This window comes from Canis lupus, chromosome 29 (assembly GCF_048164855.1).
Source record: "Canis lupus baileyi chromosome 29, mCanLup2.hap1, whole genome shotgun sequence".
NCBI classification, from domain to species: Eukaryota; Metazoa; Chordata; class Mammalia; order Carnivora; family Canidae; genus Canis; species Canis lupus.
In genome coordinates, this window is record NC_132866.1 from 19,455,662 (window position 1) to 19,726,973 (window position 271,312).

Sequence of the window (271,312 nt, forward strand, 5' to 3'; positions counted from 1 at the left end):
ATTCTGATTCTAGATCTCTGCAGACATAGACCATGGACTGTCGTCGTCGTCGTCGTCTTCTTCTTCTTCTTCTTCATTTTTATTTTTAAAAAAGATTTTAAAGTAATCTCTGCACACAACATAAGGCTCAAACTGAACCCCGAGATCAAGAGCTACACACTCTTGACTGAGCCAGCCAAGTTCCCCTTCTTCTTTAAACCACATTTATTTTTATTTGACTTATTTTTATTGGGCACCTACTATGTTCTAGGCTGTTCTAGGCGCTGGCTCAAGTGCTAGGAATTCATTAGTAAATGATAAATGAGTTCCCTGCTGTCATGGACCTTCCTGGTAGTGGGGAAGAGAGGTAACAACACATGGATATCTCAGCAAAGCCAGCCTCTGTGGTCGGGGTTGGAGAGAAGGGAGAGTAAGCAGAGCAGGAGCCAGACTGGCCTTTCTGAGGAGCTGGCGTTTGAACTGATGACGAGATGATTAAAATGAGCCAGCCATGTATGAATCAGGGAAAGAACATTCCAGGTCTAAAGGCCAGGACCAATGTGGCTTGTTTGAGTGTTCACGGATGCCACTATGGCTGGAACTTAGTGAGCAAGAGAGAGAGGTAGAATAGACTTGGTTGGAAGTTCAAAATGGGTCTTTCTGAGCTAAAAGCAAATTGTCAGCAGGACCGTGTTCCTTCTGGAAGCTGTTTCTTTACCCTTGCCAGCGCCTAGAGTCTGTCTGCCTCCCTTGACTACTGGTTCCCTTCCTCCATCTTCAAAGCCAGCAAGGGTGGGCTCAGTCCTTCTCACACTGAGTACCTCTGACTCTCTGGCTTCCCTCTTTCACTTATAAGGCCCCTTGTGTTGACATCAGGTTCAGGATAATCTCCTCACCTCAAAATTCTTTTTTTTTTTTTTTTTTTTTAAGATTTTATTTATTTATTCCTGTGAGACACACAGAGAGAGGCAGAGGCAGAGGCAGAAGGAGAAGCACACTCCCTGCAGGGAGCCTGATGCGGGACTCCATCCCAGGACCCCGGGATCACGACCTGAACCAAAGGCAGATGCTCAACCACTGAGCCACCCAGGTGCCCCTCACCTCAAAATTCTTGATGTAATCATATCTAGAAAGTTCCTTTTGCCATAAAGTTCACATACTCACAGACTCCATCTTTAGAAGGGCATCCCACCACCAGCATGAACGTGACAGGACTCTTGATTTTGTCCCCTAAATATGCTCTTCCTCTATCTCCCCTGTCTCAGAATATGGCACCCCCATTTATCTATCCCAAACCTGGGGTCTTCCTTGATTCTTCTTTCCCTTGTGTCTCACCCCTGCCACATCTGATGCATCCAAGTCATGTCTGTCCACTTCTCTCAGCTTCATCTCTTACTACTGGTCCAAGTCCCCACCACCTCCCACCTGGACCCTGGCAGTGACCCCCCATCTGATCTCTGCTTCTGCTCTTGCCTCTCAAAGTAGCTGATGATCTTTCATCATCACCTTGCTTAAAACTCTCCAACGGCTTCCCATCTCACAGTTAAATCCAGTTTTTTTCACCAGGGTTTGTAAGATGTTGCATAATCTGAGAGGCTTCCAGATTATCTCCTATCCCTCTTTCTTGACTCCTAAGGTAAAACATAAGCTGGGACTATTTGCAATTATTTTCTACCCAAAACAGCAATGATGCCTTCTACTCATGGACTCTCCTCCTTTGCTCCAAGTTAAGTATTCAATCCTAAAGCAACCCAAGAGAAGCAGGTCAGGATTGGATTCCAACAATGATTTTACTTGAAATAACATAACATAACCACTAATAACTGTCCTTCTGCTCCTCTATCCAAGTACTCTAGACCTTTCCTGCAGACCCTGATCGAGGGGCTGTGAACTATAAGAACAGTGCCTGATATACCAGGACCTTAGCACTGGCCATGGGGAGTGAGGCTCTAGGGAGAAAATCCAAGTCTTCAGGAGATTTCAACAATAAGGAAAGTGGTGCCAGTGAAGCCTCTTGCAGGAAGCTCTCCCTGATTGCTTTGGCTCACAGAGCTCTACCTATCTCTCCACACTTACAGTTTGTTTCATTTACTTCCCAACAGGCTTTACAGAAGGCATTATCATTTCACGCATGTATTTCACACATAGCATGTGAGCTCCTTGAGGGAAAGAGATTTTTTTGTTTGGTTTTATACTGCTGAATTCTGAGTATCTAAAAAGGGCCTGGCACAAGGTAGAAACAGGAAGTATTAGTTGGGCGACTATATCCTTCTAGCCACCCACAGATGCTAGAGTCAGTCCTGGCCAGGCCCTGTCCTGGCTTCCAGGGATGCAGATGTGACCCATACCATTGCTTGCCCTCTGAGTTTATAGGGGAGACAGACAGACCCACATATTCACTGCGTGCAACTAAAGAAAGGTGGTGGCCATGAGCAGGGAGACTGGACCTGTTTGTTGGAAGGGGAGAAGGGTACAGAAGGAAGTTAGGAAGGCAGTTGTGTGGTCCCTAGTGGGACGGACGGCTGTGGGGGATAGAGAGCCACCACTGGGCAAGAGTTTGGGAGCCCAACTGGCTGAATGTGAATCCTCCCCCGCCACTCTCTAGCTGTGTGATCTTGCCCAGTTATTTAATCTTGAGAAAAATGCAGCTTTCAAAACCCACTGCAGAGATTCTGATCTAGCAGGTCCAGGCTGGCTAGAAGCCTGTGTTTTTTGTTTAGTCTGTTTTGTTTTTTACAAGCATCTCATGATTTATTATAGGTTGCCCATAGACTATACCTTGAAAAATAGTCACTTGCAGAGAGAGAAGGTCAAGCCAATCAGCAAACTGGAGGGTCAGGTTTGCATCTCAGTGACATTTACCAGTTTGAAATCATAAATTGTCATTCAGAGTTAGACATTATACTACCTACTAAGCACTATGGAGGAGGTTTCAGGACAGTGGCCAAGGAGAATATCCAACAGGCCTTGTCTCCTCAGATCAGACTAGGACACTCCCCAAGGGCAGATACTGAGGCAGTCTGCAAATGTGCATTAATTGACTGATGGATTTTCTAGCTAATCCCTACCCAGCCCTCCTGAACCCTACACAGAGGTTCTGGATGGGTCACATGAACTCCAGCCAGGGCCAGGTTGGTATGGGTGTCTAGGAGGTAAGTGCCCAGCTCTGGTGTCTTCGCTGCTTGACTTGAACCAAGACTTCACTGCCAAGAACCCTGAGAAACCAGATGCAAGTAAGTCCTTGGGAGATGTGAGTGAACTTTCTGAGCTTCAGCTGAAATGCAAGGTCTGAGTGTTACCAGGGTATTCTTCATTTATTCATTTCATAAACATGTAAGCATCCGTCAGCTGCCGTGGTAGCCTGGAGATATAGGCATGAAATGAGTGTCTGTCCGTAGTGGGGTTATATTCTAGAGAGAAATTAGATAAAAGCAAATAAAACATATAAATTTAAGTCAGAGGGTAATAATGACAGGAAGACCATAAAAGAAAGTAATAGGACAGAGAGCAGGGGCGGGATTCCTTTTTCAGTTAGAGCAATCAGAAAAGGCTTCTATAAGGAGATGACGTTTATCCTAAACCTGGATGAAGGGGAGCTAGCCATGTAGAGTCTGAGGGAAGCATGTTTCAAGTGTGAGGTACAGCATGTGCAAAGGCCCTGAGCTGGGAAAGTGCTCCAAATGTAATACACACTGTCCTCTACAGGGTCCTCAGCAAGGGGTCATTTGGCCTCTGAGTGGCTGTCTGCACTGTCTGGGGCCCATGGCTCTCATCTCATGGACAGTGTAAGTTATGACATCACGGCTATAGCTATGGCAAACATTGATGGAGAACCTCATGCCAACCTCTTCTCATCTGAACCTCATGAGCACTCCTCAGGTAGGTACAACTACTCTATGTGGGAAATTTTACTGAGATTCAGAGTGAAGCAAGTTGTTCAGGACACTTATCAAATAGAAGAATGAGGATTCAAATCTAGGGCAAACCCTACAGCCTTGGACTCATAATGGGTGTGTGGCATTGTTAATCTCTCTAAAGCAGGAACTTCTGGGCCTAATGGTTCCTGCCTCTCCTTAGGCCATTAAAATGGTCCCAGGGTCTGCTGGGCACTGGTCCTCATGCTGAGCCACCCCTCTGGCATGTAGCTAGCTGAGGGCTATGGTCTGGGGGTGGTGAGCCAAATCGACCCGGCTGGAAACCATCCTTCCAGGCAACTCCTTCTAGAAGGAAGTCCTGGCCCAGAGCTGTGTTCTCTTCCAAGCCTGCCCCCTCCATGGCCCCAGACGTCCGCTTGAGTCAGCCCGAGGCCTGTGTGGGGGCGTCCTCTGTACTTCTGCAACATCCTGTGTTCTGCCTTCTGCATACCTACTTTCCATTCCCAGGGAATCCCTCCCATTAGGGTTTGTTTTTACACCCTGGAGCTGACTAGCTCCCCCAGGGTCACCCAGAGCCACTCCTGCCTCACAGAGTTAGTCTCCTACCTCCAGAGAGACTGGAGGAGCTTCCCAAGGTGTCCACTTCTGCTCCTTCTTCAGCCTAGACTGTTAGGACCTTCTCTTCCAGAGAACCTCCCTGCTGTCTCTGCTCCTTGAGTGCCTGTTCCCCTTGCTGCCTGAGCCCTGAGAGTGGATGTCTGTTGTGTTTGTCTGGCATCTTTTCTGCTCTTTCCTCTGATGACAGCACTCCCTTGTCTCTAGGGAGCCACCCCTCCTCCACTCCCTGAGATTAGATGGGGTCTCTAAGCACCTCGTGCCCTTTCTCCTGGCCATCGTGATTGGCCCAGGGATGGGCATGTGACCCAAAGTAGGCAGGCCAATCAGAATCCTTGCTTGGGATTGTATATGGAACATGGGGAGAAAAACCTCTTGGTCTTTCCCTTGGGTTTGCTAAATGGGCATGATGCAAGCCAGGCTGGGATTATCTCCATGCATCCCTTCTCCTGTTACCAGATGGAAGCTATCTGTCTGCAGTGGGAGAAAATGAAGCCAACAGACAAAGAGAAGCACAGAAGATGTGAGTTGCTCATTATTTGAGTTTTTTGGAGTCCCTAGACCTGGCCCCACCTCAATTAATGAGCCAGATTTACTTATTTACTTATTATTTACTCACTACTTACTTCTGCTTGAACTAGTTTGAATTTGGTTTCTGGCACTTGCAACCAAGAGTCCAAACAAGTACAAGATTCTTTCTTACACTATCATATGCAAAGTGTCTTTTTGGGAGCCTGTGCTTCTGTCTTCTCATGTAGATGGCAATCTCCTTCAGAGCTGGAGTTATTTCTTTCTTTAAAAATGTTTATGGTGGGGGCGCCTGGGTGTCTCAGTCAATTGAACATCTGGCTCTTGATTTCAGATCAGGTCATGATCTCAGGGCTGGGGATTAAGCCCTGTATTGGGCTCTGTGCTTGCACTCAGTGTGAGGTCTGCTTGTCCTTCTCCCTCTGCTCCTCCTGCCCCCTGCCCCCACTCTGCTTTCTCTCAAATAAATAAATAAAATCGTTTTAAAAAGAGTTTATTGCATATTTTTATATAAAAGGACATAGGCAACAGATAAAACATAATAATAAAATGAACACTCGTAACCTGCTATGTGGCCTAAGAACTAGAGTATGACTCAGACATGACCCTGTCTGTGGGCTGCCCCCCATCCATAACCTGTCTGCCCCTAGGGGTAACAACTGTCCTAAATTTTATGCTTAGTATTCTCTTGCTCTAAAACAATTTTAGGACACATTTATATGACCTCCTTAGAACAAAGTTCTTTAGCTTTGATTGTTTTTAAGCTTTAGAAAAAATGGTTTAATATATGAAACTCGCTTTTTTTAAAACACACCATTTGTTTCTAAGATTCATCCATCTTCTTGCACGTAACTATACTTCATCTATTTTTACTACTGCATAATACTACCTTATAGGTACAGACCACAATTCACAATTTTTCCCCTCTCCTGGTCATGGACATCTGGCTTTTTGATAATTTTACTATTATAAACAATGTTTCTTTGAACATCTTTGTACTTGTCTTTCACATTGGTGCAAGAGTTCCGAGGGTGTATGCCTAGGAGAGGAATTCATTGCTAGGTTATCAGTGTGTGCAAGTTCAACCATACAAGATAGTCCCAAATCGTTTTCTAAAGTGATTGTACTTGCTTATCCTCCCCCACCACCTTGCCACTGCCAACATCCCAACCAACTTGGTGACCTACTTCTGTCTCCTCAGCTGAACCTAAAAGGGTTTTGGACTTGTATGATCAAAAATGGTTCACTTAGAGCACCTGGGTGGCTCAGTTGGCTAAACATCTGCCTTCAGCTCAGATCATGATCCCAGGGTTGTGGGATCGAGCCCCACGTCGGGCTCCCTGCTCAGCTCAGCTTCTCCCTATCCCTCTGCCTGCCATTCCTCCAGCTTGTGCTCTCTCTCTCTCTCTGTCAAACAAATAAGTAAATAAAATCTTCTTAAGAAATGGTGCATTTACTGATTGTCTTCAATAGTAGAGTGGATGGATAGATGGCATGAAAGACAGACATAGTTGGAAGCTGGAGAAAATGTAGAGATCATCTTCATTCAGAGAGGTAAACTACTGGCAACTCCACCATCTCAGATGATCAGTGCTGAGCAGAGATCTCTCTCTGGGCTTCTCTGGGCCAATGTCCTGGGACCCTCCTGGAGGCCTTCGTGATTGCCTGATTCTGACCCTCAGTGCTCAGCAAGCTCTTTACAGACACAAACTTCTAGTATGGACCTGCTCTGGGGAACTCGTGCCTGGCACTGCCCACCTTGGAGCATTCCAGAAGGAGCTTTTCAAATGTCTGTTCAGGCATGTCCCATGAGCCCGGGAGGGGACTTTGAAAACCCACTCCCTTGGGAATCCTATCTATGAATAATACCCCCTACATCCAGACGGGCCCTGATGTCCATTTCAAAGCACTCAGGTTTCCTTGCCCAACTTTACTCTAACTTTTTTCTTAAAATTTGTTTTTTTATAGGCAAGTCTTAGTACCATGGTAGAACTTTCTCACTGTTTTCAGCCACCCCCAAAATTCTTCATCTTAACACATACACACGTACACACGTGAGCGTGTGCACACACATACACACATCCACACACCCTCTCAGAGCATGCATTCCTCACTTCAAGTCCAAGGCCTACAAAAAGAGTTTTCTGTTGAAGGTCAGCAGCTCTGATTGCATTTCTTTATTTAGCACATTGTTTTTGCTGAAGCTGATTCCATTACCTTTGAGTTCACGGAAGTGGAGCCCATTAGAAGAGTCGGCAGTCAAGAGGCTCCCAAACAGGCTGAGAGATGCTAAACTTAGTTTCATTTGGCTACTGTGGTTTATTGACAGAGACTTCTCTCTCTCTCTCTCTTTCTCTCTCTCTCTCTCTCTCCCAATTTTAATGGAGCCTGCTTTATATTTTCCTGCTTTATAGCCACCAACCTGTTTAGAGTGGGAAGAAAGGAAACTTGGGGCTTCAGTCCCAGATGTCAACACGCACTCTTATCTCTGCCTTTAAATTCCCTACTCCTCCAGCAAGTGACCTACTTCCCATGGCCCTAACATGGCTCAGCAACACCCACATCCGGGCCTCAGGCTGGCCCAGGCAGGCATGCCGAAGAGGCAGCACTGTGTCTGGTCCTGGTGGAGGGGGTTATAAGATCTGACCGTTGACTGGTCTCTTGGCTTCTGACCTGTGCGTGTCCTTCACCCATCTTGATTGCCAGAGCCTGTGTGTCTGTGGAGGCAACTACTGCCTTCTCTGGCACCTGCTTCCTCCCTGTGGGCCCTGCCTATACTACTCTCGCCTATGGTTCCAGCCCTCCCTGTGGCTCAGAGTAGAACTAGGACACTGGCTTTGTCCTGGGGCCAGCTCTCTCATCTACAGAGCGGGAGTGGAAACATCCACCACGCCACGGAAGGTGGGCTGACACTTTATGCACAAATTGTCAGGCGCCTTAAGATTGGTGAAGATGAATCATTCGGACAATGTTTTGGGTTGACATCGTGAAGGGGATGCCGTCAGGGCCAGCTAGGGGTATGACTGGGAAGGGAGTTGGTCCAACGACTCCAAGCAACAATTTGTCAATATTTATTTAAACAAGGGGGGAAAAACATGTAATTATCTTTTGAGCTAGAAATTCCACGTCTAGGAATTTATCTGATGGAAACACCAGAGACCTACATGTGAAAGTGTTTGTTTGTGACATGGTTTGTATTAGCCCAAACCTGGGAGTTATCTCAATACCTATTTTTCTATCGGATACAGCTGCGTAGCCACTAAAGAAAGCATGAAATCGTATTCACAGACTCATATGAAATGATTTTCATGAAATATTGTTTGGTGAAAAGATGGTACAATTATCCTATCTTCATACTTGAAAGTAGTATATGGTCTATATATGTCTACATATGCTGACAATATTTCTAGACAAAGATGAACAGGTAACAGAGAATATTTTATAGGGTTGAAAATGAGGTGGAGGAGCAGTTACTTCTTGCTGTGTGCTCTTGTACTCTGAAGTCTTTGTCATGGGTAGGTACAAGTTACACACAATTTGAAATATTAAAATGAATGTAGGCTGTTTTTTATTCTAATTACTCACAGGCTTTTATTTCTGGAACACTTACACGTCCACAGGTAGTGGCTCTGACAATGACCTTTTTAAGAATGGAGAGACATGATACACATTAGGAAACCGAGAGAAGGATGTGGGATCCCCAAAGTTTGCCCCTTCCCACACCCAAACCAAAGCTGCTAGTCTCCTGTGGCTTTAAGCCCAGGAAAGGACCCTCCCCAGGTCCCTGTCACCACCACCCTATCTCCTAACCCTGGCCACACATCTGGCCACCCACTAGCATCCCTTCTCAGGCTCCCAATTCTATGTTGAGTATCACTTGGTGGATGCCAGGCCTCGGGCTCAGTGCTTCACATGTGTTAGTGTCAAGGTATTTGCTTTCTGCCTCCCTGCATCCCCACAGCTGGCACAGTGGGCCAGGTCTCCATAGCTTCCTCAGCTTTTGCCCCACTTCAGTCCACTCTTCACACAGCTGCCTGAGCCATCTTTCTAAGCCATAAGTCATAACAGTTATTGCCCTGCTTGAGCACTGGGTGTTATTCTATATGTTGGCAAATTGAACACCAATAAAAAAATAAATTTATAAAACAACAACAACAACAACAAAACCTTCCTATGGCTTCCTGTTGCCATACAATCCAGACTCATTACCATGGCTGAGACCCAGCATGACCTGGCCCCTGCCTCCCTCCTTTCCTCACCTCTCCCACTGCCCCTCACTCTTACTGCTCCAGTCACACTGGCTTTCTTCCCATTCCTTGAAGACGCCCAAGCATATTCCTGCCCCAAGGCCTCTGCATTTGCCATTCTCTCTAACTGGACACCTCTTTAGCTCTTTGCATACTTGCCCCTCATCATTCGGTTCTCTGCTCAGTGTTTCCAGTGTGTTCTAGGGAAACAGGGCACCGCTCCCCTAAATCCACCAACCATTCCATCCTATACCGATTTATTTTCTTATAGTATTTATCAGTGATGGCAGCAACCTTTGTAATTTGTTTGGGATCTTCTCCATAGAATTTCAATGCCATTCCTGTCTCTATGTCCATGGTGCTCTAACCGGTGCTTGGAGCATGGTGTGACTGCTGCCAGTGTTTCCGAAGTGGGTGGGTGCAGTACCTGGCACATTGCAGGTTCTCAGTGTTGGTGGAATCTCTGCTACTTACTTGCTGTGTGGCCTCAGGAAAATCACAATTTCTGCAGCTGTGAAATGGAGCAGGCTGGGAGTACGCAAGCAAACAGAGGACCTCTCTGAGCAGAGTGTTTTGGTTTTTTTCTCTGAGTCTATTATTCTAAAGAAGTTGCGTAGAAACGCAGACTCTGATTTTCCAGCTGGGGCCGTTTTCAGCCCACCTTCCTGCTCTGGGAAGCAGCACATGTGCCTGGGAGACTCTCCCGGGAGGGAGGGTTAGCCTGGAAAATATCCCAATGCCCAGGGGGAGTGGGGAGGCGTCTCTGGGGGTGTAGAACTATCTCTTGGAAAAGAATGTGGAAAGAAAGACTGGGGGAAAGGAACTCAGGCTTAAGGGAGGTAGTGTCGGCTGAGCCCTCCGACAATGTGTGATGCTCACGGTGGGGACACAGAAAGAATGAAAGATGAACATGACTATTATTATTACTGTTGCTAGGTCCTGGGCACTTCTGTGAAGGGAGGAAGCATTTCGAACTGCATTTTCACAGTTCTCTGCCTCATTTCGCCTTCACAACAGCTTTTGGGGCAGGTACCTTTATGAACCCTGCTTGGAGCCAAAGAAACTAAGGCAGAGAGGGAGGCTTGCTGCAGAGCCAGGATTCAATGCATTCAGACTCTTCCAATTTTGAGATTTCTTGGAGCTTCCCAGTCTTCTTTGCTTTCACTCAGCCCAACCTGTTTCCTCCCAGTTACCAGCAGGAGAACAACCACTCTGAAATGAGCGGAGCTGTTGGCTTGCTTTGGAGGGAACAGGGCTTGGGAGAGGAAGGAGCCTCCAAGGCCCGGGTTTGCAGGAGACTCCTGAGGTGCACCCCAGGGGCCTCCAGGTAAGGGAGAGAGTGAGCCAGGGCCAGACCCCCAAGGACCGCCTTTCCAGCTTTGAGGCAAGGTGGCTAAATCTCCACACAGCTTACAAGAGGCCCTGGAGGAAGCGGGACCTTTGGAAGGGGTGCGGCCCCTGAGAACAGAGACAGCTGCCCAAAGCAGGCTCCCACAGGCTGGGAACTGCGGCCTTCTGGGGCTGGATCCTCTGGCCCTCTCCTGACCCTCTAGGGGTGGGGCCAGGCCTCAGGTCACAACCTTCCAGCTGGGGGACAGGCCCAGCCTGTAGGTTTTTCCTCTAGAGCCAAGTCTTAGGGGCCATGCCTGACTCAGAACCACACCTGGAGCTTGGGCCTGCCGCCTATAGGGGTGACATTCTCCACCCTGACTCACTCCTTTCCCCAGAAGGACACACGCAGCCTCAACCATTACTGCTAGTCCTTCGGGATAAACACTCGAGGTCAAATCCTTTGTTCAAAGTCTGCAGGGAGCTGACATGACATGTCTCATACCTTCATGGGAATTTATCCACTCAAGGGTGTGTGGGAGCAGATGTACTGTTCCAGGGGCTGTAAGGGACTGGGAGTGGCCCCTGAAGAGGACACCGGGGAATACACTAGAGAAACAGGTCCCAGTCAGGCCTGGGGCCAGGCCGGAAGAACAGGTGGTGGAACCTGGAGGCAAAAAAGGAACGGAATTAGGTGCTTTTTCATTAGATCATTAGGTTTTAGGCAACACCACTGCTGGAGTTAGTCCGCTTTAAAAACCGGATGGAAGCAGTGCTATCAGGGTTTGGTGCTCTGGGAAGGGCCACCTGGGGTCTGCACGTGTCTTCCCCCTCCCCCAGCCCCAGCTCCGGCCCCCTTCCCAGCACCTCCCTCCCAACCAAGGTTCCGGAGTGGCCACCCACAGAGCAGCCTCAGGGCTGGGCGCTGAGTCATAAGGCTGTGGTGCCTGCCGGGGGGGCCAGGGTGGCAGATGGCTTGATGTGGGCGTGACTGACGGGAGGGCAGATGGGAGGGGGCAGTGACCCCGGGGCCCAGCAGGGAGGGATCTGAGGAAGTGACCTGGGAGGTGGGCCGAGCCCTGCAATGAGCTTTCCTTTCCTGTGTGTCCTTCCTCCCGTTTTCCAGGGATGCTGTTCTCCTGGGGCAGCCGGCGTGGCCAGGTAGGGGTGGAAAGTGACCCCGAGGGGCTAAGGGCCGAGACCCAGGGCTTCCGCACCACCGGCCTGACCCGGCTGGTCCAACCGTGGGAGGCAGAGCCTGGCTGTGTTTATCCAGGCGGGCGCTTCCGGAGCAGATGGGCGCCTGTCAGTGCTGCCAGCCAGGAACTGGGCTGACGTCCTCTCACTGCCAAGTGGCAGGTGACTCGGGGGCCTGGAGGGGAACATGTGTTTGGTTTGGCTGTTTATTAGGGGAGGGCTCTCCGGGCTGAGAGCTGCCTGCACACCTGAGGGAACCCAGCCCCAGCTAGCGTAGGACACGGTGCCGACTCTGACCCAAAGACGCTGGGCCCTTCTGGTTCCCGAGAGCTGGGTGTCGTGGGAAGGGGGCTCCAGGGTCTCCCTGGAAGCCGCTGTTGAACTCTGCTTTATTAATCTTGGTTCCTAGGGCTGCCATAACAAAGTACTACGGATTGGGGGCTTAAGCAACCCAGATGCATGCTCCCACAGTTCTGGAGGCTGGAAGGCCCAGATCAAGGGGGGGCCAGGTCAATGCCCTAGGGAGACACTGTTCCATGCCTCTCTCCTGGCTTCTGGACATTGTCAGCCACCTTGCAGGGTCCTGGCTTGTAGATACATCATCTGTCCTCCGCCCCCCTCTTCATTCACTTGGCCTCCTCCCCTCCGTGGCTCCTGTGTCTGTTCTTTTTGGAAAGGACATCGGTCATTGGATTAAGGGCCTCTGCCCCTCCAGTAGGACCTCAGTTTAACTTAACTGTATCTGCGACGACCCTCTTGAGGACCTAATAAAGTCGCATTCTGAGGTGCTGGGGAGGACACTATTCAGCCCGGGAACTTGGGTTGCTCTCCTGCCTCCCTCCTATTCCTGTCTTTAACGTTTCCTCCCTCTCTGCCACTTCCTCGTGCCCAGGCCTGAGCTAGCAGAAAGGGTAAGGTTGCTGCTATCCCCAGCCTGACTCTGGAGCTGCAGCTGTTAATTAGAAAGAAAGCACTCTAGAGAGGCAGGGTTGTTTTGTTTTGTTTTTTAAGATTTTATTTACTTATTTGACACACAAAATGAGAGAGCATGAGCGTGGGGGAGTAGCAGGGGCAGAGAGAGAAGCAGGCTCCCCACTGAGCAGGGAACCTGACTCTGGGCTCAACCCCAGAACCCCAGGATCGTGACCTGAGCCAAAGGCGGATGTCCAACCCACTGAGCCACCTAGGCACCCAGAGGCCGGAATTATTTTGCTGATATGCTCTTCCCCATTAAGAGGCAATCAACTTACAACTGTGATTTTTTAATCCATTTTGGGGCTTCAGAAGCTTTTGGGAATCTGAGAGAAAGTTTTGGACTCCCACTCAGGATAAATGCATGTACAAGCACAGCTCTTTGGGTGGTGACACAGCCTTCCAGTGCCCTTCTGCCCGCAGGTTCCAGGGAGTGCCCTCTTAGGGCTAAGGAATGCCTGCCCTGGAGCCAAAAGAAGCCCCAGCTCCACAGCATCCTAAAGCTTGGGAGTTCAGGGGTTGTCAGACTAGTCAAGGACCAAAGAGGATTTCTTCACATTGGGTCATTATCAGTGTGTGTGTGTGTGTGTGTGTGTGTGTGTGTGTGAACACCCTGGTGTGCGCATGCCTTGCATGCTCTGGGGTAGGGTAGGCATCACTGGGGGGGACGTAAGAAAAGGAGGAGAGTCTGATGTGGTGTGAACATGTATTTTTCTCTTGTCTCAGTAGCCACCACACTGGAGACACTGTTGAGTAGAGGCCCAGCCCTGGCATGGCTCTCTAAGATGTATTATTAAATGGGAGGGTGTGGGGAGTTGAAGCATAATGCACCTAACATTATCCTGCTTGTGTAAAAACACCCACACTGTGTGTATGTATATCTATAGCATAAATATATATATATACACACTTGTACAGAGACCTTCCAAAGTATAAATAGAAAACAGTGGCTTCTTCTGGGGAGGGGTCTAGCCCTGGAGGCATCAAAGGAGCACTTTCCTTGATGCTCCCTATGTTTTAGTATGGTTTGACTTTTCCAGTAAGAATGTATTAAAATGTTAATTGTGTGTTAAGTAAGTTAACAGCTTTTCAAAGAAAGGCTCTTGATATTTTTGGGCTTCAGATCCCTTTGAAAAGCTTGTGAAAACCATGGACCTGCTCTCCACCTGTGCACCTGCCCACTATAAGAACCCCAGGCTAGGGGATCCCTGGGTGGCTCAGGGGTTTAGCACCTGCCTTTGGCCCAGGGCATGATTCTGGAGTCCCACATCCAGCTCCCTGCATGGAACCTGCTTCTCCCTTCTCCCTCTGCCTGTGTCTCTGCCTCTCCCTCTCTCTCTCTGTCTCTCATGAATAAATAAAATCTTTAAAAAAAAAAAGAAAGAAAGAAAAGAACCCCAGGCTGGAGGGAAGACCAGTCCGCTGGTCCTGAAACTGACCCAGCTCCTTCCCCTGGAGGAGCCCACCTCCTTCTACAGCCAGGCCCCAGGGATGTCCTGCCCCCCTCTCCCCACTTCACACCCAGCGCCCAGCAAATTCTAGCCTAACTGTCCTTTGGGCCAGTGGTTCTCAAACTGGAGGTGATGGAATCACCCCGGGGGCTTGTTAAAGTGGATTGCTAGAGCTCCCGCACACCTAGGGTGCGGTCTGAGATTTCCTTTTCTAACAAGTGTCCAGGTAACCTGATATGATGGATCCTCCTGCTAGACTTTGGGAACCGCTGCTGTAGGTAAAGGGCATTAGTTGTGCCTTTTAGGGTTCACCTGGAATGCAAATGGGGGCTTCAGTGGGGAACAAAGGCTTGTCCCCTCTCCTGTGTGGTGGTGAGGAGAAAGGACAGTATCCCTGGGAATTGCTTGGGGGCAGGGAGAAGGGGGAAATCTTCTACTCTTCGGGGTTAGGACTAAGAGGTGCCTGCGCCAGAAGACCTGTGATTGTCTCAGTAGAAGGGGATCCTGCGGCCCAGGGCTCCACTCCTTTGTGTCCCATCAGCCTGTGCCTCCCTTCTGCACTGAGACAGAAGGTGGAGCTGCAAAGGCAAGGATAGGAGGGGTAAGAGGTAAGGGAAGGGCTCTGCAGCCCCTGCGCTTCCCTCTACTCTCTTCCAGGCCCCGAGGTTCTGGTGAATTGAGAGAGAGGGTCTTACCCACCCGCCTCCCCTCAAGGAACTTGACTGAACAAATCAGTGCCCCTGGCACTTGGCTCAGCACCTGGCACGCAATCAGCGCCCAGCACCTGGCACGCAACCAGCGCCCAGCACCTGTGCACTGAAGGATAGAAAGGTAGAGGCTCAGCCCCACCCAGCATGCGGGAGGACCAAAGCGGGAAGAAGGGGAAGGTTTCCTGGGGTGATTTTCCACTGCTTCCCTTTCTGTGTCTTACCCTCCAGCAAGTCCCAGTTCTCCCCTACTCCATGGGGAGCAGCGGTGGTGTTTGTGTTTTTTTCCCCTACAGTGAATGTGTCCCACCCTGGGGGTGGTTTAAGGGAGGACTCACAGCCCCAGTGAATTAAACCCCAGGGATGGAATGTGGAGCCTCAGGGCTAGTGGAGTTGTGCAAGGTCAGCTTCAGGAGCAGTGGGTTCTTGGAGGCCTTTCCACCCCAGTCCACATAGACCAGCCCTCTGGAATCTCTCTTTGGGCCTCAGTGGGAGTCCTAAAGATGCAGGTTTCCCGGTGGCTCGCTTTGGGGGAAGTGTTGCAGGTGCCACCACTGCGGGGGCAGGGAGTGGTGGGGGGGGGGTGGGCTGTGTGTGAGGCGCTTCTCGGGATGAGCTCAGCTGTTGTTTGGAGCATCCTTGTCCGCAGGACTGCCCCTGGAGTGATGAAAGAGGGCCAGCTGGCCAAATCCTAGCAGAGGCAGAGATAAGCGCCCTCACTGGATAGAGGGGCAGCGGCCATGGCTACCTGCCAGCTGAACTGGAGGAAGGGAGACTCCGTGAGGGGTGCAGCCTGGTAGGCCTCTGTCCCCCAGTTCCTTTCACCTGCTCATGTTACTTGAGCTCTGGCATTCAGAGAAGGGCTTGCCATGCCTTCTTCATCCTCCCATCCTCGCCACAGCACAATACAGGGAGACTGTGAACCCACTTAACGGGAAAAGAAACTGAGGGAGACAGTGTGGCTCAGGAGCTTGCTCTGGCTTCCACGGCCTGACTGCCTTTCTTTCCTGACCATTCCTCCCATTGCAGTTAGATTCCCAGTCCTCAAGGTCTGGCCTTCCTTGTCCTCTCAGGCCTCTTTCCGACCGTGTCCCCACGCCCACCCCTCCCTGATCTCACGTCCTCCTGCACCTCCCGAATCTGAATCAGAGGCTCCAGCACCCTGCAGATGTGCCCCCACACTCCTTTCCCCACCTGCTGGGCATCTCCATCTGGGCATCCTGCCAGAGCTCAGCCCACTGTGCCCAAGCCCACCAGCTCTCCAGACTTCTCTCTGTTGATAGCACCCCTGTTCGTGGCCACCCACGTCCCGAGGCCTCTCTCTTTTGCCTCCATCCAGAACACACAGGGCTTTGTGGCACGACAGACACAGATGGGGCAGTGACATCCCACTTAAAACTCTTCTGGTTGGGGATCCCTGGGTGGCTCAGCAGTTGAGTGCCTGCCTTCGGCCCAGGGTGTGATCCTGGAGACCCGAGATCGAGTCCGGCGTCGGGCTCCCTGCATGGAGCCTGCTTCTCCCTCTGCCTGTGTCTCTGCCTCTCTCTCTCTCTCTCTCTCTCTCATGAATAAATAACTAAAACCTTTAAAAAAAAAAAACTCTCTGGTTGCGAGCCACAGAATATTCCTACTGGAACTGCTGTGATTGATAACAGACCAAACTGAGCCAGTGTCTGACACAGCTGAACCCAGCCATTCAAATAGTAGCATCATGGGACGTCTGGGTGGCTCAGCGGTTGAGCGTCTGCCTTTGGCTCAGGGCCTGATCCTGGATTCCCGGGATCGAGTCCTGCATCGGGCTCCTTGCTTGGAGCCTGCTTCTCCTCCCTCTGCCTCTCTTTCTATGTCTCTCATGAATAAATAAGTAAAGCCTTTAAAAACAAACAACAATGAAATGAATGGCAGCATCAGGTCCTTCAGCTCAGCACACACCCCGTACTGGCTCTGCCCTTAGTCCCACGGGGGGGGGGGGGGGGGAGCGGGGGGGGGCGGGGGGGAGCAAAATGGCCATTACCTGCTGTCTACACTCTCTAGGACAGGAAGGAGGAGGCCAGGGTGTCTTTGTGAGAGGGGCAGCAGGGAGATCACAAAGTGTAAGAGGCAGACAGGCCCCAGTCCTTAGGGCCCTTCCTTCTCCCCTTGCAGGGCCCCAGGAGTCTGTGCATGTCCACCTCCTCCAGGAAGCCCAAAAGCCCTCCCTGCCCCACTGGTCCAGTCTCACCAGTTTTCCCAGCTCTCTGTGGCAATGAGCTAGAATGAGAGATATGTGAGCATTGCAACATCCTCTCTCTTTGCCCTCGAGGAACTAGGAAGATAGCATCTATATGGACTCCACAAGAGGGTTAGCAATCCAGATGGTGGGCAAGAGTACCAGGTGAGGACTGAGGGGAGGTGATGGGAGGTGTGGATGGCCGAGGCTAGAGGGTGGGGCATCAGTGAAGTGTGCACATCCTTGGTGCAGTATATTGAAATGACAGTCGAGACAAGAAGACCTTGCCTGTGCCCACCAGTCCCAGACACTGGATGGCGGTGGGGGTTACCCAGGCCCTTTGTGGGGGAAGGAAGCTTAGCCTCACAATGCAGCCCAATGCAGACCACTCATCCCCTGCTCCCACCTGGATTGGGGTTGGAGCTGGGGTCTAGGGATAGTGGTTGGGATCAACAGTATTCTATTATGGGTTTCCATGAACAAATATTGACTGGGTACCTGCTTCGGGACCCAGTGAACGCAACAGGCAAATTATTCATTTACCAATGGATTTTTTGAGCATCTGTTACTGGGTTCAAGGCTCCATAGAAGGGAAGGAGCTCAAAGTAAAATGAAATGCTTGGTTCCAGAAACCACATTAGCCTAGGTTTTTGTTTTTCCACTTTTAATTATTGATGACAGCAGCTTCAGTACAGATATCAGAGAGCTGCTTCCTGCTCTCAGTCATGAAAATTTTGGTTTGGCCTGGCTTTTAACTAGAATTATTCCCTCTGATTTTCCCTACAAAGAGTTTTGGTTTTTTTGTTTTGTTTAAGATTTTATTCTTTTTTTTTTTTTTTTTTTTAGGATTTTATTCTTAAGTAATCTCTACACTCAGTGTGGGGCTTGAACTCATCACCCCGAGATCAATAGTTGGGTGCTCCACAGGCTTAGCCAGCCAGGTGCCCCTAAAGAGTTCTGAATTATATGACTAAATGTGCTTGTAAAATTTGGAGGGCAGATACAGTCAGCTTTCATCAGCTTCTCTTTCTCTCTCTTTTTTAAGTAACATATTTCTTTCTCTTTTATTTCAGAAAAGAATCAACAAGAAAGTTTAAAAATGATCCAGATAACCCCTGGTTCTTGCTTCTTTTAAATGCATATGGAGAAGAGTTGAAATGCTATAGAAAAACAAGGATGTGAAGTAAAACTCTCTCTTTGCTTCCCTCCCCCGTTCCACTTCCTCTTCCTAAAGCCTTGTGCCATTCACGGTTTCTTACATATCTCTCCGGAAAAGGTTTAACGCATTTGTCAGCATCATAAATGCATTATGTATATCCTATTCTTAGAAGAAGGTTCTCCCAGAAGTTAGGAGAGGTTGCTCTCTCTGCCCGATGGTAGTTCATTTTTATGGGGTTTTCTCCTGTCCTGTCCTAACTGCATTTAAGAACCAGTCCAAGGAACCAGGTGTCCTGTGTAGCCCAGCCTTGGGCTAACTGGGTGACATCAGCAAGTCACTTCACCTCACTGAGGCTCAGTTTTCTCATGGTGAAAATGGGGATTCTGGTGGGGGTGCCTTGGTAGTGTGCCTGCAGCAAGGCCTGGTTAGCTGGGAGGCGTGCCATGCATATCAGAGCATTCTCTTAGCCCCTTTTGTAAGGAGGCAGAGCTGCCAGTTCTAAATAAATGTTACAGAAGGGCCTGTCAGCAGTTGCCCCTCAGAATGACCTGTCACTTCATTTCCCGGCTGCAGGAAGAAGAGCGTGGGAGTCTCCTGACAGGAGATGACGGGGTCACACGAATTCCTCACCCTCAGTGTTGGCTCCCACCCCAGGTGCTCAATTGATCCGACTCTGGAAGGCTAGACCCATCTGTCCTTGGCTGGGAAGGAATCCCTGCTAACAGCTGGCCAGGCCCCTGATATATGGCCCCTGTCACCCTCCCCCTCTGCTTGCTCTGATCTCAGGTTTTAAGATCTCTGTGACCCCTGCTTCAGGGGGCAAACGGCTCACAGGAAAGGTCTCTAACATCCTCTGGGGGCCAGAAGGTGACTTGGCTGTTGTCAGCAAAACTGCGTGCAGGCCCAGGAAGGCAGAAGGAAGGGCGACATTTCAGCCTGTGATGGGGGACTGTGATGATGGCAGAGGGGGACAGAGGCCCTTTGTGGTGTGCTAGGAAGCATCGGCCACAGCACTGCTCCTTTGCAGGTGTGGCATCCTTGGCCCTCCCAAATGCACTCCCACTTTGCAGATGAGGACCCTGAGGCTCAGGCAGCTGAGCCAAGTTGCTATTCAGTGAGTGAGAGAGAGGCAGAGCCAGGACCGGAGTCTGACCACGGAGTTCAGAGCTTGTGCTCTGCCTCTGTGCCAGGCCCGGGTGGGGACCAAACTGGGCCCCCAGAACTCAAGGCCACAAAGGGGCTGCCCACTCACAGGCACCCTTCTCTCAGGGTCTGCTTTTATTAGGCCTGCTCTCTCAGTATCCTCAGTGTCTAGAACAGTGCCTGGCACACAGTATGTGCCCAGGCAATCACTGTGGAATAAAGAAGAGAATGGATAGCAAAAGTGGCTGATTAGGGAACTAGATGAACCGCCCCCCATACTCCAAGGCTGATGCTCCCTAAACTTGTCTCAGAGCCCTGTGACAGATGATGTGAGCCTAACGCCAAGCCACCAGCCACAGTTTGGAAAGGGCCATGATCCCCACTTTCTACCTCTCTTTAGCAGCCTCTTTGCCTTCAGAGTCACACCTTTCCTGCTCTGCAGCACACGGCGAGGCCTGTGGGGTCCCCAAGCCAAAGCTGCCCCTGACCAGAGGGGTGAAGACAGGGTGCCCAGCAACACGACACTAGTGTCAGGTCACACGGTGGCCCCTGCTGGCCTCCCAGGGCTGGGGGAGGAGCTGAGGGCACAGTGGGGTCAGCCCTGGTTCTGTCCTGCTGAGGCCCCAGTCCAGCTCATGGGGAGTCAGATGCCTGCAGCCCGGCCTATGAGGAGCACATATTAACAGTAAGGGCAGGAATTAAGGAGCATTTGCCACACAGTGGGCACAGGTGCCTTCCGTGAAGTTTCCTCATTTAACTCTTCCAAAACCTTAGGGGTTCAGTATTCTTATCTTCATTGTGCAGATGAGAAAACAGAGGTACCTAAAAGTTACAATCTAAACAGTTGTAAGTGGGATTTGAATCATGGTGGTTCTTTTCTTTCTTTTCTTTTTTTTTTTTAAAAGATTTTATTTATTTATTTATTCATGAGAGACACACAGAGAGAGAGAGAGAGAGATAGAGGCAGAGACACAGGCAGAGGGAGAAGCAGGCTCCCTGGGATGAGCCTGACGTGGGACTCGATCCCAGGACTCCGGGATCACGACCCGAGCCAAAGGCAGATGCTCAACCTCTGAGCCACCCAGGTGCCCCTCTTTCTTTTCTTTTTTAAAGATTTTATTTATTTATTCATGAGAGACACACAGAGAGAAGCAGAGACACAGGTGGAGGGAGAAGCAGGCTCCCTGCAGGGAGCCTGATGCAGGACTCGATCCTAGGACCTCAGGATCATACCCTGAGTCAAAGGCAGGCGCTCAGCCACTGAGCCACCCAAGTGTCCCTATAAATGGGTTTTGAACCTCAGAGCCCAGCTTCAGAGTTGTGTTTGCCTTCCCCCTGTTTGACTGCCAGCAACTACCGTCACTGTCAGGGCCAGGCCTCTGAGCAGCCTTCCCCCAGGGCTGCTTTCTTGGGCTCCTAAAGAGTGCTGTACAACCGTTGGGCCCTGCCTGTGCACCATCCAGATGAGCCACTGTCACCTCGAGCAACTGGGGGAAGAAACAGAAAGCCAGCTCTGGGGATGAGGATAGGGATGGTTAGGAAAGTCCCAGGGGAGGAGGAGAGCTGGTGGAGAATTGGCCACCCACCCAGATGACTGGAGGCAGGGTACTCTGAGCAGGGAGCAGAGTGTGCAGAGGCATGGGCACACAGGGTGTTTGGTGGAATGGGGTTCAGTTAGGGAGAGAGTGGGGCATAAAAGGGGAGAGCTTTGGGAGATAAAACTGGAAGGCTTACACGCAGAGCGTTAGGTCTGTATCCCTTCTCTAGGTGTGCAGGCTGAGACCAGTATTTCAGGCACCACGGCACCAGAGCTAGCCGATGGTAGTAGTGGGGGCCAGGCCCTGGGGGACATGCTGCACATGCACTCTGCCCCCCAGAAAATCCTGTGAGACATGGCCTCACCTTTAAGGCCTGGGAGCTTCCTACAAAGTCCTGAGCTTCCGGGTAAGAAGTCCAGCTCCTCTGCTGGAGAGAGGTGACCCTGATGGCGAGGGAGAGAAGCCCAGTCATCCCAGTGTCCGTCCCAGGCCTCATCTGTTCCCCATCTCCCTCCCACCAGCTGGATGACCCCTGGCAAGAAGAATAGAAGTGTTGGCCCAGTTGATGGTGCCCAGCAGAGTGGAGATGAGGTATCTCCATCACGCCCTGCTCATGCTGCAGCATCATGAACAAGTAAATGACTTGTCACACGCCACTGTGTTTTGGGGTGCTTTGTCACTTAACAATAGATATGGAACAGAAATTGGTCAGGAAGCTATCCTTGGAAGTGCTGAATGAAAGCACCCAATGCCAGGTGAATCACTAAGATGCTTTTCTCTTTGTCAGAGAAGCCTTTCCAGGTGGACCAGAGTGGTTCACCCAGGCCACTCCAGGCACTCTTCTTTCTGACTCACCTGTGACTGTTTCCCAAGCCCTGGCAGCAGCAGCTTTCTGGGGCTAGGGCCAAGGGACCCCATGTTGTTCCCCACCCCGCCGGGAGCCTTGGCTGGAGCTCCACACACCATGGGGCCCAGAGTGCTGCCTGACTCCCACCACTGGGCTTCATCAGGCCTTCATCCCAAGCCACGTGCTAGCAGAAAAGAAACCTTCAGAGCCAAAGTGCCTGGTTCAAAGCCTAGCTCTGCCACTTGTTCCCTATATGACCTTGAACAAATCCAGCCACCTCTCTGAGCCTCCATCTCCTTATCTGTAAAATGGGGAGAATACTACTTGACCTTGTGAAGGTAAATGAGATAACATTTCTCAAGAGCCTTACACAGTGCCTGGCATAGAAGTGCCCCCCCCCCCCCCAATCTATATTCTTCTCTCCTTATTTGTAAATGAAGGGAAAAATTTTAGGTTCCAGTGACCCTTCCATATGTCATATACCTAAATCCTCTTCTCCACAGGTCAAGCCTGGAGTTTGAGTATGAATCATTGTCTGTGTTGTCTGTGGCTGAACTGCCAAGGCCCCATTGCAGGTCTACTGGGTTGAGGCTAGTGAGGGAGCAAGCCCTGCTTTCAGATTTGGAGACCTGGGCTCCAGCCTGCCCCCTGCCTTCCAGCCCAGCGGCTTTGGCATGTCCTTGACCCTCTGTGCAGCAGGGGTTAGTAGTTCCTGCCCTATCCTGGCAGAGTTGCTGGGAGGTTCATGGGCACCAATGGGCCCAGAAGCACTTTACCATTAGCATGGTGTCAAGCATGCACCTGGATGATGCCATTTTTAATCCTTTTTGTAGGACTTGGTTCCCTAGAGCTATGTTGTCCCAAATTAAATAAAATTTAAAACCCAGTTCCTTAATCCCTCTAGCCCCATTTCAAATACTCAGTAGCAACGTGCGGCTGGTGGCTACCATATTGGATAGCACAGATAGAGAATATTTACGTCATTACGGGAAGTTCCATTGGACTGCACTGCACTAGAGTTTCCCCCAAAGGGACAACCAGTAGGAATGAGAGACAGTGATGAAGAACAAGGAAGTTTGAGCAGAAATAGGGGGGTGGCATGGATTCTTTGGATTGTTTTGCAGACCAGATTCAAGGATGGTCATCATGTTCGACTACTTCCCTGCTAATAGCCATGCTGGACAGCTTCTCTGGAAACAAAGTTTTCTCACCATGAGATTAGGGAGCACAAGGGCTGACTCCAACAGGACGTAGCCAGAGGAGGCCAAGACCACAGGGCCACGCTAAGCACTGAATACTGATTGATCCTCTGGCATGGCTGGTGGTTGGGTGGGTCCACATGCTGACAGAGCTTCTCTTTCTGTTCCCAGTGCAGCCTGGTGGAGAGGGTGTGCCAGGCAGCAGGGCAGCAGTGCCAGGACGATGATGTCTGAGTCTGGTGCTAAGGGACCAATTAGCCAGTCATGGGGTGCATCCCATGACTCTGCCGCCAAACCACAGAGGCTCTCTGAGCCCCGGATCCTCTCCCAGTGAAGGCCACGGCACCGGGAACGCAGCACACGCAGGATCACCAGCACCGGCCAGTGTAGTTTGACCAACAGGCCATGGCAGGAGAGGCCTGGAGAGCAGAAGGGAGAGACTCAAGAGCCCACTCCGAGAGGGGCCCAGTGGGGAGAAGATGCCAGGGAATATACATTTTCTGCCTTGCCAGGTAGGGTTCCTTCCTGCCCTCCCAACTTGACACACGAGCCATATCCGTGTAGGGACGCAGACTTACGTGCAGCAGGCACCCGGACACGCGCACACAGATCCACCCAGAGATGGACACAGACACAGACACCCAGACATGGAAGGCGATGTGGCCTCCTGGGTGCAGGTACACGTGCACAGGCACCAGCTACCAGCGGCCAGAATGCCCCCTTTTCCTCCTACACAAGAAACCTTCCACTAGCCAAAATGCCAACCGTGTGTCTCCAAACAAAAACAGTCCCAGGGGCCTCCCTGGCCCTCACTGACTACAAATTAATCCCCTCTCCCCTTCCCCCCACCCCCCGAAGTGCCACAAGCCCCCACACCCCGCACACGGGCTGGGGGAGAGGGTCACCGAGCTGGACACGTGGCATCTCTGCTCTCAGCCAGAAGCTCCTTCTCTTCGGACAGTGAGAACGTGAGAACACAGCATCTGTTCTTGGGGCTCCCCCGGGCACACCTGCTTCTCCCCCTCTGTCCCCTTGTAATCTTCACAGCAGCTTTAGTTTTCCCACGGGGCTTCTGGAGCAGGCAGGCAGCATGACAGGTGACAAATCAAAACTCATTGTCTCCTGAACAGGTGTGTGCCAGGGCTGGGGGGCAGGGCGGGAAGCCAAGCTTGGGGTAAGAGTTCCTAGAAGTCTGCGGAGCCCTGGAGTGTCATGGGTCTGGTCTGGAACCCTGTTTTTAGCAGTTGGTCAGTCACAGCTGTCAGAAGCTAGGGCTGATTTCCTCCCCTGCCCTAGTGTAGGGCTCACTCACCGCATAGGCTGTCATGGACTTGAGCTACCCGCTTAGGGCCAGGCTTTCCTCCCAGGCCAGAGCTGTACAAGGAGTTCTCAGAAGAAGCCCAGGTCCCATCCACTCAGCCCCATGTTTTGCTGCCCACCCAGCAGCTGCCGGCAGACGTAGGTGCTGGCAGGCCCAGGTGATCTGCAGCTTTCAAGCCGTCGGCCTCGAGGCTGGCAGGTTATCCAGAGCCTCAGCCCCAGACCCAGTGAAGGTTTAAAATAAAGTCACCCACCCGTCTCTGAAACCACAGGAAATATCTGTGCCAACTCAGGGGATTGCATACTGCCCTGCTTCATGCCCTTTCACAATCAACAGAGCAAGATTTTTTAAATGATAACAGATCACTTTATTTTTATTATATTTTTGAGAGGAGAAGGTGGGGAGGGACAGAGAGAGACTCTGAAGCAGGCTCCTCGCACAGCACAGAGCCTGACATGGGGCTTCATCTCACAACCCTGAGATCATGACCTGAGCCGAAATCAAGAGTCAGATGTTCAAGGGACTGAGCCACCCAGGCGCCCCAGTAACCGATCACTTAAAACTAACAATTTAAAAATGCTAACAGTTAATATTATTTACACAATAATAGTTCATTAAAAATTATAATAAAAAAAGAAAAAAATTATGACTCTTTAGAATGTAAGCAACAATATAAACCACAAAGGCAGGTACTTTTGTCTATTTTGCTCACCGATGTGTCCCAATAACCGAGGCCAGTGTTTGGCACATTGCAGGCACTCAGCAGGTATTGCTGAGTAAAGTGCTTGCTATGTGCTGAGCACTATTTAAGGGCTTTTCAAATATTAATTCATCTGATCTTAACATTGTGAGATGGATGATATTATTCCCATTTGCAGACAGGGAAACTGAGACACAGAGAAGCTTAGTAACCTACCCAAAGGCACACATCCAGGAAAGGGAGATTTCATGCTCAAGCAGCCTGGCTCTGGGGTCTGGGCTTCTGACCACCATCCCCTCACTGCCTTGCTTTTTAAATTTTTTTTAAAAAGATTTTATTTATTTATTCATGAGAGGCACAGAATGATAGGCAAAGACATAGGCAGAGGGAGAAGCAGGCTCCTTGCCAGGAGCCTGATGTGGGACTTGATCCCAGAACCCCAGGATCACTACCTGAGCTAAGGCATGTGCTCAACCACCGAGCCCCCCAGAGCCTCTCACTGCTTTTATTGACGGCAACATCATGTTAAAACTCTTCTGCTATTTCATTGACCATAGTTTTGTTTCATTTCTTTAACAATGATGTGTTGACACTTATTTCTCCCACCAGACTACCATTTCCCTGAGGCCAGTGGAGGCAGGTTTGTCTCAAACACAGAAAATGATTCCTAGTCGTAGAACGAATGAGTGGATTTCCTTCCATCTCACAGTATTTATGTGTCATTTACCAAATGGCTTAGGAATTCCTAGGGGTCAGGAAGGAACCAAGGTATCAGTGGCTAAAAGCACAGACTCCAGAGTCCAAATGGCTGGATCTGGATCTTCTCCTCTCCCCCTTAGTAGCTATGTGAACTTGGGCAGATTACTCAACCTCTCAGGGCCTCAGTTTGGTCCTGTTGTTGCCTGTCAAATGGAGATAATAATGGTTTTTGGCTTCTAGGGTTGATGTGAGAATTAAATGAGATAATGCTTGCTCAGAGCTTGGCACACGGTAAGGGCTCCATAAATGGCACTTATTGTCACTGTTAATAGGGTGGTGGTGTCACTTCTGCTTACCCTGTATCTGATGTGAAGTCAAGGCCGCCTATTAGCCCTTCCGCAGGCCACAGCCAGCAGCTCGTTGGCAGGCGCCTGCAGCAGGCATGACCCACTCCTCCCCATCTGTCAGGGTGAGTCCTTCGCCGGTTCCGGTCAAAGCCTACAACCTACTTATTAGGTTAATTAGATGCGACACCTTTCTAAAGATACCCTGGCTCCAAAGCCAGCCCTAACATCTGAGCCGAGGACCCGAGGATGTGGCGAATGACAAGTTCTCACGGGACCTCCTGTTGGGGTGGAGGGGGCAGGAGGAATCACCCCATCCCTCTCTCGGGATTTTGGCTGGCTCCTGGAGTCTTCTTTGGGTAGGGTGGCCCAGTTAAATTTGAATTTTACATAAATGCCAAATTTGTATCTTAATAAAGTAAGTCCCCAATATTACCCAGGCATGCTTATATTTAAAAAGTATTTGGTATTTGCCTGAAACTCAAATTTCTATGGGCATCTCCTTTTTGTGCCCCCTGAAGCCGGCTCCAAGCTGTAGGGCAGGCAGGAGCGTGAGATGAGGGTGCGGGAGGGCACCCCACCCAGCAAATTGAAGGAGCAGGAGCAGGAGCAGGACATGGTCGGGCCCTGCTCCCCACAGCCCTGGCACCCGGGCCCCACTCTGGGCCTCCTGGGTCTGAGGTGAGGTTGCCTGGGGACCAAGTGGAGCCTCCCTCCCTGAGGGAGGCTCTGCTGAAGAACAGGGCGCTGTTGCCAACTCGGAGTTGTTTGCACTTGAGCAGCTCCCTCGGGCACAGGCCCCCTTCCTGGTTAACATCCTGGATGGGAGGACCAAGAACAACAGCCTTTTTCCCCAGAGAGGTGTTGACATGCAATCCCAGGAGCACAGCAGGTGAGGAAGGGCTCTGAGGCCCACGTGGTACAGGATACGGAAGACCCTTCCCTCCTATTACCTGAGGGCCCCCGAGAAGATGAGGGGTTTGTCCAATGTCGCAAGGGGAGTCGTACTGGAGGTAACCTAGACCACTGTCTCTGGACAGCCCATTCCCATTCCTTCTTGCCCACCTGATTATCTTTCTGTGCCTGTTGAGAGCAGTTGTTGCCAGAACAATTTTGATCCTCAAACTCAACAATTGAACTAGACCCATCATCTTCCTCCTCCCACCTGTGATTCTACTTGTTTCTACAGCTCAAGACATGGTAGCCCATCCACCCAGCTGTGCAAACTAGAAACTCAAGCATCATCCTGGGTGCCCCTCCTTCCCCTTGTCCTATCAGTCACTAAGCCCTGTTCATGCCATCTCCTTTGCAGCCCTTGAATTTGCCCACCTCCTTCCATGGCTCCCACCACCTGCATGCACACAGCCATCATCCCGTGCCCAGCTCCCGAGTCAGCTGCAGACTGGCCCCATCTCCAGGCCACTCTGCCCCAGAAGCAAACAAAACAGCAATCTGCACATGCCCACCTCCACCCTCCCTTCTTACAGGTCCATCACTGGCTTCTTATTTCTAGGGTCAGAATTGGCCTCCTTCACATGCTTACAAACTTCTTCACCATCTAGGCCTGTCTGCCTCTCCCCCTGCTCTGAGCGGGAATCCTCCTGTGGGAATCCCTCCCTTCACTGTGCAGTGGACCAACCCTCCTTCACTCCTTCCGTGAACAAAGCTGTCTTTTGCTTCAGGGCTTTGCAAGTGCCGTGTCACCTGCCTTCCTCCGCTGATCCCTACTTGTCCTATCTGTCCATCAGACCTTTTGTGTGTAGGCTCCATGTCCTTCAGAAAGCCTCTCCTCATCCCTGTCAACCCTCAGAGGCTGAAGTGGGGACCTCCCCTGGGCCCTGGGTGGGCAGAGTCCAGGTCTAGCATATTCCCTGCTACACCTATAGTAACCAGTGTGGTGCCTGGCACACATGAGGGGCTCACTAATTATGACTTGCAATCGTTACTACCAACGTCTGGGTCAGACCAGATGGTAAGCGCTGGGAAGAGAAAAGAAAGAAAGGACAGGTCAGCCCAGCAGTCTTTCATTTCCAGCCACACAACAGACTTGCCTGGATTGCTTTACAGAAATATTGATGCCCAGACACCACTCCAGAGATTCTGATTCTTTTGATCTGAGATGAGACCAAGCATATGGGTAATTTTAAAATCTCTTCTGATATTCTAATGTGCAGCTGGGGCCTGGAAGCCCTGAGTGAGGTCTGAGTGTATGGTCTCAGCTCAGTAAATTCTTGCTGACTGGTGTCCATTCCTACTACTCTTTGTTGGGAGCGGGAAGGCGGGCGGGGGGAAGGGTGTCCCCAGCCATTTACCTCTGTGCCCTAGATTCCCTTCCCTGAGGAATGATTCCCTGAGCTGAGGACCTCCTCTGCCTGCTGCCTCCTGCCCACCCCATCCATATACACCCTCCCCATGGAGCCCATCTGGCAACCCAACGTTGGATCTATGGGGAGACAGCCAAGCCTGGAGGAAGCACAGGGGCTGGGGTCTAGCCCAGCAGGCTGGGTCCTCCATCTCCTGCCAGAGTTGGCTCCAGGGGAGTTCAGTTGGTTCAGTAAATATTTGCTGAGCATCCAGGCTGAGCAGGGTACTTTGCCAACGGCTGGGGAGACAGAGGTGAATCCAGGAACCGAGTCTGACTGAGGATCAGTGCCATATCTGGCCCTGGGCGGGAGCTCAAAGAAAAATTGGCTGGGGAGTGAAAAAGTGGCACTGGCTGTCTGCACCACTAGCCTCTGAATCCACCTCCACTCTCTCCTGAGCAAATAGAAAGCTGTGGGCACCGTGTCCCCCCCACTGCCACCCCTCCGAGTTTACTATGGCCCAGGGTGACTGGAGCTGTTGCATCCGATTCTCCTGGGAAGCTTGTTAAAAACACAGGTGCCTGGACCCAGCTCCAGAAATCTGATTTGGAAGGTCTGGGGTGAGGCCCAGTGCTCTGCACTTTCAGCAAGCTCCCCAAGGGATGCTAATGCAACAGGTGGTTGGAGATTTCAATAGGTAGCTGCCTTTAAGCACCACATCAATGTCACTTCCCCAGATTGCCTGATGCATTTTGGGGAAGAAGGGAGGTGAACAGTGGCTCAGGGCCCAGCCCTACGTGGCTCTGCTGGACTTGCTTCACGGCTCCCATTCCCTAACATTCTCCAAGTGGGCCCTGGGGGCAGTGGGCTGTATGATGTGATTAATCCTCATGCCAACCAGGAAAAGCTGGTGTTATCCCCAATTTATAGACCATAAAGTCAAGTTACTTTTCAAGGTCACATTGCAGAGAGAACTAAATTGGGGTTTGGGTTCTCAGGTTGCTCACAGACCCTGGGAGAGATTAACTTGTACAAACCACCAGCAGCTCCAAGCAGAATGAAATCAATGTGCCAGGAGAGGTAAATAAAAGTGCTCAGCAAGTGCAGAGAAAGAAGCAATTAATGCCTACTGGGGAACAGTGGGGGACAGTCCCCAAAGGAGGTAGAGGCACTGAAGCTGGATCTTGCTAGAGGAGTTCAATTTTGATATTCAAAGAAGCAGGAGGAAGGAGTATCTGGGTGGCTCAGTTGGTTAAGCATCCAACTCTTGATTTTGGTTCAGGTCATGATCTCAGGGTCCTGAGATTGAGTTGCCAGTCAGGCTCTGTGCTCAAAGGGGAGTCTGCTTGAGATTCTCTCTCTCCCTCTCCCTCTCCCTCTCCCTCTGCCCATGCCTACCCCCCTCTCTCAAATAAATAAATAAATCTTAAAAAAAAAAAAGGAGGGCAATACCAGGTGAAGGACATGAGGTGAGTGAAGTCACCAAAGTGGGAGACACATGCTGTGTGGAACAGTGGGTGAGGGGGGTGCTGATGGGTCACAATGGAGGGTATACCGAGGGACATGGGAGTGACCACACAGGACAGGTCCTCCTAGGCCTCTTACCTGGTGGGCATGGGGGAAACAACCAGAAAGGTCTGAATGGGGGAAGTAACAAAGCTGATTCAGCTTCAGGGAGGTGACTTTGGGGAAAGAAGGCTGAATGCAGGTGAGGAGGCCATACAGGCAGGGACAGTGAGTTACTGTGCCTCTCCTGGTCAGTTTGTTCATGTCTAAAATGGAGATACTTGTCCCTCCCTGACATTGTGAAGATGGAAAAAACGGGAAGATGGGAAAGGTGTTGGTGAGACCCCTGGCACAGAGGTCAGCATCACGGTGTGGGGAGCCATGTGGACAATGAGGTACTTTGGCTGGAGACCCCAGGAGCGCAGCCACAATACACGGCATCCAAAGAAGATCTAGGACCCGTGTAGACCCAGATGTACCATCGGAACCCACAGAGAGACAGAGAGAGAGAGAGACAGAGACAGAGACAGAGACAGAGACAGAGGCTCATGGGAAGCAGGACTGCAAACAGACCCGTTTCTCCATAGAGAAACCAGTGGCCAGAATTTTGTTTCCTACAGAGCCTCAGGGGAAGCTGCCCTGAGCCAGCATCTCAGGGAGGTCTTGACCAGGACCAGCCTCATCTCCAGCTGGAGTGGACTACGGGAGACACTACAGTTGGAGGGGCTCAGGGTCCCTGGGCAAGAGTGATGTGAGGATGACTTGGTCCAGAGGGGTGTCTGAAGGTGTCCAGTCCAACTTCCTGCCTTGGTGTGAATCACTCCTGCAGTGTGCCCAAGAGTGCTACCACCATCCCTCTCTCTCCAACCTTGGCCCAGCCCCTAAGTCTTAGCCCACTTGGGGCCATTGTGCCACCCATGTCAGCCACTTTAAGCCTCACAACTCCAGGAAGAGTTTTTCAAACCTAATTTTCCCAGTGAAAAAACAGCATCAACAAGTCAACACAACTAGCAGGTGGAAAAGCTGGGGTTCAAACCTAGGCCTTGGATGCTAAGGGCTGGGTTTTCACCCAGTGCGTCATGTACCTACCACTCAGACAGGGGCCTAGCTGTCCTTTATAGACCACACATCTGGACATCAGAACACTAAGAAGCCAGTTATGTAAGGGCAAGGTGTGAGTTGGTGAGCTCATTGGAAAATGCTTCCTGGAGGAGGAAGTGCCATTCTGGAGGAGGCCAGTGGCCTCTCTGGGCTTGCTTGGTTCCCCCAAGGGTAGGGAAGCTGTCTTTCCAGAAAGACACAGCCTTGACCCAGGCCTGTTCCCTCCTCCTACCTGGATTCCTTTGGGATCTGTGGGTGTTCAGTCCTCAGGAGTGTGGAAGAGCACATGCTGTCCTGAGACCTTTGACTTTGATCCCTACATATGTAGGCCACTTGTTCTCAGAAGAGGGTGGTGTCATGTTCCTGTCTCTTAGTGCCTGAGGCTGCAACATCCCCAGAGTCCACTGTGTGGGCCTCACCATTGTTGGTTGAGTCCAACAATTCATATTGCTCAATGGCACACTGGCCTCATGGTAGAAATTTCCCCACTTGGTGGACAGACCAAACCTGTATTTTGCATTTGTGTCACCAGAGGGTCCATTTAGTCATTTCCCTCCAAGCAAGGGCAGGAGATTTCAGAAGAGCCTGACCTTGTCTGTGGAATAACCACACTTTCTTTTCTTTGTTTCTTTGTTCTACCCTCTTACCTTCCCGTAACTTCTTCATCACTTCCATATGAAGCAACCATTTTAACGATCTCCCTGCCAAGCCATTGCCTCAGTTCAGGCCTCCTCAGCTGTCTTTGTTCCACTGACAAGGGAAACTGTCTCCCAGGACCTGTTTCTCTGAATGAAGCCCATTCCTCTCTGTTCCACCCTACCTGGGGCCAGAACTGTCCTTATTGCTTTTGTTTTGGATTTTATTTAATTTTTTTCTTTTTTTTTTTATTAAATGTTTCTTCTCCTCCTCCTCCTCCTTCTTCTTCTTCTAAGATTTTATTTATTTATTTATTTGACAGAGAGAGAGAGCATAAGTAGGGGGAGTGGTAGGCAGAGGGAAAGGGAGAAGCAGACTCTCCACTGAGCAGGGAACCTGATGTAGGACTTGATCCCAGGACCCTGAGATCATGACCTGAGCCAAAGGCAGATGCTTATAACCAACTGAGCCAACCAGGTTCCCCAGTTTTAGGAATAATTTTTTTTATTTCTTGTTCTGGGAGATGAGTTCTTTTACCTCCTTCATGCATCATCTCCTCTTCCTTCCTCCATCCTCCCAGTACAGTAATATATGGTCATTTGGTTATGTCATTATCCATAGTTGACCTTTTATAACCATGTAAACACTATGGCCAGCTGATCATGTAAAGGAGTAGGATTCTTATTTTTTTTAACTCTGGGTAGTAACCACCTCATGGGCAGTATCAGGCATCACAGCCTAGTGACCATTTGGCTCAACAGACCCCAGCCCCTGACATCACCAAACCAAACACCCAACTTCTTCTCATGAAACACTGGCACTCAAAATAATGGTGTCTACAAAGAACACATGGTCCCAAAAACCCATTGGTGTTTACTTGCATTACATGTCACTGAATGGTGGCTCTGAGGTATATTTCAGAGTCAGAGTGCATGGGTGTAGATTCAGCATCTGCCTTCTGTGGCTATGAGACCTTCGGTGAGTTATATGTCCCTTTTGAATTGTCCCTTTTTGAGTTTGTATCATGGAATTAAAAGTTGGAACTACCTACTTTATAGGACTCTGATTGGGATAAAAGGAGATGATAAGATGATATGTGCCACATACTTAGCACGTGGAAAAGCTAGCAAAGAGTGAGCGTGTTATTGCCACCAGGTCAGTTATTAGTAGGGGCTCCTGTAGTGGGTATCCCAGAATGAAGAAACAGCATGCTTGAGTGCTGGTGGGATTGCAGAGTGCTTAACATTCCTGCACTTTGCCTCTCGGAGAGCCGAGGGGCTGTTCTGAGGAGCACAGTCCCTGAGTGCTATGTGGGGCCCCGGCAGGGTGCTGGAGGAGAAAGGTGTAGACTGGTAGGGTCCCTGGTCACCAGAGAAATGAATGGTGGCTCGCTTCCCCCCTGTTTTCATGGATCCCACTTTATTAAAGCATTGCCCCGCAACATGGACCTCACTCCTATACTCTCACTTCCTCTCCTTGCTCCTAGGAGAAGGTGGTCCATCTGACTCTTACTGGTTCCAGGATGTTAAATCAGATGCACCTAGAGCATCCCAGCCAGGCTTCTGGCTAATATGTGCTAATTTTAAGAAATTCAAACAGTGCAGTGCAGAAGTGTATCATATAAAATTAAACATTTTGTTGGGTGCCTGGGTGTGCAGTAAGTTAAGTATCTGACTTTTGGTTTTGGCTCAGATCAGGATCTCAGGGTCTTGAGCTCAGGGTGTTGCAGTAGGCTCTACACTCAGTGCAGAGTCTGCTTAAGATTCTTTCTCCCTCTCCTTCTGCCCCTCTTGCCCTGCTTGTGTATGCACACATACACACACACTCTCTCTCTCTCAAGTGAATAAATAAATCTTAAAAAAATTAAACATTTTTCCCACCCTAGGGGTGACTGCTGTTAATAGTTTACTGTGTTCTCCAGGATTTTCTTTTCTGTGCTTTAAAGTGTGTGTGTGTGTGTGTGTGTGTGTGTGTGTGTGTGTGTGTAGAACTGGTTCACATACTATACTCAGTTATATATGACAAGGCATATACAATAATAAAATGACATCATACCATGCACTGAATTCTGCTACTTGCTTTTTCACATAATATGGTATCATAGACCCCTTTCCAGGGTGACAAGAATATCTTTGCTAGCACGCATATATATGAACATGCTCTTGGGTATATCTTTGTGTATTTGTGCTAGTATGTTGTAGGGCAGAGTTCTAGAAGGTAGGTTTCTACAGAGTTAAGATGAAAGCAGTTTGGGAAGGGAGGCCTGGCTGGCTCAGTGGTTGGGTGTCCTGGGATCCAGGATCAAGTCTCGTTTCGGGATCCCATGGACGGCCTGCTTCTCCCTCTCCCTGTGTCTCTGCCTCTCAGTATGTCTCTCATGAATAAGTAAATAAAATTAAAAACTACCATACTGGTTTTTTTTTTAATATTTTTTTTTATTTTTATTTATTTATGATAGTCACACACAGAGAGAGAGAGAGAGATAGAGGCAGAGACACAGGCAGAGGGAGAAGCAGGCGCCATGCACCGGGAGCCTGACATGGGATTCGATCCCGGGTCTCCAGGATCGCGCCCTGGGCCAAAGGCAGGCGCCAAATCGCTGCGCCACCCAGGGATCCCAAAAACTACCATACTGTTTAAAGAAAAAAGAAAGGAAAGAAAACATTTTGGTAATGGCTTATCGGTGATTTCCTTACCCAGCTGCAAGATGACCCTTCTGGCTTCCCTACCTCCCATTCCACCTCCCTCTACCAAGCCACTATTTTTCCAGAGAGTGTTTAATCTGGGCCAGAGTAAGGCAATGGGAATGCCTCTTGGGTATGACTGAGATCATTGAATCCTCCTTTGCTATCAGTTCTCATGGAAAATAAAAAGGCTCCAGCCATTTGAGATGCAGGGAGCATCTGGACACTCAGCCCATGCCAGAGCCTGCTTCGTCCCCCTACCTCCGATGAGGCTAAAACAGCTTATAGACCAGAAATGACTGCTTGTCCTACCTTTGGCCTTTCCACAGAGGTCCCAGTTTCATGAAATGAAGAAACTGAAACTCAGAGAGGAAGTGGTCTATGCAAGGCTTGCCCTTGGCCACTGGGTCAGAATCTGGGTCTGTGGACATATGGGAGGTGGGGAGGGAGAATGCAGGTGCAAGTACAGAGTTGGAGAGGGGAGCTACATGCAGGCCCTTCACCAAATTATCCCAGTCAACCCCAATGGCCATGCCAGGAGATAGAGGCAGCGCCATTCCCATTTCCCAGGTGAGGGATCTGAGGAAGATTGGGGCATCAAACCAGATCTGTCAGATGTCTAAACCTCCCCTGTCCTCTTTCCCTCAACCTCCAGAGTCTGAGATCCAGGCTATAGCCTTCACACTTGGGGATTCCAGATAACCAACAACCCTTCTAAGTGTTCCTCTCCAGAGTTTGGTTCCAGAAAAGACACCTACTCTGTTCTCAGCAGGACACCTAGAGCATCCCAGCCAGGCTTCTGGAAGCCTCATTTCCTTTCACACAGAGCCAGTCAAGCCATTGGGCAGCCCCCACCATGAGATGGGAACACCACATCTTCCCCACCCCTTGGTGGGCACTCTTGGTGACTTCTCAAACATCGCATAGTAGCAAGATCCAGCTGGTGAGAAGAGCTCCCATTTCCTCCTTCTGCTTCCCTTGGCCAGCTGGCCAAGCCTGTCCCCTCTCGAGGAGCCTGCCTCAAGGGCAGGGAGCTAAGCCCCACCTGGGCTCTATCAGCTTGCCCTCTGCTCCGTGGAAGCTGGGGACTCCTTGGGCAGGGCTTTCCTCCCTAAGGTTTCAACCTCCTGGTAAAACAGCAGCCCTGGTTGCCGGGCACCGTCAACAAAACACTCCCTACAGGACAAGCCCTTGCTGGAGATTAAGAACAAGGGTGTCCAGAGAGTAGCCCCATTTCCCAATGCTAGCTCAGAGGGAGAAGTGGGGCTAGCTGGGAGGCAGCTCCTGCTGCCTGGGGTGTTGGGAGCAGTCTTCAGGAAATGTGGTCTCCTCCTCAGATCTCCACACCTCCTTCCTCCCCTCGTATTTCTTGGAAGGATGGGCTACCCAGGCAGAGAGAGAGTCCCCTTTGGGCCCCAAGCATCCTGCATGAGCCCTCTGAGGGGAAGCAGGTCTGGTGGGTACCAAAACTGGCTCACAAACCAGCAACAAAGCCCAGCTCCTCCCCACCCCATTTGTCTGGTTTGGGTGCAATTCACCCTATTATTGGGTGGCAGCAACTACTACGCAACTTCCACTGCTCCCAGATAAAGAACATTCCCTCCCTTGGCTGCAGGCCCTGCTGCCTCTCCTGTCTGGCTTAGTGACACCTTCCCAGCTACACTGTCAGGACCCTGTCCTCCCTCTCTCTCCCCTCCTCTCTGACCCCCTCTCTTCCCCATCCCTTCCCCCTGCATTCCTACCTTTGCACAGGCTGTCTCCTGACTGTGTCCCCACCTGGAAGGCTATTTACCTAGTGAAAACCTGTTCCTTCAGATCCCAAGTTACTTCTTCAGAAAGGCCTTTTCTGAGCTTCCTGCCCATGGAAAAGCCCTACTCTCTCCCATCACAACAGGAATGATACATTTATGTATAACTATTTGATGGTTTTGCCCCCCAGCCACTTCTAGGAGAGCAGGGATCTCTTTTGCTCACTATTATCTCTCCATGTCTGGCACTTTGTACAAGATCAACAAACAACTGAATTAGTGGATGTGATAATACTTCAAAGGCTAAAATTAACAACACAGGAAATGACAGATGTTGGTGAGGGTACAGAGAAAGGAGAACCCTCTTTCACTGCCGGTGGGAATGCAAACTGGTGCAGCCTCTCTAGAAAACAGTATGGAGGTTCCTCAAAAAGTTAAAAACAGAATTACCCTACAACCCAGCAATTGAACTACTAGGTATTTACCCTAAGTTACAAATAGAGTGATTCGAAGGGACACATATACTCCAATGTTTATAGCAGCATTGCCAACAATAGCCAAATTATGGAAAAAGCCCAATTGTCCATCAACTGATGAATGGATAAAAGAGTGGTATGTATACATGCATACAGACGTGTGTGTAGAGAGAGAGAGAAAGAGAGAGGTAGGGAAAAAGAGAACAGAATATTACTCAGCTATCAAAAAGAATGAACTCTTGCCATTTACATGACCTGGATGGAGCTAGGGTGTATTATGCTAAATAAAATAAGTTAGTCAGAGAAAGACAAATATCACATGATCTCACCCATATGTGAAATTTAAGAAACAACACAGATGAACATGGGGGGGGGGCGGGTGCGGTGGGAAAAAAAGATAGGCAAACCAGGAAACAGATTCTTAATTATAGAGAACAAACTGAAGGTTGCGGGAGGGAGGTGGTAGAGGATGGGCCAAATGGGAGATGGGGGTTAATGATGAGCACTGGGTGTTACATGTAAGTGATGAATCACTAAATTCTACTCCTGAAACCAATATTACGTTATATGGTAACTAACTAGAATTTTTTTTTTTTTTTATTTTTTTATTTTTTTTACTAACTAGAATTTAAATAAAAATTTGAAACAACAACAACAAAATATTAACTCACTAATTGCTTACACGGACCTAGCACCGTGCTGAGTATGAGGGGTACTCAGTGAAACAATGGGTCGAAGACAGGTTCTCAAAGGTGGAGAGAGATGGGGATGAGGGAGGTGAGAATTCGAGTAAGTGCTAGAATGTCCTTTCAAAGGGCAACATGAGTATGGGTTTTGAGGTCACTTTGTGATATAGTTGTCACTGCCTGATTGTCTACTCTTCCCGTTATACAGGACAGAGGGACCTTTGCTTCTACTTCCCTTCACTCTTCCCTGCACCCCTCCTCTCACTTAGCCCAGGGTGAGGTCTATAGTACGTGTTAAAAGGATGATGGATGAATGGATGGATGGATGGATGGATGGATGGATGGATGGATGGATAAATCAAAGAGCTAAAAAGCAGGCAGGTCCTCAGAGATCCCTTATCCACATTCTGACTTTTTTAAATGAGGAAGCTGAAGTCTAGAGAAAGGGAGCACATCTTTCATCATTTCCCCTCTTCAAGAAATTCTGTTGATTTCTTCTCTTCAGCCTATAAACATGTTGAAATGCCCTCCCATCCAACCTAAACAAAACAAACACCTCTTTCCCTCTTCCCTACAAGCTTTTTCCCTGAGCTAGGACTCCTCTCCTTTCCTTTCTCTGCCAAACTTCTTGAAAGGCTTATAAACTTGCCCTCTGGGCTTCCTCATCTTCTGGCACCCCCTGACCTCTCAACCTCCGCCTTCCACCCACATCACCATGGCAACCGCTGTGAAGCTGTCACTCAGCAGGGACTTTGAGCCCTGAGCCCTTCCTGGGCCCCAGGCAGTGTTTGGTGCTGTCACCAACTCTTCCTCCTAAAACCCCTGAGGCTCTGCTCTGTGGGGGAGGGAGGGGGGCACGCTCTTCCTGTCCACAAGAATGCTCTCTTCTGGGAAACTTTAATGGCTTCTCTTTCTCCCAGCATCCTCTGCCACGGTTTTAACCTTAGCGCTTTCGTTGCTCTCATTCTGAACTCAACAATTATTGGGTGCTTTCTGTGGGCCGGGCACCATCCTAGGCTCTTAGCTGTGTCCCCACGTTGACCCCCTGACGTAGGTGTGTTAGTTTCATCTGGACTTTGCAGATGGAGAAGCCAAGACCTGGTGAGGATAAGTAAATTGCCCAATGCCACGTAGTTGGTAGGTGGTGTCTTTGGATTCAATTGTGCTCTTATTCTTTGCAAATCTATGCTCTTAGCCACAGATCCCCACCTGTCTCCTAACTGCCTCATCCACACTCAGGACTCTTCTCTCTTCTTACAACTCCCAACTTAAATATTTTCAGAGGTGACTTCGCCCTGGTACTCCAGACCTACTCTTCCAAACACATAATGAATTTTTCCCCTTAGATATCCTTCTAAAATCTCAAAGCAAGACTCCTCAGATCTCTTGCCGGGTTCATCTTACCAGACCTATGCTCAAATGCTTGTGGTGGCTCCCCAGTGCCCAGTGATCTAGGGGCAAAGTCTTCCACCCTCAGGTGGCAATACGTACCCTCATCCCTGTGCCTATCTGCCATGATCTTCTGTCTCCTCCTGCTTCTGACTCTCTTTTCTGAAAGATCTAGTGCTCCCCGCAGCTCAGAGAGGACCTTCACCTACATGCTCTTCCACTCATGTTCTCTTTGTTCACCAGAAACCCTTTGTATATAGAAAATAGACTGGCAGGAAATATACTAAACACGACTAGTGGTTTACTTCTGGATGAGTGGGATTCCAGGTGACTGATTTTTACATCTGTTAAACGTTTTCCAAATTTCCTATAGTGAGTGTGTTTTACTGTATAATCAGAAAAGAACTTCTTAAAATAATTTCAAAAAAAGAATCTTATTCATCCACCCTGCCCACTTCCTCTTTCCTCTTTAAACGCCTTCTGTTTCTTTGTTCACCTGAGAGGCCTCCCTAAAGCTCATGGGTGGGACTGTCACCCCCACCAGGTGGTCTCTGGTGCAGTGTAATCCCTTTGCCCCCTGTAGCCCCCTACCCAATCCCCTGAATGTACTGATCACCCCAGAAATGTTGGAAGAACAGAGTTAAGACAGACACAGTCACAACAGTATTCATCAAAGGAGCAGAACATTGCAGACTCATTAAATGTCTATCAGTAGGGGGCTGGTTAAATGGTTTCTTGTGGGTCTCCAGGCTTGCCCGTTAGCCATTAGGAAGAAAGACATAGATTCCAGCGGCCATTATGAACTAATTTCCAAAATTTGTCATTAAGTAAAAAATAAGATAAAATTTCCAGAAAATACATGTTGTTTGTTCACATTTCCATAAAAAATAAAAGGATAGATTCACACACACACACACACACACACACACACACACACACAGAGCATCTCTTGAAAGATCCCCCCCAATGGTAGCAACAGTTGCTTCAGGGAAGGGACACAGGGGCCAGGAGAACTGGGGAAAAGTGATCAGAGGAGTTGTGAGTGTTGTTTCTGTCTGGTTGTAAAACCCTGTTTGCATGTGCCTTTGACAAAGAAGAAGGACAACTTGGAAACAAAATGGAAGTAGCCTTCCCAGAGCCCCCAGCTATTGAGTAAGTGGGAGAACTCTCAACCTGGTACCTCTTGCCGTCCTGCCCTCTGATGGACCTGGGGAGGGGCTTGTGGAGCAAACACTCCCAGCTCTGCAGGTGGAGCTGGCCACCTACTCCCAGGACCCTGTGCCTGGAGGTCCTGTGAGATGCTCTCTGGAGGGAGCTGGGGCTGGGAGTGGGGGAGAGATCCTCCTCTGCAAGCCAGGCCCCCCTCCTGGGTGGGGTAAAGCCTCCTCACCTGCCCACCTGCCCACCCAAGGCAGCACATCATAGGCCTGTTTGCAGGAGGTGTTTGCTGTACCCTCCCAGGGCATTTTTCTGGGGCTGGGGAGCTCCAACTAACAACAGGGCACTGTGACCAGGCCCGCACAGTGGGAGAAACAGCTGAACCCTGGCTTCTCCTCGGGTTAGGTAGGACACCCTGGGCCAAGCCTGAGGCCCAAGTGCTCTGGAATCATTTACCTTCTCCAGCCCAGAGGTTTGCAGGTCGGGGAGGAAACTGTCATCAAATGAGAGAAATAATTTACAGTTTTTTTGAGTCTTTATTCTGAGAATCTCAAAGCAGTGCATACATCAGGTATTATTTGAGGAGTAAGAATTTGGCTGGACCAAGAGTTTAGCCACCAAAGGAGAGGCAATGCAGACCCTTCTTGCATCATTCCTTCCTGCTCCCCAGGGGGGCTCACACACCCACTACCTTTCTCACCCCAAAAAGGGCTTTGGGGTGAGCCCTTTGTCCCCTTTGTCCCCTTTGTCCCACGTGGCTTTGTCCCCGTGAGCCCATGACCAGCCATAGATACTGAGAGTCCTAGACAGTCTTCGTCACTTAAGAAGACCAATTTGGCCAGTATCTAGAGCCACCTGTGCCAGCCTCTCAAACCTGTGTGCATGTCCCCCACTGCTCAGGCTGGAAATGCAGCCTGGGACTCAGTGGACTGGGGTTCTCATGGTTGCGCCACTTACAGAGCACATCCCCTCTCCCACCTGGGCCTCAATTTCCTCACCAATAAAATTCTCCAGGGTTGTAAACTGTGCTAAACAAAATCCTGGCATTTTTGGCGGTGGGCGGGGCGGGGGTAGGGGAGCTTCATGCTTCATGGCTTTTACCAATGCTCAATTCAAATATAATTTCCAAAGTGTGTTTTAAACCACTCAAATATTTGTAAGAAGCATGAACATGTAGATTTAGAAGTGACACGTGATTTTCACACATCGGAGCCCGCTTGTGTTCACACTGATTTAATTAGCACTAATATGTTGGCAATTTCTTGTTGTTGTTGTTGTTGTTTTAAAGACTTTATTTTTTCACAGAGAGAGGCAGAGACATAGGCAGAGAGAGAAGTAGGCTCCCTGTGGGGAACCTGATGCAGGACTTGATCCCAGGACCCCAGGATCACGACTTGAGCCAAAGGCTGATGCTCAACCACTGAGCCACCCAAATTGCCTATGTTGGCAATTTGAACTTAGAAAATAAATGTAAGCTAATGAAATGCAGCTTTTGTCAATTGCCTACACTGGGACCCTGTCGTGCTGTCAAATTTTCTCTGGAAAAAAGGTCTGACAGGCATCAGGCTCTGTCACCAGAGGGAGACAAGAGGAGAAGCGATCAAACCAGTGTTTTTCTGCAGATCACCATCTGTGTCTAGCCCCTGCGTCGGGGGACAGGGCTGGGGGGCTCCTCAGCAGATCATGGAACATCTTGAGATCCTAGTCAGAGCAATGCCACCAACCGGCAGAGATTTGCAGGGCCAGTTCTGGAAGTCTCTAGCAAGTCTAGGCTGACCTGGAAGAGGTAGGGTCTGCTTTCAGCTCCCTAGTGGAGGGAACCAGACCTCCCAGGAGCTGCTTGGAGCCATCACTCAGGCACCCAGGCCTGGGGTCAGAAACAAATACTAATAACTCCAGGGCACACTTCTGATGTGCCAGGCACAGTGCTGCCTGCCACCTCCGCCATGTGAATGCATCATTTCCCACGTCTACGTGAGGAGGCTTAGCTTCATTTTACAGGTGAGGAAACTGAGGGAGATGGTTTACACTCCCAAGTTCTGCAGCTAGTGAGCAGTAGTGCTAGGAGTCAAACCCCAATCCAGAGTGGAGCCCAGGGACCTGCACTTTTGACAAGCACCCACCCAGGTGATTCAGGCGATCTACAAAGAAATACTTCACTACTTTGTATGGGGTTCCAGGTCCTAGGATACTGGACTGAGGAGATAATATTTCTGACCAGCGGTGGCCTTCTCATTTGCATTTGCTTTTCCATGGGGTGGCTGTGGTTGAACAATGTTGGAGAGAGGTCTCTGACACAGGCAAGCCACTGCTCCTTCCTTCACTTCCTTTCCCCCATCAGTAAAGAAGGGGGCTGGACTTGATGACACCTAAGGTGCCCTTCCTATTCTGACATCCTGTAACTGATTGCCAGCCTGGGTGACCTGGGAGAGGTCAGGGGTCAGAGTGGGTCAGACAGCTAGTGAGCTGGAGCTGGCTTCATCAGTCTGCTGGTCTCCAGACCCCCCATAGTTTTAGCTTCCAAGCAGTGGCATCTCCCAGGGTGGGGTCATGGGAGTGGCCACACGGGCACAAGAAGGGGCTGTATTGTGTATAGAAAAGTAAAAAACAACAATAAGGGACACCTGGGTGGCTCAGGTCATCGTCCTGGGGTCCTGGGATTGAGTCCCACGTCGGGCTCCCTGCATGGAGCCTGCTTTTCCCTCTGCCTGTGTCACTGCCTCTCTCCTCTGTGTCTCTCATGAATAAATAAATAAAATCTTAAGAAAAACAGTAACAATAAAACCCACTGAACACGATGCACAGGAGTTCTCAACAATGCCAGTCATAAAAGAGTCCCCTCTGAGGAGTGGGCTGCTCTCGCTGCCTCCGCTTCGGTGCCACCCGTCGCCACTCTGCCACACTCAGTGCAGCATCTCGGAGGAAAGAGAGGAAGGAGATGGAGGTACCTTGAGGGGGCGGGGGGGGGGGCTGACGTGGTCCCCATCCAGTCACACCACCTGTGACAAAGAGACACAAGGGAATGTGGTCTGGGTGACTGCAGAGCTCATTGACCTCAGGCTAAAAATAGGTGCCTTCTCTGCAGCAGGTGGGTGACTCAGCAAGCCCTGGGAAAGCTCCTGCGCGGAGAAGACCTGAAGCCTGCAGGCTTGGTTTCCCCCCTGAGCGCCAGAACAACAGGAAGGCTGATGGACAGAGGCGGAAACGTAGCCTAAATTTTGCAACTCTTCCGGGGGGAGCTAAGCTCTCTCTGCTCCCCTCTCGCACACTCACTATTCAAAAGCCATGAAATTGCTGTTCCAGGCCCCGTCTTGTGGTAGCTTTCTCCCAGGGCTTAAAGGGTGAGGAGAGAGTGAAGGGAGTGTGTGGGGGTGTGTGGGGGTGTGTGGGGGGGTGTTCATCCCCCACCCCCAGCTGATGGGAAGACAAACAGGCCAGGCGGTGTCTCTACTGTGGTCTGACTCCTACCCTGGCCCCCGCCCACGTGCGCTGGGACCGGAGGGAGGCCTGCTGGTGCCCTGACCGTTCTCCCTGCCATGCTCTGGGCCCAGGGACACGGTAAGTGCTCCCTTCTTCCCATCCCAGGCTCTACAGGAAGCAAGCACAGCCCTGGCCTTCTAGATACCTCTCCAGAGGCTCCACGGAAGCTGAGGAGTGAGGCAATTATTTGGAGAATTTGCCCCACCTCAGGCAGCTGCCCGAGCAGATTGGTGTCATGGGAAGAGGCAGGACCAGGCACCGGGAGACCTTTCTGCCAGCCCCTTGCTGTGTGACCTCGAGCAAGTCCATTTTCCTCTCTGGTCACCAGTTTCTCCTTTGTTTATCCACTTACCTAATCTCTTCAACAGGTATGTATTGAATGCACACCGGGCTGGCACTAGTACGTTCCATGCTAGACCCAGGAAAATAACAATGATGGAGGATTTCAAACGTCCAGGGAGTCTTCACCCCTCTCCCCATCAACAACTGGCACTAATTTCTCCATCCCCTGACTCTGGGATGACCTTGTAACTTGCTTTGGCTAACAGGGTGCTACAGAAGTGACACGTGACTTTCGTTCTCAACCTCTTGGAGCCCAGCTGCCACCTGGGGAAGCCTCAGCGTAGCCCGCTGGAGCGGTCACACAGTGGGAACTGAGGCGCCCACACCCGCAGCCTCAGCCAACTGCCAGTCACGTGAGCGAGGCCAGGTGGCACCCCGGCCCCCAGCAGACTGGCCGACGCCAGGCCACACCGCCAGCATCAGAGACCAACCATCCCAGCCAAGCCTTGCCCAAGTCTGATGACTCCAGAGAGTTGTGAGCCCTTGAATGGTTATAGTTATAGTTTTAAGCCACTGTTCTGGAGAGTCTGTGATGGAGAAAAGATAATCAAGGTAATTAATGAGTTGACATGGTATCTATGTGCCAGGAACTATATTACATGTTTTATGTTTATAATCTTTATTTCTCACCTCAACTCTGTGAGGCAGGCGAAGGTATCCTCATTTCCACTTGACAGATGAGAGCACGGAGGCAGGAGGAAGAGAAGGAACATGACCAAGATGGAAGAACAGGGGAGCGGTGGAGCTGGGGCTGGAGCCAGGCGGTCCAGGCTTCAGAGCCCATACCCTGAGCCCCTACGCTACACAGAACCAGACGGCTGTGGTTCTTGCCCTCATGGAGTTGACAGTCTACGGGGAGATGGGCAGGAAACACACAGAGAAAGGAATGTACAAGCACAAAAAGTGGAAAGAATTATGAAGGAAGTGGGCCCTCTGTGGAGCTCTGAGGATGGAAGGGGGTGTGAGCTGAGGGAGGCTGGGCTCCCTAAGAGGTTTGCACTGAACTCTGTGAGAAATTCAAATTCCTGGCCCTCATTGACTGGTTGGAGGCCTGGCCATCCTTTTTTTCTTTTCTTTTCTTCTTCTTCTTCTTTTTTTTTTTAACGTGCCCCCTGGGTGATTTTTCTCATCAGAGAAGTTTAAGAAAACAGCTCCGTGGAATCACCTGAGATTCCACCCAGCCCCCATCCTGAGATTATGACTCAGTTGGTCTAGGGTGAGCCCAGAAATTAGTATTTTTAAAAGCTCCTGAGGTGATTCTAATGAGTAGTGCAGGATTAGAACTGATTCAAGAAGATTCTACAAGATTCCAGAGTGTTTTTCTATACCTCTTTTGAGCCACCAGGATTACCTGGTACTTATTAAACTGTTCTTTTTTTTTTTTTTTTTTAAGATTTTATTTATTCATGAGAGACACACACAGAGAGAGAGGAGCAGAGACACAGGCAGAGGGAGAAGCAGGCTCCATGCAGGGAGCCCAATGCAGAACTCGATCCCAGGTCTCCGGGATTACACCCTGGGCAGAAGGCAGCACTGAGCAACCCAGGCTGCCCTTAAACTGTTCTTTTAGTGATTTAATACTGTGGAGGGTGGGCCCGAACTAAGCCTGAGGTAAGCCCTTGCTTGGAGACTCACCTCTGATTGAATGGACCCCTCCTCATGGACCCCCTGCCAGATAACTTTCCCAGGGCCCCTGGACGGGCTCCCCATGGCTTCCAAGGCCCCTTTAACTTTTATGTGTTTTAAAGTAGAGCATTCCTTTAACTACTGAGAGAAGTTGCTTACCTCCCACAAACATTTACCCTTCTGTAGGCTGGCAAGACAGTCCCTTGTTTTTTTTTGTTTGTTTATTTTTTAAAGATGTATTTATTTATCTTAGAGAGACAGAGCGTGGGAAGGGGCAGACGGAGAGAATCCTCAAGCAGACTCCCCACTGAGTGCAGAGCCCAATGTGGGGCTTGATCCCAAGACCCTGAGAGATCATGAGCTGAGCCAAAATCAAGAGTCGGCCACCTAACTGATTGGGCCACTCAAGCACCTCTTGGTTTTATCTCTTTTTCTGACATCCCAACTCATGAGACCTCTGGGGGGTTGATTCCCCTGTCTGAGATGAACGTTGGTGTCTATGGTGTGACAACGAGAAGAGATGTGTTGGTACACGGAAAGTGTCTTATCTGGTTCCTTATTCTTCTTCCAAATAAGGCAGGAAGACCACTGGGGGTTGCTTCTGCTTGATTCAGACCAAAGAGTATGAAGGAATCCACTCTTGGCTTGCGGCCTGCCAGGCTCAGGCCTGGAGAAAGCTTGCTGGAGGCGAGGGCAGAGAGGGACTGGAACAGGCCTCTCACAGCTGCAGCCCCTGGGGAGCACGCAGCATAGCCCAAAGGAGCAGAGGTGGTGTGCTGGCAACACAGGTGTGAGCGCTGCCATCTGAGAGCCTTGTTTCCTCTTTCTACAGTGTGGGTACTACTTGCTGTGCTGGGGGTATGAGAACTCAGAGTTCACAGCAGGGCTTGGGCACAGCAGGCTCTCTTTAAAGGGGTTTTTGTTTCTCTTCTTTGAGACGAACACAAAAATGAACTTGACACTCTTAAGGAAGATAGGGCCTGTTGGGAGAGACCTTAAGAAAGATCCTATAGGGGCTGGGACAGACCCCAGTCACTGTGGCCCTTCCCTGGAGGCCCCAGATCTCCAAAGACACCCCAGGAGCTGAGAGGTCCACCCTCCACACTGGCCTCACACACAGAGAGGGCTCTCTGGGCAGCTCTGTACATGGTACAGACTGAAGGGGTGAGGCCTGACCAGTGAGGAAGGAATGATGAGAATGAGGCTCTGACTCATTCTCAGGCTCCTGCTCTCACAAAGGAAGGATCTGCTTGGGGGTGTGGCTGGGAGGGAGCCGACCAGAGGGTGCAGTGAAAAATGGGGTGCTTCGAGGCCTCTTAACTCCGGGAGAAGTCATCCACAGAAGGGGCCAGTTTAAAAACACAACTGCATTGGTGGTCTCTGCTTTCTTCCGACCCATCCTTCCAACTGGGAGCAGTGGTAGGAGGCCCCGCCAGCCAGGTCAGGCAGGAAGCATTTCCTGAGCCCTGGGTGGTGTCCTGTTGTGGGCACCATCGGGCAGGCTGATTTGGGGTTCCCAATCAACTTGGGCAGAGCCCATGTTTACCATCATGTCTGCTTTCTTTATTCCCTACTCTCCTTCCTACTTGCCTCCACCTCACCAAGCCAACTGGGGACTGTTAACCAGGACAACTTTTTCTATATGGCACAAATAGTTCTAAATAGTGCAGAGGTAGGGGTGTTTGGGTGGTTCAGTTGTTTGAATTGCTGACTCTTGGTGTCAGCTCAGGTTGTGATCTTGGGGTCCTGGGATTGGCTTCCAGATCAGACTCCAACCTCATCGGGGAGTCTGCTTGTGGATTCTCTGTCTCTCTTCTCTACCCCTCCCTCCACTCATGTGCCTGTGTGCTTGCTTACTCTCACTTTATTAAAAAAAAAAAAGAATGAATGAATGAATTAAATAAATAGTGCAGAGGTACTTATGGGGCAGTAGCAGTGGCCCTGAGTATTAATTCATATGTGTTAGTTTGCATGGAGGTAAGTAGGACTCTGAGGAGGAAGTTTGGTGACTAGTAGGGGTGGGGCAGGAAGAGAAGCAAGAGGCCCAAGTCTGACCTTCTTTAGTATCACTAAAATTTCGGTTGGAGGTAATAGAAAACCCAATGTTTTGCTTAATGCAAAACCAGAATGTGTTGGCCTTAGAATGAAGTGCAAGGGAGTATGTTTGGCTTCAGACAAGGCTTCATCAGGAACTCTAAGCCATGTCATCAAGACTTGGTGTTCCCTGGGCACCCGGGTGGCTCAGCGGTTTAGCGCCTGCCTTTGGCCCAGGGCATGATCCTGGACACCCGGGACCGAGTCCCACGTCAGGCTCCCTGCATGGAGCCTGTCTCTCCCTCCGCCTCTGTCTCTGCCTCTCTCTCTCTGTGTGTCTCTCATGGATGAATAAATAAATAAAACATTAAAAAAAAAAAAAAGACTTGGTGTTCCCTGTTGTCTTTGGGCTCAGCTCTTCTCCAGGTAACAGCTCAAGCATGGACAGGTTCCACACCTTGGGGGCAAGATAGCTGCGGAAGCTGAGAGCCTTATATCCTCTTCCCAGGGCAAAGACCTAGTCTACTTCTCTGAGAGCTGGAAATGCTGAAACTGAGTTTCATTGGCTCTGATTGGCCTGACTTTGGTCATGTGCCCATCCCTTAGCCAATGGCAGCCAGGGGGGTGGAGTGTTCTAAGGGAGGGGTGGGTAAGACAATGTGAGCTCTGATGCAGGTGTGTGGAATAGGGATCCGCATAGGGACCTTGGTCCTGGGGTTGGGGTTGGGGTGGGGGATGGCTTCACTGGAATCATAATCTGAGTAGAGGCCATTACTGTAAGTGAGTGAATAGGGACAGGCTGACAAGAAACGACCACTTACTCTTTGTAGACAGAGGGCTTCAGGGAACAGCATTCGCCTGGTGAGGACTGAGGGCCTTCCACCTAGGCCAGCTCCAAGGGTCATGGCCTTCACTACCCCAGGCTGGGAGAGAGACAAGATCCCACCTCAGGTGCTTAATACCTAGCAGACAACAAGGAGGTCAGCCGAAGAAACATCAGCAGACTGGCCATGGGCACCCATGTGACACCCAAGGAACTTGCAGAGATGTTGTTTGGGTAGGTGGCAAGTATACTGAGGTCTCCTATGGGAGAGAAGGGCAGCCTCCTTGGTAATGTGTACCTTTGCTGGCCATGATCCTTCAGGCTGGGAGTCAAAAGATTTGCATTCTGGTCATTGCCAGACCGTTTAATAGTGTATGGCCTTGGGCAAGTCCTTCTCTCTTCCTTGGCCTCACCTCAAGAGTTAATGTGGGAATCAGATGAGCCAGGGCAGAGGAAATGGGGAAAGGCTTAAGTGCTACCTGTTAATCCTCTTTATCCTGATTACTGGAGCCTTGAGGGGGCCAAACTTGTTGTGCCTGGAGGCATTTGCATCGTGAGGAAAAGCCAAGAACAAGCCCCTTGTGTGCCCAGTGGAAGCTGGTGGGCACAGAGACCCTGGGGGCCAGGCTGCTAGCCTGGGATGTGGGCGGCTCTCTGGGACACTCCCCTTGCTTGCCAGTGAGTCAGAGGAAGGGACCCAGGCCGGCTTCAGTCTTGCAGGTTTTACCAGTTGTTGACCAGAGAAGAGAGAAGGAAAAGCGAATACAAACAACCTCCTCCCACGCATCCAGCACAGATGCAAATCTTCCTCTTCAGCATTGGGGGAGTGTTGGTTGGCCCCAATCCACACTTCCTCCCAGCCTCTCCCCAAAGCCCAACAGCAGGGCCCTTAGGTGGGGATTACGTATCTCCCAGAACGCAGCAGGTCACAGGGACCCACGCCTCTTCCCATCTCTGCCAGTAGCTCAGACCATCCATTCTCCAAGTCCTGGATTCTCTCTTCCTGAGCTGGTGTCCACACCACCTCACTCCCCTTTGCCAGAGTCTGGCCTACTAGATTCGGCCTCTTGGAGAGCTGACAGGTGGAAATGTCTTCTCTCTGCCATGCTTGGCCTTTCAGTCCACCTATGAGTCAACTGGTATTGGATGTAAAACACTCCTCCATACTTGCCCCAGCCTGGACAGTATGCTCTTCCCTACCAAGGAAAGGCCATTCTGTTTGGTCATTCGTGGAGGCCCCCAGGGGTCTCAGAGCCTGTCCACAGGGAATAGTCATTAGGTGGGAAAGGCGTGGGTGCGGAGTCTGTTAGACTGGATTGTAGCTCCTGTGCTTGTCAGCTATGTGGTTTTTGGACAAGCTAATTTACATCTCCAAGCCTCAGTTTCCTTATCTGGAAGCAGTATGGCAATGCCCAAAGGGTTGCTGTGAGGACTGGAGATAAGAAGTACAAAGCTCCTAGCAGGGGTCAATAGACGAACCTTCCTGTCCTTGCACACCTTATCACGTATTACTTTCCTGTTTCATTCTCTTCTCTAGCCCAAATGATCAGCTTGTTTGTTCAGCAATCATGTGCTGAGAGTCTACTTTGCACCAGGCACAATTACCTTTATCTCCACAGCCCTGGGAGGTTGATGCCATGGAGCTCATTTGATTCCAGAGGCCACTGTGGCTTGGAGAGAGTAAGAGTTAGAAGGCTATCAGGTAGTAGAGCCAGGGGTTGATGCTGGGCCTTCAAGGACTAATGGGAACCCCATTCCACAGGATTCCATGGATCATGGATCTGCCTGGAATGTCCTCTCACCTCTTCTTTCTGGATTCCATCAGTCATTCAGGGTTCCATTCTTTCCAGTGCCTCCACAACACCTTCTGAATCAGTGAGAACACTTGTGGTTGCAAGTGATAAGAAATTCCATCTCAAACAGCTTAAGAAAAAAAATGGAAGTTTTTCATTCAAGTAACCCAAAAGTCCAGGTGACCTTATTGTTAAGTAATAGGTGAACTAATATCCGTATTTTCCTTCTCTCTAGATCTTGGCTCTGCCTTCTTTCTTGACAGCTGACGTGTCCAGCTCCACACGGTAGCAAAAGGGCAGTCCCAGCTCTAACATTCTAACAAGTTTCGGCATAGTGAGAGGATGAGTCTTAATTTCTCCATGGTTCAAACTTAGTCTGGATATCGAGACGCATTGTCTCTGATCAGCTTGACGTGGGTCAAGTGCCCACTCCTGAACCAGTCTTATGTCCCAAGGGCCAGGGGTCCTGGCTTAGCTTAAACCTTGAATCTCTGGAGATGCAGAGGGATGGGCTTCACTCCTCTCTGGAGGGAAAGTGAGGTGGGCTTAGCAGGAGACAGAAGAGTGGATGCTGATGACAGAACCACGGATCTCCACCAGCTATTGTTACTTTTCCCTTTTACTGAATTCCTGGATTTCTGTTTTTCTGTTTCACTTTTAAAGATTTATTTATTGGGATGCCTGGGGCTTAGCGGTTGAGCGCCTGCCTTTGGCTCAGGACATGATCCCGGAGTTCCAGGATCGGGTCCCACATTGGGCTCCCTGCATGGAGCCTGTTTCTCCCTCTACCTATGTCTCTGCCTCTCTCTGTGTGTCTCTCATGAATAAGTAAATAAAATCTTTTAAAAAAACCAAAAGATTTATTTATTTATTTATTTATTTATTTATTTATTTATTTATTTAAGGGGGGTGGGGAGGGGCAAAGGCAGAAGCAGAGGGAGAGGGAGAGACAATCCCAAGCACACTCCTTACTGAGTGTGGAGCTGGAAGCGGGGCTTAATCCCAGGATCCTGAGATCACAACCTGAGTCGAAAACAAAAGTCGGACACTCAACCAATGGAGCTATTCGGGTGCCCCAACATTCCTGTTTTCTGATGAGCAGCTCTGCCGGACAGCAAACTCCTTGAGGCCAAGGACCCTCTATGTGACCCTGAGCTCTTAGTAAAGCTCTTAGAAGAGAATGGGTGCCAATGACATGTTTTTCAATCGACTGAAGTGGTTATTTGGAACTTGAGGCATCTAGCCTGCTGTATCAGCATTTACCCGAGGAGAAGAGAAACACCCTAGCCAGTTTGAAGAGGAGGGGATTTATGACTGGGTATGACAATGACTGCCAATCACTGTGAAGGTTGAAGCTCTGGGCTGAGTTTTCGGGAATGATCCCGCAAGTCACACGGAGGAGCTAGGCCACCAGGTGAGTGGCTGTGTCATCTTCCATCTGAAGGCACCACAGTCATGACACTGCTCTCCCACCAGCTCCAGAACCACTGCAGGCCTGACATGACCCAGGCACACTGGGTGCCCACGTCCTGCCTCTCAGCACCCACCCAGCCAGCACTTGGACCCTTGAGTTTTGCTGACACCACTGAGGGAAAAGCAGACTTGACAGCAAAGGGAGAAGTAGTTAGAGGTTTGCCCCCTCCCTCCTTCCACTTTGAAATCTCATGAGTCGTGCAGTCAGACCTGAACTGTATCTAGAATCTAGGAGAAATGCAGTTGTGTTTTTAAAATAGAGTATTTTTAAGAGCAATTTTAGATTAGTAGCAGAGTTGAGCAGAAAGTATGGAAATTTTCTGTATAGTCCCTGGCCCTACATGGGCACAGCCTCTTCTGCTCTCAGCTTCCCCCACTAGGGGGGTATACTGCTTACTGATACATCATAGTCCCCCAAAGTCCCTGTTTGCGTAAGAGTTCACTCTTGCTATCGTACATTCTAGGAGTCTTGACAAATACATAACGACATGTACCTACCAATACAGTATCATACAGAGTATTTTCACTGCCCTAAAAATTCTTTATGCTCTACCCACCCATCCCTCCGTCCCCACTAACCTCTGACCATCACTGATCTTTTGTTCTTCTCCCAGAATTTTATTCTTCTCATCCTGGAGAATTCATGTTTTGAGAGACTTGATTTAGGGTAAGGTAGTTAAGGGAACGGGCCAGAGCCACTACATCTTGGCTCAGCTGCTTCTTGGCTGTGTGACTTCGACTCTACCTCTCTGGTCCCTGGGATGCTCTTTTCAATTCCTAGTTCCTCCTCATAAGATTGCTATGACTGAGTGAAGTAATTCACAGAAAGCACTCGACAGTGTCTGACGCGTGGTGAAAACTCAACAAATGTTTATTTCTTAGTGATTAGCTCAAAACAGTCATATCCTGTGTATAATTTCTGTGACACTTTTCTCCCCTCTCAATTTTTTATTTTGGAGAAGTTCAACCTACAGAAAAATTGGAAGAGGAATGCAATGAGCACTGAATACAGTTTACCTCTGACCAGATGAGCTATTATCTCAGAAAACAAGGACACTCTCTTCCACAGCTGTTATCACACTCAATAAATTTAAATTGGTGTAATAATATTACCTCATATATATTTCATGTTAAATCCTTTCCAGTCCCAATAACTTTCTTTTTAAAAAATATTTATTTATATATTTTCAGACAGAGAGAGAGAGAGAGAGAGAGAAAGGTGGAGGGGTGGGGGGAGAGAAGCAGACTCCCCAATGAGCTTGGAGCCCGGCCCAGGGCTCGAAGCGGGGTTGGATCTCATGACCCTGAGATTATAACCTGAGCCAAAATCAAGAATCGGACACTTAACCAACTGAGCCTCCCAGAAATGCTCTTTTTAATCTAGAATCTTAACAATAGGCACACATCAGGTGATTAGTTATCCTCTGTCTTTTCTTTCTCTCTTGACAGTGACTTTTAAAAAAAAATTAATTTTTAATTTTTATTATTTATTTATTTTTTAAAAAAATTAATTTTAGTATTTGTTTAAGAGAGAGAGAGAGCAAGAGTGGGTGGGGAGGGGCAGAGGAGAGGGAGAGGCAGAGATTCTCAAGCAGGCTCCAAGCCCAGCACAGAGCCCAGCTTGGAGCTGGATCTCACAACCCTGAGATCATGACCTGAGCCAAAATCCAGAGTCAGATGCTTTACTGACTGAGCCACCGAGGTGCCACAACAGTAACATTTTAAGGAGTCAGTGCCAGTCATTTCAGAGACTGTCCTTGAATTTGGATCTGTCTAACCATCTCATGGTTAGAATTGGATCAAACATTTCTTGGGGCAAGAATAATGTACGGAGGATATTTTCACGTATCATTCCAAGAGGCTTCTTCTAATGCCCGTTGGGTCCATTACTGGTGCTGCTAAGTTTGCATAGTTGGTGGCATCCACCAGATTTCTCCATTTTAAATATCTTTTCCTCTTTGGAATTCCCTAGGACCCTAGGTTGGGAGCCATGAACCTAGTGTCCAGGTGTGTAATGTCCATTTTATGGATGAAGAAATGAAATGCTGAAGTGGTTGGAGAGTCAGTGGTAGGACTGAGGCTGGCCAGAACCTGGTCCTCCTGAGCTCCCCCAGATCAGTGCCCCCCATCCAGGCCCTCCTGAGGCCCTCCAAGCTCAGTGTCCCCCCAGGTCCTCCTGAGGTTGCCCCCAGCTCAGTGTGCCCCTGGCAGGCCCTCCTGAGGCCCCCCAAGTTCAATTCCCCCCCAGGTCCTCCTGAAGCCCCCCAGCTCAGAGGCCCCCCAGCTCAGTGCCCCCCACCCTGGCCCACCTGAGGCTGCCCCCAGCTCAGTGTTCCCCCCGGCAGGTCCTCCCAAGGCCCTCCCCACAGCTTACTACTCCCCACCCCATGCCCTGCCTCTGACCCTATCTGTGTAGGTGCTAAGAAGGGCTAATCCTTGAGCCTTCCTCAGAAGAGGATCTGTATGTCTTGGCAAGTGCTCAGCCCAAGTCTGTTTCTGACTGGGGGCAGAAGTGAAATGCCAAGGGGCAGACTGTATGAGGGCCCATGGATATGCTCCTTAGACACCTCCCCAAACACTGAGATGAAGTGACCTCCAGAAGGCATCTAGTTCAACCCCAATCTTCTCTAAAGCTATTGAGGCCCAGAGGAATGAAATGACTTGTTCAAGTGTTTATGAACTCAAAATGCCTCCTGGGGATGGCAGGGGTGGGAGTGGTTAGACTGGTTGCCTAGGAAGGTCTCATGGGGGCAGCGTGGGTGGGGAATGGACATAGCACATAAGCATACCCCATGTGTCAGGGTCTGCTCCTCAGTTCCTAGGAGCAGAAACTAGGTTTGTTGAGGACACTCAGAGGTGACTGCCACCCTGGCCCCAGATGACATTAGCCAAATTCTGGAGACCAGAGTCTAAACCAGAGTCCCTCATACTAATGGCATTGGCAAGGGAAGAGTCCAGTGAATCAATCTCGTCATTCCCTGGAGGCTGCTTGGCATATCTTCCTTCCAAGAGGCATAATGCCACATTTTTATTCTTTGAATTCATTTCCTGTCCCCCCTGCCTACCAGTCCCTCTCCCTTATCCTCTTTGGCATATTCTTTCTCAGAAGGAACACCGCATAATTTGTTAACATGTGCCCTTGTAGTTATAAGAACTCATCTATCACATCATCTCTGATGTTTCACCCAGATTGTCTGTTTAGAGTCTGGAGGTCCCAACCATTTCAATTACATGATCCCAATAGTCTCTGGGATTGGACTATTTCAAAAGATTCATACATTCATTCAGCCAAGTATTTGGGGATCACTCATTAAGTGCCAAGCTCCAGGGACACAATGGTGAGCAAGATGATGAGGGACTCTTAGCAAGAAAATGATGCTACCAAATTCTCAGCTTATATACAGGACTGTTGCTGGGTGGGTGGGGTGGGGACTGGGACCAGTGAAGGCACTGATGCTCTGAGCACCTTAGAGGCCTAGAGGGCCAGATTAGGGTGCTGGCCACGGGGTTAAAAAGAAATGAACAGGGATGCCTGGGTGGCTTAGTGGTTGAATGTCTGCCTTGGGCTCAGGTCATGATCCTGGGGTCCTGGGTACCACATCAGGCTCCCTGTGGGGAGCCTGCTTCTCCTTCTGCCTATGTCTCTGCCTCTCTCTGTGTCTATCATGAATAAATAAGTAAAATCTTAAAAAATAGGTAAATAAAGAGAAGTGAACAGATCTGACAAGACAATGTCAGGGGGCTTTATTGGTAGGCAGAGGCAGCGCTGCATACTGCTTAAGAGCACAGGCACTGGGACCTGACTCTCCAAGTATCTAGCGGGGTGTGTAGTCTCTCCAGGCTTCGGCTTCCTTCTCTGTAAAATGGTGGTAATAACTTTACCTCATAGGATTATAGGTTGACAAGACTGAGCAAGGATAGTTCTAGCTTCGTGAAAACCGGGTGCTACTCCTGAGCTGGGAAACGCAGGAGGAGCAGGTAGGTTTGGGGTGGAAGATGCTCTATCCCACTAGGATTCTTGATTCTAAGGATTCCGTGAGGCACCTAACTGGAGCTGCTCAGCAGGCAGTTGGACATTGGGTCCAGACTCTAGAGAAAAATATGTGTCGGATTTTCTATTTCACTTAGGCTTTTTCTAATTTGTTCTTTTAAATTAGGCTGGATGGATCACAGCCTTCATATATGGCTTATGGTCAGTGATGGAGTTGGGGCTACAACTTGGTCTCCTTTACCGTAAATACTCCTGCTTCACCAGGCTGTGCCCTCTACTCCAAGAATCAATAGCTTCTATGTATCAACTCTTCCTGTTATCAGATGCTTTGTGAGAGTGTACCCGGATTCTCTCCTCTGCACTTCATGGCTCTCTGAGATAGCTATTATTATAGAGGAAGAAGCAGAGGGGGGGCTTCAGGAAGTTAAGTGTGTTGCTCAGGATCACAGAGTAAATGGCCAAGGGTCTGTACCCATGCTCAGAGGGTTGTGTTCTAGGGCAGCAGTGTCCAATAGAACTTTCTGTGATGGTGGAATGTTATATTTGCATTGCTCAATAGGGTAGCCGCAAACCACATATCCAGATGAAGAACCAAATTTTTAATCTTATCCTATTTAAATTAATTTAAATTTAATAGCCATATGTGGGTAGTAGCTACTGTGTTGGACAACACTGTCCTAGCCCTTCCAGAAGGTCAAGAAAGAACTAGAACTTCTCCTCATGCTTTATTGCAGTTAAATAGTTCAAGTTAGGGACAGGATCATCTTGTGCAAAATGTGGTTTCTGCCACAGGCTCCTCAAAATAGTAAGGCATTCTAGCCCTCGAGGGTTAAAGAGATATTTCCTGCTGCCCACGGTGTTCAGAGGCACCAGATGGAAAAGTTGGATGGTGTGGGAGGTGCGAAGGCCCCTGGTGGCTTCTGGGATAGGGAAAGGAAATGCCCTTTTGTGGCATCCTGGAATGCCAGCCTCCGGGCTGGCATCCCAAGCAACAGGCTGTTGCCTAGGAGACAAGGAGAACTGAAGACTTCCCAGGGGTAGCTGGTCTGCAGCAAGGACCACCCCTGGGGGACAGTAGCTGGAAGCAAAGGGAGGGTTGAGGAGAGGACCAGAGCAGGTTTGATGGGGCAGCAGGGGTAGCAGGTGTGGGGGTGCAGGGACAGTACCAGGGTTGGCCCACTGCAGATGGCACAGCTGGGAGGGGATGGGCAGAGGGATGGCTGTGGGCTGCACAGACAGTGGGGACCAGTGAGACAGAAGCGGTGCCCACGATCACTTGCCAATCTAGAAGCAAAGACCTTTCCTATAAACCAACTGCTTGTACCCTGCAACTATCAGCAACAGCCTCATAATCCTAAATAATTAGGGGTCAAGAAGAGGTTTGTTACCGTGTAAGCAGCACCTTCTGCGGCTGCAACAGTGCCTTAGTTACTCTCCTCCCCCCAGTAGGATGATTTTCTAATTACATCCAGCCAGGAACACCAAGTGTGGTTCCCACTGCATTTCATTTCCGGGCCTGTTGAACACAGAATTAATTTTTAATCACCCTGGAGGTGTTAAGTTTAATTACCTAGATTGCAAATGACAAGAAGAACAGGATTCAAAGAGTAACTTTTTGGGGTGCTTGTTGGGAGCAGGGAGCAGACATATTTTCGGAAGGCTTTTGAGGGGCATATGTTGGCTGTCTGGCAAACCCAGAGTTGGTATGTCCAGCTCTGCACTAGCCAGGGTCAGGGTGACAGGAAGTAGAAAATGTGGTCACTAGAGAAGCTCAAGCGTGGGCTGGACAGAGTGTCACCCAAGCACAAAAATCAGAAGTAGGACCCAGTCCAAGACCTTCTGTCTTCAAGTTCTCAATGGTAGAGCGAAGGCTGTTCATCAATTCCCTGGACCCACTGCTCTTTGTGCTATGTCACCATGTCTGTCCAAGTCCAAAAGCCAATAGCCAGTCTTCATTGTATAGTTTCTATGTGGCAACTGGGAGTAGACATAGTTGCCCCTGATGGCCATTCCCCTTTCCTATTTGGGCATGAGTAATCTCTGCCACACAGCCAGGTTCCTGACTACCTGGTCAGTTGGGGCATCCCATTTCCCTTACAGAGACTGGTGTGTGTGTGGGCCTGTGATGCCATCTTGGCCAATGAACTGTGGGAAAAAGTCAGGGGGTGGGTTTTGGGAAAGGTTTTTGTTTTTTGGTTCTCAAAATGAGACACACAGAGATGTCTCTTTTTTCTGCTAGGTATTGTTGTATCTTAGTGTGAGGATTTGAGGTTTGGGACAGGGTGGCAGCAATTGGAGGAGATTCCCCTTGAGAATGTTGCTGACATTCTGGAGATGATAGAGCCTGAACAATCTGGGCCTTCAATGATGCTCCTGAATTAACCAATCCTGGAACACTCTATCCAAGACCTTTTTGTGTGAGATAATACATTCTACATGGCTGTAGTCATCTTGAGTAAGGTTTTCTGTTTCTTGTAGTCCAGGGCATCTTAAGGGAGACCTAGACACTGTGTCAGTGTTTTACATCAATTACTTATGTGTTGCGGCAACAAATACAAATTAAGACTTGGGTCCTACTCTCAAGAGGCTAGAGTTGAATGGTAGAAAATGTGGTGTAGTGGGTTTGTTGAGCTGAGGGTGACCATAAAGGACAAGGAAGGTTCAGGGAAGGCTTTTTGGAGGGAATGATTTTTTTTAAAATGATTTTATTTACTTATTTATTTGAGAGAGAGAGAGAACATGAGTGGGGTGGGGAAAAGGCAGAGGGAGAGAAGCAAACTTTTTGCTGAGCAAGGAGCCTGATACAAGGCTTGATCCCAGGCCCCCTAGACCATGACCTGAGCCAAAGGCAATGCATAACCAACTAAGCCACCCAGCGGCCTTTTGGAAGAGGTCATATTTAAAGGAAATCTTAAAGGAAAATAAGCTAGGCCCAAGGGGTGGTGCAAGGGACATTTCAGGCCAAAGACCACCATGAACTGAAGCAGTGCAATCTGTAATTATCTGGGGCCTTCTGAGGACTCCACTGGAGTGACTCTGGGGTATGTCCAGGCTGGGACCAGAGAGAGGCAGGGGAGGCACTTGCACAAGCCTGATAGTGAGTCCTAGGTATCTGGGCATCTCAGCTGGCCCTGGAGGTGATGGTGTTGGAGAAGTGGGTAAGGGGCAGATCTGGGAGGGCTCCTAGCAACTCTACCTGGTAGGTGATTCACAGCCTTTGAAGGGTTTCCAGGATGTTAGAGATACTCCTTGGCTGGAGTATGGAGTGCTTACCAGAAGTAAGGTGGAAGTGGGGCAGGTCAGCAACAAGGATTTCAGGGGGGCACAGAGAGATCAGGGCATACTAGAAAAATGATACACGCAGCAGGCTGTGGTTGGGGCCATGGGGCATGGATGCTAGTGTCCACTACTGGCTTCGGAAGCCTATGGGGTGGCCTGGTGTTTCACAAAAGCAGCCTAGTGTTTCCAGCTCAGGGTAGTGGGGAGGCATGTGGCAGGGAGCCACAGAGACTAGGTGATGCCAGACAGAGTCCTGGAGGTCAGGGACCAGGTCTGCAGTGTTTTCTGTGTTCTCTGTAGCTTTGAGAACTGTGGTTTCCACTCATAGTCTTCCATCACTGCTCCTGACTTAGCTGTCCCTGCACCTGCCTTCGGACAGTGGGGAGGAGAGTCCACCGGACTGGCAGCTGTAGGAGGGCAGCACTGTGGCTTAGACCATGGTTGTTGAGGCTCACTATGTCAGGTACGGGGGCCAAGCCTTGCCTATCCATCCATCCCCGCTTTATTCCCACAATGTCCCATGAGGAGGCATGCTGTATCTGATGCTCTTCGGGTCTATTGAGGACATTCTGTGTGCCCAGCACTGACAGATAAATATCCTTGCCCTCCTAAGGCTTTCATTCTATTGATTGCAAGTGTCAGAGAAACATCTCAGACTACCTAGACAGAGACAAACATGAGTAGGTTTCTATATTTAAGACAACAGAGGGCATATCTTAGGCATAATGGGAGCCAGGAGCTCAGGTGAAGTCATTGAGAATCTTCTCCTCTTAGGGTCTCTCATTTCTGCCTCTTTTTTTTCTTTGTGTTTTTTTTTTTTTTTTCTTAGGCAGGCTCTTCATGTGCAGTGACATGGCCACCTGCAGCAGCTCTAGGCTTGCACCCCAATAAGCAAAAAGAGAGTCTTTCTTAAAGGGTCTAGCAAAAATCCTCAGCTTGATTCTCATTGGCTGGATTTAGTCACAGGCACTTATCCCTGAAGTCATCACAAAGGCTGGGAGAATAAGATCATCTAATTGGCAGGGGCGGGGGCACGTGCTCACTCCTGCAGCTGGCAAGTGAGATAACTGCCAGGACAACCATAGGAATGGGGAATAGTGGTTTCCCAAGGAGAAATCATGGCAGGAAAAGAGAATAGATCTCCCCTCCTCCCCCAGGAGGGGAAGCTGAGGTTAAGAGTAAATGACTTGCCCAGGAAAGCAACTGATATACCTCTCATCCAGAATTTGAGCTCAAGTCTCTTGGACTCCAGGACCTGAGCTCTGACTCCCCATCCTCCATTGCCTCCTCTTTCCGGAGACTCTCATGGGGCAGAGGCAGTGTGTGACAGCAGAGAGAGGGGCTCTGGAGTTGGTTGGATCTGGGTTAAATGCTGGCTCTGCCATTATGTAAGTAAACTCTCTGGGTCTCAGTTTCCACCTTCGTGAAATGAGTTTAATGACCCTTACCTCACAGGGTTGTTGGGAGGATTACACGAGTCCTGGGACGTAAAATTCCCTGGAAGACAGCCTAGCTCATGCTCAATGGGAACTAAATGAATTTTTTAAAAATAAATCAATTGGTAGGAGCTAAAGAAAATTTTTAATGGCTGAAAGGATGACATGTCTTAGCTTACATATTTTTCAGGCTTCCTCAGCTGTTAGATATCTCCCTGAATCTCTTCAGTACTGGAACGGGCAGAAGGGAAAAGCAAGACAAAAAGGAAGCTAGGGAGAGTGGGAGGCCTTCTTTTCCTACCATGAGAATAAGACCCAATTTCCGGTCTATCAATGTCAAGGGAAACGGAAATCCTGCTCCAGGGCCGGAGGGAAGCCCCCACCCGATCCCTACAGTTGGTGGTGGTGTGGGGGGGGGATGTGCATTCCCATGGGGAGGGAGGGAGGTGGGAGGTCCCCCTTCCTCCCTGTACCCTTGCTCCTCTGATCTCCCATCCGGGTCCTCCCAAGAGAAGAGGCCACTGAAAAGTCTCAGGAGTGTATAGGCTTGTGTCCCTGCGTGAGCCATCTTGGTGACATCCAAATCCTGATGCCTGATTACATGTCTCCTCCCCCAGCCTTACCTTCATAGTGAGCTAAGGTCTCTGAGCAGAGGATGTTAGCATAGAGGCTAAGAGGGCAGGCTCTCAAGTTTGGATGGTTTGGATCCAAATCTTCTTGTGCAGTGACAATATGGCTTGTGGGGAACACTATTAGTTGCTCATGTAATACACCCCAAGTGGGTGTTGGTAAACACACATATACCACACTACATACCAAACACACACCCTTCCTTGGAGTGACAGTGTGCTCAGCCCCAGGCAATGGATCATGACTGGTCTAAGCCAAGGACTGGCAAACTACCACCCGAGAGCCAAACATGGCTGCCTCCTGGTTTTGTGTGGCCCATGAGCTAAAATGGTTTTTGATATTTTCTTAAATGGTTGGAAAAAATCAAAGAATATTTTGTGACACATGAACATTATATGATTCTCGAGTGTAAATGTCAATAAAGTTTTGTTGGAGCACAGCCATACCCACTTGCTCTGTGTCTGTGGCCGATTTCACACAGCCAGGGAGAGTTGAGTAGTTGCAGCAGGGACTGTGGCCCCCACAGTCTAAAACGTTTCCTCTCTAGCCCATTGTAGAAAATGTTGCTGATCCTTGGTCTAAGCCGGTCATGATCATCCTGCTCCCTTTTTCCCAGGCTTTCTTGCGGCCAGGAGTGGCCACATGCTCCAGTTCTTTCCAGACTACTAAGCAAAAATCTGCTGGGAGGATTTGAATAAAAGCATCGCTTTTCTGAGGGATGGGGGCAGATATGGTTGGGACCTCCCCTTCTTCCTCCTACTTTCTGCCTGAAGCGGGGGTGTGCTGTCTGGAGCCCACACAGTCCTCTCTCAGAACTCATTTCCTGCCAAGCAGCAGGAAACAGAGGGTCACGAGTCCAGTGGGGAGGGCTGGCTGGGGTCCAGGCAGGGGGTGCGGTACACCCTGGCCATCTGCCCAGGAGCAAGAGCTGCTGCTTCTCACCTAGACCAGGTCTGGGCCCAGAGGGGCTGCTAGTCACCGGGGCTGGACTGAAAGGTCAGCTCTTCCCGAGAACTTGTCTGTGTGTCCCAACATCAATGTGTGGAAGTGGACAATGGACCGAGGCTCCTCACCGTGGAACCCTGGGGCTCAGTTCTTCCCTGAGTCCGTTCTCCTCTCCTCCAGCTTCTCCACAGTAGCTAAAAGAGAGTAGATAATTTAAGAAAAAAAAAGTTGGTAAGTCGATGCATGAAGGAAGAATACAGTTAGTGGGAGGCCTCCACGCATGTGAGCTAACAGCTGTCCTGTGTGGTCGCAAGCTAGGGATTGTTCTGCCCATTTAGAAGAGGAGGAAACTGAGGCCTTGTAAGACTAACTGACTTTCCCAAGATCATGAGAGTTAGGTGACACAGGGACCTCAACACCAGGGCTGTCCAAATCTCTGAGCATGAGCCCCTTCTGCCTCATCTCGTTAGACATCAGCTCCAGGCCTTGCCAGGATCTCTATCCAGGGACACAGGCAAAGAACCTGCCATCACCTCAACAAAGCATGAAAGGAACTTTCATGACGTGGGTCTGGGCAGCTGCCAGGCACAGCTTCTTGTGCACATTCCCCAGTTCTACTCTTGGGACCGCCAAGAACACGTCACTTCCTAGCGGGTGCTCAGTACATATTTGCAGAATGAATGAGTTGCTTATATCAGTGCAGATTCCTCAACAAAAAGTCATAGGCTGCAAAATCCTAGAAAGGCAGGTAAAATGGATATCGTGTTTCCTAGCTTTGCCATGGATTGGAATGTGCATTCCCGTAGCAGGATAAGCTTTTTGCCATGTTACACAAAACAAATGATGATAACCCCTGCCGTGATCAGATAAGAACATTTAAGCTATCCACTTGCTAAGGTGCCACTCACTATGCCGTGCACATGATGCAGATTGTCCCACTTAAATTTCCCAACAGCCTGGTGAGGTAGACATTATTGCTATCTTCATTTATAGTTGAGGAATCTGGAGTTCAGAGAGGTTTATCAACTTGACCAAGGCCACACAGCTAGTAGGTGGCATAGTCTGATTTTACAACCATCTTTCATCTCCATGAATAAGAGAGGAGCTGGCAGGGAAGATAGGGATGGGATGGCTTGGGGGTAGGGGGAAGGCCCCCTGTAATTTGTAAGGAAGATGGCTGAATCAGAGCCCTGACAGGGAGTTGAGAGCTGTTCACACAAACATTAGTGGGGAGGCCTTGTATGGCCACAGGATGGGTCGTTTCAGCCAGCCTCTCCCTGTCCCGTGCCAGGCTCAGCCTTGGCGTGATCACGAGCCAACAGAACTGTTTGTGTATGTTGGGGGTGGGAGCAGTGGATTAGGAGGGGCCGGGCCTGGGCTGGGCTGGCGTGATTGTGACTCTCCCCCAGTGAGGCTTCTCCTAGAGGTGCTGGTGACTCATTTACCCTGCCCAGTCAGGCCTCTATCAGGGTGCGACTTGTAAATAAGCCACAAAATGCCATTGGGCAAGAGAGAGATGGGGAGGGCAGTTGGCTCAAAGGGCAGCCCTTGGTGTCCTGCCAGACCCAAGTCTCATCCTGGGCCTGACATGCTGGGCGACCCACGTGAGGCCCATCCCAGCCCATGCAAACCACGAGGCATGTTGGACAGCATTGCTGCTGGTACCTTTGGCCTTTTTTTTCCTGGGAAGTTCTAGGATCTCCACTCCCTGGGCTGGCCCAGAACTACAGCTACTCTATAACCTGTTGTGGGTCTTGATCCCCAGAGACCACCCCCTTGTGGGCTTCTGAGAGGTGTGCCTAGGTAATCAGCCTGCATACCATTAATTGTCACCTACTGTAGGTCTGGCAGGGTCCAGTGGCTGACTTGGGACTGGTGCTCACGCATTAGAGAAGTTTGTTGCCTAAAAAAAAAAAAAAAAAAAAAAAGGAAGAAGAAGAAGTTTGTTCCCTGATTGAGTGATTGAATGGGCCCAGAACTCAGAGACCAGAGGAGAAACCAGAGAAGGCATATCCCAGCCCTCGGGGGACTTAAAGCTTCCACTCAACTGTAGTAACAAAATTAACAGAACAGCTGTGTGTTAAATTGTGAGATTCTCACTGGGTCTCTTAAAATGGGAGCTGGGTCTCTTCCAGGAGGAGGTGGACTCAGGTTGGTCTGAGTGGGAAACTTGGAGGTGGGTGTGGGTATGGAGGGGATTCAAGATGAACCTGGGGAGAAATGCAGTCATTGTGTGATCCTCTGGAGTGGGAAGGTCTTTAAATATTAGGTCTGATGCCAACGGGTTTGTAACAGTGCTTGGCTAGGAATTTACCCGATGCAAGGAACCAATTAAACACAGACACCTTCTTACTTAATCCTCATGCCAATCCTGTAGAGGTTCCCTTTTTTATAGGTGAGGAAACAGGCTCTAACGGGATCAGTAAAATGCTTAAAGCCACAGATACATGGGGTGCCTGGGTGGCTTAGTCGGTGAAGCGTCTGCTTCTTGATTTGGGCTCAGGTCATGATCTCAAGGTTGTGAGATGGAGCTCTATGTTGGGCTCTGGGTTCCATGACCTGCTTGAGATTCTCTCTCTCTCTCCCTCTCCCTGTGCCTTTCCTCTGACTCTTAAAAAAAAAAGAAAAAGCCACACGGACAGAGGAGAGAGGAACTGGATGATGTTATCCAATATGGTAGCTGCTAGCTATGGATGGCTATTGAGCACTTGAAATGTGGCTAATCTCATCTGAGCGGTGCTTTAAGTAGAAAATAACACACTAGGTTTCAAAGACTTTGTAAAAAACAAAAAAAAATATTAAACATCTCATTAATAGCTCCTTTTAGGAGCATACTGCCTATTGAAATACTTTGGATATATTGTATGAAATAAAATATATGATTAAAATCCATTTCATCTGTTTTTTTTAAATGTGGCTACTAGAATATTTTAAATTATGTAGGTGGTTTGCATAATATTTCCAAGGGATGATACCCTGCCAAGTGGCCCCCAGCCTCAGCTTGAGCACCTCGAGAGATGGTGTATTCTTGTCCCAGGGCAGCCCTAATCAAGTGCCACAAATCCGGTGGCTTAACCAATAGAAATATACTGTCACAGTTCTGGGGGCTAGAAGTTTGACGTCAAGGTGTCAGCAGTGTTGGTTCCTTTTGACGCTGTGAGGGACTCTGTTCCAGGCTTCTTCCCTGGCTTCTGGAGGTTGGATGGTGATCGCTTGAGTTCTTTGGCTTCTGCTACATCCCCTCATCTCCTCACTCGTTGTCATGTGTCCTCTTCCTGTGTGTGAGTGTGTGTATGTGTGTGTGTGTGTGTGTGTGCATCCAAATGCCCGCTGTGTTTAAGGACACCAGTCATATTGGACTAGGGGCCCACCTTAGTTTGGAATGGCCTCGTCTTAATTAATTAGTTACATCTGCAAAGATCCTTTTCCTAACTGAGGTCACCCGAAGTACTGGGGCTTAGGACATTGATGTATGAATTTGGGGGGCATGCACTTCAACCCGTAACAGATGAGGAACTCCCTCCTTCTTCAGTAGCTCATACCATATTCGATCTCCCTAATGATCATATTCTCTGGTGCCGGCCCATAGATCAGCCTAGGATTCCTCTTTCAAATCATTTGCAAATGCCCAGCCCACCCTGTCAGGTGGCATCAAGTGCCAGGGACACCCACATTTTGTTCCTCGGAGCCCAGGTGTGACTGGCCCCACCGTGGGTGAGACTGTATCTATTACATAATGATAACAACTCTTGGAGAGCAGGAAGGAGAAAACTGATAAAGGAGAGAAGGCTAAAAATAACCAATGGAGCAGGGGAGGGGTGGCCTAGATGACCTTTGCCTTTGCAACTTTGATTTACAAACAGCAGAGCCAGGAGGTCACCTGGGTCCACGTTGGCTATAAAAACCTCAGCACCTTCTCAGCTGACACAAATTCCAATCCTGGGGAAATGTGACCATAGCATGGTGGGCTGCTTCTCTTTTCATTTCTAAGTGTGGGACGGGTTCTGGTGAGTCCTTCAGAACGACAGGTAGTTGGGATCCAGCCCAACTCCTTGCCACCAGTGTGACTTAGGAGAGTTGCAAAATTTACTGGAGCCTCTGCTTTCTCATCTGCAAAATAGGAAGAGGAAGGAAGGCTTGCCCTGCCCGCCTCGGTGGGTTACCATGAGGGACAATCAGAGAGGCACAGCTGGGTCCTGGGTGGAGGAAGGACCCAAGGCGGGCACCGACTCCTATCAGCATCTTGGTGCCCCTCGCCTGTTGCACATAGTCTATTCATGGCAGGTGTCAGGTGCATTAGGGCCCTCGCCACTCAAAGAGGCCTCTACTACTCCAGTGGAGCAGCAGCAGCAGCTGGGGAACTTGCCAGAAATGCAGACTGTTAGGCCCCACTCCAGACCTTCTAAAGCAGCACCTGCATTTTAACAAGATCCCCAAGAGATTCATTGATCCCAAAGTGTGTTCATTGTAGTTTAAGAAGCCCTGCTTTCCTGGACACCATTTTTGTGTGTCCTGGGCCTATTCTGCTTTCTTTTGGTAAAAGTGATCTTATTTTCTTTGGGAGAATCATGCCCCAGCCCCTCCATTCCCCAGTTCTATGTGCTTCAGTGGGGTTATCTGAGCTCCAGATACTTGAGGCAGCATGAAAGCTAGTCCTGGCCAGTCAGAACAAATCCTGGAGCTTTGCCGGCACTCTTGAGAAAGAGGAGCTCTCTTAATGCAGCCTTTATTCAGCTGTAGGACGGAAGCCCGGAGCTGGGTGTCACCATGTTGGTCACCACTGTGGAGAATCTAAGAACAGAGGCCCCACAGAGAGGAGCAGGTGTGCGTGTTTGTGTGTGGCAGGAAGATTCTTGATCACATCTTTTGGGTTTCTAGCTTTGTCCAAAGCCAGATCAATCCCTCTTGGCTTTCCAGTTCATATGAGCCAACCAATTCCCTCTTACCTAAGCCAGTGTGTGATGGGTTGCTGACACTTAAAAAGAGCCCTCTTTGCCTTGGTGCTGCTGAACTCAGGGTACAGTAAGTGTCCTTGTGGAGCTCACCCACTTACTACTCCAGGGGAACACAAGAAAGGGCCATTACGATGGTGAGTGGATAATGGCCTGACAGAGTGAGGCTCGTTGGGGGAGAGGGGTCAGGGAGGGCTCCCCAGAGAAGACGGCCCCTGAGCTGACTCTGAAGGACAAATGGAGTTAGATAAGTAGGCAGTGTACAGCCCCCCACCCCATGTGTGGCCAAAGGAACTGATGGTAAAGGGGATAGGGAGGGGCATCTGGGGAGAAGGGGTGTCTTATCACTGAATAAAGTAGATGCCCATGGTTGCCATTCCCGAGGGACAAATCACACTCATGCTAAGCCCTCTGCCTTTGGCAAACCTGGTGACATCCTGGCATGATGGGCAGAGGGTTAGCATCACAGCAGGAAGATCCAGGTAGGAATCTCAGTTATGCGATCACTGAGAGCTGTATGATCCTGTGGAGCCCCTCCACTTTTCTGATCCTCATCTATAAAAAATAGAGATTCAAAATTCCTAGGTCCAAAGGGCTGCAGTGATAATTGGGTGAGAGGATGATAGAAAAGTTTTTTAAATCTGCAAAATAAGCAAATCTGTAGCCTACTGGTGGCGAGGGGATCCCTGCAGGCTAAGGTCCTGGCGGTGAGGTACAGGGAAGCCTCTCTGTGCTGCAGACAGGACCCCTTTGGGTTCCATGCCCCTCTCCCCCATATACACACACACAGAATTTGGTCTCCAACAGAGGAGCCAGGGTTCAAGGCGCTTTGCCTCCACCTGGCTTTAGTTGGCCAATTCCAACGAGGCTGCTCTCAGGCCTGGGCTGGCACTGCCAGCCTGGGCTCTGGAGCCACATGCAGCATCCCTGAGGCTCTGGGACAAGTCTGGTACTTCCTACCCTGGGGCTCAAAGATGCCTAGAACCACAGATGCTACTTTCTCTGTAGGCCAGCTATTGATTGAACACTGACATGCACAGAGGAACTTCTCAAATTTATTCTGTACCCCTCAGCATCCCCATTTTAAAGATGAAGAATGGTTCAAAGAGATAAAGACACCCACCCAAGTTCCCACCGCTATCAAACTGCAAGACTAGATCTAGAGCTGGGTGGATCTCATTGAAAGCCTGGCTCTGTCCTGTAAGCCACAGAGCTGCCATGGAGATGCTCAGCACTTCCAGCAAAACAGAGTGGAGGGAGGATTTATTTTTTGGCTCCTTCCTGCCTCTCCTGTCCAGCCATCTCACCCTCCCCCAGACCGAGGAATAGGATGGAGACGGGCCAAGGATGTGATGACCTCTGCAGGAGGAAGGTGAGGGGATGTCCGACCAAGCAGGTGACATCTTCAAAACCCAAAGGACTGGAGCTTTCACGGTGGGATAATAGGCAGTAGGTGACATTTCAGGCAGGGGGTCCAGCTTGAATGCTCCCTTCAAAGCCTATTTGTGGAGCCAGGCCTGCCCTAACCCCAGGCTTCTTGCTGGAAGCTCTGGGCCCCATCAACCCGGGGCAGGGGAATCAGCAGGGAAATCAGCGTGTACATGGGATTGCCTGAGTGTGTCCCTGCCTCCAGGCTGGAGGCCTCAGGAAAGAGGAAATAGTGGCTAGGGATGGAGGACAGCAGCTGGGTCCCAAGGCTACCTGTTGAGGAAAAGCCTCCCTACATTTTATGGGTTTGTAAATGGGGGGCAAACACAGGGGAAATGAATAGCTTCTAGGCAGAGGCTGATGGTCAGGTGTTCCTTTACTGAGCCAGACCCCAAATGGGTTCCCCCAGACCGTGAGCACCCTGCGGGTGTGCTCGGGACAGGAAGGGTTTCCAGGACACCGGCGGCCCAGCGTGAGACAGTCACCTATTCCCCTGAGGTTTCCTGAGCTCAGCCTGGGGCTGGCGGTGGTGGTGGCTAGGAGCTCAGGGGCAAGGGTGGGATCAGAATCCCCTGCCTCCAGGAGAGGGGGGGCTAGTTTCCTAGAAGCTCCAGCATCCTCACCCCCACGGGACTTGTACTCGGAGTGCTAAGAGGGGGGTGCGAGCGTGGCCGCGTGGGCCGCTGCCTGGCGTCCGCGAGTGGCCACGTGAGGGACAGTGACGGGAAGCCGTGGGAGTCAGACTGAAATGTGGCTCAGGGCAGGGTCTGAAAGTGGTGGGTGCACGGGGGAAAGTGGGGGCTGGGAGTCGTCTCTGCACCTGCGAGGGGTGTGTGCAGGTGCAGGTGGGTGGGTGGAAGTGAGAGGGTAGGAGGCGTGAGTGGAGAATTCTCTGCGGCCCAAGGGAGCCGTTTTGTGCATAAATGTGAAGCGGCTCTGTCACATGCGGGGGTCGCCAGGCAGTGGTGAGCGTGTGTGAATGGGCGGCTTATCTGCCCGACATGTGAGTCCACGTGAGTGTCCATGTCCGGGGGGTGGGCGGGCAAGGCCCCATAGTGATATGAGACAAGGGTGTCAAGTGCAGGCCGATCGAGTGGGTGGGCGACGTGCATCCACCCTGGGTCAGGTCATGCACGGAGTCTGCGCTCGCAAGGGCCCCAAGGCGCGAGTTCCTATCCCAGGGCTCATTCGTTGTCCTCAATTAATTCTCAGTTAATACTTGTTTAATACCCAGCCTGGGGGAGCTGAATGTGCCTCTCCTCCCAGCGCACAGGCCTTCTCAGAGCTAAGGAAGCTGCAGGACGCTTGGCAGCACAAAGCCCCCTGGGTCACTGCTACCACGGTTTTTACAAGGAAAATCGCAGGTGATACTTCCGTCCTTGGCTTCCAGAGGGTAGCTTTCATCGCAGATGTGTCTTTAAGCCAAGGACCATGTCTTGGAGCACCTGACAATTTCTCGGCTGCGTTGTGGTCATAAATCTGGGGACTATTAGAATAGTAGAGCCATATGGCCAAGAATTGCCTGTGCCTTTGTGTGAAGCTGGGAGGAAGTGAAGCAAGAGGAGGCAGGGGGAGGTTGGGGAGGGAAGGGGGAGGAGCAAAGAGAGGCTGGTGAATGGGCAGGGCAGGTTGAGAGGGGCTCTGGGCCTGGGGTGGGGAAGCAGAAGCCTGGAGGCTGGGGTGAGGGGTTGGGGGCCCCATATGCTGTACTAAGAAGCTGCAGTGGGAGAGAACAGGGGAGGGAGCTTCAGTTGTGAGGCTAGAATCATAAGGCCCCACTGGGTGACATAGCTGCGTGGCCCTTACCAGGCTTCAGCCTCACCCTCTCCTAGTTCCTCTAACCTCTGCCAGAGGCCCCAGCACAGCCTGGCCTCCTCAGTCCTGCCCATCTGGGAGGGCTGGCTCACAGCGCGGAGGGAGTGCTCTTTGGGCCTTACCTGGATTCCAGCCATAGCTCCTAAAGCACAAAGGCCAACATGGCACAGTGGCTGGTGGCTGGGCAGAGCTTTGCCAGATGACTTTCTCCTCCTGGTTCCGTTCAGGGAGGCTGTGAGGAAATAAGTTTCCTCCCAAGATGCTATGGATTGACTCCACCCAGCTTCCCAGTGGCCCATAAAATAATAGTAATGTTTATTGGGTACGCATTTTGTGCCAAGTGCTATTAAGGAGATCTTAAAGGCAAATTATTAGCAGCTCTGTTACTGAGAACAGAGAGGGTATGTGACTCTACCAAGCTCACAGGTACTAGGGAATCCTGGGACCAAACCTGGAGCCCCGACAGTTGGCGACCAGAGCCTTTGGACTTAACCACTAGACCACCCTGCTTCTCAAGAAAAGGTGGGTTTGTGAAATGCAGTGAGGAGGGGACAGAGGAGGAGCATCTCAGGGGCCTGGGGGACTCATCCCAGGGAAGCTGAGTCACAGGGCAAGTGTTCCTGGGAAATTAGCCCAGCCCCAGAGTAGACTCCCTGAGATGGCATGGCCAGGATTTTGGGAAAGCTGAGTACAGAGAGGATATTCTCCAAGAGAAGGAGCAATGTCTTGGGTTAACCTGAGGACACAAGGCAGGGTAGAGCAGCAAGGAAGGACCAACAGCCTGAGGGGTCAGGGCCTGAGCTTGGCCCTTGAGTGAGTGCCCTGGAGCAGCAGCCGCCTGCAGAGTGAAATCAGGCTGAGGTCCCCGTGGCCTGTCGCTGCGGCTCTGGCTCCCGTGTCCCTCGCTCTGTAGGCAAACCGGGCATTCTAGCCAGCTGGCGTGCTCTCTAGGGGATGGGGGCCCTCAGAGGGCTGCGATGTCCAAGCCCAGTCTTTGGAGGAAGAGCCGGCCAGCCTCCGCATGCATTTTCCCAGCCTGGTCCTCTGCTGTGCGGCCATCCTGTAAGGAAGGCCGCCACTCCCATCCTAGCGGACCTTGACTTTAGGTTGCCATCTGCTATTACAAACAACACACCCGTGGGCCTGTCTGCGGGATAAATTCCTAGGAGAACAGCCAGGTGGGACGACAAGGTAATCTTGTAACGTATCACCGACCAGCCCTGCATCACTGTCCTTCCAATCCTCACCCCCCACCCCACCCTCCCCCATATTAGCACATTTTGGTCTCTCCCAAACTGACAGGGGAAACCTGGCATTTAGAGCAGTTTTAGTTTCCATTTCTCTTAATAGGAGATCATTGAACACCTTTTCTCTGTTTAAGCGCCAGTGGTGTTTTGTGCGGGCTTTCCATCCCTCTCTGCAAGGGCTTTTCTCCTTTAAACTGCTTACCGTTGGGTGAAAGCCTGAAGCATGGTCACCTTTAAACTGGTTCATTAGAATTCTGTTTTCCCAAGGACCAGATGAAGGCCTCAAAGAAGATTTTAGTTCGTTGGGTTTCTTAACGCAGAAACCGGGACGCTGGGCAGTGAGAACTGCAAGTCCTATTCTTCTAGCTCATGCCGGCTTTTCTCATCCTGGGGCGACGAGCTGGGCCCCTGTGAGCCTCCCAGGGAGGCCGGGCAGCTACGCGGGCCTCACTCAGCGTCTCTGCGCTTCGGTCCAGTGACCCACGGCAAGGGGAGCTGCCTGCAAGCTGCTGATGGTTACGGTGCCCTGTGGTCGAGGAGGCCGGGCTTGGGGCAGGGCCGGGGGGCAGCGATGCCACCCTGAGCTCTGGGCTCTGAGCATCTGCACACGGGATCCTCTGGGACTGTTCTATGCTCCCGTGGCCCCTGTTGGAGGGGGTTTGCAGACTTGCCATGGGGAGAAGGAGAGGGTCTAGCTACTGGTTCCTCCTTCTGGCCCCTGCCTGCTTCCCCCCACCAAATGGCAGCTTTGGGTAAGATGGTTGAGACTTTCTTTCTTTCTTTCTTTCTTTCTTTCTTTCTTTCTTTCTTTCTTTCTTTCTTTCTTTCTTTCTTCTTTCTCTTTCTTTCTTTCTTTCTTTTTTTTTTTTTTTTTTTTTTAAGATTTGATTTATGTATTCATGAGAGACACAGAGAGAGGCAGAGACAGAGGCAGAGGGAGAAGCAGGCTCCCTGCCTGGAGCCCGATGTGGACACGATCCCAGAATCCTGGGGTCACCACCCCAGCTGAAGGCAGATGCTCAACCACTGAGCCATCCAGGCATCCGTGGTCGAGACTTCCTGCTATAAAATGTGTTTATCTTTTCCTCAAATGAGCACGGGGCCTGGGACTTGCTGTTCCCTCTGCTAGAAGTTTCTTCCTCCAAATCTTCACATGGTGACACTTTTCATCACCCTGTTGCGGCTCCGTTGTCCTCTCCTCCGAGAAGATACCTGGTGAGTCATTCTACCTTTCAGAACCACCCGCTTACTGACTTGTTTCTGTGCTTATGGTCCATCCCTGTGAGGACAGGGGCCTTGTCTGCGTTGCTCATTTTGTCCCAGTGCCTGGTGGAGAGGAGCTGAGGGTATAATGACCAGAGGGTCTCTGAGGGCTGCAGGCGTGGGGAGGAGCATCTCACCCATGTGGGTTGTAGAAACCGGGTGAGGCTGGGGCTCTTCAGGAGGGAGGCAGGGAGCAACCAGACCAGAGGAAGGCCTTAAAGGTAGAGCTCGGGAAGCCCTGCATTCAGGGGTTTCTCTGCCCCAGCCCATCAAAACCTCTGGGACCTAGGGGAGCCCCTTTATGAGAACTACAGGTTCAGCTAACAGCAAGGCAGTGCTTTTAAAAATGTGTTTTTTGGGGGCACCTGGGTGGCTCAGTGGTTAAGCGTTTGCCTTTGGCTCAGGCTGTGATCCTGGAGTCCTGGGATCGAGTCCCACATCAGGCTCCTGCATGGAGCCTGCTCCTCCCTCTGTCTATATCTCTGTCTCTCTCTGTGTCTCTCATGAACAAATAAATAAAATCTTTTTTAAAAAAGTGTTTTTTGGTGTCCAAAGTTTATAAGTTTTAGTTTGTAGTCTGGAGACAAGATAACAAAGACATCCCAAACTCATCCTCCCCACTCCACACACACACAGCTAACCCAGGAGCATAACACACATGGGCTGTGTACTTCCCTCCCTTATCTCAGCCAGACAGCTCTTTGTGAGTCTGTCCCTCTGTTGCCACTGACGTGACCCAGGTCTGTGCTTTACCTTATTTTTAGCGGGGCCACAGGAGGTGTACAAGTTCTCCAGGGCCATGCATCTCAGACTTTTCTTCCCAGCCACTGTCCCAGGCTGGATATGAGCACAGCCACTCTGCCCTTCCCAAAGCTCCATATTACGCCCCCCATAGCAGGATCTCTTCTCCCTCTTGCCTAAGGCCTTCGCTGGCATATCTGTTGCAGTGTGGTGTGGAACAAGCAAGATTAGTCCAAAGTACATGTCCAACGATAGGGAGTGAGTGGGTCAAGCAAATCAGGAATCATCTAGACTAGGGTTTCTCAATGTCAGCACTATTGACTTCTTGTTGGAAGTGGTAGGATGTTTAGCAGCAGCCCGGGCCTCTACCCACTAGATGCCAATAGCACCTTCCACCCCATGTGACAATCAAAAATGTCTCCAACAGGGGATCCCTGGGTGGCGCAGCGGTTTGGCGCCTGCCTTTGGCCCAGGGCGCGATCCTGGAGACCCGGGATCGAATCCCACGTCGGGCTCCCGGTGCATGGAGCCTGCTTCTCCCTCTGCCTGTGTCTCTGCCTCTCTCTCTCTCTCTGTGGCTATCATAAGTAAATAAAAAAAATAAATAAATAAATTAAAAAAAAATGTCTCCAACATTGCAAATAACCCATTTGAGAACCAAATCTACTGGTCTATAAATGGAATTCTATGCAGCCATTAAGAATGACAAATAAGGGATCCCTGGGTGGCGCAGGGGTTTGGCGCCTGCCTTTGGCCCAGGGCGCGATCCTGGAGACCCGGGATCGAGTCCCACATCGGGCTTCCGGTGCATGGAGCCTGCTTCTCCCTCTGCCTGTGTCTCTGCCTCTCTCTCTGTGACTATCATAAATAAATAAACATTTAAAAAAATTAAAAAAAAAAAAAAAAAAAAAGAATGACAAATAATAATAGAAATAATTACAACTAACACTTCTTGAGGGCACACTATGAACCAGGCTCAGTTCTGAGTTTTACAGGTAACAATTTCTTTATTCCCCAGAGCATCCCCATTTCACACAGAAGAAAATCAAGACACAGAGAGTTTGATGAAGTTTTGCAAGGTCACACAGCCAGGAAGACACTTATGACATCTACATATTTCTAAGAGAGAAAAGGTAAGAACACAGTAAAGGTAGTGTGATTTCATTTTTTTGGTTAAAAACACATGCGTTACCCATCCCACCTACCCTGCACATGTATATGTATCACAAAACATAGGTTAATTGTTCTTTCTACATCATGAGATTGCAGATAAATATTCTACTTCTGTTTCTCTGTAGCTTCATATTATATTATTGATGAAAGAGAAAAAAAACCTGCTGCCATCTCGTCTTATAGTCTTGGAGATGTGGTATCTTCAGCCCCATTTCAGGCCCAGGTGACCAGGTAGGGACTCCATTGTGCTTGGGGTGTCTCTGGGGCCTTGTCTAGAGTTGGAGGTTGGAATAGACCCACCAGAGACAAATGGCACCTTCCCAGCAGCGTCTGGGAAACCCATACTTCTGCCCCTTTCCAGAATGTGGTGAGGTGAGGACTTCACCCAGTAATTGGCATCTAGAGAACATACAAGGCCTCAGACCTGGCTGAGCTGCTCCCTCTTGAGACCTGCTGGAAGAAGGAAAACTGCCCACAATGCCCAGTGCAGTGCAGCAGGGTTGGGGCAGGAGCAACAGTGCACCTGATTTTTTTAAAAAACAATTTTAAATAACCTTTGATGTGATTGTTTTATGAGTAAATGATCTTATAAATAGCATATCTTATTGTTCCTAAAATACCCAAACGACTCTACGTGTCTAAGGGGAATTTTGAAATGTAAAACAATTATTACTTTTTAAAAAGATTTTATTTATTTATTTGAGAGAGAGGGCACAAGCAGGAGACGACACAAGCACAAGCTGAGCAGAGAGGCCGACAGGGGGGTTGATCCCAGGACCCTGAGATCATGACCTGAGCCAAAGTCAGATGCTTAAGTCACTGACCCACCAGGTGCCCTGCAAAACAATTATTTGTAAGCCTAGAAAATTTAAATTCAAATATTAACAGTAGCAGAATACAGGCTAAAACAGAAATGTGCTTTCGAAGCAGAAAACCTGAGCTGATCTGCTCCCACCAGCCCCTCACTGACGGCTCCATTCCTTTGGTCCTCAAATGGGGCTCGTGTCTCCGGGAATGTCTGGTGGCTGGACGGAAGCGTGGGGGGCGTCTGAGCACAGTTCCTGGCACGAGCTTCACACTCTGTGATTGGGAACTGTCATCACCACAAGGTCTTAGCCTTGTGGTTAGTTCTTAGCTTTTCGACTCTGGTCAGTTTGCTAGAGGCAGAGTATTTTTAGAATCAGAAAAAGTAAAAAACAACAACAAAACCCCTTCTGAAACCAAAGAAAGGCGAGGAGTGGTAGGTGAGGAAGGACTGCAGGGAGCAGAGGGCAGAGGGACAGATGCTTTTAGGAGCCATGGCTCTGGGGCCTGGAATTTCACCTTCACCGAACTAGGTTGAGAGAGGCAGGTGGGTACACCACAGGTTTCCTGACTGAGGACTTCCTGCCTTTGAGCCCACCCACAAGCCCACCCACTTGTCCTCATGTATAGGTCTCAGGGAAACCCCAGGGTAATGGGCTCCTCCACACACACCCACTCCTGATGAGCAGGCCCCTGGGCCCAAGCTGGGGCTTCCCAGAGCCCACCCAGCCTGGCCTGCCATGGCTGTTCTCCTGAGCTAGGGCGGCTGACATGCAGGTGAGGTAGGCCATGGAACAAAGGCTAACAAAACACAAATGCTGTTCTATTATCTCTGCCTTATCCTCTTGTTCTTTCTTTTTCCTTTCTTTTTTTTTTTTTTTTTTAAGATTTTAAAAATGTATTTAAGAGAGAGAGAGAGAACACAAGCACAAACAAGGACGCAGGGAGGAGGGTGGAAAAACAGAGGGAGAAGGAGAAGTGACCTTCCTACTGAGCAGAGAGCCTGACCTGGGGCTGGATCCCAGGATGCTGGGATCATGACCTGAGCAGAAGCCAGATGTTTAACCAACTGAACCATCCCAGTGCCCCCTTTTCTTTTCTTATTTTTTATTGTAAATATTTAAAAATTCATTCCTTCAGATACGTTGGACTTCAGCCAAACTTAAAACTTTGTATATCATAGGACACTGTCACCGAGAAAAAAGGCAACTCACAGGATTGGAGAAAATATTTACAAATTAAGGGATTCACATCCGGAATATATAAAGAGCTCCTAAAATTCAACAACAACAAAGCAAACAACTCAATTCAAAAATAATGATAGATGTGAACAGACATTTCTCCAAGGAAGACACATAAATGGCCACCAGGCACATGAAAAGACGCTCGACATCAATAATCATCAGGGAAATGCAAATCAAAACCACAGTGGAATACCACTTCACACCCATTTGGTAACTATTTTCAAAAAAGCAGAAAATGAGAAGTGTTGACAAGGATGTGGAGAAATTGAAACCCTTAGCATTGTTGGTGGGAATGTAAAATGGTGTAGTCTCTATGGAAATCAGTGATAGAGCTATCATATGACCCAGCAGTTTCACTTCTGGGTATATACACAAAAGAGCTGCATTAAAGGACTGGAATAGAGATCTGTACGCCAATGTGCGTGGCAGCATTATTCACAACAGCCAAAGTGGAAACAACTCAAATGTCCACTGGCAGATGAATAAATAAACAAAGGTGCTTTATATCTACAATAAGGATATTAATCTGCCTTAAGGAGAAATGAAGTTCTGACACATGCTACAACATAGACAAAGACATTTATGCTAAGTGAAGTAAGATAGATCAAAAGGGACAACTATGATTCCATTTATGAGATACCTGGAACAGACAAATTCATAGAGACAGAATGCTGAGTAGTGGTTGCCATGGGCTGGGGGAGGGGAAAGGGAGGGGAAGTTAGTGTTTAATGGGCACAAAGTTTCCACTGGGGATGATGAGAAATTTCTGGAGATGTATGGTGATGATGGTTGCGCAACAGCACGAATGTACTTAACACCACTGACCTATCAACTCAAACATGGCTAATACAGTAAATTTTGTTATGTGTATTTTACCACAATGACAACATTTTTAAAAAATTTTTTTATTTATTTATGATAGTCATCAGAGAGAGAGAGAGAGGCAGAGACACAGGCAGAGGAAGAAGCAGGCTCCACGCACCGGGAGCCCGACGTGGGATTCGATCCCGGGTCTCCAGGATCACGCCCTGGGCCAAAGGCAGGCACCAAACCACTGCGCCACCCAGGGATCCCACAATGACAACATTTTAATGGAAGGAGCATCAACTATCTCCCAGTGCAAACCCTTCATTTTGCAGAAAAATAAACTGAGACTTGAAGAGGTACAAAAGCCAAGGGGGAAAAAAAAGAGCCATCATTCATTTCAAATCCTCAGGTGTTCTTGAATTTAGAGGATATAAAGTAAAACCCCCTTTAGGCAACCTTCCTTAACCACATCCCCTTCTCCTGGCGGGTAACCACAATGAAATCACTTGATGTGAATTCTTCTAGATCTTCTTTTGTAGGTTGACAGAAATGGAACCATTTTGTCCTATTTTGCAACTTGCCCTTTACACTTAATACTAGTTCTTGCAGATCTTTCCATGTCAGTTCCTGTGAGCTACCCCATTCTTTCAAACTGTTGCGCCGTATGTCATATACACGCACATCACAGCTAAACGTGGAGCTGTTGGTGAGCACTCTGGTTGGCTTTACGATTTGGCTATTATAGACAATTAAGTGTGAATTCCTCTTTGTACAGACATACAAGTATTTCTTTACTTATTAAAGTTACAAGCATACATGAATGAACGTCAGTAAAATAGCTGCCGTATATTGGTTTCAGGGAGAGCAAAATATTTTCTATCATGATCTCACCTGCTGTTATGCCTCCAGTCAACCCCGTGAGCTCTCCCCACAGATGAGGGAAAGGTCCAGAAAACTCGAGTCATTTGCCCCTCCCCCTCATCACAGAGCTCATGAGATGGTCCAAGGCCTTCAGGTGAACCTGGCCTAACCATGCAAAGTGTCTAAGTTCTATGATCTTTTCAAGACCAGGACTTGAATCTCTTTTCTGCTGCATCCCGGAATCTGACACAGTTCTCAGAGTCACGGGCACTAACATTTGCCAACACCTACTCACCATGTTTGACCACTGCCCTTAGGGCCCATCAGGAAAAAGGGGGTTGGACACCATCTGTCTCTCCAATCTCATTCTCAGTGGCCCTACAGCATGTCCTTTTCCAACAACCACCGGAAGGCAACCTCTTGCCTGGATCCCCCAGGCCTGAGATCCCCAGATATCTTGCCAGTACACTGGGCCTTCAACCCTCAACCCAGCCCCGGCCCTCCCTGACTCTGATCCCTTAGGGCACTCCCAGAGCCCTTATTCATCTCACATTATTGTCATTATTATTATTATTATTACTATTAAGTAGCCTCCAGGCCCAGCATGGATCCCAACAGAGGGCTTGAACTCACAACCCAGAGATCAAGACCTGTGCTGAGATCAAGAGTCAGACGCTTAAATGACCAAACCACCCAGGTGTCCTTCTTCTTGCATTATATACTTTCTTATTTCTTTTTTAAAGCTTGAATGGCCATTATCCCCTTTGAAAATGCTACCATGTGTGTTCAATACAGATGAAGAGGCTGAGGGGCAGAGGTCACATGACTTGCCAGGGGTCCTAGCCAGTGGGCAGTGGAAGGGCAGTCACTCCTGTGTCTCCACAGCCTCCAAGGCTGATTCCCTTCCTGTTATACTCTGGCAGCTCCTGATTTAACCCTGAAGGAGGGCTCACTTGCTATCAAATGGGAGTTGCACAGGATCTAGAGCTGAGAACACTCATTCCCTGATGCCCTCAGAACTATGCAGGATAAATTCACTCTCAAGCTGTAGGTTCAAGTGCCTCAAGTGGCCAAGACTGCAGCTGGCAGGTTCAGTAGACCCTCTCATCCCCTGGTTCCCTGAGGCTCCATCTCGACTTTTCCACTCTGTAGCGGACTCCCTAAGAGTAGGGTCTTCTCTGAGACCTCCTTGCCTTCCCACTAGCCCCCAGTACAGAGTAAGTGTTGATTAAACGTCTGTTTTCCACCCTTTCAGTTACTTGCCCTTCAGCTGTTGATGCTCAATGAATTGGAGCCAAGTAAGCAAGGAAAAGGAGTAACTCAGTTGCCCCTTATCAGTAACCCAAAGCCTGAGTCATTCTAACAATGGCATCTGCCATTGCTGGGGCTTTACTGTGAGCCAGGCACTGTCCTAATGGCCACAGCCTTGTTTCCTTCCCTCATCGCCTTGGGGGTTGCCGAGGGCAGGAGGTGGGGGTGAGTGAAAGAGGTGAAGGACGGTGAAAGGTACAAAGTTCCAGTTATGTAATTAAGTCATGGGGTTGTAATGTATAGCATGGCGATTAGAGTTAATGCTCTACTGCATATTTGATGGTTGGTAAGATTGGAGACCTTAAAAGTTCTCATCACACAAAAAATTTGTAACTATATGTAGTGATTGGATGTTAACTAGACTTATTGTGGTGATCATTTTGCAATATATGCAAATATTGAACATTACATTATATACCTGAAACTAATATAATGTTGTATGTCAATTAGTCATCCATAAAACAAAACCAGGGGATCCTTGGTGGCACAGCGGTTTAGCACCTGCCTTTGGCCCAGGGCGCGATCCTGGAGACCCGGGATCGAATCCCACGTTGGGCTCCCGGTGCATGGAGCCTGCTTCTCCCTCTGCCTGTGTCTCTGTCTCTGTCTCTCTCTCTCTCTCTCTGTGACTATCATAAATAAATAAAAATTTAAAAACAACAACAAAAAAACCAGAGTCTCCCTTTTGCAGATGAGGAAGTGAGGGCTTGAGATCCCATGTTAATGCAGCTAAAGTGTGATGGGTCTGAGACCAAAATCTTGGTTTATGGTCATTGGACTTGACAATCACCAGCTCTATCAGCTAGAGTCTGGAAGGAGACAGGACACATTCAACTTGGGTAGTTGAGGAGGGTGAATAAAGAGACCCTGTACAAGGGTCTGAGCTGGATCTGGAAGGAATAACCTTGGATAAGACCACAGTGACTCCATGAAGAGCTTGGGTCCCAAGTCCTGAAGCATTTAATAAAGGGTCCATCATATGTGCCCTGCACTCTGTGCCTGAGGAAGGCACAGATTTGAATCAGACTCAGGCCCTGCCACCTTTGGCCACATGGCACTCAGACACATAATACATAACTTATAGAACCACGTGGTAAATACACAAGTAGAAATGTGTACACAACACTTCAGCAATAAAGACAAAGAACTGAATTTAAAAATGGTCAAAGGATGGGGCACTTGGGTGGCTCAGGCAGCTAAGCATCTGCCTCTTGATTTTGGTTCAGGTCATGATCTCAGGGTCTTGAGATAGAACCTGGCACTGGGCTCTGCGCTGTGCGTGGAGCCTGCTTAAGAATCTCTCTCCCCCTCCCTCTGGCCCTCCTCTCTCCCAAGAAAGAAAGAAGAAAGAAAGAAAGAAAGAAAAAGAAAGAAAGAAAGAAAGAAAGAAAGAAAGAAAGAAAGAAAGAAAGAAAGAAAAAGAAAGAAAGAAAAGAGCAAAGGATTTGAATAGACATTTCTCCAAAGAAGATATACAAATGGCCAAGAGCACATAAAAGATGTTCAACATCACTAGTCACTAGAGACATGCAAATCAAAACCACAACAAACTACCACTTCACACCCCCTGGGATGACTATAATCAAAAAGACAGACAATAACAAGTATTGGAAGGGGTGTAGAGAAATTGGAGTCCTCATGCATTGCTGGTGGGAATGTAAAATGGTGTGGCCACTTCGTAAAACAATTGGCAGTTCCTCAAAATGTTTAACAGGGAGTTACATGTGACCCAGCAATTTCACTCTTATGTATATATACCCAAAAGAAAACATATATCCACACAAAAACTTGTACACAAATGTTCTTTGCAGAATTATTCAGAATGACCCAAAAAAAAAACAACTCAAATGCCCATTGAATAATCACAGATAAGTAACATATGGTCTATCCATACAGCAGAATGACATTCAGCCATAAAAAGGAATCGAGTGCATACAACTAGTAATAGTGAAGCTGTGCAGTGTAGTAAGTTTTTCTTTTTTCCACAATGGGAAATATAAAGCAGTTAAATTTTTTAAATTAAAGTTACAAAAATATGAAGTGAAAGTTATGAATAAGTGAAACTTTGGAAAAGAAACAAAATCTAAGACTTCAAATTGAAAATGTATCCTCTTTTTCCTTCATAACAGAAAAAATGGTGTTTAATATTTAAAATATGTTTATCCAATTTCTATACTTAGACATGTCAAATATTGTACTTCCAGTTTATCTTAGATAAAGAAAATCCACATAGGTAAATTAATGGGAGCCCTAGGACTATCAGAGGATTGTCTATAAAGATGCCCTTTTATTCTTTGTTCTTTGATTCTTGAGTGGGTCTTTTTTTTTTTTTTTTTTTTTTTTTTGCCTTTTTATCCTTTTAACTTGAATCTTGGGATCCCTGGGTGGCGCAGCGGTTTGGCGCCTGCCTTTGGCCCAGGGCGCGATCCTGGAGACCTGGGATCGAATCCCACGTCGGGCTCCTGGTGCATGGAGCCTGCTTATCCCTCTGCCTGTGTCTCTGCCTCTCTCTCTCTCTCTCTGTGACTATCATAAATAAATAAATAAATAAATAAATAAATAAATAAATAAATAAATAAATATTAATTTGAATCTTTCACTTATATCTTTTTATTTACTTATCTGATGATATTGCATAAGGTTAATAACTATACTGGGAATTTATTATTCTTTCTATTCCTTTGGTGACCAGAGTTACAGTGGAGGTCATCCATCTGATTTGTTCTAGGAGATGTAGAACTTCACAAAAAGCCTTTGAAGTCTCCTTTCCTGCCTTCTTCTACCATTTCCTGCCCCTAAATTCCAAGAAAAGGTAGGTGCAGAAACACATGGAAAAATGTGATGGTGAATTAATATTTACAAAAATGTGAGCATGTGTTCAAAACAGATTCTGTTTTTTTCGGATTATACATATTTTCTGTGAATTCAAGTTGTAACACTTATTTGCAATTTTACCAACCTTTATATAAACTGAAATAACTATATGGAAATTGAATCATCACCCAGACAGGAAAGGATAAAAAGTTATGAAATGGATGCAAAATTTACTTAACCTGATACTTAATTTGTTTATAAAAATAAGAATTGCTAAATAAATCTAGAGTGATTCATTATGAATAGGAAGCCATTATTTTTCTATTGTGTAAGAACTACCTGATTTTGAAAAGTAGTTTGGTCAAACAATAAAATACATTGTGATCTAAAAAAAAAAGGAAGTCCTTTTACATGTTACAACATGGAAGAACCTTGAAAACATTATACTAATTGAAAGAAACCAGACACAAGGGGACAAATATAGGATGATTCCATTTATATGACACATCCAGAATAGGCAAATCCATAGAGAGAGAAAATAGATTAGTGGTTGCCAAGGACTAGGGAGAGAGGAGAAACAGGAATGCCTGCTAGTGGGTGTGGAGTTTATTTTGGAAGTGATGAAAATGTTCTGGAATTAGATAGTGGTGATGGTCACACAATTTTGGGAATACACTAAAAATACTGACTTGTACTCTTCAGAAGAGTGAATGTTACGGTATGTGAATTACATATCAGTCAAAAGAAATAAAGACAAATATATCACAGCATAGAGGTAAGTAACACAGAGAGAGGGAAGCAGGCTCTGGACCATCCTGCCTCTGTGAGGAGGTTTCCCAGAGAGAAGAAACCATCCAAGCCTGGTTTTAAAGGGCCAACAGGATTTACCAAACAGACTGGGGGAAAGAAGGGCTTTCTAGGTAGAGGGAACCCCGTGTGCAAAGGTCTGGCCTGAAGACAGGAAACAGTGTAGCTGATAACTTCAAGTCCTCTGGTCATTAAGGGTATAAACCTCGGTACACAAACTCAGAAATCATTTTTTTGTAAGTGGAATTTAATGGTGACTCTGAGCCTCATTCCTCTGGCCTGCAGAAAATGTCACCTCCATCAGTTCTGGTGTTTCTAGGTTTGTGAATTGTTCCAAGATCCTATACTGCACCAGGACACAGCGTCAGCCACCAGTCTCCATGATTTAGCACAGAGGTGAGGTCCTGCTTGTCTTTGACCTCCCTGCTCTGTGCTAGGAGTCTTTGTCAAGGCTTTGTCCTGCTGGTGGCTTCACGTGCCACCTGTGGGGGCTAGCCCTCCCTGAAGTCCTTCTGCCACAACGAAGCATGGCTGGTGCCCCTGCTGCTGGGAGCCTCCCCATCTCCTGCTGGAAAAGTCCCTCTCTGGTCTCTGAGCAGGTATGTAGGGGAATCTTCTCTTCACCGCTTCCTTGGGATATTTGTCTATCCTAATAAATTTTCTCTATTTATCTCCTCTGCAAACTCCCGGAGTTTTCCTCAATTTTGTTTTAAAGAGTTTATTTATTTATTCATGAGAGATACACAGAGAGAGGCAGAGACATAGGCAGAGGGAGAAGCAGGGTCCTCATGGGGAGCCGGATGCGGGACTCAATCCCATGACCCCGGGATCACAACCCCAGCTGAAGTCAGACGCTCAACCACTGAGCCACCCAGGTGCCCTGTCCTCAATTTTTGAGCAAAGACCCAGCAAGACTGTCAAACTACTCCTGCTTGAACAGGAGAAAGGAAAAGGAGATACCACATAGAGAAAAAAAGAAAAACTAATATTCCAAAATATCCAGGTTATCAGTGACCACCTGCCTGAGGAGTCATCAAGGCCACAGGGTGAAGATGCCCCTCGAAGATCCCTCTGAGAAGCAGAGGCCCAAGATCGCTCCACCTCTCCTTGTGTGACCCTTAGTTACCAAGTCTGTCCTGAACTGGTGCCAGGTGCTCTGTCCTCTGTGGTTCCCTGCCCCGGAGCATGCAGGTCCCTGGGGCCTCTACCCACCTCTGCAGTAGGCATGGAATTGGAAGGCAGGTTGCAAAACGAGGCTATTGGGGGGGCGGGGTAGAGGCAGGGTCCACACACTTCATAGAGACCAGCTGGGGATGAAATGGAGGGTGGGAGATCAGAAGGAGGAATGTTTGGCCTCTCAGGTCCAAGAGAGCCAGGAGGACTGCCAGGAAGAGCAAATTAAAAAGGAAATGCCCTGGGGATCCCTGGGTGGCTCAGCGGTTTGGCAACTGCCTTTGGCCCAGGGCGTGATCCTGGAGTCCCAGGATCGAGTCCCACGTCGGGCTCCCTGCATGGAGCCTGCTTCTCCCTCTGCCTGTGTCTCTGCCTCTCTCTGTCTCTCTGTCTCTCTCTGTGTGTCTCTCATGAATAAATAAATAAAATCTTAAAAAAAAATAAAATAATATGGAAATGCCCAGAGCAGGAGGCGGGGCTGGGTTACCTTTGCCCCCTGATGGGTTGCATGGCTGGAGCCACTGAATGGGGTCCGGTCCGAGGGAGCAGGGAGCAGGAGCTGTCAGCTTGAAGCACAGCTCAAGACTGCACATAGCAGGTAGGGGTGTGGGCTGGGAAGGGGAGCTTCCTCAGGCCCAGGAGAGGGCCTGGAAGGCTGTGGCTAGAGTAGAGGGAGGGCCTGGGGCCCTGGAGCCCTGATTTCCAGTCCGGTCCCACACACCTGTTGGGGAGGGCGGCGCGGGGAGAGGCAGGGCACAGAGGTGAAAACGGTGGCAGGGTCACCCGGCCTGGCCACCAACTTTACTTTGTGCGGAGGATGTTTATTTAAGGAAAATCACCATGTTTACTCGAAGCTTTGGGCTGCAGCCCTCAGGGGTGGAATTATCAGTGAAAGCTGGGCTATTAATCAATTATGGGGCCTGGTGACAGACCTTCTACCCTTCGGTGAGTGGGAGGGACAGAGGGGTGAGGGACAGAGGGAGAGAAGGGGGCTGAGCCAACCCCGGGCCAGTGTGGGAATGACTCGGATCCCAGGAGCAGGAAGGTTGGCGGGAAGTGGCCTTGAGGTGGCGCCGGGAGGGCAGCAGGGGGTGGCGTTTCCATGGCACAGCAGTCATGGGACAGAGCTGGACGGAAATCACAATCTGGGATGTTCCCTGGCCAAGGCCAGGTTGCCCGGGGAGGAAAGACAAATTTCCTGGATGGACACCCGGATGCTGAGCCCTGGGGAAGAGGGCGGGGTGGGGGCTGTGGTGTTGCTGGGGCAGTGGGATCCCTCCAGGACCTCGGATAAAGTCTGACCGAATGTGCCCTCAGGGATGCAAGCTGGGCACAGGGCTGAACCAGAGGCACTGCCCTCCGTGGCTTCCCACTGGCCCTCAGCTCTGCTGGGCCGCCGGGCCGGGTGGAGGCCTGGGTGTGTGCCTGCCACCCACCCCCTGCCGACCCCGCTGAGCTGGCCGGACAGGTGGGGCAGGAGCTGGCGGGGTACGGGGTGAGCAGCGTCCAGGCTTGAGAGCCTGCATGGGAGGAGGAGCCCAGGAGGCCACGGGGAGCTGCTGGTCCAGGAGAGCACAGACGGGGGACGGAGATGCTCTGCACACGTGCAAGGGGCATTGGGCATCCGAGGTCCGTCCTGAGTGTGGCCAGCAAAGGTCCCATCTCTTTATAGCAGACTCAGAGCTAGGGCCACTCTTGCTGGTCATCTGGACCGTAGTCTGAGGATAACTGCCCTGCACAGGGTCAGGGTGAATGAGTGAATGAATGAAGAAATGAAGGAAGGAAGGCCCTCTCCTAATGATTACCTACCTCACCACACCATGGTGTTGGTGAGGAAGGACATGTAAAGCAGCAGGCCTGGGACACACGCAGGGCACAGTAAATGCCTCTGGTGTTACCCTGATGACTGCTTTTTTTTTTTTTTTTTTAAGATTTTATTTATTCATGAGAGGGACAGAGAGAGAGGCAGACACAGGCAGAGGGAGAAGCAGGCTCCATGCAGGGAGCCCTACATGGGACTCGATCCCGGGTCTCCAGGATCAGGCCCTGGGCTGAAGGCGGCGCTAAACGGCTGAGCCACCGGGCTGCCCTGATGACTGCTTTTATCACGGCCACCTCTCCTCTCTCCTCGCCCACACCTCACTCACACGTGTACCTCCTCCGTCCCTAATTATGGGAACCAGAGAACCAGCAATTATGGCAACATTCAACTTGCTGCCCTGGGTTCACAGGACCTAAGGGCCCCTTTTCAACCCCCGGCGGGCTGGATAATCTCGGTGGTGGGAGGTCATTCGTGCTTTTGCTCCAAGGTGAGGTGGCCTGTGTGCCATCTGGCTCTCAGCCCTGCGGGGTGCAGGTGGAGGTAAGGGCGGCTGGCACTGAGCCTGAAGCAGCGCTGCAGGAGCTCTCCGGGCCACCTGGGATCCTGCGACCCAGCTCTGGGTTGGCAACAGAGGGGGAGGGGTGGGACACCTGCAGCCACTCCTCCCACCCTCCCTGGCCTCCTTGGCAGATCTCTCCTCTCCTGGAGCAGAGAGACCTCTCCAGGTAAGAAGCCCCTGGAGATGCTTCTTGCCCCATAAAACAGTTCGAACTTCAATAAAAATAAATCTCAAAAAAAATTTAGAAGTTATGACCAAAAAAAAAAAAAAAAAAAAAACCCCACCAAAACCAGTTTCCTTTATAACAATACAAAAAGACAATGAAAAGTCCTACCTGGCCCCTCTGTGCTATCTTAAAAACCAGATGAACATCACGGAGTGGTGGCGGGCAGCAGGGCAGGTGCCCTTTGAGGGGAAAGAGGACCGGAGATTGTTTTTTCTCCGGGAAGAGATGCCTTCCAAGGAGGTTTCTGCGGTGGTGATTGGCAGGTGGCAGTTTGGGGAGGGTGGGCAGGTTGGCCCACCTGGCCGGGGAGGGGTGAGGGTGAAGGAATAAGCCTGAGCTGCCACAGGGGTTTGCTGGGCACATTTCCTAGGAGGGCTTTGCAGAATGAAGCTGCCCTGGGGGTTCAAGGCATGGCCTCCATCACCTCTCCATCAATGCCAGGAAGTGGGTGAGGCCACCCCGTGCTCTGAAGTAGGATCCAGGCTGCTGCCAGCACTGAGGCTCCTCCTGCCAGCTCTGGGAGCCTAGGCACTCTGGGGAGACGGGGCAGCAGGCTCTCCTGTACCTGTGGCCATCCCATGGGTGATTCGCATCCCATACCACCCTGGGCCTTCACCACCGTTCTGTGTGTGGCCCTTTCCTGGCCTCGGCCCTCCCTGCATGAGCACTTGACTCCAGCAGGTTGAAATAGTTGAAGGTCCTTTGCATTCTCTCTCACCTCTGTGGTCTGTGTGTGGCCTGGCCCCTCCTGGAATGAATGGCTTCTATCCATTGTTTGTGGCCAACCCATTCTCCTCCTTCAAGACTTAGACCAAATGTCACCACCTCTGGGAGACTTCCCTGTCCCCAGGTGGCTGGTGCTTCCTTCTCTCTGCTCCCTAGTCCCTTACTTTTATCTTGATTTCAGGACTCATCAGCGTGATACGAGATGAGGAACCTGTCTTAGATTTCCCCAAAATAGAGCCTGAATAAGGCCCTGGGTATAGGTAATTTGCGTGAAAGGTGACCTGGCGAGAGTAAGATGGGAAAGGAGGAAAAGCCATAGGAGGGTGCGTTATCAAGGTGGCCTCTGTGGGAAATGGGGGCTCAGCTTCCCAGGAAGCACCTGAGAAGTCTTCAGAAGGCTGACCAGAATGGTCTCCTCAGGGGAGGGAGCCCGCTACACTTACCCACTGGCTCTGTCCCCCACTGGTAGCGGGTCGCCCTGGGGGAATGGACTTCTGCGCACTCTCTTATGGACCCAGCAGGCCTCTGCAGCATGGGAGGGAGCCCTGGGGCCAGGACTGAAAAGGCAAGATGGGATGCTGTTGGCTTGCTGGGCAGAGTGGGCCCAGGGTGCGGGGCAGGCACCAGAAGCACCCCTACAGAATCCCTGGAGGGTAGAACTGTGTTCTGTCCATCTCGGTGTCCCTGGAAGGTGGTTAGTAAATGTGGAATGACCAGGACACCAGGGTACAGAGAGCCCAAGGGACCCAGCAATGGTTGGGGTCTTCAGCTGAGAACTCTAGACTCCTGATTTTCCCTCCAGTGGGGCTGGGGGATTTCCTCCCTGTAACCCATCCCAGTAGCTACTTCTCAGCTTAGAGCATCTTCAGAAACTAGGCTCTACTGAGTGAAGGGACGGAAGACTCTCCAGGGGTCAGACACCAGGGAGAAATGTAATTTCTGGGTCATTGTGCGTGCCCCAACTGTTATGAATTACTGTGTCTCTCCACACAAGATTCAAATTCCAGGAAGAGTGTCTGACGGCCTTACTCGAGTCATGTGAGCACCTCCTGGGCAGGAAAGGGTGGGAAATAACAGTCGCTAACCTCTCCATGCCAAGGAGTTGTGTGACTCCCACAAAATCATGTGTGTGGCAGGACTTTGATAAGTATGAAGCTCCCAGTTTATTTTTTAAAATTTTTTTTAGCTCCCAGTTTCGAAGGTGCTTGCGAGACCAGGGAATGTTAGTTGGGAAGAAAGGAGCTGACCATGGTGCCAGGATGCAGTCAGATCTTTCTCTGAACACTTTACAAACTGAGATGCCCTGACCAGCACCCAGGAATCCCTGTCCCCCGCCTTAACCAGGAGCCGCCTCTCGGGTACGATAACCTCAAGCCCCATAACCTCAAGGCCAACTCCTCCCTCAGCCATGATTTTTCACTTTTATTTCCTTCTTCGGGCACCAACTATAAGCCAGGTCTGTGAGTCTCCAGAATAAGACCTTCTTGCTCTCAAGAATCAAACTGCCTAGGGACAGAGATAAATGAGTAACTACTTCTATAACGTAAAATGTGATGGTTTCTAGAACATAGGTAAGCACGAGGCATGCTATAGACGAGGGAGAAGGAGTCTGTTCATTCATTTCTTCCACAAGAATTCAGTGAGGAGTCGACTACTGGGAGGCTGACACTGCAGTAGGTGCAGGAGATGGGCAGTGAGCGATGCAGACACAGGCGGTCTCTCTGCTCAGGGCATCGGCAGCCCCACCCGGTGCCCCTCACAGCCCAAGCAGGCATCTGTCCCCTCGGCCTTCTGCACTCTGCTGGGAACCGTCCACCAAGGGCCACCTCCTCATTAGCCTGTTCTGACTCCCTGGCCCACAGAACACTTTCAACTCCTCAAGCTGTATTAGTCGGGCTCCTCTGATAAGCAGATGCCAAGGCAGGAGTGGACATGCCAGGGTTTTACTTGGAGAAATCCCTATGTGAGGAAAAGGGAGAGGAAACCAGAAAGGTTCGGAGGGTGATCCAACCTCCATGCAAGTCTCACTGTGAGCGAAGGAGAGAGGAAAATCAGGCTGTGTGAAAGCATCCCAGCCCATTGTGCAGTTGAAGGAAGGCCTAGCACGGCTGTGGGGGAAAGGGGGGCACCTCAGCACTTGGAGGGGTCTATCTCCAGGAACAGGCCTGCCAGGGGACCCTGCCACCCTGGAGAATGTGTGGCTTCAGTAGCAGCGGGTTTTAGATCCCCACAGCAGGAGCCCACACTCCCTGCAGCCGCAGGTCTGAGGCTCATCCTCGCTGGCCTCCCCAAAGCACTGGACTCTACACGTTACACCCTCGGTTGGAAGCTCCGGTCAAGGTTGTTTTCTGCCCTTGCAAATGGTTTTAGGTGAATCTTGATGTCTGAGTGGGCCTGTGGGGTGCTCGGGACAAGGGTGGCATCCCTATTCTCCATCCACCCATCTGGCTATCGATCCATCCATCCATTTATTTTTTTCAGCGTGTATTTACTGGAGCACCCATTGCCCTGGGCACTAGTAGGGTGAACAGGGTGACCCTCAAGAGCTTGGAGGGGAAAGAGGCATTAAAAAACCAATTACATCGTGAACAGGGAGTTTCTAGGTAAAGGTCAATGAGTTTCTATTTCCTCTTTCTCCACACCCAGAGGGGGTTTTCTCCAAAAGGGCAGCTGGCCCCAGGGCACAGCTTCTGCCCCTTGGACATGAGTCAGCCCAGGCTCAAGAGGGACACTCAGCCCTGTGGGACCAGCGATGACAGGGCCCCTGGACTCCCCCAGGGGACTGCTTCACACCACTTCCCTGGACTCGGAGGAAGCAAGAAAAGAAAACATCCAGGGCAGCTCTTCGTCAAAGAGCACACCGTCCCTTGCTTCCTTCACAGCAAATGGCAGCCCTTCCCTACCCCAGGAGCTTCTCAGTAGGCTCCACAAAATGCTGAGAAATCCAGTCTCTTCTCTTGAAAGCCTTTGAGGAGCATTTTGTTTTTTCCTCCCACATACGCAATCAGGCTCTGAGCTAAACACTGTCCCTGCAGACCTTCTGTGAACCTAGCCACAGCCAGTAGGATCCCCATCTTACAGAGGCTCAGAGGTCACAGTGGGTGGCCCCGGGTCACAGCACTGGCTGGTGGTGGAGTGGAGACCTGACTCCAGAGCACTGTGCCCTCAAAGCCTGTGCCCCTAACTACCCACCACACTGCCATGAGATGCCTCCCTCTGCAGCTTCTCTTCCAGCTTTGCAGGTTGAGGGTGACCTCTGTCACTGGCAGGAGTTGAGACTTGCAAGCGGGGCCTCCTTGTCCCTTGCCACGCATAGCTGGTGGTCAGCTGGTCTTCACACGCAGCACCCCTCTGCGTGCACATGCCGTGGAGCCCATGCAGGGTGGGCATACTGACACCACCTGTGCAGAGCCACACTTCCTTTACACTTCCATGTAAGGGGGAATATGGCTCCAGAACCCATAGAGAGCGATTCCCTCATTTTGTCTGCAAAAAAAAATTTTAAGAGCTGGACAACAGAAGAACCAGTATCACTACTGTAGCAAGAGGGAAACTGAGGCACGGGACTTGTGGCCACACAGGTTAGCAGACTCCGGAGCAGGTTTCAGAGTCCTGTTCTTCCTTCCTGCAGAAGCACAAGGCTCTCTTGTCTTTTTTCAAGTGTTCTTTGCAGAGAACTGGAAGTTCAGCAATAGTAAAGTGTCAAAGATGGTTATGAGAACCACTACTCACTGCTTCTGCTATTAGCTTTCAACGATTAAGTGCTTATTAGGGGTTTACATAGGGATTTACAGTGTTGTCATGAGGAGTTAAAGGGGACCCCAAGCCCACGGGAGCCGGCGTGCTCCAGTGGTACAATTTCAGGCAGCAGATGGGCTGGTGCTTTCAGGCTGTGGGATCATCACCTGCTGTAACTGCGTGGAGCCCTTACAGCTTAGACTCCACTGGACCCACAGGAGAAGGGTGAGAAAATTTGGCAGGGTCTGACTGCCAAGTAGTAGCTCCGAGCAGCCTTGTGAGCTAATAACCTACCTTCTTTGGTTGCTCTGGCCCCTGCCCTGTCTAGTGGCTTTTCCAGATGCCCTGACCCTTGAAGAAATGGTCCACCAGCTGTGGAGCGCTCAGTCTCCTGAACCCTGCCCCTGGGCCTGGCTCCCGGAGAAGGCCAATGAGCCCCATGGTGTGTGCAAGCTGCTGCCTCTGGATCATGGTTCACATGATCAAAGTGTGAGTGGCCCAAGAGGAAAAGGAGAGCACAGAACATGGGTCCCCGAGGCGTGGCCGCAAGGAGCAGTGTTGAGGAGAAGGAGGTGTGAGCACAGCCAGCAGTGGGGAAGCCAGCCCAGGGGATCCTGGGCTGCGCCCTGGAGGGTCCATCCTGCCAGAGGTGGACCAGGAGGGTGGGGAGAGGGTTCAGGGGCCAACAGCCTCAGTGAGGCCAGCTCATCCTTCATGAGTTTCCTGCATCAGCACTGGCTCTGCCCAGCCCACACCCGCTCCCTTGGGCTCCGAGTGTAGTCATGGTACTATTCACAAGCTGACTTCTGTTTTCTTTTCAAAGCCAAGAAAGACATCAAACTGTCAAAGAGACTTTTCCAACATTCAGGCTGGGTGGAGGTGCTTGGAGGGAGTCTCATTTCTTTACACCATGGGGAAATGGCCAAACACAGGGTTTTAATTCATCCTTGGGGTAGAAAAATGGGGTCCTCCTTCAGGGGTGGCAAAGAGCCACCAATCTCCAAACACAGAACAGGTCACCCCCACAGCCCCTGCATCATTTCCCCTAAAGAAGAGGACCGCTTTGAGTCAGAGCCACTAACATGTCATTGTACATTGTGCACCTGTGTAGGGGTGCGGTGGGGTGGGGTGAGGAGCAGGGAACCGCCAGGGTGCCACCAGCAACAAGACCTAGCATTTACTAAGTGCTCACTGCCTTCCAGGAAGTCGGCTGGACCTTTACAGCAACCATCTCATTTCATCCTTATGGCACAAGGAAGGTATTGTCATCTTCCCATTTTACAGAGGAGGAAACCAAGGCTCAGAGGTCCTACAGCTGAAAGCCTCAGAGCTGGGTGTGGATTCTGGTCTGACTTCGGAGTCTGAGCCCTTGGCCATGGAACCGGGGTTCTCATAGTGGAGTCCGGAAACCACCTGCCGGGGGAATTCCCCAGATGCTTGATAAAAATGCAGTGTCCAGAGTCCTGCCCCAGTTTACTGAAGCAGAACCTCAGGGAATGGGGCTGGAAGCTATGACTTTGACGATCTTTCAGTCGGGTGGTTCTGATGCCTGTGAAGTCTGAATCCCCTGTGTGCTCTTCTCCTTGGTCCACTTGGTAGAGAACGAAGGTCCCAAGTGGGGAGGGTCCTCCGTGATGCGGTGAGCAGTATGGAGCTACGTCAGTGACAGGGGGCATCCCTCAGAGAGCTCCCCCAGCCTTTGTGGCTGTCCTCTCATCCCACCTGTGTTACCTGGGGCCGAGCCAGTGAGCTCACAGCCCCAGGCCTGAACTATCCGGGTCCACAGGAGGCCTGGGTGGGGTTTTTTTCATTTTAGCCCAAGTTCTTGCCAGGACCATGGCCAGCTCATCCCAAGGCTAATTCAGCTTCCAACCCCCCTAATCCTTCCATAATGAGAAGCTGCCCCCAGAAGGCTCCTCCCTCTCCCCTCCTGCGAACCTCCTCTCCGCCGGCCTGTGCTCTCTGCCCTACTCTTCCAAACAGGTCACTAGCCCAGGATGATCTTCACTCGAGCCACAGTTACTAAAGTTCATGACAGTGATTTCCAGGTGAGGGTGTTAGGTGGTACAGCCATCTTCTGGAGCACGGTGAGAAGTAGGGAGGGGAAGCATGTGGCAAATGCCAAGTGACACATGATAAGCCAGGCAGGCCTTTCTGACTCACTGAGGCAGCAGCAGGAGATGCTGGGAACACAGTGAAACAGAACGCTCCCTCTTGGCCTGGAAATGCCAGCAGTTAGGGTAGGGAGAGGCTGCTGCTAATCCCCGGGGGCTCCTGTGCCCCTCCACGGACTCCATGACCTGCTCCGGCCCAACATCACCCTGGGAAATGTGTGGGGCCTCCTTCTTCTAAGCCCTTGTGGCTCAGCTGGTCTTCACAGCTGCTCTGGGTGTTATTTTTAGCCTGACTACACCTGGGTGGGGGGCGGGAACCCCAGATTTGCCTGGATGATTCCACTAATCAGGCTGGTCCCAGGCAGAGGAGGAAGGTGAGAAACTCTGCTTTCCAGCACTTTGAAGAACCCCTTTCCTGGAAGCGAATGCCCTGCAACCCATCTGCAAACACTGCCTCACCTGCCCAGCAATGCTTTGTGTTAGGACGGCTGCTGGCACCCCATCGGGCTGGTACGTCCAGGCCAGCAGGGAAGGCAGCCCCAGAGGCCATAGAATTCCCAGAGATGGAGGCTTCCGAGCAGGCCAGCAGCTGCCCAGGTCTCTTTCCTTCCACCAGTGAGCCTCCTCCTCGTCCTCCCACAATGCCACCTCCTCCACACGTCCTCCAGGAGAAGGGCAGCGCAGATGGACAAGCACTCCGTCTGTTTGGCGATGGCTGGTCCAGACAGCAAGTCCTGTTCCTTCTCCATCTGGCTTTGTGGGTGAACTTTCTGCTGAACTCCTTCCAACCCCGTCGGCAGCCCTCCTGCCAGGAGGAGCCATTGCCAGGGAGAACAGAATAATTGCCTCTCGTGTTGTGCATGCAGAGCCTTCATTAACACATCCCCAGAGTGGCATTTGCAGCCCTCTGTCACAGCAACACCCATTGAGTAGCACGCAATTCATCACCCCCAGATTCTCCACTGTCTTACAAGAACCAATTAGTCCCGTGTTTCTGCGTGTTGCTTTGGCTTATTCGGAAAGTCACATCGGTGGTGCTATTGTTTCTTTCTTAAAAAAAAAAAAAAGATTTTATTTATTTATTCATGAGAGACAGAAAGAGAGAGAGAGGCAGAGACACAGGCAGAGGGAGAAGCAGGCTCCATGCAGGGAGCCCCACGTGGGACTCGATCCCAGGTCCCCAGGATCAGGCCCTGGGCTGAAGGCGGCGCTAAACCGCTGAGCCACCCAGGCTGCCCATGGTGCTGTTGTTTCTTAAGGAGAGGGGGTTTCTCTGCGGTCTTGCTCACTCCATGGTGCACCTAAGGGACCTGGCCCAGTCATTCCTCTTTTTTTTCCCCACAAGGACATAATGCTTGCATTCCACAGAGGACATGGAAGAGTATGTGGGGAGAGGGAGGAGACTTGGGATTTGGCTCTGCCAATGGTGCGGTGTGTGATCTTGAGCAAAACATGTCCAAACGTCACTTTCTTCACTTACAAAATAAGGCGTTGCCATTGACGGGATCATAGAATCTTAAAGCTCATCTGGTTGACCTGTCACCTCATTGATAGGTAAACTGAGGCGCAGGGAGGCCATTCAACTCACCCATAGTCACGTGGCTAAGTGGTGTTAGGATCTCAGTTCAGGCTTTCTATTCTTCTGAATCGGGGTGGGATCGGATGAGAAAAAGAAGCATTTCGGGGCAGCCCCGGTGGCTCAGCGGTTTAGCGCCGCCTTCAGCCCAGGGCATGCCCTGGAGTCCCGGGATTGAGTCCCACATCGGACTCCCTGCAGGGAGCCTGCTTCTTCCTCTGCCTGTGTCTCTGCCTCTCTCTCTCTGTCTGTCAAGATTGGATAAATAAAATCTTTTTAAAAAAATCATTTTTTTTTAAAAGAAGCATTTCAGGAGAGCAAAGACACGAAGGGATTCCATGCCTTGTCCACGTAGGGAGCTACAGGAGAATGATTTTCTTTCATATCAAAGATTCCTGGGCTGAAAGGAGTGGTTCTCACCCAGGGGCCATTTTCCCCTTAGGGGACATTTGGCAAATTTCTGGAGACATTTTTGGTTGTTACAATGGGGGAGGGCAAGATGGGGAGACAGCTAGTGGGTAGAATCCAGGAGGCTACAAGCACAGGACAGTGAATGATCCGGCCCCAAATGTCAATAGTAATGAGGCTGAGACCCCAGCTGGACAGCAGCTCCCTTCTCTACTGCCACCTGCTCTGGAGTTTTAAAAATTCTCATTTCCTTGTCTTCAGCCTCAAAGGAACGATCTTTTCCTGATTCTGCTATTGATGCTGATTTTAAAAATAATTATAAGAATGAGCCATGCTCCTTTTAGAGAAGTTAGAGTCTTCAGAAAGGTACAAGAAAAATAAAAATCAATTCTACCACACAGAGGTCACTAGTAAGAGTATTTTCATAGTTGGCATTTTTCCCCCATATTACCCGAGATTCACTGAGCGCACTCCGCTTTCTTCTGTCTCATGGCTTTTCGCAACAATCCTCTCGGCCCTCTCTCCAACCCCCATTGTTGAAATCATATCTGTCATCAAAGTCCCTTCAAACAGCACCTCCTCCAGGAAGCACTGCAGGCCACTTAGGACCCCACCTAAGCCGGAACTGAATTCTCCTGTCTCACAAATGCCAATTTTGACATTCTTGTTTTTCACTTTTGCTTGTTTTTGTTTTGGTATTTCAGTTCTCTGTAAATGCCTTGAGGATGGGGATTCAATTTTAGTCTGCTGAATGTGTGTCCCCTCCCCTTCTGGCTCACACACACACACACACACACACACACACACAATGTGGTACAAGCACAGGACCTAAGTTGGATGTGTCTTCTTTTCCTCTCCTGACATCACCATCCTCTGACCAAATAACTTTAGTTCTTAGTCACAGAGAACATTTCAATCAGTGGCTTCGGTTGCTCCATCATCTAGGATTATCCTAGAGCTCTTCTTTCCAACTGCATGAATCTTGGAGACATTTAGTATTATAACAGAAATCGAAAGCTTCAACTTAAGGAGTTGTTACTACGTTTCAGGCATTGGGATAGATGTTTGTGTCAATTTTCTGATTCAGCCTAAACTACAGAAGACATATTGTTGACGCCTTTCTACAAATGTGAATACAGAAGCTAGCAAGGCCTCATAGTTGCCCCAGGTTACCTGGCAGACCAGAGGCGGCACTGGGATTTAACCCAGGGCCACTTGGCTCCACAGCTATGGGCACCTCCTTTAAGTTTCTCAAGTCCTGTGCAAATAGGCCTGCTCCTGCCCACTTCTGTTTTTACAAGGAGAGGTAGCAAGCAGTGCATTGGTTCCTCTGGTCTGGGTGGCTCCAGGCAAGGCGTCTCCCTAAAGGGAAGTCACGGAGCCCAACCCAGCTCCTTGGCCGTGGGAACCTCTGGCTGGTGGCAGGGTGACCTGCTGGGAAGCCTGGTGGGGAGCTCAAGTGCAATTCAAGGTCCCAGGAGGCTGAGTCTTCCTGGCTGGTGGCATCCGGAAGTCTAGCCTCTTGTTCTGGTATTTCCTGATGCCCTGTGCTAAGTGTCTTACATGGGAGGCCAGCGATGCGTGGCTTACCCTACAGACACCTGTCTGCTGGGAGGGCTGGTATCTCCTTTCTCTTTGTCAGGGGGCTGGTCAGCTGGTCCAAGCAGGGGAGGTCTGGGGCTGAGCTCTACCAGGGGAGGGCACACTCTCCTTTCCTGACTACCGCCTCCTTCCCAGACAGGTTCTGCCCCACTTGAAAGCTTCCAAAGTTGTTTCTGCTACTTCCGAGGGGTTCTTTCCTTTTGTGGTGGGGCAGACCAAATACAGGCTCTAGATTAGGGTTAGTTTTGGCTCAAGCCCGGTTGTGCCAACAGTGATCTTGCGTAAGTCACTGGCTCTCTTGGAACCTCGGTTTCTCCATCGATACAATGGAAAGAATGATGCCCAACGTCAAAGGGCTGGGATCCAGATTCAATGGATGATGAAGAGAAACTGATGTGCTGGAGGTGCTCAAAAATCTCTTCCTTTCTGCTAGACAGTGGAGGACGTGGGAGGGTGGTTAGAAAACACATGGGGAAGGGAAGTGGGTTGGAATGGGGAGGTGGGAGGGGCAGGCAAGCAGTGGCCCACGGCCTCCTGTTTGTTTTTCCACCTGGAGCCCTGGTGGAGGGGAATCCCTCTGCTGGTTGCCAATAGCTTTGTTCAAATAGTCACGGGCACTGATGAAAGCTGCCGTTCTGAGCCTCTGTGTGGGCTCAGGATCAGCCTCACTCCACTTCCACGAGGCAGTGGGGCACAGTGGTTAGAACAGTGCTCTCCAGGCTGCCTGGCACACAGGCTCTGCCGCTGTGTGACCTCAGGCAAGTTGCTTAATTTTAGAGCTCCAGTTTTCTTATCTGTCAAATGGGGATGTTAATACCTGATTGGGTTGCCCGGGATGATTACCTCAGATCCTGCATGGCTTGCACTGGGCTGAGCCTTGTACACAAGACGTGCTTTAACAGGCTCACTGCTCTTGTTCATTTTGGTTGTTGTTGTGATCTCTCCTTATCTTGGGCGGCCCGAGTGGGAGACATGCTCATGGGGAGAGTGTGGCTGGTTCACCAGAGCGCCCCTGGCTCACACCTGGGGAGCCGCATCATCCACTGGGCGATGGGTGAGCCAGCTGGGTCGGTCAGCCTCATGGCTGAGGACCGGCAGCCCAGGTGTCAGTAGAGGCTGCATTCCAGCGACATTCCTCCTTGGCAGAAACTTCAAGACCAGAGGAAGATATTACTCAGACAGACTCAGAAGGCATTCCAGGATGTCAAATGCAAGGCTTATGATGCAGACAAGCTGATGATAATACGGAGCGCTACACACAAGAAGCCTGGACTGTTGCCTGGCTGCCCCGAGGCAGAGGGGGTGGTGGGGGGTGGGTGGCGAGATGGAGGCCGACCGTGACCCCACTCCATCCCAGGCCTTGCAGAAAGCCCCTGAAGACAGAATTCTGATCCTGCCAGCAAGAATAGGCCTCCTAAAGCTGTGATTTCTTCCTCCTGTTCCTCCGCCTCCCTCTTGTAAGGAAGTCACCGGGGGTGGGGGTTCGACTCAGCTGACCTTTCTGATTAGTGTTCTCTCCTGGGGAATGAGAGCTTCGGTGTTGTGATGGGCCGGTGGGCAGAGGCTGGTTCCTTCATCTGGGGACTTTCAGGGGCCCCTGTTGCAGACCTGACCCCGTGCTAGGTTTACCGTCCCCAGCTGGGAAGGACAGTTAGGTGAGTTCATAGTGCAAGGGGAGGGGGCAGGCATGTGAAAGCAGACGGAGTCCGTGGGTTGGCAGAGGAGCAACACGCCCATGAGTGCAGAGCCACCCCAAGCAGGTGGGAAGTGGTGGCTGGAGTGCAGGCCCGAGACTAGGACCTGGCACGGCAGGAGGTGTGGGCAAGCAACAGGGGAGCTAGATGCAAAAGCAAAAGGGGCATGTGGCTGCTGAACGTGGTGGTGAAGGGTAGCTGGCTGGAGCCGCAGGGGGAGACACAGCACAGCCAGGAAGACGAAGGAGGAAGAGGAAGGAGCTCAGAAAGAAGGGAAAGAGGAGGGAGGTGATGAATATGCCCTGAGCACCTCAGCCAGCCACCGTGCTAAGCAGTGTTCCTTTAATCCTGTAATGTTAGAGTCCCCCCCGCCCCCCCCCCCCCGTCCCAAACCAGAAAGTGAGGCCCAGACAGCATCTGTGACTCGCCCCAGTTCTTAGGCTGTGGGTCTCCAGCTGTTACCCTGGGCCCTGCTGTCTGCCTATCTTCAGGCCAACAGTCTTGTTGGAGGAGAGCCCCGTGCCTTTGCAGAGGGAGTGCAGCCTTGCAGAAACTCCCCTGTCGGGTGAGATGATGCAGGCCAACGCTGTCTCACATGACTTGTAGATATTTTCATGTATTTGTTTATTCTAACTCGGCCAAGAACTTCAAGGGAGCATCATTCCTGGAGGAGTTGTTCATCGATGTGTCACAGTTTAGCTACTGAGCCCATAGGCAGGAAGGAAACGGGCAGGTTCAGAGACCCAAACATCTGTGCCCTGTGTGTCTTGTAAAGTCGGGGAGCTGAGACTCCTGCAGCCCTGGGCTGGCACCCTTGGTTGCCCTTCATTTAAGGAGAGGGAAGGGCCAGCAGGAGGTCCATCCAAGGCGGCAAAGTGGTCCAGTAGCTCGGCCCTATAGCAGGACCAGTGGCTGTACCATATTCCCCGGCTCTTCTTGCGGCCCTGGGAGGAGTTGGCTGCCCGGTGCCGGCACTGCACCTGTGCCACCCCGGGGTATACCCCACAGAACCTATAGGTCGTTGTCCCCATGAGGATGAAGAACCAGGGGCGCAGAGCAAGTGCCACTTGCGGGGTGAGTTGAGAGCGTGTTACTCAGTGACTTCCTGGCCTGGCCCACGCCGCCAGCCGGGGAGGCGCTGACCTGGGATGCAGACAGGTCTCAGGAGCGCAGCGTGGTCGCCCTCCGGTCCTGAGAGCAGCACCTGTGCCTCTGATCCAAGCCTTTCCTTGCTTGAAGCCCAGTCCCTTTCTGGGGTTTCTTTGTTCCTCCTTCTTTCCCCCCCTTTTCTTTAGACCTTGGGGGTTGGGGGAGGAGAGCAAAGGTGGAGATGTGCTGTTTTGCACAACGGGCTCCTCTGCACGTCATCCAAACACCGAGTTCCGTTCACAGAGGAAGTGAGAGGTGTCCGATTCGGTCATGCAGAACGCAGCTGGGCTGCTTGAAACGAAACACAGTGGCTACTCTGAGGGAGGTGTTGTCCCTGGGCCGCTACGGGGTTGACTCACAGCAGACGCCACTCCCACGTCAAACATACTGGGCCATGGTCCCAGGGAGGTCAGCCCCTCACTCAGGTCACTTCCGACCCACTCCCTGGAATCACATGAAAGGGAGTAAAAAAGCAGCAGCAACCAGGAGGGCTGAGCAGGCCGAGTGAGAGGACAGCTGGCCATCGGGCAGCACCTGAGGCGGGGAGGGCCCCCTCGCTGGGTCATCTTCGCCCTGGTCACATCCAGGACCCAGGAGCCCACCTCAGTGGCGTGGCCTCCAAACACTTAGAACTTGGGGCCATTCTTAATAAAAAGAACACAAAATTCCGAGGACAAAGTTAAGTACGAAGGTGAATATTTATTTAGATGCGGGGGCGGGGATCACAGTAGATTGCTGACACCCCACAGATTCAGATCCGTTTCCTCAGACACCTCCTTAGCCAGGTTACTAGAAATGCAGACTTAGAAACACTTCCTGTTTGTAACCCGCGCCCCTTCCCTGCTTGGAAGCTTCCAGCCTCTCCCTGCTCGGAGGGCCCCGGAAGCCAGTGTCTTGTCAACTTTACAGTAAGTGACCTCCGGTGAGACCTCAGAGTCAACAGGCTGACAAGCGTGCGAGCTGCGGGCACACCGACGCCACCCAGGACTGGTGTTCCTGACCGCCTTCGGGGTCCTGGTCTCCTGGGAGAACTGGATCCATAGCTCTGGATCCTCCCCAGAAAAATGCATAATACTCATATCCACTGAGGTTTACGTACCACTCCAAGGATTCTTGGGCCCCCTGAAAGCTTACCTGTGGGTCCCAGGTGAGGATGCCCTGACCTGGGGCAATGCATCCGTTTCACAGATGAGGCAACACCCAGAGCGGGGAGGGACTTGCTCAAGGTCGCACACGGTCAGCGGGGAGCAGAGCCGGGACTCGGACCCAGCCCCTGGCTCCCCCCACCAACCTCCTGCACTGTAACAGCTGCCCTCCAGCCTGGACAGAATGGGGTCTCCAGGGGGCATGGGGACCCCAAGCTAGGGCCCTTCGGCGTGTCCTTCTCCTGTCTTCTGTATCTATCCTGGATGTCTATTTTTGCTCAGCGTAGTTCAGAGAGGGCAGAAATGATGGCACGTAAACAAACATGGACCAGGGGGCGGGGAGGGCTGCGGGGTCTGGTTTAAATGCAACGAGAAATATAAAGTTGAGCCAGAGAGAAACCAGTAAGTAAACGACGTTTGAATCTCGGGAGAGAGAACTGGTGCTGCTCTGTGCGGCGCCGGGACACCGAGCCCTGGGGAAGTCCCAGCAGACGTCCCATCACACTGGGCCCTGCCTGAGCCCCCTCCTGTTCCAGAGCCACTCTCTCCGCCTTGTACCCAACCTGGGTCCTTGGTGGCCTTCCGGGGCCCTAAGCCTGTGCTCTGCAGGTGCGGTTTCTGCAGCCTGTGCAGCTGCCCTCTCCCTGGGCCTCAGCCGCCCACTCACCGCCACACGCCACACCGCTAGGCAGCCTGACACTTCCTCTGAGCCCCCAGCTAACCCGGGGCTCCTGGCACCTCCCCCCTCGGCACCTTTTCGTCTCTTCCAGAGCTTACAGTGTCTTTATCTGCTTCGGGGCGGTGCCCCCCAAGTAGCCCTGAGGCTCCCAGTGCCCTGGCGCTGGGCAGGGTGAATGGAGGCTCTCGGTGACCACGTGCTGGTTTCGATGAATGGTGGCATCTGCCAGTTTGCACCGGGCACCTGGGCACGGGGCACCTGGTGCAAAGGCCCATGGGCCAGCTCATTCCTGAGATCCCGGCCAGGACTGCGGGCAGCTGGGAGCCTGAGTGGAGAACAGGAGTGGGCGCCAGTACGTGAACGGTGCCCAGCCCCTCTGAGCGCAGGCCCCGGCCACGCAGAGGCGCACAGGGCTGAGATGCCAGCCAGGCACGTGCCTACGTGGGTGCTGGCGCTCTGCCTTCCTCAAGAGCCCACCTCTCTGAACTCTGAGGGTCCCCCGACCCCCAACCAGCCAGCTCACCAGCAGATGTGCCAGGGACGGCCAGGGGACCGAGGTGGATGCGTCCCCTGAGGGCTGCCCCCCTCCAGGAATGACTAAGAAACTCAGCAACGGTTTTCTCTCCTGCCTTCTGGGCTCACCTCCAGATGATGGAGCTATCCTGAGAGGGCAGCCTGTTATTCATACTCAAGTGTTTTCCATCTCTTTCCATTTTGTTTGGGGTGGAGTGTATGCTTTTTTTTTCTTTCTTTTTCAACTTGACACCCACGACTCTATGACTGATGCTGTGTGTGATACGTCCAAGGGCCGGGAGCCTGGATCAATTCTTCTTTCTTCTTCTCAGTATCAGGCTGTAAGGGTGAGGAGGGGAGGGATTCGTGCGACAGAGAAGCACTGGGGTACAAGCTGGCCTTCTCCCAGGCTTGCTGCCTGGGGAGTAATGGTTGTGGGTGAAGGTGGCTGGTACTGACTCTACACAGCTTCTCTTCCCACTCCCATCTCTCCATCGACTGGGGTGGAGGGCAGGTGGCCAGAGACCAGGGCATCACCTCTGCAGATGGGTACCTGCCCTACTGTCCACCTTTCTTGCTCTTAAACATATCCCAACAGAGCAGCCCTCTCCTTCCCCCAATCTTGGATGATATCATCAGTATGAAGTTTTGTATCTCACTTTCTTGTACCAATTACCTTTGCAAGTGGATGAGAAACCAGCCACAAGGGATATTTAGGCCACGGAGCAAAGCTGATTGGTGAAGATGGGCCAGAGCACAATCCTGGAGCTAGCTGACTTGCCTTCATTCTCCAGTTAATCACGATGCAGCTTTGAGTAGAGTCCCGCAGCCTCAGTGGACATAAGACATCCTCATGGCCAAGATGACTAGTCTCTGGGCATCATGACAGGGCCCCAGGCCCCCTCCCTTCCTTACTCAGCTGGTGACTCTGTCTTTGATCACTGCATCATGGCTTTAGCACTTTGTCTCTGTTCCGGAAAAGCCTTTACATTTGCTATGTCATAGCTTCCCTGACCTCCCAAGGCCAGTGCATCAAAAGAGAGTCACCATGCTCCAAACAGTGGTTCTGCTCCCAGGTGAGTAGCAGGGTGTGTGGGGCTGTCAGGAAAATGGTAGGAAATGCCTGAGCAGAAAGAAACAGTGGGCTCTTATTACAGCATCTAGCACCAGGCCTACATCACAGTAGGGCTCTGTACACTTTTGTTAGATGAATTAAGGAATGCTCAGGATCCCAAAGGGTGTGAGAAGCACTAGGAGGTGGTTCTACACACAGCCTCTGGCAGGTACAACCTGGCATTGAACAGTGGCTCTGCTGCTTGCTAGCTGTGCATGCTTGGGCATGCTATTTGATCCCTCTGGCCCTACTTCCTCATCTATAAAAGGGGGATGTGATGATGATGATGATGATGATGATGATGATGACGACGACGACAATAATAACTGTTGGTATGTGTAAAGCAGTTAAAATACTACCTTGCACATAATAGGTACCACATAAGTGTTTGCTATTGTTATTAAGACCAGAAATACAGCCATTCCAAGGAAATGAATATTAGTTTTAACCAGAAGCTGTGGATTTCCTTATCTTATAGGCTCCTCCCATACACATGAAACCATATATTGCAGGGGTCAGCAAGCTTTTTCTGTAAAGGCTCAAACATTATTTCAGACTTTGCAGGTCATACAATTTATGCCACAACTATTCAATTTCACTATTGTAGCATGGAAACAGCCAGAGACAGTATGTAAATGAATGAGCAAGGCTGTGTTCTAATAAAACTTTATTTACAAAAATAGGACATGGGCCAGATTTAACCCACAGATCACAATTTGACAACTCCCAATCTATTGGGGTTCTATAATTTTACAAGATTCTGCTTGAATGCTACCTCCTCTGAGAAAACTGCCCTAGATCTCTGCTATGAGATTTCACTTTCCTTTCCCTGAATTTCCAAAATATTGGTTCTGGAGGGAACTTAGTATCATCGGAAGGAATATATGTAAGATGGCCAGCAGCTGAGGGTTTGGCACATATAAGTGCCTAGCCATTTAGAAAATTGCAGCCATTCTTGTTTTATTAATATTGATGACATGTCAGTTAATTTACTTAGGACGTATTTATAGAAGAACTATTCTCAAGTCTAGGGATGTAGACAGTTTTAAGGCTCTTGGTTTGAGGTATCAAATTACATTCCAGAAAAAGCATCTGCAAAGACACTCAGCCTTGCCCAATCCTATGTAGTAACTACCCTCTCTGGGCTCTGATGGCCACCTACATCAATAGACAAGAGTTTTACAAGTACCTGTTATGGGACCAGGTTTAAGCTTTGAAAAGCTTGCAGTCTACTTGGGCCAACCAAATTGCATACATGAAACAGGACAAATAATAAAATATGGAATTCATTAAATCAGTAATTATCTATTGGGCATCTATTATGTGCCAGCTACTGCCCTAGATAATGAATGTTATTCAGCGGTGAACAATACAGAACCAGTCCTTGCCCTCAGAAGGTCAGAACTGAGTTGTAGTTCATTTCTATAATGGAATTTAGAGAGATAAGGGACCCATAGGGACCAAGTGGATGGGGGGTGCTTCAAGAAGAAAGGTGACTCAGAAATAGACCCCTAAAAAGGAACAGGGACTAGAGGACAAGGAGTGGGTGGGCATGGAGGTTTGTGCCCCACTGCCCTCATGGCTTATGGATGGCAGAAGCGGAAAATGTCTCAGGAGGCTCCATTGTGGAAGAATGGAACAGCCATGAGCACTGGCCTGGCAAGGGAGGTCAATTTTTTTTTCTTTAGAAAACTAGAGATTCATAAAATTTTCCAAACAGGGAAAGGTGTTTAGGAAGAGTGGAAGGGTCTGGGTGGGTTAAGCCTGCAGCCAGAAGGCCAGCCATGCTTGGTGCTATAAATCTCATCCTGTTTCATTGTTTTTTTGGAAAAGATTGTTTATTTATTATTACTCCCCCAAGCAGGGGGAGTAGTAGGCAGAAGGAGAGGGAGAAGCAGGCTTCCAGCCAAGCAAGGAGCCCGATGTGGGGCTCAACCCCAGTACCCCAGACAGATACTTAACCAACTGAGCCACCCGAGGGCCCCAAATCTCATCCTGTTTCAGAAGCCAGATATGGTAGCATAACTTGGTGGCAGCACTCACACTACTTGACACATGGATTCCACCCACCATCTCCTTTAAATGCCCAACACCAAATCCTTAACCAGCTCCAGGCTTCCTTACATGGTTGCCATTGCTTCCTAGGGCTCTGGGATGAATGGATCCTAGTTTCCCCAGTCCTGGGAAGCATTAACTTGGTGTTTTATTATTAACTGCCATAAGTGTCCTTGAACCAGTGACTCTTTCAAGGATTTCTTCTGTTCCACTATGATGTGTTCCCCAGGGGAGGGAAAATACTTGATGACTGACCAATTCTATGTCCCCTTTGGTGATGAATATGCCTCCCTGATCAGGATAGGGGTGCAGAGGAGTAGGAGACCTCCTCACATTTCCTGCCTGACCATACTGGTGTATTCTAATCAGTAGTGGCAAAGACTAGAGGAGAGAAAAGAGCACAAGGCACTATGGAGAGACCCCTGTGTATGCAGAGAACACCTCTTCCGACCCAACTGTCTTAGTTCAGGTAATAACAAATTACCTTAGACTGGGTGGCTTAAAAAACACACATTTATTTCTCACAGTTTAGAGGCTCAAAACTCAGAACCAGATGCCAGCATGGTCAGGTTCTGGTGAAAACTGTCTTCCAGGCTACAGACAGCCAACTTCTCCCTGTATCCTCCCATGGTGGAAAGAGAGTGAGCTAGCTCTTTGGGGTCTCTTGTATAAGGACACCAATCTTATTCATGAGGGCTCCACTCTCATGAACTAATTACTTCATGAAAGCCCCACCTCCTAAAACCATCACCCTGGGGATTAGGATTTCAACATCTGAATTTCAGTGGTGGGGGAAACACAAACACACAATCCTTTAACACCAACCATGAGGCCAGCTCCTGTGCCCAGTGGGTGGAAGTAAGAGGTTGGCTCATTTAGGGTATACACAGAACAAAGAAAGAGCCATTTCTCTCATCTCCTTCCATTCCTGTAAGTTGGACCTCACAATGCACTCCCTGTCTAGACAGGCATGAGGACTGTCCAAGGACACAGGCAAGCCCACCGAGGAAGCTGCCACCTGGTGACCCATGCCCTCCGGGGCTTTCATGGGCTTCAGTGCAGGGGGAAAGAGTGACATTCACTGATGCTGAGCTCAGGGCCCTAGGTGAGTCATCAGGGTTAGAGGGGCTTAAGATCCATCCTGGGACAGACACCCTCATGGTGCAGACAGGGCTAGTGCAGGGCCACCAGTGAGGGGTTGCGGCAAGAGTAGGCTCAGCACCTCGATCTCTGCACCCAGAATAGGGTCCTTCCCCCACTATATCAGGCCTCCAAAAGGTGGTCTGTCCTTCTTGAAGGTGACTTGCATCCATGGAAATTGGTTTCAATTTCCTATTACTTGGTACTTCCCTCTTTTATTTAAAAATAGCGAAGTTCCTGAATGGGTCAGAAAATCAATAGATCCATTTAAACCTCAAACAAAAACAATTCAGGTTAAACCACAGACATGTAGAAAAACTTTTCCTGGGAAGATTGCTCACCCTATATCACTAAAGATAAGTGCTGCCGAAGGCCAGATTTGAGATAGAAAAAAGAGAAACCAAGGAATATATCACTAAATGGCTTTTATTTCAAGAGGGAATGGAGGGAGGAGTCTAAACAGAGTGGGGAAGGTGAGGAAAGCTTACCAGAAGGAGCGCAAGAGGGGACTTTTGGGGCTCAAGTGAAAGAGCCCAAGGGAGGGGAGAAACCCTTCTCTGCCTACACTTGGTGGGCTGCTGGGAAACGCTCTGGCTGCTGGGTCCCCACTCTGAGGGGACGTCAGGAAGCCTGGTGCATTCACAGAGGCTGGAATTTATGAATGAACCAGACTCCACATGGTACCATCATATGCTCGTGCTATGCTCCCTTGAACCCTGCGTCCCTGCAGTCCTCCCCCTGAAACTCTCCTCCCTGCCGGTTCAGTCTAAGTCTGATGCCTTAACCATCTTCTCATTTACTCACTCACTCACGCACTGATCAACATGTAAGAGCACTCTGATTGTGCTCCGTTGGGGCTGGAGATAAACTAGGAAAACGACAAACTGAGTAACCACCCTCCCTGAGCTTGCATTTGGGAGGTGGTCAAGGTTGGGAGGTGTTTGTGGGGAGGGAGGAAAGAGGACAGGTAACTATTGCAAGACCATTCAGGTAAATGCTGTGAAGCAAGAGTACAGGGTATTTTGAGCATGTGACAGGATCCGTCCTAATTGGGGGGAGTCAGGAAGGGCTTTCTTGAGCAAGTGCCCTTTCAGCGGAGCTCTGGAGGAGTATGAATTAATTAGGAGGAGGCTGGAGGGCTTGGCAGGAAGATGGGTCAAAATGTGGACTCAGAGACGGGTGGCTTCTCTGGGGACAGAAAAGCCAGACTTGGAGAGTGGGACCCAGTGTGGCTCAGTGAAGCGGTAGAGGTACACACTCAGGACTGAGGCATTCCTCGATGTTTATTGTTTGCTTCAGAGAGAAGAAGGAGAGAGAGAATTAAGGTGATAAAAATGAAAGGGTTAATGTGTTACCTACTAGCTGAAGGTCAGTCAGATAAGGTGTAATGAAGCAGTCTGTGAAAGGCAATAGGGAGGAGTAGGGACTGTGGAAAACAAAAGGCTTTTATACATACATCCATATATACACATATACCGGACCCGAAGGCATTTAAATTTAAAATATGTTAAAACCTGTTACTGACCACACAAAGCAAAGTCTGAGGGCTACCACGGTTGTGGGTACTGGATTACAGAGGAATGCATTGCCTGGGAATAAGGACTGCGGAGGAAGGAGCTGGGCACTGCTTGGCCAAGAGACAGAAAAGAGCCAAGCAAGCCCCTCTGGTCCTGCTTCCGCCATGTGGCCATCAGAGGGGCTGCTCTGCACCCATGCTCTTGGTGGCTCCCTCCGGCTTGCCTCCTGGGGCTCACCTATCCCGGGGCCCCCCACTCTCTCCAAAAGCAGAGCCGAGGGCAGGATAGTACCACGGATTTACATGAATGGTGAGTGACTGGGCAGCAATCTGTAGCTCAGCAGCACCTGCCCATGGGTCGTGAGCGCTGTGCTCCCCTGTGCGCAGTGAGGCCAGCCAGCTCCCAGAACATGAAGACTGGAGGGTGAGGTAGAGTAGGAAAAAGAAACAGACGACACAGAAAGGAGTCAAAACAGATGTACACCCTAAGAAAAGATTAGAGAACTGACATGCTTATCGGTTATTTCAGGGTTAAACTCCTAGCCCAGATTTGGGTCATTTGCATCTCATAATTGGCTCTTTCAAAACTTGAAGGTAGGGGAGCTTATTTGGCAACCTCCTCAACTTTCCCTTTGTGACAGCAAAAGCGTGGATGAGCTTATCTAAAATGTAATCACGTTCGATCAAAAAACAATTATTGGTTTTTTCCTCCTCTCTGCTCTGATTTAAATGACCTTGCACGTATTGGGGGGGTTTCTGCACTTAATCTCTTCTTAGCTGTGCAGAGGGAGGATGCTCAGCCTTTGTGTGTTTGCTTTCCCTGCAACTCCGATTAAGAACTACATTCATTTTGCCAGGCCTTTGTGAGGTAAACCTCTTTGCATGATAGGAGGAAGAGCTATCTCAGAAAAAGAGAAACACTTTCAATATGCAAACATTTCTCTTGCCACATACGTGCATCTAATATTCTACCACCACCTAAAACAAAATGTGGAGATATTCCCTGAAGGAAACTCAGCTGAGACAGAATTTTGAAACGACAGGCTCACAAGAACAGGAAGTCCCTAAATGCAGTGAGAATTTGTGGCTTCTTGATGGCCCACTGTCCATTTCACTTAATGCCAGAATAGCACTGGGTTTATGTTCAGATGTCTACTCTTCTTCTCTCAGTCCAGAGGATTCTAGCAGAGTTGACTTTGCCTTGAGTTCCAAAAAAGGTATTACATCTGGGCTGAGACAGCCAGAGAATTATATTCTCTGGGTAGTTCAGAAATGCCTACCTGACTGACAACTCCAATTAGGGTCAAGAAGACTTAACTTGGGACAGGTTTCAGCTACTAGGGAAGAAGATTCTTTCCCTTTCCTGCTGTACCAAAGCCTGAGGAGACATGCTGTGGCCATCTTGTCCCCACAACAAGAAGACTTATGAAAGCCAATACATCAGAAGACAGAGCTAAGTAAAGAAATCCAAGCGTTGTGACATCACTTGAGCATTTGAATCTCACAGTGCCTGAAGCCAGCCTACCCCATGGACTTCTACACAAGACAGTACATTTCTAGTCCTTCCCCCCTTCCCCGCCAGGGTCTGAATTAGGTGTTCTCAGACTTCCAGGTATCATCTATCCAAACATAAAGGTATATGGCTGGTTGTAGTAGATGATTCCAGTCAAATCTGCCCCATTACTTTAGTCACACTTTATTGTTGCCGTATAATGTTTTCAACTTCTTAAAGCATCTTAAAAAAAAAAAAAGAGATTTTATTTATTTATGTATGAGAGACACAGAGAAAGAGACAGAGACATAGGAAGAGGGAGAAGCAGGCTCCCTGTGGGGAGGTTGATCCAGGACTCCATCCCAGGACCCCGGGATCACGACCTGAGCCAAAGGCAGACACTCAACCACTGAGCCACCCAGGTGTCCCCTTCTTAAAGCATCTCAACCAACATGTTATTGCATTTCACCATTCTTATGGGCATCTTCCCATGTCACCTCCATGTGATAAGTGGCTCTCCCAAGATGACCCTGCTACTACACAGAAGAGCCCCAATTTCCCAGCAGGCCCACAGAAGGCTCCTCTCAGCTCACATCCTCTTTTCTTGAAAGAAAAAGTTAAACATTCTTCTAACTACCCAAGGAAACTCAGTCTTGGGAAAGATGATTAAGCAGGGAGATTCTTTTTCACTGCAGCCTATTAGACAAAAACCAGGAAAAAAAGATCCCAAGTGTCCAGCCATTAGCACCTCTTTATACTGGAGTACTATGAACCCTTTAACCAGGCAGATCTAAATGTCCAGCTGCCAAGAAATACAGGTGAAAAGGCAAACTGTGTGTGTAGTACACTATTATGAGGTTTTAAAAAAGGTGTGGATGGGGAGGCAGATGAGGAGCCTATTTTGGAGGCGCTGAAAAACATAAAGAGTGGGGCTATAGGAACCTGACCCTGGAAAGGAAAAGAGGTGGCTGGAGATTTTCTGGAGAGAAAGGTAGGTTCCTGGTACTTTGCATTCACTCAAATGTCTTAACATTTTCACTGTGTGGCTTACATCTGGGCTACATATACGGAGGCCAGGGCCAGGATGGCCTCATTCTCTAATGCTCCTAGGATTAACCTGATTTTGGACAATACATATATATGGCTTGAAATTATAGTGGGAACAGAGGAATGAAGGATGTAAGTAGCTAAGAATCTCATGGGCCCTACACCATCCCCATGCCCCTGAGGAGGAGGCACCAGGAAGGCAGGGTCCACAGCAGGGAACAGCAGCAGGAGCTGGGGAAACACTTTGGAGGCACAGGTACCCAGCCGATGAGAAGCAGGAAAGACCTCTGACTCAACTGAACAAGCACCTATGATTCAAGAACCAGCAAGCTGAATGTTCTCAACAGCAGTGACAGGAACCATGGCAATTCCCCGGGGGGAGCCCAGGACTCCTCTTACTGGAGACCCTATCAGGGACCCTCTCTCACCCTCCAAAAGATCTGGGCACCAAGCAGGCACAGCTCTGCAGACTAACTCCAGCATTAGGAAGTCACCAAATTTATCGGAGTGTCTGACCCCAGAGTGTCTGGCCCTGGATGGAGGATGGAGGATTACAGTCTGTGAGCTTCACTGACGTCATCGTTTGAAGCTGTGGCGTGATGGTCTTTGCTGCTGCTAACTATTCCACAGGGTAAACAGCATGTCATCCATTTATCCAGTTGGCTACTGGTGGTCGTTTGTCCTGTTTTCACTTCCAGACCATCACAAATCTTGCTGCTTTCGTCACTGGGCTTGTGCACGTGTTGTCAGCAGCTAGGACTGGGACTTGGAGTGGAATTGCTGTTCACAAGTCCGGCGTTTTGTGTTTGGCTTCAGTGGATGCTGCCAAACAGTGTTCCAAAGGCTTTGGATAGTGTACTCTCCCACGAGAGAGCTCCGGCTGCTCAGCATCCTCAACAACAGTTGGAATTAGGAGTCTTCTTAGTTTTTGTCCATCTAAAATTTTACCCCTATTAATAATCTGAAGCTTCTATTGATAGTGAGGTTGTGGGCACTCCTCACACGTTCCCTAGGCATTAGGATTTCTCATGTGAAGTGTTCGCTTTTTCACCCATTTTTACTTGAATTGATTCTTTAAGCCCCCTTAATCATTAATGTGCTGCAAACATTTCCCCCCATTATGTGGCTTGATTTTTCATTCTTTGTGTGTCTTGGTTTTGATATTGTGTATGTCATTGTTTCTTAATTGATCTGTAGGTGATGGACCACCTTTTTTCCCCATTTCTATCAGTGGCCGATTGATAGGTTCTAAGATAAGATGATTAACATAGAGTAAAATTTAAAAAAAAAGAAAAATACTAATTGTCAAAGAAATCTTGCTGAGATCTTCCGTGGCTTTGATTTTTAATACTTTTTTAGGTTTTCTTCAGGTGAAGCACCTGTATTGAGCCAGACACATTCAGACACTCGACAGATGCTTTCGAATCTAAAACGGAGAGGATAAGGATAAAGACATCATGTTGGCCTGGAATGCTGGAAATGGTGCATGACAGAAAAGAATATTGAGCTTCCAGACATGAAAAGGAGGAACACCAGAAAACCAGTACAATGACAAAATGTCCTCAAGCACAAAAGTCTGAAAACAATCAGATTAAGAATAGAATACATTCTACCCTAGCATATTTCTTGCCATATGAATGGCCTAGCAGAATCAAAAACAGGGAACACAGTGATCTTACTCATTTATATGCCATTACCCAGAATGCTCTATGGGCTTATCATTTTGAGGAAGAACTGCTAATGTCAGAGTTTGGAAACGAAAGCAAATTAATTTCAGATATGACAAAGGTGTGTGTGTGTGTGTGTGTGTTAGAGATCTGAGGATGCACTGAGTCAGTAAGTGTGTTTACATGTCGAATGTGTGTTGAGTGTGTGCGTGTGTGTGTGTGCAACTGCAGATATGTCCACAGTATGAATGTGTGTGGCAAAGACACCAGAAGGATAAAAACACACCTGCTTTAGGTCACCCGTGTTGCATCAGGAAACAAAAAGGCTGCTTCCAGAGTCTCATTTCCTTTGTGTAACATGCAGCTTGGACAAATGAAACAACGGACCAGCTACTATTTATTTGGAAGGGATTACTTTGAGCAGACGGGAGAAGCAGAGAGGACACGGGGCCACTGTCTGTCCTCAGCCTTCATGGTAATCACATGGTTTGTAGCTTCTTAGTCATCTCTTTCTTCACAGGGACTTACAGCCCACTTTTGCTCCCTTTCAAGTGAAACACTAAACCTTAATTATCCAGAGAGAATCACAGGATAGGGACACAATTCACCAGAAAGTGTGTGGGTAGGGGGAGGGGCAATGACAACAAATTAACCATTAAGAAATCGGCTTGTGGACTCTCATTCAGGTGCCTACATGACGGATATAATCTAGACCCTCAGCAGGCTGAAAGCTCTTCGAGGCCTGTGTCCCTACCCAGCTCCCTGCTCCTCTTTGTCACCCTTGGCACTAATGAGATTTTAACAATAACAGGGATAATAGCTAACACTGAGCACCTTCTCCATGCCAGTCGCTGGGCAGAAGCTTCACTTGAGTTGATGACGCACCACATGCCTTGGCCCCTGCAGACCTTTGCCCTCTCAGCTCATACTCCTCCCTCTATGCTCCAGCCATACCAGCCCTTGTGTTCTGCTATAGAACCCATTGAGCTTGTACCCACCTCAGAGCTTTTGGATTTTCAGTTCCCTCAGCTCAGAGGCTTCTCTCTCCAGCTCTCAGCAGGGTCAACTTTGTCAAATGCGGCCAAAAGACCGGCTAAGTTCAGAATAGAACGGTAATAGCTGGACCGGAGCAATGCAGACATTCTTGGTCATCTTGCCAGGTGTGGTCACGGTGGCTTTGGGACAGCAGAAACCCAACTGCAGAGCACAGAGGAGACCACATAGAGTGAATGAGCAGAGACGGTGATGACAAAAATGCTGCCGGGAATGGAGGCAGAAAAATAAAGTAATGGCAGGAGAGAGAGATGTGGGGTCAAGGAGGGTTTTTAAAAAATATTTTATTTATTTATGATAGACAGAGAGAGAGAGAGAGAGAGAGAGAGGCAGAGGGAGAGACAGGCTTCATGCCGGGAGCCCGATGCGGGACTCGATCCTGGGTCTCCAGGATCCCGCCCTGGGCCAAAGACAGGCACTAAACCGCTGAGCCACCCAGGGATCCCCAAGGAGGGTTTTTGTTTGTTTGCTTGTTTCCTTTTTAAGGCAAGAGATAAGAGAGCATGTCTCTATGCAGGTGGAAATGGCATGACCCTTTGGCACGGGACTAATTTCTGGGAAGAGACGTTTCGGAGAAGAGCAAAGTGAAAACAGGGTCTCATAGGAAAGTCATAGATTGCCAGGCAATATTGAGTTTGCTCAATAAATTTAATGCTTGCAAAATCCTACAGGGTAGATATTACTATTTTTCTTATTTTGTAGATGAGAAATCTAAAGGCCAGAGATGTAAAGGAACTTATCTGAGATCGCAGGCAGGTGGAGGAACTAGCTAGGGTTTGAAATGAGATGCTGATTCCTGGTTAATCACAGGATCCAAGTGCAAGATTACAAAGGGTGAAAAGTCAGAGAAAAGCTCAAGGGTTTCCGGAGATATATCTATTATTATTATTTTTTTATTTTTTTTTATTTTTGATAGTCACATAGAGAGAGAGAGAGAGGCAGAGACACAGGCAGAGGGAGAAGCAGGCTCCATGCACTGGGAGCCCGACGTGGGATTCGATCCCGGGTCTCCAGGATCGCGCCCTGGGCCAAAGGCGGTGCCAAACCGCTGAGCCACCCAGGGATCCCCCAGAGATATATCTAAAACCCAAGGCTTGCAATTCAAGTGCTGGAGAAATGGAACAGCTCTAGTAGCTTACAAATTCGGAAATTTTGAAGATTTTTATTCAGTTTCCAATAAACATTCTGTTGGCAATGTTCTATTTTGACACTTGGGTGTTTGCTTGGCACCACATTTCTGTTTTGTGTGCTTTTCTGTTTGTGTGTTACATTGCATAACAAAAAGTATAGATGTAAGCCTGAGCTGCCTTGTTGATGGTAGATAACATGTGACCATCTCCCCTTGAAATGTGGCACAACTTAGCAATTAAACAACCTAACTGGTCATCAGAACCACCTGAGAAAACTTCTCAACTGAAGATACCCATTCAAGATCAGGGACTCAGAATTCCCCGGCACACGGCCCGGAACATGTATCATCGGAAAGCTCCCTGTGACTGTAATGCTCCCCTGTGTTTGGGAACTGCTGGCCTCAAGCACACTAGTTCAGTTAAAATCAATGTTTTTTGCCATGTTGTTTCCTATGGTCTTTGGAGATGCTTAAAATATGCTGCTGCCAATTGGCTGGTCAACTCAACAGTGTCCTGTGTTCTCTCCTGCCCTGTACCCTAAACTTGCCCCTACCCTTTACTTTCTGATTGTTCCTCTGCTTCATACCATGAAAATAAGAAAATATATGCAAATACACTGGGTTATAAGAAATATCCTTTAACTGAAACACTAAGTGATCCTAAAACTGATCTTGTCTCCTCTCTCATTAGCACTCCTCTCCCTTGACATCTCCCTTGACACCTCCAACCTCCTGCGGAAAGAAAGACTCCACACCACTCTGAGAAAAGAGCTTTATAGGGAAGTTGAAGCTACAGGTGGTGGTACATACACACATGTGGGAATCAACCAGTTTCCTGACTGAACTAAACCTAGCAGCAGATAGATGGCACACCTGCTAAGAAGTCCACAAAGGCACACTGGTCAGGGAAGGAGTAGTTCTCCACACTCATTTTCAATCCAGAGCCAGTTGACTGTGGCTGCTTCTGGAAGGGAAGGGCAGAAATGCTCAGAAGGGGTTCGATGTTTTAGGAGAAGGTTTAGAGCTGAAGAGGCACAAGCCAGGAGGGTTCATAATCAAGACTCACAGAGGCCTAAAGGAGCCAGTTCTGGGAGTATCACTTTCCTCATTCTCCAACCTAGAAGGAACACAGTCAAAATATAGTTCAAAACAAAAACAAAAACAAAAAACCCCAACAACAACAACAAAAAAAAACCCACAGTTGCAGTTGCCACCCTTCCCCAAAAAGAAAGAAGTAAAATAGCTCGAGACTTGCTTTGCAATTTCAATCTCAGGAATGCATAAGAAGTAGCAGTCACTGCCTTCAGAGCAAAGATGCTCTATTAAAACTTGACTCATCCTTGGCAGTTTATTGTGTCCCCCCCACCCCCACTCTCCTTCCTTGTGACACAGAGGAGTGAGGTGAGTAATCCTCTACGCAGTGAGAGAAAAATAGAACCCCAAATGCCTTCCATTATGCTAAAGGCCTGTGTCACCAGCTGTGGCAGCAGGGGGTGTGGTCATCATCCATTACAGGGGAACAGTCAGATCTTCTGACTCCTTCTCTCCAGGGCTATTTGTGGTTCTCAAAGTGCAACGAGCAGGGACTAAAAACTGATAAGCACAGAGAAGTCTAAAAGCCCTGCTGGGGGTCTTATGAGAGCCACAGTGGTCAAGAGCCTTTACATGCAGGAGTCCATATGGCCACTTAATAGGAAAACAGTTGGATCCACTTTCTGCTACCTAACACTTCCCTGCCCCTTCCCCACAGGCATAAGAACTACCTTTTCCCCCAGAGTAAAAATAGCTATATTTACCGAGTGCCTGTTACATTCCAGGCATTGAGCGAAGCATTTTCCATGGTGTATGCAAGCCAATTTTTGTGTGCATGTGTGTGCACACACGTGTCCCTGCATCGACATACACACACACCCATGTATGTGTACTAATAGAATCTTCTTTCACAGATAAGGAAACTAAATCACAGGAAATTTTCATAACTGGCCCTAGAGTCACCTGGTTAATGCAGGACACAGGCCCAGGTGAGCATTCTACACAAACACAAACACAGATCATTATATGATCTGCTTGGCTAAGTGCTGTTATTTGAACAATGAACAAGAGACATAGAGGAAAAATTTTGTGTTTCTCCATTTATTTGCTTCCCAATAAATAGACTGAAAATAGACTCCGCAGGTCTTATCCCAACGATTGGAATACTGATCAATAACCCAAGATGTCCTGAAAGCATTTTTTGTTACGAAAGGCCTTCTAAAAGGAGGAAATGGGGATGTGGTCATTGCCAGAGCTAGAGGCTTGCTAATAAAGCAGTAGCGCGTACAAATTGCAGGTGGTTATGTGAATTTTCTTCCTCCCTTATAAAAGCTTAAAAAAAATTTAAAAGCCTCTGTCCTCCCCTATGCACTTTTAAAAAGATATATTAATTTCCAATATATCAGCGCCATATTTCCCCCTTCTGGAATTGACCACATTATCCTCCTACCCAGCTGGAACTGTGCTAGGGAGAAAAATAAATGTTTGTCTCAATGGCATTTTCTTATTCAGCTAATTGATTTTTTAAAATAACAATAATGCTTGAACATCCAGCCGCCTAATTACTAGCAGCTTTTTATTTGCACTATCATTAACTTCACAGCTGCCTTGCCGCTGACAAGTGGTACCACAGAGACATCAGCTGCAACTGTTCGATTCTGAAAGGAAGAACATGAATAAGGCCTGACTCTCCCTCTGCCAAGGTCAGGGAGGGCTTCAGGCTGATTTAGCAGCACAAACGCCCCACTTCGAAAGGGGGAAACGGCATGTGGAACCATGTTGGGTGGAAGGAACCTTGAAGGGCATCCTTGAAGGGCTCAATCCTCTCCATTTACAGATGAGGGAGAGTGAGGTCCAGAGATGTTGAGTGGCTTGCACAGGGTCACACAGCTCCCCACCTCCTGCGCTGGAACTGCAGCCTCGGCCTTCTGATTCCTTAGCTGTTTTGTTTTGTTTTTGTTTTTATTTTTTGAGAGATTTATTTGGTCATGAAAGACACACAGAGAGAGAGAGAGAGAGAGAGGCACAGGCAGAGGGAGAAGCAGGCTCCATGCAGGGAGCCCGACGTGGGACTCGATCCCAAGTCTCCAGGATCACGCCCTGGGCTGAAGGTGGCGCTAAACCACTAAGCCACCAGGGCTGCCCTTGTTTTGTTTTTAAATTTAAGTTGACACATACAGACAGAGAGGTGTATGTATCATGAGTGTGCAACTTGACAATTATCTTTACGTGAAAACATCCATGCAACCCCCACCCAGGTGAAGAAACAGACCACCTCTGAAGCTCCCTGGTGTTCTCCTTCCCTTCACTACACACTCTGTCCTCTCCAAAAATACCATGATCCTGACTTCTAACATCACAGATTACTTTGGCTTGGCCCATGATCTTTCAATGAAGAGCTGTTTTACACGGAGTTTAGTTGCTCAGACCTAAAAAACAAATGTGAATTGGAGTGAAATGGAGAATTAAGACAGCATATCCCTAAAGGAAATCCCATACCATACCATTAAGGTCTATGGGGTCTTCCCTTGGGAGTGATGAAAATTGGGACTAGGTGAAGGTGGGGATTATACAACATTGTGATGTACTAAATGCTACTGAAATGTTTGCTTTAAAATGGCTAATTTTGTTATGTGACTTTTACCTCGAAAAAAAAAAAAACCTTAATCCCTTAAGATAGGTGTGTTTCATTGTATATAAGTTTAAACTAAAAATGAACTGTAAAAATATTCAACTCTTAAAGACAGCATATACCTCACAAAGACTGGTCAATACATTCCACTCATCTAGCCCTACAGCACCTGGCCAGCAAGCCTCACCTACCACCTGGGTGTTTTCCTTTGGCTTTCTTCTCTTCATTGTATTGCCATGTGCCTCTCATCCTTATCTCTCAACTAGACAGTCGCTTATCAGGGTCATCTTGCCAAAGCCACTGGCCAGTTGTCTATCCTCAACTTACTCAGCCTCAGGGCAGCATTCAACCTAGATGACAACTTGGTTGTTCTTGAAACACTTGTTTAGGCTTCTGTGACATCATGTTTGCCTTTCTTCTTACCTCAGTGGCCATTCCTCATTTCCCTTTGCTCCCCCTCCCCTTGGTATAGGCCCAGGGCCATGTTTGACCACCCGTCTTCTTTAGTTGGGTGTCCTCATCCAGTCCATCCATGTCTATGGCTTGCAAATAACTATTTCCAGCCTAAATATCTCTGCTGAATTCCAGGTGTGGCTAACCAACTGCCCACTTGACATCTCTACTTGGACGTCTCCCATAGCTAAGTCAGTAATATGAATTCTTTCCTACCCCAAGTCTGTCCCCCAATTTGGACTTCTCACTTTTGTTAAGTGACACCATCATCCACCGAAGTGCTTGGGCTAAAACTTGATCATTGTGCTTGAATCATCCCTTTTCCTCACACCTCACTTCTAACCCATCAATGGATCCTATTGGTTCCGTCTCCAAAACATATCCCAAATCCACCACCTGTCCATTTCCATCTCTGCTGCTCTAGCTCTGGTCCAGGGTCCCTCTATAATTTCTTGCCTGGACTCTTGCATTATCTCCCAATAGGTCTTACTTCCCTCTTGTCTTCCTTTACTCCAACCTTTACCTGACAATGAGAATAATGTTTTTAAAAGGTAACTCAGGTCCTCTTAACATTCCAGTGAGGGCTCACTGCGTTCAGAATAAAGCCCAAATTCTCAGAAGGTCAAGGGGCTGGTCCAGCTTACCTATCCAGTCTCATCTGTCTCTACTTGTCCCTCACTCAGGACACTGCAGCCACACTGTCTTTCTGTCCCCTGAATAGGCAAGCCAGTCTTGTCCCAGTCTGAGAGCCTTTACATTTGCTCTTCTTTTTATGGGAGCATGCTTCCCCAGTCTTGAACAGCTGCCTCTTTTTCTTATGACCTCATCTCAAAAGTCACTACCTTCTTCAAAAGACCTTCTCTGGCTACCCCCACTAAACATCCTCTCCTGCTCATGATCCAATATAATCTTCTTGGTTCTTTTTATCTATGCATGAACTTTTCTTATGTATTTAACTTGTTTAATAGCTGTCTCCTCCTGCTAGGAGTTAAGTTCCTTGAGGGCAAGGACTCCATTGTATTCGTGGTTTTATCCCCTGTGCTTAGAATGTGACGATAGAAAGCACTATAAAAGTTGACTGGCTGGATCTCATCAACTCATCTGAGAAGATGGGAAAGCAAGTTATCATATGATCTCCATTATTTATTATTTCAGGACACTAAGTTGCAAGTAACAGAAACCCAGTTTAGACTGTCTTAAGCAATAGTAACAGAGAAGACCAGTAGTAGGCCTGTCTTTAGGGACAGCTGGTACCAGAGACTCAAAATTAAATTGCAATCTCTCCTTCTCTCTCTGTTAGCCCTGTCTCCTCTGGATTGGTTCCACTTGCTGGCAAGCCCTCTCCATGCAGTTGCTCCTGCCAGCTCTGTGCTTATGTTGTACATTGTACAACTCAGCAGCCAGCAGAAAGAGAGCTGCCTCTTCCCAGGCTTTCCAGCAAAAATCTCAGAATTGACTTTCATTGGACCAATTTGGATCACATGACCATTCCTGAACCAATCATTGTTTCTAGGAGGCAGGAATATGCTAATTAGTCAAGCCAACTTACCCACTCCTAGATGGAAGAGCATGATTGGGAATTGGCTTCACCTGGGTCACATGGTTGGGGGCAGAGGAGGAGAGGCTTCCCCCCGCTAAAAAACTTCAATCTATCAGGAGGACAGAGATACAAGTTGTGGGAGAGAAAAAATGTCTATCACAATTGTCTTTTTGTTTCAGGGAGCTGAAATTTGTGCCAATTGCAGAATAACTTATGATTTTAATGCTTAAGGATAAAGAATGGTCTTGCTGCTGCCATCTTCCAGGGCAGCCTGATGAACTCAGCTACCACTGAATATTTACACAACACTGACTGTGTCATATACCTTATCTCATAAGGCTTTTGTGACATCTCCCGAAAGGGTTCATGCTTTGTCAGTCTCCTGTTTGTCAGCTGGTACTAAATTTATGATTAAGGACTGACCTCAGGACAGGAGGGTCAATGTCATTGACTCTCATTTCTTAGGTATCAGGCCTCAAACTTCCTGAGCCATGGTCCATGAAGCCCTCATCTCTCTATGCCTTGTATCATTGCTAGTCCTCCTGATTTCACCTTTCAACTCATTTTGCTGCACTGCTCCTTCCTACCCCACCCCTCTGAATCTGCTTTCTGACCAGGCCTGCTGCTACCCAAAGTCTGCCTTCACATCAGGCATTTCACTCACGAGGTCATTCCTTCCTTAATCTTTGGTGATGAGCATCACACAGAGGAAAGAGCTAGAAATGAGCTGATCCCTACCTCGTGATTACCTTTCATATACTCACAGATTGGCACTAAGTAGGTCATCCGTTTTCTCCTCTCCAATTCCATTTATTCCATTAAAATAAAGTTTTCCTAACCCTTTCAGATTGTTACTCCCCATTTGGTCCTCTGCCATTATGTGTCTTATGCTCTGTGGCTGAGAATAAGAGCACTGTAGTTTTTCCTTTGAGTCATGAACTTGGTGACAAAGTATTCTTCATGATCCCACTTGTTATTTCCTTTTTCTTTAACTGCAGAAACTCACTCTGGTGGTCAGGTAAATTCCTAAGGCGTGATCCTTTGGCACAAGTGTTCTCATTCTAACCACATATGTTGGTTGAACCTATTTACTTGCACAAACAGAAACAAAAAGCTTATTTCTCTACAGAGGCTGTTAACCTGACCCACAAAGGCAGTTTGATTCTCACCAGAGTATAAAATCCATGATGACAGGGACTTTGTTTAGTTACTATTTTATCTCTGGTTCTCAGCATATATAGGTGCTCAATGAATGACTGTGAATTCATTCATCCAACCAATCCTCATTAAGCCTTTACTAAAGAGGGTATTGTCCCAAGTGATACCTGGGATTGAAGGAATAAAGACAAATGTATCTAGGAGGATATTTCAGCAACATGTAACAGAACTGTCTTAAACAATTAGGCATTTACAAGTGCACATAAGTAGCAGTCCAAATTTAGATCAACTTAGGTTTGCTTGATCGACTAAGGATCCAGGTTTTTTCAGGTTCATCCCAACACTCCCCCTGGGGGAGAGGAGAGCGAGAAAGATCATAGGGTGGCTGCCAGTAACCACTAGTGTAACAGCTGGAAAGAGTAAAGCTTCCTACAAGAGAAAGACCCTTCCCAGAAGTCTCCAGCACTCCTCTTCCTTCTCTCGAAGGCCAGAATTGGGTCACCCACTGACTTCTGAATCATGTCCTAGAAGCTGCATTGGCCTGGGTGTTATTCTGTATGTTGACAAATTGAACACCAATAAAAAATAAATTTATTTTAAAAAAAAAAGAAGCTGCATTGGTGATTCTGATGCCCAGCTGCATTGCATACCAGTGCTGTAAGCTAAGAACCACCATCCCATAAGTGTGTACAAATAAGAATTCAGCACAGTCCTTACCCTGGAAAGCCTACACTAAATGTCCTTTAAGAAATTTTGTCATATGTGACAGAGGAGTTCAGAGGAAGTAAAGCTCCCTCTGAGGTAGAAAGTTGGGAAAGAGAGAGAGTGGGACCTCCAAAGATGAGTAAGACTTGAATAGAGCACCCAGGGAAGCAATGTAGCCAGACGGGCACAGCATGAGCTGGGGTGGGAAAAACTGGGACACTTGTCAATTCATGTGTTGTTTGTCGGAGGACAGGCTGATCTCTGTTTTGTTACCTCGCTGGTACATGAGAAAGGGAAGTTTTGTCATCTTGAACCAATAATTGGAGAAACTGAGGTTTGTTTCCAGAACTTGGTGATTCAGTGCTATCTGATATTCCTGATACTTTGCTGGAACTATTCACCAAGCTTCCTCTTTGAGCACAAAGGGGATTTTAAGAGGTAATGATTGGGGCTTTCACATAGTTGTGTTAAAAATCAGAACGAGTGGGTGGAAAAACCCTATGAGATCACCATTCTGATGTACCTGATCTGTGGGGGAGACACAATGATCTCCTTAGAGATGGAGGTTTTTCAATTTCTCCTCAAAGCAAACTACGATAAACCCAATCAAATCCAGTCGGGCTGCAAAAGTGATGAGGAGGAAAGTTAGAAACAAGCTAGAAAATACGGAAGAAATCTGTAAATTGGCTGGCAATTGGATTACATTTAAAGATTCAATTAATGAGAGATTCAGAATAGAGTTTCCTTTAGTGAGTTTGTTAACTCCCAGGCAAGAGGCTTGGTGGTTTGCTGATAGCACAGAAGGTGAGTCATGCAGCACTGGCTGGCTCAGCCAGGCTAGGACAAATGTCACCCACTCACTTTGATGGATGCACCCCATGCACAGAAATATGTGAACAGATATTGATTTTTAAAAACTCTACCATTACTCACTGTTCTTGACAACTTATTTTCCTTCTTTGGTATACCTTTGTTGTTGATACTTCTGCTGAATCTAAATTGCCTTTTAGTGAACCTTAAAGGGGTCTCTCTCATACTAAAGGAGTTTCTGAAAGGTAGAGAGCTGGCAACAGACTTGCTAGGTGTGTCTTGGGCTGGACCTTCTGGAGGAATATTGCCTTTCTCAGGTTCAAGAGCCCTCCCTACGCGAGTTATTAAGTGGGTTCAGGGCAAGAATACTGGGTAAGTCAAGAGGTATCTACAGAAAGCAGTAATGTGGTAATTAGCTTCAGCAATGAGAAAAAACAAAATGTGTGCATATTTTTCAAGGAGAGGTCATACTATAAACTTTGTAAGAGAATGATTTTGTCTGGAAGCTCCCAGAAGGAGAACACTAGGCCACAGAGAAGAGGACTGGTATAAACCAGTGCGAGCAGAGGTAAGTGCTGGCTCACCTGGTTTCTAGCCCTGTACCCAACCAGCTCTGGCAAAAGGAAGATGGAGCAGAAGCAAGAGCAGCTGATGTGGGAGTGATGTAGTAGCAGAGGCCTCCCTACAAAGTTAAAGATGACTCACACCTGTTCAGCTGTGAAAGTCAAACCTTTCTGTGGGTTCCACTGTTCCTGGTTTGAGCTGGTCTCTAAGTTCAGTGAGAATCATTTCCCATCATGGTGGACCTGAAATCAATAATGCTGATGAACTGAAAATGACTGCAAGCAAAAGATATTTTGAAGAAATTTAGGCCTTGTTTTGGTAAATGAGTTGTTTAAACCCATTTGAGTCTAGGAGATCACCTCATAAAAGTGCCCAATAAATCTGTCTTAGAAGCAAAGACCCCAGGAATATGAATGGTAGGCATGAGTACTATTCCACAAAAAAGTGGTATAAAAAGCAAATAAGGGTAGTGTACAGTTGAAAAGAATATAAAAATAATTTCACTGAAAAAGACTGCTTTCCCAATTTAAGCCAGCTGGTTTACCCATGTGCTAATTATCATCCAAGAAGGTGGTCAGCTAAGGAGGTGAACCATTTAGCTCAAATCATCCTTGTAGTGGGAAAATAAGCCCAGTATGCTTCACTATCCTCAAGTCTCCTTACCTAAGCATGTGGACAAAATCCTTCTCCTTGGGCTTTTGCCCCAAGTTCTTTTCCACTTTTTTTCACATGAATATTTTAATTTTGGGAAATTTTATCATGGCAAAGAAGATCTTAGTGGCTAAAAAATGGATAGGATCCATATAGGTAATCAATTCAAACTCTGTTTTACTTAGGCATTCACTCATTCAATAAATATCAAGCACCCACTATATGCCATGTTCTGGAAACCTACAGATGAATTAGGCCTGCTCCTACAGGAAAATCAATGGTGAGGGTATAGTGGAACACTAGCTATAACAGAGGTAAATAAGCACAGGGTGTCATGACATCAAAAAGGAGCATGGATGGGGTGCCTAGGTGGCTCAGTCCATTGGTTAAGCATCTGATTCTTGGTTTTGGCTCAGGTCATGTTCTCAGGGTCATGACATTGAGCCCCATATTGGGCTCCATGCTCAGCATGGAGTCTGCTTGAGATTCTCTCCCTTTCCCCCTCCCCCTGCTTGTGCATGTCCCTCTCTCTCTAAAATGAATGAATGAATGAATGAATTCTTTTAAAAATGGAGGAGCATGGGAACATCCAATTCTTCCAGGAAAAGGAGTAAGGGAAGATTTATAAGAGGAGGTGATCCTTAGCTGGGGATTGAAGGATGAGTACAGCTTAGCCAGAGAAATGAGAGAAGAAAAACCTTCCCCACAACACACACAAAAGATCAACATGCACAAGGCCACAGTGGTATAATACCATGGATTATTCAGAGAACTGCAAATGATTTGATATGACTAGGTCTGGAGATTTCAGCAGGACCCAGATCTTAAAGGACCTTGTAGGTCTTGCCAAGGAGAAGAAAGTTTACTTCCAAAAGGATGGAAAACCACTAGAAGATTGTATACTGGAAAGAGACATGATAAGAATTGAGACTTAAAATAATGACTCTGGCAGCTAAAAGAAGAAAGAGCAGGATGACACCTTAGGAGGCTTCTAGGCCATAAATGATAAAAGATTGAACTAAGCAGCTGTGATGGGAGAGAGGTTTGAGCTATGTAATGGTGTAATAGCTGGAATTGATGTCTCACTGAGGTAGAGAAGAAAAGAAAGGATGGGTCTAGCAGGACTCCAGTCTTCCCTCTTACAGGAGAATGTGGCAGGTGGCATTACTTCTTGAAAAAGAAAGGGATCCCTGGGTGGCACAGCGGTTTAGCGCCTGCCTTTGGCCCAGGGCGCGATCCTGGAGACCTGGGATCGAATCCCACATCGGGCTCTCGGTGCATGGAGCCTGCTTCTCCTTCTGCCTATGTCTCTGCCTCTCTCTCTCTCTCTGTGACTATCATAAATAAATAAAAATTTTAAAAATGTTAAAAAAAAAGAAAAAGGAAATATGAGGAAAGGAGTAACTCTGGAGAAAAGATAAATTCCATTTTAAATACATGTGTGATCTACGGGTAATCCAGGTAATGATCAGTTAATATTTATTTATTTATTTTTAAAGATTTATTCATTTATCTTAGAGAAAGAGAGAGAAAGAGACTGAGAACATGAGTGAGATGAAGGGCAGAGGGAGAGACTCCCTACTGAACATAGAGCCTGACATGGGGCTTGATCCCACCACCCATGAGATCATGACCTGAGCTGAAACCAAGGGTTGGACACTCAACTGACTGAGCCACCCAGGTCCCCCATGATCAGCTGATACTTAAAAAGATGCTTTCTCAGTAAAAAATGTATTGTAGAGAATGACATTTGTATTGGCTGTGAGTAGAGGAACTACAACTGTTTTGTGCATTTATTCCACTGCTCAAAACTGCCTGGCACACAGTAGGTGCTCCCTAAATATTTTTAAGGACCTTTCATCCTTAGCAGTTTGAATATAATATGTCTAGGTTTATTTTGTTTTATTTTTAATTTACTTATCCTGTCTGGGGTTTACTAAGCATCTTAAATCTGTAATTTCAAGTCTTTTGCCAAACTTAGAAAAATCTTAGCCACTATTTTCTAAAAAAATTTTTTTTTCTGAACTATTTTCTCTCTCATCTTCTTTGGAGATTACAGTTACAACTATGTTAGAACTTTTGATGTTGACTCAAGTCATTGAGGTGCTCTTAATTTTTCTTCAATTTTTTTCTCATCTTCAGTTTTGATCATTTCTATTGATCTATCTTCAGGCTCACTCTTTCATCCAATATATCCAATTATCTATTAAGCTTATTAAGTGATTTTTTTATTCCAGATATTGAATTTTTCACTTCTGGAATTTCCGTTTATTTTCTTTTTACAGTTTCTTTCCCTCTGCTGGCAGTTTCCTGTTTATTCATTATGAACATATTTTTGTTTGTGTCATTGAACAGTTATAATAACTAACATAAAATAATTATGTCCTAATTCTGATTTCTGCATTATCTTAGGATCAGTCTCTATCAGTCTCTATCTATCTGTCTTTTCTCTTGATTATGGGTCACATTTTCCTGCTTTTTTTGATTGTCTAGTAGTTTTGGACTGTGCTTGCACATTGTAAATGGTACATTGTAGAGACTATGGCTTTTGCTATGCTAAGCTTCGAATTTTTTTTTTTACTAAAGAGTTAAGTTGGTTACTAAATTTTTCTCCTCTGTTGAGGGGAAGGCTTGAAATTTCCATTATTCTTTTATCATTGGCTGGACTGATTGAAGTCTGCCTCACATGTGTGTAATTCAGAGATCAGCCAGAGATTGGGAAAACTTAATGACGCTCTTCTCTGCAATTCTCTCCTTACTAAGATACCCCACCACCACTGCCATTTTCCAGTTACTGTGACAGCCTCAAACTCTGCTAATTCCTCAAATAAATTAATCAAAACTGTGGATTTCCAACCACATTCTAACTTCCCCAGTATGACACTGACTGGTGCTTGCCCTTAGGCAGAAAGCCATTTAAAAACAAAACAAAACAAGGGCAGGAAATTCATGTAGTGCCATTTTCTTCTTCTAAGTATTAACTCTTCTCTAGTTTCTAGTTTGGTTTCTCTTTACTGCCTTTAGGTAATTTTCCCCCCAGAATTTATAATTATTATTTGCAAAAGGGTTAATCCCATATAAACTACTCTGCTATTAACAGACATGGAGGGTTGCCTGGGTGGCTCAGTTGTTTGGGCATCTGCCTTCGACTCAGGTCATGGTCTCAGGGTCCTGGATTAAGCCCCAAGTCAGTCTCCCTCCCCATCAGGGAGCCTACTTCTCCTCTCCCACCCCTGGTCATGCTCTCTCTCTCTCTCTAATATATAAAATCTTAAAAAAAAAAAAGACATGGAATTCTAGGTACCCAATAAGTATTTCTTGAATAAATTCAAGTACCTACTATATATCTCCATGTTGATCTCTAATAGACACTATCACTTGACCTAGTCTAAATGAAACTACTCTTGATTCTCTCTTCCACTTCTAGCAAACTGTTCCTTCCCAAATCTACTTTATTTTATATATATGATACATATAAATATCATATGTATATACGAAAAGACTATCATCCATAAAGTCACTAAGGGCCTCTAAGTCTTAAAGACAGAGAGCCACGCTGCAGTCCTTACCCCAATCTTTGCAATAGTTGACACTTCCTTATGAGAACTCCTCTTGTGGCTTCCATGACATTATTCTCTCTTGGATTTCTTCTTCCTTGGTCTATTTTATAGGCTCTTGTTCTACTGGAGTTTATATTCTAGAGGAGATATATATATATATATAGATAGATAGATAGATAGATTATATATATTTATATATATAATCTATCTAGAGGATCATAATTTTAATTATAATAATAATAATAATTGGGATCCCTGGGTGGCGCAGTGGTTTGGCGCCTGCCTTTGGCCCAGGGCACGATCCTGGAGACCCGGGATCGAATCCCATGTCCGGCTCCCGGTGCATGGAGCCTGCTTCTCCCTCTGCCTATGTCTCTGCCTTTCTCTCTCTCTCTGTGACTATCATAAATAAATAAAAATTAAAAAAATTAAAAAAAATAATTTTCTTGGCATTTCCACTTAAATGTATAATAGGCCTTTCAAACTCAACATGTCCCAAACTGGAACACTCTCACTCCAGAGTTTTTGCATTTGCTATTCTCTCTGCATGGAATGGTCTTCCACCAAATATCCACATGGTTCACAATTCTTAGTCTCTTCAGGTGTCAACCAAAGTCAACTTTTAAATGAGGCTTTCCTAACCTTTTGCTATACAATGAATATGGCCTGTCCCTTCCTTTTGCACTATGTATAGTGCATACTTTCCTTTATCTTTCTCCATGGAACTTATCACCATGTAAATACTATAGATCTATTTTCAAACTGTTGCTATCAATTTCCCTTCACTGGAATGTAAGCTCCATGAGGGTAAGGCCTTATCACTGCTGAATCCCTAGCACTGAGAAAAGAGCCTAGCATGGAGTAGGTAGGTGTTCAATAAATATCTGTTAAATAAATGTTGAAGCTACTTGACTAGAGAATGAGAAGAAACATGAGGAAGGAACACTAGCATTCACAAGCAGGGTGGTAGAACAAGAACCTATAAAAGAGATCAGCAGGCAAGGGAAGGAAATTCAAGAGAAAATAACATCCCAGACACCAAAAGAGGAGTTTCCAAGGAACATGCCAAATATTGTAGAGCTCAAATGAGGCAAGAACTGCAGAGTGGCTTCTGTCTTTGAGAGTTAGAGGGCCTTGATGACTTTATGGATGACAGCTATTTCAGTGATGTGGGAGAAGAGAAAATCAGATCACAGTGAGATGGAGTAGCAGCAAATAGAAACATAAGGTCAAAGGCTGGGAGAAATGCCAAGTAGGGAAAAAGCTAAACCTGTAGGAATGAGGGGTTAATGACAGCTGGAAGGGTTAGCCTTAGGCAGAAGGAAGATCTCACCCTTTGACTCTGAGATACAAGGAAGGAGGAGAAGATGGGTTTGTGTGATGTAGAGAGTCAGGCTGGTACATATGATTGTATAGGTTATGTCCAATCTGAAGATATCTGACTGAGGGGGACATTCTGCTCTCCCAGTTATAAACCCTGACATGGAGCTGTGTTGGCACATTTTCTTTTTCCTTTTTTTTTTAAAGATTTAATTTATTTATTCTTGAGACACACACACAAACACAGAGGCAGAAACACAGGCAGAGTGAGAAGCAGGCTCCATGCAGGGAACCCCAATGTGGGACTCGATCCCAGATCCCCAGGATCACGCCCCAGGCCAAAGGCAGGCACCAAACCACTGAGCCCCCCGGGCTGTCCATTTTCTTAATGTAGTAGTATCCAAGTCATGCCTCTGAGGTGTTGTGTACATTTTCCCAAGGTTTACAAAGAAGGCCTTGTGTGAACTTAAATATTTTAAATAAATATACATATTAAACTTTATATATTAAATATCACAGATAGTGGAAAGCCTCTTGCATACTACTCTCTGGTCCTAATGCCCCTTCTTCCCGATACAATCACCATCCTGAATTTAGTTGTTTTCACTCGCATGCATGGTCTTATACTTTTACTCTACATGTGTTCCCATACACAATGTATTTTTGCATGACTTTTTTTTTAAATTTATTTATTTATTTATGATAGTCACACACAGAGAGAGAGAGAGAGGCAGAGACACAGGCAGAGGGAGAAGCAGGCTCTATGCACCGGGAGCCCGACGTAGGATTCGATCTCGGGTCTCCAGGATCACGCCCTGGGACAAAGGCAGGCGCTAAACCGCTGCGCCACCCAGGGATCCCTTAAATGACTTTAAAATTTGTATCAGTGGTCTCCTACTATACATAATACTATACATAATTTATTTTTGCTGAATATTTACCCATATTGAGAGTTATCCACATTGATACATGTATCTCTAGTTTGCTTTCATTAATTTCATGAATATTTATTCATCCACTGACTAAAATGTCCCACATTTTTTTCCCTCCATTTCTCGGTTGGTGAACATACAGGTTTATTGTTTTTAAGATTTTTGTTTTTAAAACCAAAGCTACAAAAAAAAAATTAAAAATTAAAAAGAAAAAACAAAGCTGCAATAAATTTTATGTGTCTCCTTATTACATATCTAGAGTTTCTCTTGGAGTGGAATTGCTGGTTTGTGAGGGGTGCCCACCTTCCACTTACTAGATGTTGCCAACTTGCTCTCCACATGGATATAGTAACATGTACTGCCATCATCCATGCATGAGTATTACCATTTCCTGGAGGTTTTTTTTCAGACTTTAAAATTTTTCCATTTCCTGGGTTATAGTTTTTGTTGCCATATCCCTGATTATGCATAAGTCTGAGTATTTCTCATATGTTTATTGGCCATTTGGGGTTCTTCCTTTTGTAAATTATTTGTTCATATCCTTTCCTTTTCCTTCTCCTTATTTTTTTTTTTTTCCATTAGGCTGTTTTCTTAATGATATATATAGGGTGTTTTTTGTTTTTTGAATTCTGGTTACTGATTTCTTTAGTGCAAGTATCTTCTTGTGCTTCTTGTGTCTTTAATTTTTTAAATGATGCTTTTGGTTGAATACATGATTTATATTTTAACAGTTATATTTTTTCAATCTTTTCAAAATGAATCAATTTAGTTTTTAGGTGTGTGTGCTGCAGGGGGAAGTTATCAAAGGAATTATTGCCAAGTGACCTTTCTTTTCTCTGTAAAGTAAAAGGAGAAGTCAACTTTGAAGAGATAAACTGTGGAATGAATCCCTGAGGTTCCTCCTACAGCTGACATATATTGAGTCCACAACAAATGCCTAGATCTAGGAGTTGGCTGGGGTGGGGCAGGGGGAGAGGATGAGGTAGGATTTCATACACAGAACCTTGCTTTACTAAAGCTTACCATGAGAGGACTAATACAGGTTAGACTGTGTAACCCTATTGTACTTCCTTAGAACTCAGAGGAAGGAGAGATGGAGATAGGATCGAGTTAATTGTCTATGGACTGGATTAATCAGGGAAGACCATATGTCAACTTTCTTGACTTCTGTAAACCTAAGAATCACAAAGTCTCAGGGCTGCAAGGAAACAGATAAGGCAAGAGAGGCCGTCCCAAGTTAAGGTCTCTCTGCTGCAGGTCTCCCAGCTAGTGAGAGGCAGAATGCATGCTAGAACTATAGTTCCCAGATCCAGAGTACTCTTCCACCTGCCAAAGCATGTTGACATGTCTTCTTTTGATCATAAAATAGAGGTCTGAGAATAACGCAAAGGAAAAGCCAAATCAGACCGAACAGAAATTCAGTTAAAACCAAAAAAGACCCAAGACCATTTAATCTGGGTTCACAAACTGTTAGATACAGTTATTATATTCACATTTACTTTTTTGTCTTATGAGGCTATGGGCTATGGGGAAATATGTTATCCTCATTTTTCTTTTTTTCAGTTGGGACAGAAAAAGATCAAGTGACTTAACCCAGGGCACTTTACAAGTCATAGCAAAAGAGAATCAATAAATATGGGCTCCATGTTCAATAATTTTCTCTTCATAAATCACAAGACAAATGGCACATATGCCTACAAATTATAGTTTCTTTTTTGTTTGTTACATTAGTTTTGTTCTTCCATTAACTCTCAGGTTAACTGGTTCTAATTCCCTCTGCTTGTGGAGAAACATCAAATTAGGCAGCTAATGAGTAACACTGAAGAAAAATAAACCAGAGGTACATTCACTAAATTGCTCATGATGAAGCTATTACAGTCCTGTTTTTCCTATCTATATCCTTATCAGCAAACACAAAGGTAGAGGGACACCTGGGTGGCTCAGTGGTTAAGTGTCTGCCTTTGGCTCAGGTCCCGGATTCCCAGGATCGAGTCCTACATCGGGCTCCCCTTGGGGAGTCTGCTTCTCCCTCTGCCCATGTCTCTGCCTCTCTGTGTCTCTCATGAATAAATAAATAAAATCTTAAAATAACACAGACACCAAAGGTAGAAATCACCTTCAACTGCCTGGAGAGACACACCGTTAATTAGGATCAATAAACAGTTCTCTCCACCCAGAAAATGCTTCAAAAATATTAACTCCTTATATCACATAGTAATTGCCTTATGAAAAAACCAGTATGTTGTGCCCGTGTCAGAGAAATATCCTAACACTAATTACAAGAAATCCTTAGAATATTCTCCAAAATCAAATAGAATATTCGTTGCTATTGAAAGTTTGCCTCCTCCATGTTCTCAAGGAGATGGAATTCTACTAGTGCCAGGCACACCTGGCCCCTCAGATATGATGCCTTGAGGAGTTCTGTTCTAAACACTAATAGTCTAGGGTGCTCTCACTAGATGTGAAAGTATGAAGGAAGCAGAAGAGGGAGGTAGGAAGCTCTGAAGTTAAATCTGGTGAGCAGTCACCAATGCCCTTAAAGAACTGGGTCTTTTAAGATATACTCCCAGGCAGGGAACTGAGGAAAAGCATGTGACATAGAACAGACCCTAGCAGCAAAGCAGTATGGCACTAAAAGGCATGGCAGGTTTGTACATGGGGTGTGTGGTCAGGATGAGAAGCAAGCTGTGACCAAATCACCAATGGCCTTATATGGTGGGCTAACAAGTTGGGATTTTAGAGGTAGGTATGGGCAAGCACAGATTGGTGTTTCCATAAGATCAATGTGGCAGGCAAGTGTGGAAGATGAATCTTAGGGAAGGAGCCCCCTTTCTTATGCTACTGAAAAGACAATGATGGCATCTTGGTCTGCAGCAGTAGAACGGAGAGGAGGGCATACATCCAAAACACATCTAGGGGGTAGAATTAGTCAAGTAATTCTTGGAGAATTCTTGAAGAAGGAGAAAGTAATTTTTTTGGCTGAAATTGGAAATAAATTATTAAGAGCATCAGTGTCCCAGAATTCAAAAGATGAAATCAGGCAAAAATTTAAAATTTAAAAAAATTTAAAACTTCTTTATAATAGTCCATCAATTTCTACCTATGAAGAGTCTATTTTCAGAGAAAAAATAAATTATTCCATTTTTAAAAAAAAATTTACCCTAGTGGCTTTTCTGTTTATAAAAGTCATGTTTAATGGCTTTTGATAATCACCAATTGTGTCAACAATTTTTGGGAAATTCAACAGAAGAAATGCTTATAATTTGTGTATCTGAGATGCTTATGTATAAGCAAGCTCTCCTACAGCATAAAATATGTAATAGCATCTACATATTAATATCTCTCTCTCCCCACACATGCACAATCAGGTATCAATTTAAAACAAACATGATATCATCTGCAGGAAGTGCCAAGGCATTTTTTTCCATTAGCTTTTAATATGAGAGAAACAAAATGAGAAGGTGACATTGTTTCATGGTGGGTTTTTTTTTTTTTTTTTTTTTTGAGGAAAAACTAAGCCTTATTTATTTTTTAAAACTGAACCACTAGGAAAATATATCACAGCCGTGAAACACCAACCATAGGCTATATTATCACTTCAAGTAACAAGCTGGTAAAAAGACAATAAGGTCCTTATCATAATTATAAGGTGCTAGAGCTGGGGCAGGAACATTGCTTGCTGCCAAGGCCCCAGGCAACAGTGGTATTTGGTAATGGGTGTGTGTTTGGTGTGTGTGTGTGGGGTGTCCCTCTTTTGCTTTAAAGGAATCACAGCTCACCTGAGTTGCTTATTTTTTCTCCTTTGATCTTCCTATTGCAAAGGGATTAGTCTCTTTCAGGGGGCTAAATAAGCAATCCTGATTTTAGGCTTTCATTCCAATCTGTTCTATAAAAACCATGTTTTTTCTAAATCCAGTACTTAGTAACTCCCTTAATTAAGAAGAAGTTCCTCCTTCCATCTTTATCCCTGGACACTGGTATAGAGTGCAATCAAAACCCTCTTTCCCTGCAAGGAGAGTGCTACTACTGCAAGACTGCTCTGTGGCTCTGGTGCAGATACCCTCAGGGCCCATCAGGGCAGCCAATGAGAGGGAAGGTCTGAGAGGGAACGTCTGCTTCCCATACCCAGTGTAACATCACCTCTCATGTTATTTTTTTCTTTCCTCCAGAGTCTCCTAGCTGAAAGATGTAATGTGTATTTAAAGAAATGCATATCCACATCTTGATGGCCGGAAACACAAAACAAAACACAAAACAAAAAAGGAAGTGTTCAAAGTTCTTATCCAAACTACCTCTCTCAGGTCCACATCTTAAATCAACTTCATGGCCTTGTATATAAATCAAAACCAAGCAAAACAAAGAGCCAGAAACCCTTTTTCCCTCTTGTAAATTAGTGTTTTTAGCTTATAGAAAATGATTTGGTGATCTTCTGGTAAACAGGAGGTTGGCAACAAACAGAATCATCTCTGCTCACACTCCACCCGATCACAGGCAGGTTAGAGGAACCTGCCAGCCTGTCGGCACCTGCACCTGCGTACTAGGAAGAATGTGGTGCCCTGGAGGGCTCTGGCTTAGCATACGGGAGATCCCTAGTGCTAGGACAAGCATATGAAACCTAGGATATCAAAAACTCTCCTGTGCTCTCACCCAAATTTTAGCACCAGTTTTCTCTATTTCACTTTTTAGGGTTGAAACAAAGGAACCAGTGTCCAGAGGGAAGTGACACATGTCTCAAACTTGATACTACCCTTAATTTCTTCATAAATTTCACTTTAAAGAACAAAACTTCCAATTCTCTTTTTAAATAGATTCCTGCTGTCAGCCCCGATGGCCCATTGCAAAGACTTCTATTTCCCAATGGACTAGAGAGACTCTTTCGTCTTCTTGGTCACGGTCGGGATGAGGTACATGTGGTCATCCACATATTTGGTCACAGAAGTCTCCAGCTGCCACTTCACCTGAAGCTCTTTACTTCCTGCATCTATTGAATCTTTGGCTTTGTCATTACAATGCATGGTGCACCAGGCCAGGCAGACCTGGAACTTCTCCAACTGGGCTTGAGCCAGAGGCGCATGGCAGTGCTCAATGCACTAGTGCACCTGCTGCATGGACGTCTGGTTGTCCTCACAACAGCTGGCACTGCACCAGAACATGAGGCCCAGCATCTTCCGGATGTTCTCTCTCTCCAGACTCTTCACAATGGAATCTATCTACTGTCTCCTGCACCTGGAGCTGCTGCAGCTCCTACATGCGATCCAGTACTATACCCCTCCGCACCAGTGCTCACATGGACTCTGGTGCTTGGCCCCCGTTTCACAGTTTCTAATACAGGTAGCTTCTGGAACAGAGGCAGTTGAAGGGGTGACCCATAAAAAGTATGCCTTCTTCAATACTGTGGATGATGTGGTACACTGCCCAGATTCCCCTTTCAGAACTCAGATGCTCATTCACCCAGAACTAAGGAGTGTTGGTGGCTGACAGTTTTCAGCTGAATTATTTTCAGCTCCTTTCACAGGGGCAGCCCACATCTATTGGCTGATCATCTGGGGTTGGGTGGGTATAAAGTCGTGGCCCCCTTCACTTAAGGAGTAGAGGATCTTTGAAGGGCCATCTACCTCCAAAGCTCTTCTAGGAATGGCTGAAGCTATGCAGCAACTGCTTCTTCCTCTCTCTGCCCAGCGCTGCTCCTGTCACTCTCACAGGTGATGTTCCCAAGGCCACTACCCAATAAACTACTTTGTAGAAACATGAATCCTTTTCCCAGGAACCCCAACCTATGGCACCAATCAGGACCACAAAAAGCCTTTCATGAGGGGCACCTGGGTGGCTCAGTTGGTTGGGTGTCTGCCTTTGGTCAGGTCATGATCCCGAGATCCTGGGATCAAACCCTACTACATCAGTCTCCCTGCTCAGTGGAGAGTATGCTTCTCCCTCTCCCTTTGCTCCTTCCCCCTGTTTGTGCTTTCTTTCTCAAATAAATAAAATCTTAAAAAAAAAAAAAAAAGCCTTTCATGAGCATGAATTACAGGGAATGAAGAGTGTCACTATAAAAGTCCATATTGGGGATCCTTGGGTGGCTCAGCAGTTCAGCACCTGCCTTTGGCCCAGGGTGTGATCCTGGGGTCCTGGGATCGAGTCCCATGTTGGGCTGCTGGCATGGAGCCTGCTTCTCCCTCTGCCTGTGTCTCTGCCTCTCTCTCTCTCTCTCTGTCTCTCTCTGTCCACCATGAATAAATAAAAATTAAAAAAAAATAAAAAATTTAAAAAGTCTATATTAAATATACTGGGTCTTGACCAAAATGTGCCATACTCCGCACTTACATTCTAGCTTATGTTCTAAAGCTGACAACACAGAGATGTAAACAGCACATAAGTGATCTAAAGGACTTTGGATATAAAGATGTTTTACAGAAAGAGACATAGCAAGAGCAAATAAAAACATATATATTAAAACCAAGAACAGGAGCTGAGTCCACAGGACTAGCAGTTCTTCATCTGATACTATAAGCCATTTTTTTTTTCCTGGTTGTTTTTCCCCATCTCCTGCCCTGAAAAGCTGCTTGACAATGTTACTTTCCTAAGTCTCCATTATTGGAAGAGGCGGGCTGTGGTGGTGGTGGTAGGGGATAATCAGACATCAAAAGATGCCTGTGTTCTCACTGCCACCTAATGGGTTCTTGGAGCATTGAGGCCTCTATTGCATAGTTTTTTTTTTTTCAGCTGCTGACACTGTATTAATAAAACGGCTAAATGTGACCATATCAAACTAGTTTTTATGAGGCAAAACTCTGGGGCTTATTTTGACTTCTGGAAAGAAGTTGTATTAACTGTCTCCTTTTTCTTACTTACATTTGAGTATATCTATCCCAGGCCACCCAGGTTGTTTAGTGTAAGTATTCTTAAAAAAAAATTTTGTTCTATTATCCACTGTGCAATAAAAGTGATATGGAATGTTCCGGGCTGTTTCTGCAATAACTAAGTTCTTTCTAAGATAAATAGTCAACATGAACACTCAGATAAAGAGGATATTATCAGGGGCTGTGATGCAGATGAATCCAATTAACTCTGAGTTTAAGACCATTTTAAGACTACCTACCACTGGAGACTTTTATACGAGAAAGCCAAGTAGGGCCAAAAAATGGAAAAAGCTGCTGTCACCACATCAGAGGGTAAGGCCCATTGGACCCTCTCCTGCATGTGGGGAAGTTAAAGTAATTTATTCTCATGCTTTCCTTCCTGGCCTTCAAAGAGCTCCTGTGACTGCTTCAGCCTCCACTGCCCACATCTTCCTGCTAGACCTTGACCCATCCAGCTTTCTTAGCCTTTTGTTTCTGACAATCACATATGCTTTTGTAACCTTTCATATTACTTCTAAGCTTGTTAAACTACTGCTAGCTCCTAGAGATCTTCTCAATTATCTACCTGCTGCTTCCCCCCACAATGGTCCCCACATACATACAAAATACCACCTAAAACTATTCTAGCTAGTTTATGAATACATTTCTCCATATTTTTATTTTGAAAAATTTGAAACTAAGTTGAAAGATTACTACAATGAACACATATATCCCCAACAGTGACTCTTAGCATCTTAACATCTGCACATTTTAATTCCTTCTCTTCATCTATACACACACATACATTTATACATGTATACACATGTGTAGGTCTGTATATACATCCATACACTATAAATACATGTACAGATACACATTTATACATGTATATATATGTACACACATTTATATATGTATACATTTATGTACACACATTTAAACATATATACATAGCTATACATATGCATGTATATATACATACATACATAATCTCCCCTTATCTGCAGTTTACAGTCTTTGGTTTCATTTACCCGCAACTTTAGTCAACATGCACATGACCCTCTTCTGAGGTATAGTCAGAAGGTCAATAGAAGCCTAACACTATGTCACAATGCCACATCATTCATCTCGCTTCATCTCATCACATAGGTATTTTATCATCTCATGTCCTCACAAGAAGGGTAAGTACAGTACAAGAAGATACTCCGAAGGAGACCACAGTCAGATAACTTTTATTATGGTATAATGTTTGGGTTTCTTATAAGATTTTATTTATTTGAGAGAGAGAGAATGTGTGAGTACAACGGGGTACAGCAGAGGGAGAGGGAGAAGAGTATCAAGCAGATTCCACACTGAGCTGAGCACAGAGCCCGACATGGGGCTCAATCTCGTGACATTGATATCATGACCTTAGCCAAAACCAAGAGTCAGATGCTTAGCCAACTGAGCCACTCAAGTGCCCCATTACAGTGTATTGTTATAATTTGATTTTATTTTTATTTTTTAAAAATATTTTATTTATTTATTCATGAAAGACAGAGAGTTGCTTACCCAACTGAGCCACTCAAGTGCCCCTATTACAGTGTATTGTTATAATTTGATTTTATTTTTATTTTTTAAAGATATTTTATTTATTTACTCATGAAAGACAGAGAGAGAGAGAGAGAGAGAGAGAGATTGAGAGAGAGGCAGAGACACAGGCAGAGGGAGAAGCAGGCTCCACACAGGGAGCCCAAGGTGGGAATCAATCCTGGGTCTCCAGGATCACGCCCTGGGCTGAAGGCAGTGCTAAATCACTGAGCCACCCAGGCTGCCCTGATTTTATTATATATTATTGTTACTCTCTTACTGTGCCTAATTTATAAATTAAATTATCATACATATGTTATGTATAGGAAAAAACAGCATACATAGGGTATGGTACTATTTGCTGTTTCAAGCCTCCACTGGGGGTCCTGGAACATACCCTCCCCCAACGTGGATAAGAGGTGACTACTGTGTGTATATATACATAAAAGCACATATATACACATATGTATACATCTATATTCATCCACACATCCACATGAATTTTATGAAATTCCATACAATGTTTTTGGCTGAACCATTTAAAGATAAATTACAGGTATATGGCACTTCATCCCTAAATACCTGAGCGAGTCATTCTTCTAAGTAACCTAAATAAATTTCACACTTAATAAAGTTAACAATAATACAATAGCATCTAATACTCAGTTCATATTCAAAATTTCCAAAGTATCCTCAAAGTTTCTTTTATGGCTTTTTCAAGGGGCACGGGGACCTGACCCTTGATTCTAAGTCACTCTAGACTTAGGAACTTTAAAAATGCAATAAATTTTTTGATCATCTATCAGTCATTATTCAGTTCAGCCCAACTTAACTCACATTTGGCCAGAGGAGTCAAAATTGATTCTGTGAGGTTTTGACCTAATCCTATGAGTTTTGGGGTACTTCCTTGCTTTCTTGCAAGGTGTTCTAGGCTCACTTTTGTACTTCTGTATTTTCTGGGCCTGAGACCCCAAAATAACCATTTCTCCAAGAAATGAAATGCTTTCTTTCATGGAGAAAGGGATCTAGATATCAAGATACGGGCACCCTGCATTGGGAGAAATTATATGTACACTTCTAAGAAATACATGTATAAACAACTCTGATTCAAATTTAACATCAGAGAGCTTCCCCCCACAAAACCTTTTATTTTACATTTTTATTTCTTTTCTCCTAGAGTTCTAATATAAATATATTATTCAGTTTATAGTCAGTATAAAAGACTTTTAAAATTGCATTGCCAATAGTACTATTAGAATAAATTCAAGACATTTTATTTATTTGTTTACTTGTTCTTTTTTGCCCTCAGAGTATGTCCCATTAAGAACACATGTAAGGGGGGATCCCTGGGTAGCTCAGAGGTTTGGCACATGCCTTTGGCCCGGGGCGTGATCCTGGAGTCCCGGGATCAAGTCCCGGGATCGAGTCCTGCGTTGGGCTCCCTGCATGGAGCCTGCTTCTCCCTCTGCCTGTGTCTGTGTCTCTGCCTCTCTCTCTCTCTATCATGAATAAATCAATAAAATCTTTAAAAAATAAAAAAATTAAAAAAAAAAAGAACACATGTAAGACTATTATCAAATACTACTTTCAGGGATGCCTGGGTGGCTCAGTGGTTGAGCATCTACCTTCAGCTCAGGTTGTGATCCTAGGAATCTTGGGATCAAGTCCCACATTGGGCTTCCTGTGGAGAGCCTGCTTCTCCCTCTGCCTATGTCTCTGCCTCTCTTTGTGTCTCTCATGAATAAATAAAATCTTTATTAAAAAAAATAAATACCATTTAAAAAATGTCTAAAAAACTGAATGACTGTATAAAGCCTTAGGTTTTTTGTGGGTTTTTAATAAAAGATTTTATTTATTTATTCATGAGAGACACAGAGACATAGGCAGAGGGAGAAGCAGGATCCCCACAGGGAGCCTAATGTGGGACTCCATTCCAGGACTCCGGGATCACGCCCTGAGCCGAAGGTAGACGCTCAACTGCTGAGCCACCCAGGCGTCCCAAGCCCTAGGTTATAATCTTTTTCAAACTGAAGGAATTCTGTTTTCTCTTTTTAGTAGCATGTTTTCTGTTCTTTAGTGGTACACATAAACACAGGAATAGCTGAAAATGCATATCCTAAGATAAGCAAGGCAGTGCAGATTTAAGTGAACAAACCAGAATTGCTATGATTGATGAGAACCTGGTTTGGTCAGCATCTATTTAAGGTGTTTTTCTGTCATCTTTAAATGAATGATGCCACCTAAGAATCACCTCAGGGTATATATTCAATGCACTGTACACAAAAACAATAGGCACGAAAAGCCAGTAGCTTGCCCTGCAGCAAATCTACATGCAAACATTCAAAACAGCTATTATGACCAGAGGGCAAAGGCACAAGCAGTTGTTATGACTATGTACACATCTCTAATTCATCATCTTAGGCATTTGTCAAGATTGCAAAAAAAAAATGTAGGGAAATCTGGGGCTACTTTTAGTCAGGAATGGATGCAATAAAAGCTAAGCTAAAGAATTCACTCTCCTGGAGCACCTGAGCAGCTCAGTCAGTTGAGCGTCGGACTCTTGATTTCAGCTCAGGTCATGATCTCCTCAGGGTCTTGGGATGAAGCCCAGCATAGGGCTCCATGCTCAGTGGAGTCTGCTTGTCCCTCTCCCTCTGCTCTTCCTTCCACCCACTCGCACACTCTTTTTCTCTTATATAAATAAAATCATAAAAAAAAGAATGTAGTCTCATTTAACCAATAATTTGTTGCATACTCTTGTGCTTTGCAGTGGGTTGGTACATTTTCAAAGGCAGCTGCTATATTTTATTTTCTTTAGTAAAATAGCCATACATTGTATGACAACTTGGAGTCTTCAAATGTTATTTACCTACCAGGTTTCGATAAAATACTAGGTTTAAAGAACTGGAGGTTTTAGATACCTGCTTTTTTTGAAGAATAAGCATGATCAAATTTGAATGAGAATGTTTTCAGAAAAATTAGACACAAAGTAGATTTTCACACTTCAATAGAGGTAGTAAGTCTGAACACTTACTTTAAGTATCTCTCTTAGTCACTTCACACTTGCTCCAATTTTGTCTCTAATAGCATATTGAGCTACTGTAAATCAAATGAGTACAAGTGCTTAAAATGGCGCCTGGTACATACAACTGTTATCTGTTTATGAAAACTAAAATTAAAACTATATTGTTTTTCTCCCACCAAATATAAGCTATGTTGTACATAGTGAGAGACTAAGAGCAATCCTGAAAACAAAAGCTATCAAGATGATATATAAATTCATACAGGAGCTTATAATAAATATTCTCCTATTTTCTGATCTGGAGAGGGTTCACTAGAGTTCTCTTATTTGAGGGGTGCCTGGCTGGCTCAGTCAGAAGAACATGCAGTTCTCGATCTCAGGATCATGAGTTCAGCCTCACAGTGTGTAGAGATTACTTAAGTAAAGCTTAGAAAAGAAAAAAAAGGTTCTCTTAAAGATTTTTACACAACTGCAAAGTTTACTTTATATTCAAGGAAGATCCTTCCGGCATTAGTTCTTCAAATACACAATTAGAATTAGAATAAGAGCAATTGTTACAAACTACATTATATTTGAAACCAATTTCCACTGTGTTAAGGAAGTATATCCTTTCTCAGCGGTCTTCCCTCTTAATTCTAGCTACACACTACTGCCCCCTGCAGCATCTCCAATTCTTCCAAATTGCCACCCCGGTTATCACAAACCTAGTTTCCATCTCTATTAAATATCTCAGTAAAAGGGATAGGTGTCTGTAGAGAAGAAAAGGGAAGGCCCCTTCAAAGAAGCAAGAAGGCGCTAGAGCAAGATGTCCCAGTCCAAAAGAGCCCATCTGAGGAGGGCTTTCTTAAGGGTCCAGCAACAGCCCCCAGCCCCCAGAGGTTCTTTCTAGCATTCATAAAGCCTGTCTCCCAAGATTCTTAGATTTTTAATTGGAAAAAATAGTATACGTAAGGGTAAAAATTTAGAAAGGGTAAAGTGAAAAAGATAATCAGTGAAAACATTTGGCTTAGGGGACCCCTGGGTGGCTCAGCGGTTTAGCGCCTGCCTTCGGGGCAGGGCGTGATCCTGGAGTCCCGGGAGCGAGTCCCACGTCGGGCTCCCTGCATGGAGCCTGCTTCTCCCTCTGCCTGTGTCTCTGCCTCTCTCTCATGAATAAATAAATAAAATCTTAAAAAAAAAAAAAAGATAACATTTGGCTTCTACTCCGAATCCCTAGATAGGTTTATGTGTATAGAAAAAATATGTATTATTACAAACATGTTTCTTTTTAAACAAAAATGAAAATACATCACTCTGCTTACCATTCAAGACAAGAACTTGAACTAGGGGTGGTGGAAGGGGAGGAGGGCGGGGGGTGGGGTGACTGGGTGGGGGGCACTGAGGGGGGCACTTGACGGGATGAGCACTGGGTGTTATTCTGTATGTTGGCAAATTGAACACCAATAAAAAATAAATCTATTATTAAAAAAAGACAAGAACTTGGGAGATTGCCCCCTATCCCGCGAGATTAACCTACATTATTTATTTATTTACTCATTCAAGAGAGAGAGAGAGAGAGAGAGGCAGAGACACAGGCAGAGGGAGAAGCAGGCTCCATGCAGGGAGCCCGACGCGGGACTCGATCCCGGGACTCCAGGATCACGCCCTGGGCTGAAGGCAGACGCCCAGCCGCTGAGCCACCCTTGCGTCCCCCTATGTAATCTATTAAAAGCAAGTCAGTTCAAACAAAATAGGTTTTAAATCAATCAACCTTCTCTCCAATAGGTCCTGCCACAACTTAATTAGCTTTTTGTTGTTACTGAGCCTTATTATCATATAATGCGATGGCTCTGAGGCTTGAGCGGACGCTGGTATCACCTGGAGCGCTTGTTAAAACAGGCTGCTGAGACCCCTCGGATTTCTGATTCAGGAAGTCTGGGGCGGGCGCTGAGACTCCGCGCTCGTAATAAGTTACCAGACACGATGCGGAGGTTGCGGGGACCACACTTTGCGACCCAACCGCCACCATGCACGCTGCGCTAAACTCCGTCCCTCCCACCTCCCAGCACCACTCGTCTAAGAAGGCACACGCGATTATCCTCTCGGGAACTTCAGGAAGGGCGCACCGGTACCTACTCCTAAATGAGCCAAGGACTCTGCACGCGCAGCAGAAATTAGGATGAGACAAACCTACATCCGGCGCCTGGCGCAGCCAAGCTACGCCATTTCCTTTCTGCGAAGCTCCGCCCACTCCGCGTCTCTAACGCGAGTAAAGGTGGGCGGCGCAGAGAAAGCTGGGAATCACGTGAGGAGGTGACGTCTCGCGAGGCTTTTAACCTCTCGCGAGGCTTGATCCGTTCTGTCTTTTCCTCCTTCTAGTGCCCGGCTTTTTCCCCTCCCCCTCGTCGCTGACCAAGTTCTTCCTTTTCAGACCGAGTCGCCTTGTTGTTGCCGCGGAGATTTTTTTTTTTTTTCCTGCTGCTGCCGCCGCCGTCGCCGCCGCCACCACCACTGGGCTCCTTTGCCCCGACCCTCTCCTGCGCCCTGCCCCCAGCCCCACCCAAGGTAACGAAGCCGATGAGGGAAGAGAGCAGGGCCTCGCCGGGCCTGGGCCTCGGGTCGGAGCAGAGGCCTGAGGCCGGGGAGCGGGCGGGCCGCGCCGGAGAGGCTTGGGCAGCCGGCTAGAATCCCAGGGGCCCGGCCCCCCTCCCACCCGGGGTTGGGCCGGGCTGGGCCGGGCTGGGAGCTGCGTGCGGCGGCGGCGACGGGGGCCAAGCGGGGAGCCGGTCGGGTGGGGTGGGGACGCGGGAGGCCTCCGGAGGACGCCCTCAGCCTTCCTGCGGGGCGCCTTGCGGGTAGGAGGCTCCGGCGCCGCCGGGGGCCGCTCCGGTTGTGTTTTCGGTTTCCCTGGAGCTTGTGTTTGGATTTGGAGGTCTGAAGTCCTCGAGCGGTTGTGGCGGGCTTGCTCTCGCCCCTTTGGAGCCCTTCCAGATTCCAGGCTGTGCTGGACGGGAACTGGAAGGCAAGGGTCCTCGGAAACCCCGCGTGATTGCTTTATGCACCGAGAAGGGATTCTCGTGTCGTATTTTCCGGAGGAGAATGAGCCCGGTGGGTGAAAAAGGCACGCTCCTTAGAAAGCCTAAGCGGGACCGTGTTCGTGCCGTTTCTTTAGGGAAGGAGCTGCATCGGCGATATTTAAGTGACCGGGTGAAACATTTTTTTGCTCTGGAGAGAGGTTCTAAACACACTCCTATCTCACGGAGGGAGTATTATTTATGTAGTTAATCCAAAAGCCATTTCTGTTTTGTTTTGGATGTAGTATTGAGTGCTTAAAAACACTTTATCAAGTCTCCACTCTTCAACAGATTAGTGCTTTTTTTTTTCTTTTTCTTTTCTTTTTCTTTTTTTTTTTTTTGGTAAAGCTGTAACACCAAACAAACAAACATAAAAGAGCCAAATAGAGTGTCCTCCCTGTTACAGAAGTTTAAAGAAAATTGGAAATTATCCTTCTCCCTTTTGTCTTAGCTCTTGTTTTCTGTTTCTGTGTGGAATTTATTGGACGTGTTTATAAACTGTGGAATCCATTGCCCTGAAGCTTGGGTTTGACTCCCAGCTCTTCTCATAATTAAGAGTAAAGGTAATGGTAATAAGTTAAGCTGCAACAATGAATTACATTGAGGAGCAAAACTGGTAAGGATGAAGGCAGGCAGACAGGGAAATTATTATTATTTTTTTTATGGTGCTTTTGGTTCAGTTTTCATGATCTTACTCTTTTATTTTCCCCAGATGTCAGAAGATCTAGCAAAGCAGTTGGCAAGCTACAAAGCTCAACTCCAGCAAGTTGAAGCTGCATTGTCTGGAAATGGAGAAAATGAAGATTTGCTAAAATTAAAGAAAGACTTACAGGTAAGTATAAGAGGACACTAATAGTTACATTGCTTGGAAAAACTATTCTTTTTCAAATGATCTTATTACTTAGAATCCAAAGCACCATTTGGAGGGGGATATTTCCTCTCCTACTCTCCCTTGTGTGTACATGTGTGTATGTACATAGGCATTTATGGCTCATAGAAGTAGGGTTGCTTCCTCTGTTACAGACCTCAAAATGAGTAAAGCGTTGTTCTGTTATGTAAATCTTGTGTGTTGATTTAACTTAAAAGAGTTGGTTTTAGAATTTTGTCAAACCTTTTAGAGAAGAGGTACATTTAACTTTACAGTAGAAAATGCTTTTATTTTTAAAGATCTGGCAAAGGAAATTTAGTTCAAAAGGTAACTAAAAGAAAAATATGAGGAATTTAAAAAATGTTAACTATACTGGAATTAAAAGAATGTGGAAGCGTTTTATAAATGATAAAAAACAATGAGAAAAATGTAACCTGATTAAGATTCTTTTTAATGTTACAAGATTCTTTGAAACAGAAATGAGAATGTGTGTGTGTGTTTCAAAGCTAGCAGGTAAACAACTTGTATTGAAAACATAAGAATATCTAAAGAGATACTTGGTTTCTGCATAAATGTTACATAATGTTTGAATTTAAGGCTAGATTTTACAGTGTAGTTGTTGATACTTGTTGAAATTGAGTGGATGTGGAAAGATCTGTTTTGTCTGTCATGGGAAAGTTCAGTAGGAATAAAACTTGGCTTTTGAAAACCTGCACTGGGGTTTCAAGACAAAATGAAAATCATTATAGTAAATATCTATTGTTTCTCAGAACATTAGGTTGATTAGTGAAAATCCTATGTGTGTATATATACACATGCATATGTATAGAACTTTATTTTTAAAAATTTGAGAATAAAATTTTGAACCTGATTTTTTTTTTTGAAAGTTTTAAAAGATGTTTTTTTACTAGATGATCTTCCTTTACTGATTCAGTACAAAACTAGAATCATCTTTATCCTATCTAAATCCTTTTCCTCCTTTTATCATTCTCTTGCCCATGAAAATGAATATTTTAGGGATATCAGAACTGAAAATAAATGAAACTTCTTTGAAATGGGGTCCAAATACAGGACTTTGAAAAAGTTTATCTGGGCATAATTAAAATGAGTTGAAAATTTTTAGGTTCAAATTATGGATTTAGGATAAACATGCCTAAGGTTGCAGTAATATATAGTTTTTAAAAACACAGAAAACAGGATCCCTCTTCAGTATTTAGAAGTCAGGCCAGTGAATGTGAGAGTGCTAGTCAATACAAAAGATGTTTTGGGAGCAGTTTCTCCCACTTCCAGGGCAACGTTCTGCCTACCTCAAAGAGAGATCCTGGAATGTATCACTTACCAGCTTAAAAGTGGTCCTTTTTTTTTCTTTGAAGAAAATAAAACATTGTTGATATTGTGTATTTTGCTTCCTGGGCAGTTGTTGGAAGAGGGATATGTGTGGAACTGGTGGAGGGGAATTTAGGAATAAAGATTAAACAATATTATTGTGAAGTGGGTTTTTTAAAATATTTCTAATATTTAATAAACTCTCAGTAGTCTAGGCAAATTGCCTTACTGTGACATGATCTCTGGTGGAAGTATCGTAGGGAGAGAGACTGTCGTGGTAGGCATTATAGTAAGCACGTAAGTGGCTTACTTAGGGTTCACTTAATAATGACCTGGGGGTCATTTATCTTTAAAATATCCTTTTTCTATAACCATTTAGAACAGCACTGATGTTGCATATCTAGTTTGTAGTACTGTAGCCACTAGAGACCACTGAATATTTGAAATATGGCTAGGGTAGCTGAAGAACTGGATATTTTATATTATTCAAGTAGCCACTTGTGACTACCACCTTGGATAGCCCAGGATATAGAAGCTTAAGTTCTAAAACTTCAGATGATAATACTACAGAATGTTTTTCCTGACCAATTTTGATCACGGTTTTTTTTTCTCTTGTTATGAAAATTTTTTCATTACAGTTTGCTAGATAGAGGTCTGTTTTGAACTGAAAATTACTCAAAGGTAGAAGGGATCATTGACGATTAGATAAAGTCTGAAAAGTGTTTGGATATCTGCTTCCACCTAGTAATTGTCATCTCCATTGATTACAGTTACAGCTCCTGTTTTGTCGTGGATTTCTAAAAAAATAGTTTTCCCTTTTTTTTTTTTTTTTCCTCTCCTGTTTTCTGGGATATACCTCATGCCTTTGATATTTAATTCTGCCTTTTATATTTGCTGAAAAGTTGTTCAGACTGATGACTGAGTTTGTGGCCTCCTTTATTTTGTGTTCCTCTAGTGGAGTGTCTTTACCTTGGTTATGACTGTTTGCCCTTTCATTTATGACAAAATGCTTTTCTGCGTTTTTTTCAGTGACTTCATTTTGCCAGTAAGGCTTCCATGTTTATCTTTTTATGTACTGTCTTTCATATAGAGTAAAGTTACTCAGCAGGCAGCACGTTAACCTACTGAGGTCCTAATTGCCTTTTTTTTTTTTTTTTTTTTTTCACTTAAAAAAGTGGGTGTAGTAAAAATCTAGGCTAGCTACCTGACTAGCTCCCCAGGCAGTCTGTGATAATCACAAAAATAGTCAATTTATTAGGCTGTTTTGCTGAATAAACTGGTTCTAAAGGAGGCAGGGGTCAAGTCACTTGTCTCATATATTACAGTGGCTCTCTGCATCCCCGAAACGCCTTCCTTCAGTAAGCAGAGTGCTTGAGTGCACCCTTTGACCTGCTGATATGTAGATCACAACATCTGATGCTTCCTGGAATTGCCGATTACTGTAACTGCTGCCCATCTGTCGATGAAGGAGCAGTTTCAGAACTCAGACTTGGGGGAGGAAAAGTAATTAATGGTATGTACCTTTAAGAACCCCCTCATACATAAAATAGTTTCTCTAATACTTTGGTCCATATGCACATGTAAAGAAAACATTGAGAAGTGTCGTCATAGTTTGTTGGGAGGGATATGTGAAACATGGCAAAATGAAAGGACAACTAGGGATAAGTGCTTTGGATTTTTTTTTTTTAAAGTGTCACAGTGCAGGGCTCTGAAAATTGTAACATGCACAGCTTTTCAGAAGCCTTTGGTGAAAATACATTTCCTTATGAAAATAAAATGGCAAGTAGTTCTATGCTAAGAGAGGTAGAGTTCTAAATCTGAAACCTACAAATGGCAGGAATCATGTTTTGCTTTAGTTAAATGGTGTTATTTAAATGATAGGGATTGTATGGGCTCTTGAGTCAGGCTTACTGGATTAGATTCTTGGATAGTAGTTGGTTAAAAACAAGACTGGATAATTTACTTTGCATAGTACATGATCTATTTATTTGGAAGTTCTTTGCTTTATTTGCAAAGGATTGTCTAGTTAAAAGATACTTAAATGGCTCTTTGTCACCTAATAAAATCTCATTGAAGATACTACTCTACTAAATTTTTAACTCAAATCTGAGTTAGTCTAGGTTTTTGTTGTTTTTTTTTAATTCACAAAACTGGCCTTTCTCCCAGGGCTTGCCTTTTTGTTTTTTGTTTTTGTTTTTTGTTTTTTGCTCAACTATTAGTTTTTCAGAAATATCCATGAAGATATAGAATCTTTAAGAGAGGGGTGGAATGTATATCTTTTTGGTTACTGAACCAGAACTATTAGAAAACTTCAATGGAGCCATAAGAAACTCAGTATAGAGCTTAACTTTGCTATATTTTCTTCCAAACAGTGTGATATTTTAAGGTATTTGATATGCAACAATGAGGGAAGAGGTATGCAGGTTCTTAAATCAGATAAGGTGATGCATAACATAGGTCTTCATTAGAATAAAAATACGGCAGATAGGTGGCACAGTTTATCAATTTGAACTGTTATCTTAAATTTTAACCAACCCTACCAAACACTCTTGAATGAAGTCAATAAGTGTAAGCTTGAAATAGAAAAAATACTTGCCACACAGTAAGGTATTGCCTGTCTGTGTGTTACATTTCTTTTATTTTTTTCATTTTAAATGGAGCCGTGCTAATGTGCCTTTTAGAATATTTTAAATCTAACCTGGTAATCTGCTTACCTGGATGGGGTAAGTTTTATAATAAATGAATAAAGACTACTGGCTTTTTATATGTGCCTATAGTATTTTAGTAGAAATATGTATGAGGAACATTTTTATTACTAATAAGGCTGCTTCAAGTGATTTGGGTTTTATTTTGTTTTGTTTTGTTTTTGATAGGGGTGGGGAGAACATATTGGCTAGAGAGTTAATACTGCCAAGTAATGCCCCATAAAACAGTCCAGATGCATGAAATATTTTTGACAAAGATATGAGATAAAAGTGAACTTGAACCCAGTTCAGTCCCTCATAATTGACTATTTCTAATATTAGATCTGTGTAGCTAAAACAGGTACTTAGAAATAATGCATGGTAGAGGCGCCTTGCTGGCTCAGTCAGTAGAGCATGTGACTTTTGGTTTCAGGATTGGGAGTGCAAGCCCCATACTGGGTGTAGAGCTTAACATGAAAAGGGAAACAATGCATGGTATAAGCTCAAGTCTACCTTTTTAAATTAGTATTTGAGGTTAATTAAGTTTAAGTTGAAAGGCAACTGTTTGAATCCTAGTTCCACCACTGTAAAAATAAATTGTATCTTAATTTCTCTGTGAGGATAATCATAGTAACCTACATCACAGTATTGATATGAATTACAAATAAATATGTGTAGTGTACTTAATCTGCTAAATGGTGTGAGAGCTATCATCCTCAAAAACTGAAAACCTGTTGAAAGTAGGTGATAAGCGAATTATAAAAATAATGTTATGGCTTTTGTTTTTTTTCTTTTTAGGAAGTTATAGAACTAACCAAAGACCTTCTGTCAACTCAACCTTCTGAAACTCTTGCAAGTTCAGACAGTTTTGCATCTACTCAGCCCACTCATTCATGGAAAGTAGGAGACAAGTGTATGGCAATCTGGAGTGAAGACGGACAGTAAGTGTAGAAAAAACTCTAACTATAACATGAAATAATAAAATGCAATGGTAAGAAGTTTTTATTCAGTTTAAACTACCCTATTAATCTTTCTATGTAGACAATATGTAGAGCCAATTTGACTCTTGGGTGGTTACCACTAATACAGTTTAGTTTTTAGCTTTAGATTACATTTTGGGGCAGTTGAAGGACTTGGATCCTAGAGGAAAATGAATGGATGGCTTTACTAATCTAAAATTTTTTTCTCAAATTGAAAACTGAGTGAATGGTTGGCTATCTTAGGATTTAGGTGAAGCACGTACACTGAAATTATTCCTATAAAAAATATCTTTTCTCACAGAGATCAACCAGAGCACATTTAATAGATATGTAAGAGACTTTCCTGACAATATTTTGATTACAACTGCCTTTTTTGATAGTAGATGGCTAACTCCAACCACTCTTGTATTATCTTTACCAAAAAGCCAACTGATAGCAGAAGTCCCATTTGAGACACGTATAATAGTTGAAGCACTGCAGTGTAAGTCTTAATAGGCTGAGTACTAAACCTTTACTCACCTGCTTACAGTCATGATATCTTTACAGGTGTTATGAAGCGGAGATCGAGGAGATAGATGAAGAAAACGGCACTGCTGCAATCACCTTTGCTGGCTACGGCAATGCTGAAGTGACCCCACTGTTGAACCTCAAGCCTGTAGAAGAAGGAAGGAAGGCAAAGGAGGACAGTGGCAACAAACCCATGTCAAAGTAAGTGATTTTGATGTTAGCAGTTTAAGTGTAATCTTCCCCATTTTGGTAGTTGAGGTAGTCCATAGTATCCATGCAGGCTAAATTAGGGTAAAAAGGTTATAATACTCTTTACCATTATTTTGAAGATTAGTAGTACAGGGTCAACCCTGTATGTGAATACCTAGGTCCACTTAGGCATTCAGTATATTTATTAAGAAGATACTATGTGTACCTCTCACCAAATCAGGTGTTGGGGTTCCATCACAGTGACTACCAAAGCTTGTGCCTTGTCCTGATTGAGTTTATAGTCTAGAGAACAAAATACAAAATTAAAGGAGAACTTTAATAGGAAAGTCTACAAGTTATGAAGGGAACATAACAGGTACTTTAAGGGAAAAAAGAAGAGTTACCTAAATTGCACTTTAGTCATCAGGGCAAATTTCTTTGAGAAAATGACATCGAAACAGATTTGAGAAGAAAATGAGGTAGTGAATGAACTTAAAAGTATGACCTTGGGCAAACTGCTAACTTTTTTCCTTATTTGTAAAACAAAGTTGACAGTATCTACATTGTAGGTTGTAAGGATTAAATGCTAGCATTTATAAATCATGTAGCACAGTTCTTGGCATGAAGTAAGATTCAGCAAATGTTTACTTTTAAAAAACAAAACGGTGAGAACATAGAAGCAACAGAAACAAATTCCTGTGGTAAAAACTTAGGGCTTGAAGGTGGGTAGTTTGACAAGAGAAAAGAGGTAAGAGGTTGAGAAGTCAAGACCAGATCACAAAGAGCCTGACAGCCACTGATGCATTTCAAATAGGGATAATATGATGTGATCATAGTTGAGCTTTCAGATAATCACTGACAGCAGAGGGAAGGCAGCTACTGGTGGGGATCCAGTGAGATGATGGTGGCTTGAACCCAGGAAGAGAAGTGGATGGTTTGAACGGTACTTAAGAGGTGGAATCAACAATATTTTAGTTAACTTGCACATATTTGCCACAGTTTTCTCTTTTTTGGATTTGTCAAGGGTTTGTAAAACCTAAGTTGTTACATAAATATATTTGAACTTCAGAAAATTATATCGCCTAAGTATCCCAATGATAAAATCAGATTGTAGAACAATAATGTAACATGTCAATTTGTAGTCTTTGACATCAGTGTTTAAAAAAAAAAAGCCTCGCTTAGCTTCCTAGTGGTGGTTATATGATACAGAGGCATCTAGATCATCTTGCCTCTTTTTTAAAGATCCGTTTCTTCATGCTTCTTTTGGTGAGAAAGTCAGTATGTAAACTGAACAGAAATTACTGAGAAAGCTTTAGGCTCTAATCCTATATAGAAGAGGTTTTTTTTTGTTTTTATTAAACCAAGTTTTTGTTTTTATGAATTTTAAGTTGTGATTCCCTTTATACTGGTGCGTTCTTCGTATCTAGATGAAATAGTTTTATCTGCATTGCATCTCTTCAGACACTTTTTCTAAATGGAGCATATTAAACTTGCTAACTTGGGGATCCCTGGGTGGCTTAGCGGTTTGGCGCCTGCCTTCGGCCCAGGGTGTGATCCTGGAGTCCTGGGATCAAGTCCCGCGTCAGGCTCCCTACATGGAGCCTGCTTCTCCCTCTGTCTGTGTCTCTGCTTCTCTCTATATATAACTCTCATGAATACATAAGTAAAATCTTTTAAAAATAAATAAATAAACTTGCTAACTGTCCATTTAGAAATGGATAAAGGTTTAGACAGCTATTAATGTTAAAACTCATTTCTAAAATGCACCCGGCAAAAGCAATGTAAATGTCAAAAAGTCATAGTTTAAATATTTGATTTGAGGGGCCTCTGGGGTGGCTCAGTCAGTGAGCAACCAACTCTTTATTTCGGCTCAGGTCATGATCTTGGGGTGCTGGGATTAAGCCCCATGTCCTCAGTGCAGTGTCTGCTTATCCCTCTGCTGCTTCCCCCACTTGCACACACTCAGTTTTTCTGTAAAATAAAACCTTTAAAAATAAATTTGATTTGAATGGGTAATAGATTAGATATGGTTTGAAAGCTTCCAAGGATGCTATGTATTTCAAGTAACATTTCTTAGTAGTACTGGGTGATTGACATTGTTGGTGTTGGTGCTTCTATTCATGTAATGTGTAAGCTTATTACAGGATTTGTTTGTTTTTTATTCTGCTAAACATTTCTAAGGAAATCATCTGTTAAATCTTAAGAGTTGACATTTAGCTGTTATATCCACACAGAAAAGAAATGATTGCCCAGCAGCGTGAATATAAAAAGAAGAAAGCTTTGAAAAAAGCACAGAGAATAAAAGAACTTGAGCAGGAAAGAGAGGACCAAAAGGTTAAATGGCAACAGTTCAACAACAGAGCCTATTCTAAAAACAAAAAAGGCCAGGTTAGTAAATCCTTTCATCTTACTTCATAAATTTCAAAAGTATAATTGTCATTAAAGTAACTTTAAAAAGAAAAAGGAAGTGCATAGGCTTAAAAAAACACATAACTGGATCTTGAGAGGCACCTGGGTAGCTCAGTGGTTGAGTGTCTTCCTTTGGCTAAGGTTGTGATCCCGGAGTCCAGGGATCAAGGCCTGCAATCAGGCTTCTCGCAGGGAGCCTGCTTCTCCTGCCTATGTCTCTGTATCTCATGAATAAATAAATCTTTAAATAACCGGATCTTCAATTCAGAATCCTCTTCAATCTTCCATTTGGCTTATTGCGCGAATATCTCCATTAGCCATTGTCTATCTGCAATAGAAACACTATGAATGAGAGAATTTATATCAGGAATTACAAAAGATCTAGGTTTTTTACCCTTCAATAAACTGCAATTTGAAAAACTATATGCTACCCTACATATCACTTAGAGGGAGTGTGATGAACCGTACCTGCTTTGTAAACATGCTTTATGTGCTAGGCCTCACTGGCAGATTTTATTTAAGAGAGCACTCCAGTTCCCTTGATGTACTGTACTTCTTAAGTGTATTTTGGAAATTTTTTTCCCCAAAAAGCTAATCAGAATGGTTTCTGTTTCATTTCCAATAGGTAAAGAGGAGTATTTTTGCTTCACCTGAGAGTGTAACCGGCAAAGTTGGAGTAGGAACTTGTGGAATTGCTGATAAACCTATGACACAATATCAAGATACCTCTAAATACAATGTCAGGCATTTGATGCCTCAATAATCAGAAAAACTGTTGGATTTCATCTCTGCAGGGCTTTACATTTACCTTTTTATCCTTATATTTTTCTAAAGGTAAATTATTTGTTAGATGAGTAAGGAAGATACCATTGTCGTCCTTGTTTGACTTCAATAGAATGAAACTTGAAGAAATTGCATTTGATAACTGCTATTCATTTAACTTTTCGTTACTACTACCACAGTTTCCTCAAAGTTTGTTGAATAAAGCAACTTTTCTAGATAGATGCTGCATAAATACAGCACTTAGATGAATTGTTGATCTTCCTAATATCAGGCCCTTACTTAATGGATGTTATCTACTTTTTGTAAAGTCCTAACTTGGAATTTTCAGATGCTTTTAACTTGCCACATATTGTAGCAATTCACCGGAACATCAAGGCAAAATACCAACCTGCTAAAGAGATCCTTTTTTTTTCTTGTTTTCAACTTAAACCTAGCTGTTGCAAATTAAGCCTAAAAATAGGTTAATTTGTAAATGGCAACTTTGTTTTGAGGTTTTTCCTTAAATAATTTGTTTTCTAAGCCCATTAGGCTATCTCTAAAATTGATCCAGCTCTTAAAATTTTTACATTGAGTTTTAATTTTATGTAAGAAACCATGTTTAGGACCAGCTACCATTTCTAAGGGTTTTTTGTTTTGTTTCTAACGTTTGCTCTTTTCCTGTGTTTTTTCCCTTATGGTAGTGGTATCATTTTTTGGATGTGTAATGTTTATAAAAGAAAACAAAAAGCTGATGTATAGCCCTGTATACAGTGTAGATACTATTTTTGTAAAAAAAAAAAACAAAAAAACCAAGGCTAAATTAATGAACAAGAGTACTGAATGTTTCATCATTAAAAATTTCTTGTATTTCTTGTGCATTAATCTGACCATAATTTCCCTGTATATTATGTTCATGTAGCTGGGTTTGTAATTTTTGTTTACTAGATCAAGTTGTCAGCATTTGTTGGTATAAGTGAACATCACAGTTATCCTGAGTTGAGTTTAAGCCAAATATATGCATAGTAAAGTATCTTCCTATTACTGGAAGATGGTGATTTTTTTAGGATATGTGTTAATTTCAGTTTTTGTATGTTTAACTTTTATTAAATAAAGTGTTCTTAAAATCTCCAGGGTGTGTTACCAGAAGGGTGGTGAAGTCCTAGCTGGCAGCACTGATACGGTGATTAAGCTTCAGTGTACTTGCATTCATGATTTCCACAGAAGAGAATATTGAGTATGTGATAAAGGTTTCAATAAATCCTTATGTACTTCTTACCTTAGAGTTAAGAAATTGGATCCTAAAAGGACAACTATTTTTATTTTCAGGGCTTGTGCTGTGTATAGAGATGTTTGTACATTTTTGGGGAAAGGAAAATAAAAATGTTAATGACGTTTAAATATTTGGCAAATTAAAACTTAAGAGGACAGAGATGAGGAGTAGGATTCTTTATCTTGCCCCTTCACCTCCCTCCCAACCCAGGAGGACCACTGTTTTCCTTCCTATAATTTATGGCCACAAGGTAGAGCGTGTGACAAAGTGAAAGAGGAAGTCTTTTTAGATACAAGGTACAAATTATAGCAGAAAAGGGCTACTGAGACTGAAGAACTCTTTTTTTTTTTTTTTGAGACTGAAGAACTCTTAAAAATACACTGTTTTCATTACCAGTATAACACATTTCTTAACTAATAATGTATCTTTGAAGAATTACAAAGAAACCCTTTAAATTCAGAAGCACTTGGAAAGAAATTTGGTACAATTGTATGACCACTTAGAATGTTTTTTGGTGAGATCACCTTGGTATGTTTGTTGGAATAGTAATTTACCTGTTATTTGTATAGGCAAGAGTGTTGTGTTGTGTTGAGACTTGTATCTCCTTTGACCCAAGGGCCATCCTCTCTGCACATGAATTTTCCTAGAGGGGCTTTGCAGGAGAGAGAAAAGGAGTAACGGTGACCATACTATATAAAACATTTTTTTAAAAGTATGTAGCAGGAGATCAGGAGTTTTGGGGTCAAAGACACAGATGTGGCCCTTTGAAGAGTCCTAGTGTCAAGAATAATGATTGTTTCTGGACTAAACTGAAAGGATTCCTGGGGGATGGAGCACCTATCTCTTTAATGAGAGGCATGATACCTGTGATATTTTTTACAAATGAAGGTAGCTAAGTTCAGTACTCTGAAACCAAATACAACACTTTGTCTTATGAAGCTCTGTTACAAAAATATAGTTTCCCTGTCTAAAAAGGGAAGGGAGTCTTGAAGCCCTGAAACTCACTGAATGAACCATTAGTCATGGACAGCTCTTCAGTAGCTTTGGTTGCATGGATCTCAAAACTTGATACTTTTGCTATTGACCATTTCAAGAGAAGAACAGTCCCAATGCCTCCAAAATAATTACATTTTAAATTTTAGTATCACAGATAAATTTTTTAAAAATTAACATGTAGGAAGGCCATATTGAAGAGCAAGGACTCAGGAGCCAGACTGAATCCTGGCCCCTCATTTTTACCTGTGTGCATAACTCCTCTTTGTCTTAAATTTCTCAGCTGTAGAATGAAAATACCTGTTTCATTAGGTTATAAGCATGAGTGAGTTCATATGTGTAAAGTGCTTAGAATACCTGACACAGTAAACATTGCAGAAGTGTTTGCTGTTTACTGTGCAGGTGGTAATGATGAATAACTGTTTCCTTAAAACTTAATGACAATTCACATAATAATGGATAATGCCCATTCTTTATAGTTTGAAGCCGCTATAAATGCATTCTTGAACTGTCAAGTTACCAAAGTTACATATTAAGTACATGCTAGTAGAAATTTAAATTTTTATATTAGAATATGTTAGGGTATGTCTCGGATGGGAAGGGTGTACAGGTTATAATAAAAGTTACTCTTAATGCTTGCTTAAAGACGAATTCCTAGATCTGGGTCTTATTCCAGACCTATTTAAGCCAAAGTATGTCTGTTTTGGACAAATATCACAGATTCTGATGTGCATCCCCAGTCTAGAACCATGTTTTAGGTTAAATGTAAAAAAGTGATTTTTCAAACTACTTGGGAAGTAGTTTGGGAAGTAGAATTATTCCTTTGGGAAGGAATAATTCCTAACGAGCAGTTTTTTTTAAGCCAATTATCAAGATTAGGCATCAAACCAAAATGAAGTGCATCTGTTTATCATAACTACTTAAAATGCTTTGTCACAGTGAAGGGTGTGCATGTACATAGGTGCATGTGGGTATGTTTCCATTACAATGCAGTTTTTTTTTTTTTTTTAAGATTTTAGTTATTTATTCATGAGGGAAACAGAAAGAGACAGACACAGAGGGAGAAGCAGGCTCCACTCAGGGAGCCCCTTGTGGGACTTGATTCCAGGACTCCAGGATCACGCCCTGGGCCGAAGGTGGCGCTAAACTGCTGAGCCACCCAGGGATCCCTACAATGCGGTTTTAATGCTGAGTGTATCTGCCTTTAAAATAGGGGAAGGGATGCCTGAGTGGCTCAGGCCATGATCTCAGGGTTGAGATTGAGCCCTGCATGGGGCTCCACACAGCAAGTAGTCTGCTTGAGATTCTTTTCCCTCTCCCTCTGTCCTCTCCCTGCCTCCCCACATCCCATTGTGTGCTCTCTCAAATGTTTTTTTTTTTTTTTTTTTTTTTTAAATTTTTATTTATTTATGATAGTCACAGAGAAAGAGAGAGAGAGGCGGAGACATAGGCAGAGGGAGAAGCAGGCTCCATGCACCAGGAGCCCGATATGGGATTCGATCCCGGGTCTCCAGGATCGCGCCCTGGGCCAAAGGCAGGCGCTAAACCGTTGCGCCACCCAGGGATCCCTGTTTTTTTTTTTTTAAAGAAATAGCAAGGGAAAACCATCTGATAAACGAAAATCATAATTTTTTTAAATGTTTGTAGGTTGTAATTATAAAAGGTGAAAAATCTATTGCTTGTGCAAATTTAGCCAAAAATTTTTTAAAGCTTTGGTTTGGCTTTTTGCTTCAACTTGGACATTAACTGAAAGACTGAAGAAGGTTAAAAACCCTTAAAATCAAAAAGGTCTTTTATTTGTTAAAATCTTGAAAGAGTTCCATACTATCTGCTGAATTGTATTATGTGTATTATACTATGAAGCAACCAGTTAGTATAAATGGTAATTTACCTGTTCAACAGTAAATGTAAACATTCTTTATATCTAGGATTTTTGAGTTGCGAGTTAAACTGAATTTTTACTACAGTGGAGAGGAAGAACATAGGCAATAGAACAGGTAATACCATAGTTTAAACAAAAATAAGTAATTGAATCCCCTTATACTATGATTTTTATGTATAGATACATTTTTAAATACCTTAAGAGATGCAGAGACCAACATTGGCATTCTAAGAATTTGTCTTGGCCCAACCAACAGAAAGAAAAAGAAAACATAAGATGAAGGTGTTAAAGAGTTCTGTGAGGTTATTCAATTGCCTTTTTTACCTTTCAGCTTATGTATATATACAGGTGGTTCTTTCATGGCCTTGAGTGGGGTAAAGCAGATCTGAGAATACTATTGGGCTTGTGGTAGTTGACAGCTGAGCTAACTAAAAATACCAAATTTTGGATAGTCCTTTTTCAGTTCTCAGAAAATAAAAACTGATACTTTACTTACATCAGGTACTTCACCAATTCACTTTTATGAAACCAACACAGACTTACTGAAATTATTAAAGTTGTAATTGGCTTTTCCCAGTTACTTTAAGATCGCAGCTAAAGAAGCCATAGTTAAATGCATTAAGAGAAATGATTGCTTTTGGTTTGAAGAGTTACTTTCTCAATATGAGGCCCAAAGTTATGTTTATTATTTTCCTGGCTCATGATTTACCTTTCTTGGTGAAACTGATATGCTTTTGCTTTTTCCCCCTTTCAAGCCCTGTACTCACTTTAGCAAGATGCAGTGCATTTCTGACCAGAGAAACAAAGAATTCAGGCTTGGAGGACACTTGACTCTATATCCTGAGAAAACTAGAGTTGAAGCCTGAGACCTGCAGCTAGGCTAGTCTTTAATAGATGGTAATTGTCCAATTGTTCATTGCTCAGAAGTATACAGGAAGGAGTAAGTATCCCTTCGGTTCTTTCGCTAGGATTTTCCCCCCAAAAGAATGGTCAGGTTTAGTTGACATAGCTTTCAGAATGTGATAAAAGATAATTTAGAAGCAACTGGCTTCTTAAATTTGTATTTTTAATACACATTTTAGAGCTATGTTATGGATTTTATGTTTCTACAATACTGTTTGGTACTCTGGTGCAAAAATATGAGAGAAATATCCTAGTTATTGCCCTAGCAAATAAAGACTTTAAGCATTTCTCCGTAACAAAGCTAAGAGCTTGAGGAAATAGAAAAAATTTCAAAATGATAGGAAGTTAGTTGGCAGTACTTTAAAAGAGTTTCATCTAAGCCGTTTCCCCTAATAATTTATGATGGTACAGAAAGGTAAAACAGAACCAAGAAGTGAAGTTGCCAGCCAGTATGTGTATTCTGAACTGCACTTATTTTTTGGAAGAATCTAGATGTATTCCACAAGAAAACCAGTTTACCATTAGATGTAGTATATGGGCCAAGAGTTTTTCTTGGCAAGGCGAACACTAAATATTAACTAGGGCATTATGAAGTTATTACTACTAGTGTTTAATAGACTCAAGCTCAAGTTAGTCGTCTTTTTTAGAAGGACCAGGTAATCACTAAAACCGCTGATACATCAGTCTTATAAAGTCTTTATTTAAAAAATTCTATAGGACATCAAAATTGACTTCTTACAAAGTATAACCTGTCATGGAATTCTGTGAAAATGAACCATTTTATTTATTAGAAATAGTCTTTTTTTCTGCAAGACCCAGAGTCAGAATAACTAAAATTCAAGATTAGGATGAAATTAGAAGGTTGCATTCATCAGAAAGTAGAGAAGTACATACCTCTTATTTTTCTTCTGGTGCTACAAACTCCTAGATTGAGTATGTGTGGGGATTTACAAGTATCGGTTTTAATCCTTACAACCTTTCAAGATAGAGGTAGTATTTGTAACAACTTTTCAGGAGGAAATAATTTCCATGAAGAAATTAAAATAACTTGCCCAGAGTCCTTAGCAAATATTAGAACTAGGATTTAAATGTGCACCCAAAGAAACCCGGTTCTTCCCACATTATGCTGTTACGGAACATGGAATTTTTGAGGTGGGACGATAATAAAAGAAAGGGGGGAAAAGGTAGCTAGTTGCTTCTTCAAGTGGAAGAAAACAAACTTACCAACGAACCTTCCTCAGGAGGTTAAACAATTTTCTCAAGCAGTGTGGCCTTAGGAAATTTGCCTCTAATCCTCACCCTTTTAAAATCCCTCCATAATGCTAAAAGCTGTCATTGTCATGGGGACCAGAAAAAACATTCCTACCAGAGTTCTACCTATTCTAATCAGAAACTACAGTCTGACTTTATCAGAATCTTCTTTGGTAATAAATATGCACTGAAATGGGATTTACCTGTATTAATACATTACTCGGGCATTTTACAGAAAAGGTACTTTAACTCAGGTTAGTGGGTGGGGACTAAACAGGAACTTCCAGACTTACTTTCAATTTAAATGTACAGTGTAGCCAAAAGGATTCCCTAAAAAGTTACTAAGAACAGATAATAACAAATGGCTTGTGTCCTACCTGAAAGCAGTAAGATTATCAGGTACATTAAACCATCTGCAGTTAGGTTACATGGAGTTATCAGTCAAGAAGGCACCTGTTTATATTACAGAACAGGAAATGACAATGATTCAAATTGTCATTAATTCTGGACTACTGACGTATCAAACACTGAGGAGATAGCTGCTGCTTAAGGTGTGGATGCCCATTCATACTTTTTCCTTCATGGAGAAGGGTGGTACAAAAAGCACTCGGGTCTTCTTCATTCACAATTTTTATTTCTTGCAATTAACTTTTATATCTTCAAATTCAATTTGTCTTTTAAAAAATTAATACTTCTTACTCATCATACAATCCACTCCCCTCCCACAAGGAAAACAAACCCAGGGAAGGAGTAATTTAGAGGGCAGTTGAAATAGGTACTATAGATTTGTGACAAAGGCTTCCCAGCCCACCAACCTGTACATAATACAACAAAATGGCAGCACCTCAAGTTCTCCTGAATGAAGTCCGAAATTCCAGCCCTAGGCAAGTGATGCAAGTGAATGTCATGGGAATAACAAAATGGAAGCTCAGTCATTGGCTTTCATTTACTTTCCATGGTAGTTAGCAGAGTCTTTAAACTGTCTCCCTTGGGAAAGTCAAAAGTAAGCAAATATATAGAGCAACATTTTGACCCAGCCAGGAGTAATTATAAGTGAAACCAGAAATAATTTACCTGGGCCAGAGAAATGAATTTATCATGTTTTTCATTAAGTCCCCAGCACCTGAAGTAGCAAGTTCTAATAATGGGCTTCTAAAGGCATGCAGTTTTTCACACATCTACTTCAAAGAATTTCTTCCACTCAAACATAGCACAATCAAGGATAAAATATTCTCGGAGGCACAGGAAGAGCACAAAAACAAGTAAGTATACGCTGAGGCCTTGTGTATGCCAAGATGGTGCACTTCATACATAGAAGCAGTGAAAGCTGTTAAAGTGCTACTTACAAAGGATAGTCTAACATTACACACACAACTCAACTGCACTGCTAAATATGGTTGTCTTTATTTTCTTTTTCCTTGCCCAGCCCTATCTAAACAAAATAAAACTACAGGACTGAAATTAACAACCCATTAAAATCAGCAATAAGTTATGAAAATCATAAAGCTTTTTTTTTTTTAAGTAATTAAGGGTAGTTAAATTATTTAAAGTATACAAAGTCCAAAGAGCCAAGGGGTAAGGGGTCCCAGAAAGCTTCCTGGGGTCAAGGAAAGGGGGAGGGGGAACCTTGGATTTTGAAAGACAAAGGGGAACACATGACATCAAAGTGCAGGCTAGAAAAGAAATTTCACTTAAAACATTTCAGAAAATATTGGTAAGAGCAACAATAGCACCTGCACAGTGGGACTGTGAGGAAGGAGAGAGACTGCCTGTGGGAAAATGGAAGCAGATCTTTACAATAAAATGAGACAAGTGCCGAACTTAACTATGTTAAGTATTATAGTGTGTCTAACTATAGATATCAGATGGTTAAAAGCTGGTAAAAGGTAATGATTCTAAAAGAAAATAAAAACAGCATTGACCTTTTTTCTACCTAGCCCAGACCTCATTCATTTTGTGCACTATAAAGAGGTGTGAGGTGTTTTATCATTATCAAATGCTGCATCAAAATAGATGATTTTTTTCCCATGTGTTTTTCCACTATAAAAGACATCTATGTTTTTTATGGACAAGCTTTAAAAAGATGTCATTTTGGTTTTCAACACATACAAACAGTTATCAAAATCTGAAATAAAAATGCTGCCGTGGCTCAGACCTTGGCCTGCTAATCTGCGTGCACAATTCTTCTGGCCCACGCAGACACAGAGGCATGGAGAGCTTTTTCCTTCTGGCCCCTCAATCCAAATTCATAGGCCCTGTGTGGTAGAGGCTGTCATACACAGACTGCCCCCACGCTGCCCAAGGGCCTAGGGCGGCTGACTGTCGAGCTGGCGGTTGGGTACCCTACTGCTAACAATGCAGGATAAGGTTAGCTTGCTTAGCATGGAATCCAACAGAAAGCTGAGCTGCATGATGATCCCTTTCAAAAGGCTTCATGGGAGTCTCTCCTTTTGCAGAGCATGAAATGAGCTTGCTTTTTTTTTTATTTTATTTTTTTCAAGAATTGATCATCCACAGGCTTCATGATAAGCTGTCCAAGCTGAGTTTTAATAGCTCTTTAGCTATCCAAGTTAATGCCTGATTATCTTGTCTTCTCATTACTATGGGTTTGATTTTGTTTTTAGGACCATAAAACTCAGGAAGGGTTCATAACCCCATCCTTAAATGTGTCTACTCATTGTATTTGAGCAAACTAAAGAAGAAAAAGAGGACAAAATCTCCAAATGTCCTCTTTCAAATCAACTAAATCAAGAAAATTTCACTTAAGTTTTCTGCCATTAGAAACTGTGATTTTCAAATATGAATATTATGAGTATTTGTTCTGCTGGGGAGGCTCTGCCCCACTTTTTGCTAAGTATTTGCTTAAATAGAGGTCTTTTGACTCTTTTGTTCAAGTATAGTTTTGTTTAGTTTTAAAGAGGAGACTGCATCATGAACCCAATTTAAGAGATTGTTTGGATTGAATTGGCCCAGTGAATATTTTGCCCTGCACTGTTATGTCATGCTGGGTTCTAGGAAGTGAACGAAAGTTTGACACTGGCACTGGAGTAACCCTCGTCACTCCCAATACTCTGCAGGCTGCTGTGGTCATCAATGTCACTGATGCTGGTGGTACTGATATTGTCCACTTCTCCATGGGAGAACTCTGTGCTTTCAACATCCACTTCAATCTCCTCTGCCAAAAAGAAAAAAGGAAGAACATTAGTAATCTGAACTTTCAAAAACGAATGAAAAAAGGGTATAAGAAAAAGTGATTATTTTTGTGCAATAATTATTATACAAGCTTATTATCAGTGATTTCTAGAGAACAGAAGTAACTGAAGGTGAAGAGACATGAATATATTTTGCAAAGCGGAATGTCTGGTATCCAGTGGTGGTCTCAATTTAGGCAGCAAGTTTACTAAAGCCTTTGACGCCAGTACGTCTGGACCTCCCACCAAAAGCACTCAGCCTATTTGGGAATTAGTGCTTAATATTAAAGATCCTAAACCCCAAGTGGTTTAACAACATCTGTTTTGCATTAAACTAGAAACTAATTCTCAGTGCTGTTTGTTAATCAGAGTTGCCTTAAGGAGGGAAAAAGCATCAACTTAGTATAGGTGAACGAGAAAATGTATCATTTATTCTTGCCTTAGGTGGTCTCATTCTACAGACAGTTCTACAGACTTCTAGGAGTCATCATAAAGACTTCTGACTATTCAGGAACCAAACTAAGCCAGTCATTACAGAGGGAACTCTAAGAGATTTGTCTTCAACTCGATTTAATTTTCTTGCATCAAATATAGCTTGAAATGAGGGTGTGAGCCTGCAAAGTCTCTGGCTTATAATGAGATCTATAATAAAGATTATAGTAAAGGCATTTCAGTGGTTGTACTTTACTTCAAAAATCAAACATGTTTATTAAAAGAAATCCCTAAATACATATATGACCAGCTATTACCAGATAGTTTGTTAAATACTACATATACAATTACCCGTACACCACATAAAATACAATATACATTTTTAAAAATGAAAGGCAGTTGAAAAACTGTTCTCTCCCATAACAGTTAGAAATGAACTCAAGATTCTTCAATTCTTTTAAGCTCAAAGTCTGATGTTTCATATTTGGCAATGACTCTAAGGGTTCACACTGATCACAATTGCTTTAGGAAAAGTGAATTCTTGCTGAGCCCAAGAAGAGAGAGTAAGTTATTTCAAAGAGTATAATTTTCAAAAGGGCTTGTTGCTTCAAAAAAGTTATAGAAATCTGTTTCTAAAATGCAGGCATCTGTCCAAACAAGCTGTACAAACAATCCTCTGAATTCATAACTATTTGTTTTACATCCATAATGCTTTACAGGCTATTTGGTGTTTCCCAGTATCAAAGAATACTCATCCAACCTACAACTGGAAAAGAATCTTGCTGCACTCAATTATATCATAGTAAAATGAGAGACTACTCTAGCCAAATGGACTAGAGATATTAATAAAAGTCCCCTATAATACTGGGAAAGAGGTACTAGCACGTGGGGACTACCAAAAAAATGAGAATCCTAATGATGAAGACACACATGTTCTCAAATTTGGAGGGAGGGTGGGTACAAGGAAGAGTTAAGAGAAGGAAGGGCAGCTAAAGCTTGCAGACCTGACAAAGTCACATAGCTTGTAGCCAGTAGAAAAAGGACTAGAATCAAGGTCTGCCTCTTAATTTGGGGTCATTTCTGCTATACCTCACTGTCATTCATAAATGTAGCATGTCTTTGAGGTTCTTGCTGCTGCCTCTGGTATACTTTTGTTCTTTGAAACTGAGTGCCACATAAAAAAAAACCTTACACAGCAAAACAATAACAAAAACAAAAAACCCAAGGACTCCTAGGGTTGTGTTAAAAGGGATAAAAATTGATCTGAAATGTTTCTATGGAATATGGGAAATTTGAGTATTAAAAAATAATATAAAGAAGACTACATTGGATTAAAACACATTCAAAACATGAAAACCTACATGTTCCTAAGATAATCAAAACCAAACAGCAAAACAAAAACCCCTGTTACCTCTGGAGGTTGCTAAGATACCAATTCATTATTCAGAAAACTGACAAAAAAAACCAAAAATTTTTAAAAAGCATTTATCCCATCTTCCCTAGATGGACTTTATTTTGGAGTAATCAGGAAAGCTGATGAAGAAATGCTCTTCTTTATAAAAAGGTTAATAAATGCAAAAAGAATGACAGAATGAGAAACTACTATTTGTAATACCTAAGTGAAAGACAAGTGAAAGGTTGGGCATTTGCATAAATGTATCAGCACCACCTATAAAGTATTCTTGCCTCAAAAAAAGAATCTGAATTTATAAATCAAGCCATGAGATTCACCAACCAGTTTATAGGAAATAGGGACAGAAGAACATTTTTATTTATTTATTTATTTATTTATTTATTTATTTATTTATTTAACATCTTAAATGATGCCATGAGGATTCAGTCAGCCAAATCTAGAATGTGGGATGTTCTATAAGAAAAATGACTCTGGGGCACCTGGGTGGCTCAGTGGTTGAGTGTCTGCCTTTGGCTGGGGTTGTGATCCTAGGGTTCTGGAGTGGAGTCCCACATCAAGCTCCCCACAGAGTCTGCTTCTTCCTCTGTTTATGTCTCTGTCTGTCTCTCTCTCTCTGTCTTGCATGAGTAAATAAATAAAATTTTATAAAAGGAAAGAAAAGAAAAATGACTCCATTTCTTTTTTTTTTTTTTTTTTTAAGATTTATTTATTTGAGAGAGAGTCAGGGGTGGGTAGGCAGAAGGAGAAAGAAACCCAAGCTGACTCTGCACAGAGCCTGCCTTAGGGCTTGATCTTACCAGTGTGAGATCACAATCTGAGCTGAAACCAAGAGTCAGACATTCAACCTACTATGCCATCCAGGTGCCCCAAAATGACTCTGCTTCTACAACAAGTAAATGGCACTGGGGAGGATAAAATGGGGAACAGAAATTATAGATGAAAAGTATCTTAAAAGGCACAAACAAATGCAATATGGACTTTGGATTCTAATTCAAATATGTCAATGGTAAAATGCCACCTTTAAGAAAATCTATCAGGAATTGGGTATTAGGGCAGCCCCGGTGGCACAGTGGTTTAGTGTCGCCTGCAGCCCAGGGTGTGATCTTGGGGACCCGGGATCAGGTCCCACATCAGGCTCCTTGCATGGAGCCTGCTTTCTCCCTCTGCCTGTGTCTCTGCCTCTCTCTCTGTGTGTGTGTGTCTCTCTCATGAATGAATAAATAAAATCTTTAAAAAAAGAAAAAAAAAGGGGATCCCTGGGTGGCTCAGCAGTTTGGTGCCTGCCTTTGGCCCAGGGTGCGATCCTGGAGTCCTGGGATCGAGTCCCGCATCGGGCTTCCGGCATGGAGCCTGCTTCTCCCTCTGTGTCTCTGCCTCTCTCTCTCTCTCTGTGTCTATCATAAATAAATAAATCTTTAAAAAAAAAAAAACCTTAAAGAAATTGAGTATTAGACATTAAATAATATTATCTGATTTTACTAATTCTGTGAGATATAATAACATTATGACTAATTTTAAGTCTCATTTATTAAATATATATACTCAAGTATTTAGGGACAAAATGATAATGTTATCTGGGATTTGACTGAAAACATTCCAGAAAAAATGGTGAGGATGAGCAGTGGAGAACCAATGAAACGAGAATGACAATGTCATCAGCTGTTCAAACTCGATGATGGGTACATGAGAATTCAATATTCTGCTTTTGTGTATGTTTGAAAATTTCCATAAGTCAAAAGAAATTTTACAAACAATTCCTTTTTTGTTTTAGAATCCTCAAGATCTCATGAGCTCCATTTTCTCTAATATAAAGCTTAAATATCCTGAGAGTTCTCCTCTGGGATCTTTTATTGTACTGTGAGGTCTGATGTGGTGGGAGCTTTAGATGAACAGATCAGTAAAATTCAGATTTTTTGGTTGATTTTTGTTCTTTCATTCTGCCAAAGGCCAATATTCTTGGAGAGATGGAAAGAGAAATGAAGGGTGCGGTACTTTAAAATACAGACATAAAAATTAACATCACCAGTCACAAAACATATCAACATCATGTATCTTCCTGATACAATGAATTGAGAAGGGCACAACATCACTTCTGTGATATTTCTTTCCCTAAACGTATAACCTCAACTCAATAATGAGAAAACATCAGACACTTGAGAGACACTGTATAAAATAAGTGGCCAATACTCTTCAAAAGTGTCCTGGGTCATGGAAACTGAGGAACGATCTAATACAATGTTGGATCCTGCACTGGATCCTAGGTAAGCAAAGGACATTAGTGGAAAACTGGTGAAATCTGAGTAAGGTCTATAGATAAAGTAATAGTATTACATGAATGTTAATTTTCTTGTTGTAGTAATGTATTACATTTACGTAAGATGTTAACAGTAGGGCAATCTGGGTGGAGAGTATATGAGACGCTATGATTTTCTACAGAAAACAACTTTTCTCTAAGTCTAAAATTGTTTCAAGTAGAAAGTTAAAAATAAATTTCTACATAATCAAGGGGGAAGAGTTCTCTTGTTCATACAGGCATTGCTAGACAACTTTGTGGTTGCACAAAACCCAAGAGTGCTGCAGTACTGGCGAAAGAGAAGAGAGCAAACAGAACGATTTCCAACGCATCCTGCCTAAATTTAGATAGGGGATGTGTAGTATTTCATTAGGGAGGAAGCCCAGGCCTACCTCGCTCTGAGTCAGAACGATCTGAAGAAATAGTTGACCCGATGCTGTCCATTCGTATTCGTTCCATCTCCTGAGAACCCTGCAGCTGCTCCAGTCGCCGCTTTAAAAATCTCTGTTCTCGTTCCAAGTTCTCTAGCTGGTGCTGGCTCTTCCTTTCAGCTTCTTCAAGTTTCTAAAATGATAAAAGACACTTATACAGTCCAGTACAGACAATGAAATTCATTCCTACCTAACATCTTAAGAGATTTCTTCTTTGGCAGAGAAAATATGAATGAATAATCAAGTATATGTGTGTGTGTGTGTGTGTATACAAACATACACAAATACATATTTTTAATCACCAAATATAGTTATTTTTCTATTTCTTTTTTGTGCATAATGAATGCTATATTACTAGAACACTATGGAATTCTCAAAGTCTGTAAAGTTATCTCCACGTAAGAGAAACTTGCTCTGCACTGTAGTTTGATGGAAAAATACTGAGGGACAAAGCCAAATAAAGTTATCTCCACCAGAGGGCACAACTGCCTGCCTTCTGCCCATCAGCAGCGTAATTGTTATTTTCCTAGTATTCCCAGCTCCTCAAATGGCCATGCTGTCAAAACAATTTAGTTTAATCAGGTTATGTTGCTCCCATCAGATTAGCTGATAAGTTTTCAGAAAGATTTCTCTGGAGGTCAGTTATTAAAGAGGGCATGGTGAGCTAGTTGATGTTTATGAATAGGAATCATTCCTTATCATGAAATAAGGGCTGAGACAATCATGTACAAATATGAAAGAAATTCTCACCTTGATGTGTGCTTTGGCTTTGTTGAGCAAACCAAGTGTTGTGTGCCTGGTACAGTCTGGTCCTAGTGGAATCAGAACTTTTAAGCGTTCTAAACACAGGCGCAGATGAGCTCGTCTAAGAAAGACAACAAATATCAAATCAGCACAGACCGAACATCCTAAAATCTATTTTGAGACAATAATAAATCACAAACTATTAGTCTATATCCATGTTACAACCCTATGTCTTCAAAGTATGCGCAAATACAGGCATGGCAAACGGTTTTCAGTCTCTACCATTTCTGCTGTACTAGGCAGACACGGTCACTTCAGATTATTATCCCCAATGGTAACCTCTGTCAGAGATGATTTAATTTTTAACCCACCCCATAAATTGTCTCCAACTGTATTAATGTGGAAGTAGGAAAGTATACTGGGGCAATTAATTGTATTTGATTTTGAATGCCTAGAACCACAGGCTAGAGTTAGCAGTTTTTAGCTGGAGTACCTACCCCTAGGGCATATAAAATGCTCACGAATTTCCATTTCCTCTCATCTTTTACACATACCCACATGCACACCCCTCTCTTCAACTGAAGCGTTATGTGTTATTACATACTAGATTGAACCATACAAAATTTCTGATATACAATTCTCACTTATAAAAATTATAATTTCATATGATCCAACATATTAGAAACAGCAAAACTGACCAGCTAAGAAAGGGTTAAGGCAAAATATATGGCTGTGGTCAATTTCAGCCACTGAAACAACAACCCATAGAACAGTCCCCTGCTTCCTAATATCTCAGTGTACCAGCTCATTAGTTAAAAATTTTTATTTCTCTCTACCTCTCCTCTATTACCCCACCTCCAATTTTTCTACACATGAGAAAAAGCTTGATAACAAAATTGTTTTTTTTAAAGAGTTTATTTATTTATTCATGAGAGACACAGAGTGGGAGAGAGAGAGAGAGGCAGAGGGAGAAGCAGGCTCCATGCAGGGAGCCCAACGTGGGACTGATCTGGAGTCTTCAGGATCAAGCCCTGGGCTGAAGGCGGCGCTAAACCGCTGTGCCACCCAGGCTGCCCCAAAATTGTTAGAGAGAGAGAGAGAGAGAGAGAGCACAAGCGAGCATGGAGGGAGGGGTAGAGGGAGACGCAGACTCCCCATTAATGGGGCTTGATCCTAGGACCCTGGGATCATGACCTGAACCAAAGGCAGATACTTAATGGACTGAGCCACCCAGGTGCCCCAACAAAATTCTTTACTCAAAGTTATTGCATTCTTTAATCCACCCATCTTATGGGCACGTTAAGGAACTTTTCTCCTGAAAATGCTAGCACAGAGTCTTGTGGATTTACCTTCCCTATATCCTAAAGGTACTATGATCACTATGATGAGAGTTCTGAGTACATAATTATACCCTAAAATAATACTAGTCCACATCTTTGGTTCTGTGATTCATTGCATAACATAATTCAACAATTAATAGTATATCTGAAAAGAAAATCCACAAATGTCTTCACGGCTTATCCTTATTAAAGAGCTATAACTGACCATTTAGCAACTGTCTCAATTGCACCAGGAAAAAAAACCATCATCCTCTCAAAGATGGCCAAAATGGTTTTACTAGCTCAACCACCAAACTATGCTTTCTCTGTCTTAAAACACAAGAAATAATAAGTGAAATTCTCAAATGCTAGCAATATGAAAGAGGGGTAGGAGAAGACAATAAGCAACCAATTGTGTCACTGACAAGCAAGGATGATTAAGGGTCATGAGGTCAGAGGTCCAGTGATGAATTATCAAGATTCTTCCAGTACCCACTACCTCAGCCATAGTTAGAGGTCCATTCCAAATCTCTTTATTGAGTTCAATAACTCAAATCTAATAGTTGGCTCCAGGCTAAAATCTGACATACTTGATGTAGATTAAGGAATTAAGTTTTTTCCCTAAATTAAAGGTAGATCAATGGATTCCCCTTAATGAGATTTAACACTTTTAAAGTCACTCTGTTCCCCCGCTGTGCTACACCAAATCATAGAACTTTTAGCAAAATTCTCATTTTTAACTGGAAAACCTCTTAAGGACTCACATGATGATGAAGTACTTCTGCTGAGCAGACTAAAACAACGAAAACAAAACAAAAAAGGAAAAAAAATCCATTGTAAAAAGTGCCTTTAAACTCTTCATTTGAATTATAGCATATGCCTAATAACTGCACTCAAGATATGACTGGAAGATAGAAAGAAATACTGATGGTTGTCTTGCTAATAGAGGTTCCCAAGGCTCTGAATTCAGTCATCTAAAAAAAGTTAATAGAGCAACCAACCGATAAAGTTAACATGTATGTTGCCACAAGATTAACTTGTCAATTTTGTTAATTACTTAACCTCAGAAATTCAGTGTATATATAGGAAATATCTTTTACACTGAGTTAAGAAACTTCAGAATGACTCCTTACTAGAGCTGTACATCGAGAAAAAAAAATGGCTGGGTCAGTTTTCTGTTTTAAGAGATCTAAGTCATATTAAAATATAGGCAGAAATGAACTAAATATTAAAATGTCAATGTTTTTTCTCTTATTATTGAGGCATATATTTACTACATGATTTTGTATATTCAGTAATATCCCACATGCTTGAGTGGTATAAGTAAAAAAAGAGATGTGAAGTTTAATAAGAGTTTATAATCTAGACTACAGAATGAAACATACTGTTTTGTTTCATTTGGTTCATAATGAAATGAGTCATACAGAAATCCAGGGCAACAGAATCTGAATAAAAGGGGAGATTGTAACTGGAGAAGGCAAACTTATAAGTTGAAACTTGACTTCGGACTTGAGGGATACTGAATTTGTCTACGAAAAAGCAAGGCTTTTCCAGGTAATTAAGAGTAAAGGATTTAAGTTCATATATTGAAATCAAGTTTAAAATTAAAAATATCTTACTTTTTTCTGTCAAGGGAAAACAACTAAATTTTGTAAGGAAATATGAGCCAACCTCAGCAGTCTGGTGGTCTGCAATAGCGCTGTCAAATCAGAATCTGCCCAGGCCACGGGAGTCAACGTGTAGGATGCTAGAACAACAGCGAAGGCAGACTGCCCTCTAAAATATTTTTTATTAGCCCCTGTTGAACAATTCTTCAGTCCAGTAATTATATATGTGCTCCAAGTTACAGCTTAAGAAAACATACCCTGAGTTAATATGTCTCACAAAGACCTGTGATGCCATTTTCCACGTTTTATAAATACAATTCTAAATACAATAGATAAGAGTATGAAGAATGAGTGGTAAATGATGCCCTGTGTTCTTTTGTGGGAAAAAGTCTCTCTGTGAGAGCCAAATATCATTTCCTTCAGTTTTCATACTCACAAGAGAATCAGGTATTTGGAGAACAAAGTAACAAGTAATGGCCACACTTTTCAAAGTTGACACCCAAATACTACACAGTTTTCCATATGTGCTTATTAGGTCAGCTTTAGGTAAATTCACCCTTCTAAGAGCAATGGGATACCCTGTGATTGTAAACTGGGAAGTTTAGTCAGAAAATTCATTCACCTTGATGTGTAACTTTTTTCTCTCCAAATTACTGTAACAAACTGTATAGCAAAATTCTTCTTCCCTTACAATGGTGCTGTGCTGCTTTCCACCCTTTCCCCATAGTCTCCCTGCTGGTAACCAGATTGCAAGCTTAACCACCAACGACCTAGAAAGGCATATCTTTTGATGCCATCTGGTCCTTTTTTTTCTTGCCTTCATTCTCATGTGACTGGTGGCTCAGGAGCCTCCTGTATGGGGTTGCCAAATCATGGACTGTAAGATACTGGAGGAAAAAAAGAGGACAAAAGGCAGAAAAACAACCACCACCACCTTGGTTTGATTTGAAAATCCTAATAATAATAATAATAATAATAATAATAATAATAAAATAAATTTTTTAAAAAAGAAAATCCTTATGCACTGAGGAAAAAACTGCAAATAGCATAAGATGATATTTTTCAAGTCTCCAAGAAATGGAAGAGCTGACATAGACAACAAGGATTCATAAAAGGCACAGCCATGTACCTTTAGTCAAAGCAGGTTAAAGAAGGTTAGGGGTGAGAGGGGTGCCTGGGGGGCTTGGTTGAGCAGCCAATTCTTGATTTTGGCTCAGGTCATGATCTTAGGGTTGTGAGATCCAGCCCCGTGTTAGGCTCTGTGCTCAGCAAGGAGTCTGCTAGAGATTCTCTCTCTCTCTCTCTCTCTCTCTCTCCTACTGCCCCTCTCTTCCTGTTCATGCTAACGCGCTCTCTCTAAAATAAATAAATAAATCTTTAAAACAAAATAAAACAAAAGATGATTGGGGAAAGTTAAGGCTGATTTTTTTTTTTAAGGCTGATGTTTTGAATATTCTGATGAACACCAGAAAACCAATAGAAAAACCCGACATTGTAAAATTTATGGAACTAGCCTTGATGGAAAACAAGAAAAAAATTTAGCTTCCTGGTTAGCATTTATTTAACTTTTCACAACGCATGAAGAGCTCAATAAAACCCATAAAATGTAAATCTTTCCTAATTTAGTGTGAGGATTAGACACTGCAAGCAGGGGTGTCTGACGAGTCTCCTTGCTGAGAGGGAGGGGGCAAAAGGATGGAGAGATACCAAAGCACTTTTATTTTCAAAGACACTTTGAGGTCTGTTTTAAAATAGATTTAAAAGTGGGTTTTACCCAGGGGAAGAGGCAATTTTCGGTGACTAACCTTATTGGAGAGAAGGTCCTATCAAACTAACCCACACCTTCAAAAAGGGCAAGCCCCTTGTGGGAAAAGGAACAATTAGAGTCTGTTTGGCTTTTATTTTGGTAAATTGGGATCATTTTTCCCTGAAGGAACCAACGCTGCTTTTGATTTCAAACCTTGTAAACTCTACTGCCAAACTGAAATATCACAGAACATGAGGGGAAATGATTTTGCTGTAAAATGGTCCCTTCTAGTAGCTGTGATATTTTAAGGCACAGGTATATCAACTACAAGAACCACACGTTGTTGAAGGAGGAGAAAGGAAGAATTCTCTTTCACACACAAAAAAATTGCAAGTACCATAGGATGATGTTTTTCAAGTCGTCTCTTGAAACTCTAATCCCTCTGCTCAACAATAATATGAAATTTAACACCTGCCAAGCCTCAGAAACCATCCACTGGCTGATGCCCTTGGAGGCACGGTCCTTCTTTGGAACTTGCTTGTCTTTCATTCCTCCACTACAGGATACCAAGACTTTGCCAAATAACTAAATCAAAATGGAAAACAAGTCAAGTGATAGGGACAGTACTTGTACTTTCCTCTCTGCTGAATGTTACGCAATGGGCTGAGTCCTCCCTTGAGCCACATTCTTCAAAGCTGCAGTGGCTTCTGGCCAGGTTTCCCAACTCCCCATACGACACTTCCGAAGCACATTACAGCAATTAGCTGCTTATCCTACACAAAATGTTCCTCTAATATTTAGTGTGTTGAGAATCTTCTGAAAAATCTCCAAAGTTACACAAAAAAATATGCCTACCTTTTTTCTTATGAAAAACGACATTAAAAATGAATCCAGATATCAAGCACATCCATGCTACTCATGGATCTTATTTATGAAAACAATTATGATCATCTTCTGCTGTTCAGCCTATTCTGTTTGTGAAATAAGAAAACTCAGACAAGCTATTCTTATATGTTTTACTTACAACTTACATATTATCTGCATCACAAAAACAAAACAAAACAAAAAAACTATTAACTGCCAGATAGTAACCTGGTAAATGGCATTTCCCTAGCACCAGAACTGAGTGTGGTGTCATGGGGTTTGATGACAACAAAACAAAAACAGGAGAATAGCTAGGACTCCTTCCTCATTTCAAAAAAAAAAAAAAAAAGGAAAGCTCTTTTCATTAATATTCCTTTTTTTTTTAATATTCCTTTTAATTTAATTGGTATCTAGTAAAATAACTGGATAGAAATATCAACAAGTGTTATAATGAAACTGCAAATTATACAAATTATATATACTATGTGATCTATGTGATATTATAATAATATAAATTATTCTACAGTCACATTGTCCACCTTAGCACTGAAGGGCTTATCTATATACAATTAAATAAAAGCAGTTAAAGCAGAGATACACATTACTCAATCTTGGAAGACTTTTTAAAAATCACTGTCTCCCAATATAATCTAAGCAGTTCTTAGGGTAGGAAGCCAGAGTATTTACACCGAAAAGGTTAAATATATAGTAATATGCCTTCCAGAAGTCATACTTTTCCTCAAAGATTTGGAAGAAAACACTCTTTTGTATGAAAATAAGCACAAATAACACAAAGTATACTTTTAAGGCAAAAGAAGACTTCAAATAAATCTTGCTCTATTTTACACTAAATCCCAAGATCTACAGGAATCTATGTTCAAACTACTAGAACAAATTACTAAAGCTTACTATCAGAGCTTTAGCATTCAGAATATTGTTTCTGAATCATAACGGGGACTAGGTTTCTCAAAGGTTTACAGAGAGGAGAGTGGAGTGGGGGAGAAGAGATGGGAGAGATATGAGTACTCAATAAATTAATGATGACAAGATAATGATATATTCTTTCTCAAAATACATAGATTCCATGTAGACTGAAATTTTATTTAGCCTTTATATCTCAGAAATATAAAGAGGATAAAGTGCCATGCAGTCAACAATGATCACCAGTAAACAATCAGCTGCAGCTTATTATGCCACTGAACTAGATGCTGTAAAAAAATTTAAAAGATGCCAGTAATAATACTCTGTTTGAAGATGCTATAATTTGGTCTCTGCCTACCACCTTTCTTGCCTCACTTCCCATTACCCATACCCTTACAGACCTCTTCCACACACCAAGTGTGCTTTTATCTTTACCCATTTCTCCACCTGGAATGTCCGCCTCTCTACTGTGTACCTGGTGAGCATCTAACTCATTTATCAGTCCACAGCCAAACTATTGTTTCTTCTCTGACGCCTTCCTTGCTATATTCCCTTCTTTAGAAAATTAATAACTTGATTTTCACACTAATCACACTATATTTTACATTCAGGATAAGACTGAATTCATACTTTTAGTCATTTCAGTTTTTCCAATAACAAACAGAATAACTGTCACACAGTGGGGAGGAGGGATGTAAATTTCTGATGGATATTTCTGAGACTCTCTAACTCACCAAAGTTGAGGCAACAATACTGAAACCTCCAAACGGTATATTCAGATGCCAGGCCAAAATCCATGAGAGAACTGTTATGGATGCCAGAACTGTACCCTGGGAATTTGTGTGTCAGCTGAAATTGTGTGTCAGTCACCACCAACGATGACTGACTCCATGTAGAGTAACTGACAATCTCCAACCTAACTCTTGATTGGGGTCAACATCTCTTTTAATAGTAAAGCACAGGATTAAGAACTACAGGAATTAGGCTGATTTATCAAAGTATCTACAGTGATGAAGGGTTAAGACAACAATGTCAAATGAAATTCATAGTTTTTTTAAATCCAATTTTTTTGTCACCAATCTCAAACTTTCTAACCTTTTTAATAAGCCTCCTAACAAGCAGAAAATTTGACTGATTTAACTTTGGCCTCTGTTCCAGCTGTTATTCAAGAAATAATAGTAATAACAAGTATAATGGCAGGAAGGCAATTACTAACAAAAAAATAGAAAAGACACTGCTAAGAAAATCCAGGTATGAGAGACAAAAGTCTAAAAAGAAATAACTCTATAATGCAAGAGAGAAAAAATTAAATGAACAGTTGTTACCCTATCTGATAACATGAGAAATTAGCACCTACACAATTTAAAGATCACAGGACTGCTGATCAGTTGAAGCCAATATTGCAGAACACATAAACAAGTTTTTAAACTGTCTTGTATTCATCTATAAGGAAAACCTGATTTTTGACAGCCTCATTTGAAAAAAAATAATTAAAATCTCGTCCCAGAGGCATGTTCTTCACTGAAAACCCCCACAAGGAACCCAATCTCCAAAGTGATTTAACAGAAATTGTTCACTCGATGTCCATTCTGTGCTAAATTTAGATTCCCTGCATATATCTCATCCCCTCTCTCATCTGTTTATTAGTATTTGGTTAAAAAAAAAAAAAACTTGATCATTCATTCACCATATTTCTTCTTTGGTCACACAAGAACTTTCTGTATTCCAAGTTTCAAAGTCTGGGAAATAGGGCTACATCACTGAAGAAAACAGTGGCAATTTGTTCTAAATACAAAATAGCTTATTTTCCTTTGGCAACTCTCCAGGGGTTTGGGTAGAGGGAAAGGATACTCCTCTCTGGAGAGATCAGGCTCTGAACCTGGCCTACTGTCAAAACTTAGCTGTGGGTGGGAGAGAAATTTTTAACAATTATTTATCTTTCACATCAATTTGGAAATGGATTAAAGATTTTTGCATTATTAACAGTTTTTCCAGCCTTTTGTTGGTGTTCATCCCTATTCTGGCAACCCCCATTGGCTGATTTAATGGTACCAAGGGGCTGAGAAGTGTTGCTGTCCAAAGAAAAAGCATTCTCTCACAGGGACTGGGAAGGCAATCTGCAATCACAACAGTAGCTACTTGTTAATTTTCTATTTGAAACACAGTGATGTCAATAGTATTGTACCCTGCCAGCCACCATGGGGTAAAGTACATTTTGAAACCAAAACAAACTTCCTACGTGCTGGCAAGTCAGATTTGAGACACAGTGATAATGTTCTGTAAGACACTGCCCCAGTTTTATACATGAAATGTACACAACAAGCATTAGTCTATTCTTCTATAAAAGTGTGAGTCTAACACTCATAGCCCCACTCTTACAGACCAGTGCAACTCTTGTATTATACCAAATTACAGTCCAGGATGGTAGAGGGAAATGAAGAAATTCTGTTACTTATCTCTAATAAAACGATGATCCTACACAGCACAAACAACACAAAGAACGCTCTGGAATGTAAATGTTCATTTAGAAGTATAAAATGAAAATGGCACAATGCTTTTAAATATGGGCCCACTAATAAGATGTGATTAGTGTAATAGTTCATTTTAAGGCGGTGTACTCACTTAGGAGGAAAGATACATTTTATTAAACGGAAAAGGAACACTATGGCCTAAGAATTAACACATCACTGGAAGATGAATATCCACAATTTGTACTGAATATGAAGAACCTGAAATACGGAGCTAAATGATTAAAAGTGGTGACCATGCTTACTATTGGCAGAGGGCAAATGGTCTGGCATTGCTGGATATCTGCCAATTCAGTCAAGTTAGCCAGGGATTATTTCTGTAGTTCCATTTTAGAAAAATTTCCCTGAAGTTGAAATGAGGGGTTGTTTGTGTTTTGTTTTGTTTCATTTTGTTTGGGGGAGTAAAATTTGGGGCAGGAAAAGGGTAACAAAGAGCAACTGCTGACCACCGTAGAATTTTAAAACAATAATAATTCCTGAGGTATTCATTGGGCATTGAGAAAAGAATCTCTACAAAAATAAGACTCATAGAATTTTAAACATGCCACAGTCCTGACAATGACAGAGGATTAATGTTTTGGTTTATCTTTATTTCAAAGTTACATAATCCTTCTGATCTTTCTCTTTCATTATATTGTATCAAATTTTTTTTCTGATCACAAAGGGTCCAACTGAAGTCTAGTTTTTGAATGTTACTTTTGGAGGCAGCTTTGTATAACATCTGGCTCCCATCCTGGGCATGATAAAAAGAGAAATGTTTTCAGTGTTGAATTAGGGCATTGAGCATTTGTAGGCAGGTAGAATATGAACATGCCTTAAGGACTACTTTACTTTTTAAGACCCTTCTAAAAAGGAAAAGGTATTTAACAGAGTAAAAAACAATTGCAATAGTCACCTAAAAGACAAACTTTAATCAGTAAAAAAACTGGGGTCAAATTTATGACTTGTTTCTATTTATATCTGTCTAAATCATAAGTTTGACTCTCCTCTGGAAAAACCCAGGAAAAAAATCAAATGAGAGAAGAATCAGAAATCTAATATTTATCCTGTATGATTCCAGCCTTAACTCAATACCAATATAGCTTTCTGTCCAAGAAGGACTGCTGTACAAGTGCCATTACACTTTGATGCCAGAACAAATCTATACTGCTCTATGAATTTGAAAAGAAGAAAAAGCTAGGCTGAGGGAACATGCTCCAGATTATTACCACTGCCAATCAAAAGTGAGGCAGAACAGTATATTCCAAAGAGTATATTCCAAAGAAGTATATTCCAAAGAGAACACAAAAACTGTTGGTCCAACCAAAGAATGTGATAGAATTTGGAGGATAAGTTTGCCCTTGGCTGTATTTCCTTTCAGATATTAGACATGTAACAGGATGAAAGTCCTGAAATATCTCTAGGATCACCAATATCTCTAATCTCAGGTGACAAAAGATATATGAAGGATCCTCTGAAGTGATGAAAAATAACACCCAAAACATATTCAGTATTTTCTTCTATACATACCAATATTTCCTGAACATTGCAAGCCAGCAAATCCATGTTTCCTCCTTCATATGACCCAATACATACAGCAGTAAATTCCAACTGCTTTCAAGGGAGTTCTAGGAGCCCAGTATCACCAAATTGCTCTTTAGGAAAAGCCTCCTGCATTACAAAAATAGCAGTCTTGCAAAGTCATTCAGCTCTATCTAAATTGTGTTATGTTTACAAATGTTTTAACTACAAAGACAGAATTTCCAATTGAAAAAGAACCTTATTTAGAAAAGACTGGATTTTTTTTTTTTTTTTTTTTTTTTTTTTTTTTTTTACAGCTATGCCAAATGCAAGCTGTTCTGTAAGGAATAATTGTGAATCAGACTGGAATAAAGTGAAGCAAGATAGAAAAACCATACAGACATTACAACCCTAGAGAAAAATGCCATAATTGGTCACACCAATGATCCAAATACCAAAGAGTACATTTTTGTCAGTGATATCAACAGATGGCTCAGGAAAACTATGATGATTATCCTCCATGAAAATAAATAATATATATATAATATATATATATATGTTATATCAGAAACATATATAGTTTATATAATTATATATATTAGAAACATACTCCTGTCATATTACTAAAACCCAATAGCAACGTTTTATTAAATAACTGATCTAAGGTGGTTTGATTTTATTTACATTTTTTATTAGGGTAATAAATGCCTATAAGAATTTCAGTGTGTAGGGGCAGCCCCAGTGGCGCAGTGGTTTAGGGCAGCTCAGGGCGTGATCCTGGAGACCGGGGATCGAGTCCCGCATCAGGCTCTCTGTATGGTGCCTGCTTCTCCCTCTGCCTGTGTCTCTGCCTCTCTCTCTCTCTGTCTCTATGAATAAATAAATAAAAAATCTTAAAAAAAAAAAAAAGAATCTCAGTGTGTAAAGCAGAATTGTCCATTTTCTTTTTAAATCCAGAGATCCCTCTTTTAAGCTTCAAGGGACTTTATTAATTCTAGTTATTATGATTTTGGTGAAAATACTCTTGGTTTACTCCTTCTTAATTTCTAGATTTCTCCTTTATTCTAATATAGCTATTGCATCCAAATTAGAAAACCTAGATTTTTTTCATTTACTTTTAGATTAGTTTAAGGAGTTCACATTGCTTTAATTACTTTGGGATAAAAGTATTAGAAAATAAAGCATACTATAAAAAACAGACTTTTTGTAATGGCATAAAATCCCATGTCAACCTCCTATATCAGTTTTTAGGCAAACTTAAGAGATAGGCTGTATGTTGAAATTTTTAAAAGTCAGTAATTTAAGGTTGATGTTCTACAGAAAAGCTTACAAAAGCACAGTATCTCCCACAAAAACATCTTATTTGGGGTTCTCCATTAAAGGATAAATTGAGCAGCACTCAGAAGAAATAGAAGTAACAAGGGGAAAAACATGGTCACAAAAGTTACTAAGACTATCATATAGAGCTTACTAGAATAAAATGAACATCTTCAACAGTACTCCAAAACAAAACGATGTATAAGAGATTATGGAGAGCCAAAGAAATGGGCTTTCAGGTTTTCCTCATTTACCCAAAGTTATAGGAGATGGACCTATCCCAGTTAAAGCTTTTTTCACAAGACACTTGGGTATATTCACCAACATCACCACTACAAAAGAGAGAGAACCATAGTAGGCACCCTTTCATAGGAAAAATAGCCACTTGAAAAACAATATTGAATTTTAGCTGCCATTAGAGACATACCAGGAAAGCAACTATAGATTAAGAAGACTTTATCACAATCTTTAAATACAGTCCCATGCCCATATCTATCTTATCCATGCTTAATAGCTGGAAGTTCAATTTCTTTTTTTTTTAAGATTTTATTTATTTATTCATGAGAGACACGGAGAGAGAAAGAGGCAGAGACACAGGCAGAGGGAGAAGCAGGCTCCATGCAGGGAGCCCGTGGGACTCGATCCCAGGTCTCCAGGATCACATCCCAGGCTGCAGGCAGCACTAAACCGCTGAGCCACCAGGGCTGCCCTGGAAGTTCAATTTCATTTCAGAATAAGTGACAAACTATATTTTAATGATTAAAAGAGCAAAAGCTTCAAATGAAGAATTTCTCCTGAAAGTCTTTTCAAACATATTGAAAATGTGATAAATCCAATTTTGGCAAACTCCTAGAGAGAAGCATACAAGTCACAAGAATAATCACCACTCATAACTAAGTTGTTTATGCTAGCTATGGCCTATGATAACCTGCTGCTTTGAGTTTAACTCAACTTCCATCTGGGACATACACAACTTAACAATTATATATTTCTTTAAAAAAAAAAAGATTTTATTTATTTATTCAGGAGAGACAAACACACACACACACAGAGAGAGAGAGAGAGAGAGAGAGCAGAGACACAGGCAGAGGGAGAAGCAGGCTCCATGCAGGGAGCCCGACGTGGGACTCAATCCCGGGACTCCAGGATCACTCCCTGGGCCAAAGGCAGGGGCTAAACCGCTGAACCACCCAGGGATTCCCTAATTATATATTTCTTATAGGGGCCTTATAATAATATATGTTGTCCTCTACCTACCCTATAAATCCTCAAAAGCAGAGTCTAGGACTTCTCCTTTTATCCTATCTCTAGTACCTAGCACACAGTCAATACCTAGTAAGTGCTTGTCAATTGTTTGAAATTATCTTCAGAAGTCTTTTGTCAGTGCCAGAAATCAAGTGACTTCAAATGAACTCCCATTTCCACCACAGATTTTTTTAAACGAATTTGCTGCCATTTATTTATTTATTTATTATTTTATTTATTCCTGAGAGACAGAGAGAGAGGCAGAGACACAGGCAGAGGGAGAAGCAGGCTCCATGCCAGGAGCCTGACGCGGGACTCGATCCCGGGACTCCAGGATCATGCCCTGGGCCAAAGGCAGGCACTAAACCACTGAGCCACCCAGGGATCCCCCCACCAAAGATTTTAAATTAGAAAACATAATCTTGGGGTTAATGGTTGTTAGGAGGGATCCCTGGGTGGCTCAGTGGTTGAGCACCTGCCTTCAGCCCAGGGCGTGATCCTGGAGTCCTGGGATAGAGTCCCACATCGGGCTCCCTGCATGGTGCCTGCTTCTCCCTCTGCCTGTGTCTCTACCTCTCTCTCTCTGTGTCTCTCATGAATAAATAAATAAAATCTTTAAAAAAAAAAAAGTTGAAAAATCTCTAATTAATGTTCATTTGCCAAGAAAGTAGGGCCATTTTGTAAATTAAAGCTGCCAATTTCAAACATATGTTTGAGCTCCAGCTTTGCTATGCCTAAACTAAGAAATCACAGAAGTAGAATACAGTTCTTTTATATCATTTCCAAAAATGTTTCTCCATAAAGAACTACCATCTGAAAAAAATTATTTTTAAATTACAGGACTAACCAGAAAATGCCCTCAAGCTAATGTTTAAAAATTCATTTTTTCAAAACAGATGTTTCAATATACAGAAGAAACTGGTGGTTGTGGGAGGGAGGAAGGAGCATGAAATAGGTGAAGGGTTAAGAGTACACTTGGCATGATGAGCATGAGTAATGTATAGAATCGTTGAATCATTATATTGCACACCTGAAATGAATATAAAACTGTATGTTAATTATACTTGAATTAAAAAATAAAAATCCATTTTTTCCTATTCCATTCAAATATTACTAAATTAAGCACTGTTGACTATAATTTTAAAATGAATTTTCTTATAGCAAATTCTAAGACCAATTAAAAATTTAGAAAATGACAGTCAAAGGCCTATTAACTTTATCATGAGTAAACAAATAATCAAATCTTTATCTGTATGAAAGTTAAAAAATTCTGTGATCTCAAGAACAGTGAAAAACTAAGCACTAAAATCATTCCTTCCAAGCATAGAGGATCAAAATGTGCTAAACATAATTATTTTTAAAATTTCTAATAAAATGCTCAACAAAGCAAGAACAAGTTTCAATATACCATGTTTGAAATATACTAGTTACAGATCACTTCCTATTTAATAAATTCTTATCTCTATTTTAATTAATTCAGAGCTTTCAAATGAGCCAAACTCATAACTGCTTTTTTATTTATTTTATTATTTTTTTAAAAGATTTTATTTATTTATTCATGAGAGACACCGAGAGAGAAACGCAGAGACACAGGCAGAGTAAGAAGCAGGCTCCATGCAGGGAGCCCGACATGGGACTCGATCCTGGGTCTCCAGGATCACGCCCTGGGCCGAAGGCAGGCGCCAAACCGCTGAGCCACCTGGGCTGCCCATAACTACTTTTTTAAATAAAGCTACAGGCACACACAGATTTTTAAATTCTGCAATTCAATAAAAATGACTCTAGATGAAAACCTATGAGCACCAACTGGCCATTTCAATAACAATCTCTTTGGCTAAGAGTATTTATGGAAATTGCCAGTATTCCATGATGTTTTCCTAAAGCTATTAATTCTAAACTAAGAGAGATGTCAGCCTTCCAAAAAAGAGTAACTCTCCCTAAGGCTCTGCCCAAGCACAATGCTCTACCTGATAATGGGAATTTGATGAAAGAATCTGTTTTAAAAATTCTGCAGGATTTTAATGATTCAAATTGAATAGCTATCAGAGTAAACCAAGTTACCAAAAAACCAAAAGCAAAACAGAATTAACATACTGCAGATAAAAATCAAAAGAAGACTCTGTATCTCAAAAAGCAAGCTGAAATTTAGTAAAATGCTAATATCAAGTTATAGAGCTATTTGGACAGAACAGGGTAACGACACATCAAGGGCAAGACACTCATATAAACTCCAAACATTTTAAGGAAATGTTTTCACAACAAAAAAAGATCTGCCACAGCTTCTATGCTATTTATAGTAAAACTTTAAGTCACAATTGAGTTTCTTGGTCTGCTGTATCAATTCAAATACAGAGAAAAATGTGCTTTCGTCTGTAAAACCATCACACTTAAGAGGCATTTTCCCATGCTACAACAACTTTAGCAGAGGTCCCATTATGAAGCACAATCACCGCATATTTCCTAAGTGGGTCATATTACCTAGAATATCCTATGGGGACAAACTGTTCTCTCTGAAGCATTAGTGGAGAACAAACTATTTTCCTTGGAAAGGGAAGATATTTGCAGGGTAGCAAATATCTCACTATGTGCCTTCCTAAAATACTTTCTATCTTGAAGTGGCAGCATTCGCAAAACAAAACAGCAAAAAAACAAAAACAAAAACCCCACACAGCTGTTTATTTGGTTTGGCATTTAACTTTTTTCTCTTAATCTGACACAAGGTGCATAGCCTGCCACAAAAATCAAACAAAAATATTAATTATTAATTCACTGAGCACCTGTTAATACACAAGACGCTGTGTCAGATACAGAAAAAGAGCAAGTTAAAATTCCTCCCCTCACAGACGGGAAGCCATTATAGTATAAAGTACTATAGGTTAAAATTCATATAAGTGATGCAAACAGTGAACAGGCAGGAATTTATCAATTCCTGAGAAAATATTACTTTGGATAATCAGGAAAGACATTAATGAAAACTGTTTATTTTAGCTGTACTTAGAGGGCAGCGTGGAAAAAGTTCTAATTTGGGAATCAGAAAATCTAGGATCTCATCTTGACTTTGTCAATTAATCAACTTGGTAGAGATGAATTCAGGTTTCCTTATCCATAAAATAAGGATACAAGACCAGATGATTTTCAAAGGCCCCTTCCAGCTTTATGATCTATGGAAATATATTAATATGCCTATATGTATTAATATATTAATAATCTTTCAATTCACAATATACTTTTACTACAAAAACTCTAACAATCAGATCAACACTACAGTCTCTCCTCAATTCTTTCCCAGAGGTAACAAGTGTATTAGGTTCATATGTATCTTCCCAGAAATTTCCCAATGTATTTACATATAGGACTGTGTTACTTTAACATTAATGAGATCACACTGGAAGTACTATTTTTCAATTTGCTTTTTTTACTTAATATACCTGGAAATCTCTCCATATACACACAGACAGGTCTGTATCATTCTTCTTACCTGCTGCAAGTTAGGAATATATTATCATCTATTTAGCCATTCCCCTATTGATAGAAATTCAAGTTACTTATTTTTGATTATTATAAAAACTTTTAGTTATTCACGCATCTCTGTGCATTAGATGTCCAAAAGGGAAGTAGGGGTGGGGAGAGTCAAGGAATTTGAGCCAAAAGAATATAGGTAAAACACAGAGATGAAGTTTGGATCAGGTGTCCAGAGTCTCAGCAAAGGAGCAAATGGGAGTCACAATAATATTCTGGAAATGTCTCTAGGAGTTAGGAGATATGGGTCCTAACTCTTGGTTCAAAAACTAGATCTGAGAGTAAAAAGTGGGATTGGGCACTTAATCTCAGAATTTTTTTGGACTGGAAGAGATCTTAAGAATCATTTAGTTCGGGATCCCTGGGTGGCGCAGTGGTTTGGTGCCTGCCTTTGGCCCAGGGCGCGATCCTGGAGACCCGGGATCGAATCCCACGTCGGGCTCCCGGTGCATGGAGCCTGCTTCTCCCTCTGCCTGTGTCTCTGCCTCTCTCTCACTCTCTGTGACTATCATAAATAAATAAAAAAATTAAAAAAAAAAAAAAAAAAAAGAATCATTTAGTTCTACACTTAATTCTAGAGAAACTGACACCCTTCCATAAACTAGAATGTGATTTTTTAAAAGATTTTATTTATTTATTCATGAGAGACACAGAGAGAGAGAGAGGCAGAGACACAGGCAGAGGGAGGAGGAGGCTCCATGCAGGGAGCCTAATGTGGGACTCGATTCCGGGACTCCAGGATCATACCCTGGGCCGAAGGCAGGCGCTCAACCCAACCGCTAGCCACTCAGGCATCCGTCAAATGTGATTTTAATGACCCCTAATTCAGGCTTTTACCTCACCCTCTGCTGGGGGGATTAAAAAAAAAAAGGTTGAATAGTCACTGTGATAAATGCTATAAAGGAGACAACAAAAACTCAGAATGGCTGATCCATAAGGAGGTTACAGTTAAAGACAGCATAAATTTCTAGTGAACTTAGCACAACTCTGATTTCCGGCAACCCTTAGCAGCTCTAAACTTGAGGGGGCGAGGGGGTGGATGGACAGTTAAGGTGTCCCAAAATGCAGGCTTGGCAGACTATCAAAGCAGTGAGGACATTACTGAAAAGCTACTTTGAGATTCTTCAAATGGTAAGTAAGAAAGATCGCAATATATTGACCTACAGCTACTTTCTCTACAGATTGTTTATAGACAAAATATTTTTTTTTAAGAGTTTTTTATTTGAGAGAGAGAGAGCATGCATACCAGCAGGGGGAGGGACAGAGGGAGAGAGAGAGAGAAGCAGACTCCACTGAGCAGGGAGACTGATGTAGGACTCCATCCCAGGACCCTGGGATCAGGACCTGAGCCAAAGGCAGATGCTTAACCAACTGAGTCACTCAGGAATCCCAAAGACAAAATGTTTTAAATAAGTTACCTAAGGGGATACCTGAGTGGCTCAGGGCATGATGCCGGAGTCCCGGGATCAAGTCCCACACTGGGCTCCCTGGAGTGAGCCTGCTTCTCCCTCTGCCTAGGTCTCTGCCTTCTGTGTGTGTGTCTCATGAATAAATAAATAAAATCTTAAAAATATTTTAAAAAGTAAGCTAAGCCATCTTTCCTTAAAGTTCTATGTGACAGGATGTGCTTTTTCTTCCTGGTATGGCATACCTCATTTAGTGATCACAGAGGCCTATTAAAATGACTGATCTGATACAGCAATAAGTTACAGCTATAATCGCAAAACAGGATTTCTGGAGCCTGAGCAGACATAAACTAGTCAGAGAATTAAAAAAAAAAAAAATGTGACCAAGATTTAGCACAATCATGTTTACAGATTAACTGTTTACATTTCCTTAGATGTCAGTGGTAAGTATTTTTCCAACAGGAACAAGGTCCTAAATATTCAGTAGTATTAAATATCAGAATTCAGGGGTGCCTGGGTAGCTCAGTTGGTTAAGCATCTGCCTTGGCTCAAGTCATAATCCCGGGATCCTGGAATGGAGCCCCATATTGGGCTCTCTGCTTAGTGAAGAGTCTGCTTCTCCCTCTCCCTGACACTGCCCATTTGTGTGCATGCACTCGCGCCTGTGTTTTCTCTTTCTATCAAATAAATAAATAAGTAAGTAAGTAAGTAAGTAAATAAATAAATAAATAAATAAATAAATAAATAAATAAAATCGTTAAAAAAATTTTCAGGGCTCATATCTGTGTGTGTCCACGTGCGCGTGTGTACATACAGTTTTGAAGAATGTATTTATATTATTTATATACACACAGATACATCTGCTTCCCAGAGTAAATTCTAGTTTTATATTACTGTTTGCTGTTTATCATTAATAATAAGTGCTTAAAAATAGGCTTTTATCATTGTAGGTATGGCACCATATATTATAATAATCTTTAGATATTTTACAAAATCTCAAAGTTTGAATGAGATGAGGTTCTAAGCTCATTTTTCCAGCTGTTCTTTCATTGTGTGTGTGTGTTGGGGGAGGGTTTGCATGCATACTTACATATATATATATTTATATCAGGAAAATGCTTTGCAGACAACAGAATAATAAAGTTTCTAATATGCCTATGATTGCTGAGCTTAAAACTAAGAGAATTCTATAAGTTTTCATATAAGAAGGGAATTCGGAAATCACCCAAGTCTCTCCCTTTTACTGCCAAGGAAAGCAAGACCCAAAGAAATCAAATAATTTATATAATATCTACAGTCCACCAGTAGTACAGATGAAAGGAAAATTATTATCTTCTGCCTCTAGTACAATTTTCACATCGATTACAAATCCACAAAGAAGTTATCTGTGTTAGATTCCAGGTATCCTTTTCAACAACTTAGCTCTTAAGCTATGTTTGGTATTAAAATCCACCTTTCTCTAATATCTAATAGCCTTCCCTGAATAACAAAAAAACAAGGAAGTCATGTACTTATGAGTTCATTAAGTTTCAACTTTTCTTGAGTTAGAAGATATGAGTATAAGCAACATGTCATGTGATTATCCCAGGGCTGTTAATTATTTTCTAAGCAAATCTGTCCTTCAAGAACTGGTTAACAAGTAACCATATTAGAAAATTCTATTCTCATTACTGAATTCTTCTTTAGACCTGTGGTTTTTCCACTAGTAACATCCATGGGACTTGCAATTGGCATTATTCACTAGAATATACAGAAAAATATAAGTACAAAATAATTACTCTCTTCTCTGCAACACCTAAAATATGTCAAATGAACCTGAATTTTTAGAAGATAAAAAATGCAAAATACTAAAGAACTCTCTCATGTAATAAACAGCTTTCTTACTGATGTACGTCTTGGCATGCTTTAATTACCAAAATTTTCATCAAAATGGAAATTTCTTTAAAAGAAGAAGATGCTGCCTTAAGAAAAAGTACTTGAATTACAGTTATTATTATTAAACCAATATTTATCAGAGTATTTATACTGTACTGATTACATGTAGCAAAGGAATTTAGCAAAAGAGCATACTGCCTTAAAGTAGAGTAGACTTCCACTGCTATACAGCAGTATAATATTATAATTATATAATTATAATGAGCATCAGTATAAAAGGCATAGCCAGTTTTTGTGGACCAAACATATTCCTCAAGGTGCATATAAAATAAATTTTTGTATACTATATCATCTAAAATGTATCAAGAAAGTCTATTAATTAAACTATCCCTTTTTCAAAATTACAAATTCATAGTTTGAGAGGAAGTGTTTTCTTAAACAAGATAACAGTTAAACAGAGATAATCTGCAATCACTTGAATAAAAATGTACTATACCTTCACTACGGTAAATAATATTCACCATGTCAATTACTGAAAGTCTAACAATTATTTATTTCTAGACATTAAATTTCAGAGTTTCAAATTATAGTATTTCCGGGTTATTTTTAAGACCTAATGATCTCATCTCTTCCTATGTTATTAATTTAAGTGATATCAACGTTAGGAACTGCACAGCTTAAGTTCTGAAAACACTTGGTTTCTAGCATGTAATCCTTGCCTGAATCAGCCTCTATCACCTTGTAGCCTAGGTCAGGGAGTAGAAAGCTTAACCTTAATGAGCTATTTCTGACAAAGGTCAATACAGAAAATGTGAATCTATCTAGATAATAATGCAATGACTTCATTGCATAGGCTGCATTTTAGATGTGTAATTTTATCTTGGCTACACTTCCTTTATTAACCATAAATTTTATCTCCAAAACCCACCAATTACTTCATCTCTATCTCATGTAACATTTAATTCTAACAGGTGCCCATCTCTGTACTCTGACAGCTATTTTTAGTTTGTCTGTAGTTTTCAGCATTCCTATCCCTATAAAAATATAATTAAAATATTCATTTTCTTGCATTCAATAATAAATGCATCTATTATATGTCTCCACGACAAATATGGTAGTACTCTGCATACAGTTTGAAAAAGTTAGCATCTACATTTATCTGGTTCTATAGCTTCATAAACAGAAAAACTCTATTAAGTAAGTAGCTCTTACTTTCCAATGCATAGCTACTTTTCTAGTGCTCTATAGTTAGTCTCAATAGCTCAGAACTATAAAAGAAATTTCTACACTCCAAAACAAAACAAAACTCTGTACTGTAACTGGACTCCTACTATCTAAAAAAGTATAAAGAATAAAATTATCTTCTTCAGGACTTTTACATAAATTAAAAATAAGGGTGTCTGTTTTCCATCTTTAGACTAAAAAGGAAAGTAGCCATCATTTTATTTGCCTAATCAGAAAACTAGATCAGTAGCTATTTCCTGGTCTCTGGACAGTGCGATTTCTCCTTCCCTACACAACTACACTTTTAAAATTTGTTGTTTAAGGTCCCCCAAATACAGTCAGGTTATATTTTATTACACCTCAAATGAAACTCATATAATTTCAATATATGGTCTTAATTTTGTTGGATTTCATTATTAATTAGAGGTTCTTAAAGACCTTTTAATATACCCTTCTTATATGTGACAGAGCTCAAACCTGACTTATTATCAAGCTCAGACCATATTAAGTAGTAGCACCATATAATATATTGGGAACTTATCTATGGTTAATTATAGGTCTTAAGTAATTATAAACTGTTGAGTCATTTGTGTAGTGCCATCAGATGATAATGACATCACTACTTTTAAGTGCCAAACTATGAGGTCAGTCAACTTTTTCAGACCTTTCTACTAATCAATGGTTACTGATATGATGAATGGACCACCACAAAGTTGGTGAGCTTTTTTAAGTTAGCCATTAGTGAATGCGAAGTGGTACCACTTAGTCTGGATTTTCATTTCCCTAATGACCACTAATGTTGAACATCTTTTCACGTCTTTGGAGAAATAGGTACTCAAATATTTTGCCTGTTTTTATATTGAGTTGTCTTTTTATTGTTTAGTTGTAAGAGTACTTTCTATATTCTGGATACAGGTCTCTTACTGGATATATGCGTTACAAATATTTTCTCATTCTGTGATTTGTCTTCACTTTCTTGATGGTATCCTTTGAAGCACATATGTTTTTAATTTTGATAAAGTTCAACATATCTAATTTTTTTTGTCGCTTGTACCTTTGGTGTCATGTAAGAAACCATTACCTAGCACAGAGTCACAAAGATTTTACTCTCATTTTCTAAGACCTCTATAGTTTTAGCTCTTAAATTCAGGTCTATGGGGCAGGCCGGGTGGCTCAGCAGTTTAGCGCCGCCTTCAGCCCAGGGCGTGATCCTGGAGACCCCGGATCGAGTCCCACGCTGGGTTCCCTGCACAGAGCCTGCTTCTTCTCTCTACCTGTGTCTCTGCCTCTCTTTGTGTGTCTCTCATGAATGAATAAATAAAATCTTTATTAAAAAATTTCAGGTCTACGATTCATTAAAGTTAAATTTTACATATGATGTGAGGTATATATCCAACTTCATTATTTTACATGTAGATATCCAGTTATATCAGCTACCATTTGCTGAAAAGACACCAAACTGTCTTGGCATCCTTGTCAAAAAAAAAAAATTGTCTTTGGTACACCACAAATGTGACTGATTACCTCTGGACTTCATTCTAGTGATCTATAAGTCTATTCTTTGGCCAATACTTCACTATCTTGATTATGAAGCGTGGTGCTAAGTTTTGAAATTAAGAAATAGGAGTCCTCCAATTTTGTTCTTTTCAAGATTGTTCTGATTATTCTGCGTACCTTGCACTTCCATGTGAACTTTAAAATCAGTTGTCAATTCCAGTTAAAAAAGGAAGCTGGGATTTTGACAGGGCTTGCACTGAATCTACAGGTCGATATAGATAGGTCAACTGCCACTTTAACAATATTAAGTAGTAGTTTTCAGTATATAAATTTTTTGCCTCCTTGGTTAAATTTACTCCTAGGTGTTTTACTCTTTTGGATGTCATTATAAATGGAATTGTTGGGGAATCCCTGGGTGGCTCAGCCGTCTAGCGTCTGCTTTCGGCCCAGGGCATGATCCTGGAGCCCCAGGATCGAGTCCCACATCCGGCTCCCTGCATGGAGCCTGCTTCTCCCTCTGCCTGTGTCTCTGCCTCTCTCTCCGTGTCTCTCATGAATAAATAAATAAAATCTTTAAAAAAACAGAATTGTTTTCATAAATTCATTTTCAAATTGGTATACAGAAACACAATTGTTTTTTGTGTCAATCCTGAACCCTACAACTTTGCTACATTTAGTTATGAGCTCTAATAGTGTTTTTTTTGTATATGTGGATTCCTAAAAATTTTCAATACATATGACTATGATGTATAAAATGGTTTTATTACTTGCTTTCCAATCTTGATGTCTTTTATTTCTTTGTCTTGCCTAACTGTCCTGGCTAGAACCTCCAGAACAATGTTGAGTAGAAGCCATAAAGGCAGACATCCTTGTCTTATTCCTGATTTTAGGGGAGGGCATTTAGTCTGTCACCATTATGTACAATGTTAATTGTGGGTTTTTCATAAATGCCCTTTACCAAGCTAAGGAAGTTACTATAAGGCATTTTCATATTGACATTTACTATAAGGTCTTTTCATACTGAGATTTATATGTAAGTAATAAACCAAGGCTAAGAAGAGTTTTTGACTAAACATCCCAAAATTACTGAACCCAATCCCAAATGTGGACTCCTGATCCAGATGCAGTCATGTATTTTAAACCTACAATAAAAATTTAGTTTCCCTAACCTTGTAACTTGTCTTTAATGCAAGCAAATATTCTTTTTTTTTAAGATTGATTTTTTTTATTTATTTATTTATTTATTTATTTATTTATTTATTTATTCATTCATTCATTCATTCATTCATTCATGAGAATACACAGAGAAGAGAGAGAGAGAGGCAGAGACACAGGCAGAGGGAGAAGCAGGCTCCATGCAGGGAGCCTGATGTGGGACTCGATCCCGGGACTCCAGGATCACGAACTGGGCTGTAGGCGGCGCTAAACCGCTGAGCCACCAGGGTTGCCCCAGCAAATATTCTTTAGGTACTATTAGTTGACTTAAAAGTTTCAGTGAAAGTTCTGCCAAACCAATCTTATAATTTTTTCCCTAACAGATACACATTTTTTCTAAAATGTACACACTATATATAAAAGTACATGTTCTTTTTAAACAAATGTCATACAAGCACCCAAAATATGCAGCTAAAACCAGTTATATTATATGCTCTTCCTTCCAAGGAATCCTAAATAATCAGGTAATATACTAAGAAACCACTGCCAAGATTTAGTATTGTTTTGTTCTAGAATAAGGTAGATCAAAACAATCACTCTGTCAAGATGTCCATGTCAAATGGGGATTAGATATGTAGATAGGGGATCCCTGGGTGGCGCAGCGGTTTGGCGCCTGCCTTTGGCCCAGGGCGCGATCCTGGAGACCTGGGATCGAATCCCACATCAGGCTCCCAGTGCATGGAGCCTGCTTCTCCCTCTGCCTATGTCTCTGCCTCTCTCTCTCTCTCTCTGTGACTATCATAAATAAATAAAAATTAAAAAAAAAAAAAAGATATGTAGATAGTCTAGAAAAAATATATTGTATTCTTTATCATGTGCAAGCCATTGGAATAAACAACTAATACATCAAAAATTCTAACACAAAAATTTGAAATTATTTATATTTCAGTCTCCAAGTATATATAAATCTTAACCTTGTAAAAATGCTTCCCATTTTCAAGTCATAGAATGAGAAAGACATAAAGATCCTAGAAGTGGAACATGAACTCTATCAGGTAAACTATCCCTCTTTAAAAAAACTACCTGTCTTTGTCTTAATGTACTATATAATATCCTAATGAACTCAAAGAATCAATTAGTTATTGATTCTCTTCTTATAATCAAAACAAAGTGCCTCACAATAAAAACCTTTTAAGATGTTTTCAATTATCAAGTTTTTTCATATAATGCATTTATATTTTAAGAATTCATTAAGTTTTCCATATACATCCTATGAAATTATTTTATAACAACATGTCTGTTGAACTCTCAAGTATTTTCTATAATTGTCATTTTTCTCTTAAGCTATTATAATTCAAGTACATACATCATTGTTTATGGATATACTCAATAGCACATATAATCATTTTTTTCACTCAATAAATATTTACTGAATGACTGCTATGTGTGACGGGTAAATAAAATCCCTGCCTTCCTGAAACTTATATTCTATGAAAGAAGTCCAATAACTCAAACATAAATAATTCAGACAGAGATAAGTGTTAAGGTGACAGAAAAGGCAATGGGATAGAGAGTGAATGGGGAGCAATTAGTGTTCTCTAGGTAGATGACCGGACAACTAATGATGCGAGCTAGCAGAGCAAGAGTTTTCCAAGCAGAAGGAAGAAGTGCAAAAGCCTTAAGATGCAAATTAACATGGTGTGTCTGAGGAAAAGCAAGCAAGCAGTGTCAGTCAGCTGGATCATAGGAGACAAGTGGCAGATTTGTAGGCCGTAGATTTTACCTAACTGGGAAGCTGTGGGGGACTATAAGTAGAAATGACATGATCCGGTATGTCCTTTAAGAGGATCACTCTTGCTGCTGCTGTGTGAAGAATGAAATGGGAGGAAAACTAAATGGTAGCAGTTAACTGAAAATAATATTATTTTTTATGGTGTTTCTTAGTCTTCTCTCTTCCTTTCTGTTCCCAAGTCCATCATGTGAGTGCTGATTTTATATTCTACTACTACATGAGCTACTTCAAAAGCATCTACATCAGTCTCACCTAGACCATACTTTTTTTTTTTAATAAATGCTTTGATGATTTCTACTACCAACAAAAGAAAATCCAAATGCCGTAACATTTAATAACATTGCACAATTTGGGATCCCTGGGTGGCGCAGCGGTTTGGCGCCTGCCTTTGGCCCAGGGCGTGATCCTGAAGACCCGGGATCGAATCCCACGTCGGGCTCCCGGTGCATGGAGCCTGCTTCTCCCTCTGCCTGTGTCTCTGCCTCTCTCTCTCTCTCTATCATAAGTAAATAAAAATTAAAAAAAAAATTAAAAATAAATAAATAAATAAATAAATAAATAAATAAATATTTAAAAAATAAAATCTTTAAAAAAAAATTGCACAATTTAATTCCAAACATCTTTCTGGCCTCATTTCCCACTGTTATTTGATAGACTCTGCTCTTCCACTCAATATGGTCTACTCACTCTTTCCTGAACACAGCTTATGATGTCACCCTCTATGGCTCTAATTACACTGACCTCTTCCCTTATTTTTTCCGTAGATTCAAATTCTATCTCTTATTCATGTCTCAGCATACATTCATTCTCCTTCACTATTCAGAGCAGTGGCTTTTTGATTATGACCACAGTATTTTATATCATAACCCAGTATATACAAGTTTCATAATTCTACATTTAACTTTACTTCAAGCAATGTACTTTCATATTTTCTAGTCTTTTCTTTTTTAAAATGACTCACTAAAATGACTGCATACACTATTAGTAGGTTTCAACTTTCAAGAGGAAAAAAACACTTTTAGTACATCTTTCTAGACATTCACTGATAACTAAACTAGATCCTGGTACTAAAAGATGAAACCCATTAATTACCAAACTATAACGACCTTAACTTTAAGGATAGGATAAAGTCAGTATCTTATACATCATTTTATTTACCACAATACCAAACACAATATTTATTAATCATTACTGAAGAGAAAGACTGATATTAAATACAGCTATCATATTTATGACCAGATAGAATCATGGTTAGGACTATTTTTGTGTTCTCATTATCTTGTTTCAAGTTGTTATGATGGTCAAAATGGCTAGTTTTCAATAACACACTGGCCTACAGTTTTGCCTTCCTACCTTATAGGATTACATAATAGTCTTGCATAGTGGGGGAATATAGTAAGTACTACATAAAGGTCATTTTTATCTTTCCCTCAGAAATATGAGAAAGTATCTATATGGAGGACACCTATTACCATTCATTGGAACTGCTTCTCTTTTATCCCAAATACTTAAGCACTTCTTCTCTGCCAGTATCCTCATTTGGCCCTTCTGGCTTTGCCAAAATTGCAATAAGGGTAAGCCTTTTGTTTCAAAGGAATGACAGCTATTAGGGTTGAATGGCCTCTCCTGCCGTCAGCACTAAGGTTCTTGATCATTAAAGTCCTGTTAAAGTTGTTGACTCTTTCAAAAACATCATCAGTAATTTCACTTAAGAAAATGAAAAAGCAATGAAGTGATCCAAAATCTACACTGCATGGTTTTTTTCTCTGGTAAGGATACAACTGATAAGCCAGTGGATAACATGAAATTTTTAATTCTTAAATCTCAAAGACTCATTAATTTTACCATGAGATGATACATATAGATTCCTAAGGAATGCAGAACATCTAAAGGTACTCTGCTCCCATTTTACTTCCACCTCCAGAGCCAGTTACAAGCTATGATGGGTCTAGGGGGACAAGGTGAATATACAAGTAACAAATGCTCTGAACCATCCAGACTAGGCTCAGTGTAACCATCAACGTTTTAGGCAAAAATAAGCCCCCAGGACTTATCTAAGAAAACTGGAGTTCCTTTATTAGTCCTGAAAATACCCCAAGCTCCCTAATGCTCTATCTGCATAGTGAAGTAACTGTAAGCCAGAACAAACTACATTGGGCCTGCTAGACTCCATATTTCCACCATTAGGCCTTCCTCTGACATCTGGTAATATAAACCTCAACATTTGCTGGCTACTGTCTCCTCGAGGCCAGATCAAGAGCTTCAACAATCGTCAGGCTTTAAGATAGCCTTAATCTGGAATTTCTGTTATTCACTAACAATTTAAAATCATCTACATTAATTCTCATTGCTTTGCCCCAGTAAAATACACTAACTCAGAACAGTTTTATATGCAAGATTTTAAACCAAGTTAAAAAAAAAAACAACTCCTGACATAAATGTATCATATGTAAAGTGGCAAGATCTCAAGAATATGAATTACTTCAGGAATATCTTCTAAGAATAAAGACAAAATTAAGTTACCCTTTTGACAGTGAATTACTTTCCTCATGTAAATTCACACTCAAAAGCAAATGAAAGGCAAAGCCAAAATTCTATTTATTTTAAAGGATGGCAAAGCTAGGTTAAGTTTTTTTCTTTAATATAGCAAATAAAAATGGTGCCTTGGGCAGGTGGGGAGGGAAGAACCATTAAATAGGACAGGTGTCGCTTAAAAATGTTATAACAATATAGATTTAAATTTTAAAAATACTCCTGTGCTGCCTTCTTGCAATTTGGCTAAAATACCTCCTTCCCTTTAACTCATGTTGTGTTTACCATTATTTTCGGTTTTTTGCTAGATCACAAGCCTCTAACTTTTCAGAAGTGGACTGCAGGTTATTAAATTGGACTCTTTCTTTGGCATTCATCCTCTGACACATTCCTCTAAATCTGAGATTTATTTATATTGATAACTACCCCTTTTAAAAACAAATGCATCTTAGAAAGGTTAATTTTATATTACCTTTCAGTCAAGCCTCAAGGAAGAGAGGAAGGGAGAAGGAAAAAGAGGAAGGAAGAAGACAGAAGATGAGGGAATCATGTCAAGAGGAGTAGGGTAGGAAATCAGCCAGAGCCTTAGACCTAAGTAAATAAAATGGGAACAAAACATCTTCACTGGAGACACTGGAGTTCACATAATGTCCAGGCAATCAAAAGCCACACATGCTATAACAGTCCCACAGACAGATACTACATTAAACAACTTCAAGACATATCAAAGTAATAATATGAGTGATAAAGTTATCAACAAGTCAGAATTGATTCGCGGAATGCATTAAACAACATTTACTCAAAGATTTAAAAAGCTCCAACCCCAATAGTTTACTGAAGAATTTCTTCAGGGCAGCCCAGGTGGCTCAGCAGTTTAGTGCTGCCTTCAGCCCAGGGTGTGATCCTGGAGACCTGGGACGGGGTCCCGCGTTGGGTTCCCTGCATGAGCCTGCTTCTCCCTCTGCCTGTGTTGTGTCTCTGACTCTCTCTCTCTCTCTCTTTGTCCCTCATTAATAAATAAATATTTTTTTAAAAAATAGTTTCTTCAGTGTTAAAGGCTTCTGGTAGGTTTCCAATTAGGGTCTCACAAAGACTCCCAAAGACTACATTCAGGTGAGTGAAAGAATTATGAAAGCCACATGTTTATCAGTATTTAAAATGTGGGACCCCAAATACACTCTATGGTCTAATTTATTTTTTTTTATTTTTATTTTTTTTAATTTTTATTTATTTATGATAGTCACAGAGAGAGAGAGAGAGAGAGAGGCAGAGACACAGGCAGAGGGAGAAGCAGGCTCCATGCACCGGGAGCCTGATGTGGGATTCGATCCCAGGTCCCCAGGATCGCGCCCTGGGCCAAAGGCAGGCGCCAAACCGCTGTGCCACCCAGGGATCCCTCTATGGTCTAATTTAAAGCACAATATAAGGTTTTAATTTTAGAATTCTCAGAGCTGTCATTTCTTGGTGTTTTTGCCATTTTTAAACTAGCCAGATACTTCCTTTAATATACCAGAAGTTCAAGGAGAGTCTTTAAAATGAAAGATTTGCCAAACTGCTTTGCCACAAAGCAGTTTTTCACTAGACCACTGAACTTTGCTACAGTTTTAATATTGGCTTCACTCAATATTAAAGCCATCATCTACTACAAATGCATCAAATGCTAGGTACTAAGGTTACAAAACTGAACAAAACAGAATCCCTGCCTTTGAGGCAGTCATAGTCATTCAGCAGAAAGAGACATATGAACAGACAATTATACTACCTAAGTTTTATAATAAGAGATATGAACAGAAGATTGTGCAAACAAGGTGGTAAAAGCCACCAAGTCAGCCTGGAGGACTATGCTAAGCCTGTTCAAGAGGATTTGACATTTAAATTCATCTACAATGAGGTAGTTTAGGTTTAGTCAATTTGTAAAGACCCTTCTATTTAAAAAAAGGTAGGACACACACACAAAAAAAGGTAAGACAAAAAGTTGAAGGTCATAGAAATCTTGTAAAAAATGATGCAGATTATTCCAGTTTGTTGTTTATTAATCTAATCTCTTTATCAAAAAGAGAATATTTTACTCATATAAATCCTCATCTTGTCTCCCAAACTTGTCCTCTTCCTGCATTCCTTTTCTTGGTAAATGGTAATACTATCTAAAACTTAACCTTCCACAGTCAACTAACTACCAATTCCTACTGATTCTACTCCCTAATAGTTTCTTTATTCTGTATACTTCTATCTGCAATGGCTACCATCATCCCTTATGTTGGAAGCTTCCAATAGCTTCCAAAAGAGCTTCCTTCTCCCAATCAACTAATTCTTCACACTATGGCCAGAGTGATTTTCCAAAGCACAAATCTGATCACATGACAACCCATCTTAAAACCATTCCATTGCTTCCTATTGCTCTTAGAAGCCCAAACTCTTAAGCATAGTTGTCAATATCTGGCCTGGCTTGCCTTGTGCTGCAATCTTTTGTACAGCACTCATATTGAAACTTTTGCAGTTTCCTTAATACACAGTACTCACTTATTCACTGTCTTCTGGAGAGCCTTCCAAGACTCCCTCAAAAGAAAATCAGATGACTCTCCAAAGTGATCTTTCAGCACCTTCTGCTTCTCTGTTACCATATTTACCGCACTACACAGTATTTTAATTACCTGTCTGTCTCCCCCAGGAAACTAAGTTCCTTAAGGGCAAAAACTATCTCACACATTCTTGCATTTCCTATCTAAAGCATATGCCTGCCTGGCACACACTTCACGCTTGATAAAGATTTGTTGAGTGCATGAATAAATGAACAAATGAATGAACAAACTGCAAAGAGAGAAATTCAATGACCTACAATTTGTGTTAATATTAGCTACACTATAGAAACGCTTACTCTGTCTACCTATAGCTTGAGCATATGTAAGTTATGAGGCTATCACAACCTGTTTTCAGAAACATAAAGAAAGGCAACTATACCACAAACTCAAAAATCAAATGAGCTTAAAAATTTATTGATGTCCTCCAGTTTAGACAGTATAAACTTATATTGAAAAAGTCATTTTTTGGATTGAATATATATCAGAATTATCCTATACATTTAAAAAATAAAATTATAACTACCTTTGTACTATTACATTATTTTCACAGGAAAAACATTAAGTTTGCAAAGCTGCATTCATCACTGACTCACCGATTCTTTTCCAGCTCATTGTGTGTAGACCTAAAGAAAAACAAAAAAGACCATTAGACATTTGCTGCTAAGGCTATGGAAAGGGAGATTAGTTATATCACACCCAGTGAATTTCTTTAACAGTGCAATATATAATCAGACTTCTATAATCTCACTCATCAAGAAGAAATAGTCCACATTCATTAGAACCATTCATTCAGATATGGTATATCCAGTTAACTAATTATTCTGACACTGGTGTTTCACTGTTTTTTTAACAAAATTAATATGAGCACATATTCTCTTGCCTACTTCTAGTATCCTACATTTTATTGATCTGTAGATTTTTAATTCAAACATCATCTCATTTTTGTTTAAAAAGAAAAACGTACTTCCTATGTCCTCTTCTCTCTCCACTTAGTAACTCCTAAGCATAAGGAGAAAAAAAAAGTTTTGGCTAGCACACAAGCTGAAACAGGCTTGCTTTACTGCTAAGTGATACAAATTCAAGCCTTCTTGCTCTTTGTGTAAAATATAAACAAACAAAAAAATTATACAAAGAAGAAAATAATATAAGGAGATATATTAATAAAATCAAGAAAGACTGTTTAAAAGACTGGGAAGATATACCTAAAAATGCTAACATATTTTCTTTTTGTGACTTTTTTCTGTTTTGTTCATCAGTATTTGTTATAAGAATACTTATCATCAAAAAAAAAAAAAAAAAAAGAATACTTATCATCTACTGAACATAAAGTCTGCTAAACAGTATGCTAAACAGTTAACATATATTATTTCATTTTATCCCCCAAACAACTCTTGGGTTTTTTTTTTTTTTTTAGGATTTTATTTATTCATTTGAGAGACAGAGAGAAAGAGCATGAGCAAGGGTAGAGGGAGAAGCAGACTCCCCGCTGAGCAGGGAGCCTGACGTGGGGCTCAATCCCAGGACCCTGGTGTGGCACTGCATCCCAGGATCCCAGGATCATGACCCTAGCCAAAGGCAGATGCTTAACAGACTGAGCCACCCAAGAGCTCCCAAAACCCCAATTCTCAACTACCTTGGTGGAGAGAAGTTAAGGACACACAGGCTCTTAAGGCTAGACTGCTAGGTTCAAATAGTGTATTGCCTAGTTCAAAAGTGCCTTCATTTCTCTGTGCTGTTTCCTCATCTATGAAAAAGGAAAAGTGACAATACGTGCCTCATGTGATTGTTATGAGGAATAAATAAGTTTACTCTGAACAGCAAGATATAACAAACTCTAAAGTTAGCTATTATTAGAATTATGTTATACTAGTCCTCTTAAATGAACATGTATTACTTTTATAATAATTTAGCATGAACAGTAACAGGAATTTTATAAAAGAGAATTTAAGTTCCTGTCTCCAGAACTAAAACTTCAATTATTTAATATATTCTGGTTAATGTCAAATGTTTTCAGAATATCACATTACTGATTACTTTAATCTGATTTACTATTCCAATGGATATTTAACAATTACATTTCTAAACTTCAATAATAGAAGTATTTTTGTCAGTCTCATAATTTGTAGAAATTGTACCGTCTTAGTTCAAAATCCAAAAGGTTTGTGTTACTGCATCCTGTCCACTTTTTCCTTTCTTAACGGTTTCATAAGGTCCAAGTGACACAGGATGAAAAAGACTGATATTCATTTTCAAGAGATTATCTTATTTATAAAAAGGATTTCTCTCTCAAAAGAGGCAAAAAAAATCTTAAGATGCTTCAAGAGCTCAGCCAAATTAAGAGCAAGGATATGTACAATTCAGATGGAAGAACTCATAAAAACAGAACTTTTAGTTTAACAGAGACTCAAGAGTTCAAAACCCTATAAATAAATTATAACTAAATTTCTATCACTATATAAGTATTTATAAAAAGTTTTAAGTTCTTTTTTATTTGTCAAAGTAAATCAGTAAGTCAAAAGAGGAAAAATACAAATCTTGAGATTTAAAACAAAAATGCTCAAAATTTGAAGGGGTTATCAATGATGGAATTTCCCACTCCCTCATAGTAAGTTTTGGTTTAATTGCTTTTATCTGAGAAAAAAACTTAAAACAAATAAAGCAAAAGCAATGGAATACTAAAGTAATAAATGGAAATAATCTATTTAGAGAGAAGTAGGACTATTTACCATAAACTTAACCTGTTTTTTTTTTTAACCTGTTTTAAACAGTTTGGAAATCCCACATATGGCTATAAATGCAAAGGAATATATATATCTAAAGATAACCAATTGTTGAATTCCAATATTGTATTAAGCCTATTATCAAAGCTAGCACCAAAAGAACATAATCTGACCCACTGCTGTGAACAAAATTAAAACAGCAGGTTCTTCCCACCTCTCTCAGACTTTTACTTATCTTCTTTCTAAAAAAAATATAAAATAACCAAGAATATGAACTTTTTCACCAAAGAAATGCATGTCCTATCTAGTTATACCACCAATAACGCTTAACATTTCCAAATACTAAGAAGCAAAAATGATCATGTATGTACTCATGTTTACCATACTGCCATGTTCTTCCAATTTTTAAAAAATGCATCAGTAGTACTTACATTTAGATGGCTTTTTTGCCTATAATCTCAAGTCAACAAATACTTTGATTCTTGTGGTGGTTTTAGGTAGGCAGAATTTACTTCCCAATGTGGCTAGCAGGGTAAACTTTAGAAAAAGGTAGCATTTGGTATGGATCTTAAATGATGACTATTTGCTACTAGTAGAAGCTGGACCTGGTAGGGAGAGGGCATAACCAAGTGGAAAGGAGCACAAGTAAAGAAGCAGAAGCAGAGCTGTCCCACAACTATATGGTCAACTACTTTTTGACAAAGCAGGAAAGAATATTCAATGGAAAAAAGACCTTACAACAAATAGTGTTGAGAAAACTCAACAGGAACAGGCAAAAGAACTTTCTTAGACCATGCACAAAAATAAATTCAAAATGGATGAAACACCTAAGTGTGAGATGGGAAACCATCAAAATCCTAGAACACAAACAGAACCTCTTTGGCATCAGCCTTAACAACTTCTTACAAGGGAATGGAAAGGAAACAAAAGAGAAGGGAAGCAAGGGAAACAAAAACAAAAATAAACTATTGGGACTTCATCAAAATAAAAAGCTTCTGCACAGCAAAGGAAATAATCTGCAAAACTAAAGGTGAACTTTGGAATAGGAGAAGATATTTGCAAATGACATATCTGATAGTGGGTTAGTATCCAAAATATATAAAGAACATATAAAACTCAATACCAAAAATACAAATAATCCAGTTAAAAAACAAGCAGAAGACATGAAAAACATTTTTCCAAAGAAGACATACAGATGGCTAACAGACACATGAAAAGATGCTCAACATCACTCATCATTAGGGAAATACAAATCAAAACTATAATGGGATATATCACCTCACACCACTCAGAATAGCTAAAATTAACAGCGCATGAAACAACAGACCTTGGCAAGGATACAGAGAAAAGGGAATTCTTTTGCACTGTTGGTGGGAATGCAAACTGGTACAGCCACTCTGGAAAGCAATATGGATGTTCCTCAAAAAGTTAAAAATAGAACTATCCTATGATCCAGGAATTGGGACTACTGGTTATTTACCCAAAGAATACAAAAATACTGATCCAAAGGGGTACATGCACCCTGATGTTTATAGTAGCATTACCAACAATAGCAGAATTGTGGAAAGATCCCAAACGTCCATCAACTGATGAATGGATAAAGAAGTTATGTATGTACATATATACATGTGTGTGGAATATGGAATATTACTCAGAAAAAAAAAGACTGAAATCTTGCCGTTTGCAAAGACGTGAATGGACCTAGAGAATGTTATGCTAAGAGAAATAAGTCAGTCAGAAAAAAACAGATACCACATAATTACACTCTAATGTGGAATTTAAGAAAACAGATGAATATGGAGCAGGGGGAGAGAGAGGGACAAATCATAAAACAGAATCTTAACTACAGAGAAGAAACTAAGAATTGCTGGAAGGGAGGTGGGAAGTATGATGGGTTAAAGGGGTGACAGCTATTTAGAAGTGCACTTGTGATGAGTATTGGGTGTTAAACGTAAGTGATGAATTGCTCAATTCTATACCTGAAACTCGTACTACACTGTATGTTAACTAATTGAAATATAAATAAAAACTTGGAAGAAAAAGAAAATAAGCAAGCAGAGCTGTGAAATCCAAAGCAAAACCAGAGAACAACAATGTACAGGTCAAAAAGATCTGTGGTGTTAGAATAAAAATGTCCTGAGTCTATTAATTCTATCACTCACATTAGCTGTGTGACTTTATTTTTTTTTTTTAAGATTTTATTTATTTATTCATGAGAGACACAGAGAGAGAGAGAGAGAGGCAGAGACACAGGCAGAGGGAGAAGCAGGCTCCATGCAAGAAGCCTGATATGGGACTCGATCCCCAGTCTCCAGGATCACAACCTGGCTGCAGGCGGCGCTAAACCGCTGCTCCACTGGGGCTGCCCCAGCTGTGTGACTTTAAACAAATTATTTAACCTCTCTCATGGACAGTTTCCCCATTTGTAAAACTAGAATAACACGTGGCTTGGCTAGGTTAGTGTGAGACTTAGAAAAATATGTAAAAGCATCTAACACATAATAAACATTTAGTATATGTTAGCCATTGCAACTACTCTTACTATTTTTAATGAAACTAAAAATATACTACCTAAACCTAGTATACTATGTGGGGTAATAAACTAATAGATTCTCAGTAACATTTGAAATTAGTCTGGAAATAAACCAACAATCATAATCATGAAAAAAGAAACTGAAAGAAAAGATAAGTATTTTGGTCATTTAGTCAGCTGTGAAGACAGTACAAGGTTTAGGTAGGGTATGACAGAAAGATGACTAATTGTATGTACACAAAGAAAATAATGATCCAAATAGTGCCGGCAATAAATGAATATTACATACTAGCACACCTGGAAACCACCTCTTTGCTTTTCTAAGCCTATGTGTCCAACCAAACCTTTCCAATAATATGCCATTGAAATATTCAATTATGATAAGTTCTCTGTAAGGTTGAGGTGTTCTTTTTCTTTTTAAGAGTTTATTTATTTGACAGCAAAAGAGCACAGCAGCACACTGGCAGGCAGGACAAGAGGGAGAGGGAGAAACAGGCTCCCCGCCAAGCAGGGAACCCAACATGGGGCTCAATCCTAGGACTCCAGGATCATGACCTAAGTGGAAGGTAGATGCCCAACCAATTGAGCCACCCAAGTGCCCCAGGTTGAGATGTTCTAATAATCCAGTGGGTTAGCCCACTTTTCTTCAAATAAAATGCATCTCTGAAAGCAAACACTAATCAACTGTATGCCTTTCAGACACCCTTATTCTGAATGCTTAATAACTCCCAAGGACAGAGAAAAGACATTTCTATCATTTTATCACTGAAATCACAGGTACTCTTTTTCACAAATAATATCCCTTTAAGAGAGACATACTAATGAATTCACTATTAGAATGGGAATCATCTCAACCAGATCTGTGACTTTTCACTGACCAGTGCACAGCTCTAATACATAAACTTTTAATTCTTTAGGGTGTAGTTTGGTGGCAGTCAATGAAGTGAAGCGTAGAATTAAAATTGAACAAAATAGTACAGTCTGGCTCAAGAGTAGTGCCATCGTGGAAGAAAAATAAAAGCCCCCAATCCTAGAATTCATATTATCTTCCAGCAAAAAAAAAAAAAAAAAAAAAGACCTATCTTTGTTGAATTAATGAGCAAACCTCAAATTTGTTAACCTTTTTGTTTCACTTGCTTTGTAAAATGGATGTCGCCCTCCACACAATGAAAAAAATACATTCTCTGAATCTAAACAAGTATCTTCTAATTGTATCCTAAAGCTTATATTTCCTTTATAAATACTCAAAGGGCAAGAAAAACAGAAAATCTTAGCTACATTAGAGCAGGGATCCCTGAAGTGTATGCCTGAAGGGGGCTGACAAGAGTACAGAATTTTTGCTGTTAATGGTATAATATAGTGTTCAATAAAATTTGAAAAACACTATAATAGAAGAAAACTATGCTAATAAATTCTTTTTAATTTTTAAATTAAATTTTATTGAAGTAAAATTAACATACAGTATTATATTAGTTTCAGATATACAACATGATTCAGCAACTCTATACATTACTCAGTACTCACCCAATAAATGTAGTCACCAAACAATATTATTACAATTTTATTGACTATATTCCCTGTCATACTTTTCATCTTCATGACTTATTTTTTTAAATACTGATTGACTGATTGATTGATTGATTGATTGACTGATTTGGGAGAGACAGAGAGAGTATGCATGCACGCACACAAGTCAGGGGGAGAGAGAGAGAGAGAGAGAGAGAAGCAGACTCCCCACTGGGCAGGGAGCCTGAAGCTTGGCTCAATCCTAGGACCCCAAGACCATGACCTGAGCCGAAGGCAAAAGCTTAATCAACTGAGCCAGTCAGATACTCCTCATCTTCATGACCTATTAAATTAATTCTTTCAAAAAGGAAATTTTGAATATTTGTTTTTATCAAAGATACACATTTTAAAAAACCATTAAAAACACAGTAAACCTTGATTATTGCAGGCTTTCAGGAAAACTGCCTTATAAGAAATGTATTGTTTCTTCCTTAACAATGACAAAAACATAACCACCATAATAACTAAGGCCACAAAAAAGCAAGTGTCTAAAAAGGATGCATAACAAGAACTACAATCAATAAAATTTCCCTTAAAACTTACATAGCAAAGCTGAATATATGCAATCCTCATGACTCAGCATCTCTACTCACAGGCATATACCTAACTAATATCTGTTCATCAAAGGACATACAAAAAAATGCTCATTCTTTTCATACCAGCCGAAAACTGGAAACAAATATCCATCAATAATAGAATGAGAACAAATTGTGAAATATTCATACAATGTAATACAATGGAAAATACAACTGAAAATGAACTATTATGCAATATGTATGAATCTTCATAATTTTGACATAATGTTGAATGAAAAAAAGGCAGATATAAAAAAATACATACTGCTTAACTCCATCCACACAAAATTCAAAATAGGCAAAACTAATTTAACAGCATCAAAAGCTGGAATAGTGCTTACCTCAGGGAGGCAGGGGGTGTGACTGGAAAGAGTCAAAGGAAGGGTTCCTAAGAAGAGTCTATAATATAGTATTTCTTCACCTTTGTGAAAATTCATTTTATATTTTCGTGTTTTTGTGTACATTTTTCAATAAATGGAAAAAATTTTAAATTACATATGAACCAAATTAAGTAAAAAACAATTATTTCAAATACAGCAAACACACTAATTTAAGCCTCTGATAAATCTTTTGGCTCACTACATAAACATGCCTAAGTTATACATTTTGTAAAGCATAATTTTCAATAAGTTTATAATTACTAAAATTATACAAGGTAAGTTGTCTAAGCACAATGGAATTAAATTAGAAATCAAGAACAACAAGATAACTAGAAAAATAATAATGTTTGGAAGATAAGCCACAAATCAAAAAACAAAATGCAGAGAAATTAGAAAATATGCTGAATGATAATAAAAACACAACATATCAAAATTTGTTGGATGTAAAAAAAAATTTGTTGGATGTAGCTAAAACAATATTCACACAATAATGTTTAACTTTAAATTCTTCTATAAGAAAAAAAAGAAAGATTCAAAATCAATGGTCTTTCACCTTAAGAAGCTCCAAAAAAGGGATCCCTGGGTGGCGCAGTGGTTTAGCGCCTGCCTTTGGCCCAGGGCGCGATCCTGGAGACCCGGGATCGAATCCCACGTCAGGCTCCCGGTGCATGGAGCCTGCTTCTCCCTCTGCCTGTGTCTCTGCCTCTCTCTCTCTCTCTGTGACTATCATAAATAAATAAAAATTTAAAAAAAAAAAAAAAAAAAAAAAGAAGCTCCAAAAAAAAAAAAAAAGCATATTAAACCCAAAGAAATAGAGGAAGTAAATAAGAAGTCACAGGTTAAAGAACAAATCACAAAGAAATCAGAAAATATCTTCAGAGGGATTATAAAGAAAATGCAACATATAAAAATTTGTTCAATACAGCTAACGCAGTGCCTCAAGAGAAATGTTTAGCTTTAAATCCTTACGTTGGGGATGGAGTCCAAAATTAATGACTTGAGATTCCACATTTAGAAGCTAGAAAAAGAAGCAAACTAAACTGAAAGAAGCTGAGCAATGGTTCTCAACTGTGGGCTATTTTGTTCACCAGGACATATTTGGCAATGTCTGGAGTCATTTTCTGTTATTACAACTGGGGGATCTATTGGCATTTTGTGAGGAGTGGTCAAGGATGCTGCTAAACATCCTATGATGCTCAAAACAGAATTATCTGGCCCAAATTGTCAATACTGCTGAAACTGAGAAACTCTGAGGTAGAAGAAAGAAATTAATAAAGCCAAGAACAGGAAAGAACAAAATAAGAAACAGGAAACAATAGAAGTATCAATAAAACCAAAAGCTGACTAAAAAGTCAGTAAAATTTATAAGCTTCTAAGACTGATTAAGAAAAAAAAAGAAAAAAATTACTAATACAAAAAATATAGTATCAGGATGAAAGAGTGCCCATCACTACAGATCCTAACATATTACAGGGGATAAGAGAATATTATAAATAACTTTATGCCAATAAATTCAAAGAACTTAGAAGAAATGAACAAATTTCCTGAAAGATACAAATTATCAAAACTGACTCAAGAAGAATTAGAAAACCCTGAATACTCTTCCATCTACTAAAGAAATTGAATTCATAATCACAAACCTTCCCACAAAAACTCCAGACCCAGAACTTTTCATTGTCAAATGTTACTAAGCATTTAAGGCATAAATAATATCAATCTCACATAAAAGCTTTAAAAAAATGAAGAGGGAACATTTCCCAACTCTTTCTGAGGCCAGTATTATCCTGCTAGTGAAACCAGACAAAGAAATTACATTGGAAAAACAAAACAAAACAAAAACCAGATTACTATCCTTCATGAACCCAGATGCAAAAATTATTTTTTTAAAGATTTTGTTTATTTGAAAAAAGAGTACACATGCGCATGAGCAAGGGGAGGGGTAGAGGGAGAAACAGACTCCCCACAGAGCAGGGTGCCTGATGCAGGGCAGGATTCCAAGACATTGAAATCATGACCTGAGCTGAAAGCAGATACTTAACCAACTGAGCCACCCAGGCACCTACAGATACAAAAATTCTTAACAAAATATAAGCAAATTGAACCCAACAGCAAATAGATAGTATCACTTTTACAATAAGAAATTTGTCTGGTCACTGTCCCAACTTTCTGGAACCTTGGAATTTCAAAAGATATAGGAGTGTCTACATTATTCACAGTGGGCCCTGGACTACACTTGAGTTTATGCTAAAGAGAGGACTCAAAAAAAAAAAAAAAAAAGAGATGACTCAGATTGGAGGCTGGTCATAACAGAAAGATGAAATGTGTCATTAGAGGGTTGGGGCTTTGAGCCACTGATACCACCTGACTTCCTAACCTCCCGGGAGAGAACAGTCACTAGAGATGGAGTTCAATCATGTGACCTATGATTCAATCAATTAGGACTACACAATAATTCTGAAATAAAAACTATGGAATCTGAGGTGAACTTCCTGGTTGGTAAATATATCAACGTGCCAGGAAGATAATGCATCGATTCCACATGGAAAGGATACAGCAGCTCTATGTTCCCAACTCTCCCGGACCTTGGCCTATATATCTCTTCATTTGGTTGGTCCTGATTTGTACTATTTTGTTTTTAAAGACTTTATTTATTCATGAGAGACACAGAGAGAGGCAGAGACACAGGCAGAGGGAGAAGCAGGCTCCGTGCAGGGAGCCCAACACGGGACTCGATCCTGGATCTCCAGGATCACGCCCTGGGCTGAAGGTGGCACTAAGGTTTACGCTGAGCCACCTGGGCTGCCTGATTTGTACTATTTTTAATAAAATTTATAATCCTAAGTATAGTGTTTTCCTGAGTTCTGTGAGTAGTTCTAGTGAATTCTCAAACCTGAGGGGACTGAAAATCCCTGATTTTGTAGCCAGTTAGTACAGCTGGCATCTTAGTGAAGATCAGTCATATTGAAGACTGCACCCTTAAATTTGTGGACACTGTGCTAACTACAGGTAGTTGGTGCCAATATCACAAAATATACCATGACCAAATAGTGTATTCCAGGAATGCAAGACTGATTTAAGATTCAACAGAAGTATCAATCAACGTAACTGACCACATTAAAAGAACTTAAAAATAGCATAAACTCAATAAATGCAGAAAAAGCACTTAACAAAACTCAGCATCTGTTCACAATAAAAAATAGAAACACCTCAGTATATTAGGAAAAAAAGGAATTTCTTTTTTTTTTAAAGGAATTCCTTGAACCTGTGAAAAGTATCAACAAAAAGTACAATTATTATACTCAATGGTTAAAGAATGCAAGTTTTCTTAAGATTAGAAACAAGGAAAGATGTTCACGCTCACCACTTCTATTCAGCACCATATTAGAGGTCCTCGCCAATGAAATAAGGGAGAAAAAAGAAACATACAAAATGCAAAGGAAGAAGTAAAAATATCTGTATTGGAAACAACATCATTTGTTATCTATTTAGAAAATCCTAAGGAATATGCAAATTATCAGAATATACCAAATTAAACTGCCATTTACAATAGCATCAAAGATTAATAAATGTTTAAGGATAAATTTAACAAAGTATATACATTACTTACATTCTGAAAAACTATAAAATATTGCTGAACTTTGAAAACATTTAAATAATTGAGTAAATGAAGTGATATACCATGTTCATGAATCAGAAGATTCAGTATTGTTCACATGTGTAAGGTCTATCTAAATTAATCTATAAATTCAATGCAATCCCAATCAAAATTCTAATAGGCTTTATGAGCAGATTCTATAACGTATGTTAAACTGCAAAAGACCTGTAACAGTCAAACGAACTTTTTAAAAGGAAGAACCACTTTGGAAGATTTGCACTGCCTGATTTCATGACGAATTAAATCATGTTTAGGTGTCTGCCTTCAGCTTGGGTCATAATCTCCAGTTCCTGGGATCGAGCTGGCATCAGGCTCCATGCTCAGTGAGGAGTCTGCTTTTCCCTCTCCCTCTGCCCCTCTCCATCATTCATTCTCTCTCTCTCTCTCTCTCTCCCTCTCTCAAATAAATACATAAAATCTTAAAAAAAAAAAAAAACCTATAGTAATGAAAACATTGTAGTCTTCAAATAAAAATAAATATTCTGACCAACGGACCAATCATAGATTCACACATATGTGGTCAACTGATTTTTTACAAAGATGCTAAGCTAATTCAATAGAGAAAAAGTATATTTGCCAAAAAATGAACTTCTGCCCTTGCCTCACACCTTCTACAAAAAATAACTCTAAATGAAACTTAGATCTAAATATAGAACTTAAAACTGTAAGACTACTAGAAGAAAACAAGAGAAAATTTTTCATGATTTTTGGATGATGCAAAGATTTCCTAGGACATTAGGAGGCATGAATAATAAAAGACAAACATTATAAACTGAACTTCATCATGACATGCAACTCTCATTCTTCAAAAGACAGTTTAAAAATAATAAAGGCAGGGATCCCTGGGTGGCGCAGCGGTTTGGCGCCTGCCTTTGGCCCAGGGCGCGATCCTGGAGACCTGGGATCGAATCCCACATCGGGCTCCCGGTTCATGGAGCCTGCTTCTCCCTCTGCCTGTGTCTCTGCGCCCCTCTCTCTCTCTCTCTCTCTCTCTCTCTGTGACTATCATAAATAAAAATAAAACAAAATAATAATAATAAAGGCAAATGACTGAGTAGGAGAAAACATTTGCAAAACACATATGTAATAAAGAACTTGTCTCCAGAATTTACAAAAAACTTCTTTTTAAAGTTGTATATTTTGGATAATAGTATCTATCTATCTATCTATCTATCTATCTATCTATCTATATCGAGGGAGGGAAGGGGAGGGAGAGGGAGAGGGAGAGAGAATCTCGAGCAGACTCCAAAGCAAACTCTGTGCTGATCAAGCCCGGACACAGGGCTCAATCTCCCAATGTTGACATGACCTAAGCTGAAATCAAGAGTCTGATGCTTAGCCAACTGAGCCACCCAGGGACCCCTACGAATTTACAAAGAATTCTTTATAGTTCAACAAGAAAACAAAAGAAAAAAGGCAAAACATATAATTAGACACTTCACCAAAGAAGACATATCAATAGCAAATAAGCACATATAAAGACGCTCGAGATCCTTAGTTATAAGGAAAATGCAATCTAAACCACAAGTTATCATGACATACCCATTAGAAGAGCTAAAATTTAGACAATACCAAGTGCTATCCAGGTTGTGAAGCTACTAGAAGTCTTCTACACTGCTAGTCAGAATATAAAATGTACAGACACTTTGGAGAATGGTGTGGCAATTTCTTTACAAAGTTAAATATATACTTAATATATGGCCTAGCAATTCCACTCCTAGGTATTTATCTAAGAAAAATAAAAACAAATATCTACAAAAGACCTGTTCATGAAAGTACATAGCATCTTTACTTACAATAACTAAAAATGTCTATCAACTGGTGAATGGATAAACAAATTGTGGTAGAACCATACAATGGACTATTACTCAACAATATAAAGGACTGAACTACTGAAACAGAAAAACATGAATCTCAAAAAACACTATGCTAATAAAACAAGTTTGACACAAAAATAGCATGTACATGATTCCACTTACATAAAACTCTAGAAATGGCAAAAATGCAGTGACAAAAAACAGATTAGAAGTTGCCAGGACCAAGAGGCAGAGATAGGAAACTGACTATAAAGAGGCATGAAGCAATTTTTTGAGATGATAAAAATGTTCTGTATCATAATTTTGCTGGAGGTTGCAGGTCTGTATATATATGTCAAGTCATCAAATCACACACTAAAAATTGAAGAATTTTATTGTATGGAAATTATATCCAAATAAAACTTATTTTTTTTAAACATTTTTTTATTTATTTATGATAGTCATACAGAGAGAGAGAGAGGCAGAGACACAACAGGCAGAGGGAGAAGCAGGCTCCATGCACCGGGAGCCTGATGTGGGATTCGATCCCGGGTCTCCAGGATCGCGCCCTGGGCCAAAGGCAGGCGCCAAACCGCTGCGCCACCCAGGGATCCCAAAACTTATTTTTTAAAAAACTAGTAAGCCTCATTCAGAAATTAAGGCAATAATCCAATGTACCATGAAGTACTCAAAAATGAGAGCAAAATATTAATTTATTGTGGGAGATTGGTAATACAAATTACTAGAAAGTACATAATCTAAAAACATCATTCCTTTGGGAAATATCTGTATTTATGTATATTTTTTTTAAATTTGGGGGATGCATGGGTGGCTCAGCAGTTGAGCGCATCTGCCTTCGGCTCAGGGCGTGATCCTGGAGTACCTGGATCGAGTCCCACAACAGACTCCCTGCATGGAGCCTGCTTCTCCCTCTCCCTGTCATGAATAAATAAATAAAATATTAAAAATTTTTCATTTCTGGCATGCAATTAATCTGCTATTAGTCAAGTGTACAGGCAGTCAAGTCCTCATCTTCTGTAACAGGAAATTGATAGAGAATAAAAATAATAAGCTTTTTTTTTTAATTTTAAAAATATTTTATTAATTTGGAGAGGAAGGGTTGGGGGAGGGGCAGAGGAAGAATCTCAAGCAGATTTCACACAGAGCCTGACAAAGGGCTTGATCTCATGACACTATGATTGTGACCTGAGCAGAAATTAAAGAGTCAGACGCTTAACCGACTGACCCACCCTGGTGCTCTTAGAATAAGCTTCTTATTTAGAAATAAGAAAGCAGGGGCAGGGGATCCCTGGGTGGCTCAGTGGTTTGGCGCCTGCCTTTGGCCCAGGGCGTGATCCTGGAGTCCCGGGATCGAGTCCCACGTCGGGCTCCTGGCATGGAGCCTGCTTCTCCTTCCTCCTGTGTCTCTGCCTCTCTCTCTCTCTCTATGTCTATCATAAATAAATAAATCTTAAAAAAAAAAAAGAAAGAAAGAAAGCAAGCAAGCAGGCAAGCAAGCAGGGGCACCTGGCTGGCTCAGTCGGAAGAGCATGCAACTCTTGATCTCAGGGTCATGAGTTCAAGACCTGTGTTGGGTGTAGAGATTACTTAAATAAGTAAAAACTTTTAAAAAAGAGAAATAAGAAAGCAAACAACCAATGAACTGTTAAATTACTGGAAGTGGTAGCCTCTAGGAAATAGAAATTGAAGGGGAGAGATGAGGCAGGGGAATGTTATTCTTCTTTGTAAGGATCTGCTAGTTTCTATAGTTTTGCTTCTTATAAATTTCACATAATGAAATCATACAATATGTACTCTTATGTATCTGATTTTAATGTTTCTGTGGTTCATCCACTTTGTTATAAGTAGTTTATTTACTTCTATTGCTGGAGAGTATTCCACTGTATGAATATACTACATTTTGCTCGTCCATCCATTCACCTGCTTATGGATATCTTATTTCCAGCTTTCGGTGGTTATGAATAATGCTATGACCATTCACATTCAAGTGCTCCTGTGAACATGTGCAGGACAGTACCTCACACTTGTTACACTCTACCACTAACATCCAAGTTATTTACCACATTTATGAAAATGGCTAACAGTATGAAATACATACTGGTACTTAATAAGTTAATATTAAATTCCTACTGATATTTAAATGCTTGTTTAAAGAATAAAAAAACCACATTACTCAGCTATTCTAATAATATGGGCTTCAACTTCAATGTTAAAAACACAAACATAACTTTGTCTCCAGTAAGTATACCTGCCACAAATAAATTGATAATGAGAATGATTTTAAACACCTGTAGATCAACTTCATACAAAGCAATCAATTGTGCCCAAGTTTCTCCACAAATGTCAACATTTCATCAAACAAAACCCTCAAATCTACATGATCATGCTCAAAATATTTAGCCATTCATTCATTTAGTATTTAATGAGTGCCCACACTAAGAATATAAATACTCTAAAATTGCAGAGTGCTTGCCCTCATATAGCTCACGTTCCATCATTCACTTTTGCTAAATAAATAAATGAATAAATAAAGCATCGCTTATTGAGAAAATTACAGCTATATAACACACTATGACATTTTATCTTTACACTGTTAAACACCATGTAATTCTATTTATTTATATATACTTAAAGATGTTTACTTTTTTAAAGATTTATTTATTTTATAGAGAAAGAACATGAACAAGGGAAGCAGCGGAGACAGAGGGAGAAGCAGGTTCCCTGCCCAATGCAGGAGCTGAGCTGATCCTAGGACCCCAAAATCATGATCTGTGCTAAAGGCAGATGCTTAACCAACTGAGCTACTCAGGTGTCCCCAAAATGGTTAAATTTTATATAAACTGTTTTGTTTATTTAAATGAATTATAGTATTTATGATAAATTCCATAAAAACATTAGACTTTGAGCTTTTAGTAAACCTCCATAATAAAACAATGATTCTATAGAAAAATGAAAATCAAGTACTTTTTTTGCCTTACAGAACTATTTCCAGGAAGGTAACAAGCCTTCCGAAGGACAACTGACTGGATAACATGTTAAAATGATAATATTAAGAACACCAAATGGTTTTAGAGCCACGCTAGTAGTTGAAATTTTAAACTGTAACTTTTGTGCATTGACTGTCACCAGCAAAGACTACAGAAAACAATCCTAACAGATTCAGTATTAACAACAATATATTGTCCAGAGTTTTTGTGGAATCTGAAGACTGCTTTTTTTTCTGTTATCATATTGTTATTCACATTCATACTTCCACACAAGATTATGGTAATCAAAATTTAAAACCTCAAGACAAACTTACATTTTACCCTCTGGTGTCTTATTACATAAAAAGAAAAATTCTTTATACTTCCTCAAAGAGAATCCTAATTGTCCCTTTCTAATTAATCAAAATAAGAATAAAGGAAAATCAGTTGCTTTATCAAAATATGTTGACTGAGCCTAAAATTATGTTCTTTTATAATTTAAAAACACCCATTTCAAATGGCTTCAAAGCTCTCCTTATGCGGCCTCCACAGTGTTTACATAGTGATCTCAAAAGCCTATCCAACATACTTCCCATGATAAACAAATGTAAGGAAATAAATAACACACAGAAGTCTTTTTATCCAATGTCATAAAACTAAATAAAAAGAAACTCCACAACACTTTTCCCTTGAAATGTCTGTAGTAACATTAATAAAATTATCTACCAAACCAGATAATTTTATAAGAAACTACTTAGGTAAAATGTAAGGAATTACACTTATACTAAGTTACAGAATCCCTATATCTCCTTGTCAATAAACAAGTATATACTGTCAATCTATAACATTTCTACAATAACCTACTGTAATCTCTTCTATAAATTTAAATAATTGAATCTAGAATAGCCATGTTTATAATATCCTGATTTCCATAATTTACCATTTTATTATACATATATTTTTCCAAATACACCGTAAGATCCTCTATGGTAGGGAAGCATGTTTTACGTACATTGTGTAAGTTCAAAAAATTTGGTTACTAATTACCTTTAACAAAGCAGTTTCAATAACTAGTAAAAAAGGAAGCAAATTGCAAAAGTTGAAAAAGCACTAGTGGGAAAGCATTAAAGCAACAGATGCAGACCACATATTTCAGGGATTTGGCAAAGCAGAAAAGGAGAGCACTAACACATAAATTCAGGTTACAGTCACTCTGTCTTAGTTTTTAACTAAATTATTACTAATGACTGTTTGCTAATCCCAGGGAAAAAAATCCTAGGGATTTGTCTCATGTCCTAGTTCTACCTGCGCAACTTACCTTGTGTGCCAGTCCAGATTCCTCCACAAAAAATACAGAAAATATTTTCATCTTACCTTACAGAACTATTCTAAAATTCAAATGAGGTAATAATGTACATTAAAGGGCTTTATAGACAAGTAGGTTATTAAATGCAAGGTGTTACTATTATTATTTTGAAGATGGATTCTACCCTTTGACCCAACAATTCTGATTCTTAATGTTCATCCTAAGGATCTAGGTGGACAAACGTACAAAGGTATCTGCAAAAAGATGTTCACGGTAGCTCTGTTTCAAATAAAAAAAAAACTAAAAATAACTTAAATGTCATCATTGGATGACAGGTTTAACAAATTATGGTATACACATGAAACAGAATATCATGCTGTAATTAAAGATGATTTAACAGATGTGTATCAACATGAAAAAAATGTTCAAGATAAGATAAAGCAAGACTGCAAAAGTTTCAACTTTTGGGATCTCTTCCTTCATCTCTCAAACTTAATCAGGTCCTCTCTGTTACACCCCTCGTAGGATTCTCTATTTTTCCTATATTAAAATAATCACAGTTTGAAATAATATATTTGAATAGTAATAATAGTAATAAATAACAATAATGTGTTTCCTTTATAAATAAAGATAATAAAGGTAATAAAGATGGTATACACACACATATATGTGGGGGTGGAGGGGGAATATGACAGTATTTTATAATGTAGGAAACCAAAATGAAAAATAAAAACAATCAAACAAAAAAATATGCATGTTTATATTATATCAGCACTACTGACCAAAAATGGAATCTGGAAATACATTTTGTCAAACTATACCAGCAAAGCTCTTTGATCAGCTTAGTATCTGAAAAACTGTCTTCACTTAAGAAGTAACAAAGAATCATGCTATAACCAAAAGGAGGCGATGCTGCTTCCTTTTTAAGGAGAAATCTAGAAGAAAAAGCTTTCTTCAGGTCAACGGTCTTATCTGAGAATGATGCATATTCTGCTGAAAATCCACCTACAGCTAAATAGATATCTCTTACCATTTCTCTAGGCCACCTGAGTTTTAGTCATAAAATGCGTGATAATATCCTACCTTCATAAAGCAGAGAACTATACCAAATAAAGTCTTGAATTCCCTTTCTACAATTTGTGATCTTCCACATTATGTATTCGATATTCTGGAAAAAGGCCACTAATCAAATAGGAACAGAAGCAGCTGTTCTACAGACTTACAAGACATGATCATCAAGTCTCCTTGAAACAATACTTCCATAGGGAATATGTCCTTTAGAAACTCTGCAATAGCAAACTCATGCTTCAGTGAAGCATTTAATGAAAAGTCTAAATAATTCTTGGGAATTTTTCATTTAAACTCAGTGGAAGACAGAATATCACAGAAAACATCACACAGAGGTATTAATCACTCAACATTTGGAAAATAGTGAAGAACAATTTTAACATCACAAGGAGTTTAACTGCTACTAATGTCTACCTTTGTCCTGATACTCTAGGAGTTACCTATTCCACCAAGACTCAGAAACTATTTCTTGATACAGAAAATTTGAAAAGCATAGAAGAGTAAAAAGAAATTTCACAATAAAAATAAAGTTTCATTCAACTGCTCAGTGAACAAATAGGTACATGTTTCAAAATAAAAACAGAAAATATAACAAATTTCAAATTACTTATACTGGGAAAAAATCTTCTACAACTATTCTTAAAAAAAAAAAAATTCACCACTACTTCCCCAAAAAACTACTGATTCTTTATAGAAGACAACCAAAAAAGCTTTAAAGCTGAAAATATAGCAATATAATCATTTCATCTAAGACTAAAATATGGCATGATTCTGCAGTTTAAAAACAGTTAAACTAAAGCCTTAACAAGCAAAAGGAAAGGTGTTTTGTTTTTTAATGTCCTCAATCCTAACAGGTGGAATTGAAATATGGCTGCTATTGTGAGATTTGTTAATATCCAAAGGATACTAAATAGAATAAATTTTTCATAAACTTAAAATTCAAGCATGAATTGGTACTATTATTTTCTACATCACCTTAAAACAATGGAATTACCATGTGTCATAGGCTCATACCAACATTTATTGCCAATATTTGGCAGACTTATGGTTTTTGCAGATATAAGTTTTAATATTTTATTTTCATAACAGGATGACAATAAGTGTTCTTTAAAATTAACTGCAACATTCTGTAGTCTACTATACTTATATACTATATAGTATACTAGAATATACACTTAAAAGAATTGGCAGTTGTAGAGTTTATACTTCAAATACTACATATTATTTTTTCTCCAAATATATTATTGCTAACATCCTTTAGAATACAGTATAATCAGGGACACCTGCGTGGCTCAGCAGTTAAGCATCTGCCTTCAGCCCAGGGTGAGATCCTGGGAGTCCTGGGATCCGGTCCCACATCAGGCTCCCTGCAAGGAGCCTGCTTCTCTCTCTGCCTATGTCTCTGACCCTCTGTCTCTGTGTCTCTCATGAATAAATAAATAAAATCTTAAAAAAAAAAAAAAAAGAATACAATGTAATCAGAGTTTGCCAAAGCAGGAGTTGCATCATTTCTCCTTCCAGACTTTAATATGGTACTCAGCACAAAAGAAAAACGAAGTTCCAACAGAGGGCAGTCTACATGGAGTTTAGAAACCTTCCATTTTTTAAGAAACACCTACTCTGTACAAGGCATTGTGATAGTTACTGGGGATAAATCCTTAAGCAGAAGAAATTCAATTTCTACCTTCTTGGAGTTTGTAGTTCAATGAATGAGATGTGAATTTATCAATCAGAGAACTGTATTTCTACAACTATGATAAATATCATGAAGGGAAAAGCAGGGCTGCCATCCTGTGAACATCTTATCTACTTTGGCTGATGAGGAAAAGCTTCCGTGTAAACATTATGATTGCACTGAAATAAGAATGTTATTAGATAGAGACAACTTGGCAAAAGGGGAAAGAACAGAGTACATGCAAAGACCCTGAGATAGGAAACATGGTGTATTGAAGGAATTGAAAGAAAGCCTGCCAATATAATTCATTAGAATTGTATATAGGGTAGGAGTAGTTGCATGGATACCAAGTAGGAGGTTACAACATTCTCCAGGTGAGAGATGGTATCTTATTAGGGGGGAAGTAATAAAGATAAAGGAAAGAAGGCAGATTCAAAAGACATTTTAGAAAAAATTGAGTTACAATGAAGCCAAGTAGAGTAGTATTAGTAGAGTTTTAAGGATGACAGATCTTGAAATTCCTCAGTTGTGAGATCAAATAGTAGAAAGCTGGTAATCTGAGCTTATGTGATGTTCCTCAATGAGCCAGATAGCAATTGCAGCCAGGTTTTCTAATAGCAGCAACATTTTAGGAAGGGTGATTTTAGGAAATGTGCCAGAAGGCCATGACCAAGACTACAGTAAAGTCAACCATGTATTTAAAAAATAATTACATACTATCTATAGGTCCCACTTCTGAATTGTCAGTCAGAAGGATACCAAATGATAAAATTACTGGGATTTTCAAGGTACATGCTTGTAATATCACATTACATCACTTATTTTCTCTCCTTTGTACTTCTGTGAAAATAAGACTTAAAAAAAAAAAGACTTCAATATTAGGAGTTAACATTCAGCATAAGCTTATAAAACAGCATTTTTTATCAGGAAGATCATATTATACCTGAGAATATTAGGAGGAAAAAGTCACTAACATTATATCTGAAAGATGCTACAATGTCCGGGAAACAAATGTCCCCTTATGACAAACAAGATATCAAAGTCCAAGATTCATAATAGTAACAGCAACTTCCACACACGGAGCTTTATATAAGATCAGGAAAATAAGACAGATATGCTCATAATTCCTTTCCTTGTTTCAGATGACTAATAAATGGAAAATTTTTACAAGTCTTACTTTCTGCTTCATGTAATCAATATAGTAAAATTTCTACTAAATCCAGTAATAGGCTTAAAGTTAAGAAAAGTCCATAAGGTCTCCTTCAAATGGACTAACAACTCCGTTTCCCAAATACCCCAGCATTGGAAATTGATCCTTGGCTCCTTTATTCCATGATGCAGAAGTTTTTTGTTTTTTTTTTTTAATATTTATTTATTTATTTATTTATTTATTTATTTATTGATAGACAGAGAGAGAGAGAGAGAGGCAGAGACACAGGCAGAGGGAGAAGCAGGCTCCCTGCCGGAAGCCTGACGTGGGACTCAATCCCGGGACTCCAGGATCACGCCCTGGGCCAAAGGCAGGCGCTAAACCGCTGAGCCACCCAGGGATCCCCTGATGCAGAAGTTTTAAACAAATGGTAAGGAAAAATAATTTCTAGTGTTTAACATAGGCCCCAGTCTAAATCCCACACATGAGTGGACCTTAAGATTTTCTAAAATCTATTTATTTGTCTTTTTATTTCCCTCTTATTATTTCTATTCCTGTGAAACATGATCTTCCTTAGTCTTAGGTGGTCCAATATATACATAATTATTTTCCCATGGGTACTGTAAGAACAACATGGCATGCCTATAGTTTTATAAATTTTCAGATATGCTGTGCTAAAACATACAGTAATTAGCATTATGGTTCCACACACCATACTAGAATCCTAAAAGGAATACTACCATGAAACAGAAATGCCACACAGTCAGATCCCCAAGCTGAGTTGAGTATAAGTCAAAAGATGACAAAGACTTATTAATGACCTGCAACATGACTGGTTAAATCTAGAAATATACGTCTTATTTATGCCTCTACAGTCTTTGAATTGTTAGTAACAATGTCACATCTGCAATGATGGAATGGTATAGTAAATAACTATACAGTAACTGATCTCTTAAACTGTCAATAAATCAGTTTCATAGAACTTCAGGGGAAGAAGGAACCTTGGTAAATATGTAGTCCATTCCTTCATTTTATAGATGAGATGAAGGACAAAGAAAATGTAGTAAGATTATTTATCTGATTTCTACAAAATAGGAAAGACTCAGTAAATACTTGTAGCGTGACAAAACCCAGGTCTGGTTTTCCATCTTTGCGTGCCTCTAAATTAAAAAAAAAAAAAAAAAGCCTTTTTAAATCTACATGTGGACTGAAAAAGCCATGAATTCTTGAGATATAGATTCTAACTGCTGACACCTTAACCAGAGAAACTGTGAAGAACGAGAAAATTTATATTTACTTCTTTAAATACTGCAGATTGTATTACATATTTTCATCCTAAACCTATCATACCATAAAAAATCCTCTAGACCCACACATAAACATAAATGCAGCATATTAAGCTTATAACTATTTTTATAATTTTAAAAATTAAACTTAAAAAACACGAACAGTCCTAACAAAGAAACCAAAAAAAGGAAACACATGGCTTTAAAGATTAGTCAAAAAGGGACGAGTGAATCCTAGTTTTGCCTCAGCAATATCAAAAATGCAGAGTGGGAAGATCCAACCTTTGGAGCTCTAATTATTATCTGTAGAAGCCTCAAATTTCCTGCAAATATTAGTAAGAGCCCCTAGTCCTGCTCTCTCCCAACCTGTTTCCCCAAGTGACTCCCCAGTGACCTGCCTGGAGTTTCCCAAACACTTCAGGTGACCTTAGTTACCCAGAGATTGCTCTGTGCCTCTCCAAAATAAATGCTCACATTCTCTAAATAAAGCTTTGGGAATCAAGAAAAACGCTTCATTGAATTCCTCCTCATCAATGGAAAAAGCAAAAATCAGCAGCATCTGTTGATTTTTAAGATGGCCTTCTGAGAACTTCCTACGAGTTGAAGCCTTAGAATTCTCTGGCCCCCTGGGATAAAATACTGAAAAGACAGCCAGACACTACCAAAAGTTCTCAAAAAATAGAAGTTTTCAACAATGCCTGAGTACATCCATTTTCTAGGGATCTCTTTGGCCTAAAAAATAAGCGTCTTTCTTTTTCTGTGTGTGTGTGTGTGTGTGTGTGTGTGTGTGTGTGTTTTAAAGCTCCTTTACCAACTCAATCTTATCAAATAAGAGACAACTTTTCCTAACATGGTCTTCCTTTTCACCCTTAAACAAATAGATTATGCCCACTAACTTCCTACTCTAACTAAATATTTTTATTCCTTTAACAAAACCCTTGATTCTGCTTTACATCCTGCCTGAGCTATTTCTGGTTTTCAAAAATTCTTCTTGGACTGTCCAAATTTAAAGCTGGCTCAATTACTTTTGGCATGTGGTTGCATGCATGGACACATGCTATCAAGTCTCTCAAGGTACTGACCCTCTCCAGTCACAGACTTCCCCACTTAATAACCCCCCAGCAAGGGATCCCTGGGTGGCACAGCGGTTTGGCGCCTGCCTTTGGCCCAGGGCGCGATCCTGGAGACCTGGGATCGAGTCCCACGTCGGGCTCCCGGTGCACGGAGCCTGCTTCTCCCTCTGCCTGTGTCTCTGCCTCTCTCTCTCTCTGACTATCATAAATAAATAAAAATTAAATAACCCCCAGCAAGAACTCTTTGGTTGCTTTCTGGATTCTACACCTTCCCTTCCACACAAAGCCAGGTTATGATATCTAGACTTGATGAATTTAATAGGGCCAAATGTCCAGGGATGGTGGTAAAGGAACTCGGCTGGCTATTCAGCATTGCTCCAGACTCCATATTAGAGGACTGAGGTCGGTAGCCCCTGCACTTTTGCGTGTGTGTGTGGTCCCTCCCTCAGCAGCCTTTTCTAAACCTCCCCAGCTTGCTACCTGTTGGCAGTGCTGGTGTTGCTGCTCCCGGTGCTGTGTTTCTGTGCTCGGCTCAATCTCCTTGGGGGCTTTGAATGCTGCAGCCGGGGGCTCGGCATGGAGGGGAACGTTGAGGCATAGCCATGTTCACACTCTAAAGAGATAGCAAGAAAAAAAGACATGGTAACAGGAATATACCCAAATCCGTGGATCTACTGATCTAAAGTCATTGCAGCAATGTGTTGCAGAAAATAGCAGATAGAATGGAGGTCGTATTTTTCCACTTTTTGGCTGGAAGATAAAATTCTCAGTCCTTGCCAGGACATCGATCCTGTGACATTATATACAGACCCAACCCCATTACCTGAAAGGTGTACAGATACTTCCTCTAAACCTCTAAGAAATATCTCCATCCTCTCCAAAACCCTTTTCTCCATGAATTCTTGACTGAAATACACTAATTTCTGAGGCTAGCTACCATCCACCTCAATTACTTCACCGGCCTCAAAATCCCCCTTTAACTTACTCTCCCCATCCTAGGTCTCTCGCCAAGGTCCCCATTTTCACCTACTTCAAACCATCCAACTGCCTCCTCTCGGACGACATTTTCTCCCCTGACACCGTAATTTCCAGAGTTCCTACTCTCCGCTCCCCAGCCTCTTCACGTCTCTTCCAGGCTCCGTTTCTCAGAGGTCCCTTCCCCAGAGGTGTGCATCCTCCTCCCCGCGGGCTCCTCAGCAGGCACTGCCCCCTCTGCTCCCGGCCTCGGCTGCTCTCCCCTACCTGCGCCGCCGCCACCCCGTGCCTTCAGTTCTCTCTTCCCTCTCTCCTCCCAAGTCCTCGGGCTGGCGCCCACTCTTAACACCCGCTTCCCTGGGCTCGGCCCCCCTCCCCCCTCCCAGTCCTCCCGGCTCACGCGCGCCAACCCGCCCGCACAGGCCCGCGCGGCCTCCCCCGCACCCCGCCCCTCGCAGGCTCCGGGCGCCCTCACGCGCGCTCCCTCCTCACACCCCCCTCCTCGCGTCCGCACCCCTCACACACACACCCGCCTCCTCACGCACGCACCTGTCGCACGCGCACCGCTCCTCACACACGCACCCTCCCTCCCCTCACACACGCCTCCTTGCACGCGCGCCTCCCCTCACACGCGCCCTCCACACACACTCCTCACGCACCCCGGCTCTCACACACGCACCCGCCCTCCCCTCACGCGGCGCACCGCACTCCTGGCGCCGACGAGGACGGCGCGGGCTCAGGTGGCGGCGGAGGCAGCGGCGCCCGGCCGTTACCTCGGTCCCGGCGCTCCAAAAACTCGGCCGCCTCAAGCAGGCGCTGCACGTTGATCATCCGCACCCGCTCCATGGGCACCGCTGGTGGCGACCGGGGCCTCTCCGCGCTCCCTCTCCTGACCGACAGGAGGCGCCGCAGGCGGCTACAGGCCGGCGCCGCCCCGGGACATGTGCGGCGGGCGGGCGGGCCAGCCCGGCCGCGGCTCGGCGCGCTCTCCGCCGCCCCCGCCGCCCCCGCCGCCCCCGCCGCGCCCGCCGCGCCCGCCGCCGCCGCCGGCAGCCCGCGCGCGGTTTGTTTACCTCTCCGCGCGAGCACGGGGGAGGGGCGGGCGCAGCACCGAGGCCCGCCCCGTCCCGCCCCTTCCTGTGCCTCCTGGGAAATGTAGTCCCGCCCCTCCCACAGCACACCGGGAGTGGTAGTACGCACGCCACCTCAGTGCGCCTGCGCTCTGCCGAATTCCGCAATGGCGGCTGGGAAATGTAGTCCCCTTCGGCTTCTGTCGCCAGGGTGTAAAAACTAAGAAGTTATCCGAGCTTCACTTCGGGGAAGGAAGAATTTGAGCGAGTGCCGGGGAAACTTTTTTCAGCCACTCCTGGCTGGTGCCCAGGACCTGGAGCATTCTTTATCTGAAGTGCCGTGTTCCAGTCCTCTATCGACTACTACTTTTTCGTGTAACTTCCATGCCTTAGTTTCCCCATCACAAAATGTGCTGTTCGGCTGGTGCACACAACAAAACGTTTGAAAAGCCAAGATCACGGTACAGAACCAAGAGATGATCTCATCAGTGCCAGGGAAAGCTTCCATGAGGTCCTTCTTCCACCTTAGTTTCCATATAACGTAGTTCTGGTTTTCGTGGGGTTTTTCAAGTCGTATTTTTTAAAACTTCTTTTTGCTTCAGGCCCTCACTAGTGACTTTGGAAGCTAGAAATCCTCTCTGGTGTTGCAAGTGCAGGAATTCGGTGGGTAAGTAAGTGATTTGGTGCTGAAGTCACAGAGGGTTCAGTTCAAATCCTGACTCTGCTACTTACACTACCTGTCTGGACTCTTCAGGCTTCGTTTTCCTCATGTATAAAATGGATTCGATTACTCCATTTATCCAAACATTGAGGGCCTGCCATGTACCAGGCACAGTACTAGATATAACGTGTACCGTAATGAGAAAAACAGACACGGACCCTACTCTCTCAAGGAATCTATAGTCAGAAGGGCTTATTGTGAAGATCAAATGAAAAAAATCCAGCACTTAATATATGACACTCAATTAATGGAAGTGATGGTGGCGATTTCCTCTCTTGCTCTCCTGCATAGAGGCAACTGAAAGCAGTGGCTAAAGAGAGCAGGGACCACATTAAAGGATTGCCAGTGGCTACCCTCTCTGCCATTCTCTTTCCAAGTCCTCAGTCTAACAAGCCCTCAAAGTCTAGACCAGAGTTTCTCAACCTCTGCGTTATTGACATTTCGGGCAAATAATTCAGGAGTGGGGGTGGAGGGTGGGGGCAGACTTGTGCTTTGTAAGATGTTCAGCAGCATTCCTGGCCTCTACCCACTAGATGCCAGTAGCACACTACCAACCAGAAAGGTCTCCAAACATTGCCAAATGTCTGCCGGGGCACACAAATCACTCCCAGTTGAGCACCATTGGTCTAGGGAGAGGAAGGGCAAGAGGGTCATAACTGTTGAATGCTCTAGGAGCAAGCTGGGAATTGTATAAACATCCATAACTTTTTCCCACCCTGATTATTTTAACCTGCTGGTGGACATCCAAAATAACAGGAAGCTCTTGGTGAGGGGAGAATTTCCCCTTCCCTGTGGTCATTCCAGTGGCTACTGTAGAAAATATCATTCAGAATGAAAATCTTACTCTTAAAAATGTCGTGAGATTCATGCTGCATTTTAATGCCCTCTCTCTTGCACTCTTCTTTTTTCTTTTTTTTCAAAGTGAACAAGATTTCCAATGAGGTCAAAAGCTGCGAAATTATGCCACTCTTTTTAAATATTACACTTGGCACCACATTTAAGAACCAAATAGATGTTCCATCGAATGCAGGGAAATCCAAAATGACAGATGTTCACAATATCACAATGATAGATATTCACAGGAGAGGGTTGTTTTTGTTTTTGTTTTTGTAAAAACCTGGAAATAGGGATTTTACCTTTTCTGCTGTTGGCCAGGTCTCTTCAGATCTGGGCTTTTCCATTGGGTATTGGTAACAACCACTCTTGACAAGGGACATGTTGGGTAAAGGGAAGAATGGAATTATTTAAAAGAAAATAGCTCTTCACCAAGATCTATTAGTGGAAGGCAGAAATGATTAAGGTTGAAAGTTTCTACAACTTAAGCTTTAGAATCCAAATTGCTAAGGGCTACTCCAGGAATTTTAAAAAGGTAGATTTATGACAAAAGTCTCCCCAATAGGAGATAAACCATGCAACAGGCAATCAAAAAAAAAAAAAAAAAGTACCAACTAAAATACACATGGGTTTAAATTCATAGATCAAAAAAATAAATAAATTCATAGATCATAAGACCTAGCAGGTTATTAAGAGAAAGCTGGATGCTTGGTACCCATGCCAGACCTTTCACAGTTGACCTCCAGATGAATTAACCAGCCCTTCTTTTAGAGCCATAGCCAAGAGGGAAAGGAGGAAATGGAGAGTAGGGCAGGAGTCACCAAAAAGGCCACCTGCATCTGTTGAAGAAGAGCAGAGATGATGGTGATGGAGGGCAGTGGGACAGTGTCAACCAAAGGCGCCATTTCCTTCTCCCTGCTTTGACTGACTCCTAGAGTTCTTGCTCTACCACTGGCCACAACGGCTTTCCACAGTACAAAGCTTGGGGCTCTAGCCTCGGCAAAGTAATGTGCTTCACCTTCCCTCAGCATCAGTCCCAGCCTGGAGGAACCCAGAGGCAGCTATGGCCTTTCTTTTGTTCAAATGAATCCAGTTTGCCCTACAAATGCAGATGGGGAAACTGAGGAAAAGCAAGGCTTCCAAAGTCTTCTGACCAAAGAACCTGGAAACTTATCTGCAATCCTGCAATCTCTGGACTGCAATCTCTGCAGTCCTTTCCCTAAAGGATCTCTCTCAGGGTAGCCTCATTGGAAGATGGGAAAAGTCCCCCTGAATCCCCCAGGCCTATAACAAACACAGCCCAGATGGGGGCCATATCCCCCCCGGTGGCGGCGGCGGGGGGCGGGGGGGGGGGGGCAGAAGGCAAAGCTCTCCACTCTTAGGAGTCCTTTCTGTCACAGTTTACCCAGTGCAAATTTCCAAACGACTTTTTTTTTTTTTTTTTTTTTGGATCCAAACGACTTATTGCATATTCACGAACAATGGAGGAGGCTGGTCTGTATTACATCTTTTCTGCAGACAGGAGAGATGGAAACAGGGGAAGGGACCCTGAGGTTAAGTTACAAGCCCCCAAGTCACTGTATCGGTAACACCTGGAGCTTGAGAGAACTTCCCTGAAAGTGCAAAATGCTTGTGGCGCAGGGCACTGGTTTCTGCAATTATCTTTAAGGATGGGGGTTTTCAAATACTGAAGGCTGAAGACGGAGGAAGAAGGGGGAGTCCTGAGCTCCTACTAAAGGAGAACCGTCACAGTGCTACATCTTTCCATCCTCCACCCCAAAACGACAACCGCAGCCTCCTTCTCCTTCCCACCTCCCCCCTCAGGGCCCCAAAACGTGAAGAGCAGCAGAAAACCTTTGCCTCTGCCCAGTGAGTCAGCCTTGCCTAACTTCATGCGTAAGCTCTCCTGGAGTCAGCGGCAGCTCAGAGCTGCGGGTCTGCGCGCAGCCGAGATAAATTTGGGTCTAGAAGGGATGACGTAATGCTAAACCCGAGAGGTAGCTGCCGCCTCCCGAGGCTCCAGTCGCCAGGGCCGCCGGCTGACATCCCAAGCACACGGAAAAGCACCAAGCGACCCAGGTGCCCGAGCTGGGGGGACAGGGAGAGAAGGGACAAAGGGGCGGGAGGAAACGGCAGGGGGAGGCAGTGTTCATCCGAGATCGCTGAATCTGGAAGTTTGTTGTTTTTAACTTCAGTTTTCTGGTGAGATCAGGCCACTGGCAGAGGCTCAAACAGCTGCACTTGACTTCCATCCTGGTCTATCTCTTCCCCCTTAGGAAAGGGCTTCTTACAATTTTATTAAATAGCCCTTCTTACAGCAGCCTGCTTCGGCGATTATAATGGATGTGGTAATTTCTCGAATGTCCTTTCCCTTCTTTTTTGCATTAACTTGGATCCAAGAAGAAATCTGCATTGCAGGACTCAGTTCCATAGGCACCTCTAAGACACTTGCTGCCCCTGGAGCATCCATCCCACTTGGGGGTGCAACTGATAAAGTGTTCTGGACTTTGGAAAGGGAATTTGCTAGGGACATGTCAAGTTAATGTCCCCTCAAATAATATTTCATGGTTTATTTCATAGACGTTTATCTTGTTAAGCTTGTTCCTCAGTTCAGTCTCCATTTTTCAGATGAGAAAACTGTGGGCCAGAGAGGTATGGTAACTTACTTGAGGCCACACAGCAGCTATCTATCAAACCCACCAAGCAAGGATTAGGTTTCAGGCCCACAGACTCTCCTGTGCTCTCTACCCATCTCCATAGTTCTTTTTCTGGTTGACTCGTGTTCTTAAAAATAAACAAATAAATAAATAAATAAATAAATAAGAATACATTTTCTGATCTTTTTAATGTGTGGAGCACCAAACCTTTAAATATCAAGTTACATTCCAAAGGGATCCAAAGCCTGCTTTTGTTTTCTGTTTAAGGTTCATTCTTCTCTAAGGAAAAGGTGGCCTCAGAATCAACTCCCTTCCTGGTGATGAGCACAAGCCATATGCCTAACCTCATGACACCCCTTTAATTAAAAGACCACCACAGGTAAATCATCTTTACTATATGGAAATAGTTTCCTTCATCAGGAATATGCCTCCTGTTTCCTTTTTGCCAAATGACATTTCATCATTTGTTGCCCTAGCCACTTACTATTCTCCTTTAATTTGAGGTTATACTCATTTGTACTGGTAGATTTCATGACTTTCAGCCATTCCTGGCATATAGCCTGCTCAGCCATGGTATGTTATTCTTTTGAAACATCGCTCATTCCATGAATTAACATTTTCCTAAAAATGTTTGCATCTATATTCAAAAGCAAGAATATACTGTATATATTTTTGGTTGCATGTATCAGGTTTTGGATGCGATGATCTGTTCTTTCAAAGGTAGATGCATCTTGCTTTTAAAACCTTAAAAAAAATAAAATAAAAGGAGGATCGCCAGAGGCCTTCCCTGCTGCTAAAGAGGATGCCCCACATTCTTGCCACAGTCCTGGGTAACTCTCCCTCCCTTGTCAGGAGCCTGGCTAGAGCTCCCCTGCCCCCCCACCCACCCACCCACCCACTGGCATCACCACTCCCTTCCAGGCAGCAGACACTTGTGGAGGTCACTCTTAGGCCCAGCCAGACCCTGGAAACTACAAAGTCACATACTCGGCCTGCTGCCTGGGGGCTGAGTTCTCCGCTTCAGGTGCACCATTTAGAATAAAAACACCAAAAAAAAAAAAAAAAAAAAAAAAGAATAAAACACCAGGCCCTTGGGACTCAGGATCACTCAAGGACATGAGTGATCTCGCCATCTCTTCCAGCCCCAGCATTCTGATTCTAGGATAGTGGGATTCCCCAAGAGCTTAGAACACTATGCCTCATCTGTGTACTAGTTTGCACGTGATGAGAGCCAACTATGTACCCAGTGTTGCTCACAAACTCCTCAGCACACCTCAGAGATTCTGTTTCACAGATGAGGCCTGGAAAGGTTAAGAGATTTGCCCAATGTCATATAGGTAATGACCAGATTCAAGCTTAGATTTTCTAATTCTGGGACCCTAAAGCATACATTAAGATATGTTTAATCAGATGAGTCACACAAAACTGGGTTAGGGCAATGGTCTCAACCAGGGGTAATACCATCCCCCAGGAGGCTTTGGAAATAAGTGTCACAATGATTGGAGGGAGGGGTTTCTGCTGGCATTTAGTGAGTAGGGAACCAAAGGTATTATAGCCTGCAGTATCCTGGACTAATCTGCACACAAATGGTCTCACCAGTAGCTCCCTTGCTGAGAAACACTAGGTCAAAAGGCTAAAGAGAGAGAACTCATCATTCATTCAACAGATACTCCTTAAGCATCTCTTACGGGTTGTGCACTAAGCTAGATGCTGAAGACAGAATAATGAATGAAACTACTTCATGACCCCGGGGCTCACGGTGCTTGTATTCTAGTCCAACACACTGATGACAAGCAAGCAAAATCATAATAAATTGTGATGGGTAGCACAAAGGATAAATAATAAATGTGGGATAGCTTCAGGTGGGTAGAAGTTTCAGGGCAATCACAAGGACTGTCTAGGTCAGCTTCTCAAACTTTAATGAGCACACACATCACCTGGAAATTGTGATAAACTACAGGTTCAGATTCAGCAGGTCTAGGGTGGGGCCTGGGAGTCCCATTGCAGATGCCAAGGCTGCCCATCCTAGGACTACACTCACTCTCAACAGTAAGGGTGAGATAGGAAAGAAACCACTGAAAGGCTTTAAATAAGTAAGAGACGTGAACCCAGTTATATTTAAGATCACTCTTGTTTCCTCGATCTCCACTGAGGAGATCACTTGACCAGAACCAGCTGGCCCACACTGTCACAGTGGCAGCCAGGGTCTATAGCTCATCTCTGCAGCTCACACATGCTTCTCCCCTCTGGCTTCTCTGGCAGAAGCCCTTGGCTCCAAGCGCGGCCAGACCAGTTGCCCTAGAACTTGAACGCCTTCAGGAAACCTAGTATAGCCTGATAGGGTGTGGATTCACACCCCTGACACCCTAGTGTGCAGAGCCACAGGAGCCCTACTGGTTGGGTGAGTTCCCCAGGGGCCAGGTAGTACTGCACATACAAATAGCAACACCCTAGACCATTGCCCTTCGGAAGAAGGGCCCTTATCTGACATTAGTGTCAATACCCAAAGAGTCCTGGAAGGTTTTGGCTGCCTTCTCTCTGCCCTAGGATGAGTGGAAAGGAAAGGAAGTCACCCCAGGGAGGCATCCCCAAGGGGACCCTCAGCTTGGACTTCAAACGTTCCAGATTCCATCTCTAGCCTCTTGCCCCTTGAGGCCTAAGTTTTCCTAAGAAGAAAGAAAAACCTGGATTGGAGTCTCAGCTCCACTCTATGTTAGCAGTGGCTTTAGGAAAGTTAGTCAGCCTTGCTAAGGCTGAGGCTTTCCTCGTTTACAAATGAAGATAATTCTAGCACTCTGCTATTGGACGTTTGTGAGGATTTAATATAGAGCACTTAGCATGGTGCTGGTACATAGTAACTGCTCAGTAAAGGGGACATTATCATTATTCCTTTGGAAAACAGAGACAACATTGCACTTGTCAGCAGTCCCCTTGCGGTCAGGTATTAGACTCCTAGGAGACAGGCAAGAATTATTTATTGGTCTCTATTTGTCTATCATTTGTACTGGAATATGAGCTGGAACTGGAGACCATACCTCCTGCACTTTGAAAGCATGAAGCACGGGGCTTGGCTCCTGGAAGGTTTTAGAAATTATCTGTTGAATTGAGCTATATTTTACAGCTGGTGAAATGAAAGAAACTTGTATGCAAAGAACTCAGAGTTTTATGAGTAAAGAAATATAGTATGGGAGGTCAGGTGTGGTGGAGGTAAGAGGCAGATAACACAGGGATACCATAAAGCAGTTCTGGGTTTAGAGAGAAAAACAGAAGCCACCCCAGCTCCCCCCACCCCCACCTGCAACCCATGACCACAAACAGAGCATTCCTAAACATGCCTTCTATTTTAATACAACAGTATTAAAATTGTCTCAAATCATCTTTACTCAAGTATTCCTGCTAATGGCCATAAAGATACAAGAGTAAAACATCTCAAATAGTAGGTAATCCAAATCCCTTTTTATTGGCTTTAGTTTGAATTTCCCAATCTCCCCTAGGACACTATGTTTATCTTTCTAATTTTGCTGTGTTTAAATTTCCTTAGCAGATGCTGCAGTTGGATATAAGAGGTATGTGGCCAAGGGCATGTTATATGGGAGAGTGGGCTTGGTAGGAACACTCGTATGGACCATCCTCCAAGTACAGAATGCCCCAATCTGTAAAGAGCTGGGAGTGGAATGTGTTTATTTACAAGGCTGCTTACAGGGTACTTAGTTTCCTAAGCACAGGCAGAAAAAAAAAGAAAGATCTGTAAAAAATTACAAGGACAAATACAAAACACAAAAGATTTTAAACACAGGGGTAGGGGTAGGGGGTGCAGGGAGGGGAGGGACTATTCCTTTTAGGAAGCCTAAGATAAATTTTTGTTTCATCTGTAATGATGGCTAGAACCATAGACACAAAGGTCCAGGCCAGAGGCACTTCTATATTCTTGGGATTCACTTTAAGACAATGGAATTTCTACAACCTGGCACTGGAATAGAGTACAGACTCCATGCATGAGGGCAGGGACTGTAGCCCCAGGACCTAGCATAGTACCTGACATAAAGCAGCAGTATGTGCTCCTTAAATATCGAATGAATGAATGAATGAATGAATGAGTGAAGAATTCACAAAACAAATTTAGGGAAAACATAACAAGCAACATAATTCCACAGATTATAAAAGGATTTGCCACAAAGGCCTTTTAAAGAGAGGTTCTCCAATCTAAATGTTTTAAAAGGGGGATTGTATTTACATATATTTCCTGGAGATTGATTGCTCAAAGCCAGGGTCACCTGCACTTTCAAAATGTTTCACAAGCAAGGGGCCTAGCACAATTCTGTCAAGATGAGGAAGCAAAGAAGAAGCCTCAAGCTCTGGAGGATGGTAGCAAACTCCCATTATTTTTGGCCAGAGAGATCAAGTCAGCTGTTGACAGCTTTAACACCTCCAGCCAGGCCACTCAGGGACAATGATACCAGAGACAATTACTTCCCCTTAGTAGCAGAAGAGCCAGAGAGCAGGTGTCTATCCCTGTGGAATTGAAGCTTTTCTCCAGTGTGAGCTGGGAGCTCCACCCACCACTCCCAGAGGAGGCCCCTCTGGTAAGACTTGTATTTCTCCTCTTCAGATATGGCTTGGGTAGCCATCCTGTCACTGTCTACTGCCTTTGGGTAGCCATCCTGTCACTGTCACTGCCTTTGGGCTCCCCAGGCCCAGTGTACAAGAAAATTTTTTTTTTCTAAATAGCAAATTCAAATTAGCTTCATTTTGAAAGACTATTGAGAATGTTGCAATGACCTTTGCAATAACCAGACACACCCTAGGTTTGAGAATTGCTGACTTTTATAAGCACCTGACCTGTAAAACAAAAGCCCAATTTGGGGCTCTGCTTGTTATCCATTCTCACACCAGGTGAGAGCCCCAGAAGAATCTGGTTCTGCCTCTGCTGTGTCATCTTGGGCAAGCCACTGTCCCTCTCTGGGCCTCAGCCTCCTCATCTATACAGTGAGGATGATGGATGTTCTGTGACCTCTAGGGCTCCTTCTGGTCCTGACCCTCTGTCTTACTACCTGCCTCGTTTAAAAACAAAACCCCAAATGGAGTGGAAGGAAGAATGAGAAAGGCAAGAGAATGGCTCAGAAGGCCTGCCTGCCATACGTCCCCACAACTACCACAGCACACCCCCCCCCCCCAATATCTGCCTGAAAACTGCTTTCTTCATTCTGTAGGAAGATTCCTATTTCTTGGCTGGATTGTTGCTTTACTTCTTTTTCTTCTCTCTCTCTCTCTCTTAACTCAAAAGCCACAAAACCACAACTCACCTTCCCAAAACGGGTCATTTGGAAGCCAGAGCTGTCAGGGGGTTCGGTGTCAGGCCTGGCATACTGGTGGTATCTAAGTGAGGACCAGGCCAGGGCAGCCATGTGCTTCTCCTCCAGAAACCCAGTTTAAATCAATATTTATTCAACTGTATTTATAGAAAGTGGTGGTGGTAGGGAGGAGGGGATGGGGTAAGGAGGCAGGGGGGATCTAAAACAGAACAAGCCACAATGACTGATGCAAATCTTTGTGGCCAATTCGTTTCTGCAGGGCCGGGCTTTTTTTTAAAGGCAAAAGACCCGGCTTTTGATGAACCTGCTGTTGGCCCCAGTACCATAGCAACAGCCCAAGTCCTCTGATATGCCCAGAGGACAGACTTGGGAAAGGCAGCAGGAGGGGGTGGTGTTTCCTAGGAGCCTAAACTTGAGTTAGGGCCAGAAGAGTTGAACAAGTCTGAAAAACAAAAAAAAAAAAAACCTCTCTGGTTGGCTCTTCTGTCCTCGGCCTCACTTCTAAGCCTTTTCTAAGCAGGGTGTGTACAGGAAGACCTTGAACAATCAACAGAGTGTTTCAAATACCAGCTCTGCTTTGGGGTGCTGGGTGACCTTGGGCAAGTCATTTTACCTCTCTGGACTTCATTCCTTGGCTGGAAATTGTGTACATGCATGTATCATTAAGACTGGAATCAGAGGCCTAGGTTCAGAACTCAGCTCTGCCACTTACTAAACCATATGACCTTTGGGCAAGTTACTCAACATCCCTGCACCTTGGTTACCCCCTCCATAAAATGGGATAATAAAATTGCACACATCATGGGGTTGTTGTGAAGACTGGAAGAGATAATGCATATTTAACCCCATACTTGGTATATAGTCAGTGCTCAAAAAATGGTAGCCAGTACTGATACTATGTAAAGCAATTAGTTGCTGCTGCAACATGCTGGCACTCTCTTTATTTTCTTCAGTTTTCCCTCCAAACTCTTGCCCAGTCATCCTCAGATAAAAATCCCCATTTCTAGGTGTGTCAATGGAACAGTGTTTCTATCAGCAAAGGAAGGTCGATGAGCAGCTGTTGTTTTGCCTTGGAGCTGATGGGAACCTCCTTTTCCCATCCAAACCAGGAATGGCTTAATTCAACTTCTCCAATTTTCTAAGGGTCCCCTGGGTCCCCTCCACAGGGTGCCCAGTCCCTGGGAGCTCTGGGACTCTGAAAGCCACAACAATATCTTCAAAGTCTACTTCTGGCATTTAGCAGTGGGCAGAAATCATAATTAAAACTGGAGGGGAAAAAAAGTTGAATCTGAGAACATAATTTAGGATGCAGTGAAAATAAAAACCTGATTTGGACAGCCCGGGTGGCTCAGCGGTTTAGCACCGCCTTCAGCCCAGGGCGTGAACCTGGAGACGGGTGATAGAGTCCCACGTTGGGCTCCCTGCATGGAGACTGCTTCTCCCTCTGCCCCTCTGCCTGTGTCTCTGCCTCTCTCTCTCTCTCTCTGTGTGTCTCTAATAAATAAATAAAATCTTAAAAAAAAAAAAAACCCTGATTTAAGAATGTTCTTTACACAATGCCCCAAAACCCAAATATCCCAGTTTACCCCCACCGTAAATCAACCCACAGAGTTTTCAGGGAAAAAGCAAGTGCACATAGTAGATGCTCAATACATATCTGTGGAATGAATGAATGAATTGAAAGATGCCTGCTGTGTAGAAATGTGACCTGCTTGAACATTAGTTGCCATCAAAGCCCTCCATTTTAGCAAAGTCACCCTAGTACCCTGCTCTCTAAGCTAGTAACTGATCCATTTCCAGGGTCACGGCGGATGACAGTGGGCACTTTTAACAACCCAGGCCTGACCTACTATCTCTTTGAAGCCCCTGGTCTTTACAACCCAGGGGCAGTCTGTGTGGATTACGGGAGACCCTCTTTCCTTGGAAGAGATCAGTATTTCCAACTCTTCTCCAAGTCCCCAGAAAGTCTATATTGTGTCCCCCCAGCCTTCAAACCTGATCGCTGTGTCATAGCCAGTAAAAGCCAATTCAACCAATCAATGTATATTAAGTATCTCCTATATGCCCAGTGATGCACTCTATGCAATGGTGACATATACTGAAATACTATAGGTGATCTTTTCCCCTAGGATGCTATTATCTCCCTGTGAGGATAAAGCTAATACACAGGAATCAAGTAGAAGTCTGCATGGTACTGATGATTGAAGCTCAGAGAAGAGGCTATTTATTGAGCACCTACTATATTCCAGGTACTTTTTTTTTAAGATTTTATTTTATTTATTTATTCATGAGAGACACAGAGAGAGAGACAGAGAGAGAGAGAGAGAAAGAGGCAGAGACACAGGCAGAGGGAGAAGCAGGCTCCATGCAGGGAGCCAGATGTGGGACTCGATCCCGGGACTCCCGGATCACAGCCTGGGCCGAAGGCAGGCACTAACCCGCTGAGCCACCCAGGGATCCCCTATTCCAGGTACTTTAGATGTTTAAATGGAGCATCTCAATTAGTTGTTCAGCAATGATGTGAGGCTGGTTCTATTGTTATCCTCAATTTACAAAAAAGAAATGGAACCTCAGAGGTGAGGTAACTTGTACCCAAAGTCATGAAGCCAGTAAGCAGCAAAGGAGGAATCTGGGCTCTGCTCTGAGTAACCGTAAAGCTTTCATTCTCTCAAGTACACTGAATTAAGAAATAGCCAGAGGAGGCTTCCTAGGGGAGGTAGGAACTGACCTAGGTCTTGAAGGGTGAGTAAGATACAGATAACCCCAGAGGAGTAAGAGAATGAAGACATTCTAGACGCAGGGAAGAGTCTGAGTCAAGTACAGAGGCATGACTGCCTAGCATGCTTGCTGGAGGACCTGCTGGACGGGAGCAGGGGAGATTAAGTGAGGAAGGCAGGGTGGGGCCATATGACACCACAGAGCAGCAGCTTCCTCCATCAAGAGGAAGAGGCTGCTCCTTGGCCTGTCCATGCCCCTAGGAAAGCACCTCACCCTCAAACGCAGATAATCCACTCCAGGGAGCAGTGCCTGCCTTCTATTCCCCTGTAACCCTTCATCTCTATCTTAACCATTGCCCCCCAAAGCTATCCTCCCCCCGATACTGAGAAGCCCCATTTCTATCCTCTGGATGTTACCTGTTACAGAAGCTACTACTTGCCCACTGAGCAGCTCTTCTGTGAATCTGGTTCTTTTTCCCTTTCAGTCTTAACCTTTTTCCAAAACAGGAAGTAAAGATTTTTCCCATTATTAGTCAGTTCTAAATCGCCACCTCTTCACTGGACCTCAAATGGATATAGGAGATGATGCCAGAAGTGACTGACATATAACTTCTGATTTTGTGATAACCGGTCCTCGCCTCCATGATGAATATTTCTGGAGACCTGTGAGATCCTTAAGGATTCCCATCAGTTGGCGCGTCAGGAAAACGTTCCTGCGTATCCCTGGGAATCCTGGCCTTGCACAGAGCAGACAGTCAATAGTGGGGGACTTAATTTGAACACCCTCCCCCTGAGGAGATTCACCAAATCTACTGGGAATAATTCAACCCTGTGGCCACAGCTTGGGGAGCACTCCTACTACGGAAACCTCAAAGAGGCGATGAAAAGCAGTTCTGGCAACAATGGAAAATACGGCAAGCTCCTGCCAAGTAAGTACTTCGCAAACAACAGTGAAAACGAAACGTGTGAACTCGTGACCAGGGTCTAGTGGTGCATTTTGGGAAGGTCTCACAAGAGCCCGAAATGGAGAATCAGGGCTGACACACGTCTGGGGGTGGGGGGGTGGGGGGAAGAGCGTCCCTTTAAGAAGGGACCGTACCAGCTGGCCTCACTAGGGCTCCCAGAGATTTCCTGGCTGGCCTCCTGGCCCCACCCACCAGGCTCTGGCCTCAGCAACGCGTGACGTCAGAGAGAGCCGCAGCCGGCGATAGGCTGAACCACGCAGCTAGGTCAAGTCCAGTCAGAGGAAAGAAGTTTGTCTCCATGTGGAAACCATGTGTCTCTAGCTGGGAGGGGGAGGAGGAGGAGGCGGAGAAACTGAGATCAAGTGATTACAGGGGAACGGGCTGAAATGAAGGCGGGGAGGTTGTGCACCTGAGCCGGCCAGCACTGCCCTTTGCAGGAGTGACCTAAAAAAGAAAAGGAAAAAAAAAAAAAAAAAAAACCTTGCCCAAAAAACCAAAGCTTGAGCCCCCTCTCATTATAATAACAATTGAACAACTAGGATCCCTGCTTCCTTCCAAAAACCAGGGACCTGAGAAATGCCGGAGCCCTATCGGAACGCCCAGGTCCCCCTCCCTCCCCCAACGACCGAATGATGTAAGCGTTTCGGAAAGCGGGGCTCTGAAGCAAAACAAGCCCCGCGCGCGCGGAGCGACCCGCAGTGCCCGAGCCCGGCGCACGCACGACCCGCCCCCCAACTCGCGTTATTGCTGTGCACACGCGGACCGCCGTGACGCGCGGGCATTGTGTGCAGCAAGCAGAAAACAACGGCAGCGCCGCCAGCGCGAAGAAGCGCCCCCAATAAAATGAGGCAGATGTAGGGCCCGCCGTTTTCCGTACCAGGAAACCGAGACCCGGCGGGGGGGGGGGGGGCGGCGAACGTGGGGAGGGTAAAGCAGCCCCCGTGGGCCGCTACTGGTTGCAAGGGGCATAATAGGGGCCCCGGAGCTGGTCGCCCGTACTTTGCTGGAGGTCACCCTCGCCTGCGAGAGCTGCTGGGGAGGGGGCGAGGGCCTGGAGCCGGCGAGCTCCCCGCAGCCAAGCCGGGCAAGGCGCAGCGCCCCACGCTCTCGGGGAAATCTGGGGGCCGCTGGCATCACGTCATGCAGAGCCAAACAGCGGCGGCAAAGAGAGGCAAGGGAGCTAAAAATACTCCCGCGGGGAGCCGGCCGGAGGGGGGAGCAGCGGGGCCGAGGGGCTGATTACGCACGCGAAGTTGACTTTGGCTGGGGCGCGTGGGTTCCCGACCCCCTCGCGGGCCGCTCGGGAAGGGCACCGGGAGGAAGCCCCCCGGCTTCCCGGCCACAGGCGCCCGGCTCCCCGCCGCCGGCCCGCCCCGCGCGGGGTAGCCCGGCCCGGCGCGCCCGGCCCTCTGCTTACGTGACTGGTGGCCACGCCGGAGCCCCGGCACGGGGTAAACTAGGAGGTGGCGACGGCCAGGGCGGCGGGGGACGGCTCGGGGGAGGCGGCAAGGGGGGCGGAGGTCTGCGATTGTCTGCGGGTGCGCGGGGGGGGGCGGGACGCGGTGGAAGCTCCAGCCGCCTCCTTAGCACACCATGCTGGGGTAGGGAGAGGGGGCCGGGCTTGCCACACACTGCCAAGGTGCCCTCTTTTGGTGCACCCCCCCCCCAGAGTCGGCACCACGGGACGGGCTCCGGAGAACCCCGGACGGGGGTGAGGGGTAGCCAAAGAAATCACGCCCCTCCCCCCTCCAACAAAAGCAAACACACCAAACAAAACCACGTCTTCACCCAGCTCCCCAGCAGCTCTGGCTTTTCAGAAACTACCCTCCTGACGAATGCACCTCCCCCCCCCCCATGAATAATCGCAAACTGATTCGGCTACACCGCCAGCGATGCGCCTTTCTCGCAACCCAGGCACTCCGAGAAAACAGGAGAGAAGAGAAAGAAAAGAACACACACACACAACCGTCCTCCCAACACAAATCCTTGGTTTTGCCTTCAGCCGCTGCACAATTGCGCCGGCAACACACGGTTCCTTTCACCCTGGAGGCCTGGGGTGTTGGTCAACTAAGGTGTTTTTGTGTTTGAGGATTGTTGTTGTGTTTTGGGGGGAGGAGGTTGCAAGATCTGACACGTTGCAATCGGACCTTTTTTTTTTTTTTTTTTTTTTTTTTTACCCCCTCTCTCTTCTCATTGATCTTCCTACTTGTTCGGACAGATTAAACAGCCTGGTTCTCTCCAGTCTATCGGTTTATCTGCCTCGACCCTTTCCCCGTTCACGCAGCTCTTATTTGTGAGGACCGTGCTGGAGACATCGCACACGCGTGCCCCCGTTAGGACGCTGAGTCGACTGCCTGGGAGGACCGGGGGACCCAGCAGGCAGGGGCAAAAATGAAACAAACAAATACAAAAAAGGAGGCCAGGCCGGGTGGGGCTCCCAGCACCCCCGCCCCCAGCCCTGCTCTCCACCTGAATCGGCGGAGGGGGGTGGGGGGCGGGGGAGGAGGAGGAGGAGGAGGAGGAGGAGGAGGACAGCAGAAATCCACCAGGCAGGCGTCTGCCTTCCTCGCCAGGCGCGCTCACTCGTAAGTCGTCTCCCGGAAAATAAAGAAACCGCACACAACAGCCCACACCTTCTTCCCCAACTATTGTTTCCTGCGAGATCCCAAAGTTTCCTTTTAGCTGCGTCCCCCTCGCCAAGTTTCCCGGGCGCAGGACGGCGAGTCCGGGGCGAGCTGCTGGCGCTGCCTGGCCCAGCCGGCCTGTTTGGGGGAGGGGGGGCGGTGGCACCCCAGGGCGACGGAGGTGCTGGGGTACTTGTCCGTGGACGCGACGGCCTGAGCCCCGCTGCGGGCGGGGAGGAAGAAGCACAGTAGACAGGAGGGAGAAGCGCAGCCGAGCCGGCCAGCCCAAGCCCACGCCGCGGAGGGCTGTTTGGTTGTTGTGGTTGTTGTTATTGTTGTCGTGTGTGTCTCTGTGTGTGCTTTTTTTTTTTTTTTTCTTTTTTTTTTTTCTCGAACCGCTGAGCTCTGCCTACGATTTCCAACTTTCGGCTTCTAATCCCCACCCCACCCAGGAACGAGCAACAGAAAAACAACACTTGTCTGCCCGAGAAGGCTCCGGCGCGGGGGGGGGGGGGGGGGGGGAGGAAGAAAGGCGACCTCGAAGAGATGAGCTCTGGGCTCAGTTGTCAGCAAACAACACTCCCCCGCTTGTCCACCCGGCGGTCGTCCCAGCCTCGGGGAGACGGACAGACGGACGCACCGACAGGCCCCCCTCGCCCCCCCTCCCGCTCGTCTTTGTTACATCTTTAGCAGCTTTGTGCGTGCGTGTCCTTTCTCCGGTGTCATCGGCTTTACTGCCGAGGGCTGGATGTGTGTGTTGGGGGGAGGGGGACGCGGGCCGAGCAGGCGACAGGGGTCGCCCAAGTGGTTGAGGAAGAAAGAGCCGGGCGCCGAGGAGGAGCCGGGGCCCCTAAACTTACTTTTGTTTTCTTTCTCGATCTGCTCCAGGTAGCTGGCGGCCTCGAGCAGAATCTGCACGTTCTGCAGAAAAGTGTTGATGTGCTTCTCCATCGAGTTCTCGCTGGTGTTGAAAATGTCCGAGAAGGGGCACCTGAGCTTGGCCCCCGCGGGCTCCTCGGGCTGGGCCGGGGGCTGGGGCGCGGCCACGGCCGGGGGCGCGGCGGGGGCCAGCCCCGCGCCCTCGCAGCGCGCCTCCTTGCGCGGCCGCCCGCGTTTGCCCATGGAGGAGCCGGGGTCCGCCGAGCTCGTCCTCCTTCGGGGCTGCGCTGCCCGGCCGAGCTCCGGTCCCCGAGGAGCCCCGGCTGGCTGGAGCGGAGCAGGCGCCGAGGCGAGCAGGCGAGCGACCTGACTTCCCGAGCCTCGCTGCGTGCAGTTGTGTGTGTGAGTGTGTGTGAGTGTGTGTCGGTCTCGCAGTGGGTCTGTGTGTATGGGAGATTGAATGAACCTACAGGACGGACGGAGGCGCTCTGGCGCCTGGGTCCTAGCGCGAGCCCGTCGCCCGCGGACCGGTCAAAATAAAAGGTGGAGACTCGCGAGGCAGGGACCGCCCTCGGCCCATCCCCGCACCCTCCCCGCCTCTACCCAAATCTTACCTCAGAGCAGAGCACTGTATTTCAACACGAATGGAAAAAATAGTCGATGCCCTGAGCGGACCTGCATAAAAAACAAACTAGTAAGCTGGGTTTTGTCTTCACATAAAAATAAGACCTCGTAAATGGTCCAGCACAGTGCCTCGCACATTAAATGGTAGCTATGACTTCTTCTTCCTTTTTTTTTTTTTTAATAAAAGCCCAATCCGGAAAAAAAAAAAAAAAAAAAAAAACCATCACATGTAACCTGAAGTTTCCCACCCCCGATTCACACGCCCCTACGCACAGACAGCCACAGAGGCATGCGCCTTCACGGGGTCAAATGAAATCCCCAGGCCGCCAAATCCCAGTTACAGATTTACTCACTCTTTCTCCCTTCAAATGCAAAGTTATTTTCCAGGAAGGGGGAGGAGATGTAAGCATCTCGCTCCACAAGTCCTCTTCCCAGCCTTGGTCCAGCTGTGCAAAGCTCACGCTGGGGTGCCTCCGCACCTGGCACCTTTTTCTTTGACGGACTAGCAGAAATGGCAGCCCGTGACCCTCCCACCCCCACCCCCATCCCAGCTGAATTCCGCCTTTTGGCTCTGAAGACTCCTACCCCAGTTGACATTGTTGTTTTTACTGGACTGCTATCACCCAGTCAGGATCTAGATGAACCAGGGATGCTCTCCAGGCTTGGGAGGTACAGCTGGGAGTCAGAGGGATAGCTGAAGGCCATTAGGGAGTGTCACAGAGAAGGGTTCAAGTCCACCTCCGAAGCACACAGACTGTGTGAGTTTGGGCAAGTTCCCTAACCCACTCTTGGCCTGTTTCCCCTTCCATGAAACTCTGATAAGGTTCTTGTGCTGATTAAATCACGTCTGCACTTAGCACACTACCTGGCCCATAGTAAGATCTTTTTCTTTCAGTCCAGACCCAAATAAGAACGTGAGTCCCTTACTTGCATCTAAAGGGGGAGGGCACGGGGGACAAGCTGCAGGAAACAAGATTCTTCTGCACTTTGTTGGAAAACATCTCTGCAACAGACCCATCTAAATATTGTCACCTTGCAAGGCCACCTAGAATTTTCCTGCAGGAGAACCATTTACATAGAAGGCACATGGAGTACTGCCCCCTGCAGTTGAGCAACCCAGCCACTCTGCTCAGGAGCAGCTTTATGCGCAGAACCTTCAAGAAAGTCTTGTGTGTACTTTTAGAATATAATAACCTGCTGCTATGACAAGAGCAATCAGGAACTGGCATTTTAAAGGCAGTGTGTTCACATTTGGGACCATAATATAATCATACTACACACACTTTCTGTCCTGTGACAAATTTTGCATGGTTGATCTCTGCATCCTTTAGCTAGGATAGAATAGAAGCCTCTAAGAGCTGTGAAACAAAAACTCACCTTCCATTATCAGAACAACTGCTGACTTTTTGTTTCTGTTGGGACCGTAACCCGAGTTACTCATGTTTAAAAGCCTATAAGTATCTAAGGACTTTAGGAAGATATAGTTTCAAACAAGTTGTATCTAATGCCATTTTGCAAAAACTGGCACTTGTGTGAAACAGCACCCATCTCCCTTGCCCCAAATGAAAGATGATAGTGAAGAAAGCTAAGCCCGAAGAAAACCTTAGTTTTCACTCTGCTGGCTACACCAAATGTGTACATATGCACTACTGCGACCCATATGTATGTCTACACACACCCACCAAGATAGGCACACCCCACACATGAGTGCCGGAGCGGGGGTAGGGTGTTTTGTAATTATTTATTTATCCCTGTTTCATCTCTCATAGGTCTGTGAGCTTCAGAAAGCCCAGTGGGAATCTTCAAGCTGGGCCACGGATCTGACCAAAGCCAAAATAAACAATGGCTTGAAGAAAATCTACAAAAAAGTGCTGATTTGCACTATTCCCACAGTCAGCCACAGCCCCCACCACCATTCCCATGGAAAACACCACTGCTGGTGCCAAATCAAGTCCCCCCCCTTCATAGGGGCATTGTTTTTTGTTATTATGTGAGTTCTTAGCATCAGACAATGGCACCACAAGAGACACAGTGGAGGCAGGAGAAATGCCTTTTTGTTTCACTAAGTCTGTGCTATTGTGTCCCAGACTCTAGCCCACATATAGTACAGTTGCATATATTCATTTTGGTAACACGTATGTGGAACGATGAATGTGCCAAGTGAAAGCTCCAAGCCCCATTCCTTATTTTTTTCAAGAGCCCATCAAGTGTTAAATCATGTTAGCATCTTATTGCTCTCTCCCCCTTCCCACACCATCCCTCAATTAACAGATTCCTTTAATAAAGTTGGCCCCCACGGAAAGAATGGTGTTTCAGGGGTTATATCACAGGAGAGGCATCCAGGATGCTGGGTTACAAGCTCAGCTCCATTCCCGATTAGCTTTGCTTCCCAGGAGGAGCTATTCAAGCCTTTTGCACCTCACTTTCTCCAGGGCTTTGACTCCATAAATAAATAGGCCTCTTTGGAAACTTGCTGCCAATTTTTGCAGAGAACAGGTAGTGGATGAGAAGGCAGCTGGCCTGTTAAAAACATGTGAACTCTTCAAAGAAAAAAGTAGTGATTTTTTGCAGCGCCCAGAGAGGCTAGCCAGGATGTTCCCAAAGGCCTGAGATATCCTGGATGTCCATTCATTCAGGGTCCAGTTTTCCTAAACTTCTCTTTCTTTGTTTGGCCTATTTGCCTATTGGTAATATTTTTCTATCAACCTTGTTTGCATATTAAAGCAAGATCACTCTCTCATATATTTGCCCCTTTTTCCCTCCAGACATTCTACATTCTTACATCAAAAGAGTTTGTTTTGTCTGTTAATTATGTCTTCAGGTACATGGAGACTGGTTAATTACTGAAACCCAAGGAGGGTGGCCCTCAGACCTCCCTATTCTGCTCCGGGATGGGATGCCCTTTGCTGTACTGGGCCATTTTGGCTCTTCTAGACTCCTTAGCTCCCCCCTCCTTCTTACCCATTCTCCCTTCCCTAGCCCTTTTTGCCTAAGTCCACCACTCCAACATCTAGCTTTTCCTTGGACCTTGCCAGCATGGCCAGGTCAGATTCTTCCCTGCTCTTTGACCTGTGGTCTTTGTACTCAGGCTCGATAAACACCATCAAGAGATCTTCTGTCCCCTGCACTGTCACTTGAGTCCTAATTGCCCAGAGCTTTCCTAGCCAAGTTTTTCCTGAGCACCTTTCCCTTTGGAAAGGGATCGTCCAGCAATAAGCTGAAGAGTTGGCCTCTTCTTTCCTTGGGAGTCCTCATCCTGGCTTCATCTACTAGGAGGATGAAGTGGCTTCAAGGAAAGCCCAGGAATAAAGGTTTTTTAGCAACTGGTAAGACACAAGCAGAATGACAGGAACAAGAACTGTGTGGTTCTGTCTCTCCCACTGGCTCCTGAAACAGCCTTAAAAGTGTTAACCAGGCCTCTTCCAACCACTCCCTATGCCCCCACCCCCACCCACACATTCACCAGCGGGTGTAGACATGGACAGAGGATAAATAGCCTCCGCCCTACATTGGCGCTCACCCGGGTGTCACCTGCTCCTGGGACATTATCTCTGCTCTTCTGGACTCTGCCCTCCCTTTTCCTGGACCTCCAAGGCTGCCAGGCTCTTCCTGTCTCAGCCAACTCCTGGGCTTCTCCTATGCAACGCCCAGTACTTAGAGGGTTCATTAGATTATGAGCTCATCAAGGGCAGGGAGCATGCCTTGTTCCTCTGGCATCCCCAGCCCCTGGTACCTAGCATAGCACATGCACAGCACAAAACAGAGGCTTAGGGCATGAGGGTCAAAGGATGAATGCCCTTTTCTGCCTGGCTGGCACCTTGGTGCTGGTCCTTCATGGTCTCCTTGCTCCGGCATGGGAAGAAGAGGCATTTGACACTGTCTGCAAAACTATTCCTGAGTCACTTGCATTAAAGTTTAAATATCAAGGGGATAAATAAATAAATAAATAAATAAATAAATAAATAAATATCAAGGGGATCCCCGGGTGGCTCAGTGGTTTAGCACCTGCTTTTGGCCCAGGGCGTGATCCTGGAGTCCCAGGATTGAGTCCCACATCAGGCTCCCTGCATGAAGCCTGCTTCTCCCTCTGCCTCTCTCTCTCTCTGTCTGTCTCTCATGAATAAATAAATAGAATCTTTAACGATAAATAAATAAATAAATAAATAAATAAATAAATAAAGTTTAAATATCAAAATACTATCTATCCAGAAGCCAGAAACCCACTGAGCCACATGGTTGAGGTTCCCTTCCCCAAAAGTGCAGAGGCTCAGCCACTCTCTCCTCTGTCCTTACTGCTCTACATATATGATGACAAGATGGGTCTTCTCTGTAATAAGATGCCTCTGATGGAAATTTTTCAAAAATCAACGGATGATGAAAGCAATGGCCTGAGACCAAAGTGGAAATCATATGAACTTCTTTTTTCTCCCGCGTATTCTCATTGTAGGTTTCTTCTAGCAGAGGGCGGCCCTTCGGGCCCCTATTTTCTTTAACAGTTCCATATTTTTAAAAAATGCATTCAGCAAAGATTCTAAATTCATGTACATTCAGGTACCAATGACTAACACCAGCTTAGACATGATCATTCCCAGAGGCTTTTGGAATTAAAAGATGACCAGTGCTTTAAGCTAAAGGAACAGAGTTCCAGTAGTAAAATGTTAGGCATCAGAGGTGGAAGGAGAAGGTAGTATTAAAGCAGCAAAGGATCCTCCTCCTGATTATTAGCTAGCTGAACTTGTGTAAATCGTTTAATCTTTCGGAGCCTCGGGATTCTCACCTACCAAGTAGGAAGAGTAACATTTACCTCGCTGATGGGGTGTATATGAAAGAAATTTGGAAAAAAAAAAAAAGAAATTTGGAAACTCTAAAGTGTTGTGCACATGTCAGCAGAGTGTTAGGCTAACAGAGTCTTGAAAGATTTTCAGGGAAAATAAAAACAATGACGAAAAGGTGGAGGAAAGAATTAGAAACCCAGAGTTCTGGGCCAGCTCTTCCACAGGACTCCCGGGTAACTTTGGATAAATATGTATAACTTTGGGCACTGCAGCATCAGTGTCCTCACCTATGAAGGGAGAGTTCTATTGACATAGCCTCCCTCTCTCGCCCATTCCTAAAAGCATCATTTTAACTCTTCTCCTCCATGTTCATTAATCATAGACTGGGGGGATCTCTGGGTGGCGCAGCGGTTTGGCGCCTGCCTTTGGCCCAGGGCGCGATCCTGGAGACCCGGGATCGAACCCCACGTCGGGCTCCCGGTGCATGGAGCCTGCTTCTCCCTCTGCCTATGTCTCTGCCTCTCTGTGTGTGTGTGTGTGTGTGTGTGTGTGACTATCATAAAAAAAAAAATCTTTAATCATAAACTGGGATGCCACCACCTATTCAGAGCAGCATGGTACTCCAAATTCTTGGAGAATTTGGCTCCAAATTCTTGCCAAAAGCAAAGAAATTGGAATTGGGGTAACTCAATATGCCTTATCTCTGGGAAAGGCCTGCTTCCAAGTTGGAATAACCCCACTTCTGTCTTCGAGGAGGTCTGGAGGCCCAGGCCCCCTGTCTGGGAACCACTGGACTCAATAATCAAGAAGGCAGCCTTCACATTGGGGAAGATACAAAATCTACAGAAGGAAACTGCCCAGAATGGTGCTGCTTCTAGTTGCTGATCTGCCTGGACACCTTGCTCACCACCCACACCCTCTTTCCTTCTCAAGCCTATTTTCTCTTTCTCCTTTTTCCATCTCTCCTGTGTGAGGCCTGCAAGTCACCCTCTCACTTTGTTAATCCAGAGCTCGGTTCTCATGAGTGAAAAGGTTGATGAGCAATAAAGTGGTACATTTATCAGAAATAATGGATACATGAGCACATGCTCCACATATGGATTAGAATTCATTCTATCAGAAGACATAGTCCTCCACGTGTCAGGCTTGTTCTAGGTATAGGGACACAGCAGTGAGAAAAGAGCCAAACCCCCCTACCCTCATGGGACTTGTATCTTACCCAGGTATATATGAAGAAGACATAGGACCAGCTGTAAGCATACACGTAGATATACATATAGTCCCACACGTGCACATAGAGACAGGCCTCTTTACTCCTGTGTCTTTCAGAAAACTAAATGGAAACCTTCAGTTGGAGCCAGAATATGGGATTCCTGCAGAGGGACCATGACATCCTCTCACACATCATAGAAATAGTCATAAATGAGAGCGAGGAAGAGTTTGCCTTCTTGTTTCCATTTCTCTCTTCTTGCTTACATTGGAAATTAATTTTTGTTTGCATACACCTGACCCTTGGCATGTTTCCACAGTTATAAGGGAACACTACGTTCTGTATCAGAATAGTTAATTTTTTAACACATTTCTTGTCATCCTATTTCACAGAGTCCTGAAGACCTCACAGATATGTGTGGCCTGCCAAAGAGTCACGTCAAAACAACTGTCTAAAATTATAACCTACCTGGAAAAGTCAGAAACGTAATCAGAGGCTATTTCCATATAACTACACCCTAAAAACACCCATCCCAGACAGGCCGGCACAGGAGAATAACATGTTGGTATACAGTTGCAAGAATCTGTCTTAGACTTTTGATACTTAATTGCATCATTGTTAAAGTTGAATTGAGTAGAACATCCCCAGCACAGAGGCTAGAATTGGGAAATTCTTCATTTCCTGGTCACTCTTCAAAGTCTCAGAAGAACTGGGCACTGCTAAATCTTAGCCTGAATCCATGTTAAGGAAAATATTTTCTCATCTCATTAGTTTTGGGATGAATTGGGCATGAATGGTTTTGGGTTTATTATAAAACACGTGATGTGGTCCCAGAGTATTTTAGAGATACTGTAGGTACAAGAGCTGGTATTCATAGATTGCTATGAATATTCCAGGCCCTAGTCTCTAACCACACTTTTATTTCATCTCTGTAATCATTCTGTGAGTAATTATTCTCACCCCCATTTGACAGATGAAGAAATGGTGACTGAAGAAAAAATATGTGCCTTGCCACCAAGGACACAGCAAGTGGCAGAGCTGGGCACTCCATGATCTCCAGACTGGCACAGCAGAACATTCCTTCTTCCTATTTATATCTCACTTACCTTCATTCGGTTCTGTCCAGTGGCACGTTTGTCGGGTAGTAGTTTCTGTGCTCTTGGCTAATTGGGTTTATGTGCATAACAAGGGTGCTTGTTCCAAATCCTTATTAGATTATAGACTGGAAATTTCTCCAGTAAAGGAAACTTGGATTCTCCCTTCCCAGGCTGTGAGCTCTTCCAGAGCTTCTATGGCGTCTCCAGCAGTGCCTAACAAATGCCATGCATAGAAAACTGTGCGGTAGACATTGTTTGACAACTCAGCACACAGGCCCGACTTGGGGAGGAGGAAGTACCTTCAGTGTCATTTATCAGACATCACCCACCTCCCGCTGGCACCCAGGCTAACCTCTCCTGGTCTGTCCTCCCCTTTACACAATCAACTGCACCTCTGAGTTAGAGGACAGACAGAAGGCACTGAGAAACCACATGTATTTGCTGCCTGGGCCAACGGTTGCGAAGCTGGAAGCAACACGTAGCACATTTGGAAGGATTGTTGGTCACACAGGACAGAGGTTCTCAGCCTGTGCCTGTGCATTAGAACAACCTAGGGACAGGATTGCCAGATTTATCAAATGAAAATATAAGATGCCCAGTTACATTTGAATTTCAGATGAACAAAGAGTAATGTTTCAGGGGCGCCTGGGTGACTCAGTGGTTGAGCATCTGCCTTTGGCTCAGGTCATGATCCTGGGGTCCAAGGATTGAGTTCTGCATCGGGCTCCCACAGGGAGCTCACTCCTCTGCCCATGTCTCTGCCTCTCTCTCTCTGTGTGTCTCTCATGAATACATAAATAAAATCTTAAAAAAAAAAAAAAAAAGGAGGGATGCCTGGGTGGCTCAGTGGTTGAGCATCTGCCTTTGGCTCAGGGTGTGATTCTGGAGTCCCGGGATCGAGTCCCACATCGGGCTCCCTGCAGGAAGCCTGCTTCTCCCTCTGCCTAGGTCTCTGCCTCTCTCTCTCTCTCTCTCTCTGTCTCTCATGAATAAATAAGTAACATCTTAAAACAAAACAAAAGAATAAAAGGAGTAATGTTTCAGTGTAAGGATGGCCCTTGCAATATTTGGAACACACTTAGGCTAAAAATTATTTGTTGTTAATCTGAAATTCAAATTTAAATGATCATCCTGTGTTTTATCTGGCAACTGTAATTGGGGAGATTAAGTGCAATTAAATTAGAATCTCAGGAAATGAGATTCAGATATCACTAATTTAAAAAAGCTTCTAGGTGATTCTCATGTGCAGCTATGTTTGAGAATTACTTCTAGGGCACCTAACATCTTGGAGGCTGATGGAGGAGAAATTGAATTGGGCTCAGGGTAGGCAGCCCCCCAGGTAGGAAGTGAGGGAGATGTAACAAGCATGTTACAAGCCTTACTTACCCAAGGTTCTCCCATCTTAGGGCCCTGCTGGGCTATATCTCAGGAACCAAGCCAGGCAGAGTCAACATGGAGCTGGACAGTACAGCCAATTTCACATCCTCAGGGCCATGCCGAGGGGCTCAGCACCATCTCTACAGAGCTCAGAACCCTTCAGAGACACCAAGTCTCTCCTACCCCCTCCATCCCAAAACAGCTAAGCTAGCATCTATCAGATTTCATTTCCTTCATGTATCCAAGTTAATAAGGCACTCAAATTTCTACTGTGACTTGGAGAGCTCAGAGTGTAGTCAGCTTTGAGAAGTGATACAACAGAGGGGTTAAAAATTTGGGGGTTTGGAGTCAGGTAGAGATGGGTTCAAATTCTCTTTCTGTCATTTATTTAGGTATATAGCTTGGGCAAGTTATATAACCTCTCCAAACCTCAGTTTTTCATCTACAAAATGGGAATGATAATTGTACTTAGCTCACAAGGTGATTGCAAGGATCTAGTGGGGCGATGCCCATAGAGCTTAACCCCGTGCCTAGCACAGATGAAGCATCAGTGAGTAGCTGTCATTATTATTTCATTGCTGCTGCCTTTACCAGATGCCCCTACAGCAAAAAGAGATAATATTGGTGGGGCAGCAGTACAACCCAGAGCTCCGCAAGGAGTCCATCTCCTGGATGGGAACATGGGCTCAGACCCTCTTGTTCTCACCTTTCTGTCTTTGAGCCCTTGACCAAGCTTCATAAGATAGGATTGCTCATTGTATAAAGGAAAGAGCTAAGTTCCAGTTGTGATTTTGTCACTAACTGGTCGTGATCTTAGGCAGCTCATTACATTTCTCTGGGCTAAGTTTCATCGCCCGTAAAATGGATATAGGGTACATGGTCATTTCTATTCCTAATACTCCATGATCAACTCACTTGGACAAATTCTGGCCTTCACTCCCCTGACACTCTCCCTAGAGAATCAAGATCCTTTTTCTACCTATTCCCAGGGTTCTTTTTTTTTTTTTTTTTTTTTTTTTAATTTTTTAATTTTTTTATTTTATTTATGATAGTCGCACAGAGAGAGAGAGAGAAGCAGATAGGCAGAGGGAGAAGCAGGCTTCATGCACCGGGAGCCTGACGTGGGATTCGATCCCGGGTCTCCAGGATCGCGCCCTGGGCCAAAGGCAGGCGCCAAACCGCTGCGCCACCCAGGGATCCCTATTCCCAGGGTTCTAAAGTGGAACATCAGTGTTCATGCAGGGTGGAGAGCTTTGAAACTTGTGAGTTTCCTATCTTCTCTTCAGGTACATGTATACTTCTGATTTGCTTTAAGAAAGAAAGAAAGAAAGAAGAAAGAAAGAAAGAAAGAAAGAAAGAAAGAAAGAAAGAAAGAAAGAAAATAGTACAACATACCCTCTCTTTTAAGTTATGTTTTCCCTTCAAAGAATGGAGAGAGGGGATCCCTGGGTGGCTCAACAGTTTAGCGCCTGCCTTCGGCCCAGGGCATGATCCTGGAGTCCTGGGATCGAGTCCTGGGATCAAGTCCCGCATCAGGCTCCAGCATGGAGTCTGCTTCTCCCTCTGCCTGTGTCTCTGCCTTTCTCTGTGTGTGTGTGTGTGTGTCTCATGAATAAATAAATGAAATCTTAAAAAAAAAAAAAAAAGAATGGAGAGGAATTTTGCCTTCACTCTGTCTTTGGTCTTTCTTTAAGGTACCTAACACTGACCATTGCCATAGTCCCTGTGTGCAAATGGAATTGAAATGTGAAAGGGCTATTTTGAGGGCGTCATTCAAGAGCTGAAGGCCCCCCCCACCAAACTGGTACACCCTGGATACACCTGTTCTTTTTCTCTAAGGTAATCCTCTCCTAATCCTTTTCCAAATTTCACCTGCCATTGAGAGTCCACTGCTGTTGCCATTTTTGAAGGACAAACCTGTTTTTCAAGTGATAATTGCATTGGCCATCTGTCTCCATTAGCCATACCGCCCTCCCCATCTTTCTCCAAACCCCTAAATGACTGAAATAATAGTGCAATAAAAGAATCTAGTTGCAACAGACAGCATTTTGTCCAAGTGTGTTCCATATCAGGATGGACCTAAGCGTAGACCAGGTAACAATAGAGAAATCTTCTTTGGTTTCCACAAGTTTTCCTGCCACCGGGCTCAGAACTGGAGAAAGAGCTGACTCTCACTTCCAATGAGGAAAATCATTTTATTAGTGTGGATTCCAAGGAGGGGCTCTACTGCTTTTTTAACAAGGGGACATAACTGGCTAACTGGATACCTTGCTGGATATTCTGAGAGCATGCCTATTTCCATTAGGTCTTGAAATAAAGCCCTAATCAAAGTGGTCATGAACTCCTTTTGAAGCTACACAGGAAATCTCTGGGAAACACAGTTAAAAAGACTGTAGTTCAAAGGAAACTCCTCCTTTATTAATAATATTCAGAGATTCGTTCCTAATTTGGTTTTGGTAACTTGCTGTGCAGAATGAAACAAAATGAGAATTTGGTCAATACCTCTGCAAAATCAAACCCAAAAGTTTGGGGGAGACAGTTGCAGATAATTAATTTTGGGGGGACATCATCAGCCACCAAAGTTTTTGCAAGATAAAGCAAGACCCAATAGCTATTCATGTTGCTGTTTTTTAGAAGAGCCATCCTGGATGTAAAATTATCTCCACTTTCCTCCTTTGAACTATCAAGATTTAATATCCTTTGATGGGGTTAATTTTATTGTGATAACAGATTTACCTAGAGAGGATCCTTACATAATTGAGGCCCAATTATCTCTCTGGAAAGATGGGCTCAAAACATTTCATAGAGATATTCTATTAGCAAAACACTTTGATCACCTAAAAATGTTGGTGATTTATGCCAAAAGTTAGCATGCTACCAAAATTTCAGTAGGTTTTTGCTTTGGTTAAGAGGTATAAGTAAAAACCGGAGGGGGGGGTTCCTACTTCTAGGAATATGGGGTAGACATACTTTTCTCTATTCTCTCTACTAACACAACAAAGAACATTGGACATTATATAGAAGACAAACATAAGACTCTTAGAAGTGGAGAGAGAAAGGCAGAATGTCTAGGGATCTCAGGATTCAAGGAAAAACTGTGGTGAGCTCTCTGGGTTTTATTTTTGCCTTATTTACCTCTATCTTGGAACTGAAGAAGCCAGCAACCTGGAAACGCCAGGTGCACACAGAAAAAGGCCAAACAAAAGTCCTTTCTCTGTAACCAAAGGACTAAGAAAGGGGTAGCCTGGCAAGACAAAAAACTTTTAGATAATAACCATTCTGCCTCAGCCAGACACACAGTAAAACTATAACCTACCCACACCTACACAGGTAAAGGCCAAATGGGGAGAATAGACTTTTAACCCAGCCAGGTTGTAATAAGGCTCCCCAATACCCCCTGTCAGAGGGATGTCAAAAAAGACAGAATATGGAGGTGGGAACCTCATCCCTAACAGCCGGTAATGAAGGCCCTCTCCCAGCAATCCTAGTGCAGATCACATAGGAAGCTCCCACCCCTGCACAGTTTAACAATGTGAAGCTCCTTCTCAGATGTCAGTGAAGGCTAAGAGAGAGGGGAACCTAGACTCTATCTCTACCTAGCAGTAACAAGGCAGCTCCCCCCTTCTCCTGACATGGAAGTGTCAGAGGAAGCCACATAAAGCAGGTGGCTTAAATAAGATGCAGAGTCTTATGACAAAATATGAAAATGTCCATTTTGGAACAGTAACTCAGTCATCATTTCAAGAACCAGGAAGATCTCAAATCAAATGGAAAAAGGCAATAGGTACCAACACATCAATAACAGAAGAAAAGCCATGTTAAAAATGTTTCAGTGAACAATCACAGACATGTCTGAAACAAATGAAAACATAGAAAGTCATAGCAAAGAAATTAAAGATCTAAAGAAAAACCAACTGGAATTTCAGCACTGAGAAGTACAATAACCAAAATAAAAGGCTCACTGGATGGGCTTAACACCACAATGGAGGAGACAGAAGAAATCCTAAGTGAACTGGAAGATACAACAATAGAAATTACCCAATCTGCACAACTGAGAGAAAATAGACTGAAAAACAAAAAGCAGAGCATCAAGGACACATAAGACTATAGCAAGCAATCTAATATCTGTGTCACCAGAGTCCCCAAAGGAGAGGGGAAAAAATACTGAAAAAAATACTTGAAAAAATAATGATTGAGAACTTCCCAAATTTGTTGAGGCATAAACTACAGTTTTGGGAAGGTGAATGAATACCAAACAAGATAAATCCAAAGAAATCCACAAGACATACTAATAAAACTTCTAAAAATTATAGACAAAAACAATCTTGAAAGCAGCCAGAGGAAAGTGCAGATATAAATAAGATTATTTTAAAATTTATTGGGGGGGGGGGCAGCCTGGGTGGCTCAGCGGTTTGGTGCCGCCTTTCAGCCCAGGGCCTGATCCTGGAGACCTTGGATCAAGTCCCATGTTGGGCTCCCCGCATGGAGCCTGCTTCTCCCTCTGCCTGTGTCTCTGCTTCTCTCTCTCTCTCTCTGTCTCTAATGAATAAATAAATAAAATTTAAAATAATAATAATAATAAAATAAAATTTATGGGGAAAGGAAAATGAATTAAAACAGCTAAAACAATTTTGAAAGAAAGAAGAATAAAGTGGGAGGGCTCAATCTGCTTGGTTTCAAGTTCAAGTATAAACCCTATCTCACACCCCTCATAAATATTAACTTGAAATGAATTAAAGACTTAAGTATAAGAGTTGAAACCATAAAATTCTTAGAAGAAACATAAGGAAAAAGCTCCCTGACTCTTGCCTTGGCAATGGTTTTTTGCACATGACACAAAAAGTACAAGTTTTGTTGCTTTTGTTAGCAACAATAAACAAGTAGAATTTGTCAAACTAAAAAGCTTCTGCACTGCAAAGGAAAAAAATCAACAAAGTGAGAAGACAACCTATGGAATGGGAGAAAATATTTGCAAATCATATATCCAAAAAGGGTTAGTATCCAAAATATATGAGGAACTCATACAAATTAATAGCAACCCTCCTCAAATAATCCAATTTAAAATGGGCAAAGGATCTGAAAAGAAAACATACAAATGGCCAACAGGTACGTGAAAAGATTCTCAATATCATTAATCATCAGGGAAATGCAAATCAAAGCCACAATGAGATATCACCTCATACCTGTTAGAATGGCTATCATCTGTAACACAAGAAAACAAGTGCTGGTGAGGATGTGGAAAAAAGGAAATTGCATGAAGGAAGGTTGTGCGCTGTTGGTGGGAACAGAAATTGATGCAGCCACTACAGAAAATAGTATGAAGTTTCCTTAAGCAATTAAATCTAGAGCTACTGTATGATCCAGCAATCTCACTCTGGGTACATATCCAAAGGAAATGAAATTACTATCTCAAAGAGATATCTGTACTTCCATGTTCATTGCAGCATTATTTACAATAGCCAAGACATGGAAATACCCTAAGTGTCCAACCACAGAAGAATGGACCAAGAAAGCATCGTATACATACATATAATATGGAATAGTATTTAGCCATAAGAAAGGAATTCCTGCCTTCCGTGGATGAATCTGCCAAGCATGGATGAAACTTAACTTGAGAGTATTATGCTAAGTGAAATCAGTGAGACAAAGACAAGTACTCTCTGATCTCACTTATATGTGGCATCTAAACAACAACAACAACAAAAAACTGAACCCATAGAAAGCAGGAGTATATTGGCCTTTGCTGGGGTGGACATTGGGTGGTGGGGGAGATGGATGAAGATTGTCTCAGTACAAATTTCCAGCTATAAGGTGAATAAGTTCTGGGGATCTAATGTTGAGCACAGTGACTACAGTTAACAATACTGTGTTATATACTTGGAAGTTGCTAAAAGAGTAGATCTTAGAAGTACTCAGAATACACACACACTCACACACACAAAGGTAACTTTGTAAGGTGATGGTGTGTTAACTAACCTTCTTCTGGTAATCATTTCACAATATACATGTATATCAAACCATCACATTGTATACCTTAAATGTGTACAGTTATATATCAATTATATCTCAATAAAGCTGGGAAAAAGACTTACTGTAGGTAGACATAAACACATGTATATTTGCAAGATGTTACCAGGCAGGAGCTCTCTTTCCTGAATGGTGTCCTGGTCCTTGGGTTGGCATTCTCTGCTTCGTGTGTCCTGGGAGAGCTTGCCTGCACACAGCAGCGTCTGCCCAGGAGTGAAATCTAGCATATGTCCACAGAATTGCCCAAAGGAGACATGACTACAGAAAGCAGGGCCCTGTGATTGGTGGCATGTGTCCCAGGGAATCCCAGGTAAGAGCAGAGGCATGGTCCCTGAAGGAGCATGGAGTTGCTTCTAAAGTAATTAGAGTTTGCTTTGCTGTTTTCTCAACTCTCCTCCCCGCCCTCCGGTTCTTGTGGTCCTCCAGCCACCCAGCTTGGATTTTCTTTAGCTTTTTTTTTTTTTTTTAAATAACTGAATACATTTTTAAACAAGTAAATAATTGTCACAGAAATACAGGGAAGAAAAAAATAAGGTAATAAAAATTACCCAGGTTCCAGCTGCTACTGATGACATTTTGGTGGATAAATACACACAAACACACTATTTCCCCATTTCCCCACTTGATTTGTACCGCTTTCCCCTCCAGGGTAAAGTCAAAACATGTTAAACTAAAAAGCTTTGTTACCATAATCCAGAAACATTCTGTATAAGGCCCTCTATTCCATGTGCCTCTAGCACTCTTCCCTAAAAAAGTATTCTCACTAGCTATGTTATATATGTGAATATCTTTTTATATGTTTATATTTATATGTATTTTTTAACGAAAAATGAGGTCATTCTGTACAGGCTGTTTTGTAACCTCTTTTTTTTTTTCACTCAATAATGAATCATGAACATCTTTCCAGGTCAATAAATATGCTCTTACAATATTTTAATGGCTGCACAATATTCTATTGTATGACTGTACCATAATTTATTTAACCAGCCTCCCAATGGTAGACATTTAAATTGTTTCCAAATATTTTTTGCTGCTGTAAACAATGTTACAATAAACATCCTGTAGCAAAATCTTTGCGCCAAGTCCTTAATTATTTCCTTAGGTTACGTTCCTGGAAGGGAATGGCCGGGTATATGTTTGCACATTTTTAAGGTTATGAAAAGGTTTTGTCAAATCGTCCTGCAGTTAATTTGTTCCCAGTGGTTGTGTATGAAAATGTCCTGCTTCCTCTCCCTGACACACATGCTGTGTCCCCCTCATTTGGGTACCGTTTGGATTCTCAAGGAGCTGCCACCTAATTCCTCACTAGCTCTTAACTGATGCACGAGGAGTTTAGGCTGAGGATCTGTGTTTGGACCCTTCCCGGGGCCATTTGCACTTTGGACGTGGGTGTCTTAGGAGCGTGGTGTGGGCGCTGTGGCCTCTATAAGGGACCACGCATGCCTCTGTAACATCTGCAGCTGGCAATCCGAGGTCAGAGGAGGTGTCTTGGGGGTGTCCCCAGCTCCTGCTCATCACACGGCTGAGTGGTTGTCGGGAGCACCCCCTCCCCACTCCTTTTGGGAAGGAATGAGTCCATTTAAGACTGCCAAGCCCAAGTCTCTTGAGGGTCCGTCCAGCAGGACAGACGCATATATATCCTCCCTTCTCAGACATCTGGTTTCCACCACCACCCCCGCTCCCCGCGGTGAAATTTCAGGGTGACAGCCCCTGATTCAGGGTCATCTCCTGTTTCAAATTCCACGTAGGAGGCCCCACATGTGCCACTCTCCTGGGGCCCTTTCAAGGCAGCCCCGCAAGTGGGCACATGGTCCATGTCACCGCCTCTCTGGCTGGGCCACCTGTAGCCGCATATGGACAAAATGTGATCCCAAAACCAGGGCCACGGGGGCCTTGGGTCCCGCTCTTCACCAGGGCTGCCAGGGTTGCCAAGTAACCCCCCACCTCGGTTCCCACTAAGTGGGCAACAGGAAGAAGGGATGCCCGGTTCCCCATCTCCTGCAGCCTCACAGGGTGGGGCCAGAGAAGGCCTGGTGAGAAAGAGGACTTTGTGTTTGTTAGCGACCTGTGGTTAATGACCACCGCGGCCCGCACAGATCGCTGAGCAGGTATCAGCTCACCTAATCTTAGCAACAGCACTCGCCTTACCCTCATTTTGCTGGTAAGGAAACTAAGGCACAGAGAGGTCAAGACATAGCCCAAGTGCCACAGCTGCTAAGGGAGGAACGTGGGAATCTGACGTGGGTGATCCGCCTCATGAGCCCAGAGCCCACGTTCTAGCCACGCGTGGAACTGCCTGTGGAACAACCACAGGGGTGGGCACCACAAGCCCCTGGAGCCCATAAACTGGGTATCTGGTTAGTACTGGGCTGAGAATTTCAAATGCAGTCTCATTGGATCCTCTCCACTGCTGATGCAGCGGACGTTACAGTCACTGGTTTGGAGATGAGTAAACTGAGGTCCTGAAGCAGATCTGATGGCTTGTCCCAGGGCCAGGAGAACCTTGACCATAATCGCTCCCACATCGCTTCTCCAGCGGCCCCGCAAAGCCCTGCTCAGCGGTGACAGTGGGATGCCGGGACAGCATCTGTGTCCTCGCTCCCCAGGACCCCTGGCAAACAACACCCCTCCCACTGCTCGCTGGCTTATCTCCTAATTAAGCATTTTGTCAGGGCAAGTGGCTTTTTGTCCTCAAAACAGAACTCCTCTTTCCTACAGAAGAAAGCAATTTCCTCCATGTCAAAGTTGCCAATATCTTTTCATTGTTGTTTCCTGGAGTAGGGGCCTGGGTGACGTGTCAACAATGTGGCTTGCCTAGCGCCCAGGGCTCTCCCACCTCCTCCAGCCTTCCCCAAGGCTCTGGTCTTATCTTCAGGTACAGCATTATCAGTTTTCAAAGCCAGCAGCCTTTCTTTATTTCCAGAAAAGAGGAGGGAGAGCTTTTCAGACCGGACTTAATTTGGGATGGCCAGTCCAGATCTGGAGTTGAAGCAGCCTTGCAGGGTCGCAAGAACCTGACTTCCTCCAGGATCCATGTTCTGAGACCAGCTACGGCCTCAGGGTCTTGGGGGACCTTTTTAAATCTCAAAATTATATATTTTTACACGTAAACACATTTGATATGATACAGAACTAAGTCGTGTAAAAAGTACAATTCTCATTCATACCTCTCATTCATACCCTCTCAGATCACTCACTGCAATCCTTCCAGGTTTTTCTTCATATATTTGCATTCATCTTTGCAAACATAAACATATGGATTTTCGTAGATGTATACCTTTTATGCACAAAAAATAACAGTATAAATTGTGGTGTTTCTCACACAAAAATATACCTTGTTATACTTTTGTATTTATTTATTTATTTGTTTGTTTGTTTATTTATTTATTTATTTATGATAGACAGAGAGAGAGAGGCAGAGACAGGAGGAGGGAGAAGCAGGCTCCATGCTGGGAGCCCGACGTGGGACTCGATCCCCGGACTCCAGGATCATGCCCTGGGCCAAAGGCAGGCGTTAAACCGCTGAGCCACCCAGGGATCCCCCCTTGTTATACTTTTGAATAAGTAAATAGTATTCAATAGTATGAATGTGATTCCCCCCATTTATTTATTTATTTTTAATTATTTTTGAGAGAGAAAGAGAGAAAAAGAGCAAGGGAGTGTCAGAGGGAGAGAAAGAAACCCAAGCAGGCCTCACACCCAGCACCGAGCCCAACGCAGGGCTCGATCCCAGGATCCCGAGATCATGATCTGAGCCAAAATCAAGAAGAGTCAAGATGCCTAGCCAACCTGAGCTACCCAGGTGCCTCTCCCCTTCTCTATTTATTAAGATGGTTTTTTAAATCAAATTTTTAGGGGCAGAGGGGGAGAGAGAATCTTAAGGAGGCTCCAACCCCAACACAGAGGTTGATCTCATAACCCTGAGACCATGACCTGAGATGAAATCAGTTTGGACACTTAACCAACTGAACCACCCAGGTGCCCTGAAATGGTTTTGTTTTTATTTTTTTATTTTTTTGTTTTTATTTTGAAGGAGAATATATACACAGAAAATGCCAAACCGTACAAAGGGGTATATATTGTGTCTGTTTCCTTCACTGGTGTGTCCCAATGCCTTAAACAGTACCTGACACATAGTGACCAGTAAACAAAGGGTATCTCTTTCCCACTCCTGGACAACCACCACCCAGTCACCTGGTTTCCTGTGTAGCCTCCTGGATATAGTCTGTGCACACACAAGCATATCTGTGAACACAGTCTGTGACTTAAAGACAGCCCCTCACCGTCTCCTTCCCTCCTTCTCCTAACCCCATAGAAGCTGGCTGGAGGCAAAGCTTTGAGGCAGAGAGTTAACAGTCCAAGTGAGTGCTGGTCATCCCAAAAGCAGTAAGGTCGGGTGGAAAGAATCATGGCTTCAGCATGAGGAGACATGGATTGGATTCCAGCCTTTGGGGCTGACTTCAGAGTTGCCTTATAGTCAGAGTGAGGGACAACTGCATGCAGCACACAGGGCTGTTCTGCAGAAGCAGTGAGGCAGCATGTGTGAAAGCAACAGACACATGGTAAGTTCACCATCAGTTGGAACAGGTGATGGGATGCTCTGCAAGCTGCTCTGTCTACTGCCCTGGCGTGGAGGGTGCCAGTTTTTCCAGAAAGTAGGGCAGAAGTCTAAGTTCTACTTTTCTGAAACCAGATGAGACCTTAGAGCAATCTATTTTCAAACCATGGTTTATTGCTACTTATCCATCAAGACTATATTTGAGGGGTTACCAGGAGCTAGGCATTGTGCTAGATGCTTGAGATACAAAGGAGGAAATGTTTAGACACCAGGTTCCTCCATTTGATTAGGGAAGAAATATAATAAGTGTACATTGAATATATTTATTGAATGCCTACTCTAGGCATAAAGGATTCATCACTAAACAAAACGGACAAAAATGCATAGAATCTATCTCAGGGGCTCAAATAAAAGGAGACAGACATGTAGTGGTTGGGACAGCTAAGTCAGCCAGAAGGGGCAGAAACAGCTTCACATCGAGATGATCTTTGAGATCAGTCTTGAAGGACCAGGAGGAGTTCACAGGCCGCCAAATGGGAAGAATATTTGAGTCAGAGGGAACAGCCTTTGCAAAGGCACCTCTGCGTTGCAGTTGTAACAAACTACTACAAACTTAGTGGCTTAAAACAACCCAAACTTATTATCTTCCAGATCTGGAGGTCAGAAATGATCTTACTAGGCTAAAATCAAGATACCAAAGGGGCTAAGTTCTTTCTGGGGGCTTTAGGGCAAACTCCTTTCCGTTGCTTCTTCCAGCTTCTAGAGGCTGCCTGCATTTCTTGATCTATAGCCCCTTTGCTCCATCTTCAAAGCCAGCAGCATACTGTCTTCAAACCATCTCCTCTCTCTCTCTCTCTCTCTCTCTCTCTCTCTGTCTCTCTCTCTCCTCCCTATTTTTACTTATAAGGACCTGTGAGGTCATATAGGACCCACTTGGATAATCCAAGGTAATCTCCCTATCTCAAGATCCTTAGCTTAATCACATCTGCAAAGTAGATATAGAGGTAATTTATTCACAGGTCCCAGAGATTAGGGAGCAGATATTTTAGGATGTTGCCTTGCCTTGCTGAAGGGGAGCTCATCTTGTGAGCAACAGGGAAGGCAGGCTTAGGTCAGGAAAGCCTAAGGATGGGAAACCTGTCTGGAGGCTGATACAATGGTCCAGGGCAGAGAAGAGGATGTTCAAATGAAGCAGGTGGTTTTGCATATGGAACAGACAAGTAGACTCGAGAGATGAGGAGACCTGGAGAAAGACCTTTCTAGAAGTCTAGTGCAGAACAGAAAAAGAAGGTGGAGCTGAGGGAAGATGTTTATTTGCTTATTGATTGGTTTTGTTTTATCTTTTATAATAAAACAAAGGGCATTCAGTGTGATTTCTGGCTGAGGGGATGAGACAGTGGATGAAAAGGGAGATCATGGAGAATTAAAGATTAAACTAAGATTATGTAAGCCCTTAATTTTAAAAAATCATGTTTGAGGAGACTCTCAGCTAGAGAACCTCCTTTGTTTTCTTTTATTCTGCCCCAAACTTCTAGCCCTAAGATAACGAATTCAGTAGAGGGTATTACTAAAGAACATTCTCCTCATGTCAGGTTCAGAAAAGGCAAGTTCTTCCTGTATATATGATTTCAAATCTTTTTGTCTTGGTTTCTTCAAAAAAGAGATGAGCTAAAGGTAACTGAAGCCCTATGGCTCCAGTGCTATGATGACATCAGAGCCTGATGACCACTTTACTTTATGAAACTGCCTCTGACACATTTCAGACTGGTGGGAAGGGCTCTGAAATTGGAACTGAAGACACGGGCTCAGGTCTCAGCTCCACACATGCAACTTTGTGACCTTGGATGGATCACTTATTCTTGTAGTCTTGGCTTCCTCTCTGTGAAACAAGAATAATTACAATACCTGGCTGCTTACTTCACAGTGTTGTTGTGAGAGAATCAGTTACAATCATCCACAAAGAGCTCTGTAATTGGGAAAGCACCGTACAATTATGGGCACCATTATTTTTTCATGCCCAGACACTTATTCTGTTATTTTTCCTGAATATCACAGTCTATTCCACCCAGAAGTGGGGAAATGAGCTTTGAGCAAAGCCAGGTAAGTCTCAGCTGGCCATCAGGGGAGGCAGAAAACGTCAGGACAGTTGCTCCCCATCCCCTTCCTCCTAAGGGCCCAGGAGCTCCTGCCCCAGCCACGAGGGCTCTCTACCCTCCAGGGGCTGACAGTCCAGAGGGGCAGAGGAGAAGAGAAGTGACAATTGCCACGTAGTGGTAAGTGCTGCAGATGTTGTCTGAACATGGAGAGAGCAGATCCCCCCAGAAGAGAAAGGAGCCTGATGCTGAGGACTGATGGTCAGACCTAGTTTTTCAGGGAGGCGATCAGAAAATGAGCTCAAACAAGCAGGTAGGCAAAGGAAAAAAGGGCCTTTTGAGTGGAAGAAGCAGCATGAACAATAGTTTGGGGGTTTTCAGCAAGGGAACTGGTTAGGGAACCTTGGACCTGACACTCAGATCCCCAAGGCTGGTAAAAACTCATACTCTTACCCTACAGGGCTTTCCAAAGCCCAGAGCCCAGAGCCCATGTTGGTTTGTCCTTAACTGGCCTGGGTGTCCTGCAGGCTGCCTCCTTTCCCTGGAGTCCAAAGCCACAGAGTCATGGAACTCCGGGAGCTCCCGACAGCTGGCCAGGCGACCTTGACTCCTTTTCCATAGGAGGCTCGGGCTGCAGCTTCATCTCCTCGAATACATCTACCTTGTAAACAGCCAGTCTGCCGTGAAAAATTTTCTCACTAAAGGCAATTTTGTTATTAGGGAAAAGAAAGCCCCTGTCCCCCCCTTCCTCTGCCAACTCCCTGACATGAGTCCGTGTCATTAGTTACTGCTTTGGCAGTTTTATTATGGAAATGACATATTGAAATACAAATTGGGATGTGTACAGTATAATTACTAATACTGCATATTCATTTCCTCCCTTTGTTACTGCTGAGTCCCCATAAAGCCCCCGCACAGCCAGTCCCAATCTTTGTGCGTTGCTTCTTGTCTCTTTTCTTTCTGAAGGCCAGGCGGGGCTGAGGGGGGAAACACAGCCAGAGGAAGTACCTGCCTTCCCTGAGAAGGGCTATTTTTGTGACAATACTGAGCTGACGTGGCAGTCCGGGTCTCTGAGGTCCAAGGGCTTCCCAGCTCTTCGCAGACAAACAGCTCACAGACTGAGCCAGACATGGGAAGTCCCAGCCAGGGGACCTTTCTAAAAAATTAAATGCAACAAAACAAGCATTTTCAGTGATATGGGGGTCGATGCTCCAGGCCGAACTGTGCCATCCTCCTGAACTGTTTACCTCTCTTCCCTCAGCACCTTCTCAGGAGAGGGTGGTCACATAAGTTGGCCAAAGAAATTAACCACCTGCTGAAGCTGCAGAATGAGGCATTCAGGGCTGCGTGACCTGTCCCATCTCCCTTGATGGCCTTGGTTTCTGTCCTTCCCCAGTGGGGAGCAGTGCTACAGACATACCTCACTATGAGGCATGAATGGCTAAGAGGGTGGGCTCCAGGTTCTAATCTTGCCCTTATCACTTAACAGTTGTACCACTTTGGGCAAATTTGCTTAATTCATCTGTACCTCTATGTCCCCATCTATAAAGTAAGGCTACTAGAAGTTTCCACTTCATAGAGGTGTTATGAGGATTAGCTACCTTCATGTAGATAGAACAATTGGACTGTAGATTTATTGCATTGTCCTTTCTGCATCTAGTCCTTCGCAAGTTGGCTTTGTAGGAGTCTCCATCAGGAATAAGAGCCTCCTCTTCCATTCCTTGAAACAGAGCCAGCTTATTTCTTTCTTTGGCCAGTAGAAGTGACAGTGGGCCAGTTTTGAGCCTATGCCCCAAGTAGTCTTACTTCTATTCTGTTGGAACCCTGCCTTTGCCATGAGAACAAGCCCAGGCTAGCCTGCTGGATAAGAGGCTAAATGAAGCACAGCTGAGTTAGCCCTATTGTCCCAGCTGAGGCCCTGGACATGTGAGAAAGCCCAGCTATGATCAATGAGTCAACCCACAGGCAACCCACAGCTAACCACATGAGCATGAGCATGAGTGAGGCCATCTAAGACCAGAAGAACCACTTAGCCAGCACACAGACTTAGCCAGCACACAGCCATAAATACGTGCTTATTATTTTAAGCCACTAAATTTTGGGGTGGTTTGTTATGCAGCAATAACTAGCTGATGCATATGGCAAGCTTTTATTGTACTTTCTCCTTCCTCTAGTCCTCACTGTCCATATGCCTTGATCTATTCCCTATCTAGACTAAAGACCCTAGGGTCAGGTAGAGGGCAAGGTATTAGGGCAAGAGGAGAGGCCCTGGAGAGAGACAGACAAAGTTCAAATCTAAACCCTGGCATGAACAGAGATAGGAATTTGGCAAGTCATTACATGGAAATAATACCTTCTTCATACAAGATTGTAGTATGGTTTAAATAAAGTAATAGACATGGAATAGTCTGGTACCCAGACTCTCCTCTTTCCAGAGGAAGCTCAGTGTCTTGCACATAAAGTAACATTCATACATGATGATTAAAACCAAACTTCTCTTGATTAAGTTGAGCTGTTAAGCTCAGTTACCTGATGCTCTAAAGCAAGGATATAGGTCATAGCCCCATTCAAATGCACAAGAGAAATGCTCTCTATTTAGCCAATGTTAGTAATCTAAATACCAATAAACAACAGAAATCCATGCCTTTTAGTGTTTATGAAACACTTTCACGTATACATTGTTGAATCTCACAATGACTCTGTGGAATGCCTGAGGATCAGCATTGTTCCCATTACACAGCTTCTAAGAAAATTGTTGAGGTCGTTGATTTAAGTGCCTTTTGATACACTGGTGAGTGGTGGGGCTGGCACTCCAAGGGCTCATGCTACCCCCAATATACCAGTTGTTACAGCGCTGACCACCCACGTGGACTCCCACGAAGGGAAACTAATCTCTGCTCATCTGTTTATTGAATGCATATAGCTTAAAATGAAATGTTCCTGATATCCTGGAAATGACTCAGACCTCACCTTTGCTCAGCACAAAGGTCTTGGGCTCTTTCTGTCCAGGAGTCTTTTTTTTTCTGGGCTAAGGAACCTTTCCTTGTCCTTATCATTTACTGCTGGGAAATAAAAAGACCAAGTTAAATTCTGAGGCTGACGTGGGCAGCCTCACGTGACTAGTTCTTCCTTCTCAATTGCTAGAAGGACCTTCCCCAGCAACCACTGGACAATGTATCCCAGCAGCTGAGTCCTTTAAGGTTTCATGTATTTCTTGAATAAAGATCATCAACTCCTTTCTGGGGTGACTGGGACGCTTGATCAGTTAAGCATCCAACTCTTGATTGTGGCTTAGGTCACAATCTCAGGGTCCTGGAATTGAGCCTGGCATCATCTCTGCACTCAGTGGGGAGTCTGCCTCAGGATCTCTCCCTGCCTCCCTTCACTCACATGTGTGGGCATGTTCTCTTTCTCTGTCTAAAATAAATAAATCTTAAAAAAAAAAAATCATCAACTCCTATCTAGAAGGACAGTAGGAAAACAGGGCTACTTTCTTCCCTGCAAAGTCAAACAGCACATGCGGACACCTGCCGATGGGCAAATTTCTGTCCTGGCTGAGGTCAGGGGTTGAGAGGTAGGCATAGGGGATGCAAAATGTCTGTGAAACAGCAAGTGCAGTTCTTGACTTCTAGGAGCTCAAAATCCAAATGGGTCCTGGGAAATGTCCTTCTGGGGAAGACATCTTCAGGAAATTGGTCAAAAGTTAGAAAACCATTTGTATAAAGATATTTATAGCAGTGTGATTCAGAGTAATGAAAATCTGGAAATTGCCCAAATGCCCAACAAAGGAGGATTGGTCAAGTAAACTTTGCTTTATCAAATTGATGAGATACTACTTCACTATTAAGAAGGAGAACAGTTCTAAAAAAAAAAAAAAAAAGGATAACAGTAAAGTTTAAGTAGATCCATGGAAATAATATTATTATAATTATTTCTAATTTATGCACACAGGAAATAATATCTGGTCAATGAAGAATGTAGAAAGAGCTTCCAAGCCTTGGTGACATTTGCATAAAGTCTCACATACACAGTGATAATGACTATAGAAAAACAGGACTGAATAAAAATGGTTGTCTTAGGTAAATGGGCATGATGGTAATTTTTTTCATCGTGTTAGCTTAATATACAATGAAAAATCTAGAAAGTAGCATGAGAGAAACAGGTCATCTGGCTTTCAGAACACTGCAAAACACCAAAATGAGAAGAAAACAAGAGCTTGGGGGGCAAGGGTGGGGTGGGGTGAGGTGGGAGGGATTAGGAAAAGCTGCGAATATCATTATGAGTAGCATAACGATGGGTCGCTGCTGAGTTGGCACTCCTATGGACATTTCTGGGGACCCCAAAAACACAAAGCCATACTCAAAGAACACTAGCAGGACCTATGATAGAGTTTCAGATATAGGGCCAGCATGGTGGCCGAGAGTTTCGGAGTGCAGGGACGTCTCTTTGGTGCCTTTAAATCACACCAGTAACTCAGTTGCTCACTCATTATGGGGAAGGCTGGTCCTCAAGCTGCATTCAAGTTTTTTGTTTTGTTTTGTTTTTAAATATAACCAGCAAACACTACATAATGATGAAGAAGAACAAAGGTGAGCTGGGCATCCAGCTGGCTTCAAAGAAGCCAAGTTTTATTATCAGGATGTTCAGTGTAGGGTGTTTCTGGGGGTTAGAGGGAGGCTGGTGCATCTATTCCCTTGAAATTCTTTCTCTGGCTTGTGGTTAGTCCCCCAAAATGTACAGCCTGAGACTCAATCCAACTGTTCTCAAATTTCAGTCTGAGATGTACTTCGGATGCATGAATATACAGATTCCAGGTCCCCACCACCTGATTCTGATTCAGACTACACACTATTTGTCAGCAGGCCTGTCAGGTGATGCTAATGCATGTGGTCCTGGGACTACGAGAAGCACTCAGCTAACACATTTCAGTGCATTTATTTTTTTTTAAGATTTTATTTATTTATTCATGAGAGACACACACAGAGAGAGAGAGGCAGAGACACAGGCAGAGGGGAAGCAGGCTCCGTGCAGGGAGCCCGATGTAGGACTTGATCCTGGGACTCCAGGATCACATCCTGGGTGAAAAGCAGCGCTAAACCGCTGAGCCATCTGAGCTGCCCCATTTCAATTCATTTAAAAGTTCAAATCCTAACCCAGCTCTGTTTGCCACCTTAAAGCTTTATGGGTCATTTTCATATTTTAATGGGAAACAAGAGGGAAGAGGAAGAACAGAAAAGCACAGGATGCTGAGGAAAAGGGGGCAGGTCCCCCTTCCCCAGGGGAGAGGCCAAGATCGGAAAACCAAGGACCTTTACCCAACTTTACTGATGCCATCTCTGCCACCATTGACCAGTGATGTACAATGTCTGCCATCTTGTTAAGAATGGGTTGGGGGTATGTGTTCATGGGCACCTGTGTGTGAGTTTTGGGGCTCAGGCTGGGAGGGGGGAAGGCCTGGAAGGGGGGTTTGATCCTCTCCAATCTAACTCTAAAGGTGCTCACAGAGATGAAGAGACAGACTTCAGTAAATTATTATAATAAAATAATGCAAATTGCCCCAAGAGGGAGAAATACAAGTATTGTGGGAACCAAGTAGAGAAGGGAATGACTAATAACTCTGTGTTGGGGTATGGGGAGGGTGGGGCTCGCAGGATGATTAGTTAATGACTTACCACAGACCAGCATGGTAAATAGTAATTTCATCCCAACAACAACCCTGCAAAAGGAGGTTTTGGTTCTTATGGATGGGAGTGTATCTCAGAAAGACTGGTGGTATATTCAGCATCGTGCAGCGCAATTTGGATGCAGCTCTGTCCAACTCTGAAATATGAGGTGTGATTCCCCCTAGGATTCATTTGGCTGTAATCTTGGGTGAGTCATTTCCCTCAGGTTCCCCATCTATGAAAGCAGGGCTGGGCCCTCTGCGTGAGGCAGTTCCTCCCCAGCCCAGAGCCCAGAGGAGCCTACCAAGACCTCAAGGGCGGAATCCCGGGATCCGAAAGAGAGGAAGATCCTGCTCTCCAAGAGGGACTGTGGCCTCCCCTCAGCCGTCCTGGTGAGACAGGACACTCCTACCCCGCTCAGGCCCCAGCAGGAGGCGAGCATGGACCCCACAGAGCCCGCAATACTTCAGCAAGTCACAGCGAACCCCCCAGGGAAACAGGAGGAGATTTCTTTTTCTGATTTCCTATTTTGAGCCCTGGTCTCCATCTCTGTTAGAAAGGTTACTGATCCTCAGTGCCGTGTGGGGTGGAGGAAGCCTTCTCTGTTAGCAGTTAAAGATTTCTGTGTGGCCACTGGTGGCCCCAGCAGCCCCCAGCGGCTACCCACACAATAAACGGGCTGGGAGGAGGAGGGCTGCAAGGCGGGGGAGGACCACACAGCAGGCCTAACCTCCCGTAATGGGAGTAATGGGAGCGCAAGCAGGAGCAAGATCAGCCCCGGGTGGTGTCCAATCCCTGGCTCAAGGCTGTTCCAGGAAGAGGAAAGACAGCCCCTCGCTCCCCTGGAAGCTACCAGGTCACCAGAAATCCTCTTCTGCTGCAGAGCCAGGCCCATTCCTGCCCCGGAAACAGGCCTGCACGTTGGCCCCCGTACGTGTCCCAGCACAAGCACAGAGCAAAGCAAAGGACACAGAGACTGATCCCCCTCCTCCTGGGGCCACAGGCCTGCCAAGGGCTCAGGCGGGTGGCTCCAGGGGCAGCCTCAGGTGTCAGCACTTCAGTGATTCCGCAGCTGCTCAAGGATAGGGACCATGGGGACAGAGCCCTAGCCTTAGGTCCAGAGTTATTTTTCTGTATCTGTGGACAAATGTCCTCTCCAGTCTCCCCAGTTAGCGTAATGGCTCTAGGGGACACTGTGGGATGGGTTGGTTGACATGTTTTCAACCAAATGTTTCCCAACTGTGGCAACAGGCAGACCAGCTCTGGCTGGTCAGACCATGGGCCGCAAAGCAAAAGACACTTCCCACTTGTCCAATTTTCCACATGGGTCAGGGGGCCTTAGCTTCTACTATTAGTAATAGTAGCAAAGACTTGCTCGATACTTTTATGTGGGCTGTCTTTACTTATTTCTTAAAGTAACCAGGTGAGTTGGATACTCCTCATTATTCCCTTTTTGCAGATGAACAAACTGAGGCTTAGAGTGGTATGTGGTGAAGGCACTGATTAGCACCAAGGCCATCTGACTTCAGAGCCTGGGCTCTCAACCACCACACCAAGGAGCAGATACTGGGTTCCTCTCCAAGTTGTGAAAAATCCACCAGGCCTTCCAGCCGATGATGACCAGTCAGTGTGAAGTTTTCAGGGGTGCCTCTCCCTCCTGGGAAAAGAGGAAGCAATTATTCCAGAGATCACAGGGCACCTGTTAACTCCAGGAGGGGCAGTGGGAAGGGGAGTGAGAGCAGGTGGGGGAGTGAGCGTGCGTGTTTAGGGCCAGGAGGCCACTTGCAGTCCAGCCACTTTGGCTTGTCACCTGCTGCAGACACTTTGGATGCTGACCCCAGGCAGAGTGTGGGTCCTGGGCCTTTCCTTTGGCACCTTGCTCTCCTCCTCTAACTAATCCTAAGCAAGGTGTTCTGATGGGCTACAGGCTGCGACGAACTCCCCTGTTTCCTCCTTTCTGTCACAGACATTTTTAGAGGGGCCTTCTAGAAGTAAAGATGTGAAGGGTGGGGATTTGTGAAGCCATAGGAAGTCTGAGGGAAGATCTCAGATTGAACCCAGGAGGTTGCCACCCAGCCTTGAGGATCCTCAGATTCAAGGGGAAGAAAAAAATCCTGTGGAGGTGGAGTGGGGTGTGGCCAAGATATGGAAATAACCCAAGTGTCACCG

General features: G+C 44.3%; 2 protein-coding genes, 4 long non-coding RNA genes and 1 pseudogene across 13 annotated transcripts; 3 read left to right on the plus strand and 4 right to left on the minus strand.

Moving 5' to 3' along the window:
- The first annotated feature begins 59,645 nt into the window (after nucleotides 1-59,645).
- On the plus strand, nucleotides 59,646-77,893 carry LOC140620880 (uncharacterized). 5 transcript variants are annotated; one of them, XR_012020611.1, is made up of 5 exons: nucleotides 70,325-71,792; nucleotides 74,063-74,177; nucleotides 74,343-74,448; nucleotides 76,205-76,475; nucleotides 77,188-77,893. It is a non-coding gene; the product is annotated as an uncharacterized lncRNA (long non-coding RNA). The 5 variants fall into 5 exon arrangements; XR_012020610.1 differs by lacking the exon at nucleotides 70,325-71,792 and adding an exon at nucleotides 59,646-59,975 and having other exon boundaries at nucleotides 76,205-77,893; XR_012020608.1 differs by lacking the exon at nucleotides 70,325-71,792 and adding an exon at nucleotides 69,677-70,315 and having other exon boundaries at nucleotides 76,205-77,893.
- LOC140620881 (uncharacterized) lies at nucleotides 60,152-71,756 on the minus strand. Its single transcript, XR_012020612.1, has 3 exons — nucleotides 71,243-71,756; nucleotides 63,436-63,501; nucleotides 60,152-61,792 (listed from the first exon to the last, which is right to left on the minus strand). It is a non-coding gene; the product is annotated as an uncharacterized lncRNA (long non-coding RNA).
- A 25,975-nt stretch (nucleotides 77,894-103,868) lies between the features above and the next one.
- LOC140620885 (uncharacterized) lies at nucleotides 103,869-143,668 on the minus strand. Its single transcript, XR_012020613.1, has 5 exons — nucleotides 143,156-143,668; nucleotides 115,269-115,319; nucleotides 115,076-115,166; nucleotides 113,019-113,217; nucleotides 103,869-111,779 (listed from the first exon to the last, which is right to left on the minus strand). It is a non-coding gene; the product is annotated as an uncharacterized lncRNA (long non-coding RNA).
- Nucleotides 134,407-134,809, minus strand: LOC140620884 (protein FAM136A pseudogene; annotated as a pseudogene).
- On the plus strand, nucleotides 143,322-154,892 carry SMNDC1 (survival motor neuron domain containing 1). Of its 3 annotated transcripts, XM_072805364.1 has the most exons (7): nucleotides 143,326-143,530; nucleotides 144,752-144,871; nucleotides 147,559-147,746; nucleotides 149,716-149,858; nucleotides 150,444-150,605; nucleotides 152,828-152,981; nucleotides 153,628-154,892. In XM_072805364.1, exons 3-7 carry the CDS (start codon nucleotides 147,744-147,746, stop codon nucleotides 153,763-153,765), a joined length of 600 nt encoding a protein of 199 aa, XP_072661465.1. In that variant the 5' UTR covers nucleotides 143,326-143,530; nucleotides 144,752-144,871; nucleotides 147,559-147,743; the 3' UTR covers nucleotides 153,766-154,892. The 3 variants fall into 3 exon arrangements, with proteins under 3 accessions (XP_072661464.1, XP_072661465.1, XP_072661463.1); XM_072805363.1 differs by lacking the exon at nucleotides 147,559-147,746 and having other exon boundaries at nucleotides 143,322-143,530; XM_072805362.1 differs by lacking the exons at nucleotides 143,326-143,530; nucleotides 147,559-147,746 and adding an exon at nucleotides 143,834-144,073.
- A 5,785-nt stretch (nucleotides 154,893-160,677) lies between these two features.
- On the minus strand, nucleotides 160,678-242,165 carry MXI1 (MAX interactor 1, dimerization protein). Of its 2 annotated transcripts, none has more exons than XM_072805360.1 (6): nucleotides 241,701-242,165; nucleotides 223,446-223,578; nucleotides 199,789-199,818; nucleotides 168,575-168,689; nucleotides 167,786-167,957; nucleotides 160,678-163,238 (listed from the first exon to the last, which is right to left on the minus strand). In XM_072805360.1, exons 1-6 carry the CDS (start codon nucleotides 241,960-241,962, stop codon nucleotides 163,075-163,077), a joined length of 876 nt encoding a protein of 291 aa, XP_072661461.1. In that variant the 5' UTR covers nucleotides 241,963-242,165; the 3' UTR covers nucleotides 160,678-163,074. The 2 variants fall into 2 exon arrangements, with proteins under 2 accessions (XP_072661461.1, XP_072661462.1); XM_072805361.1 differs by lacking the exon at nucleotides 241,701-242,165 and adding an exon at nucleotides 224,714-224,922.
- LOC140620886 (uncharacterized) lies at nucleotides 225,121-230,303 on the plus strand. The gene is made up of 3 exons (XR_012020614.1): nucleotides 225,121-225,521; nucleotides 225,613-225,677; nucleotides 229,490-230,303. It is a non-coding gene; the product is annotated as an uncharacterized lncRNA (long non-coding RNA).
- Nucleotides 242,166-271,312: the final 29,147 nt, after the last annotated feature.

Bases quoted from the DNA above. Each gene is read 5' to 3' on its own strand.
- MXI1 (XM_072805360.1), bottom strand. From the start codon at position 241,962: ATGGGCAAACGCGGGCGGCCGCGCAAGGAGGCGCGCTGCGAGGGCGCG. The intron at 223,579-241,700 runs GTAAGTTTAGGG...CTATCTCTTTAG, and splicing joins GATCGAGAAAGAAAACAAAA to AGTGTGAACATGGCTATGCC. The intron at 167,958-168,574 runs GTGAGAATTTCT...TTATCATTTTAG, and splicing joins AAGCCAAAGCACACATCAAG to AAACTTGAAGAAGCTGAAAG.
- SMNDC1 (XM_072805362.1), top strand. The intron at 144,872-149,715 runs GTAAGTATAAGA...TTTTCTTTTTAG, and splicing joins AATTAAAGAAAGACTTACAG to GAAGTTATAGAACTAACCAA. The intron at 152,982-153,627 runs GTTAGTAAATCC...CATTTCCAATAG, and splicing joins CTAAAAACAAAAAAGGCCAG to GTAAAGAGGAGTATTTTTGC.